This window comes from Tubulanus polymorphus, chromosome 8 (genome assembly GCF_964204645.1).
Source record: "Tubulanus polymorphus chromosome 8, tnTubPoly1.2, whole genome shotgun sequence".
Classification (NCBI taxonomy): Eukaryota; Metazoa; Nemertea; class Palaeonemertea; order Tubulaniformes; family Tubulanidae; genus Tubulanus; species Tubulanus polymorphus.
In genome coordinates this window covers 8,334,255-8,598,801 of record NC_134032.1, presented here as the reverse complement: position 1 = coordinate 8,598,801, position 264,547 = coordinate 8,334,255, and the positions used below count along the sequence as shown (strand labels likewise).

General features: G+C 39.5%; 13 protein-coding genes, 3 long non-coding RNA genes and 1 pseudogene across 23 annotated transcripts; 7 read left to right on the top strand and 10 right to left on the bottom strand.

Moving 5' to 3' along the window:
• Positions 1 to 22,570: 22,570 nt before the first annotated feature.
• Positions 22,571 to 71,541, bottom strand: LOC141910247 (neural cell adhesion molecule L1-like). Of its 8 annotated transcripts, none has more exons than XM_074800972.1 (18): positions 71,471 to 71,541; positions 60,794 to 60,854; positions 48,372 to 48,449; positions 46,769 to 46,955; positions 39,196 to 39,213; positions 38,532 to 38,585; positions 34,730 to 34,832; positions 32,064 to 32,302; positions 31,395 to 31,604; positions 30,869 to 31,006; positions 30,444 to 30,549; positions 29,895 to 30,079; positions 29,117 to 29,248; positions 28,500 to 28,664; positions 27,112 to 27,441; positions 26,642 to 26,767; positions 25,035 to 25,113; positions 22,571 to 23,816 (listed from the first exon to the last, which is right to left on the bottom strand). In XM_074800972.1, the coding sequence occupies exons 4-18, from the start codon at positions 46,857 to 46,859 to the stop codon at positions 23,612 to 23,614; spliced, it is 2,181 nt and encodes a 726-aa protein (XP_074657073.1). In that variant the 5' UTR covers positions 46,860 to 46,955; positions 48,372 to 48,449; positions 60,794 to 60,854; positions 71,471 to 71,541; the 3' UTR covers positions 22,571 to 23,611. The 8 variants fall into 8 exon arrangements, with proteins under 8 accessions (XP_074657073.1, XP_074657072.1, XP_074657076.1 ...); XM_074800971.1 differs by lacking the exons at positions 39,196 to 39,213; positions 71,471 to 71,541 and adding exons at positions 44,599 to 44,634; positions 66,864 to 67,125; XM_074800979.1 differs by lacking the exons at positions 38,532 to 38,585; positions 39,196 to 39,213 and adding exons at positions 41,785 to 41,809; positions 44,599 to 44,634 and having other exon boundaries at positions 22,572 to 23,816.
• A 596-nt stretch (positions 71,542 to 72,137) lies between these two features.
• On the bottom strand, positions 72,138 to 90,883 carry LOC141909646 (gamma-tubulin complex component 5-like). Its single transcript, XM_074800192.1, has 21 exons — positions 90,727 to 90,883; positions 90,247 to 90,353; positions 88,991 to 89,099; positions 88,133 to 88,229; positions 87,321 to 87,403; positions 86,084 to 86,355; positions 85,733 to 85,822; positions 85,193 to 85,310; positions 84,478 to 84,688; positions 80,258 to 80,478; positions 79,695 to 79,810; positions 79,050 to 79,264; positions 77,763 to 77,991; positions 76,598 to 76,763; positions 76,333 to 76,395; positions 75,864 to 76,043; positions 74,970 to 75,090; positions 74,459 to 74,628; positions 74,131 to 74,286; positions 73,083 to 73,242; positions 72,138 to 72,601 (listed from the first exon to the last, which is right to left on the bottom strand). Exons 1-21 carry the CDS (start codon positions 90,859 to 90,861, stop codon positions 72,549 to 72,551), a joined length of 3,072 nt encoding a protein of 1,023 aa, XP_074656293.1. The 5' UTR covers positions 90,862 to 90,883; the 3' UTR covers positions 72,138 to 72,548.
• A 166-nt stretch (positions 90,884 to 91,049) lies between these two features.
• Positions 91,050 to 93,813, top strand: LOC141910110 (uncharacterized). The gene is made up of 2 exons (XM_074800825.1): positions 91,050 to 91,134; positions 92,192 to 93,813. The coding sequence occupies exon 2, from the start codon at positions 92,216 to 92,218 to the stop codon at positions 93,095 to 93,097; it is 882 nt and encodes a 293-aa protein (XP_074656926.1). The 5' UTR covers positions 91,050 to 91,134; positions 92,192 to 92,215; the 3' UTR covers positions 93,098 to 93,813.
• Positions 93,814 to 100,094: 6,281 nt separating this feature from the next.
• On the top strand, positions 100,095 to 102,804 carry LOC141909839 (uncharacterized). Its single transcript, XM_074800486.1, has 2 exons — positions 100,095 to 100,187; positions 100,602 to 102,804. Exon 2 carries the CDS (start codon positions 100,779 to 100,781, stop codon positions 101,673 to 101,675), a length of 897 nt encoding a protein of 298 aa, XP_074656587.1. The 5' UTR covers positions 100,095 to 100,187; positions 100,602 to 100,778; the 3' UTR covers positions 101,676 to 102,804.
• Positions 102,805 to 105,359: 2,555 nt separating this feature from the next.
• LOC141909727 (bystin-like) lies at positions 105,360 to 110,700 on the top strand. Its single transcript, XM_074800319.1, has 9 exons — positions 105,360 to 105,609; positions 106,203 to 106,291; positions 106,739 to 106,871; positions 107,255 to 107,387; positions 107,817 to 107,959; positions 108,834 to 109,010; positions 109,167 to 109,232; positions 109,549 to 109,757; positions 110,433 to 110,700. Exons 1-9 carry the CDS (start codon positions 105,442 to 105,444, stop codon positions 110,662 to 110,664), a joined length of 1,350 nt encoding a protein of 449 aa, XP_074656420.1. The 5' UTR covers positions 105,360 to 105,441; the 3' UTR covers positions 110,665 to 110,700.
• Positions 110,701 to 112,168: 1,468 nt separating this feature from the next.
• LOC141909831 (F-box only protein 43-like) lies at positions 112,169 to 116,083 on the bottom strand. The gene is made up of 3 exons (XM_074800478.1): positions 115,384 to 116,083; positions 114,878 to 115,066; positions 112,169 to 113,675 (listed from the first exon to the last, which is right to left on the bottom strand). The coding sequence occupies exons 1-3, from the start codon at positions 115,933 to 115,935 to the stop codon at positions 113,406 to 113,408; spliced, it is 1,011 nt and encodes a 336-aa protein (XP_074656579.1). The 5' UTR covers positions 115,936 to 116,083; the 3' UTR covers positions 112,169 to 113,405.
• A 4,674-nt stretch (positions 116,084 to 120,757) lies between these two features.
• On the bottom strand, positions 120,758 to 162,971 carry LOC141910330 (uncharacterized). Its single transcript, XM_074801065.1, has 36 exons — positions 162,215 to 162,971; positions 161,128 to 161,232; positions 157,683 to 157,799; positions 155,366 to 156,081; positions 154,752 to 154,758; positions 154,561 to 154,674; positions 153,503 to 153,879; positions 152,751 to 152,856; positions 152,554 to 152,667; positions 150,481 to 150,597; positions 149,233 to 149,475; positions 148,639 to 148,978; positions 147,893 to 148,152; positions 147,073 to 147,283; positions 146,585 to 146,730; positions 146,332 to 146,503; positions 144,383 to 144,549; positions 143,518 to 143,620; positions 141,850 to 141,980; positions 141,407 to 141,509; positions 140,136 to 140,974; positions 138,084 to 138,351; positions 137,159 to 137,476; positions 136,498 to 136,667; positions 135,843 to 136,016; positions 135,412 to 135,477; positions 134,543 to 134,776; positions 133,826 to 134,176; positions 132,467 to 132,730; positions 131,474 to 131,602; positions 126,155 to 126,271; positions 125,957 to 126,078; positions 125,165 to 125,309; positions 124,822 to 124,970; positions 124,106 to 124,355; positions 120,758 to 121,307 (listed from the first exon to the last, which is right to left on the bottom strand). The coding sequence occupies exons 1-36, from the start codon at positions 162,969 to 162,971 to the stop codon at positions 121,150 to 121,152; spliced, it is 8,160 nt and encodes a 2,719-aa protein (XP_074657166.1). The 3' UTR covers positions 120,758 to 121,149.
• A 6,802-nt stretch (positions 162,972 to 169,773) lies between these two features.
• LOC141910329 (FMRFamide receptor-like) lies at positions 169,774 to 170,853 on the bottom strand. The gene has a single exon (XM_074801064.1). It carries the CDS (start codon positions 170,851 to 170,853, stop codon positions 169,774 to 169,776), a length of 1,080 nt encoding a protein of 359 aa, XP_074657165.1.
• A 1,826-nt stretch (positions 170,854 to 172,679) lies between these two features.
• Positions 172,680 to 173,546, bottom strand: LOC141910328 (uncharacterized). The gene has a single exon (XM_074801063.1). The coding sequence runs from the start codon at positions 173,544 to 173,546 to the stop codon at positions 172,680 to 172,682; it is 867 nt and encodes a 288-aa protein (XP_074657164.1).
• Positions 173,547 to 175,593: 2,047 nt separating this feature from the next.
• On the bottom strand, positions 175,594 to 176,267 carry LOC141910251 (uncharacterized). The gene is made up of 3 exons (XR_012619884.1): positions 176,228 to 176,267; positions 175,730 to 175,867; positions 175,594 to 175,616 (listed from the first exon to the last, which is right to left on the bottom strand). It is a non-coding gene; the product is annotated as an uncharacterized LOC141910251 (long non-coding RNA).
• An 18,448-nt stretch (positions 176,268 to 194,715) lies between these two features.
• LOC141910227 (uncharacterized) lies at positions 194,716 to 195,197 on the bottom strand. Its single transcript, XR_012619876.1, has 3 exons — positions 195,179 to 195,197; positions 194,945 to 195,047; positions 194,716 to 194,855 (listed from the first exon to the last, which is right to left on the bottom strand). It is a non-coding gene; the product is annotated as an uncharacterized LOC141910227 (long non-coding RNA).
• A 15,803-nt stretch (positions 195,198 to 211,000) lies between these two features.
• On the top strand, positions 211,001 to 212,152 carry LOC141910327 (uncharacterized; annotated as a pseudogene).
• A 7,505-nt stretch (positions 212,153 to 219,657) lies between these two features.
• Positions 219,658 to 223,574, top strand: LOC141910326 (uncharacterized). The gene is made up of 2 exons (XM_074801062.1): positions 219,658 to 221,517; positions 221,682 to 223,574. Exons 1-2 carry the CDS (start codon positions 219,658 to 219,660, stop codon positions 223,572 to 223,574), a joined length of 3,753 nt encoding a protein of 1,250 aa, XP_074657163.1.
• Positions 223,575 to 237,418: 13,844 nt separating this feature from the next.
• On the bottom strand, positions 237,419 to 242,639 carry LOC141910205 (uncharacterized). Its single transcript, XR_012619866.1, has 3 exons — positions 242,541 to 242,639; positions 238,373 to 238,530; positions 237,419 to 237,935 (listed from the first exon to the last, which is right to left on the bottom strand). It is a non-coding gene; the product is annotated as an uncharacterized LOC141910205 (long non-coding RNA).
• Positions 242,640 to 246,285: 3,646 nt separating this feature from the next.
• Positions 246,286 to 248,581, top strand: LOC141909858 (uncharacterized). Its single transcript, XM_074800514.1, has 6 exons — positions 246,286 to 246,553; positions 246,958 to 247,072; positions 247,279 to 247,396; positions 247,666 to 247,791; positions 247,884 to 247,981; positions 248,451 to 248,581. The coding sequence occupies exons 1-6, from the start codon at positions 246,381 to 246,383 to the stop codon at positions 248,517 to 248,519; spliced, it is 699 nt and encodes a 232-aa protein (XP_074656615.1). The 5' UTR covers positions 246,286 to 246,380; the 3' UTR covers positions 248,520 to 248,581.
• A 701-nt stretch (positions 248,582 to 249,282) lies between these two features.
• LOC141910072 (uncharacterized) lies at positions 249,283 to 262,290 on the bottom strand. Its single transcript, XM_074800786.1, has 9 exons — positions 262,193 to 262,290; positions 261,720 to 261,776; positions 260,952 to 261,033; positions 259,911 to 260,073; positions 259,068 to 259,207; positions 256,733 to 256,836; positions 255,866 to 255,979; positions 255,086 to 255,306; positions 249,283 to 254,485 (listed from the first exon to the last, which is right to left on the bottom strand). Exons 2-9 carry the CDS (start codon positions 261,751 to 261,753, stop codon positions 250,844 to 250,846), a joined length of 4,500 nt encoding a protein of 1,499 aa, XP_074656887.1. The 5' UTR covers positions 261,754 to 261,776; positions 262,193 to 262,290; the 3' UTR covers positions 249,283 to 250,843.
• A 122-nt stretch (positions 262,291 to 262,412) lies between these two features.
• LOC141910325 (uncharacterized) lies at positions 262,413 to 263,936 on the top strand. Its single transcript, XM_074801061.1, has one exon. It carries the CDS (start codon positions 262,743 to 262,745, stop codon positions 263,934 to 263,936), a length of 1,194 nt encoding a protein of 397 aa, XP_074657162.1. The 5' UTR covers positions 262,413 to 262,742.
• Positions 263,937 to 264,547: the final 611 nt, after the last annotated feature.

Sequence of the window (264,547 nt, the reverse complement as noted above, 5' to 3'; positions counted from 1 at the left end):
AAGGAATGCTAGTGAAAGATGATAATTCGTGTTTGAAATCTACCTCCTTTCAGCTGTCTTGACAGCAGCTTAGTGAAATTTCGCCGATAGCATTTCATTTTAGTGCAAAGCCGCTGCAATAGACAGTCGCTAAAAAATATAACTTTAGGCGATCTAGGTGACGAATTTCATTCTTTATTAATATGTCCACAACACTTAGAATTAAGGAAAAAGTATATACCAGACAAATTCTGGAAACGCCCAAATACTCTCATAATGTAGAGCGAATTACTAAACTGTGAAAATAAGTCAACGCGTATGAAACTAGTCTTAAAGTACTTAGATAAAACGAGAAAGTAGTGATCAATGCTTGTGTTATTTTATGTCTTTCGTGTATTGTATTTTTCTATATATCGATCTTTTTAGACCTCCTTATACTATCAATTTTAGACAGGAGGATAAAGTTATATCTTATCTCATCAACTAGGGCCGTGGCAACAAAGGTTTCCACCTATGGCAAGTGAGGGTCTACCACGTTTTGCTAGTATAGTTCCGCGTAACTGCAATTTGAAATCAAATTTTCTTCAAACTTTACCGCGTGTTAATTAATTGATTCCGAGGATATAGAGAAGTGCAACTTAGATCTTTTTGGGGCTCGTTTGATAATGTGTGGTCCACTTCGATACAAGTGTATAAGAAATCCAGTGCAAAGTTGAAAAAAATGAAAGTTGAAGTACTGTCGACCAAGCAGGTGAAATGAAATCCCACCTGCCTGATTGAACTGTGTCGGTAGGCCTACTACTAGCCCTGCTCACACTGTATAACATACAACGCAGGGTATACCTCATATATAATCCATACCAATCATAATGTACCTAGATAATAGATACCAATCATAATATACCTAGTCAAGAACTTATTAACCAGTCGGTAAAACTTAGATTAAAAGGCCAGTTTATTCAAAAATGGCGACTTAATTGTATCAATTCCCCAAAGGCTGCGACTTACCAATACTTAAAAACTAACTGTGAGCAAGAATTCTACTTAACTAACTCCAATATTTGATGAATTTTCATTATAAATAATTTGTTTATTATCAAAATTAAAATTATATAATTGTCGTTTTTCAATTCTTAAGTCTATATCATTGTTACCTTTAGAAATTATTAAATCATGATTTCTTTCATTAAAAGGAGTTTCAAGAATATTTATAATTTTTTCATCTAAATTACCTTTATAATTTAAAACTGTATTAAATATTTTTGGATTTTTAGCGCCATTATCTAAAGTATCTATAAGTTCAATAATTGAATATATTTCATTTGATAATATTTGATAAATTATGGTAATATTATCAATTTTATATTGTCTTCCATACACTAAATTTGTTGCTGAGATATAATTTTTAATGTTAATTAATGAAAATAAGTTATTAGTTTCTTTGATTTCAATTTTAAATTTGGGTTCTTCTTCGTTCATTTTCATAACAAAATTTCTATTAAAATGAATCTAACTCATACAAATATAAATATGAATATCTAATGTTAAAATATGAATTATTTCACACTTTACTCACACCTTTTATGTTAAAAAATCTAACTCATACAAATATAAATATCAAAATATGTTTAAAATATAAATTGATCCAATCACTTTACTCACACTTTTTATGTTTGAAATTGATGTATATTTATGAATATATATATATATATATATATATATATATATATATATATATATATATATATATATATATATATATATATATATATATATATATATATATATATATATATATATATATATATAATTGATTTTCATATATGTGATATTCATATATATGATATTCATATATATGAAATTATTAGAGTAATAGGGTATATGTCTTTTCATACCAGAGGTTGAAAGGTTGAGTGAGTAAAAAATAAAATAAAATAAATTCGAGCGTGTGAGAATTTATTTTTATTTTTTATGAGCTCGACCTTTCGACCTCTGGCATGAAAAGACATATACCCTATAACTAATATCGTGCACTAACCATTGAAACAGCTTTTGTCAATGCAAATTTTTTTTGTGGACAATAAAATTTCTAATCTAATCTATTCTATACACGTGAATCAGGGTACTCGAGTAGAGCTTTGGTTTTGGATGCTAAAATGTCGTGACGAGCCCCTGTGACCTAACGTTAGGGATGGTCGGATGATGGTGCTGTCATCGGCGTTCATGTAAATAGTCTACGTGAATACAAATTAGGGCCAAAAATATCAAAACTTTTGTAACAGTCAAAATCAAAATTATGGCTCTTGATCCATTCCTCTCTCCCCAGACCTCCATCATCATCCTGTCCATCTAGAAATTTGAGATACGAGACAGGTGGAGACATGGTATGATACAGAAATAGGTGATAGGTGATGAGAAGTGACATGACATCGAGAAAAACAACAATGAGCACATTAGACACAGACAGACTGTCTCAACAAACATAGAGGAATTACACAAAGACATTTTTTCAATAAAGGAATATGGAATATAGATGAAATGTATATAACAATTATCATGGACATATAGCGTTGTTAAAACTGTTCTAAAATGCGCTGCCTGTCTGAGAATGTACTGTAGCTGGCGCTGTGTCCTGTCGAGTATCAGAAAATGAATTTAACATACGTATGAAGATATCATCAATTAAAGTCTTTACATTACAGCTCATTTGAAAGATTTATTGTTAACAGCGAATAGAAAATCAGTCCTCAGAAATCTGACACTAAACTTGACGAGACGATAAATTCGTGAATATTTCTGCGTATTTCTGTATTCATATTACAGTGGTTCATTTCTAATGATTAATGTCTTCAGTCAACAGTTGCCAGTAACCAGTTACACAGTTTTGTGGAAACATTATGCCGCTTAACTCTGAGATTAGAAACCTCACAATCGGCGACATATTTTCTACTAGTACGGTTTTCGAGTTTTAACATGTAATCGACAAAAAAATCTGTACGTGGAATATGACTTCGTTGACAATATACCTGATGAACGAACACAGACGTTGTTCGATAGTTCGAGTGAGGAGATAAGGGGCTTAAAATCTTACCGAATCAGGCCGCGAGAATTTATCGCGGGAACTTCCCGTTTGTCGTCAAAAATGAGACCAATCACGGCGACTTTTAAACAGGCACAGACAATAATAGGAGATGAAACGTTACGAAAATAAAAAAAAACCGAAGACATTAAAATTCCTCTTTTTATGCTGATTAATCGCAATTCCGAATTAATGCCATAGCAAATTCTAAGAATTTCCTATGAATTATACCTACAGCTATGGATCTTGGTTCAGAGCTAACTGATATACATGTACCATAATGGGCAATAAAGATACCATACATCATCGTGATAAATCTAAATTAATTTTGGCAGGTATCAAATCGATGAGTGCAAGAAGTTACAAGTTAGCAACGATCTTGAAGTTAGTGTTTGAAATTAACCAATGAAACTTTTAAAAATTCGTTACGAATGAACTAAACAAACTGCTCAGATCTTAAGATCTAGAAATACAGGCCCTAAATCAAAGAACATGTTGCTTTCCAAATAATAACAATAATTCTAGAGCGCATTCTTATAGTCGAAGATGGTAGTAAATATCTTAGATAGGGTTGTATCAAGACTAGGAGGAAAGTATCAAGATATGTGCGAGCAACGATTGCTCATCAACGTTTTTGCGACAGAAGCGAACCGAGCGCCTTGCCAGGCGTCTCCAGCCTGTGGCGCCGCCATAGCTTCGGTCTCTCAGCCAATCACTGTTGAGTTTACATCCCTTTCCCTTCCGCATCCCGAGCGTGAAAGGTTACGTTTATCCCACCATCCCCTTCCTTAGCACCTTCCGATCCGGCGCCCTTTTTTCTGACCCCTTTTTGGCATTTTTGAGCCCACTGGCGTATCACCTAATTAATTAGGTCAAACAGCTAGGGCGTTTGACCTCGTCTTATGATTATCTAATTATTTTCTTAATATTACATAACGCTAGGGCGTTTTTGACATTTCTATATTTAATGCTTTTTTATTTATGATAAACGTAGCAGCTAGGGCGCTTGGCCTTTTCATCCAAAGTATGTCCTAGGGTCGTTTTGATTGCAAAAAAAATTATGATGATATGATATATTTTCTGCTACTGTGCCGCATAATCTTTGTGATGAATACAACATATTTTAAGTCGCTTTAGCTTTGTTAAATTGATGGAATTATTGTCATGTGTCATATAACCGTTTATGCGAGAACCTACGTTAATACAAAAACAAGTAACTAGTATCATTTTTCACCTGATGTAAATTTTTGCTTTTGGGGACGAGAGCTCTGTGAAAGTAAGGTTGTAAAGTAGCAAAACAAAATGACATGAATTGTTCGTTTAACCATGGACGTATAAACTAAACGTTCCAATACTGGCCCGAAGGAGATTAACTAATATTCAGTACGGTCTTCATTATTGGGGAGAATTGATGTTAACAACACTTTTGATGAGTCTGATACCGATTCTAATCCTCAATGTCTTTCTAATATATTTGCTGAAACGAATTGGTAAAAATAGACACTGGCACCCAAAATTCGAAGTTAAGCAATCTCGACCGAAAAGCTACTAAAATGGCGCTCGCTATTGTCATTTTATTCATCATTTTAGAGTTTCCTTCTTCGCTTTGGGTTTATGGACTTATGCTATTTGACTTAGGTGTACCAAACCCGGTTGGCAATGAAGTTCGGAATAAACTAATCCGTATATCAGCTTTTCGGTCTGACGTGATGACCCCGTAAAAACGTTTATACTGAAGCGATAAAAGTATTCAAAAAGTTTTTGGAGTGAGTGTCGCTGAAGAAAAATGTTTCTGATTTTGTATTTTGTACGTCAAATTTAAAGTAGTCATTTATCCGTAGCTCCTACTGTAATGCGACTATACAATCTACACTGTAATGGCACTTAACAATCTGAACCAATTGTTATTCAATTCTCCAGTTGTTGGTCTCACGAAGACCTCCACCACTCGTTGTGTCATCTATCGTTGTTCGCACTAATGTTGTACCGCTGGATCTTCTATGTATCTGGTTCTTTCCGCTGAACTGCCTCTTCCTCAAGTAGATTATTGAATACTAGCACTTTTATCTGGTATGATTTCTTTATTATTTCTTTTCTAGTTGTTACATTTCTTTCTGATTTCTCTTCCTCTCTAACTCAAAAACCTTAGACTTATATGCGAATTTGTACATTTTTTTTCAAATTCCTAAACCATGACCTCACCCGCTTCTAACCTTACCCTATTTGGTATGTTTAATCCCTGCTACTTCCTTTCTACTCCCTCCTGGACTACGCTAACCATACCCTAAAAGTCCTTTTATTCTAAATATACCGACCTATTGCTCTTCCTCTTTCTCACAAACTCTATACTTTTCTCTATACTTTTCAGGCAGTCCGATACATCAACAATAATGTACTAACTTAATATTAAAAACAGCATTAGGGAAACGGGTAATGCATCGGAATTTTAGATGCGCGTTTAGATAATCAGTATTCAATCTAAGATCCGAACTGTATAGTATCCACAGCAGTCGTTCCTGACGTGTGTAGGAGAACTCGTGTAGGAGTACATCGTCTGGCATTCGCCGTTATATATCAAATTCGTGACGGTAACGGCACCTGAGACACGATGTCGAAAAATGAATCAAAGTGCGGCGAAAAACTTGAGTTATCTAGTATATTCATACAGCGAGTCACATTTCTACCCATGTCGATAACGTTCGGTATTTTCTTCAACAGTCTCAGTATTGTGATCCTGAAACGACAATCGTCGCAGCACCGGTCGCTCTTTCTGCTCGAAGCTTTGGCCGTCGCTGATATTTCTTATCTCACCGTCAAATTCATTCGCGACGTCCTGCGTCCGTCGCTGAATGTATTAGTTTACGGAGTTTCAATTCAACGCGCCGATGTTGATTATGAATTAAATTTTATGGGGTTTTATTGGATGTATTTTGCTGCGTTTATCCTCAATCGTTCTACGAAATTGACGAGGAACTGGATAACGGTTCTGATAGCGACGGAGCGGGTTATCAGTCTTAGTTTCCCGCTGTTCGCCCAGGCTCACATCACCAAACGACGCTTATTGATATGCGTTTGCTTGCAATACATTTTCTTCGCTTGCTTTGGTCTTCCATATTTTGTGAATATAAGCCATTTATTCTATTGGTTTGATACGTGTACAAAATTTTACGTTCCAATACTGGCCCGAAGGGGATTAACTCACATTCAGTACGGTATTCATTATTGGGGAGAATTGATTTTAACAACACTTTTGACGAGTCTAATACCGATTCTATTGCTTATAATCCTAAACGTCGTTCTTATATATTTGCTGAAACGAATCGGTAGAAATAGACAAAATCTTGGCACCCAAAATTCGAAATTTAGCAATCTCGACCGAAAAGCTACTAAAATGTCGCTCGCTATTGTCATTTTATTCATCATTCTAGAGTTCCCTTCTTCGCTTTGGGTTTATGCAGTTATGCTATTTGACCTAGGCGTACCAAGGCCGAGTGGCGGTGCACTTCTGCAAAAACTTATCCGTATATCAACTTTTGGGTCTGACGTGATGACCCCGTTAGATTCGAGCGTCAATTATTTCGTTTATTGCGGGACTAACGACAGATTCAGGGCCGAAGCGATAAAAATATTCAAAAGTTTTTGGAGTAAGTGTCGCTGTTCGAGACGACAGAGCCGCGATGCAAATGGTGTTCACGGGTAACAACTCTCATTTTGGATGATTTATCGGAAAGATGTCTGTTCAGAAGAAAAATGTTTCTGATTTTGTATTTTGTTCGTCAAGTTTTACATTCATCCGTAGCTCCTACTGTAATGCGACTATACAATCTCCGCTGTAATGGCACTTAACAATTGTACCAATTGTTATTCAATTCTCCAGTTGTTGGTCTCACCGTGGACGTATAAACTAGATTATACGTCCATGGTTTAACTCAGTTAACAAACCAATAATTCGCCATTTTGGTGTTATCTATATGTCTAGGAGCAAAGACCTGTCTGACACTAATTGGTGTAATTAACAGTTTTGCAAAACATTAGTCTGTAGTGAAGAATGTATAAATGAAACATCTTTAATGTAAAAGACAGACTGTGTTTGGAGTTCTTACTAAAATGTTATTCTACCAACCGGGCAATATTCAGCGAGTCGAAAATAAATACATAAATCTCATGAAAGAAAGCTTGACGAGTTGGTCTGTTCGGTGAATGGAAAAAATGGCCCAGGAAAAAAAGGCCAAGGTATTTGCCTAGGAAAAAATGGCCAAGGAAAAAATGGCCACGGAAAAAAAAGGCCAAGGAAAAATAAATGGAAAACTGACTGTCATTTTATTAACTAACATGAAATAAAATGCATTGATGTTTTCCGATGTTTTGGCATGTCACTTTTTGAGATTATTAGATCAATTCCTGAATTAGTTTAGGTAGATTTACGATGATCATATCTCACTTTGATGTTATCGGACGCTGCACCAGTTTGCTATAAAATTACCACACAAGTTCGATGCATTTACCTTTGATGATTTGAGACAATCTGTGCCCTAATAGCTTACTTAGATGTTTTGAATTATTAACTTAGTTATTTTATTAAGTTTAAGTTCATCACTAGTAAGTTTATTCATTGACCAATTGCATGATAGTTCTTGATATATTCATTATATGTAATGAAATGAAATATAAGTTCATCACATTTTGGAACTCATTAATACCGATTTTAATTGTTTAAGCCCATGAAAAATATATGATGTCATTAAATTTAAAGCTTAATGTTTTATCATCATTGGCAGTAGTTCTCAAAAAATAGTAAATTTTCCTTGGCCTTTTTTCCGTGGCCATTTTTTCCTTGGCCATTTTTTCTTGGTCATTTTTTCCTTGGCCATTTTTCCTTGGCCATTGTTTCCTACATTCTGTCTGTTCTACGGTAAACACTGGAGTGAGTTTATTGTTATTAAACAGTCTCTCAGAATGCCAGTACACTCAGAATGCCATTCTCGGACAACGCGTTGATACATATTAAAATAATCTATGGTATCATTATAGTCCGGTTTACATGATATACCCAGGGAGAAACGCACTAGATAATCGGAAGGTTGTAACAAAGCAGTTGGTAACTTTCATTCATTCATTCATTCATTCATTCATTCATATTCACAAAAAAATGCTCACAAAAAATAATTTGCATAGAGCAAAAAGTACAGATTTACAAAAAATTGTTTTTAACAAGATGGCAAATATAACAATAGTTCAAAAGTATTTCTAGCGGTCGGATTGGTTATAGTGTGATCTGTGCGCTCTTTTGGCCAGCACACAGATGTAGGCCGCAGTTTTGGGTATATTTTACGGTCCTCCTTATTACCGAGATAACGTAATTTACCGAGATGAACCGAGATGACATGAAATATAACATATTTATTTATTCCTTATCGATTTCAACTCTTCAAATCATATTATATCAGTAATAAATGCATGCTGGAGTCATATTTCATATTTTGTCGGATATTTTTTCTAGAAAAATAACTTTTATCATACCGAGATGAGATCGTCGATCACTCAAATTCAATGAAATTTAATTGCTAACCGAGATGACGTATTTGAAGTCAAATTTTTTTAAACAAAATATCCGGAAAATATGTAAAATATGACCCATATGTTATGAGAATTCATAGAATTTAGAAAATTGCTATGATTCATTGATACGCGGAAGTAGGCGGATCACCGTAAAAAAAGAAAAATTCTATTGACTCCGGTTTTCCTATTAATCATCGGTTTATCGTTTGCTGTTATCGATTTGTGTCTGTTTAAAAGTCACCGTGATTGGTTTTGATATTTTCAACTACAAACGGGAAATTCCCGCGATAAATTCTCGCGGCCTGATTCGGGAAAATTGTAAGCCACTAGTCACCTCAATCAAACTGTCGAACAACTTCTTAGCTCATTTATCAGGTATATGGTCAACGGAGTGGCATTCTGCGGACAGATTTCGTGTCGATCGGGTGTTAAAAATTGAAATCCGAACAAGTAGAAAACATGTCGCCGATTGTGAGGTTTCTAACGTTGGTGTCATTCGCAGTGATCGCCATCTCGGTGCTGAACACATTAACACTAGCGAAGAACTATGATGGTAGGTCTTTAAAGTCTCCCGTGCCTTCTCGATCTTGTTCCCAGGCAAGCCAACGGCCGCACCCAGTTCCAAAAACGCCGGTTCAAATTTTATTCTAGATTTGTTTAAACTGATAGGATTACTGTAGATTGTTTTACATGTTGATCTTAAAACAGGTTTGATGCGATTATTTATTTGATTGGTAGGTTTCGTTTGATTTGCTTTGTTTTGGTGTCCCTTAACGAGTCCCTTATTGGGAAATTTCGGATAAACAGAGTCCCAGGTTCGAGTTCTTTCATAACGTTATTCGAGCAAATTCTAAGCCTTGAACTCTTTTAGAATTCACATTTATTTTTGCAACACAAGACCCTCGTTTCGTGCGATTGAAAAACAAACCGAATAAAACGATTATAACTTTGAGACAGCAATTGAAGAATCCTTCTATATGATTCTACTCAGTGTTCTATTTAGTAAAAATATCGAAATTTAACTAATCTTTACTCTTTACGTTGTCGACAAGTGTCACAATACGTAAGTAATTACAAAATGTGGTTTTGAAACCAGAGGGCCAGAGGGCGATTCGCCACCACTCGTCCGCCGAAGTAATTTTTTTCTATATAAATGGGAGAGAGTGAACACCAAACAGAAAAAATTATGTCAATAAAAATCAATATTATTGTCCATATTGTAAGAAATACATCGATAAATCACAAAAAAATCTCGACATGAAAAATCTGCAAACCATGAAAAAAATGTTATAGATTTTGAAGCTCCAGAAAATTCTAATGGAAGAAAGGAACGATTAAAAATATGAATATAGATCAAATTAAATGCGATGTTTGTAATGAATTTACATTATAATAAAAAGGAATTATAACAGACATCTTAAAGCACAAAAACATCAACAAAATTTGAGTAAAAATATTTTAGGAACAGAATATTTTGATGATGAATCTCAACAAGTAAAAAAATCTATTGAAAAAACCAAATCTATTTCAAATAAACCTCATACGGAAAATGTTAGAAATTGCATTGATTCACTAGGAATAAAAGATACAATTGAAATTTTAGAAATATTACGTAGTAAAATTGGACCTGCAGCTATTATATTTAGATTTTTTAAAGGAACAACAATAGAAGATTAAAGTAAATTTATTGAAATAATAGAAAAAATAATGGATTTCGTTACAGATGTTGAATATCCAAAAATTAGTATTTCTGGAAAAGTAGGTTTTTATAAGATCAGAAGAAAAAATGGATTGTAATATTCAAACACATTCCGAAGAAATTATTTCAAAAACACAAATCAAAGAGAAATTAGAAAAAAATTAATGAATTTAAACGTCATATCGAAGAAAGATATTTTGAAGGTTCTGGTTTAACATTGAATGAAATTATATTTCTAGATTTAAATATTTATAATACAAAAAGGAATAAAACAACAAAAAGTAATAAATTGTTTCCAAATGATTCAAAATTTTCAACAGAAAAGGACTGAAGCATCAAGTTATTTCAAATTGCCATTTAAAACTAATGCAGTAATGCGATAATAAATATTTTTTTGTGGGCGATTATAAGTTGTTTACACCCAACAGAAGATATTAAACATGTTTATAGAATAACAGATTATCGGAAATATGAATCATTATATAGAATTGATCAATATCCAGTAACTATAAAAATGATTCTTAAAATAGAAGAAGTTGATCTAAAAATAAATGTATTCGAATTAATGCAATTACCAGAGACAAAAGGAGAAAATATTAAACATTATACATTAGAAGCTTTATATCTAACAGAATATAATGATGATGAAAATGTAATAGATTTAAAATATTATATATTGTACTTTAAAAAGATGAAAATGAACATTATATGTGGTTAAAACAAATAGATTTATTTTTCAGAACAGAAAATGATTACCATCGTAGAAAATGTTTATCTAAATTAATGACAGCAAATGCATTACTAAAACATAAAGAATTATGTGATAGTAAAGAATTTTGTAAATTGATAATGCCCACGGAAAAAGATTATAAATTGAAATTTACTAACTATAAATTTAAGAATATAATTCCATTTGTAATAAATGGAGATTTTGAATCGTTAAATAAAGAATTAACTGATCAAGATAGAAAAGAAGTATACAACAAAAAGCAATTTTCAAATTCAATGGATAAAGGAAATGAATTAAATGAAGATACAATTAAAAATATCTGATATAAATGAAATATTCAAATAAGAAAGTGATTTTGCACACTTATAAGACAAAATTGAAAAAATAGTTATGACAAAAGAAGATGAAGTTGATTCTGATTATGCTTCTGATTACTCATTGTTGTTATTGTGAAAAGCGTTTTCATTCATTTGAGAAAAAAGTTACAGATCGTGATCATGTAAGTTCAAAAAATCGTGGAGCTGCTCATGAAGATTGAAATTTACAAGCTAAAAAAGTGAATTTCGTACCAATATTATTTCATAATTTATCAGAAAATGATACTCATTTATTTATAAAACATTTATCAAGAAAATTAGGTGTAATTAATCAAGAAATAGAAGAATATAATGCTATAAATTATGAAAATGTGAGGAAATTTGATTTTAAATTATTAGCTAAAACACCTGAAAATTATTTTTCGTCTCAATTTGGATGTTTGAGATTTTTAGATTCCTTTAGATTTTTAGCGAGTTCATTAGAAAATTTAGCAAAAAGTTTAGTTGACAGTGATTTGATAATAACGCGATATTATTATCCAAATGAACAAGATTTTAAATTATTGAGATATGAAGGTGCAATTCCTTATAGTTTTTTTATAAAACACACGATGATTTTAAAGATCAATTAAGATGAAGTTTTTGAAAGAACTTTAAATATGTGGCATTATTTTGGAATGAAAAAAATTTGGATAATTAGTAGATTTGTATTTAAAATCTGATGTAATAATATTAGCAGATATATTCGAAAAATTTAGAAAAGCTTTAAATTTAAATCATTTAAATTATTTCAATGTTGATCCTTGTTATTGTTATTCAAGTCCTGGTTTAACCTGGCAATTGGGTTTGAAATATACAAATGTAGAATTAGATTTTGTAAAAGAACCAGATATGGTATTGTTGTCTGAAAAATAAGTTAGAGGTGGAATTAGTGGTGTTATGGGATACAGAAATTTTAAAGCAAATGATGAATACAAATTATTATATATAGATGAAAATAATTTATATGGTTGGGCCATGATGGAATATTAACCATATTATAATTTCATATTAACAGAAGTTGAAAATGATGATAAAACTGATTGGGAAAGCGCCATTATGAGTTTAAAAGATGATGCTTCAATCGGTTATTTCTTTGTAGTTGATTAAGAATATCCTGATGAAATAAAATTTAAATAAGAAAATTTACCATTTTGTCCTGAACATATAACCGTAAATGATAGCTATTATAAGTGAATACCAGAAAAAAATTAAACCTAAAGATCATGTTTTCACAGAAAAATTAATATTAACACAACATCGTAGATATAATTATATTGTTTATAGAATGTTAAAATTTTACATAACACAGAAAATTGAACTAACGAAAGTTCATAGATTGGTTGAATTTCACCAATCGAAATGGTTCGAAGAAAATATATAGATTTCCATACTCAACACAGAAACATATCAAAAAGAGATTTTGAAAAAGATTTCTTTAAATTAATGTACAATAGTTTTATGGTAAAACATGTGAAAGTATTAGAAATAGAAGTGATATTGAATTAGTAAATGATTCTGGAAGATTGAGACATTTACAATCAAGTCCTAGACATTTACGAAATAAAAGATTTGAGGATTATTTAACAGCAGTAGAATTAAAAAGAACGGCAATGAAATTTAATAAACCAATTTTAGCGGCAGCTCCGCTGCTGTCTATTGCAACGGCTTTGCACTAAAATGAATGCACTAAAGAGATTTTGAAAAAGATTTCTTTAAATTAATGTACAATAGTTTTATGGTAAAACATGTGAAAGTATTAGAAATAGAAGTGATATTGAATTAGTAAATGATTCTGGAAGATTGAGACATTTACAATCAAGTCCTAGACATTTACAAAATAAAAGATTTGAGGATTATTTAACAGCAGTAGAATTAAAAAGAACGGCAATGAAATTTAATAAACCAATTTTAGCGGCAGCTCCGCTGCTGTCTATTGCAACGGCTTTGCACTAAAATAAAATGCTATCAGCGAAATTTCGCTAAGCTGCTGTTAAAACAGCTGAGAGAAATTTAATTTCAAACGCGCATTATCATCTTTAACTAGCGGTCCTTGAAATCTTCCGACAAAAGTTTTGCCCCAAGTCGATAAGCCCAATTAATGAGCCGCGTTTATGCAATTCTCGAAATAAGCAAAAATTGCAGTCATTTCACCGCGAGTGGATTTTATCCTGTAACGTGGTGGTTTTCATCCAGTAACATGCACATGTCAAACGAGTAAATGTAAAATGTGATACATGTCGACGCACCTGTGATCAAAGAACACGCATCTTAACAGACACGTCGGAAGCAAACATTCGTTGGCTAGGTCCGACCCTGATGATTGAAGGTAAAATTGCCCAGGTTCCACATGTGACTGTGAAAAAAAATCGTCGATTGAGGAAATATTTTGGCGGCCTATTTTCTCCGCGTATGAACCTCTGAGAAGTGTGTTAGAGAAAGCCTCCGCCACCAAGCGCACCCGGGCTAAATATTTGTTAAAACGGGCTGATTGGATAAATAAACGAAATATGTTGAAATCTAAAAAGAGGAAATGAATCTTGGTAATTTTTCAATTTATAACCATAAATTGTCTTTCAAACTTCATTTTAATTCCATACACAGTGTATGTTATACGTAAATCAAATCATTCAGCATAAGCGGTTTATGCTGTACGGGGCGTGTCTATTTGTGTCATTGGGGAAAACCCACTACCACTTTCATATTCATGAGTCATGCAATTGCATGTGATTATTACGTGTGTATAATGCTGAGATCGTTTCATTTGACAGATTTTCATAAAGTTTACTTGGCTCAACTATTAACATGATTAAGGTTACTTTCTTAAATATTAATGCACGTACCCCCTGAACATGATGTGTTCCCATCACTCTTTAAGATAATTCCTGTCTTTCCGAACGAAGTTTCTGCAAAAAAGTCATGGAAATAATCTAACAAAGACCTCGGTGGCAGATTCAGACGGGAACACAACACGCACCTGCTCCTGTCGCAATTTATTTTCCTATGCCGTTTTGAAAATACAACGGCAATATTTTTCACGGCTCTTTTTCCACCAGCAACTAATAAGATGTCTCAGTACCTAGAAATTGTATAAAATTGCACTGAAATTTCATATTTTTAAACTCTTGTTTTGTCTGCATGGCTACTTAACTTGCCCTTTTACCTGAAAACTATATACCATTCATATATTTACCCACATTGCGAATATTGCGACTTGCTGTACAATAGCGCAAATAAGGTAAATCTTGATAGTTTGGAAAGACTGCATTATAGAGCAGCCATATACGTATCGGGGTGTATTCATGGCTCCAACACTGCCAAGGTACTTAACGTTTTAAATTGGCAGACTCTTTTCATTCAGACGTTTTGAACGCCAACAAATTTTCGTGTTTAAACAAGATAAAGGCATGTCTCCTCCGTATCTTATCTCTTTCAACGCTACCGCAAGCGTCCAGCTAGAGACTTGCGAAATCGTTTACCTTTTCGTATCCCACCAAATTTAAGTGAGAAATTTATAACTTCTCCACTGCTGAATTTAATAAGAGCCTGGAATAACACTGATGTAATTACTCGTAAAATTCCTACCTTTTCTCAGTTCAAGAGCAAAATCTGTTATAGGAAGAATAAACAAATTTCATCTACTTCCACGCTTCCGAACCTTAATCGCAAGGAGGAGATATGTCTGAATAGATTAAGGGTTGACCTTTTTCTTCGCTCCCAACTTTATGACCACAATTTTGTCAAAACAAATCCACTATATCATTTTTGTAACGTTAGACTTAGTCTGCAGCACTTCTTAATTCAGTGCCGGCATATCCCTCATCGATGTCACATCCAGGCACTACTTACAAACCTTGATGAAATATCCCCCGATTTATCGAACTTTTTCTTTTCAAAATCGTCATCTGAAAAATGTCATATACTACTATTTGTTGACTCTAACTTTTCATTCAACATTAACTCTACAGTCATTCGGAATACTGCAAAATTTATACATCACCACCAGTACACTGTTTTAGTAACCGACAATTGTTTTCTTTCCTTTATAAATTTTCTTTTCTTTTTTTTAAATTGTTTTTCTTTCTCTTCTCACACTTCAATTATTACCACTGTTGTTATTGTCTTTTTACTCTTATGTTCTCTCAATCTTATGTATCTATATGTTAATAATGTACATGACTTGACCCCTTTCTTGTAAACAATTATTATCATGGTGTTGCTATCAATGTGTACTTTGTACGTGAGCAAACCTTTAACATTATAATTTTTTGTCAAATAAAGTCATATATGTAAAAAAAAACACATAAGGAAAGATAGTGCCTAGATTATGTATTAAATGCAAAATACAATTTAAGAAAATGGTATTCTATAGGACTTTATGCTGCAGATGGTACAAAAAAACTATATAAAGCAGAAAATGATACAATATGCACAAAAAGGGAAATGTGCAATAAGTGGATTAAATATATTTTGCAATTCATTAGGTTTTAATATGGAAGTTACGATCAGAAAGGATAAATCAAATCTATTTCAATAAACATATGTAGAAAATGAATTATCTGATGAGGTAAGAGATTTATTTGTAATATATAATCCTACCGACTATGTTTATGATTTAACAACTGAAGATGGTAAATTTAATTTTTTGGATTTTCATTAAGTCTGGAAAATACTGACAGTTACATATTAAAGATAAAAACAAATAACATAACAAAATATTTGAAAACATTTAAACATCATTTCGAATTAAGTAATCATTCCAAAATATTATGAATTATTTAGAAGTGAAAATAATAAACTACCTGGAAAGTTTAAAGATGAATTAGGAGGTGATGAAATGATTGAATTTGTTGGGATAAGAACTAAAATGTATAGTTATAAAACTAATAAAGATCATGAAGCTAAAAAGTTGTAACAAAACATGATGTTAACAAACATCAAGAATTTAGAGATAACATAAATTGTTTATATAAATCAATAACAATGAAACATAAAATGAATTGTTTAAGATCAGAAGACCACGAAATGTATATAAATGAAGTTGAAAAAACTAGTTTAAATCCATTCGATGATAAAAAGATATATTTTGGATGATGGAATAAATTCATTACCTTACGGTCATAAATTATCTATATTATTATGAAATTGTTTCATTGGGAATAATTCATCATCTTCTTAATCATCATCTTCTAATTCTTCATCTTCTAAATGTTCTATATTTTGATGATTAACACTTTGAATTAAATATTTATAAATTTTATTCATAGGTGTTCTTTATTTTCATTTAGATTTTCATCTAATTGTTTTTCTATAATTTCTTTAGATTGTTCTATTTCATTTTTCATTTCATTTCGGATTCTTGATATATAAATTCGTATCATTTTATTATTCCATTATTTTTTTAATCATTTTTATTCTTTATTATTTTAAAAATATTTATTCAACAATTTCTAAATCATGATGGCCATCTTCATTTTTTCCATGATAAATTATTTTATAACCTTCTAAATCTTTTAATTCATCCTTATTTAATGAAACCAATTTATCAGGTAAAAATGCTTTAAATTCTCGTGTTGTACTAACATTACAATAACTTAAGTTTGCCGATATTTTTTCACCATAGACCTATTTAGTTTTTATTTTTTCTAATTTTAATATTTTATGTTCGATTTCTTGTGAAACATCGACTAATTTTTTAAATTTCATATTGTTTTTTTGTTGGTCTTATTCTGTTATTCATTGATGTTAAGAACGCTTTTCTATCTCCCATACATATAGAAAAAAAATTAGTGGTGGCGAATCGCCCTCTCACCCTGGTTTCAAAATCATATTTTGTAATTACTTACGTATTTTGGAACGGGTCTATATTTGGCCCGTTCAACTTTATTACGGACCAAGCGTTCACACTAGCAAAAAGTCCAATCCAAATTGGTTCGTTCCATTTTAGGCCGTTCCAGACCTACCTTGAAGACCGATCCATATCCGTTCCAAGCTAAGGACCATTTTCCGAGGATCTTGTTTATTTTTGAAACACTCGTGATCTCTGAACTTCGTTATCTAAAAAAAGAATTATGTACTCGATAGAATACTCTATATATATTTTTTTGCCTTTCGTGTAAGTGTACAAAATTCTGGGTCACGATTTTCCATATTTAGATACGTTTTGGAAAATGAAAATGAATTCAAGCTCAGATGATTTATTCAGGTTCCCGGGCACTTCATATCTAAGATCTGTGACGCTTTCAATAGGAAAGTTTCCCTTTTCACAGTAAAAGGTGCCTTTTTTCTTGAAATAGAATGCCCCCCCCCCCCAAAAAAAAAAAATCACATTCCAGAAAATTCATATGCTCAATCGAAACCGAGCTGTTGGTCATTCATTTGTGTTTTCAGTACGGATTCCACAGTCGATCGATTCGGTGTCGAATAGTTCCCTGGTGTCGTCGTACGAACGCGCCACGTTGACGTGCAAAGCCAGCGGCGTTCAGAAACCGACGTAGTACCCTTTGGTCGTTCGAGTCGACAGTTGAACCGAGTTTCCCATAGGTTTGCACGCATGGTATCTGTGTGTACTTATCTCGTTGGCCGCGAAGAATCCGCCGGAGAACGTTAAATACGCGTGCTACGCCGAGAACGATTACGGAAAAGCGGCGTTGAACAACGTGGTCGTCAATGAGAAATGTAAGTTTACAACTACAATCGCCATTCAGATCGATGATAAAATGTTTGCATTCACTTCCCTGCCTCTCATCTCTCCCTATCCTTTCACTCGGCGTTAGGTGGCTATTGATTGAATTGTGCTTATAGTCCTTCTTTCGAGCTACGCACTCTTGGATTTAAAATAGCTAGCTTTATAGCTTTAGTGACGAATAGATTTATACACAAGCTTGAGATCTTTCAAAACAAATGCCTGCATAAAATCGTGAACATTAACAAAAATTGCCGAACACCATCAGCAATTTATAAGGACTACTGTAAAAAAAACTGACCGCGAACCAAGTAACACTGTGATAAGGAGGCGCTGGATGTGGGTTGGTCAAGTCTGCCGCTTGCCGCCAGATCACCACATAAGGATATCCTGATATGGACTGCTGATGGGAAGAGAGGGCACCCAAAGAAATTCAGCGACACTCTCCGTGAATGAAGGCCAACAACGGGACAACATTCCAAGGCAGGGGAAAACGTTCACCCAGCACAGGCAGCGGTTGTCTCCACCAGTGATCTCCGTCGCTCTACGATCTTAGTGTAACCAACTATGGTACATCAGACACTAAGATTCTTGGTGAAGGGAAAACGGTGCACTCAAGTGGAGGTCTTGCATTAATACAGTCCAGAAGAGGCTTAAGTAAACTTTACATAGTAAATTCCGTCAATTGATAAATTGAGTTAAATTAAGGTATTTTAGTCCAGTCTAAACAAAAAAAAAACCAGCCCATTTGTCGAGTTGCAGTTCCTGGTTGTTACGAGATATGACAAGGGCAAATCCTATAGCCTAGTATATGACGTTGGCTAAAGCGGTCTTACATCCAAGCTCTCACTGGCCCCAGTTAATACCTCTAGTCAACCCCCGATATACTGCCCACATCGGTGCAGAACGATTTTGGCGGTATAGAGTATGCTGGTAAATCGGGGGTGTTTTACTATGTGCTAGTATTGAGAAAAATTGACGGAAGGCGGGGGTGGCGGTATATGGAAGGGCAGTATATCGGAGTTTGATTGTAGCTCCCACGCTCAACTTACTCGGGGCTCGAGAAAAGAAACGCACAAAGAAACCAAAACCTGAAAACTCATTTCGTATATATTCATAAGCAGCATTTTATTGCAATTATTCATTATCTTAATGTTTGACACAGAACTTATAATAAAAAGTTATAAAAACGTCGTTTCTATTTCATGTTCGCGCGGTTACCGCGGTGATTAATATAACTCCGATAATAATAATCATAATAATTAATAAACAGACATCTTATCTATAATTTCCGTTTCTTCTAAAACTATTATAACCTGTCTCAAGAAAATTAAAAAAGAAAATCATTAACTCCAATTATACTATGGTTTTTCCGAAGACTGCCAACGAAATTATGATCATTTTAGCTTAACCCTTTCAGTGCGTCTATATCGCAGTGCGGTGTATAAAAAGGTGATGGACTTAGCTAGTTCACTGCGCCTCAGTGCATTGATGTATTAGTAATAAACTTGTCTCCAATGAAAGATGGCAGCACCTGTCAAATGAAATTAAAACTAGTATGGGTAACTAACAATACATCGCACAGCGGTGTAAACGCATTACAGCAGTGTGCCTGTTGTTCAATGTACTGGAGGGTGGAATCTTTCAAAAATTTTCAAATTATCTCCAGCACTTAAGATTATCTATTAGTCAACACTGAAAGGGTCTAATTTCAGTAATTGAAATAATACTGAACTCTATTCTGATCCTGATGAATAAAATTCTTTTTTGAATAAGACGACTGAGCCCTAAACTTTTTACAAGATTATCTTATATTAAATCCGATAAAATCTCCATTTTTCTTAGTCAAACTCGCTTGAATTGTCGCAGTCAGTGCTTTTTATCGACAACTTATCCAGATGACGACTTACGCTTCGTGAATTGAAAATCGAAATCAGACTTAAAAAATAGAGATGACCGCTTATCGGCAAATGAGTTTGACTGTACATCTTTGATCTTTCTGAATCTCTCAAAAATCTCACCGAGGGAAAAGAAAAACAACAAATATTTCGCGCGTAAAGAAAAAGGCGTTTTGCACACAGATAGTGAATGGGGCAGAGAATATATACACCGTACATACATTTATATAGAAACATTTTCGAGGATTTTTTTGTTTATTTGTTTTTCGTCAATTTCAGTATTCCGCACATACGAACGCATGCGTTTTCAAACAAATGGATTCGCTATCGTTTTTCGTAATGCTCAATCCACCTGCTGCCTGCGTACCCGTCTGGCCCCTTGAAACGACCTGCAGCCTAAAACGACATTTCGTCCGGACAGGAGACTTGGGTCATCGGGTATTGTAAGTATGTTCGCTGGTCTGAATCGGTGTGGGTACAGACAGCAGATTGTCTTAGGGGGTTGGGCGGACACGTCCAAAATTGTTGCGAACCTCGCCTAACCCGGACGAACTGGGAGTGGCAAAATTGGTCCGAGATAACAAAGGATGGGAATTTGGGTAAGGTCAGAAAAATGGTTCGGTTTTTGTTCAAGTTAGTCATAAGTCCCAGTAGGTCTTGCCCGAATGAGGTTATTGTAGTTCATTTTCGATAACTTAACCTTTTAACTCAAAAATCAGCACCCTCGGTTCCACAGTTCACAGATTCACTTCAAGTTGAAATTGGTTGGTTTTTTTTCGATAATCTCCACAATCAGACCTCGCAACTGAGGAACACGAACCGGACGAAGATAATTGGCCTCATTGAAATCATGGGCGTATAATCATTCCGACCGGAATGGTTACTCCGAGGGCAATCTTAGTTCAACGATCAGCTTCGACTGGTCTTACCTTAAGACTTTCTAATTCTAAGACTATGAAAACGAACTGCGGTGAATGTAGGGTCTGTATTAAACTCTAGCATCGGTGTTTAAATTTCAACACCGACTCCAGAAACGCGAAATTATCGTTTCTAATTTTCGAATCCGGTCCAAACGAGAGTAAAAAAAAAAAGAAAACAGAAACGATACGTAATACATGCATAGACGAATTCACAACAACAGTTCGAAAAATAGCTTCACACACCGACACCCACAATATTCAAAACAAGAGACCCCCCATCATATTATAACATCATTAAATATTCAAATTTATGCGCGTGCATGCCTACGAGATGCCGTGGCAATGCGGCAGATATACACACCGCTTCTAGGCTATATTCGTTATTCCAGACACGGCGATTTCATCAATATCAATACCGGTAATAATAATAATATTAATAATAATTATATTTCATAATAATTGTGATGATGGATCATGACATATTCATGTATACATATTTTTTGTTTTTAAGGACGTATAAAATATAGTTTGTCTAAACACTCGATATCTACAACGAAAGGAAGCCGCAGATGCAAGGTAAGGGGTAGGAATAGGGAGGGGAGGGGGTAGCTTGGATATCGGTACGTGCTGATTTCTATATAATACAAGTGGCGTTTCCTTCATTCTTTCTTTCTTTCTGAACAACATTTAATTACAATCTGATGCGAAAAGCTTTATATAAATAGTAACATCGATTTAGTCCACTAGAGGGCGCATCCATCGTAGGCCGGAGTATATATATGTATATATATACAGATTGATACACGATTAGCACAAATTTATATTCTCGGAGGATGACAGGCCAGGGGTTGGTCGGGTGCGCTACGAAACTCTTGCACGTAGGTTCCGCAGGCATCGGCCGGATAACTCTCGAGAGAAGAGCCATGAAAAGTCAAAATTTATTTATGTGTTTTTTTCAATTTGTATGGTCCGATTCGAGAACTCATACGCGGTTCCGGGTCCCAGCTAAAATTCAGGTCGAAATAACTGGATTTGAAATCAATTTCTAGAGTCCAGTTTATAGAAGTAAATTCGTTTGTTGATTTTTTTTCAAACTCATTAATCCAGGACTAGAGAAGCGGATCGTAGGTCGCAAATAAACTGCAATTTCGAAACTAAATATGCAGAATTTTTCACTCCCCCATTCTAAGGGTAGCATTTCATTTCCGTTTATCGGGCGCAAAACGTGAACGTTAAAATATTGGAATCTTCTAAAACATTTTTTCTATGGCCATAAAAAAGTATCTTTTTATATCCCCGATATAACTAGAATATTTCGACGCAACCCCGAGGCGCCCGCGACCCCTGAATCGAAAAAGAAACAGAAGACCTAACCGGGCTCGAATCGATCACAACTTCATCGATCGACGAAATAACGCGCCGAAAAAACGCACGCGGCGCGTAAAGACGCTCACTACGGTACATAACGAGAACAACAATCTACGCTACGATTACTATCGCTAAGCATATTCTTACTCGTTGATGCCGACAACACGTGGCGCTAAGCTACTATATATATATATATATATATATATATATATATATATATATATATATATATATATATATGTTAGTCATACATACACATTATAATAATAATAATTATAATAATAATGATAATAATAATATAATTTATTCTTATTTACATAAATCTGTTAGGTAATTAAAACGTGCGCGCGTGCAAAATTCTAGCGCTTTTTTCGTGCGGGGGGAAAAATTCGAAAACGGCCGAGGCCGATCTCGGTACCGCCGCATTTCAAAGAAAACCGCTAAAAAATACATATACTTTTTTATACATATGAATATATCGTTCTGAAACCCGACAACATCGCTCGATTTCGAGTTATTCGCCATTTCGAAGCTACGTTGATTACTAGCGAAAAAAGAAGACGTCGTTTATATTTTTTTCCTACGTTAGATTACACGATGAATATAAAGGTTGAAACATAGCGTTTATTATGGAGTACGTTTATCTCTTTTCATTATATAACATCGACGACGATAGTTCCGATCGGTAACTGTAAGCGACGCAGCGCGACGACGGCTTGCGAGCGTTTCTTCGAAAAACTCGAACGATTTCATTTTTTTTTCCGCGTTTTTCGTCGGCGGTCAGCTACGCAGGAGCCGATCATTTTCGTTTGTACGAAAACGCGTCGATAGTTGGCACCGTAAATAGTTCCATCGCATGCTTGAGATATATACTTGGTATATACGTTCGAAGACATTCGCGCGCGCGCGGAACAATCGCAGATGCACACTCGCTGGCTTACGCACACTCACAGCAGATGCACACTCGGTAGTCGCGGATGCAAAGCAGACGCGCACACTCGGAATAGATGGACACTCGCTCGGCGGCGGACACTGACAATGGTTTAAACAGCTACTACTCCAATAACGTTAACGACCGAACTGAACGGTCGTTTATTTTCGATACTCGTTTAAAAAGAAACAATACCTAATCAAATATTTTTAATTAATCAATTCGACGATTCCAAGCGTCGGACGCCTTCTCGAAAACCGCTGTTAACCCGGCGACCGGCAGACTTTTAACTTCCTCTCGTACTTTCAAATTCGCTAAAACTATTCGCGCGACGCGTGGGTTTATTTTGTCTCTTTAAAATAATATTAATAAAATCGAACGTTTTGACACGACGGCGAGCGACGCGCTTATACGACGTTCGAGTCGTTAGCTGAATAAGGCGGCGGCGCCCCCTTGCGATCTTTTCCGTACTGTCCGATGAACGAGCCGTCCTCGTTGAATTTGCCGGTGTCGATGTCGCCGTATTCGGCCATCGAGTCGTTGTCGTCGTCGCTGTCCATTTTTATGTCGCTGTTCAACGACGCGCGACTTCCTTTAATCGGGTCTTGATTCCTGCGGAATAGAAAAGAAATTCTCGGAAATTTTAATCGCAGTTGCGCGTGCTTTCTTCATAAGCCACCAGATGGCGTTACAAATCGTGTGTCTTCGTGTTTTTGTAATCGTGTGTCTTGATTAAAGGGCAGAATTTGAGATTTCTTTTCTGAAATTGTGCAATTAACTTATAGCAACGCAAGATGGCGCAACTAAAACAGACAGACAGGGCTACTTGACATCCCTAATCATATTTTCACCATTAATAAGAGCAATTTGTAATCAAAACTTGAAAATGAACCAGAAAATATTCTTGAGAAAACCTTCTTTCAGAAATTCGACTTTGAGAGTATTTTGATATTTCAGGGCGTAGTTGAGCTCTTAACTAGAATAGAAACTACTCTCAAATGGTTGCTGTAGTCAGGTCTCAGGGACGATCACCTATCAATCTATTTATTATGATAACTACAAATCTTAATAATGAGGATAAAATGATTTATCATTCCGAAAAATTTCCATGAGGGAAGATGTGCTTTTTTCGAGCAAAAAATCTCTACCGGTAATATTGATATAACTATACGCTGTAATAATATAGGTGTACGAATATGACATATGTGACAAGGTAGCGACGTCAAAAAGAGAACTAGCATTTGAAATATTTTAACTACTTGTGTTTGTTAACCAAACAACAAAAAGTATGCCGATTCAAAAACTTGAGTCGATATTTCTTAAAAAATTTGTGCGATCGATTTTTCGTTCATTTTTGTCATGCGCGCTAGCGACAATACCTGTGTTACTGCGGCGACTAAACGTAAGACGTCGCTACCTCGTCTCGGAGAATACGGAAGCTATGATAGTCAGAGAGATGGGTTAGAGTGGAGAGAACAAAGAGGAGAGGAGAGACAGGAGAAGGAATAAGAGAGGGAGAGCAGAGAGGAAAAGGAGAGATGATGAAATGAGAAGGGATAGGAGAGAGAACAGAGGAGAGCTAAGTGGCAGTAGAGGAGATATAGAGAGCAGAGAGAAGGCAGCAAGAAGAGCGGAAACAGAGGAATGGACAAAGGAAAGAGTAGGAGAGAGGGAGAGCAGAGAAAAGGATTGGTAAAAGGAGAAAGAAGGGGAGAAGAGAAAGAATGGAGTTAGAAAGAGGGAGCGCCGAAGAAGGAAAAATTTTCAAAGAATATGAAAACTTTCAACGTTATTTCGGACTGTAGTTAAAGGAGTAAATCGGCTACTTACGGTCGTACGTAGTCATGGAAACCGGCGTCCTTCATCTCTTTTTCCGGGTCATTTCCTTGTTTTCGTTCGTTTTCGTCGACTGCAAAAAAAATCGCGAATACAAATATTACATACAAATTCTACAAATAGTCGGACAGGGAGACAATATACAAATACCCCGAGTTTTCCCTGATTTTTCCATGTTATAATACAAAATTCCCCAGAGTGAATCCCAGAAAGTTCTTGGTTTGAAATGTAACAATTCATTCATTCTTTATGAATCACATATTGATTTTGAAACAAGCGATCAATAACACTTAATAAAAAAATCAGGGTTTTTTGGTTCGAAGAATGAGAACCTAAGCTATCGTCAAGTTGCAGTCATGAAGTCACGTGACAGGATCGGAAGATTTTTTTTCAGATTGAGTGATACGCCTCAATGAAATAGGTCCACATACGTAATTCGCTCGTCTCAAGAATATTATAATTCTCATGATAAATATATGCAAATACTCTGAATATCATTTCTTTAAATCATGTGTACTGAATGCCGATTTAGCGGTTGAAACAAATCATTACATCTACTCGCGCATAAATACACCATCAATGCTGAGCCAGTACCCGTACATACAGCCATACACACGTTAATGCAGACACCGGCTTCCACTTCAAAAGTTAAGAACAAAATTTTAGAAATATTTGTGATCCGATTTACACCAAATAAACCTTTAAAGTAAGGTATTTAGCATCGGATATTGTGCCGAAAATTCCAGATTGATACACTATATAGTTTTTCAAGTAAACGCATTTTTAGTGTAAACCAATTATGTTGATTGACAGGCAGGCTCAGCTGCGCGCCTCATTCTATCGATGACGTCAGATGTAAACAATAACATTACCATGCACGTAACGCAAACGGAAAACAAACTGAATTTTTTTAAACAAACTTCTCTAATGGAATATCAATTTCTTTTCATAATTTGCCTTTCTTTTATGTAATTTATAATTTATACATCAGACTTTGCTTCTTCGAATCTCAGGACTTTGAAGTCCTCTTGTTTCTTATTTTATCTGATTACCTGAGTTTTCCAGGTTTTCCGGGTCAGTGGTTTTCTCACCTAAGTGCGAACTAAGGTTTGCGAATACCGTGTATCACCCGGTATCGTGTTGATAGTCAACAGAGGATTTCAACCCCAAAGTTCATGGTCTGATCATATATCCTGTATAAAATCTATTTTTATTTGGATGGTGACACTAGTTGAAGAAATCCGAGAAGATCGAGAATAATTGGAGGCCAGATGAGAATAGATCATAAATCGTCGCTCTAATCTCGATGTGTTGAATTCCAGGATATAGTCGCCTACATACTTTAATAAATTGCCCATGGGCAAAGTGGTTTACCTTGAAAACTGGAGCTTGTTTGGCAAAAGTTCTATCTTTTATTGTATTACATCTTTTTCAAAGAATTATTTTGTACTCAAACAAGGCCAAAATATACATTTGTTTACGGTTCATGTCCATGTCCAAAATTTGGAAGGTTACAGGTAAAATTTATATGACCTCACCAATCAGAGGGTGGCTGAATATTGAAAGTCTTTAAAAATCGGAGCGGTGTTCGCCGTACTTACCGAGATACGTTTCTCCGCGGTTACGACGGATCAGACAAATGATGAGGAAAATGATGATCAACAGGAGAATGAGAGCGATGACGATCGCCACCCACCAGAAACTCGTGCCACCAGTTGCGACGACCGCTGAAAAAATAGATAATGTAAAATGATTAACCGACCGGTTTAGAACGTCTAATGAGGACTTCTTAGTTGACTGTGGCAATTGCAGGGCGGGCAACCCCTGAAAAGCGCTGTCAGTAACAAATCGAGTAACATTTCATTAAAATATGAAAGAAAATTAATCACTCAGTAATTAACACTAAGACCTTCAGTAACATCTGTAATATTCCTTCACGCATCAAACTAATCGAATCAGTATTTCTCGTTATAAAATCGAAACAAATACTGAAAATCAGGAATAGTCGGCAGCTCTGGTTGCTCGCTGCTTGAAAGGTTAACAGAACACATGCATGCACAACAACACATACCTGCCACGCCTTCGAACGCGAGCGTATAGGTACCGCGTACTACCTGTACGGGTGTTATAGTCCGAGCGATGCACGTGTAGTCGCCGCGTAGGTCTTCCTCTTTGTTGTACTTCCACGAGTTGATATGCAGCGAGTTGTCCGAGTTGTCCTGCCAGATTTGGTTCTCGACGTATTTGATCTTGCCGTCGTTGAACAGCCATTCTATTTGCGGAATCGTCGCCGGATCCGATTGCGTTTTGCATGGCAGAATGACGGTCTCTTTGAATTTGAACGTCATCACCGACGCGTTCTTGCCGTCGCTCGGTTTTGGCTCGCGCATCACGAGCGGCACTGCGGAGACAACAAGAAAACTTTAAGACAATTTCCAACGGTATCGTTTTCATCACGAACGAGAAGCTTATGGTTAGCAACTGTTCGAAATTTATCCGCATTTATTGCTGAATTTATCGAGAATAAGAAGTCGTTATAAGTAACTTATCATAAATTGGTTGAATCGTCGAAGATGTCGAGAACGAGAAGGTCATTGTTAGTAACTTCATCATTAACTAATCGAAATCTTATTGAGACTGGGGTCATCATTTACCCTTTCAGTGCGTCTACACCGCAGTGCGATAAATCGGAGATGGATTTTGCTAGTACACCGCACTGCGATGTTTTGCCGTAAATAGTGATTAGTTTTTATCTCTATTGCAAGATGATTCCGTTATTCAACGCACTACGGTGGAATTTTTTATAAATTTTCAAATTATCTCCAGCACTATAGCCCTGCGTTGCCCAAACATGTTTCTGGCAAAAGGGCAAACCGCACATTTATGTTTTTCTGGGTCCCTAATGACAAAAAAATATCAGTGGATATATTTTCACATTGACATGTTTTTTGGGATGGGTCAAATATGAACCCCCAGGCTGCTTCATTATTAGTTTTGAGTACATAAAAATTGTCAGAGAAACTTAAATGTCGAGTGTTCTATACATGACCCCAAATTTTTTGATTGAAAACGTACAAGCTATGTTCTGGCCATGGGTCATATATGACCCCTTAGGTCGAAGTGGTTATCCTTATTTCATGGAGCGCCACCTGGTGAGTTTTCTACTAACCGACAAGGCTCATATATGAACATTGGGCTTTTTAGGTATCACAGGTGCTACAGTAAACACAGCTAAGAACTCTTGCACCCCACCATCAACAGTTCTTAAATTTATGACAGGCTAATAACAGGGGTCATATTTGAACCACAAGGCACCCCAGGGATAGGGTATTAAATGGTCAGCACTGAAAGGGTTAATAACTTATCATATTCTAATGAATAAAAAGGCCGTCACTGAGTAGTTTCAAACAATTTCCCTGGAATACTCCAGAAAATAAGCATACAAATCATTTTACTTACAAACGACGTTTATAAATCCGTTCGCTATGATGCTACCGTGTATGTTTTTAGCCCGACACTGGACGACTCTCATATCGGGAGTGTTCACGCTGCCTTCCCCGCCGCGGATGAGGTTACGTAATTCGTAAGTGTTCGCGTTTACCGTCAGTTTTTTATCACTTTTCGCTGAATAAAAATCATTGAAAGATTAAAGTTTTCTTGTGCAATATTTTCTCGTTCGAATGTTACTTTGTACCAAAAGAAAAAAGTCTCATAAGCAATAATACAATGGACTTTGCTTAAGCGAAAGTCCATAGAAATGACCTGGCCACTGCGGAGAAACAAGGTACCACTTTCGTTCAGCCTAAGTTACTAACTAAATCACATATCTTTTGATTTTAGAGAAGTATTAACTTGATTCTTGGATGATTTTTTTTTATTGATTTTTATTTACAAGTAATAAGTAGACGCCATTTTGATTGGTTCATGAAAGAAACGTCTGCAAACTGACCAATGGGAATCGCCGATACCAACGAAACGAGTAAAAAGCTACTCTCCAAATTTTCCAGTCGTGTTTAAGATTTGAAGTTACGGCCCCCCACTTCCATAAGCTCATTGAAAAATTTTCATTCACTTACGGGGAACTGGGACAAGATTTTCGAGCCATTCAGTAGTCGGGGTCGGGTTACCGGTCGCCTGACATTCGAATTTAGCTGTGCCGCCGATAATGTACGTCGAATCTACCGGTTTCTTGATGAACTTCGGTAAAGCTGAAAGTAAAATCGCAAGAAAAATGAACGATTTCAGGAGAATACGTACGTTCACCTTTCTTTTTGTAATTACACTCATTGATCTGTAATAATCAGTCGAGTCACCAACTAGAGAAAGAGTGGCTCTGAACACAACATTATGAAAATCATCGATTCACCCTAATGGCTCAAAAACCTGTTTTGATCATTTCGGAGCCAGCCTCTATAGAATGGGATTGCTCCAAATGGCATTACGTTGATATTCTCATGAGAGTGACGACTCAATTCTACGACGGAGTGGATATTCGCCTTACAATCACAATTTCGTCTAAATTTTAACATTGTTCAATTTAAGATATCTTTTCCGCGTGAATCATTGGCTTTTTATTTGACAGGGTGGCCACTCTTATTTGACTTTTCCCAGAGATTCAAGTTGTTATCACTTAATCTGCTAAGAATCCAATCAATCAACACAGTCAAGTATATAAGACAGAGACGGAAACTGTTTAATTTCACTCATACGCGGGATATAACAATTTCAACAAATTTCCCGACTTTTCCCTGATTTTTAGCTTCTTTTTTTCCTTACAAAATTCCCTGACTATTCCCCGAGACTAATATTTAAAGAAAAGAAATTTTGACGGCTTTTTCTGCTATAAAAACTTACTCATGATCTCAACGCGGCTTGTGGACGTTTTACTGCCCATCGAGTTCGACACCGTACACTGGTACTCGCCGGCGTAACTCGGTGCGACGTTTTTCAAATACAAGTGAACGTTGCCGTTCGAATACGAATGATTCGACGGCATCGGCTTGCCGTTGAGGCGACGCCACGAAACGGTAGCGACCGGCCTGAAAAAATAAAATATACGCAAAAATATTTACACAATCAGCAGGTACACAAATACTATCCCACCGACACGATGACCGAACAGTCGGCCAAAATTGGTTCACTTCCAGTTTTCAAATTTTCGAAACTGGGTCTCGACTTCAAATATTATGAACTCGCGAGCACGAATATATTGCGAAACGAGCCTCATAAAAGATATGAAATTCACTTTCTAGCCCCGGTGTGTTAGGCTAGTCGATGTACTACAGTGAAAAGGTGACTTCATTTCGAATGGAACGTAGTAGTTAATGGAATAGCGAAATCGGAAATGAACTAATTTCGACTTGAATGACCGGACTATTAAAGCGAATCTTTTTAAGCACTTACTTGGCGCTTGAAATACAATACAGGTCGATCTGATCGCGTTCTAATGCGCTTACAACTGGCGGCGAATTGGCCATCAACGCCGGAGGCTTGTTTGGCATGTTGGGATCTGCAATCGAAAAGTTTGGACGTCTTGAAACAAAATGCTAAATAAAAACCGCAATTTTCAAGCACAAATTTTGGAAATGTCTGATCTGAATTTGTCCATAAAATCAACTTCAACTCACGTCGATTGATCCCTAGTCTAGAATAATGAACATTTCAATATTTCTAGCTTGAAAACAAACGACTAAAACTCATAATAAATCTAGACGTTTTGTCAAAATAGATTTCTGTATTTAGAACAAAATTTTGTTGTTCAAAAAGGATACGGCAAGAAAAAAAAATAGAACATTTGCTATCTTCAAATTTGACGTGATCTGACTTACTTGGTTTCACTTTGATGGAAATCGGACTGCCCTGTTTGATAGTACCCTGCGCGGCGTTATTGTACTGACAGACGTATGTCTCATCCGAGTCCGGTTTGGTCGCGTCGGATGGTAAAATTTGCGAGAAAAACAGGTTACCTATGTACGATCAAATCATTTTAGAACACTTAAACATAATGTCCGCCTAGATTAATCCCCCATCACGATATCATGGAAAATTAAGTAAATCCATTCTTCAAAAGAAAACCCTTTCAGTGCATCTACACCGCAATGCGGTGTATAAATTGATGAACTTTGCTAGTACACCTTATCGCAGTGTATTGATGCCAATAGTAATTTGAAAGACAGCAGCAAACATACCGAAATATCAATAACTAACAATATGCTGTACCTCGGTGTAAATGTCATAAGGCAGTGACAAACTGGGATGAAATCTTTAAAAATCTCCAGCACTTTAGGGGTATTAAGTAGTCAGTTATAATGGGATATAAACGTACATATTTCTTTTTTCAGATCGAACTCTTACCGTTTGGACCGATCATAACCCTCGTATCGGTGGTGATCGCGCGTACGGTGCTGGCGTCGACCTTTCCGTATCCTTTGATGATCAGCCACGAGATGATGGCTCGCTTCGGGAACGAGTCCGGAGGGTTGCATTTCAATTCGGTGGTCAAGCCTTCCTGTACCTGCAACGTCGGTTTCACCTTCAAATTCTCCGGGCTGAAGTCACCGGTGTCTGCAGGAGGACACAAGATTTTACATTAATAATTCGTTTGAAAATTTTTCCACATTACAGAAATTGACAAGGACCGGGTTCATCGATATTTTCTATTTAAAAAAAAACCCACAATAATCCAGGGCCTATTGGTAGTACGGTTGCTGCGGCTTATGTCCGAAGATTGGTTCAAATCTAAGAACTGGTCTAATTTCAAGTTTTGAATGACGACATAAGCCTAAAGAATCCGCACACATAAGGCGTGTAGCGGGACTTGTGATGCAGGTCAAATCATGACAAAACATGGGGGTGGAAATAGAGCAGGGGATATAAACTTTCATTATTAATCAACCACCAACTGTTAGTAAAAAAAGGAGGGGAAGAGTGGGGAGAGAGGAAGGGGGGTAACTGTACTAACGTTTTCACTAGTCTAAATAAAGTGGGGGGATGGGTGTTGGCAAAGGACAGCCGTGAACTTACATTTCTCATTGACGACCACGTTGTTCGACGCCGTTTTTCCGTAATCGTTCTCGGCGTAGCACGCGTATTTAAAGTTCTCCGGCGGGGTCTTTGCGGCCAACTCGTTGTTGCGACTCGGTCGCACCTTCAACTGCGTGTGATCGCGCGTTCCATCCGGTTTAATCGGGAATTCATAGAATCCTGGGATGTGAGTGACCGGAGAGAACTCGCTGTTACCGGAACTAATCATCCAGCGGATCCTAAAAGAAAGAAGACGACCGTGCGGGCAACTGTGAGCAACTTGGTTCAACTGTAGACCTAAACCACCACAGGGTTAATGTATTGTAAAGGCATTAACGAAGCTATATAAGTTTATCTATATTTTGGTGCTATTTTTGATGTGTTTTCTACTAGCAGGAGGGCAGGGTAGGGGAGTTCGGGACCCTCAGCCAGAGGAACTCAACACTTCCAAACTTACAGGGAGACTGACTCCTAACCTTTCTCAAAGGGTTCAGTCTGGATGGATGGATGGATGGTGGGTCTCTCAGGGAGGTAGACTTATTGACATCTTGATGAGGTGGATTTAATAATTCATGACTTCAGTCTAACCTCTCAAGAGGGTGAGTAGATGATGGACCTCTGGGAGAGCTGGGTTCCCATGACCTCCCAAGAGGGGCAGACTTATCAATTATCAAATTCTATAACCCTCAAGCGGAAAAACCGTTTCCGATCCGAAATTTTCAAAATTCACGGATGTCAAAAGTTTCATCGTGAAAATCTCTTCCTCAAAACTTTGTAATGAAATTCCCCAGGAAATTTTCAGCCAATGATGGTGCTGATAGCAAAACTATGCGGCGTAGCGCCAAGTGTGAATGCTACCGTAATTAATTTTTGGGTCTTCGGACAGCAATAAACCATTATGAATGCTTTTATAAATCTCCTTATGAAATCATTTATTCAGTCATCGCACTGCCATCAATTACAAATATTTTTTGGTCGTATAGTGTTTTTGAACATCGACATCTTTTAAAATCAACATTGACGGCACATTTATCGGGTCGCGGGGAGATGTGGGATCAGGGGTAAATAAGCCTTATGTTGAGAAGCACGTAGGAGGCAGCAATGAACACTGACGCCAATCGAAATTTTGCGATCTGACGAAAATCAAATACCGTCGAGTGGGTAAAATTCCACGTAGCGAGAAATTACCTATTTCGTACATTTTTCTATATTTCAAAGCGATATAGTCGCATGCGTAACTATACATACATTATTGTTCCCATTACCATGGCTAAAAGAAGAGTACTATATTTTCAGCTGTATCGGCTGTTCGAATATTATCATCGCATTTCGCCAAAATGCAGAAATTTCAATTCATACCTGTCGAACTACGTTATAGGTTTATAATGTAGATAGCATTACAAAATTCGCTATTTGTCTTTTCGTTTAGAAAATAAATACGGTAAGTAATATTTCAATATCGATCTACATGTTTACTGCTGTAAGCTGCCCATCCCGACCGGTGGTTGGTTCCAAAAAATTCTGATTGCTTGTTCTTCATTAGCACACATTTGAAACTATCGATGTTACACTTAATGTCAGTCTCACTGACAGGGATTGGAACCAGATGACATCGGGAGACGGTAACATCCCTCCCCTGCAGGGAGTCGAACGTTGCGACGTCAAGAGACTACGGCACATTCCCCAGCATAGAATAGACGGCATCGTGAGACTGTTGACGTCCAGAGACTCTGCTACATCCCTCCCTTGCAGGGATTAGTAACAGATGGCATCATGAGACTCACCGCTTCGCAGGGATTTGCGCCATGATGGCATCACGAAACTCCGGCACATTGCTGGAATTTGAACCTGACGGTGTCGTGGCTATTATTCCCTCGCAGGGAACGGATGGCATCGTGACTTTTGTCACATTCCTCTCTTGCTGGGATTTCCATCTTATGACATCATGAGACTACGCGAAATTCCTCCCGCACAGGGATTTCAACCTCATAATGTCATAAGACTCTGGGACATTACTTGCTGGCTGGGATTTGAACCTAACGGCATCGTGAGACTCTGACACATTCTTCCAGACCTGACTACTCGGTGTTTCCATTTTAGCATAGTTTTCACCACTTAAGGGAGTCACTTGACAGGAAAATTAGTAAGATAAAAATATGAACTAGAAACCACTTTGACTTTGGAAGTAATTGAGGTCTCAAAAAGGTAGAAACTACCATCAAATAGTAGCCGTAGTCAGGTCTGTTTTTCCCTTGTACAGATTCGACCACGGTACTAAGCCTTATCATCCTTGATGTGAACGATTCGCAAACAGGACCGGTCGGGAACGTATAGGAGACTAAAGAGCGAGCGTTATGTGGTATGCGTATGTGTGTATGCGCACGCTTCCGAGGTCATCTAAAGCGGAACCCGTCACGAAGAAATGCCATCTGGTGGCAGTAGCGGCAGCGGCGAGCGGGCGACGATGCGAACAACATAACACTACTTACTTCGGGCTCGGGCTACCGGTGGCGTTGCACTTGAACACAGCTTTTTCGGAGCTGGCCAACAACGCCGATTTTAGTTTCGACACGATCGACGGCGGGATGCGCACTGAAAACATACAATTTACGAAAAACGCCGTCAGCAGACTGGTAACAGAGCGCCGACGCTGGGGGGGTACTTACTTCGGTTTCGGGGAGCCGTTGGCCTTGCACGTCAACGTCGCGCGTTCGTTCGACGAGATCAGCGAACTCGGCGTCACCGAGTTGATCGACGGCGGGATGCGCACTGAAAATAACGAAGAGAAGCACGACGGCTGCCGTTGAAGCGATGCACAAAAATATCATACAGAATGAGCGAATGAATTAATGAATGAAATAAAGAGGAAAATTTAGGAATAGGTTATATTTTTATCAAGATATTTTGATTGAGATGATTCTTCGAACAATTCCGAGACGACTATCGATTTTCTGGCGTTAGAGTCGAAATTCGCGTGAATACGATTCAACGAATGCGAATTACAGGAAGTCGGATCGGATTCGTGGATATAGTTTGAACTCGCCGTCGAGTCCTCATATCGCTCCAGTCAACAGTCGCGAGGACCGACAAAATTTGTTTTTGAGTCCCAACATGTATTGCTATTCATTTCACTTAAGTGTACCTAAGTCGTTATTTGGGAAACGCCAACTTAAACGAGTTCGACTATTCCTTCCGGAATCGAGTGTATTTCTCGATTCAAACGAACCCGATCGAAGCGTCCCTTCATTTTTCGACCACCAAAAGAGCCTTGTTATATAGAACAGGACCCCGGTTTCATAGACTGGTATCGAAATTATCCCTAGGGGTAACTACTAAATCTGGACCCAGTTCCACGGTTGTGAGTTAGAGTTAACTCTGAGTTAAAATTAATTCATTTTCAATTGGTTAACTCTGAGTCAAATCTTAACTCACGACGGTGGAACTGGGCCCTGGATAACAACCACCGTAGTAACAATGAGAAACCATGGCTATAACTGACAAATATCTTGCTTCCGCATCTATGAAACCCGGTTCAGGTGTTCGAAATTTACCCTTTCTTACTTTTTTCAATGCGTCAGCATTATTGAAAGGCAAACTTTCATACCTACGCACGTTCAGCCCCATTCCACAGTTCCGAGTTCGGGTCCAGTTTCACGTAAATATGTAAACCCACATTATGATTTTGGTTTAGTTAATCGGTTACTTCAAGTTTTCAATGAGAACAAAAACAAGGGTGGGGGCCGTTTTCCGCACGGCAATTCACAAAATACAAGTTGTAGCTGGCATTCGACGTCTAAACCAGTAACTCATTCGTGAGAATGATCGTAACTAAAACTCTTTCCATATACCGTTCAAACTTATATCTCAGAGAACTGTGGATCAGGACTCGGGACCCTGTTCTATAGAACACGGCCACGCGGCATAATTCTGCTACACTTTTGAATATCGAATAATCGTTTTCGCGCACGGTTCAACATTCGAAAAAATCAACGAAAATCGCAGGAAAAGTGGGATAAAGTTGTTTTCTGGGTGCGATTCTACAAGTGAGTGGATTTTCGATAATTTTCCGCGACCGTCTAAAAACCATCTAACGAAACACCGACCCAACACGAGCTAAAACGCCGATTTGTTTTTTGAATCAGAGATTTTTTCGAAAACGATATTTCAAAGGTATTTTAGCAAGTGCGAGGGCTGTCTTAACATTCAAGGACAAACAACTGACAAATTTTTTTCTAATCAATTTTTTTCATTCGTAAAGACCGGTTCCAGGGTCGAGACTAAAAATTTTAAGTTAAGTCTCGACTCCGAAATCATTAAAAAAAAAAACGGAACTATTCCCATAAAAAAGCAAGGGGTCTTAGCAAAAATAAATGAAAACGACTTTGCAAAATTAAATTAAATCCTTCAAATCTTCCTTTGTCCGAAGAATCTTTTTCTTAAGGAACGAGCAATGCTGTGCGAATTAGAGAGCCCTTTTCGTATTATCATCGGGAATAGATTCCGTTCTTTTTCCTCCGGAACAACAAAATTGGAAAATCGAACAAAAATTTGGTTGCAACAGTTAACGGTGTACATGGACAGGGGGTTAGTTTGTAAACTAAAAAGTGTTTGCCGTGACAATGAAACGAAATACACATATACAGCAATGCCGATCAGTTTCGTGGTGGTGCTGTGTAAACGACGGACGTGGACAAACGGCCTACTACTTACGATTGGAGGAAGCTGGCTGAACTGCTTATAAAAATATACGTAAAAGCATAGAAAACGATTTAGAGATTTTTTCAAGCGAAGCGTCACCAAAAAAAACCAGGCAGCGAGATACTAAGCAGACGCACGCACACGACGGACCCAGTTCGGTCAAAATAGTCGAAATTCAATTTCTTCGCTCAATAAGTCAGGAGCCAAATCTGCCATGACAAATGTCGATATGGCTTTGATTGCGGAGTCATGATTAGTTCATTTTCGACTACCTTATAACTATTTTTGATTCAAAATTCGGTGTTTTTTTCCGAATGAAGTCGATTCCCGAATCAAAACTTCGACAATCTAGATTCTGACAATCGCGATGATTCAATTTCATCCGCTTACCCGCGGACTGCCGAACTCTGGGTCGTCATTGGACAAGCGGTCTATACGCTAGACAATAGGTGGCAATGGTATCTAACTTTCAAACCCTTGCTGATACGAAAGCGACGGATCAATAAGTTGAGATAAGCGAATCGTAGAGATGGAAAGCATCTCGCGTAGCCGGACCTGAAAAAATGGTCCGCCGAGGTCAGCGAGGGTTTTCGCGACCACTTGGTTGGCGGTGCGCGTACATAAGCTTTTGATCTAAAATCAGGTTGCGACGATCGCCGATCTAAAGCGAAATAACAGCGTAGCAACACCGGCGTAGCAACGAGCAACAATCCTAAAAACCTGAATATAATCTGGACCAACTTCCACAGTTTCGAGTTAGATTTTACCGTCAAAAAGAGTCAAAATAGGTTAATTTTCAATTTCTTAAAGTTAAAATTAGTTAATTTTCAGTCAAAATCAATTCATTTTCGATTGCTTTAACTCTACGGTCAAAATCAATTCATTTTCAATTACTTTAACTCCACAGTCAAAATTAGTTCATTTCCAGTCAATATAAATTCATTTCCAATTAATTGAACTCTACAGTCAAAATTAGTTCATTTTCAATCACTTTGACTGAACGGGCAAAATTTAACTCCGACCACTGTGGAAATGTGTACTCTGGCTTCCGAAGAAACCCGGGTACACAATTCCGGACAAAGCGCAGTAGCGTTTATAAGTACGATGCATGATGGATAAAAGTGGCGGCATCGAGAATTAGGAGCTGGAAGAAAATTCAATGGCTTTTAGCAATGGGAAAAATTTGAAAATCGCGAAATTGAGACATCGCGAAAAAATGGTGCGAAAACTGTTCGAAAAAATTTTTAAAAATTCGGGATGCGTCACAAAAAACACATGTATGTGAAATATACATTCAATGATTCAAGACGCGTTCCATGGTTGCGAGTTAACTACATCGAAGTTATCATACGTTCTTTCTGAAATATGTTAACGAAACCGCCCTTCGAATTTCAACGAAGAAATTCGACTTAATAACTTTATAGTCGTAATTATGCAGCAACCGTGAAACTGCGAACTTTTCGGGCGGAGGGGTGCTATGATTTTTATAATTAGACGTGATATTTAGATTTTTGTTTACACAGGATGGGCGATGATGATACGAGGGCGGAGACGTTTAAAAAAGGCCGCATTTCTTTTCGTTACCGCGTGCAAACTTGAAACCCACATCGAAGCAGAACCGTTCATCATTTGTTGCCTGAATCACCGATTCCAAAAATACAGGTGCGTAATCGAATTGTTTTATCATTCCGACAAACCCACAGCCTGGCGGTGCCCCCTGGTGGCCAAAATTCGACGTAATATATATAGTAAATATTTCTTAGTAATCACCAGTGATCGTTTTTTCTTCGGACGCAGCCGATCCGGGCGCAGTCGCCGCTGTCGCTGCAATCAGAATTTAGAGAATTCTGGGTTCTGAGAAAAAATTGGATTCGAGGTCCGACGGCTGGCTCCAATGATTCCCTATCACGATATCATTGATCACCGCCTAGAGACACTTCCGGAAATGATGGCTGCATATACAAATCTCCCTATGACGTCATCAAATCAATCCGAAAGACCCGTACGAAAAAAGGTTCCCGCCGCTTTCACGTCCTGAACTTTTCCCCACGGACATTCCGAAAAAAGATGATAAATCCCCCATAATCCCCCTATGACATCATATTGATAAGATTCCACGGCAATTAATGTAAATTTACTAATGGCGATTAGCTGATGTCATAGGGGGATTTTCGTAGGCGACCATCTTTTCAAAAAGTGTCTATAGGGGAGATTTGATAACGTGGGTAGATTTATGATAGTAGATTTTTTGGAAGCGTCTGCAGGGGCGAGGATCCTTTCGATTAGCGTTTTAGGACTACTACGGTGCAGGGGGAGGGGAATGGAGAATTTCAGGGAAGGTAAGTTCAATCGATGCTAATATGATAATTTCGATCGAATATAAAAATATTCGGGGTCGATCGAATAATAGGGGGCGCAATCGAGGATAACGTACCCTCTATCGGATATCCAGCTTAAAAAACACAAAATGGAAAACAACAAAAGATTTGTGAGTTCGCATGTTGAAATGAAAATAACGCAGGCGTGGGGGTCTCAACTGAAAATCGATTAACGAAGCTATAGACCGTTAGTAAAAATACATAGCGAAATAAGGCTTCTGGCAACCGTAGATGACTGCAGGCATCTTCGTGCAACACCGGGCAACTCCGTGCAACTTAACAGAACTACGATTCGTGTAGCATTTGATGAAAACCTACTCGAGCAAACTAACAATATTCAATGGGTATCGTGAGGTGAGGGTGAGTTGAGGAAAGGGGGGGGGGGTAGTAAAGGGGGGAGGGTAGTAAAGGGGGCAAGGAAGACGGTGTAATTATGGCTAGGGAAATTCAAGTTAACCCTTTACGGTGCAAACTGCAACATTCTCAATGATTAGATAATTGTTCATTCTTTTAACGCTTGCTACTTCAACTATTTTGGAAATCGACGCTCACAAGTAGTACGAAAACTATAGCATAAACGCGACTTTCCGATAAAAATCAACCATTCTATATTTCGTTAAAAAACTGGCTTATTTGAAATGTTAGTAAAATATCCAGAAGGGGGCACTAGTAGTAATATCTAACAACCATATATCTTGAACACGGACTATATCTTAATTAACGATAAAATCATAAATGGCAGCCCCGATTTTGCCAATAACTTACAGATTTTGGTAAAATGGATTCGATAAAATGTGCCGCGATTAATTTTCGCGAGAAATAATTGCAAAAGTTTATCTCATTGAGAAACCACCTTAGAAATATTGAAATACCGAAGAAAGGTTTAATATACAGATTTTTATCAATTTTATTTAAGCAACGACAGACAAGATTTGGAACGAAGAGAAAAAAGAAATTTATGGGAAAAGTTTTAAAATATTTCAATTTACGGCCAAAAAGTGTAAATTAAATTCGAGAATGTTGTTTACAAGAAAAAAATTGATAACATAAGATTTAAAAATATCAGAAAAAGTCTTTAAAACGAAACGAAAAAATATATTTCAGGGAAGATTGAAAAAAGTTTCGAAAGAGAAGTTTTTTGGATTCAAATTAGACATCGAGATCTTCCGAATTCCGAACGAGCGAAAAATTTCGATGAGAAATGAAAACTTCGAAAATCCCAAAATCTGATGAAGTTACGTCGAAAATTTGGGCTGTTTTTTTTTACGGCGCCAGAAAAATGGAAAACAAAATAAAGAAAAAAAACCGAAAACGACGAACTAAAACGAACGTTGTTACCGGACTCGGTGTACAGGTATATATCGTAGGGATCGTGATCGCGGTAGTCGTGTTGTGGCGGGCCTGAAATATTTTCGCATACGATTAGAAAATTTCGAGTTTCGAAAACGTTTTCAAGGATCTTGGGAAAAAGTTTCCCCGTTATTTTAGCCTGCAAAATTCAAACAGTAACAGTACATACACAGTTTCCACGATGGGCGATCATAGCCTACGCCAAAACTGTCACCCACTCGAGAAAGGGAATGCGCTATATATATCATCGGCGCAATTCATTAGATATTGCTCCAAATATTACATTTTTCCAAATATTCTTGGAGCCATCCACTAGAGAGACTGCTCCAAATATCACTTATTAGAGAAAGGGATGGCTGGAAATATATTGATTAGGTTATTTTCACTCTTTTAAGGATACACGCGTATCAACCAAAACACAGCAGATTACACGACATGGATTGATTTCGAACTACCAAAACATGGCGGCTTACACGACATAGATTCATGGATTGATTTTGAACTGACAATTCAGCTTATGATACCGCGAAGCTTTCTAGTACCCTAACACAACTGATTTCAAACATCTACGAAGAATATTCTTCATGTCAACCGTTATTGAGTGACGGCTTTCAAACCATTTGACCATTAAAACACGGCTTCGGACTACAATTGATTTAGAGGACTACGATTGATTTAGAATCGACATGTGAACCGTACTGTGTAACGAATTTCAACTATCTACGATGAACTCGGTCTGAAGAATATTCACATCGATACACTGTAACCAAGTGATGACCAGTTTCGCTCGAAACATGGCTTCACGCTACGACTAATTTTGAACCGACAATTGAACAGATGATACTGCGTTTAACTTTCTTCGTCTTTGAGCGCAACTGATTTTAACATTCTACGATGAACTCAGTCTGGAGAATATACACAGCGATACGAACTGAGTGATGACTTCCAAACTCAATCAGATAAACTTTACAAACATGGCTGAATCGAAGCAGACTCCTCTGATAAATGGACTTAATCTTCGACGACGTACATAGTAAAACAGTCATCTAACTTCCATATTATGGAGCATTGGGAAATATTGTACCATGTACCATTCGAAAATGTAATACGTTTCAGCTGAGCTTTCAACAACATTAAAATATAGATGATTTTCTTTTTTCTTAAATACATTCTATGGATTATATACATATTTCTTTGAAAATATTTCAACTGGATAAATAAGTTATTACATACGAATTCATGGTTAAATATTCCGTTTAATACGCTGTATACACAAATCATGCTAAAGTTATTACCTTCGAACTTTAAAATCGATAAGATCTAATAAATAAATTGATTATCATACGTTAATTAAGATTCGTTAGCTTTCATACTCGGATATGATTAAATTTCGTTATCGCAAATTCAAATACAATTTGAAAATAAAAAGGAAAATTTCGTGCCGTTAAAAAAGGAATATGATGGCGAGTTAAAAGACTCCAGAGTTGAAATAGTTGGATATAAAATAGTTCTTCGACGAGTTCTGCATCGCATGACTATGAGCATCGGTAATAGCGAGTCAATCAACCATGAAACTCTGTAATAACCGAGTCGTAGTTGCGACCCGAGTGCTCTTAAGACAAATCGGCAATCAGCTATCACGTATGTACTACCGCTGTTCTTACGGCCATCTAGTTGGGTCGTAGGTCGACCTGAGCTAGGCTTTATTTTCTTATCAAAATTGGAATTCGATCAATTTTTATTGCAAAGTCAAAACGATTTAAGTTAACTGATGAATTCCGAAATTGAAATTCGCACTTACATCGGAGTCAAAATATCTACGAATAAACTATCCCACGCGACTCCGGAGTCAATTAAACTCGCGCGACTGATGAAACCGGTCGCATATAACAGGACATGAAATTCATGTTGCGTTGTAACGGAAGAACTCTCGTACAAAAAACTATAAAAATCGTTCGAAACAAAAATTTAAAATTTTTTCAATTAATTTCAAGGCCATTCTCGAATTCGCAAATCGTGAAAACACCATGCGGTTAAAATATACACAGTATCGAAACCTTGGCATAAAAAATTGCATTTCAGCGGATATACTCACGATCAACGGCCGCCGATTCGGGCTCGGGTTTCGGCTCGGATTGCGGTGAACTTTGAATGTCATCTGCTTTTAGAAAAATTCCACATCATGCCGAAATCAGAATTCATAAATTTAGAAAATGTTAGTTTTTGTTCAAATGAAAATCGGGACAAAAAATCTGTCCACCGCACGGGCCTACATTTTTTTCCTAGGATAAAAACCGCCGTAGGCTTAAAACGCTTATTCGAATGCATCTTCAATAAACCCATCGATAACGGCCTCTTCATTTTCTTGCAAATAAAGAACCTAGACTTCAGCGAAACCATCTTGAGAAAATCTCGAGGATAGATTCTTTTTCAGATTTTTCTTAAACGAGGGACGGGGGTAGCGATGGTGTATATGCACACACGGTTATTGATGAGAAAAAGATTGAAAGGAGACGGAAGACATTTGACAGAGAGTAGGAGAGAAGGAAGGAGGACTAATGCTAAGGGGGAGCAGATTTGCAGGAGCAAGATATATAAGTATGGTTAAAATTCAGCTACGCTTCCCGAAAAATTGGATACTGCGAAAATACAACAAGTTTCAATGTCACATACATATATAAACATTAAAGAAGAAGTAAAAAACAATTTTTCATCTCTGAAAAAAATACTGAAAGGTAAAATACGACATTTAGAAACAGGGGATTAATGGACGAGAGAACAGTAAAAACAAGACGTACAGGGGTCTGGGATAGAGAGACATTTATATAGAGAAGTTCAATCGCTGAAATAGGAAAAAATTTCATACACGATAATAACACGAGAAACCTGCGTGTTCGTCGTACCTTTAATCCGGATTCCCGAGAAACGCCAAGGGGTTCGATAGCGGATTCACCGGAATCGTACTTCGATTCAGATTACGAGAAATCCTAGCTACGACGGAAACCCGCTTCGAGCCGGGCGCGCACCGGCGACGACTACGCCGCGGCAATATCGCCGCCGAAAACGACTTCCCGGCAACAATGGCGTAGCTTTGCATACTGCACCTGCGATCTCGACGTATGCACGTTGAAACTGAATCCAGCGTCACTTACGCCGTGGCGTACTCGCTGCGTCGCGTGGAAAATATCAAACGTCGAAGCCGCAAGCGACAAATACGCCTCGAAATTTCAACAACCCCTCGTGGCGGCAAACTCGTCGCTATCGTGCAGCCGGCTTTAAACGCGGATCGTTTGAGACCGACGAACTTCATCCGCTTCGCGAGAAATCCGGATTAAACCGTCGCGGAATAGCAATAATCGCGAGGTACTTTAAAACATATGCTTGATCCGGATCATGCGGGGCACGGATGATCCGGATTATGCCGAAATCCGGTTTCATCAATTGATCCGGACCGAGAAAAATTTGTCTCCATAGCGTCGACAGTATAAATATATATACATATATTCAAAGCGTTCTAAAACTACACTTAACCGTACGTAAACTACTAAAGGCAGGTGGGAGCCGGTTTATCTTGTAAAATATTCAAAGCGAGTTCCGAGAGAGGAAATCGACCGGAGATTCAGGAGTTGGTGGCGGTTACCGATCGGTTATTGCGCATTGGCGTTTCATATTTAGCTACGACCGTGTTTCTCTGTGTTTCTCATTTTCTGACAAAGCGCACCAATCACGAACCATACAAGCATTGTTGTTTCGTGTTCATAGACCGGAAGAGAGACATCAGGTTCGAGGTGCTATGTTACGGGCATCTAAATTTGTAAGTATTCGTACCTCCGAAGCCAAATTAAGTTCCTGAATAATTCACTTATTTTCTGATCGAAATCCGATCGAAATTTTGATCTCCCGGAAACTTCTCCCGGATGAAAAGACCCATCCGCCCACGATAACCCTACCCCTCCGATCGAAATCGCTCTCTTTCTCGGAAAAGCATCCTCGCGGACAGTGACCGAGTCCGCGATTCCCGCTGTTTATCATATCCAGCACCGCGAGCCGGGGACGAAACGTTCGCTGGCGACATCTATCGAGGTTGTTTGAGAGATACAAAAACTTACCCTCTGCTTTCTCATACATTTCGGGTGGGAAACCTCCTGTTTACATGCGAGACACGAAGACACGAATGAAGAATAGACCGGGATTAAGATTAGGCCAGGATTAAGATTAGGCCGGAATCAACATTAAACTGGGATTAAGATTAGGCTGGGATTAAGAATTTGCGTTATATTTTGCCTGGACGGAAGAGCAGTGTTCTCCACAAGTTGGGATTTTAGAGGGGGCTGTACGTACATGCTTCTTCTTTTTGTGGACACCGAATGCAGTGGTTTTTGTAGGAGGTTTGGGTTTCCCCCCCCAAAAAAACACCATTTATAAGCTCAATTATAGTGCAATCCATCATATATACTGACTACTGTACAAAGCAATGAGGTCCTCGTGCCATAGGCTATCCCACCAGATGGTGTTTGTATCGATGGAATAACCCGATCAAAATCTAGATCTTCAGCCTACCATCTGAAGCATTAGGCAAATTATTCGTTGTGTAGCATAACTTTTTATTCATCGTTCGCCATATTTGCGAAATCATGGATAGGCTTTAATTGAATCGAAGAAATCCTGTATCGTTGTCCCATTGTACAGTAGTGACACCTGGTGGATCCTCACTCGCCACAGGTGGAATCTGCACTTGCCACAAGTAGAGGAATCCTCTATTGCCACAGTAATGTCATACTGCAAACTTGTGCACCTGGGTATCCTCACTCGAACAAATGGAGGAAGCCATTATTATCACAGTGGTCTATGTCTTACTGCACACTAGCACACCTGGTGGATCTTTACTTGCCACAGGTGGAATCCTTGAATGCCACGGCGCGACATAGAGTCCTCGATGTCATCTGACTTCAACTCGTCGAAAGTAAAGCAGACAGATTTTTCTATGAACAATCCGACGCCGATTTCGGATGAGGATGTAAAAACGTCCGACCCTTTAAAAAACCTTTCGCGGAGAACGCTGCGGGTAAAGTTAGTTATTTCAAGAGAGAAAATATGTACAACATCATTTAATATGCACAACATTGCTTCGGACCAGAGTTCCACGGATTCGGGGATTCGAAAGCGGCCATAACCGTCCAGGGTCCCATTCGATTCATCCGGCAATCGTGGAACTCGGAGCCTGAAAATCATGTTAGCTGAAATACGTGGCAATAGATAAGATGAAGCTTTTAACAGATCTGATTAATCCTGGCTAGAAAGGTCGAACGACGAACGAAGGCGCCCTATTTCGTGGTAAAACATTTGCTTCCATGAAAATTTTGAAACGGCAGTGCAAGCCTGGGGGGGGGACAGTCGCTCGACAAAATCTGGTAAAGCCCGACGCACGTGACGCAGGGAAACACGGAATTAAACACGTTTGAACTCGGAAATATTGTTTCCTGAGACCACGTTCTTTATAAAAGTACCCAACACAAGGAAACCCTTGGAAATATGTTTCGCTGCTTTCCTCGAATCAAATGTATTACATCGACCGGGGGATAAATGCCATAATGAACATTGAAAACATATTGTAACCAAGGTTTTAGCGCGACATTTCAGTCCAACTCGACTTGTGAGCAACTGACCCCTGGCTAGTTAGGTTAGCACAACCATTTCTAACAGAAAACTTTTTTTTGATAATTTTGGCAATTGCCGGTTTAGAGCGACCTAATCGAGTTCAAATCGGTTAATTACTGATGTCTCAATCCTGGAGAGTATAGCTGGGAACTGCCGAACTCTATCCAGTGAAATTGTCGCGAATTCCGGCTCCAGGATCCAGTTCCACAGTTGTAAGTCTCCAAGTTGAAATTAGTTCATTTTCGCTGAGTTAACTCGGAGTCAACCGTGGACTGCGGAAGTGGGTCCTGAACTCTTCAATCGCTACCACACACGTAAGTTTTAGTTTCAATCGCACGAAATGAGACAGCCCTGCGTCGTCGTAAAAAAATATGCATATATACGCGAATTAGAAAATAATCACGTTTCATGAAAGATTGATTTATAATTTTTTAGAATCGGCTCGAGTTAACGATATCGAATAGCTCGTGCCCCGGGACTCGGTTCCACGATTATGAGTCACGTTTACATCGAACGCTAGGTTCGAATTTGAACCCGCCTGTACGTGGTACGTGGAACTGGGTCCGACGAGGAGCTAGAGCGAGGAGGCGCACGGGGGTTGTGGGGATTATTAAGACCTACCATCGTCCTTCGGTACTGGAAACGTATTCTGCGCCGACACGGCGACGGCCGCGACCGACAACAGCGTTAAAAATCTAACGATCGGCGACATTTTCTGCGTTTATTCGTTGTTTTTTTTTTCTTCGAATTTCAAATAAAAATGACACCGAATCTGTATGTGGAATGTGAAGACTCCGTTGACAAATACCTGAAAACGATAGAAAAGAACTAATTATCATAGCAATCTTCTTAACACGAATAAGTATCCGCAGCCTGGCCGAGAACCATTGCTTTAAACATTTAACATTTGAACGTAACGTATGTACGTGAACAATCATTTACTGAAAGCGCGCTTATGAAATGTCTTGAGTCTGGCTGGTGTTCGTAGTTCATATTCAATCGTAGGTGTAAACTGGTATGATCGCTATGTGAAGGGTGCACGATCACTTTACGAAAGCATGCGTACAAAATGTCTGTCCAGCGTTTTTAGTTCACTATCAATTAAAAATGTCTCAGGTGAAATCCCGAACAAAAACGTGAGGTAAGGACAATCACCTTATAAAAATGTGCTGATTATAAAATATCTAATGTCTAAATAGGCCTATCTATATACCTAAACATACAATATATCTAAATATCTTATATCTAAATATACATTAGGCCTATATATAAATATCTATTATCTATGTATCTAGTGTTAGTAGTTCATTTTCAATCAAAATTAGTAAGGTCCTGAACACATGCGAAGCGTGGATGATCCGTTTTTGAAACCAAACTGATAAAATGCCCTACGCCCGAAGGACGGTCCCCGGCAGCAAGTGGAACAGGTTCCAGAATGCGGATATAGATACCGGCGTCAAATGAGAGTTTGTGCGAGATGAGTGGCTTTACCAAATAAGGCTAGATGTAGATTGATCGCGCTGGAATTTCCAAACCTTTGACTAAAAATAGACCTATTACCAAGCAAAGAGGACCTTTGCGCAGTAACTTTGTCCATAGTAGGAAACAATGAGGATGATGGCGGGCAAAGTGGAAGTCGTTAACATATTTCCATCTCTTTTTTTTTTGTATTGATCCATCTGCAAATTTCCCTCAAATCTCTATCCATAGAAATTTGAATTTCAAGGAAAGTTATTTTTTTCCAACCGGATACCGATAACGCTATAGTGGCGAGTGAGGACTCGGGTGATAATCCGCCGGGATCGCTAGTTGAACCCGGTTACCGCGCTTCAATCTCTTCAACATTTCAATGAAATTCGAATAAACTTTTCTCATCGTTGAATCAATTCTCAGCGAAGTCTATACCATCTCATAGATATCCGATGGCATCGACGGATTCGGAAGCCTAAAAATTGACTTCAAATTTCATTGAAAATGAACTGCTTTTCACTACGAATATCAACCCGGGCCCGGTTTTATAGACTGGCATTACCTTTAACCGGGGGGGTTAACTCAATTCATTATCAATTGAGTTAACCCCCGGGTAAAAGGTAATGCCAGTCTCTAAAACCGGGCCCCTGTGTTTTGTTGCGCCATCTAGTGAGCGCTGGTATCCCGTTCGATTGGAACTTTTAGGAAAACATGGATAAGAGTTGCGGGCGGATTGCCACTCGGAAGTACGTACTGTTAAAAATCTCTTGTGCGTTGTTTGCGTGTGGTGTCCACAACTCTGCGTTCAACTCTGTTCAACTCTCGGCGATACCTATCGAGTAAAAAACAAACAAAATTTACAAGTGATATCAAATCGGGCAATGACCTCAATGAATTACTACGATGTACCGAATTGTAATTTAGGTACATCGTTAGGATATTCATTGGGTAATGGCCATAGCCGACAACGGTTCTCGGACTCAGACTCGAACTCCGAATTTACCGAATCCATGCGTCAGTTCCCATAGAATTTCAGATATGTTGGTAGGCCTACCTAGGGTCAATAGCTAAATTTTCTCAAGACAACTTATTGAATTTTGACCTTGTTTCAGTTATGCAGTATTCTTCAAGGTCATGTCGCTGAAAAAGTTTTTAGTGCCTAGTTCTGCTGCTAGGTGGCGCACTGGGCCCATTCTGGGCACTGCACAACTAGATCCCCGTACTAATATTGTGCCCAAGTTTCGTCAACGACATACACACATACAGATTGATGATTCAAGAATAAGGGTCTCACTGAAGCCCGAACAGCAATACAATTCATTGATTTATTCATTTTGAATGATTTGCGGTTCCAGCCCCAGCCTAGTAGAAATGCCAGCTTCAGTCGTCAAGAGGGCAACCTGTAGACGATAGGCCTATCATATAGGAATTTAAACATAGGCAACCATCTTTAATAACCTAACTGTCCGTAAGATTAAAAATATCTCACGAAATAGGACACCGTGAATAAAAGCTTACTATCTAACTATTTGTTATGATCGAATTACCATCATCTACTCACTGTACATAGCTCGGGCGAGACAGGAAACGTTGTCCTACGTTGATATTAGTAAATCCCGAGTTAAGGCGTTTATAACGCTAGTAAACAGTATTATACACTTTAGAACACTATATCACTGTCTATATATCCGCGCGATTATATCCTATACTGTATTAAAGTCGTTAGGTAGTCGTTTGTACTTAGATTACACTAATAAGACGGTTCAATGACTCACGCACGCCTCTATATACAGACTGATACTAATGAATACACCTCACTCACTCACTAAAACACCCACTCGCTGCACACACAATGTTCAGTGTCATTCACCTTATTTAGAAAAACTCGACCGAAAGTTTGTTGTGTACACAATATCTAGGTCACGAATTTTTCGATGCTGATTACTGAAATTTCCGGTTATGCCATTAAACATTTCCTATCCCACTACTATATACGCAATGCCAACAATTGAGGGGAAAAATTAGATGATGTCATAGGTGGATTCCCCAAGGCGGCCATCTATTCGATGAGATATAACCACAAACCTTTCCAGAGATAAAGTCGCTGCCCCCAGAAAATAAAAAAACCCCTAACATAGGCTCTGGCAAGACCATAAAATAGTCCCCTACACGCTTAGATCCTTGCTGAAAGCACGGTTGCCTCTATCAATCCCCCTATGACATCACATCAAATCGGTATCAGATTACCCTATGGCTTCCTCCATAAATGACATCATCCATATGATATCATCAAATTGCCCATTGCAGATTGCATTCCTAGAAAAGGTGGCTGCCACAAAAAGGTGGCTTACCCTTAAATAGACACTTTCCGAAAAGATGGCTGCCTGAGAAATCCCCATATGACATCGCCGAATAACCCTATAGACAGTTTCGGGAAAAAATGGCTGGCTTCATTAATCATGAAACTCTGTAAATACTATAGAGTTCAGAAATACACATATCGTGTCCTTGGAAAATAGTTCAATCGTAGTTATCCGCAGATGTATTTGACGCTTTTTAAATCCAGGTTTTGAGGCCAATGCACCATATGCAGTGTATAATGTGTATTAGTTTTACAGGGGAGATCGATGGCGGCGGCGGTGGTGCTTGGCGGTGGTGCTTATCGAAATAAATTCTCGGAAAAACTGAGAGTAGATTCTGAGTGACACCCGGCGGTTGATTAGATTCCTAGAACTGACCATAAACACTGACTGCGTTTGCCCGATGAGAAGCACACAGCTACTCATAGCCAAGACATGATGACTGTCATTCCTTGAATAACTCGAGATGAGAGAACCTAATCTGATGATGTCATAGGGAGACTTACAGGTGGCTTTCTTTAGGCCCTACCGAAAGCATCTGTAGGGGGTTATTTGTGTTGTCATGTGGGGATTTATGGAGGCAGCCACCTTTTTTGTCAGTCTGATGTCATACGTATTTATCAGGCCATCCATCTCTTCTATGGGTGGTTTGCAGGGCAATTTGACGACATTAATAGGCCGATTCATGTTAGAAGTATTTTCTGGAAGAGCCTCTAGTAGGGGAGGGGGGGATAGGGGAGGGGCGGTAACAACACCGAAGCCACTTTTCTAGAGAGTGTCTATGGATATCAGAAATTCCCCAATCATTTAAACAAAGGAAAGGAAAAATGCAGATAGAAGGTTGACTGCGGCATTCCTTTTCAAACTATAGATAAAATATCTAGATATCGGCATGGGAGGAGAGGGGAATGGGGAGGGGGAGAGCTGCTGTACACTACTTTATCGGCTTAAAAAAAACTATCTGCAATCAAAGACAGGTCGTGTATACGAGGCGAATTATAAATTCTATCGAAACGGATTCATATCAAAAGCGACTATTTACTTTAGTAGCTTTGTTTAACGAGGCGATGGGGGGGACTAGGGAGTGTACCTACTCGTAAGCGTTTCTACCTCGAGTTGGAGAGCGCTTCATCAAATATCGCTTTTTTTCGACGAAAAGAAACGAGGAATTCACCGACCTCAAAAGGAAACTGGTTTCTAAGCGTATTATATCGTACTCACGAGATATATGGGTTATCGGGTCACTGTACCAGTCAGACTCGCTGATTCGAATAATGATTTCTTCATGAATCAGATTTATTGAGTGAACGAATCGATGCTCGTCTCGAGGTTGCATTCATTCGATAGATAATCTGGTGACCTGATTCTCAAATTGGAGTCGATCTGGTTAATAGTCTTGCACCAAACATCATCATCCTTCCCTCCTATTATGTCCATAAACTCCTTCTCTATCTTGTCTACAACTACGTCTTCACCCCTTGGCTCTATTTCTATCTCTGCCTCTGGGAGCCAGGGCATCGAGCCCTCGGTCAGTACTCAGATTTGACCCCTGGATCTGCCAATGTCCGGCCATCTACTCCTGTCTACCTTCCTCCTTTCCCGCTCGCACAAAAAATACCCGATATCTCCAAAATCTTTGTTTCCATGTAAACATATTTTGGCAAACCGAGGAAACCTATAAAGGTTCTACAGAAGAGTTCCCCACACAGTTCCCTTTCATAAAACAAATGAACTCGGAAAATATTCTGATTCTGAGAGCATTTCGATATTCATGGAAGTTGCAGAGCATGTAATAAGTTAGTCGTAGTCAGGTCTGTTCCGTCAACCTATCGTGCAGTGTTGCGCTCTCACTCTACCCCCACCCCCACCCTCTCTCACTCTCTCTATGTAGTCAACGTAAAGATTAAACTATTGATCGTGTATAGTAATTTTACGGAACTAATATAACGGCAGACGCACTGAGAGACGGGCAGGCGGAGAGAGAAGCTGGATTGCATAAATCCAGGGTGCTGGAACTGTAGGAGTGTGTATCGAGGAATGTGTAACAAACCAATCTACGCACAGCTGCCTACGCACAGAGAATCCAATGTGGCTACCTTCGACATTACATGAATGCACCTACCACCGCGTCAAATTCTTCCCTTCAGATGAGATTGCCAGCTCAATAAATCCTCTATGACATCCTCACGTTATATAACATTATCATTACCATTATAAATCTCCTCAAAATGACATCATCGCATTATCACAGTCATCAGCTGACTGAAAAGATCATCAAATACCTCATCATCAGACACTTCCAGAAAAGATGGCTGCATCTTTGGAACCACCGATCAAGGACATAGTAGCGAAGGTATTTCCGATAACTGAGTTGAAAGATTAGTCTAATACATCTTTCACGAGACAGCTTGGTTAAGAAAATTTTCTGAGCCATTTTTGAGTGGCGCTCAAAAGGGGGGTCATGACCCCCTCATCCCCAAGGTGCCCTGATCATTTGAAATTAGCAAGTTCCCCCGTAAAACCATGCATGGTCCATCATCGCTAGCCAGGGTTTGATCGCGATGTGTTGAAGCTCACAGCAACACAAGGCGAGAGCTTCAGCGCGAGACACTCAAACCCTGGCGACTGAAGATAGCGGTGCGTCTGGCGAGGTATTTTCAGAAACCGATCCGAGCCTGGCATAGCGAGTCATCAGTCCAGGTATTAGGCAATCTAAGTAGGGGGACGCAGAGGTCCAGACACTGAAATAACGTATAGCCACGACCACAGTGACATAAAGCCCGGCGCACACGGGCGACAGTTTTCGAGCAATTCTCGAGCAACCGCCCGAATTGCTCGGCGTCGAACAAAAAAATCGCTCGTCTGCGGCAAGGGGCGACAGGAATTGCTCCGTGTCGCCCAATATCAAACATGTTTGATATTGGGTGACGAAAAATTGCTCGTCACCGAGAAATTGCTCGGCGATCGCTCGGGAGTTGCCCGTGTGCGGTAGTTAGACACCAAGCGACTCATCAACTAGCCAATGAGAGGGAGAACAATTATCATGTGATTCAACCGAATACGGCACCAGTGGAGGCTGTAGCGTGGCCATGTTGACAAGTCACATGATACAGATGTTTGCCAGGAAAGATAATCGCTTGTCCGTCTCCAGTGGTAGCACACCGGCGACACCAAGCGATCGATTGCTCAACGGTTGCTTGCAAATCGGTCGCAGCAACAGGCGACTAAAAATTGCCTCGTGTGCGCCAGGCTTAAGCATTTTTGCCCCATGCCAAATTAGGCTCGGAACAACTGTTCCCACGGGTGCCAAATGGGCCCGTGCCTGTTTGACCCGACCAATAACGTCGGACCAGGCCCGAGCCAAATTTTAGCATGTGTCAAATTGTTGCGTTTGAATTGCAACCGGTTCCGGAAGTCATTCACATCACTTCACTTGAGCGTTGTTTGATTTTGACTGAGTGGTTCACATGTGAGCGCACTCGTTAATTAGGCACGGGACGAATGTGGCTCGCGCGGCTTACGAAGCCCTGCCCACGTCGGTCGCCCCTGTGAGGCCTCCGACAGTTATTTTCATTGATAACCAGGTTAAGGGAATGTGCGCACATATACGTTTTATAATTAGATAATAAACCTATATACATAAACGCAGCGTTTATCTCTTATGACAAAATAATGAAATCGGGTTTCACGCAGTACATCATCGGGCAGGTTTTACATGTTTAGATAATGTTATCAGGCTAGGTTATTTATACGAGTCGGATTAAAACCAGGCCTGTAAAACCGAGTCTACATTGCGATACTAGCCTACCGCTACTACTGCTCCTTGCTTCTAACCACTTGAACAGTACTCACGATATTGTAGAAGTGCCCAGATCTATTTTTCAAGTTCAGGTTATCAAAATGGTCAATTTGAATAATCGAAAAATGGGTTTTAAACTTTCTTTTTTTATAAATGACTTTTTCTTTAACGGGTCAAAATGTCATATTTTGAGGATGCACAGAACGATTTGATACCCCGAATTAACTCGGACTGCATCTCAAAGCCCTGAAAATTCAAAATTTTCAACGATACAGATGCCTCACAGCGGCGTTGGAAGTGCAGCGACCGCAGCGGCAATAATTTACTGAACGACGTTTTTTTTTACTTAGTCAATTCGTCGCAGCAATATTAAGAATCAGTCCAAAATCGGCATTTGGCCGCGGCAATAAAACATTGCTTCCAACGCGCCTGCCTCACAGCTGAGCAGTACTCGAAACCCTAGGCTAGATCCGGCCCTGGGTTCTCGTACAACCCGTGTATCGGCTGTAAGTGTGTGTTGGCGGCTGTTGAATATTTGATCAGTTATCATTCAACGAAATGCGTTATGACTGCGAATTTCCGGTTTGTTTGATTTAGACTCCACGAATCGTGAGCCGAAGTCATTATTCGTCTCGACTGATTGTTTCCTGTTGAGAACACGCGGTCAGAATTCCGATTACGAGGGACCCAGTTACACATCCGTGGTAGGAGGGGGCACCAATCCAGGGGGTCTTCAGTAAAAGACTTCCGCCAAATCGGAACTTCAAAGTGCCCATTCTTTTAACATACTTTTTTTTGAAAAGGCTATCACACAAAAATCTATCGAACAAAAATAAGGCTTCGACCATGGGCCGGTTCCATAGTCATGGCTTAAGACTTAAGACCAGTTTAAGACCATCTTAGTTCTATAGCCAATCTAATTGCTTCAGTCTTAATGATATAAAACGAATCTTAGTTTTAAGGCCAGTTAGGTGAAAGTTCGCTGTCTCTTTCTTATCGCAATGCAGTCATCAGATTTGAGACCAGTTTTGGACTAAGTATGAATTTACTATGGAGCCAGCCCTTGGTCTCAATTGCGCACTCACGAATTAAGTCCAAACGTGGTCTTAAATGTCATAGAATATGGGACTAAGACGGCCGTAAAATTTACGCAATTACCGTGCGAACTAGTCTCTGGCTGAATCAGCTGTAGCTCACAATGTCCGTGATGAGATGATGATAATAAAATTCCACAATAAATGAATGTCTAAAAAGTTTATCAAAAATATTTGAAATATTTCACCATTATTCATCAGTCTAAAATGGTCCATTAAAGGGTCCGAGAACGGTGGTAGTAACCACCCGAAATATTTCTAATATTTTGGTTAACTTTGTAGACATTTCTTCATTTATCGTGGGATTTTACTATCAGTCTCTGGCCGTTGTAGCGTTCAGAATTCCAAAACGGATCTCTTTAACTTCAATGTCAGTAATTTGGAAGATTCTAGATTTTTAGGGGTCTCTTTTATGAATTGATCAGAACCAATTTCATCTACTTCATCAACCGCAGCATCTGGGTCGCAGATGGGTACACATTCAAATTATCAAACCCTTCAAACTCTTGAACCCCAATCATTTCCGCTTGTAGTAAGCTAGATTTTTTAAATACATGCATATACATGTACATTCGAGGATTTGAGTAGCGCAGTATATTATTAAGACCTGCCATATTGTGTTTTATGCTCACAGCTGTCCGCGGATATTTCCTGGAACCGAGCGTATTTACTACTAGTATGAAACCTATATAAATATACTCGAACTCCCCGATCGGTCGATAGATAAAACCCAACCAGGGTGGGTGTAGAATATCGCCGAGCAGGGCGGCAATAATTCCCGATGAAATCCGAGTTGAAACAAAAATTAAATGATAGTCAAATGATAGCAGATTCTGCCACAGGGCCGACCAAGTGTTAAGAGACTGAGATATATTGTTATTAGGAATTTGGGGTAAAAAGCTGAAATTTGGTGTGTAAATTTATATGATAATCAAATGACCCAAGTAGTACCAAGTTTCAGCTTTTTACCCCAAATTCCTAATAACAATATATCTCAGTCTCCTAACGCTAGTCACGAAAATAGGCTTTCGAAACACGCTGTATTTTTTCCATCCTCCCGCGGTAGGGATTAAAACCTGATGGCATCTCTCTAAGTCAGCCACGGCACGAACCCCTGCCACATTAGACAGGGTGCGCAGTTTTCTTGCAGCAACTCTGCGCAACCGGTCTAGTGTGTGGCAGGGTTTCGTCCCGGGGCCGAGTGTAGCGCCGAAATTCAAATGTGGGCGTTAAAAGAGCAGCGTTGGCATTTAAAAGGGTGGCGGTAGAGCGGTTTGATGTCAAGGATCTGTTAGACGAATAATGATGAAGATTTTGACAGTATCGCGGTATATGACGGAACTGTGTATTTGTCGAAACTATCCCGACTGGATACCAAACAATTCGCGATTTCACAATCATAGAATCATCGTAAGTTTCTGCGTTTTTTTCTGGCGATTGGAACCTCGAAACGAAAGCAAACCGGGATACCTAACTTCGATACATCGACAATTTAGAAGAAGATATTCTCTATCAATAGCATAAATCGAGCCTCGATAGCATACATTGCCCAAACAGAAACTTCCTACATGTACACTATACCACGTACACGCGGTCTAAATCTGTATAGCCTGTACAAAGATTCCATACATTCCCATAGCAGCGCCAGTAGTGAATACACCAAGTGCCCGTATAGAACCTCTTGTATCGCAGAATGTGTGCGCGTAGCCCCCTTGAGAATAATCAAATAATAGAAACCGAACGCAAACGTGATACCGCCTCGATATAAAACAGCTACCAACGCCAAGCATCGCCAGCTAGGGTATAGGGGTAGCAGGTCTTCGGGTGAAACGTTGGTCCAATAGTTCAGGTGGTCAGGAAATGATGACCTCTAAATTGGTCAGCTCGGTCATTCGTGTCGCCCTACGCCCATCTGTCTGGAATTACTTCGTCGTCGATGCGCAAAGGTTTTTGACACGACGCCCCTACCCCTACTCTTGCCCTCGCACACCGAGGTCTCTTACATTTTTTCTAAAATATGCTTTTCCTATATTCAATACAGTCGACACCTGATAAGAACAAAAACGAAAACAATTCCATTCACGGGATTGGAAAACCGGTTTTCCTTTTCGAACGAAAATACAATACACTCCCGACCGTCGGAAAAAAAAGCCTGATTCGATTAAGAAATACCTGGCCCATTCATTACTCGTCCACTAAACATATTTCGAGCTATATACTGTGCATATAGGGCCTATACATAGCAGCCCACTCGGAGAAGTTTTCTATTTTCGTCAGATATTCGTTTCAAGTTGGAAGAAAAGGCTAACACGATTTTAACAAAGACGAATACGAAGAATGTCAGCAAAAACGGTCGGAGTAGGGCAATGCGAACATAGAAACTAAGAATTTAGTTATTCCGAAAAAAAATACTTTCCTTTTCATTTCTTTCGACATTTCAAGTTTCCTTTTCCAAACGTTTGTCACGTTTCTACCCACGCTAAACGCCGTATAAATCCACTAATACATATTTCAAAACAAGAAAATTCTCAACAATTTTCGCATATTTCAGTCCTTCGATAATAATAAAAATTCGCCATTTCTTCGTCACAATCAATTCTGAAATTCTACTTTGGGACCATTTTCTTTCGAAAAATTTCCCAACCAGGCCAATTTTTCTACAAATATTCGATTTTGCCAAAACGATAGGGATATATTTTTCCTAAATTTCAAAATTCGCTGAATGTGTATGAAGCCTCTAATCGCACAAAACGGTAGAATGCCTTTCAATGGCCGTAATCAAAATGGTTGTCAACCAGAAAAAAAAACAAGTCTAGTCCCGAAAATACAAGGGATCTAAACAGGACAATTATCCGAGGTCATATCCTTTACAACCATCAAACCGTGACCATAAACTATTATACGCCGCATAAAGAGAAGTCTACAGGACTCCCAACCCGTATGTGACAAGTCAAAAAGACTTGTTTTATCAATGACTGATCTTAAAATATCCAGATTTATCACAGGATTGAGCTTATATGTACATTGACAGGGATGAAAACAGCCCATGTATTGAAAAAGTCGGAAAATGTTTTTGTTTTTAAAGAATTTTTTGGGGAATACGTTCCTTACGTCAAAATGTTAATAGTTTGGGCCTGAATTAGAGCCGCTTGTCGAATGAGATGCCATATTGGTTTTACCGCCGAGAACCGCCTTAAGGAGCACTCCTAACTACGGAGCGCTCCGACATGACGCGCGCGATTGAGGCGATTTACATTGATCTCAAGAATGAAGAAAATGAAAGAAAAGGTCGGAAATCCGTCTATGGTCGGAAGATTTTCGTACCTGCATTGATCTAATTGAATTGTAAGATTGGCTGTACTAGTTACAGATCAAAGCTTATATATTTCTACGACACGACTTCAGAAAAATCACCTTAGGCTGGTCTTAAAGTTAGGTCTTAACAGCGGATCTGCTCCATGTATTTATCCTAACTCTACCTTAACGAGACTGAAGCCAGCGGCTCCACAACAGGTTTAAGAAGGGCGGTCGACCCTTTCATATCTATATCCACCTTCCCCAGAATCAGCCACTCCTTATAAAATACATACTGTCCCTACCAGAAATGGAACATTACCCAAAAAGAAAGCCTAATTTTCTGTATTTTGGGGGGGGGGGATCGAAAGCCTTGCTTCTTCAGCAGCGACGATGTCATACGTTTAACAATGATTGCAGCCCCTTGAAAAATATCAGCATATGGAAAACACTGCAAATGATCTAAGCCTGGTCATATCCTAGGTCTCGCCTGTGGAACTCGACTAAAATTGGCTTAAGACCGGTATTGCCATTGATATCAACTAATCTGAGAGAAAGCAGGACCCGATCCGATGAAAATGTAGCTCATATATTTATATATACGTACGTCTATATCAAATCTGAGGTGAAAACCCGGCGGGAATTTTACCTGCACAGAAAATGGTCATCTCTCGTATTCCGAGCAGGTTTATATACAATCAGTAAAACCATTAATTATTCAGATCAACGGGCGACATTCATATACAGCTACATAGAGAAACCGATACCGAGAAAGTGCGGGGAACGCAATAGTGAGGGGAGATACGGTGAGGGGAGGGAGAGGTAGAGTGAGGCGATATTCATATACAGCTACATAGAGAAACTGATTCGGAGAGATTAAGGGGAACATCAGAGTGAGGGTAGGGAGAGGTAGAGTGAGGCGACATTCATATACAGCTACATAGAGAAACCGATACCGAGAGAGTGAGGGGAACGCAATAGTGAGGGGAGATATGGTGAGGGGAGGGAGAGGTAGAGTGAGGCGACACATACAGCTACATAGAGAAACTGATACCGAGAGAGTGAGGGGAATGCAATAGTGAGGGGAGATATGGTGAGGGGAGGGAGAGGAAGAGTGAGGCGACATTCACATAGCCTACAGCTACATAGAGAAACTGATACCGAGAGAGTGAGGGGAACGCAATAGTGAGGGGGATATGGTGAGGGGAGAGACGTAGAGTGAGGCGACACATACAGCTACATAGAGAAACTGATACCGAGAGAGTGATGGGAACGCAATAGTGAGGGGGGATATGGTGAGGGGAGGGAGACGTAGAGTGAGGCGACATTCATATAGTTACATAGGGAAACCGATACCGAGAGAGTGAGGGGAGATACAGTGAGGGGAGGGAGAGGTAGAGTGAGGCGACATTCATATACAGTTACGTAGAGAAACCGATACCGAGAGTGAGGGGAACGCAATAGCGGGGGGAGATATGGTGAGTGGAGGGAGAGGTAGAGTGAGGCGACATTCATATACAGCTACATAGAGAAACTGATACCGAGAGAGTGAGGGGAACGAAATAGTGAGGGGGGATATGGTGAGGGGAGGGAGACGTAGAGTGAGGCGACATTCATATAGTTACATAGGGAAACCGATACCGAGAGAGTGAGGGGAGATACAGTGAGGGGAGGGAGAGGTAGAGTGAGGCGACATTCATATACAGCTACATAGAGAAACTGATACCGAGAGAGTGAGGGGAACGAAATAGTGAGGGAGGTATGGTGAGGGGAGGGAGAGGTAGAGTGAGGCGACATTCACATACAGCTACATAGAGAAACCGATACCGAGAGAGTGAGGGGAGCGCGATAGTGAGGGGGGATATGTTGAGGGAGAGGTAGAGTGAGGCGACATTCATAGTTACATAGAGAAACCGATACCGAGAGAGTCTTTTTTCCGCATAGACGTACAATTTCAGGCGATGATCGATTAACCAGTGACAAGTTAAACGCACCCGACATTAAACCCAGAACATATACGGGTGAGGTCACAAACAACAACCTAACGAGCGACCATTATTTCACAACTCTTATTGCGTTTTGGTTGACTTTTTCATTGTGAAGTGTGTCAACAGGTTACACACACATACACACACGCGTGCACAACTGGTATCAAACCGCAATTTCAGCAACAACGCAGAAACGGGCAGGTTAGCTGAGCTGCTTTCAGCCCCCTGCCCCCTGTGTTTATAACAAACTGCAGGATGAATAGAGCTATTGAGCCCACAAGATCGAAATCTTATTTAATAAAACATTTTCAGACTTCGAACTCTGGCCGTGGTGATGGTTGGTACTGGGTCCGGACTCGGGCCATGAGTGTGTTCTTAAGGTGCAAGGCCGGGAGACTTCAGCATCCAGGGCAATTGTGAGACTTGTACAGGTCCTTCTAATGTTTTTGGGTGCCCTTTTTCATTTTTTGAACGAAGACAACTAGCACATTTCAATTCAAGAATGCCCCTCAGTGTGGAGTACACATACAACATTGCTTCTTCGGACATCGGCCCTTTTATGCTGTGACAAGTCCTTTAAAATTGGCCACTGGATGGGCCCCGGATCAATCTATCACAACAAACAAATATCTATGTCTTACCTCTTTTTATTACTGAATCCTATTTGATTCTATATCCCTCGTAATTGACAAATAATCCACACTGAAAAATATAATGAAGACAAATATTAGCACATCTATAATAAAAGAATGATAGGATGAATCTGAGGATTGTTTTTAGTATAAATCAGTACTTCATATACAGATAACTTAACCCTTTACAGCGCTAATCGATAACCGAAGTGCTGGAGATAATTTGAATTTTTTTTTTCTCTAAAATTCCAACGCAATGCGTTGGCTAACTGGCACGTAACCCTTTGGTGCATCTACACCACTGTACGGTGTATAGTAAGTTACAAATATTTCACTGTGAAAACTAATTGATTATATCAATACACCGTGATGCGGTGTATTAGCAATGTCCATCATCGATTTATACGCCGCACTAAAAGGGTTAATGTCATAATTCAAAGGGGTACCGTGTTAGTCGATGTACACTGTTTCGTCATCAATTTTGTGTTACATCAGCGATTATTTCGTAATTAAATAAAATTCATGACTCGTATTTTCTATTCCATGAATTTTCATCGGTTTTTAATAATGAATTTCAATGGCAATTAGCATATTCCCTGAGTGAACATGTCCTATGCTTCGTCGATGTAGGGGCTAGGTGCATTGCCAGTTAATTCAATTGAATTGCCGATTTACATGTATATTCAAATTCAAAATAACCGTAGCAAAGCGAATATTAATACCATATCATACCCGTGCTATATCACAGGGTGGCTGCTGGCAACTTTACGCCGATTTACAAACTCCCTGAGTTTTCCCTGATTTCTACATATGTTATATAAGACAAAAAATTCCATGAATCAGAGAACGATCTAGGTCGAAATGTTAGAATTCATTCATTTTTTATGAACACATATCTTAATTCCATGTGGTTTTCAGGGTTTTTCTTTTTGCAAAATTTGTCAAACTCCGTGAGTTTTTCCCCGATTTTTTCTCTAGGTTTTCAGAAATATCCTATCTATCACACCGTCAAAAAAAATTCCAAAGCTAGGCTAAAAATTGATGCCTCGTTTATCATTTCTGTTGAGCTCAAAAATCAACTCTACACTGTGCATTACTTCTTATAAATCAAAAGATCATGATCAAGCTAACAATAACAGACCTGGCAGTTATAGAAATAAACAGATAAACAAATTTGATCGCAGTTTACAAAAGTGACCCGGCCGATTAGGAGGCTTATCCTTATCGCTTAATGTTTGGCAAAACGTTTATCAATTAATTTTCGCCTTAGCTTTCTCTTTTTAAAAAGACCCGGTTCATTCGAAATTCACATACGACACCCAAGCGTTGAAACCGCGTAAATATATATATATTTAAGTCAACCCTACCGACATCAAGCACAATTAACACGTTGCCAAGCAACAACATTGGTAATTACCGCAGCCACACAGCCCGTAAAAACTGACGGCCAAAACTCTCGATGCTATACATACATAAACTACGTAAAAACAGTGGTGAATGTCCCAGCGACCTTGACCCTGACGATAACTAGCGAGCAGAAGCTATAAATCGCCCCGTCAGGCATCAATTCTCGCCGGGGAGATGATGACATGATGACAGGCTATATGTACAGCTGCAGCCATGGATGATGCTGGATGATCAACAGGCTTATCTCTGCAGCAGAGATGGAAGAGGCTCGATTCACGATATATGAACCATCTCGGATCAATAAATTTAATTTGGATTTGAATATATCGATTATTGAATTGAATTTACTAGCAACCAGTCTAGCCCCGATATATTGATGATGTAGTACACATTCCCCTCAAAAACTAATTATCAAAATTTATCCAAATGAAATTTAGAGTCATGAAGTATGTTTAATAACAAAATAAATGCCGAAATTCGTAATTATTATTTTCGAAACGCCAATATTGATGAGGTAGTGCACATGGACTCCAATGCAGAACCCCTTAAATACTTCTAGGTATCAATGCATATAAACATTATTGTAACGGCTTTTGCAACATCAATAAAGCATTCACGCCGAAATGTTAAATTTCAGGAGCAGTATTTGCCTCATCATAAAATCAAACTGACTTCTGAAATTTCAGTAAAAAAGACTTTGTTTTTTCTCCGAGAAGAACATAAGCGCTCAATGAATTCACTGATAGTTAAAGCATGTAGATTTTTTTTCTTCCGAATAAGTATTTTCAGACAGGTTTATATATCATCAGACTAGGAGAGCATACAGTACCGAGCAGACCGGTTATGAATATTTTATAGGCAAACCTAGAAAATTTCTGCCGAATACAATTCCTATTTAAACCGTATTGAATAGTGGTTCTACGTATGTTTGAACACACACACACACACGCCCGTACGACGAAGGAAGTGAGACAGACGCCTCGAGTGGCGACCGCGTTCATTTTTTAACTCGTATGAATCAAGCAGAATTTCAAAACTGGGTTCACCTTTAACATCGCGTGAATCTGGGAAAATTTTGAACCGGGTTCACCTTTAACTCGCGTGAATCAGGCAAAATTTCTTACTGGGTTCACCTTTAACTCGCACGAATCAGACAAACTAGGGGTCCAGGGACACCATGCCCACTTGGGAAGTGGTTTCAAATGCTCAACAATCTAACAATTTCAATATTCAAAGCCCCCTGGTGACCATTTACAAAAACCAATGACCTTAAAACTCACCACAATCATAGAACATGTCAGCAGCTACGATTTTGTAATTGATTGTGATAACAAAATATGCCTCGTTACCAATTTAATATGGAAATACTAAGTCATTCTACTATTCAACGCCCCCTGGTGACCATATTCAAAACCCAATGACCTCGAAACTCACCACAATCATAGAACATGTCATGAACCACAACTTTGCAATTGATCATGGTAACAAAATATGCCTAGGTACCAATATAATAAGGAAATACTAAGTTATTCTACTATTCAACGCCCCCTGGTGACCATATAGAAAAACTTATGTCCTTAAAACTCGCAACAATCATATATGATGTCATGAGCTACAACTTTCCAATTGATTGTGGTTACAAAATATTCATAGGTACGAATATAATAAAGAAATGCTAAGATATTGTATTATTCAACGCCCCCTGGTGGCCATATACGAATTCCAATTACCTTGAAACTCACCACAATCATAGAACACGTTATGAGCTACAACTTTCTAATTGATTGTGGTAGCAAAATACGCTTAGGTATCAATATAATGTGGAAAAACTTTTTCCCACTTACGAATGAGTACTGGTGACACCAAGATGGCCGCCAATTGCGTCATAATTGGCTGATGAAAAATACCTGTCTCAGGTATAAAATATCCCTTTCCAAAGAACACCCATCACAAATTGTAATGAGAAATGGCAAACCAGTAGGAAGCTACAGGACTCAGAATTCGGGCCAAAATTAACATTTTTGGGCACTAAAAAGGTCATAGGACGGCCATCTTGAGTCCGACCGACCCAATTTTTGTTATGTTGATGGGCCCTGGGGGATTCACATATATCCGAAAGATCAAGGTAATTGATCAAAGCGTCTTCAAAATTTCCCTCAAAAACTTCAAAAATGTGTAAAAAGTGCTGATTTTGGCGAACAACAATGGCTGCCAGTCGGCCATCTTGATTCTGACAGGGCCAGTTTTTGGGCTGAAGATGTGTCTAGGGTAGATACATGTGTAACCCAAATATCAAGACGTTACCTTGAAGCATCTTCAAAACTTCCCAAAATAACTGGATTCCGTCTACGGACGGACGGACGGACGGACGTACGAACGGACGGACGACGGACGAAAAGTGAACGCAATAGCCCGCTGGGACTTAAGTCCCAAGTGGGCTAAAAACTGGGTTCATCTTAAACATCGCGTGAATCAGGCAAAATTACTAACTGGGTTCACCTTTAACTCGCATGAATCAGGCAAAATTTCTTACTGGGTTCACCTTTAACTCGCATGAATCAGGCAAAATTTCTAACTGGGTTCACCTTTAACTCACACCAATCAGGCAAAAAAATGGGCTCACCTTTAACTCACATGAATCAGGCAAAAAAATGGGCTCACCTTTAACTCACATGAATCAGGCAAAATTTCGAACCAGGTTCACTTTTAATTCGCGAGAATCAGGCATAATGTTGTCTAGCCCAGAAATACAGTCGCAACTGATGTCAGGAACATGAGTTCGGCTATAGATTTGAATATACAAAAGATAAGACCTTAAATTTCGGGGAAGTACATACTCTACAACCAAACCCAACTCAGATATCAATTCGAAGTCAAAAGATCAGCATTGAGTCTGTTGTACCATCTACACACCATATCAATCATCGCGATACCTTAGGTCAAAAGATCCAAGTTGGGAGTTGTCTATAAGTGTACCGTCCAGATCTGATTTCAGAGAGTCTATTAGGCCCTACTGTACGATCCAATTCGGATCTACCCGCGCAGTACCATCCAACTCAGATATCACGTCTCTACTCAGATAAATTTGACTTATTGTATCACCCAACCCACAGACACCACTTTAAAATCGCACACATTTCCAATAATTCTAAAAAGACTCGACTCGAGCAGAGTCTAATGTACATCATCGACGCACGGATATCACTCCGGGCGCAAATTGCAGTATCAACCCCTCCGAAAATCAGCCACCGCTTTTATTCATATTTCATAATCACTGTTGTAACTCAGTATTGTTGAAGATGACTATTAGAATAACAATATAGTTGAAATGTCAAATAGACTATATACTAGCTAAAGAGGAAACATTTTTGGAATGACATTTTTTTGTTATCTTTGGGATTCTCCTTATATTACAGCCACCCCTAAAAAATTACCTAAAATGTACCTATAAAATATCAGATATAAAAGATACAAAAACGCCAAAATTAAGCTTAAATTTCTGTATTTTTGGTTCTGTATTTTTGGGGGGATCGAAAGCCTTGATACTTCAGAAGCTACGATGTCATACATTACCGGTATAACACAATGAATGCTGCCGTTCCAACATACGTAGAACACTGACCACACGCCTTAGTCTACTGCCCCTGTCTCTGCCCAGATCTATACAGTCGAATAATTTTTTCCTCCGTTAAAAAAAAAAAAAACGCTAGTATACTCGGATATATAAAACTATATTATCGAAACATACGGCAAACCATTCAGGATATTATCGACACGGATAGCAATAATATCGTATGTAGACGCTTCGGAATGTCAGTTATTTCCTGTCTAGGTTCAGCGTGTTTCACGGTGTTCAATGTTGCTTTCACATACGTTATAGGCAAACATCGTCCCGTCCTCTAAACACGGCTTTTTTCCGCATCAAAGTCCGACCACAAAAAAGCCATTTCACGAAAGTCAATTCATGTAATCTTTATCTGTCCCGTATTCGCGTATTTACTTTAGTTCATATGCTTTGATTATATATGCTGGCTGGCTAGGAATTTTATTTGCGCGTTCTATTTGCTCGAAACACGATAACGAAAAAAATTCAGATTTTCGGCGATATTGATAATACGTAGGTTCGGTTAGATGGCTGGGAATGGGAAACAAAGAATTAAAACGCCTTCATTGTCTATAAAAAGTGAAGATTTCAAATACGTGAAAGTTTACAGGATGGTCACCTTTTTTGACCTGCCGCCCCCCCCCCCGACATACCCAACATGCCCCCCCCCCAGTTGTTATCCCTGACTGGATCTGCTAAGAATCCGATCAATTAACACATTCAAATACATGTGACATAGAAAGAAACTGTTTTATTTTACGCACAGTCTAGCGATCTTAACAAATTTCCACGACTTTCCCTGAGTTTAACCTCTTTTTTTCAAACAAAATTCCCCGACTTTTGTAAAGGAATTTTCCCTGACCTTCGCATAAATGCCCTGATTTGCAGGTAAGTGGCCACCCTATGTACAAGCACCGAGATTCAAGTTATCGTGGGGAGTTAGAATCAGTTCTCTTTCCAGGAGCGCATCCAACCTGGCATTTAAGCAGTCCACCACCCCCCCCCCCATTTTTTGCCAAGACAACATTTTCACAACCTCCGGACAATCACATAAAATAAAGCACTCACCAGAATCAAACTAAGAAAAAACAAACATATCTATCTATCTATCTTAGTACACTCCGATATAAATGTTTAATAACCGCCGATCTCTATAAATCCCGACCGCGATGTTCAAACGTAGCTTTATCGAATATTCAGTACGATTATTAAAGATATCATCGGGACAATCGTTAATCCGTTGACAATTCGAACGTAGGTGAAATGTGCACAGTCTGTTGTGTTGTTATCGGTGACAGCGTCGGCGGCCATTACACACTATACGCTCGTCCGTCTGTCACCAGAGAGAGAGCAGACGTCTCCCATAATGCAACAGTATATGCGTATTATTATCTTCTGTGTGTACGCTTCAGGTCGAGGGGCGTGTGCGCGCTTGTGTGTGTGTGTACATTCACAGCTGAGTCATTATTCAATAACCGATAATAATTGGCCTTACTAGGACACGGCCGGTGAGGGAGAAGAAGGAAAAAATAAGGGCCAGATCGAACAGAGGAGAAAAGAGAAGAGATAGGACATTAGGATTAGGAATTCATTTAAACTCCAACCTTTCCGTAGTGTATGGAGGGAGACCATAAAATATAGTTTGAACCTCAGTCGTTACAGCGACTTCACGGGACCAGATAATCAGTTCGTTATAGGCCTAACCGATAGTTCGTTATTATCCGGTATGAAATTAATCAAATTATCTCACGCCGGAAAAAAATTCCATATATTCGTTATATCTGATGATTGGTTGTATCCGAGTTCGTTGTAACGAGGTTCCGCTGTACAAATATTCATGAAACAACAGAAAATAAAAACTTTCCTTAATAAAATGTTGTAAGTTCTAAGTCATTAACGAAGCGCACACCATTTTAATCCAACTTTTAACTACGTTGCGTATTGGAGGGTTGTGTATGGCTATTTCGATGAATTTAGCTAGCCTAATTGGGCTGTTGGATTTTCTACAACTATCAAGGTAACCAAAAGTATTTGAATATAGATGGTTTACGCGGGTTTCATTAAGTAAAGTACCTCACTCAAAAAAAATTTAACGTAGTTCATCGGCTAAATCGTAACAAATTGAGGGGAGAGGAGAACGCAAGGGGGTAGACAGAACGGGTAGGAGAGTGACAGGTATATCTGCTTAGCCCGCTTTAAACAGGTGTAACATAAGTCTAGAGTTTCGCCGGCAGACACTTTAAACTACAATCAGGACGCTCTCCGAACAAAGGACTGAATACGCGGAATCCTTAACTGTTTTTAGGCCAGTCGGCGAAACAGACGCTACAGGCCGGCATCCGATGATATCCCAATAACGAAAAACATTAATTGAACGAAATAAAAGCACGTAAATTCCGCTAGATTCTTTTAGATACGTGTATTTCGGGCTTCGGAGCCAATCTTTGTAAACTTCGTCTTATTAAGTAGGCCTAAACCAAAAAAGAAAAAAAACGGAATATATTTTCCAACACGTTCTTTACGATTCGAACCAATTTGTTTCAAGCTTCAAATACAATTCCGGCGAAGGTAATCGTTCAGTCAGCTAATTAAGCGATGGCCTCGAAATGAATGAAAGATTCGTTTTAAGGTAAAATTCACTTCAAATCAATAGTACTAAATAAGTCTTATATCCTATGCAAGTAGAGCAAAATCTGCCCAACATTGGTCCTAGGCCTATATGAAGGCCTATGTATTATTTGGTCCAACGAAACGATGGAACTAGCCTAACCGTGAACTGGAGGTGCTTATCTAAAACCAACCCATCGGCGGAACTGGTCCGAATTTTTTGCCTAAATTCAACTCAACTTTGAAATTGGGTACTTAACCTAAAATCTTCCTGGATATCTGGGTACTTTACCCAAAATCTGCCTAATTAAGTATTTGGGTAAGCTTACTTAACCTATAACCAGCCCAACTGTGGATTCGGGTACTCGTCTCTGACCTAGCTAGGCCTATAGGCCTATATGACCGAATGGACAATATATATATTTTAAGCTCAATACCAGAAATCCATAATTACTACCATGACTATTGAGCAAACCGTGAGTAGTAAGAGATAAACAGAGCGCTGACCTAATATCATTATTCATAATTACTCACGTATTAATGAGACCATAATTATTAATTGTTTCACTGAGTTCAGTATATGTATGCATACAACAGACACGTATAGGGGACGTTACGTAGGCCTAATCGATAACTTCTTCTATCTCTATTATAAATTACCTAAATAGGCTGTGGGGGTAGTCAGCCAGGAGACAGCTGCTCGCATTAAACCATACTATTATTCGAACCACATTCCTGACTCCTGACTTTTATTAGAGTCAACTCGTTCATTTTTGATTATTTGAAGTCAAAACAACAAAAGGCCTGAACCTATAAAGGCCAAATGTTTATATCAACATCCCCACTCTACGATTCATGTTGAAAACAATTGAATACAGATGTTTCCGTGTAACTTTTAGAAACTGATTTTCACAGATATCACTACGAACTTGGTCCGAAAAACAGGGATGCAAACTGTGACTAAGTGACACTGTTATTTCACTTTAAACATGGTTTCATGCTATGATTGATATTCAACGCTCGGACCGATGACACTCGAGTTAAACTTCGTTCTTCAAGTGCAACCGATTATAACAATCTACAATGAACTCAGTCCGAAGATTATTTTCATCCATACGAAATCAGTGGCGATTTTCAAACGCTTATCAGTTTCACTTAAAACGTGGCTTCATGCTACAATGAATCAACAAGTGAACCCACGATACTGCTGCGTAACTTTCTTCTTCGAGCGCAACTGATTTTAGCTATCTACGAAACTCGGTCTGGACGATATTTAGTATTGATACAAACTGTGAACGAGTGATGACAAATACGATTGTTTAGCTCGAAAATGGCTGAATCGAAAAAAAAAGGACTGACAATTATGGAATTATCGAATATATCCGCTGAAACAAGTTCACGGGGAGGATTAGTCTAATTACTTTACCGTTAAGTGAGTATCTGAGGTACGGAGTCGAGTGGGAATTCCAACGGCCAGACAAATAGCTCGCGAACGTTCATACATATAGCAAGAAGAATGAGCAATTCATGTAGCACGAAGAAATCAGCAATTCACGGATGGATGATAAGAGGGGTAGAGGAAACAGGAACGCCGACTCCGATGATTGAAGAAACAAATTTTCTACGTGAATGAGTCATACCGATAGCAGAGAGAGAGAGAGAGAGAGAGAGGAGAACAATATATATCAGTTATCATATCATATCTTTATGTCTATCGAATGCTGCTGAATGAAAAGATTTTTTATTCCTCAGAAAAAAAAACATCTGAGTCATTTATTCCGCAACTACTATTCTACACAGAGATCAACATTTCTCTAGCGCAATGCAGCGCCACACTTCTCGACCAAGTTCCACATTTCTGGACCCAGATAGTTCTCAGGACGGAGTTCCACATACTCCTATATACTTCCACACATTTCTGTAAACTGTTCGACACGTCTGGATCCTGTTTCCTGGGACTAATTTCAGCAGATCTATAAAATAGTCCTCACGCTTCAGAGATTAACAGCGGATACCTCAACTCCTTAACCCCGGCATCATAAAGTTGAATCGAATCTAAAGTATTTAATGATGTGTCGAAGACTAATCTGCACTGCACCTACTTAGGGGGTCAGTTGGGATTGTAATTGAGTAGATATGAAACTGGCATTGCGGTGGGCGCAGCAGTATAACAAAATTAAGCCCGTTCCAGCTAAGGTCCTATTTTGTTTGAGATTTTTTGCTATACTTTCGTAGGCTTTGTAAAGATCTGCAAATCAATTCCTAATTGATAAAATAGATTCTATACATAAAAGAAGTATTCACTTCTGTTTCTTCGTTTACTCTCCAATAGAGGTCAGTGGTCCTCCTCTAAATTTTATGTATTCTCTATGGCCAGGCATCCGCAAAACAAAGTCTATTTATTTTTTTGTATGGGATAGATTTTTGGGGATATTTTGCCTAGATTCCTTTGAACAATTTGATGTCAATACGTCCAGTGAAACTGAGCAGTCTGAAATCCATTTATATCCATTTTAAACTGAAATGAACGATTGCTAAAAATACGTCTTTTTATCGTGTTGAAGAGAAAATGTCAGTCATTTTTTGATATTACAACAATATTTTTCCGATGATTCCTAGCCAACAAACCATGATTTTTGATGATTTGAAAATGATATCTAACCGTAGGCATGGTTGCTCAGTTTAAGTGGTCGTATTAAGACCAATTCAGCTGAGGAGGTTGGCCATTTTCACAAGATTAAGTGGAAAATACCCCAACAAAATTAATCCGCAACGAAAACAAATATACTTTAGTTACTCGAGACTCATGACTTTGCATTATATGAAATTATCCAAACTCACCAGCATCAGACAGCCACACACCAGCGTACATCCCATACAAAAATTCAAATAACCATTCCGTTGTTCTTAATTTAAATTTGACTTGACCCGGAAATAAATTCTCAAAAGCTGATTTTGACGCGGTTTTAAGGCTTAAAAGACGCGTCACCGGCCCCAAAAACTCCCAAATTCTATCACAGAATTTTGACACCAATGCCACATCTGTGATTTAACAGTAAAACACTCACCCGGTTTTTAATTAAACGCCGTTTTTAATTAATCCACAATATACGGGTACGCGCCCACACCAGCAACCCGTTACCAGTGACGTAATACACATAAACTTAATTGACATCAATTAGAGGATTGTTACCGAGAGATGGCAGCACGGTACGGTACAAAATTCGAATTAACGAGGCGGGCTCGAATCCTGTCCGGGGACACATGCATGTCTGCTTTCAATCTTTTAATCATCACTGGGCCTAGTTGAAGGAAAAAAGGGTCGAAATTAAATTTGTCATCAATCGTTATTCACCTTCGGATTATCCAATTAAAATTTGAGAGATTCTTCAAACCCCTCTCGGCATGGGCCAGAAAGTCGTCATGACGGTCTTCACCTGACATTGAATTATTACATAAACCTCGTTATTCTCTGTAAATTACATTACCAAACAGTTCGATTTTTCCGAAAGATCTTAGTGGAAAATGATTCAGTTAAAAAGTTGGATGCCATATACTTATCCATTCCAATCCCCTTTGAAGAAACTTTAGACCCTGCCAGTCGACCAAAAAATCAAGAAACACGAAGACATTGATGAAAATATTTTTTGTTCAAAATTTCAATTGTTTTTATTAGAAAAATATGTTTCAAATATTTGAATAAAAAATTCAGTTTTAGAATGACTTTTTGTCCCAGCCAAAAAGTGACACAAATCTAAATTCTTAACAACCAAAAAGGACTATAGACATTTTAGTCAGACAGCATTCAAGACAGTGAGTCTTAGACAGCCCTTACAGAATTTTGGACAGCTCTTACACATTTTAAGACAGTTTCGATAAGCTCTCAAGACAGTTTAGACATGTACAGTTTTTACTCTCTTTATACAATTGAAAACAGTTCTTACACAGTTTTAAACAGTTTCTGAACAGTTTAGACAGTGCTCGTAAGGTTCAGACAGCACTTGACATCTCTAACGACATTAGAAAGCTCTAAAATGGGTTTAGACAGATCCAAGACGGTATGAACGGCTCCTAGACTGTTTTAACACAGCTTTCAAATAAATACGGTTATTAGACATCCCTGTAGTAACATCAGTCTCCATTCTGTCACTGTGGCTTCAGATTTTCAGCTGTACTCAAATAAAATGCGAGAGTTTCGACTGAAATTCAAGAAAATCATTTTTCAAAAAAACAAGCCACTGCAGGCGACAATGGTTCTCCGGCTTAGAATCGAACTCCAAAAATCCCATGCATTAGTTCCCATTTTATTTTGGATATGTTGTATCTAGGGTCAGTAGCTAAATTTTGTCAAGAACCTTTTTGAATTTCCTCAATCATGAGGTCATCTTCGAGGTCATGTCGCTGAAAAACAGAGTTTTTAGTGTCTAGTAACTGGTGCTAGGTGGTGCACTGGGCCCATTTTTAGCACTCCCCAACTAGACCCCGTTACTAACATCGTACCCAAGTTTCATCAAGATCGACCACTATTAACGAAGCTAAGCAGCTGGAAGACAGACACACAGGCATGAAAACAATGGTTTCGTAAGGAAGCCCGCGATGAAAATTTCTCAATTCACCAAGTGACGAATGACCGAGGGGCCAGTTCCGGGGAAGGGAAAGCCGATACGATGGAAAACTTACGATGAGGAGTCGAGCCTCGTTTGATGATGTTGTTGAGAAACACCGACAGGAAGTTGATGCATCGCGATAAATCCGTTTCGATAACGATCAAATCGCTCATAGAGGTCGCCACGTGCCCCTCGTCCCACATCGCCGCGAACCGCAACGCTAAATTAAACACCTAAAAAATATTCGAACGAAAAGATTGATTTCGTTTTTAGCCAACAAAAACATTAAATATTCAGTCATTCAACTGATTTTCTACAAGTTCTTTTAAGTTTCAGATTTATATTAGGATCTGGGCCTAGTTTCACAAAAAGGATTAAGGCCTAAATCGATTTAAGATAAACTGAATTAATGAAGAAATTAAGAGGAAATTAAATCGATTTAAGAGTTAAAACCTTCTTGTAAAACTGGGCCCTGTGTCGGGATACGCTGTATAACTTGATCATTTCATGGGGAGACTCATGGAGGGACCGTCATCAAAAGAGGCAGAGTCTATTGGCATATGGATAATGATGATAATGATGTCATAGGGGGAACCACGAAAGAACGCGACCATCCTTTTGAAGCACTTTGGACGATGTCTTAGGGTAATTTATGTGTAAGCAGACATCCTTTCTAGAAGTGTCTTCAGGGGTAATTCGATGACATCATAGAGATATTCATGGAGACAGCCATCAGAGGATGCAGAGTCTATCGACATACGGACATTGATGATAGGTGAAATCATGAAGGTGAATATTTTACTTTGAAGAGCATTTTGATGAAGTCACAAGATTATTATACAGACAGACTCCTTTTTTAGAAGTCTCTATTTGATGATGTCATAAGGAGATTAATGCAGGCAGCCATCTTTTCTGGAAGTGTCTGCAGGGGTCATTGATGATGTCATATAGTTTTTGTAGGCAGATATCTAAATTCAGGCAGATGCTAAATTTAACGATGAATCAGGATTTATGGGGCAGCCCTCTATCGTGAGAGGGGCATATGCTTCGAGGGGGCAATGTTAAAAGAAGTAGGAGGGGGTGTTGTGGGGGCTGTTTTAAAGAGCGGGGGCAATACTTACCCTATTGACAGCCTCTTTCAGTACAGCTAATGGTTTAGTCAGTAAACACTGCTCTTGTAGTTTAACAATGTATTTACTGTGAGCTTCGATTACTTGATCGAAATCGCCGCATTTCACAAACTCGGCCTCGAATTCTAAACCAGAACTATGTAAAATCTGAAAAAAAATTGTCGGCAGATAATGAAAACTAAGGCCCTAGCTACAAGAAGGTAGCAAAAAACTATTGCATCATGCCGATGAAAACAAAACTAAACTAGACATTCGTAAGGAATAGCCCTTAGCCCTTGACATCAAATCTTTTACCGACAATTTTCCATCGGATTCTTACCCGCGTCATGATGTAGTTATGAAAACTGTTGACGAAATGCAGTAGTTTTTGACGCAGTAACAGCATACGATGTTTAACGCTGAAGCGATACGCATCCTCCGTCTGGTATAAACTGAGAAACGTTTCGTCGACCGCCGTCTGCTTCTCCTCGTCAGAATCTCGCGATAAATCTGCGCCAAATAAAACACGAGACAAGAATTTAACCATTAAATCGAGACGACGAAAAACATAGCAATGAGTTGCATGAGAGTAAGGAGTTAAACAGGGCGATCACTTTTATTGGACTGGCTCTTTCCCTGACATGCACGTTGTTTTCCCTGACTTGATCTGCTAAGAATCCAATCGATTAACACAGTCAAATACATAAGACATATATGGATTGATTAAACGCACGATCTAGCAATCTCATCAAATATCCCCAACTTTTCCCCAAATATTAGCCTAACAAAATTTCCCTATTTCCCCCGATGGTAAATACAGCGAGCAGACGCATATCGAAGGTCACACGTACCGGAATGATGAAGCGAATCGAGGGAGAATTTCGCTCGTTTGATTTGAAGAAGTTCCGTTAATATTTGACCGTATATTTCTTGCGCGTCCGTGTTGACGACTAGACTTATCGCCCATGGCAACTAGAAACAGAGATGATAACATGATGATAACAGAGAGGAAAATCTGAGTTTATATCCAACTCACAGGTCAAGGTAAATTATCAGCAATAAATCAATTTCAACTACCAGTTTTTAGTGAAATCTAAACAAATAACTTAAGAGGAACTGAGTACCAGTAGTTGGAAGAGCTTGTTTCATAAAATTGGGCATCTTGCTGCAGTTCTTAAGCTGGCATTTTTAAATGACACTAGGGTTAAAAAACTGGAAATGAACTCATGGAAACAGATCCCGAGTAAGTTTCTGTTGCTTTAACCCTTGAGTCTAACATTTCTAATCTTAACTCACAACAGTGAAACCGGGTCCTGAACTGTGGATGGAACTGGGCTCACCTTTGTGGGTAGAGGTGTATGTTACTGGGCCCAGAGCAGTGCAACTGGGATCAGAACTAGGAACTGGGCTCATAATTGTGGACAATAACCTGTTTTACTGGCCCAGAACTGTGATCAGACCAGGAAAACTAGATTCAAAGCATCTGCGGAACCGAGTCCATAAATGTATTTCTAGGTTCGAAACTGTGCAACCGAGCCCAGAACAGTGGAACTAGGGACAGAGCTGTGGAACTGAGACAAAACAGGGTTACCGGGTTCAGAGCTAAGTTACTGGGTCCAGAAGTGTGGAACTTGGTTTGGAGCAGTGGAATTGGAGCCTGAATTCGAATTTTTCTAGATACAGTCGATGCAGCTCCATAGCAAGACTAAAATATGCAAAATCTAAACATTTTCAAACCTACGTACTTTATAATGCAACTTCAGGCAGTTTAAAGCATTGATCGGTTGTTGAGTTTTTGTCGTCGCTGGAACGTCGACGACTTCGACGAACATTCTCGACTTGTGTTCGGGAAATCGTGCGTAGAGGGCATCCTCCAACAATCCATTCAGCAACGGAGAGTCCTTGCAATCTTCGCCGTGACGCAACTGAAAACGTAACGAAAACCATAGTATGAAAAAGTCGGAAGCTAGAGCCACGCGCGGCGACCATTTTGGTGCCTTTCTCTGTAGCACGGTGTATCGTTAGTTACTAATATTTGACTATGTTTGGCATGTGCTGCAATCTTTCAATCGAGATTAAAACTAATTACTACATTGCATTACTACAACTCGATGCAGTGAACTTGCAGTAAATCACTGGATTTATACACGGCATTGGGGTGTAGACGCACTGACAGACATTAGATCTTTCGAATTAGGAATTCGGGAAATTTACCTTATCAAATAATGCGGTGTAAAAGTCGTACATCGTGTCTCCGGCCTCCATTAGATAAAACGCCTGCAAGTAATTGCTCGAAAATATAATTGCTCTTAAATTCAGTAAAACCACAAAATTTGCACAAATTTCATTTCGCTATGAAAACAAACTCTTCGACAATTATTTTGAATTTAACGTTTTTGCACAAAAATTTGTCCGAAAAAAGGTTATTAAGAATGTTAAATTTCATTTTAAAAATCGACATATTCGTCAAATTCTTTACCTTCATCGTCGATAGGTGTTGTTTGAGGTTATATTCGTTTTTCAGGATGGAAAGAAATTGCTCGCTGATCAGACGATATCTGTCTCGTATGAACGGATATAAACATTGACTCATCAGACGATAAAATGGCCGTCGACTGTTGGCAGACGTCAAACCGTCAATCTTACTACAAACAAACGTAACAGAAAATCCATGCATTACAGCTATCATGGAAAAGATGGTTGCCTTCATGAATCCCCCTATGAACTCATTAGATTACTTCCATAGACACTTCCCAAAAAGATGGCTGCCTGCATAACACACCCTACGGCATTGTCAATACATTTTTAAATCATTTGAGAATTGTCAAATTATCCCTCCCGGAACAAATCTGTAATGGAACCATCCAATTACCTCTGTATAAACCCGTCCCAAATAGATTGCCTCCATAAATCACCCTATGACATCATCAGTACATTGGAAAAATTTTAGGACACCATCAATGACATTTTAGTCCATCCTTAGATGCTTCTCGAATGAAGACTCACCTTTTTACCATAGCTTATTCTTAACTATTCCCTTATATTTGTTGTTTTACCAATTTTAAAATCATGCATCTCATATGTAAGCCAAAGAGCATATTTTATATGGAATTATGGCAATCAATTATCAATTATTATCATTATTAATTCAGCCCTACGGATCATTCAAGAAAAGATGGCAGTATTCAGGAATTTCCCTATGACATCATTCGTTTTTCCCCACTGAATAGAGCATAGATTGCTGCATTCATACGTAAATCCCTCAATGACATGATTTTAAAATTGGTTAAATTTTAAAACCTTCTATAGACCTTTCCCGAAAAGAAGCCTCCATTTCTCCTCTCATAACATCATTGAATTGATACATTCGAAATACTCACAGGGCCCCGATCTAAGCAGTTGTTCGATCACCCGGGCCAAGAAGTATATTTTATTAGGAGTAGGTTACCATTATCACTTGTCCTCAGGGCTAGAGCAATTTATGTCTCAAAGCTTTTTTCTCACTCATTACAACAGATGATTGTGTCACCGTTTGGACTGCTAGCGAAGGGCAAGTTGATTTTTAAGGGGGTCGAATGAAATTTCAGATATGCTTGCCCCGCGGGCAAATGGCTTTTATTCCTTAGCTCGGACCCAGTACCTACCCCTGAAGTCGTTGCTCTTCTTCGTTGTAGTCATCGACTAGAAATCTTTCGCCGTTGAAAATGTCCCCGAAATTGATTCCCAACAAGGCGTCATATTGGTGATCGCTGCGGGTGATGATCGATCGATTACCGCGGTTATGATCAACGACAGCCGTCTTATTCACCGTCTGCTGTTCCGACAGTTTTAGCAAGTTTTCGATGAATTTTTCGTACAATTTGAACCGATGCTCTACGAAATAGAAAATTCATAATAAATTCGAATTTGCGAAACGTTTGATGTCGCAATCGGTGACTTGTATTCGATCTTCCACGACCCAGAGCCAGATGCAGTGTTGTGATTTTTTCAATCTTGGCCTTAACACTTTCAGTATGTCTACACCGCAGTGCGGTGTATAATCGGCAATGGACTTTGCTAGTACACCGCACTGTGTTATATTGATGCAATTCGTTAACGTTTTTATCTCTAATGAAAGATGGCACCTGTCAAACACAGATATTATTAACGACACACCGCGCGGCGGTGTAGATACATTATAGCTGATGCCTATGTTATGATGCATTGGGCTGGAATTTTTTTCAAAAATTATCAAATTATCTCCAGCACTTTACGGTATCAATTAGTCAGCACCGAAAGAGTTATCTTAACTGGTCCCAAGTCGTTGGATCAGCTATGAAAGATGATCTCCAACTGGTCTTAAAAGTAAACCTTAAGTATGCGATGGGGTACCACCGGTAACCAGCATCACTAATTTGGCAACCAAGGCTTCGGTGAAGATCTGCAGGATTCGCTTTCAATTTCTAATAACATTTCGATTAAATTTGAATCAACTTTTCCAATCGCAAAACCAATTTTCAGTAAAACCTATAGAATAAACTAGGTTAAGTGAATCTGGTATCTATCCGATGACTTGTTTGATAATATTCGGATTCAGAAGCCTACAAATCTAGTTCAAGCTTCATAGTAAATGAACTAATTTTCACTATTAATAACTCAGTGTATTGTTGTGCCATCTGGTGTGTGCCGCCGGTACCCTACTAATTTGGTTTATATGTCATTGACTAATTCATGTTTTCACAATAAAATTAAAACCTTTTAACTCTGGTTCAGCTCCTATTTGTCACTTCTCGTTACTTTCTAACGCAATGAGGAAAAATGTATTTGGATTCGTTGCCATTTGTTATTTCACATTTTCAAAACTTTCAAACTTTCGAAGTTGAAAAGTTTTGCTCGGTCGCAGGCACCCGCTTTCATGAAAGAAAAGAAATCAAAAATCTTTTTCGACGAACCTCTTCCCGGTATAACTTTCTGCAATTTGCCGAGCGAATTGAGCACTTCCATCGATTTGCCGCAGAGCAATAGTTCGCGTAAAACCGGTTGAAGAAACGACGGCAATCGACGGTCTTCATCGAAGAAGTGCGTCTGCTCGTCCTGCGGCTCCTCGCAGTGCAGAACAAACGATTTTCGCCAGAAATCCGCGTCATCATTTTTTACGCTTTCGTTTCTGCAACATAAACAAAATTTCAAACGGGTAATAAAATTTGATATTTTAAGACGTCTTAAGTTAAAAAGGATTTCTGAAGTTTCGTACATTTTTAGGTTTTTTAAAAATCATTTCGAGGCTTAGAATGGCCGTCTCGTTAACCCTATTTCACCGCTGACAGTTTGTCAACATATATCGCTAGAGAAAATTTGAAAAGTTTGGAAGATTGGAAAAGCTGGGAAATTTTGATCACTAATGTTAAGAAACAGGTTTAGTCTAAACTGCGTAACTGGCCCTAATTGAACTAAGCCCGGCCTTATCTTAAGGATCAACCTTCCCAGACTTATTTCACATTTCTTAGTGGCCATTCTTTTCCATCTACGATGTTTCAAGTTTCGCGTCAAATCGAACTCCAGACTACGACCGAAGATCTTGCGCCGAATTTTCGTACCTGCGTATGACGAATTCTCCATAAACATCATTCAGGCGACCGCTTGTCAACCACTCGCCGATTATATTCAAATACGGCCGAATCGTATCCAACCAAATCAGCATCAACAATCGAAACTGAAATCGAAAACGACTACAACGTTCGAAGTTAGTTGACGACCAAAATGAGCAAAGACTTGTGATGGTCACTTTTGGTTACATTGACCGTACGCATGCATCCCATTTCGTTATTTTGTCCGTATACATGCATCCAATTTCATACTAGCGATCTCTCCAAATACCCTATCCCCATATTCGAGTACCCATTTTCTGGAATTCCTACCTGGCCTCGAAATATGTTCAAATCATTTTCATATTGAAAACTTCCTTAACTTTATAACACAGCTTACAGTGCACAAATTCTCACCTGCACAGTATACGGCGCAATAAGGGAACCAAAATGAACCGATGCTTTCTGAACATTTTCAAGATTATTCACATTATATTCACAGATTTGTTCGATTTTTCACATTATTTTAGATTTGGACCAGGTCCGACCCCGAAAAAGTTACAATCTTCACCAACCTTTTTCATATTTTCGGTCGAGTACAAACTGACGGTCATCAGAACCGCGTAGAGCCTCGATATCAGACGATACGCCTTCGAACGCATTCCGTCCGCCTCGGAATGACAGCCGTCGTGAAGACGATCCGTTAAACATTCGTCGTAGATTTCGCCGATCAGGGCTAACTGATCGAATGACGCGGACAGACGACTCAACATCGTCGCGATCGTCAGCGTTCCTTCTGAAAAAGCAGACGGACTTGTGTTTTAAATTCTCACCACCAGATGGAGTGACGGACAATCCCTACAACGTTAGCCAAAATTAGTCCATTTTTTCGAATTTTAAATTTTTCAATTTTTAAAGTTCAGGGTCCAGTTCCACAGTTCGGAGTTAAAATTTGACCCTGAGTTAAATCATTCAAAATGAACTAATTTTAACTCAGAGTTAACTCTAACTCACAACTGTGGAACTGGGTCCTGGGGTGCAAATTCAAATAGACCTATGTATCATTGAAATATCATTACAGTGAAATTCTCGATTTTTCCACGTAATAACAACGATCTTTCAAACTTTTCAAAATTTCTTAAGAAAGTTTATATATTCAAGCAACCTTAACATAATATGTAAATAACAAGATGAGTTATATATAGGTTAACTACTTATTTTACGCACGAGCTTTCGCTACTTATTTACACTGGTAGTGAAAGCTCGTGCATCAAATAAATGGTTAACCTATTATATAGTACTACTCGTCTCGCTATTTATTCTAAACCTGGACGAGTCCTTCATAGTTCATACTGGTATTTTGTAAGATAAATTATTATACTAAACTATGTTCTATGAAAATAAAATCAATCAATCAAAAACCCAGTTAACACGGCTACTCTACGAATCTTCTTAATATAGGCCTAAATCTACATATCAATTTTTGTTCTATGTTATATTGTTTCCCGCCATATATGCTTGTATATGAATTTTTGTCATAAAAGTTTATAACTTTGCCAATAAATACCGGTACACACTACCCCCCTTATACATAATGCATACGTTGTAGTTATCAAAACGTTATTGTAATGGTTTTTTATGGGGTTGAAAATCAGAGGTAGCCAAAAGTGACACCTGGCAGGTCCTCGCAGAATACTCACATGCCTTGCCACAGTACCAGTGCCGGCACCTCATTTCGAAACAAATTTTCCAGAAGTCACAGATCTATATTCTCTACGCAAAGTTTGGTTCTTTAATCAAAAATCAATGCGTTATGAATATCACAAACAAATTCGAATCGCATTTCAAATTAGTTTGTTTCTTTACTTCGAGCAGTTATAGATTGAATTCAAAACCTTTCATGAATCTGATTGAGTCAATTAGGCGTTAGTTTATTGGACCATTCAAACTTTTAAAATGGGAGCCACCACGAACAATTACAACCAGAGGCTATTATTAGCTCAATTACACATAGACATGCTTCCTGGGGAATTCTAGATTCGATCAATTAGAATACCGTACTGATTTTATCAACCTCTATCAACGCAGAGGACGATCTTGGGAAATTGGAATCAAAAAGAAAAGAGAGGATGGATCTTGGATGAAGTGGCCACGCCCAAGGCCGCAACTTGTGGGGTTTCCACTTGGTGTTCGAAATGCCTGAACAAATACGTACGAGAATGCACAATTTACGAGAGGATTCAAATTTGCAGGTTTTAGATGCCTAAAGAGGACAACATCAGTGGATAGGCATAGTTCCAGACCCGCATGGTTTTCACCACTACGCAATATTCTGCAATAATGAAATCTCATAATGCCCAAAGGCAGGTATTTTTTCACCACATGGCTTTTAGACACCTTTTATACGTATGCCTGGCATAGGCCTACTGCATTGAATAAGTCATGAAAATGCAGTTGGCCAAAAAGCTTGCATTACTGAGCCAATCTACGACGCAACTGTCGCTGCCAGTTTTTATACTATCTCGCGATTGGTCAATGTCGTAATACGGACGCTAATCCGGTGTTCAATCCGGTCGCCAACATGTATTTTTATGTCTTGTTATGTTTGTATGATGATTGTAAGATGCATGTAATTTTTTTAAACATTTTTCTTCTTGAATTAAGCATTGAAACACAGAGGCCAATAGCTGCTGTTGAAGGGTTGACCTGCTTGTTACGATTGGTCCAATTGCCGTGACCTGGCAGGGAAGATACTCGACGGCACGGATCGACTTGTTGGCCGACTCGGACGCATCATCCTAACAACATTCTCAGAAATAGAAATAAGTCATAGCAGTGAAAATCAAACTAGCCGGTCATGATCATTTCGATGAATTTCCACAGCAGAAATTCGTACAGAAATAATCACGAATTTCGCGTCCCATCAAAAGATATATATAGAAATTAACGACATAGTTACAAACTTGGATCTTGATACCTATATCGTACAATAATTGTTTCTGTTCTACGCGAATCGGTAGGAACGCCGTAATAGAGGTCGGAAGCGTAAACATCGCAAACGCGAGTGAAACAGTGACGAGCATTATTGTCGTGCGTTTCACTTTTGTCGTTTTCTGATCGGACGAAACCATTTCTGAACCTCTGAATAACTGAACTATTATAATCGAATTAGATATGATAATCACTGTTAACGGCGCAAAAAAAACATGAATGACAAACGTTATAAAAAGCGCTGCTCGGTCTGATAATCTTAAGTAGCATCCGGTTATTCCATGCGAAAACTGCATCAATACGGCTAGGGGAATACCGACTACCGATACGTTCATTATGATAATCACGAGAATCACGGATCGGGCGAAACTCGGTGTACATATCAGACGAGACGTTAACGGGAAGAGAACGACTGCCGCGCGTTCTAAAGATATCGCTACTATCAACCAGGAGCTGCAAGCTATCATAGACGACATAACGAATTCGTAGACTCGACAACCGATCGGTGAATTCACCAAGAGCCTGCTCGCGCCGGCGCCGAGATGCCCGTGAAGAAACTGTAAAACGGGCATCAGACTGAACGCGACGACCGCCGCGAAGTCGCTCATCGACAAAACGATAAGATAGTTCGCATACGATAAACCGCGAAATCTGCGACTTATCATCACGAGGGTAGTCGCCGAATTTCCGAAGGCTCCTAACAGGAAAAAGGTCGGCAAAACAACCAATGACACGGTACGGTAGATACCAAACTTGTTTTGCACCGACAATAGAGCGACGTAGCTGTTGTAAGGTCTCGCGATCCGCATCGGAGTAGAATTCATGATTGATTCGATTCTGCGTGTTCGGACCAAATGTCGTCTATTCACACGAATACATGTACTATAAAACACACATCAATACTAATAAAGTTTGTTCAATGAAAACAGCTAGGCCTATTCATCGCTTGTTAGCGATGAAATTATATCAATTCAAATTTAAACACGAATCAAAAATCAATTCCGAGTAACTCAGGGCTGCCAACCTGGTCATTGTGCTGATAGGGATGGAAGTCAATTTTAAGAAGAACTTTTGAGGGATCAGATAGGAATGCGCTAAATATGAAACTTCGCAATTTCTTGGTTTGGCGATTGAAATCACTGTAGATAGGAACAAGAAACGAAATTCAAAAATCAAACCACTGGATACAGTCTGCTATCGGCTAATCGCCAAAAGCCCATGACATAGATATATAGGCCAATTAAGGTGACCATGATGCAGTCTATGGGTGCACAAGCTTTGCATCCAGATGTCAATACAATTGTTTTGAAGCTGTTCATTGAATGGACCTTAAGGCCCCTGCTAGAGTTCAAGCCTTTATAATTCAAAAAGATTTCATTATAGGCCTACTCATTATTTAGAAGATTTAGAATACATGCGCTTGCTGTTAGTATTTACCACGGCGGCGCGGCAGTTGCTAGAATCGTTTGCAGTTTCTTGGAAAATTTAAACTTGGCCACACGCACGGGACGTTTTTCATATAAATGTACGTAGCTAGCAGTAGTGAATATATCAATACACTACTTAGCAGCAAGTCTGTTACGTAACAACGCCTAAATTTTCTGTGCGAGGGCCACCAGAACCACGACCTATATTTCACCCTTGCTGCCCTCACATTGTCAAATAGGCCCTTTTCAAATTGAGTGCTCATTCCAATTTTCAGGTACACTCTAAAGAATCCTAGACCCGCCTTAGGTTGATGTTCTACTGTGCACTATCACACTAAGTGGATCCTGGCTTGCCACAGGTGAATCTCGTGGCTTACCTTGTTCGATAGTTTCTTCCTCAAGTTTAACGAGTTCGCTTTTAAATCTGTTCAGAAACCTTGCGATTGACTTCGCGAATGCCTGATACGTCTGACACGTTCCACCGGCAGACGACACGCTCAATTCAGTCGTCACCGTGACAAATGTTTCCAATTTGTGTACGATGTTGCCGTAGTGACAAAACGATTCCAATACACTGACCAGAGCTTGCTACAATGTAATACAGACTATGATGAAGTCCACTAAAGGGGATTACTTTTTTATGGAAGAGTTCAAAGGGACCATTAGATGATGTCATAGAGGATTTATACATGAAACCATCTTTTCCATAAGGGTCTCTCAATAAAGAGCAATTTGATGAATGGTATCGAGCGATTTGCGTTTCCAGCCATCTTTTCTGTGAGGCTTTAGGCATAATTTGATCGATGTCACACGAATTTAAGGATGTAGCCATGTTTTCGGGAAAGATCTCAATAAGGAGGAATTTGATGGCGTCATCGTGAAATTTTTGGACACAAGACATATCTTCTGGAAGGGCGAGACAGCTTTTCTTGAAGGGTGTATACATTCAATATTTGGCAGTTAAAGTGAACATACGGGTTGCATTTAAGTCCGACTTGAAACAGAAGATATTTAGCATACCGGAGCCAGGTATTTCAGGATCATCAAACCTTACCAATCGAAAAGTTTTCTACAGAGCGCGGGTATATTTACCGTGGTGAGATGCGACACTTTCAGTTCGTCGGATACTGTGAATCTACCCCCTAATTCATTGCCGCTGTCCGTAAAATCATAAACGAACAGACCTCTATCACCGGCACCAAATAACATCCTAAAAGATATTTGTTTTCAAGAAATGCAGAAACAATAAGTCAATAAGGCAACAACATTTCTTTGGCTCAGGCTCAAACTCCGAAGTTACAAGGTTTTAGTTCCAATTGAATTTTGGATCTAAGGCCAATAGCTAAAATATTTTTTTGAGACAACTTTCTGAATTTTCGCCCTACTCCTGACGTTATCTTGAAGGGTACATGAAATAACGAGAGGGAGAGGGAGAGGGAGAGGGAGAGGGAGAGGGAGAGGGAGAGGGAGAGGGAGAGGGAGAGGGAGAGGGAGAGGGAGAGGGAGAGGGAGTACAACAATACAAGTCTAATGGAAGCTCAAGAAGCAAAAAGAAGATAAAATTCAAATTTTATTGGACGATATGAAAATGCCCATACATTAGCACTGGAATGAGAGTAGCTATGCGCTTACCAGAGCGTTTCGCGTATAATTTGCGTCTCTGTCAGTAGGTGGCGCTTTGCGAGGACGTAAAGCGGATTCGAATCAAACAAATATTTCTCCCTAAAAATTTGAAGACAAAAACGTCAAAATTTCGAAAAAAGGTCGACTTTAATTTCAATTTATTTTCAATTTAGATTAGTTTTTACTTGAAATTATCAATTCAAATTTTCTAATTCAAGAACGATTTTCGCGTAAACTTTTGCCATCGAATTCATGAACATTTAATTTCTAAGAAACCGAGGTTTAAATTGAAATTCATGCCAAAAAATTTGTAAGAAAGCAGGCTTAGGTAGCTGAAAGGTATCAACACTTTTTTTTTACCAGATATCGGAAATTCCGTTAACACGAGGACTCGAAATCGAAAGCGCATTGTCCGATTTCCAGTATTGAACGACGACGTTTCTCGTGAGCCAATCGTAATGCGATTTAGTCGTAAACTCCGCCCCCGTTAACGTCATCTCCTCTTCCTCATCATCGTCATCATCGTCGCGATCGGTTTCGACTCGAACTCCCGAGTCGAACGGAATCGCCGTGGATACCACGGCCGCAGCGTCATCGTTGTCGTCGTCATCGAGCCTCCAATCTTCCTCGTCCTGAGAGCGTAAATAAAATCATTCTCGAGAGAAATTCTTAAATCTGTCAAACATTCTTGACTGATGCAGCTATCAAACATCAAGCACCACCGAGGACATGTTTCCATAACATCGACCTCAAGGATTACATTACCGACGACATACGGGGCTGGTCTTATAGGCTGGTATTATCTTTAACGCGGGGGTTAACTCAATTGAATACGTAAATTGAGTTAGCCCCTGCGTTAAAGTTAAAACCAGCCTAAAAAACCGAGCCCTGATTCTTTACCAGATACGAGGGTCAAGAATCCAATGTGCACTACAGATATCATGCACGTGGCGTTTGTTAAGACAACCGCACACAAGGGTAAACACGGAATCAGGCAATAGAAAAACACGTTTCTGAGCATTTTTCACTGCATTGTGCACATTTATGAGAAACATAGTCAAACATGTTTGTTTCCGTGATTTTGCGTTTCCCTGCATTGAGTGCATTGGGCATTAAGTGATGAGCATCAGAAATTATATACTTTTAACCCTTTCAGCGCTGGCTAATTAATACCCTATAGTGCTGAAGATAATTTGAAAATTCTGAAAAATTCCACCCTAGTGTGTTGAATAACGGGAATAGCACTATAGTGCGTCTACAACCTGGCACGGTATATCGTTAGTTACTGATATTTCACTATGTTTGACAGGTGCTGCCATCTTTCAAGAGAGATAATTAGTTATTACTAATTAAATCAATACACCGCAGTGCGGTGTACTAGCAAAATCCATCACTGATTCTTACACCCCACTGCGGTGTAGACGCACTGAAAGGGTTAATGGAATATAATAGGGACGGTGCTTTTAATTTTACAGTCATCTTGAAATTCAGTTTGCACTGACTTTTTTGGTCATTATCTTCCCTGATTTTCCCTGCAGGAAAAAATGACACTGAGTTTGCTGATTTTCCCTAGATCTGTGCGAACCCTGAAACTTACAGAAGATGTATCGGGGTAGATCAGACGCGTTGTATCTTCACCTTCCAGTAGATAAGCCTTCCAATCGAACTCGTCAACTTCATCTGCGAAACAGATTTACAAACGAATCGATGAAAAAAAAAAGCGACCTTCTCGCGCAAGACCCGAAAGGGTTATTCATCCGTGTAACTTGCCGTTAGCTGTTCACAAATTTTTGGCTGGCAAAACCTTTCACTTTCATCATGATGACGTACATTTTTTAAGGTGAAAAATATACAGCATAAGACGACAATCATTAGGCGAGTAACTTCCAGATACGTAGGGTAGGACCCAGATATAGTAGCTAGAATGAAAAATAGGTCCCCCCATAAATGTTGCCATATTTCTACAAATAGGATATGGTTATATATATATATATATATATATATATATATATATATATATATATATATATATATATATATATGAAATCCGTGGGTCCTGAGAGACAGATTGATGATGAAGTAGGGAATTCCCTGGTTTGTTTTTGTCTGGAATAAGGGTACGAAAAACGGTGGGGATTCCCTTCAATATTCGGTTCGGATTTTCTGGTGTACCTGTACTCGGATACCCTCCTTTCTAAAGGGTTTGATTATATCAAAATTTGGTTGGGTATGTGGGGCGAAAACCACTTCAATGCGTAGCTAAATTGTGCTGGCCTAGCAGCCATAGACTGGACTTCCCTTGAGTTTACAAGCTTATATATATACTTAATGCTTGAATTTCTGATTTTTTACTGTAGGATATACAAGATTTCGGAATAGTGGTCTGAGCTCATGAAACATTATACATACCTAATGGTTTGTCGACGATTGGTGGATGGTAGTCGACTAGAGTCGGTGTCTCCGCTAAACTCAATAGAATCTGCAACAACGCATAGTGTGTATCAGTCTGAAAATACAAACGATAATGATATCATCCATGGCAGCCATCTTTACTGGAACTGTCTATACAGAGGTAGTTTGATGATGTCATAGGAGAATTCATGGAGCAACTCAGTACAGTTATTTGATGATATCATAGGAGGATTCATTGAGCAACCCAGTACAGTTATTTGATGATGTCATAGGAGGATTTATGGAGCAACCCAGTGCAGTTATTTGATGATGTCATAAGGGGATTCATAGGAAGATCTATAAAGGAGGTAGTTTGATGATGTCATAAACGGTTATATGGTGGCAGCCACCGGTGATGTCATAGGAGGATTCATAGAGCAACCCGGTACCATTATTTGATGATGTCATAAGGGGATATATGGAGGCATTCATCATTTCTAGAAGTGTCTATAAGGTATTCCGATGATGTCATAGGAAGATTTGTGGAGCAGTCATCTTTCGAGTAGCGTCTATATAAGGAGGTAGTTTGATGATGTCATAGGAGGATTCATGGAGCAACCCGGTACGTTATTTGATGATGTCATAAACGGATATATGGAGGCAGCCACCTTTTAAGGAAGTGTCAATATAAGGGGATAATTAATGATGATGTCATAGGAGGATCTATGGAGCAGTCATCTTTTCTAGAAGTGTCTATGAAGGGGCGTAATTTGATGATGTCAAAGGATCACGGCAGCCATCATTTCTGGATCTTTTTAAAAGGAGGTTAATTGATGATGCCATACCGAGATTTGATGAAGGCAGCCATCACCTTACCTGTGGTTTATTTTCAGCGAAGGCCGGGGTCGACAGAAATAGTTGAACTAAGCGTTTATACTCAAAGGCTTTCTCGTGTTGGGAGTAAATTTGAAATTTCTCATGCACCCTGAAAAACAAGCGTTAAAGGCCTTTTATTTCTAATTGCCGGGATAACAGATTTTTTTCAAACTAGGGGTCCAAGGACGCAAGGAAACCTAAACCGATATCAATCACCAAACGAGCCGGACACTAATAGGCCTCTACCTACCAGGCCTACATCCTCTACCAGGCCTACATCCATCCGTGATACTGATGATGATGATGCTGATGATGATGATGATGATGATGATGATGATGATGAATGCCCACTTGGGCAAATGCTCAACAATTTCAATAATCAATACGCACACTTCGCACCCCATTTCTAAATTTGATGCAATTTTAAAGCTATCTGGGCTTTTCTGGTGGTACCTGGGAGTCTTTGCAAATCCTGTGAGTGGTCTAGGCCCCACCCATGTAAGTCACCAGAAAACAACAACTATATTTTTGAAACACCCAATTACGGATGGTTTAGTTTTAAGAAAAATTTTACTGAAATAGAAAAAAATTTTTAGGGCCCCTGGAAATTTGCTTCCCCTCCTTATATCCGCCCCTGTGAAATATACCTAGGTATTTCTAGGCCTATATATGGAAATACCTGATCATTACACAATACAACGCCCCCTAGTGGATGTATACAGAAAGCTGTGACCTGAAAACTGACCACAATCATAAGAAATGTTTTGCTGCCACTTTGCAATTAATTATGTTACAAAATACGTATAGGCCTATGTACCAATACAAATGGAAAAACTATGTATAATTCTAGGCCTATAACTAATTCAACACTTAATATTTTCTCTAAGGAATTATATCATGACTAATTTCATTAGGGTTTTTTGCTTCATCTGTGACAGATGAAGTCTTAAACATACAATTCTTACTTTAGCAGAATTCTTACTTTACGCATGGTCATTAGATCATCCTCAGGCCTGACACCGGAAAGTAAAATCCGAACTTTCTCCGGAAGCACGATGGGACTAGGCCTAACTACGAAAAACCACTTTCATCCTGTATGTTTTTGGCAACTCAAATAAGGCTGGGCAAAATTTTTCTTAGTCAGCATGCCGTTTCAGGTATTTTTAGGCCCACTGCAGACCTACCAGCCAGTAATTGAGGTTGGGAGGGTCGTTAGTGTTCAGTGTATCCTAGTCTGTGAACAATCATCAACTTACCCATCAAGATTTCGTCGCACCTTATGCGAATCCACTTCCAAAAATCTGTGGTATTTAAAATTCGACAGCACGAAATTCAGACATATTTGAAAATTCTCGTCGCGGTCCTACAAAATAAACAATCACCAATCTTAAATCATTCATTGAATCTGGACCTGGTCTAAAATAGTCAACGCAAGAATGACATTTTCCGGGAACATTTTTCCGCACACCCAGAGCAAACAATCTTAGAAATTCATATTTCTCTATTCAATCTAACATTAACAAACAGAAATTTGTGTAAATATCTTCTAATTCATGACTTCGGGGTACAGTAGTTTCACTTATGACAGATAGATGGCGCTGTAGGAAAATTTCGGCGAATCCAGCGTTTTATTTGTTACTTTTAGCGATTCAAAACATTTCAATAACGTACAAAAGTCTATATATGTTCTAATTAATAAGTTCACTCATCGGGGAAGTAACTAAAGCCTGTCTTACCCGGAATCCGGTGATATTTCTGATTAATTTCTTTACACTTCGTTCGAATTCTGGCCGAAGCGCCGCCATTACTGTGTTTGTCGATACCCGACATCTCGCGAGAATGGCCAGTTCCGACCCGTCGTCTAAATCCATTATTCATACGATAACGACCCGTTTAAACCCTAGAAACCATTCCTGAATCGCAGAGAATACCGCTGTGCGCATATTCTACTCGTATCCGGGCTTCGATTCGTTAAAATCGCCCCGAAAAGGGTTTGTTTACGTTTTCGGGTAGCCTTAATCTCGCGAGATTTCCCAGTTTGTTTTGATGGCTGTTTTCTCTGATTGTGTTACCGATGAAATGTAGCGTTTTACGGCGATCAGAAGCTCGACGCGAATATTTGACCACTTCACCAGTAAAAGATAGTAATTATCGACTTTTTCATCGATATTTCGACCTGATTTTCTCGGATCGTCGCCGTTTTTCGAAGCTTTTTAGCTCGTATTTTGCGTGTTATCGAGTTAGTCTGTTCGTATTTCGTTCGTCTTTATGTGTACCGTATATTTGCATCTCGACTATTTATGGCTATGTCTTCATAAGGAATTTCCAAATATTAGTTAATTAAGCTTTTAGGATAAAAACTAACCATACCGTTAGGCCTATTCATTGGACAACCTCACCGCTGTTGTAGCGTTGGCTGCGGCACACACAACCGGTAGGCCTACTCGTGTTTGAAGTCTGTTGAGGTGAATGGCATCCTAGCTTTGCCAGGGTTTGATTGCTCAAGCCAACGCAAGAGTGAACAGGGTGCCGTCTGCTCAGTAGCCACCAGTATTAGCCAATCACATGCGTGATATCGATAGAGAAAATCTGTTGGTGAAATTCGGTGCATCCGATTTGCTTAATACGTAGAACGGTTGCCGTTCGTGGACATCCTGTCCGCCCAAGAAATCTTGGGCATTGTAATAAACCAATGAATGGTCTGCAGCCAGGGTTTGTGTTGACATGTGCTCCGGGGAGAGGCAATCAAACCCTGGCAAGCGATGATGAATGAATAGTAGCCTCAAATCATCCAATGTCCCAGTTACATACAGGATGATCTGATTTACTATTCATCCCCAAACTTCAAACACAAGCCCAACTGTGGACGTTTATTATAGCAAGTACAGGCCACCCTAGGCCCATCCTCGCTTGCCACTGTTTGAGTGCCTCCCACCGAAGCTCACAGGAACACAAACCCTGGCCACAAATCCTTCATTGGCCGATGGCATTGCCCAAAATCTCTAGGGCGGACCGGTTGCTGCTGAGCTGATTGGCTTAATACAAAGACAGGTGACCGCTCGGCGGCAACCTGTCCACCCAAGAAATCTTCTGCATTGTCTTGGGCATTGTAATGACGGGGAGTCCGGTGAATTTAATGGAATTTCCAATTTTCCCAAAAATCTAATATTTATGCTGATCTTCTGCAATTTTCTATTTCAGAGTTCATGTTGATCAGGTCGCGCGATGTTCCCGGCGATGGAGATATCCCGACGAAACAACTGTTATTGTTGCGCGTCGCCGCCAGCAGGTGGCGTCGATTTGGACAACGCGTTACACGAACTCGGCATGCTGAGCACGGTGACGGAAAGTCGACGGCAATACCTGCGCGAGCGCGCCGACCGAGCCCGCGCCAAAAGCGAGTCCGATAAAGAAATACGTATGAATAGTACCACCGCGACCGGTTTATCTGCTGCTCTACCTCACTCGCCGGGGGTGTCTTACGATGTCGACGCCGGCGTTCAAATAGTTCAAATGGACCCGAAGTACGTTATCGGGGTATCGACCGACGTGCGATTTCCATCGAGTCCTGTGCCGCCGCCGGGTTCGAATCGCGAACTCGGTAGATTATCGTTCATCGCCGATTGCGGGTTTACCCCCGTCGTACCGGATCCGAAGGCTCAGGAATATTCGCGCAGCGACGTCGTCGTCGAAATGGACGACAGCTCGAAACCGATGCAGGTGATGTCGCCGCCGCATTTGCGGGTGACGGTCACGCCCCGGCGCCGGTGCCAGCGCGCGGCGCGTTCCAGTCGCGCCAAGCGTTCGTCGTGGACTAAAAAGAAACCGTACGAACTTCCTAGAGGGCGTTTGAGTCGATCGGTCGAGGAGCAGACGACGTTGAACGGTGGCGCTGCCGCGTCGTCCGTCGCACAGGTGGTGTCGCCCGCCGTGTCGAAACCCGGCGGGCTGACCGCGCTGTTTCATCGGTCGAAGTCGATGGACGATTTGGACGTCGCGAAGTTGCAGTTGACCGATCGTCAAGAACGACAGGAGATCGAGACGATGAGTGATCACCTGCGCGATCTGAACGTCAACGATCAAACAGCGATGAGCGCTGCTATCTAGTGACAAACGTTGAACATTACTACTTAGACTCGTAATGCGCGTCGGGCTAAAGGCCGGTTTAGTGACAGAAGAATTTTGATGACCTCATTTCAGGCCTGAATGATTTTCAATTACCTAATTTTCAACAGATTGACGGGGCACCTCGGGGTCGTAGCTTTACTTCAAATTTTCATTTGAGTTAGACATGCGGTGTTCTCCATATGCGGGAATTTTAAACGGGCTTCATTATGACATCGCGGCCGAGTAGCGAGGCTTTCAATTCCCCCCCAAAAAAATACTGAAAATCCATGCTTAATTTTGGTGTAATCGTCTATTGTTCACACGAGCGCGATATATTTCAAAGCGTTTAAATCAACAACGATGGAATATTGACATCCGCTCTGGTAGGGGTAGCGGATATTTTATAAGGGGTGGCAGATTCTCAGTGGATGTAAAAATGAAGGGTGGCCACCCCTCTGAAACCTGTTGTGGAGAACACTGACATGCAACAAAATGCGCTTGGCTTTCTCAATTGGACCAAGCGATTTTATCCGAGCGCAACAAATGAAATCCGACTTATGTACTTCCGTATATGTTTAGGCCCTAAGTATTTTCTTATTCCCAAATGGGCCGGTACGAACCGAGAGTTAGGTGTATCGAACCTAAGCGTATTCTACCGTATATCTTTTTTCAAGGCTCGTTTCATAACATTTCTATTTGGTTGTTTAAAAATAGTTCGGAGGTATCCTCCCCGGCAGGGATTCGAACCTGATGGCGTCATTACACTCGGCTACATCGCGAACTCCTGCTACGCTAGACCGAGTGTGCAGATGCGCCGCAAGAAAACTTGTGGCGCCAATCTGATTGACCGTTGTGTAATCGCTGAGGCGAATTTTGCGAATAAACTATAAATGGAAAAACGCGGGCCAAAATAAAACGGGATTTCCGATTGACTACAATCACATCGGGTAGGGTGTCGTACTGCTTTGATGCCATCGGGTTCGAATCTCTGTCGGGGAAGATGGTTCTAAGGTTGAAAATTGAAATTGAAATGATTTCGGACGACGGACTTCTTCGGGTCGTGCCGGCTGACATGCTGCGCCGGTATAAATGATCGGTAATCAGTTTTTCGAAACCGGACCGGAGACCGCGTTACGAACCTATTATAAATATCATCGTAGTGTCATTGAATGTGTTGTTAGAAAAGTTTTAGAAAAAGTTTTATTCGTACTAAAAATTGAGATGAAAGTAAGTGTTATGATTAGACGGGTCGTTATGGCGGGGGAGGGGAACTTCTGAATATTTCGAATCATCAAATTAGCTGTATTTTCTTGGCCCATTCTTTATTTTTTTTTTCTAACTGACCAAAGATTATTTATATTGGTTTGATATTTGAAGTGTGTGTTTTGTGGTGTTGAATGTTTCAAACCTCTGTGTTGTTACAGGGCTCGTCGATTTATTACGTGTAGTACGCGCATCAGGTGCGTAAATCGCTTCCGTAATCAATGGACGATCCCATAGACACTTCCAGTAAAGATGGCTCGATTCCATAAATCTCCCTATGACATCATCATATGATTACAACTCTTATCATTACGGTAACATAGCTGCCTTCATTAGCCCATTATTACGTCATTAAACGGTCCGATATTCATTTTGTAAAAGGTGGCTGCCTCCAAAAATCCCCTTATGACATCATCAAATTGCCCTTTTGGCTGTTCTCAGAAAAAGTGGATGCTGCATAAATCCCCTATACATCGTATCATCAATATACTTTCTTCAATTACAGTCCTTTCCCCAAAGAGTGCTGCCGCCATAAATCCTCCTATGACTCCATAAATCCTCCTATGACATTATCAATTACGGCTGTCATAGGGGGATTTATGGAGGCGATCACTTCTCTAAAATCAACAGAATTTTCCTGAAAATGGCTGCTTCCTATGACATATCATTGTGTAATGTCTATTTATCTGGCTTCCTCAGATATACCGTGTGATGATGTCACAGGGGGATTCAGTGTTTTCCATTTGCTGGAATTAGAGAAGGACTGCATTCATTGTTACGAGTTCGACATCGCTGAAGTATCAAGGCTTTCGATACCTCTGGAAATAGAAATTTAGCTAAATTTGGTTGTAATTAGATTCTATTTTTCATATTCGCTCAATATATTTCAAAGCAATCATCGGCATTGATAGAATATTGACATCCACTCTCTGGTAGGGGCAGCAGTTATTTCATGAGGGGTGGCTGATTTTGAACACTGGGATTTTCGGGGGAAACGCCATATTTTCTGGAAGGGTCACTTAGTATATATTATGTAAACCCTGTTCTCATATCACTGCCAGTCGATATATACTCAAACGCGCTTGTATAGATTGTGTCGATCATCCGGTGAAAAGCCCCTTCACCTCCCGCAAATAGCGGAGCCCCCTGTCGACTCCTTGATTCCTTAAAAACTCCTTCTAAATGGTAAATATTTTTAATGGTGCTCTAAACTCTGTTAATTTGAGCGAAATGCCTTAACCCTTTCAGTGCGTCTACACCGCAGTGCGGTGTACGAATCAGTGATGGATATTGCTAGAACACCGCACTGCGGTGTATTGATTTTATTAGTAATTACTAATTATCTCCCTTGAAAGATGGCAGCACCTGTCAAACATAGTGAAATACTAGTAACCAATGATACACCGCGCCGCGGTGTAGACGCACTATAGCTGTATTCCCGTTATTCAACACACTAGGGTGGAATTTTTCAGAATTATGAAATAATCTTCAGCACTATAGGGTATTAATTAGCCAGCACTGAAAGGGTTAAACTCATTTAAGACTCCTTCAATTTTTAAAAAAGGCATTTAGATGACTTCTAGTTTGTAGTTGTTCAGTAGACTAGCCTACACCTAAATCGGGACAGTTGGGATTTGTTTTTACCGAATCAGGCGGTTACCAAATTACAAAACGAGTTTAGGTAGTCTTAACGATAGACATTTTCTTACAAAACCAGTGAATTAATGGTTCACTGTGATAAATGGTACCGATTTGGAAGGAGTCTACAGTGATTGATTGGGTGTTGGGGACACTTTTTCGAAACTTGAAACTTGAAATTTTCACCTTAATACTCCTTATATCCAAGAATGACTGATCTGTAGGGACCCTGTGATTTAACGATCATCAAAATGAGTGTGTTTGGGGTGTAGGATTTTGCGTGTACTTTTTTCGATGGCAGTCCTCGATTTCGGAAAATTGGGTACATTTACAACGTATGTAATTTACGTAAAAGTAGTTAATTTTGAAAAAGTTTACGAACCCTTAGTATCCGTTACCAGTATGTCGGGCGAATTTTTTAAATCTGAAATTTTCAACATTGCGATTGTCTAGATTTTCTCAATTTGGTCGACCCTACCTGGTTTACTCAGAGAAAATGATACCCTGGTTTTCTCATTCATTGACATGGTTCGTAGAGAGTCCACTTTTCAAGAAATTTTCAATGCCCTTATTTTACTTTTTCGAAAATTTAACATGGCTCCCACAGAACAGGGAAATAAGGAAAAACTTGGAAATTTTGAAATAATAATTGCCAGTTTGGAAATATTTGGGAATAGGAGAAATTTTCGTCAAATCTTTGGGGAAATATTTGGGAAATTCATCTACATTTCTCGAATTGCATTTGATAGGGGCAACTTTCTTTAGCGATTTCCCTTGAGAATCACCTTCATCAACAAGTTACCATTGAAATGTTGACTTCAGCATGATCGTATCTGTTCGTTTTTATGAAGGCCTCATTTTCGATTTGGGAAAATTGAAAAATCACCAATGACCAAAATCACTGGTGACCCGGCCTGCCGCCTGTCTAATGCAGCTATCAACCTATTGTCTGTACACACACACCCGCTGACATTTGCCATTTTCTTCCAAAATGCTTGTCAAAGCGTTGCCACGCCCTGTGGCTGGCAGTACCCCGACATTTTTCTTTCAAAATGAATCGAGGTGTCATGGGTTAACCATCGATTTTAGGCAGTCATTCACCATTTGTGAAAAAAGTGTTCGTCCGGACTTCGCCATTGGTAAGGTGATGGTCTGAGGGGGTTGGGCACGGACAGCAGGTTGACAGCCGCACCACCCAGTGCTCTATAACTTCTTTAAAATCATGATCAAGCTAGCTGTGACCCAGCAGCTAAAGAAATGATTATGAACTTGATCGCAGTTTACCAAACCTGCCAATTCAAGTAGAAACAAGGTATCATTTCTTTTTACATGTAGTAAGTAAAGGTTTTGTGCAAAGCGTTTTGTTGTAGTTCGACAAATCATGATGCGCAGAGGATGTACAGCATTGGGGTGCGATTCAACGAAAATCAACGTGCTACTTTTTTGGCATCAAATGCGCTGAAAAGTTCCCCACTTTTGCTTCAGCCTTACTTACTGCTACAAACCATGGAAATGATTAAACCTTCGTTTTAAGCTTTAATCACGCAAAATGGGGCTCCGTTGGGCGGGGTGGAGGGCCATTCTAGAATAAGTTGATATATTCTCATTTCATCCTCGCTTCATTCCTAGAACATTTATTTATTCTATTCGTTTAAGAATGTGTCTCTTAATATGTGTTTAAAATGATTCAATATTTGAAAAAAAAATGTTGCCATATTTTTTGGTTTTTGTTAAAAATTAAAATTGTTTAACGCTGTATAAAAAAGAAATCGATAATCTGTGTTCTTGTCTGTCGGATTCTTATGAGGACTCGTTCAACTGTGGCAATCGAGGTTTTCACTTGTGGCAAAAGTGAAGATCCATCACTCATGTTTGCTAGTGTGCATTCGGACTGCCAGAATCTTCTCAGATTCGATTAAAATCTATTCATGATTTCCGAGATTCTACGAATTCGATGAATACACATTGAACCCTGAAGACCAATCTGATTACAAAGAGACATGATTTGCCTAATCTCGCGTATGGGAAAGCTAGTCAGTAACCTGTACCCGGTATGTGGTTTTTTGTTTCACGATCGGATATTTTCATTAACCACATTAGTGTAAGCCCATCCCATGATGTACAAAAGCTTGCCACAAACGACCAGGAAACTATTTTTAAGTGGGAAGCTATAAATCTAGATGAAAATTCATTCAAAATGAATCTCTCAATTGATATGCTCGCGGGATAGCTGGTGAAACGAGTCCTCGCTGGTCGTCTGTCTAGCGGTCGTTTTTTTCAGTGCCACTGATTCGCACTTATGCCGCCTATAAATCTAGCATCATACGACGTCATCATGAGTGAAGCATGTGTATAAATGAATAGTAGAAGACCGAGTGAAATCCTGGATCCAGTTTTACAGTCGTGAGTTAGGTTAAAGATAGTTAATCGTTACAAAGAGTTAACTCTAGTGGAGTCTAGGGGGCAGTCGCTCAGTGCATAGTTGACGTAGTGACAATTCAAAGGTTCATTTTTAATTTCCCGATTAACTGTCTGTAACACGACGCTGGAAGCATGAAAATATTGACGCATGAGACTGCAAGCAAGCATTATGATACCTATAATCCGAACTTCGGGGCATGGCTTCGTACCTGCTAATTGGCATTTAACGATAAAGCCAAATTTAGCCGGATGAAGAATCGCGCAGGCACCGGAGGGGCGTATCCAGAGGAGTTGGGGGCGTTCCGAGCCCCCTTTTGTGACCAAATGCCCTTTTGAAAATCACATGAAAAATTCCACCCGACATTCATCTATGACGAAAGTCCACATTACTTCTTAAAGCAGTAATATGCACTAAAATTGCATAGAAGTGTGCCTTATTTTTCAGAATTTTCTGGAGGACCCCCTGCATGAGCATCGCGCCTCCGGCGCTCGCCGGGATGCTTTCAACGAGCAATAAAGTGCCCTTGTCATATGAGGAGAACCCCCTGTCTATCGTCGTGTCGACCGTGCAGTGACAGCGTACCGTTCATGACGTCGATTTTGATGTCGTCAGGATTGAAGCCGTCATCAATGGCCACTGTGGCGAGTGTGGTTGTAGAGTTACCATCATCGCCATCACTAGCGGGGAAACCAGGCGCCGATTCTTCGCGCGTCTGGGTGTCTGTGTCAAACGGTGGAGCGCTCGGGCCGCGTGTAATTGGGATAATAACAGGTTCTCCTGAAGATCTTTGCTCACGCCTCCGCTCAGATCGGTTTCGCATCCTCGACTCAGGTTCGGGACCAGCTTTCTGCTCGGCACCTCGCGGCGGTGCCGAGACCGTCGTTCGAACGCCGATTATCCTCAAAATCGCCTCGCCCACGTTGAAAACGGTTCTAATCGTTTCTTTATTGACATCGTCCGGTATTTGAATTCGCCTGATCACTTCGCGGTCGTCTTGGTCGGAGAATCTGCGCGCCGCTCTGATCACTAATCTGCGCGGATCTTCGGTTGCGATTCTCACTTCAATATCCGCCGCCCGAAACCCGGGCAAGCGAATCTTCATCGACCACATCGCCGATGTCGTTTGCTCAGACGGATCGCCGCTAGGAGGCGCGTTGTACCGTCCCCTTTGACATCCTTCATAATTGCCTCTCCTGTTACCCCTGGGATGTCTCGGTGAGCCTCGCTCGTCTCTTGGGCGACGGCGCTGCCACTGGCAATGATTTTCTGGCCCGAAATGTTGCTGCATTTCTGCCATCATGTCGTCCCAGTTATTCCAAGATTCGCGCATCATCGAGTCGAATATGGGGGGCATCGCCGATGCGCCCCCTTCTTCAAATTCATAAACGGGGAAACGTGGAAACATCGTCTGCTATTCACTAAATCCAACAATCGCTTTAAAACGTCTGTCGCTCCAAACAATCGTCTTCAAATCACTGACTGGACACCCGGTGCATTTTAAATATCTATATACTGCGAACCTTCGAGAAATTATTCGATTTGTAGAGATTTTTATCGATTATTTATTCGTTATTTATGTAAATTCATTGGATCGGGTTTAATCTAGAATTTTCTGGGGTAGAGTTTTCTATGAATATGCCACTAACATGTGTCGCATATTGCGAAATGTGTGTGCAGCTGTGTTGGCGTCCGCACAACTTGCAGACAGCAACGCGTCATGATCACCATCATTAGTTCAAACTTGGAGTAATCAGGCTGAATATCGAGGTAAAGTTCGACTAGAATTGATATTGATCGGCTTTCCGAATAATTGCCACGAAGTTTTTTGCCGTTTGACCTTTGCAAAATCTTGGTCCGCCGTTCGTCGGCGATACCGAAATTACACATACGTAGTAATTAAAAATTTATTAAATCATCATAAGATGACTACGGCTGAAGAATTGCTGTTTATTTGTTTTTTTTTCTCTCTTAATGTCTGTATATCGTCTGTCATATGCTTGATCAAGTAATTTCTATTGTGCGCCTACCACGTTTTGTGCACGAATACATGTAGCTTACGTAAAAGTCGAGATCACAGGCGTATATGGCGCTCTATAGGCCACACAACGCGTAAATTAAGTAGTTTGTGGCGCAGTTGACCAGGTCTGAATTTAAGCTGAAAAGTTATATAATTTTTTTCAGTACTTAAGGACAGAAAATTGGTACTCGTTTCGTTACAAACCGAGAAACTCCGAGTCGGTCTGAGATGCTATATACGTAATCCGGATACGTGTTAGAGCAAAACCAGTCTAAGAAAGCGCACCGCGCCCGCAATTCATATACTATTGTAGAACTGTTAATTCTATCTCGTTGCACGAGATGAATGGTCTAAAATACAGCGACGCTTTCCGGTCACTCCGTTTGCATCACAGCGAAGCTACTTTCGCGGAGAAGAGATTATGTGAAGCCGTTCGTGCCGTCCGTCAGACTGCTAGCGACGTACTGGAGACAACAGACAACGACAGGCGGAGAGGTTTGAGGCTGCTATCAGTCGGTTCGGCTCACGGATATTTGTTGGAAGACGTGGTGACCGAACTCGGCGATGAAGTGAGTTTCGAACGCATGGACTGTATTGAACCAAACGACGCTATGGCACGGGAGCTGGAGACTCGAATGAATACACTCGCCAGCAAGTACAACTTCGAATCCGAGGTCTATAAACGTGAGTTCTCTAGCGAGGCGGCGCCTTCTTTCTTACCGAACGACTTCTACGATTTGATCGTTTTCTCGCACGTGCTCTATTACTTCGACGATCCGGGGGATGTTTTGGAAGTCTCGCTCTACAAGTTAGCTAACGCGCGTGGGCGAGTGTTCGTGACTGCAACGAACAACACGGCGTTTTGGAACGTACTACGAGGACTACGAGCCCTTGCCGGCGACGGTCCATTCATGCCCCAAAACCTAGTTGACCTAGATGAACTCCTACGCACGAAAGCTGCTAAGATGACGGCGGTTTCGCGCTCTATCGACGAGGGCGCACTTATGATGCACCTAGCTCTGCAACCAGCCCGATCGTGCATCAGCGCACATGACGCAGCCATTCGTAAGATGGGCGACGCGATAGTGACGTTCATCGCAGGTCGAGACATAGATACTTTACTGGAAAAGTCGCGCGCACAAATTCAGGATATCATCCGTAAACATGTCGTATATAGTTATGGGTTCCCGATGTTGCCTGCGACACTGGAAAACGTCTTACTGGCCAGAAACGCCTGAAGAACTTAAAGACGAGAAAACACCGATTCGTGGGTCTTAAGACCCTGTTAACTCTTGGGTCGATTTGATACCGTCATAAATTCAGTTGATAGCATTCTCCCTCGGCAGGGATTCGAACCTGCTGGCATCGCTAGGCTCGACACGGGACGAACCCCTGCCACACTAGACAGGGTGCGCAGGAACACGCGCAGGTTTGCCGCGCGAAAACTATTCGCACCACAATCAGGCTCGTTGCATAATCGCTGAGGCAAATTTCACGGATAATTTGGAAAAACCAGAGCTAAAATAAAATGGGATCTCTTATTGGCTAATAAATGACCCAAATCTCATTATCTAAGTTGCGCGTGTAACTGCGCGCTGGGTCTAGTGTGGCAGGGTTTCGTACCGCGGCGAGCCTCAATGCCATCAGGTTCGAATCCCTGCCGGCGAGGATGTTTATGCGGCGAAATGTCGGGCATCCACAAAATCATTGCGGTAAAATGTGTCTTTACACCCATTCGCCATCTTAAGGAAAATCGGATCATTAGAAACTAAACGACGCGATCTACGGATAAAGAATAACCATTTTTCATTATCAAAATCAGAAGACTAGATAAAAATTCTCACGAATTATGAAAGGGGATCGAATGAAGTATTTATTTTTCATCGAAGGATTACAACATCGTAATTCACATGTTAGAGGAAACTAACAACGGATATATATGTATCTTGTACGTCTAAAATTAAATCGTCGGGTTGAAGGGACACTCACGCAGCCATATATTATCAATTCGTTTACTTGAATCTTGGCGAAAATGGGATTTTTCGGCTTTGCGCTTCACCAATTGTTTCGACTCTGACATATTTTATAATACTATATTATATTCGCATTAAAGCTTATATATTTACTAGCAAACCACCCGTCTGGCGGACGGGTAGATTATTATAATGAATCACTAAGGTGCGGATAAAAATAATAAAATATATAATATAAATAGTATAGACTAGCAAACTACCCGTCCTGGCGGACGGATTATAATAAATCACTAAGGTGCGGATAAAAATAATATAATATATGATAATATGTAATACAATAGGATAGACTAGCAAACTACCCGTCCTGGCGGACGGATTATAATAAATCACTAAGGTGCGGATAAAAATAATATAATATATGATAATATGTAATACAATAGGATAGACTAGCAAACTACCCGTCCTGGCGGACGGATTATAATAAATCACTAAGGTGCGGATAAAAATAATATAATATATAATAGTATGTAATATAATAGGATAGACTAGCAAACTACCCGTCCTGGCGGACGGATTATAATAAATCACTAAGGTGCGGATAAAAATAATAAAATATATAATAATATGTAATATAATATCATATATATATATATATATTTATTTATCGATATGAAATATACACTATAAGTCTGGAATTAGAAAAAATATCGAAGAAGAGGAAATGTAATGGCAAAACAGGGACGTATCTGGAATTACTCTTTCATACCTTTCAATCCGAAAACAATAATAGATCAGGCTATTAAATCTCGGTGATTCTTAGAAGAATGGATTGGCATGCATTTCTTTGGGAAGTGGCGCTGTGGTGAGCTCGAATACATACAGTCTCCACTACTAGATTCCAGGCAGAGAGAGGAGGTCACCGGCGTCTCGGTAGTCAAAAGCCAAGCAACAGCTGATGCTCACCGCATCGCAGTAATCTCCACTACATGTATTAGATCCCCAGAATTGAGGTCACCCGCGTCTCTGTAGTCAAGCACACTTTACAAAAACCGACGCTCAAATGTTTGTTTTGATCAGCGCGCGCAGTGACGTCACGCGGAGCGTCCAAACTTAAATGATACAAAAGTCTACCTAAACTTTATCGTATCGGCACGAAATCGATTCTAAAACACAGATCAGACCATCCTCTTTCAATCCATACCACTCAACGGGTAATCGGAGCCACACGAACGGAGATTACGCGTTACAAAGTTAAGACGCCTTGCCGCTTATAGTATAGATTGTATGATATATTAAACGTTTTTCGATTTCGTGATTGTGCGACTTATATTTTACTAAACGGCAACAATTTTCATAAGTATTACTGTATATGTTGTGGGAATTTGTTGTATTTTATGTTGAAGAATAGAACTGAAAATAATTCTAATTTTTTTTTAGCATAAATAGCTCTGGACCTCTCAGATCTGCATCTCAACGCTTCAATTTTTCAAATTGTATTGGAAGAGGACCAACGGCCCCCTTCTTCGACGCTGGTTTGACGACATGGATCGTCAAGTGTTGCCCTTTTCAATTAAAGACGGCTGTCAAATTCTGCCCCTGGATCTGCCCTTGGGAATGATATATGCGCACAATTACCATTTTCTAAACGAAATGCCTCCGGGAGAAAATTCCAAGGTCACACTCCGGATCAGAGTGTGAAATTGGGATTTTCGAAAAAGGGGAGATCCGCAACTGTGCTATTAGCATAGGCCTAACGTAAAAGATTTCTTATTCTCCCTAACAACTCAAAAATAACTTTAATACTGATGGTGGAATTCACGGCTGGACAGTTTCAATGAACGGAGATGAAATCAAATTGAATGCAGATACAGTCAAACCCGCTTAATCCGTATCAGCATAATCCGGATTTTGGTTTAATTCGACCAGTATTAAGGCTAAACAAAAATGATACCTTGTTTCTCCGCAGCGGCCGGGTCATTTTTGTAAAATATGATAAAATTTATAAACAGTTCATTTCTATAGCGGCCGGGTCTGTTATGGTAAAATTGATCACGATTTAAAAAAAAGTAATGTATAGGGTAGATAGGCGGCCGGCCGGGTCAACATTTAAGCTCAGCAGAGCGGAGAAACAAGGTATAAATTTTTTTTAGCCTAACCAGTCCATTTTGTTCATACAAGAAAATGACTTTTAGCCGGATTTCCCGTAAACCGGGTGAATTTTGTATGTCCCAAATTAACCGGATTCCAGTAGTTCATGGCGAATTTCTCAATGCCCGATCAATCCGTTTTTGACCAAACTCACATGTGGCATCAAAGTTGCTGTAAAAACGATAATCTGTTAGTGATATGTCTACCACATATCAAAGACACAGGATTATAGTTTTATTAATACCCTCATATACGAACCCTTTGGAAGAACACATTGGTCCGTTTAGTTAGTTACCCGAATCGTTGGTGGTAAGCTTTTTATAATCGTATGGGCTTTTACCAACGTGGTTTGTGAAAATATCCGATCGTGAAACTAAACCACAGACAGGTTACTGACTACGGTCCAGTCACTTCTGCTTCGGAGGATGTACCTGCGAATGCCCAAGGTGCGAAGATCTTGTAGGAGATCTGGGAGTCCACTTTTTGAATATACTTCTGAAGTGGTTTAAAACCACTAGGAGGCACCGAGATGCGTTGGACACTCTGGTGTGGAGAGCCGGGAACGACAAATCTCCTTACATTGGGACAAAATTCAAGGCAAGATGATACTAGTTTTCATGCAAACTTCAGCATGATCATCAGCATTAATCTAATTACGTCAAAAACTGAAACTGGGATCGGCAACTTTGGTCGCGACCAAGCCGCCACCGGTTGCAGTGGGGTTCGTTTTAAAATTAGCCGGGTCCTCGTTTTAGTTGCTCCTTAGTCAAGCGGCAAGCGAGTAATCCCGATCATAGGTGGTGCACCGGTCGATTATCAGAAAGTCGTGTTTTTAATTTTCACGCAATTTCGCCGTCAAAAACACATTTTCTGACTTGAAACGATGGGAAAAACGAAGAAATCTCGCCGAGGAGGAGGAGGGGTCGAAACTACTACGGGGAATAATAGTAGTGTGCCGCTATCAGAGCAGATGTTGGAGGATAAATCAGTGAGAACTCCCGGGGGTCGAGCGAAAACGGATCGAGTCAGAAAAACTGATACGGATGATCAGGTAATTAATTAAAAGGATTGATTATGACCGAGATTAGAATAATAACGGGTCTATTGCACTTTCGTACCCCCTCCCAAAAATGTTCATTCGAGGCAGGCCAGGGTTTTAAAAAATCTGGCCCTCAAAATCGGTCCCAAAAAGATTTGGAATTTCGACATGAAAAGTAATTTATTTTGATTGTCTAGACCTCCCTGATAAATAATATGCAGAAATAAAAATTTTTGGGAGGGGGGTACGAAAGTGCAATAGCGCTATAATAACCACGAAATTTGGGACTCGACCTTGTTTAAATCTCTAGTCAGTAACCTGTCTGTGGTTAAGATTCAAGATCGGATGTTTTCACGTTGGTATAAGCCCATCCGATCATAAAAAGCTTCCCACCAACGAATAGGTTACTAACTAGTTAAGACCTAGTCAGCAGAAATACCCGATTTTGATTCTAAACCACAGACAGGTTACTGACACTACACCCAGGCTTAAGACCCCTAAAATTCGCTGCCCTTTACAATATGGACCCTAAACCATTCTGTATTGCTGCAGTTTGAACAAGAGGTGAATTTTCTGTTCAGTGGTGAATTGTTGTTTCATTTCAGTTTGTCGACGATAAATTATCGAAGCGAATTCTGGAACAAGCTCGAAAACAACAGCAACAACTAGAAGAGGAATATGGCATCGACAAGAGGTCAGCATCCTCGGAGGAACGATTCGAACCCATGCTGATATTAATCTAGACCATCGGGTCTAGCTTGAACTTGAGAGTTATAATGAATTAAAGCCCGCGATCTAATTCTTTTCCCAACCCAGCTGTTTCCCTAATCCAAACCTATATAAACTAAAATCTCACAGGACCCTATTTTCTAAGCCTAATCGTTTTCGATCCAGAGATGGGCGATATAGTTTTAACTAAAATATGCCGTATTGGTAAACTTTATGTACAGGTTCAAAATTAGCACACTAATTAAACCTCGAAATTCTATAAAGGAAACTCTTGGAACCGAATTCTAATCATTAGTCAGATCCTAATTGAAATCAATGGATAAAAACTATTGCTTATTACACTGTGTGCAGCCCTCCAGCTCGGGGTCACAATTTCTAGAAATGTAAACTGTTTTCATTATGGATTTCATAGCGGCAGTAAACAGAAACCTAAGCAGCAGAAGACGGTGACACTAGGCGGCACGACCGGAAGTACGCGAAGAGATTCTGATGACGACGATGATGATCTGTCAGAAAATGAGGAGCAGTATGAGTATGAGGCGATCGTGAGTTCGAAAATTCATAACTTCAACTATTTTCAGTTCTATCAGGGTTCCTATGTGTCCTTAATTATTCATAATGTTTAGTTAATTCATAAAATTTATTTTTTTGAGACAGCCAAATTTAGTTTAATTCTACTATTGAGGAATGTTCGGAACTTTTTGAGGGACAGTTCCATTTCAAGAAAAAATGGCATGTTTGACCTTGAAAGGGGCACTTTCATATTGAATAAAGACAGATCCTGATAGTATTTAGAATTATATGTGAAAAATCAACAATTGAAATTTTGCCTTAAACAAAAACAAACATTAGCGTGAGATTTTGTTCAAAAAAGGAAAGATTTCGCTAAATCAAATTTGTAAATGTCTTGCAAAAAAAATGTTTGTAGGAAATCGACGAGGACGACGAACGCGCGATGGAGATGTTTATGTCTAAAGAAGCTCCGCAGGGCCGAACGCTCGCCGATATTATCATGGAAAAAATCACTGAAAAACAGACGGAAATTCAAACCGTCATGACAGGTACGAAGCGTCGAACGCAAACCAACTGCCAAGAGTAGCAAGGGCAAATTTTAGACCAGGTCGACTAGTCCAACCGTTTCAAAATTGGAATGGGCTCTTAAAAAAATCTTAGAAAAATTTTTTGCAAAGAAAATCTTAAAAAGACAAAAAATAAATTCATATATGCTCCGTTAAGGACCAGAAAAAGTCCCTTTTTGTCCTGTATCTTCTGTGGGAGGGCCAACAAAAACCACGACGGATGTTTCGCTTGCAGTCTACCAAATCTGCCCTTTTCAAATTGAGTGCCCCAATTCACAGGTCCACTTCATTCGAAGAATCCTAGATCCACCCTAGATAAAGTCGTATTTTTACAAAACACATTTTCTACTATTTAAGGAATCTCATTTCCTATATCTCCTTGATTAATCGAATTTCAATTCTTATTTCTAGATCAGGACAGTTTACAAATGCAACAGTTGGACGACCGCGTCGTCAATATCTACCGCAGCATCAAACAGATATTACAGAAATATCGCAGCGGAAAACTACCGAAAGCGTTCAAAATAATACCGGCCCTACGCAACTGGGAACAGGTACGAACTACATTGACGGCGGGTGCATGGCTGGTTTCACGAAGTGTTATTAACCCTTTCAGTGCTGACTAATTAATACCCTATAGTGCTGAAGATAATTTGAAAATTCTGAAAAATTCCACCCTAGTGTGTTGAATAACACCACTTCAGAGCGTCTACACCCTGGCGCGGTGTATCGTTAGTTATTAATATTTCACTATGTTTGACAGGTGCTGCCATCTTTCAAGAGAACTAATTAGTAATTACTAATTAAATCGATACACCGCAGTGCAGTGTACTAGCAAAATCCATCACTGATTTGTACACCGCACTGCGCTGTAGACGCACTGAAAGGGTTAAGACTCAAATTAAATTTTCAAGATTGAATTAACTTCCAGCATTTCAACGTAAACACGATGATCTTTTAATCGAAATTAATAATATACCGACAATACAGACATTTTCAATTAAAAATGAACTACAAACATCGGACATTTAATCGGCACTCTTTCATAGTGATCATCCAGACTTAACATGTGTATAATAGCGCTTAAACTGAGTCTCCTTCAATTGAAAATGAACTACGAACACCAGGCAGGCATTTCTCGTCGGGACAATTTCAACTAATAATTGACCATTCACCTCAGGTGTTCAGATCTACAAATACCAGGAAATTTCTAATCGGAAATGAACTACAAACACCAGGCATTAGACATTTTATCAGCACACTTTCAAAAACTGAACGCGCGCATGTCACTTTTGTGTTCAGGAATTCACCATTGATAGAAAATGTACTACTTATCAAAAACAGTTTGTTCGCACTTCAGTGCTGAATGTCTGAAGGGTGTGCCGATTTCAGGCTGCCGCTTACTAAACAAATTCCTCTCTATTTTAGATATTATACCTTACGGAACCAGACACGTGGTCAGCCGCCGCGGTCTACCAGGCGACCAGAATATTCACATCAAACCTCAACGCCAAAATGGCGCAACGGTTTTTTAATCTGGTTTTACTACCGCGAATCAGAGACGACATAGTCGAATATAAGCGACTCAACTTTCATTTATACATGGTATGTACGGCGGCCAAGACTTCGCAGAGTCAATAGGTGCTTCTATTTACTACTGTTAGGCGGACTCCACGGAGTCTGAATAAAACTCCACTCAAATCTGAACCTAATATAAAGCACATCAAAAATATTTTCTCAATGTGTTATTGCTATTTTTAGGCCTTGAAGAAAGCGCTTTTCAAACCTGCCGCATTTTTCAAAGGAATTCTCTTGCCGATCTGTGAGGTAGGTGTATGAAGTGTCAATGATGTCATCGGGGGGGGGGGGGGGGGGAGATTTAAGGATGCAGCCATCTTTCCTAGAATATATCGTGTTAGTTAGATGATGTCATAGAGGGAATTTATTGAGGGAGCCATCTTTCTGGAAATATACGTTGAGTTAATTCGATAATCACCATCTATTTATCAATTCTATCATGTTCCCGCCATCTTTGCTTGAAGTATCTGTAGTATGATCATTTCTGGACTCCCAGCCATATTTTTGGAGCAATTCTCGATATGTCATAAGCGGATTTAACGGTCAAATATTTCGTATATTTCAGTCGGGTACGTGTACGCTGCGAGAGGCGGTTATTCTGTCGAGCGTGCTCGGCAAGTGTTCGATACCGATGTTGCACTCAGCGGCGGCCATCTTGAAAGTAGCCGAGATGGACTACAACGGCGCAAACAGTATATTCCTGAGAGTACTGCTCGATAAAAAATACGCGTTACCGTTCCGTGTGGTCGACGCCGTCGTTTACCACTTCTACAAGTAAGTTCGCCCCCTCATCGTCGTCCCCTACTCTCTACCCTCTCCTCCCCTCATCTCCGTTAAACATCTAGATAAAAGCCATTTTTTGTAAACCATTGATGGTCTGATGACGTTGCAGAGCACTTATCCAGAATACCTTCATTTGTTTTGACCGAGGTAGCCATCTTTTCTGGAACGAAGGGTCTGCCGGAGTACATGTAATTTGATAATGCCAAAAAGGTTTATTGGCAGGCAGAGATTAAAGTATCCGGTGGTAATTTGATGATGTCATTGGGAGATTACCAGGGAAGTAATTTGTTCTGTGTAAGGGTAATTGGATGATGTTACCAATCATACAAGGCTGCCTACCTCTGAAAAGTGCTATCAGTAACAAATTGAATTTTTTCAGTAACATTTCATTGAAACATGAAAGAAAATGTGTCCAATTAATCAGTAATCAACAGTTAGACCCTCGGCAACATCATTTCCGTATGCATCGAACAAATCAAATCAGTATTTCTCGTCAAGAAAAACAGTTGGCAGCTCTCATCATATGGATGCAGTCATCCTTCATGAAAGTGTCTATAAGCAGTTATTTGATGATGTCATAGGGGGATTCAAGCAATCTCCTCTAAATAGGCGTCTTTGATTCTAATGTTTCGTCGCTGAATTTTATTTTTCTTCTTTATTTCGCAGATTTCTTCACGATAAACGAGAACTGCCCGTTTTATGGCATCAGAGTTTTCTGACGTTCGTGCAGCGTTATAAAACGGACGTGTCGAGCGAACAGAAGGACATGTTACTGGAGGTACTACGCGCGCACACGCACGAGCAAATCACTCCCGAGATCAGACGAGAACTCGTTAAATCGAAGTGTCGCGACGACGTCTCCACGCAACCTTCAACCGCCGCGATGAGTGTCGAATAAAACTGTTTTATAGTTACAAATAAAATACGTAAATTGTTGAGCTGAATTTTTGTTTTACTATATCTGTGTTTTAACTCAGGTCAATTCAGGAGAATGAGTTTTATGCAGATGTGTTTGTGGGGCATGTTTTATAGACCGGTATTAACTTTCAGTTGTACAGTCCTGACATAAGTCCAAGAGAGGTCTAAAATCTTAAGACTGGTTGTAAGTTGTGAGTGGCTATATAACTAAGTTGGTCTTAGACTGGTCTTAAGTCTAAGCCATGACTAATCGACCAACTTAATTCATCCAGTCAATGAGCCGAGGGTGCTCGTAGATTAGGGAATCCGCAAATTCCCCGATCATCTCATGAGATATCCATTGTGGGAGCCAGTTCTTTTTCTAAAACTTGCTGGTATGACTCATCACCAGCAAGGACAAGGATTTTCACCCACGAAAGAAGTTAGAATTCACTGCGGGAAAAATAAATCCCCAGGATCCCCTGATATTTCTTTTTGCCTGAATGCTTGTTTTGAAGTGAATTTTTCCACGATTCTTCTGCGATCCACTTACAGCCTCAATATCGTCAAACTTACATTCAATTCAACTAATTTCAGTGGTAGAGCATTTTTGAGGAGACTCCGTGACTATGGGTTGTCTGTAGCATTATACGGCACTATTGGTGCTGAAAAAGTAGCACGCCTTAAAGAATTGCCCTGATAGAGATGAGTTGTCAAACAGTTACAATAACAAAATCACTTATGGCAGGGTAATGGGTGCAGGAACAATGCAAGCATTGGACCTACCACGGATAGATTTTCAAGCTGGGGCCTCTGACCAATCAGACAGCTTTTAGATTCGGTGATCCACTCACTTGTCGCGATACTTAAGTCATGCACACAAGATCCAAAAATGTTTTCAAAACATCAATAAATCTTTGCCCAAATTTGGGTGGGAGTGGTTCTGGCGCCCCTGAGGGTCCATAACAGTCCTTGAAAGCGAATGGGTCAACTCAAGGTTTTGAGTCATGGAATGGCCTCTAGAATCCTGTTCATGGCGATGGCATCTGCCTTGCCACAATACATTTTAAAGCTTTGGTTGCATATAATCTGTTGCCGAGGCCTACATTACATCAGATCTGGTCATTGGCATTGTAGTATTTGGCCCAGTACACTAGCCTGGTAAGAATGATATGTGGAGAACGAGGGTCGTTTTAAGCGGTCTATCTAGTTTAGTCTAGGACATGTCTCCCAAGGCCTGATTGATAGACAATTTGAATCAGGCCCAAAAAGGTCCTCAAATGTCACGGAGACTATGATCCCTGTTATGGCATCAGACGATTGCCGGGTGGACATTGTTAGACGAGTAATCAGTATTCCAGAACGGTCCTCACTTTCTTAAAAAAGAATACGAAAAACAAAACTCTAATTTTAAGAATAGAAAACTTTATTTTTCTCATATATACTACTCAAAAATCATGAACAATATAAAAATATGTAAAGAATTATAATAATCATCGGTAATATTAATATTTATCTAATAGTAATAATAATAAATGCGTATCTTAACTTAAATTTGTACAGTTTAAAATCTATCAATGTGATAGAAACGTTAACCCCTTCCTGTTGGTTCCCTAATTAGCCTGGGCTGTAATCGAATACACGACCCATGTCCTATCCCTCCAGTGAACATCTAAATAACGGAAACTTTCTACATATAACGACTACATTTTGTGAGAACCGAAATTACATTATCTCTCAAAACTTTCGAACGATTAAATCCTTTTAAAACTGAAAAATCTTAAAATCTAAAGGCAGAAACACAGCTTGAATACGATATGAAACACACACGCGCAGAACAGCGTGGCAAAACGAACGCATTAAAAACTGAGCCGACCGTTATTCGAATTGACAACAAATGACAAATTCCTTAAAATTGGTCAGAAATCGTAACGATCGAGCGTGCGAAAATATAAACCCGTACACACGCATGGATCTAAACGGATACAGGGTCCCCACGGAACGGTCATTCTCGGACGTAAGGAGTTTTCAAGGAGAAAATTTCAAGGAAGTGCCCACATTACTTTCATATCCCAAAAGACTCTTCTTAAATCGGTACTGTTTATCTCGGCAAACTGGTAATTCAGGGCCCAGTTTTTATAGACTGGAAATAACTTTAACCCAGGGGCTAACTCAATTGAAAATGAATTAAGTAAGCCCCTAGTTTAAAGTAAATACCTGACTATAAAACTGGGCCCAGTCGGTTTATCCTTTACACTAACCCGGTAACTAATTTCTATTTTCGTTAATAAAATCGTGGTCCAAAAGCTTTCTGTACATACAACTGACATATATAATTGCCCATTTCTCAAAATCAAAGGAGTCTTGGGCATTTTGCAAAGGAGCTTCTAGGGCCTTTTTAAACATTTTCTGTTTAGAAGGAGCCTTTTAAGGAATCAACGAATTGTAGGGACCCTGTGATAAAATTTGACTTCGAAGTCAATCAAGCGAGGACGAGAAATTGGTTGTACGTACTGGATATAAATGCTAACGACAACTCTTTCTCTTCAGCTGCACGCAGAATACGGATCATTTCCTCCCAGGGCCAGTGAAATGGACCCGATCACTGAGGTTTAAGCAGATTCGACTGTACCACTGAGTAAGGTGTCTCGTGAAAGCGGTTGGTCAGAAAGCTCTCGTACTTATTGACCGGTTTTACCAGTGAAAAGTCTAGACACCCGAGGTTCTAAGTCACAACGACGATCAAAGTCTTCGCAAGTTCTTCTTGCTCTTCTTCGTGCCGACCGCTCGCGTGCCGCCGGTCGACTTCGTCGGCGTCTTCGCCGCCGTTACCACCGACGATAGTCGACACGGTTCGGCTCCGTGGTATGTGCACAAACAACGCACGCAGTAGTCATAGCGACAGCTGTCACGCGTGCAGCAGCCGCGCTCTTCGGCCGGCTTCATCAACGACGGACACAAACACCGCGGACATTTCTTCAATGTTTCGTCGACTTTTAATTTACTTGCCTCCTACAAGACGTGAAAAGAAATTAAACGTTAAATTCCTAAACGTGGTTAACCCAATGACCTTGAAACTCACCACAATCATAGAACATGTCATGAATTACAACTTTGCAATTGACCATGGTAACAAAATATGCCTAGGTACCAATATAATAAGGAAATACTAAGTTATTCTACTATTCAACACCCCCCTGGTGACCATATAGAATAACTAATGTCCTTAAACCTCACCACAATCATAGACGATGTCATGAGCTACAACTGCAATTGATTGTGGCAACTAAATATGCATGGGTACAAATATAATATAGAAATACTAAGATACAGTATTATTCAACGCCCCCTGGTGGCCATATACAAAACCAATGACCTTGAAGCTAACCACAATCATAGAACACGTTAAGCTACAACTTCATAATTCATCGTGGTGACAAAATATGCTTAGGTATCAATAAAATGTCGAAAATCTTTTTCCCACCGGTGAATGAGTACTGAAAACACCAAGATGACCCCCAATTGCGTCACAAATGGCTGATCAAAAATACCTGTCTCAGGTATAAAATATCCCTTTCCAAAGAATACCCATCAGCAATTTCAATGAGAAATGGCAAACCAGTAGGAACCAGTACTCAGAATTCGGGCCAAAATTGACATTTTTGGGCACTAAAAAGGTCATAGGACGGCCTACTTGAGTGCGACCGACCCAATTTTTGTAATGCTTGTGGGCCCTGGGGGGATTCAAATATATACAGAAGATCGAGGTAATTGATCAAAGCATCTTCAAAATTTCCCTCAAAAAGTTCAAAAACGTGTAAAAAGTGCTGATTTCGGCAAACAACAATGGCTGCCAGTCGGCCATCTTGAATCTGACATGGCCAGTTTTTGGGCTGAAGATGTGTCTAGGGTAGATACATGTGTAAACCAAATATCAAGACATTACCTTGAAGCGTCTTCAAAACTTCCCAAAATAACTGGATTCCGTCTACGGACGGCCGAAAAGTGAACGCAATAGCCCGCTGGGACTAAAGTCCCAAGTGGGCTAAATATGCTCACATAAAAAAACGTACCGCGATTTTACATGTATTGGCTCAATGCCAACCTCATACTGCTGACAAAGGTAAACCAAAAAATTTAAATCGATAGGCCTTCCTAGGCTCCTCTCTCCGTAGTAAGGCGGAGTCTTTACTATAAGACCACAGGGTACTAACCTGCATATATAACTGATAACGACTGCATGTTTTAGTGGGTGACTGTAAACCGGCGATCCCGGCCGGCATTGAAGGATCGACCGTCGGTTGTATGATCCGATACGCCAGCGCTTTACGATTCAACGAATCCTTCACCGTTTTAGACGGAGATCGATTCAGCTTTTTCTTCATCGACGAGCCGTAATTTTCCTGCGGAGAGAAGAAATCTAAGTTTTCAATGATTTCATAATCGGTTTGGGGTCATTCATTTATTACGTACAGATTAGGGGAGGGGGTCAGTGCAATTGCGTACTGTAATGCTTAATGTATATGATTAAATGGCCGATTTTGCGTTCAGAGGGGGGTTGAAAAATTCAAATTTCATGCGTACGTAATAAATGAATCATCCCTTTAGGAGTTTGCAAAGGAAACGCAGGGGACCCTGATCGGGCGAAACAAAATTTCGACGTTGTTTCGTCCGCCGCGTTTCGCCCCGCGACTTCGATGCATTCGAATTAAACGCTAACCTTCCCGAGTTCGGCGTGTTTCGCGTTGAGCTCGTTCAGATGATCGACGCGGCGTTTATTCGCCGTCGAATCGTTCAGACAAACTCGCCGCCACGTACGACTGACCGCCGCCATCCGACACAGATCGGCGCCGTCGAGACCAGCCAGTATCGCGCGCAGGCAGCCGACGACGTTGCGAACGTCGAGCTCGGCGACCACGTCCACCCGATCGACGCCCATCTTGCGTCCGATCAAATTCGCTGGGTCGCGCGGGGAATGCATACGCAACACGTCCTCGAACGACAGACGCACCGCCACATCGGCCGGAGTCTTTGGATGACAACTGTTCGATGAATTGCACGTCGATACATCGCCGGGAGTCTTCGCAAACTGATGACGACCTTTCGAAGTCGACTCCAACGATACGCCGCACTTAGAAGCGTATCGCAGATAACATTTTTTCACAGCGCTGACTGACGAAGTCGACTTCGATGGCTCCGATGTTTTCGAATCAGAACAACCATCGATCGGAATTCGTTCCATATTATGACCGCACTTTTCCCCGCTGCTCATAGTCGACTCCCCCGACTTATAGTTCGAGTCATTTCTGAGAGGGACTTCATCGAATGACAATCTAACTGACACATCGGCTGGAGTCTTCTCCGACCGGCGAACGGTCTTTTTTGTACAGCATTCTCCTATCGACTCAGGGCTCTTCACAGCCAACACCACCGAATCATTCGACTTCAAGCAAATATCATCGAACGAAAGGCGAACCGACACTTCTGCCTGAGTCTTTCGGGTCGACTTAGGAGTCGCCGGCTCCAACCGCTGTGTCTTATAAGCAGGACTGCACAGGGAGTCTTTTCGTACGCGACTCGAGGTCGGGGGCAACGAGGCGCCGGTGTCGTCCAGCTCGGATATCGCGCTGTGAAATCCGGAGTCTATACGACTGCCAGAGTCCAAATGACTCCCAAACGAGTTCGACGAAGACGCAGCGACATTGCGAAATTTATCTTTCATTAGATTGTCACGATCGTGTAGCTGCATGTACGTGACCTCCAACTCGTCGATCGACGACAACTTCCTCCCGGACATCGACGCGAAATTAAAACACCCGTCGACGAGGTCCTGACCGCATTCCGATGCATCCTCGCCGTAATCCGAACATATTGATTCGAAACCTAATTTCGGGATCGGCGGTAGCGCGTCATCGTCGGACAAATTCTCGGCGAAAATCCGCGCGCTCGGAGTATCCAAAATCGAATCCGAGAAATGGACGTGTTTCGGTAGAATTTCTACACGCCGTTTCACGCACGGGGTACTCGTGCTCAAATGCGACGCGAATAGTTCCTTCTGCAGCGACAACGCGGCGCTATCGTCGCCGTTTGCAACACCTGCCAACGATGACGGTTTGCGATTGTTTTTTACATTGCCAACAACCGGGTCGACGCGACCTAGATATTCTTCGAATTCCGTTTCGGCCATAGCTGACTGAATCATCTATAGGCTATATGATAATCTCGAATCTGTCTGAAAAAAAATATGGAAATAAAATAAAATCTTTTACTTGAATAGTTCAAACAGGGGAAAATCAATAGCAAAAGGCCTATTCGAAGTCACGACTGTCTATCTGAATGGAAGCATTGCCTTTTACTCGGTTTGCTTGGTAATTTTACTGAAAGAATTCAAAAACCTTCTATTCCAAGCAAGGAAAATACTCACAGAGGTAGTCCTCGACAACTTTTCGCTAATGAACCTACATTTTTCAAAATTGGTCTTAGGCAGAAAAACCCATAGGCATAGCCTAGATAGGCCTTATCAAAAAGATAAAGCCTATCGTGGGTTTTCTGTTATATAGGCCTATATAAAAAATATAACTCGCGTTTTGCTTATTATAAGCAGACAAACAGCAAAGTGTATTGAATATTTGTAAACAAATTTTAAAATCCACTTGGCCTACACGCCTTTAAATTAGCAAATCAACTTCATCGCACAACTCTATGAACAGCTAACTGGCCGAGTTGTTTCTGATCCAACTTTTTCGATCCTAAAAACTAGGCCTACCGAAAGAAATCAGTTAAATCTCCTAGCCAGTCAGCAGAGGATTGGGGATTAGCCCTCGATCTGATGTGTGTGATGCCCCGAATTTTCATTCCCATCCCGACAGAGTGGTGGCGCTCCAAAACAATAGACAAATCCTAATTCTTCTATCAACAAAGTTAAAAGGCTAATAAAATTCGTGATATATGTAATTTGTTTCGTTACAGTCATTGGGTTCTAGTTGAATAACTTAAGTAAATGCCAAGGCAGTGGAGAAGCCCGGTTAAGCGAGGGGTTTTGAAAGGCAGTTACACCCGCCGGTCCGAGTTGTCAAAAAAATGCGATCTTCTTGGTCGGACAAACATTTTCCCGAAACAAGTGAAGTTTTTTAACTTCTATTAATCTGATTAAATTCTTTCGAGTTTTCTACTTACTTGCATCAATTTTCGAAGGACTCAGAGACGTAAATTGCGATCATACGTCGAATTTTCCCGGAGATATCGTGTTTATTTCTGATGCTCACTGCGATCAAACTGAGTTCTACTCATCAGCTGTGTTTCAAAGAACGGTGCCAAATCCTAACTCAGCCAATCAAATCGCGAGTTCATAGGTCGGCGGTTTCCGGAAATTCCCGAACGTCTCGAATCGCCATCTCGGAAGTTTCCGGAAACACCCGAACGCTAAGCAGGGCCACTTCGGGAATTTCCGCTAGACTAAGTCGGCATGTGCGCCCGGTCTCGGGTATTTCCGCCAACGGGTAGACGTTAGGCTTGATCATCAGGTTCGAATCCCGCTTAATCCGGACCTGTAGGGTCGAACCCGAAAACTATCTGATTCTGTTTCGAATTTGCCGAATAAATTGATTTCAAGGGTAAATCGATGATAATTACTTCGGAAATGTATATACAAAAAACCGTCTTTCCATTTACAACTCGGATTCACAAATAAATGAAAAGCCATCAGAAAATGAAAGCAAATTATCTTGATATATAAACGTTTTTGTTCTTTTTTAATCATCCAAAATAATTTCAATCCGGCCATAATTTCCATAAATCCCAATTTTTTTGTGCTCTGGGTTGAATTTGAGCGTTATAATTGGAGCATTTTTAAGTTATCATCAATAACAAGTTTTTTTTTAACAATTACTAATTAATAGATTCATAATTAAACAACAATTCAGCTGGACAGATTATATGTCCAAGACTTGCATCAAATATTGTATAAAATATCAAAATTACCACGAAATTCGACGCGATAAACATACATTGAATATAAGTATGACACCATCTATGTAAAAATTGCAATGAATAATGAAATATGACATTAAATGTTTGTTGGACGAATTATATTGATATTTGAATCTATTATGTTTAAATACACATATATTTGTTCTATGGCACCTAAGTTGCTATCTTGAACCCAAAACCCTGAAACTTACTAAACCCTTGGTCAGCTCAGACTACCTCACTCCATCATGATAAACCAAATAACCCCACCCTAGACATGTCTCCAAACCTCAGGTTCACTATGCCTCTCACCCTGTCCCCAACCACCGAATTTAACTTCAGTGATACAGCACCCCCACCTCAGACACACCTGCTCCTTGCCCTGATACGCCAGTTCGTACGGCGTCAATCCCATAGCCCAAAACTAAACCTACCCTACCTAGTCCTTCTTCCACCCACTTTAACTCACATCTTAACACACCCCTACACCCCAAAATGCATTTCTAATAAATATGATTCTACATATAATTTTAACTAGTCACATTATACTCTAACAAATAATGAAATTCCCACAAGTGGTATTTGTAATTTAAAAACTGCAAATTTCTGAAGAAATGTCATTTTCATAGAGAAACAGTAATAACATTGTTTCTCCAAATGATATGAAATGTCATAAATTGAGAGATTTTTCATTTCTTTACTCTCAAGTAAGTGTCTGTTTATTCGTTATACCCTAACGATTTTAATTAAATCATTAGCCATAAGCTTATTCAACTAAAGTAAAATCACTTGCTTAAGTCACCTCAGTTGGGATCCAAATGACACATTTACAAAATAACCATGAATTCGAAGGCGACTATCGCATAGCTTGCATAGACGTTTTCTTTAGAAATAGCTTCAGAGTACACCGGGTCACAATTATTACACACATTACCTGACAGATTGCACTAACAAAAATTTGTTTATGTTTCCTACTAAGGAAATGTAACTCTCTCAATTTGTCTACACCGCAGTGCGGTGTATGAATTGTTGATGGACTTTGTTTTGGTACACTGCATTGCAGTGTATTGATGTTATTAGTAATGTAATTAGTTTCTATCTCTATTGAAACAGGGGCGTAGCCACCTAAAATTCAATGGTGCGACAATCCGGAGGGCACATCCAAACGAGCGCCGAAGGCGCGATGTCTAGAAGGGGGGTTTGGGGGACCACCCCCAAGAAAATTTTGAACATTAAAACGTCTGAGATGCGTTCTGATGGCTCTGAGAGCTCATATTTGAATAATTTTTCTGTAGATTATATAATGCCTCTAAGGTTATCTTTGGTCTAGGGATGGATCCAGATGTTTCACCATCCCAGAGCGGTTTCAGAGTCCTGCTGAACTGGAAGGGCAACTATATCATAGCACAAAACGGGGGACCTGGGGGCACTCCCCCAGAAAATTTTGATTTTTCAAGGCTCTGAGATGCAATCATTAAGCATATATGGGGCATAAAGTCCATCCCCCTTGAAGTTAAATATTATCGTTTAGAATCATTTAGACCATTTTCTATACTACTTCCAGAATACTTGCCCGGAATAAAACATGTTAGTACAAGAGCCTGTCAATATTGCGAACTAGAAAAATAGAAGGGCAAACCTGATTACTCCTCGATACAAGTGGTAGGCTGGATCTGCCCTTGACCATTCATTGATGAATAGTAAACTAATGTTAGCTTATTGTACATCAATACCGGTACTCTCTCGATTTTCTCGGTTTCCATGTCTCGGCACTTGAGCAGAATTTTTTTGGTCAAATCCCTTATTATGGTCCATTTTTCATGAACAAAAAACACCTACAGACTCAGTGAAATATAACCAGAAGAATACCGGTTTAAGTCGCTCTAATATAATATGAAAAATGTCTTCTGAATTCGGCAACTTTGATACTGTGAGATCAGGTGCATGGTCCAGATGTGATACCGTAAACACGAGAAACAAAACTCGCTGGAGTCACTTGGTTGGATCGAAAATCTCAAGTGCATTACCAACGCCTCCGTATAAGCGCCACTGACATCTTCAAAAGAACTTGATACCCCCCCCCCCCATGTAAATACAGAATAACGTTTATTATGACGTTTTAGCATATTGGGTTTTTCAATTATTGGTGCGACATATGTCGCAGTTGTCGCACCGGTGGTTACGCCCCTGTGAAAGATGGCCGCACCTGTCAAAGATATGTGCACTGCAGTATGTACTAACGCTGTGTGCCCACTATTCAACACACTGCTGGGGTTTTAAAATTTTCAAATTTCTCCAGCACTTCCAAGTATATTAATTAGTCAGCACTGAAAGGGTTAGGTGGAAATTAGAATGGTCAGGACTAATAACTAGACACGACTTGAGACGATTTGCCCGATGATGACTTAAGCGCAAGTTTGACGATAATCCATTTTTTCATTGACATAATAACTAGTGAAAAAAAAAAACATCAGCAAAACTGAGATCGCACCGAACGAGAATAAGTACATCGCTGTAGTTACTGCTGCTGGCACTGTTGTATATCGGCACCGGTTGCGTTCATCCAGTCGATCGGTTTCGAAGTCGGCGACAATCGTAAATCTTTCAAACAGCCGACGAAAGACCGGTCGAAAAAACCCTGCGTCATCGAATTCAGATCGCCGCTACCGCCACCACCTGTTGACACAAATGAAGAAACCTTGAAATTAGCGGAATCATTTACTAATAATCGACAAGAATTGTGGATGATTTAATTAAGTATCGCAAAGCTAGTTTTCACTTCATAAATGAACACATTCGCCACTGCCATGTCTCTCCTCAATTGCTACTACGAGTTATCTTGTACAGCCAACTCCTCTTATCTGGATCGCATTAATCTGGATTTTTACTTATACTGATTTTTCTTGTTCAAAAACTCAATAAATAATTCAGTTAATCTGTATGAAATAATCTGTATTTTCACTTTATCCGTACAAACATTTTGGTCCATTCATGCATAATCAATGGTTTCCTTGTCACTTTATCCGCATCGCGAAAAAGGTTGAATGAATCATACAACTGTAAGGCCTAGGTCTTACGTCAAACTTAGTTGATTACTTTTTTATCCTTTGGGAATCTCCATTTCTCTCAACCAATCACTTTACACTACATCGCACTACATCGCACTTGTCTGCTTTTCCAGCACTAACGATTGAATTGAATGGAAAGAAGATATTTCTAACGGTATACAAGTTGCGTTTTGTTCTCTGGTAGACCGATGAGGATTGAAAATGAAGCGTAGTTTGTTCACATTGCTCTAGCCAATTAGGAACCGCGTCGATGCGATTGCCCAAGAGCAAAATGGTGAATAAGAAATCAGCTACGAGATAACTCGTAGTAGCAACAACGGGAGAACCGCAACTACAAGATGACAGAAAATACAAAGATATCTCACAGTTGGCAGTGACCCCGGACCCAGTTCTAATGTTGTGAATTACAATAAACCATTTTACAGTTGCTAGCCGCCATTTTGTTAGGGTACTTTTGTCCCGTATTGTTGGGTCATTTTTTTCTCTTTTTTAAAAACTATCCGTGATGTGTATTGTATCATATTTCATCTGTCCATGGATGGATTTTGACAGTTTCAGCAACATTCAAACCGCATAAATATCTAGTTTTCAGTTATATAAAAATCATTTCTCAAATTTACAACAATGCGACATGAGAGCGATATAAAAATTGGTGGTAAGTTTTTGCCGTGCGCATAGAAATCCAGGGTACTGAAATTTGAAGTTCGTTATTTTCAGAAATAATTTTCTAAAAAATCCAAACATTTCAAGCACTGTGCGCATAAACGCCCCCTTTCAGGTGAACTTCGTAATTTTAAGATATCTTGCCTAGTTTTTTTCCTATGGCTCTTTAACTGCAGCGCGTGTATTGTCATTCCGAGATTTGGCGCTGTTTTCTTTGCGTGTATTTCAGTATATAGGTGTTATTTCTTCATTTTCACTACACTTGTCTCTACGGAAAATGGTTTTAATTGTTGGTACGAGTATCAGGTTTAAATATTACGGCATTAATACTGTATTCCGTTCTCCGGCGCTAGTACGTAATGGCTGTAATGGTAGCCGCTTTTACGGCAGGCAGAGGCTTACGTACATGCACCCAAGAAAACCCAAAATATCACTCTTGTTGTAAATGCAATCCACACACTTCTTGCGTTTTTGTGATGGTAGATGTCACTTTTTACTTTTTATCACCTGCGTCTGACATTCGAACTTGATACTTGATATTTCACCACTAAAACAAGAAAACGTTTTCCTATATTTTCTTCCCAATCTAATCAATCTTGTGTGTACTTAATAGAAAGTATTCATAGAAAGTAGCTGAATATTTGCCCCACCCCATTTGTCCAGCTTTTTGACCACTTCTCCATCCATCTAATTTCAGTACATTTTTATGTAAATTTATTGATAGACTACTGATTTAAATGGTCATCATACTCGATTTTGAGTGTTATATTTCTTTTCTTCTTCCATCTCAATATAGGCCCATATATTCTCTTCCCGCGCGCAACTTCGAATGCGTGATCAAAATGCCGCTCAGTCTCGCTGCTAAAACTGGTCAGAAAAATCCCTTAAACCCCAACATCTCTAATGTCTTCGATATATTATATTGCATAAACGACGTGATATTAAAACCTGATACTCGTACCAACAATTAAAACCATTTTCCGTAGAGACAAGTGTAGTGAAAATGAAGAAATAACACCCATATACTGAAATACACGCAAAGAAAACAGCGCCGAATCTCGGAATGACAATACACGCGCTGCAGTTAAAGAGCCATAGGAAAAAAACTAGGCAAGATATCTTAAAATTTCAAAGTTCACCTGAAAGGGGGCATTTATGCGCACAGTGCTTGAAATGTTTGGATTTTTTTAGAAAATTATTTCTGAAAATAACGAACTTCAAAGTTCAGTACCCTGGATTTCTATGCGCACGGCAAAAACTGACCACCGATTTTTATATCGCTCTCATGTCGCATTGTTGTAAATTTGAGAAATGATTTTTAAATAACTGAAAACTCGAGATTCACGCGGTTTGAATGTTGCTTAAGTTGTCAAAATCCATGCAGAGAAAAAAATGACCCAACAATACGGGACAAAAGTACCCTAACAAAATGGTGGCTAGCAACTGTAAAATGGTTTATTGGGCTAGGTTTTGTTGATTTTCAATCACTTTGACCATCTAGACCCAGTTCCATATACGGAATTTAGATTTTAGAAGTTACTGGTATTGAAAATAAACTAATTTTGATTATATCGTTCACAAATTCGGAATAAGATGGCTGTCTTAGGACTGCGTTCCGTACTTATTAGTTGAAGCTGATTCAAAAATGGTCGAATTCAGTTTTTTTAAATCAAATGTGAGTAAGAATAAAATCTTAATCACCTAAAGTCTATACCCGGACAATTGTAGCTTAAAACAACGTACCAAAATAGTAAGAACCGTCTGTGTTGAGCTCTAGGAATTTCCCGGCGACGCTCCCGGTAACAGTCTGTCCGTCGACGGTAAGTGACAGCGTCTGCCCGTACCGCTGCACGACGACCGAATACCAGCGTCCATCTGTAACCGCGCCAATGGACGAAACCTCGTTCTGACTCCACCAGCCGACGTCCCAAACGACGCGAATTCTACCGCGTCGAAGTCCGACTCCGAGATAGTCATCTTTTTCCGAGTAAACCTTCGAACAAAATGAATGGCGACAATTCAATAATGAATTGAGCCTGGACCCAGTTCGACGAGTTAGAGTTAATTCTTTCAGTGCGTCTACACCGCAGTGCAGCGTATAAATCAGTAATGGATTTTGCTAGTACACCGCACTGCGGTGTATTGATGTAATTAATAATTAGTAATTATCTCTCTTGAAAAATGGCAGCACCTGTTAAACATAGTGAAATACAAGTAACTAACAGTACACGCGCCGCGGTGTAGACGCACTGCAGCGGTATTCCCGTTATTCAACACACTAGGGTGGAATTTTTCAAATTTTCAAATTATATCCAGCACTATAGGGTATTGATTAGTCAGCGCACTGAAAGGGTTAAAATTAGTTCATTTTTTAACTGCAGTTCGAAATTGAACTCAGAACTGAAAATAATCATAATTTCCTTTCATGAAACTGGCCTCAGGTGATCAGTTTTACTCACCTGACCGTTCCACACGATTAACCCCTCACTCGCCGCAGTCGATATATTGAACGAAATGTACGTTTTTAGTTTGTCAGACTTCGTATAGAGGGCGTTTCTGTAGTGAACATAACTACCTTCGCTAAACCTGGGAGCAGTGATAGTCAACCCTAAAAAGTCCAAATTTTCATATGTAGGATTTTGAGAAGTCGAATGGGAATGGGAATGATTAGGACCTGTTTAACATGCAGTGGTTTGCCCTTGGCAATGGGTGACCAAGCTGACCATCGCAGTTGAAACTGGTTGAAATTAAGTTTTGCATTCTGAACTGCCACCTTGTGGAGAAATTGGTTACCCTTCATACCTTGTTCGCAATTTGTTCCGTCGAAACCTATTGCACAAATACACCGATAGGTCGTCCAATTAGCGGATGGTATACAGGTGGCGTTGTTTTGGCACGGTGCATTTTTGCAGATGGACGCGACTTCGCATCGAACACCGGTGAAATTCTACCAAAGAAAACAATTCACTTTAACACATCATTCAATAATACAAAAATAATAGGGAATATTTCATCAAAATATGAAACAAAATGGGCTTCGAAATTAATCATCAGTAATGAAGGCATTTGCTCGACATTTAAACTTAGGTTTTAAATCTAGTGGCAAATTTGTTGTAGCAGATTGAACGTAACTGTCTACAGATTGAACGTAAACGTCTCCAGATTAAATGTACCTGTATACAGATTGAATGTTACTGTATACAGATTGAACGTAACTTTGTACAGACTGAATGTACCTGTGCACAGATTGAACGTAACTGTATACAGATTGAACGTAACTATGTACAGATTGAACGTAACTGTCTACAGATTGAACATAACCGTCTCCAGATTAAATGTACCTGTATACAGATTGAATGTTACTGTATACAGATTGAACGTAACTTTGTACAGACTGAATGTACCTGTGCACATATTGAACGTAACTTTATACAGATTGAATGTAACTGTATACAGATTGAACGTAACTGTATACAGATTGAACGTAACTATATACAGATTGAACGTAACTATGTACAGATTGAACGTAACTGTATACAGATTGAACGTGTGTGCAGATTGAACGTACATGTAGCAGTATCAGATTGAACGTACCTGTGTACAGGAACAGGTAAAATGTGTGTCATTTTTTGCTTTACAGATTCCTTCATGTTTACAAGTCGTCTGCCCACACGCTGACTGATCACATGACTGTACATTCTCACCGGCTACCGCATCTGAAAGAGCAAACAATCGCTTGGCCATCTAAAGTGGCAGGGGTGAATGTATTTCCATTCTCAATAGATATTTTACCCGATTGTAAATCGTAAGATTCCTGATTAACGTTGAATAGTTTTACGCAACCTTCGTAAGTGGCTGGCTCATTCTCGATTGCCGACCGCGATACTGTTTCCAAAAGCTCAACTCCACCTATAACAACATTAAAATAACACGAAAAATTCGCAATATGCACGACAAATTTTTGTTAAATATCAGGACAAGGACAGCACCAAAATAAGCTTATAGACCCTTCCAAAAATCCCCCTATAACAATATCAAAATATAGCTGCATGGCAGCAGTAAGGTTTTCTGCTTAGCAGCAACATTAATATGCAAACGTTTGGAAAAAAATTTGAAATTGTTTATTGTCGGGGTTTTGAATCTGATACCACTGCTACATTGGCGTCAATGTATTTATTATATTACAGTAAGAACCTACAAATTACTTTCGATATGAACAAGCACAATAAGACTATTCAATAAAAGATAGCAAAAACGTTGGAATGGAAACTATATGTCTATTTCAATGGGATTTGAACCCAATGCTGTCTGGCACTGTCGGACATAAAAAGTTTTTTGGAATATTTTCATATGCCAAGCCATTCCAAGCCTTATGTATGGCTGATCGGCCATGGCCGTACCACTTCGTGTGGCCAAAGCACCATATCAGCGTGTCAGAGGACTTTACTTTTATCATGACCGACCACAATCCTTGCATTGTGAGCTAAAATATAGATATATTTACTAAAATTGTCCAGCGAGTTATGCAGCAATATCCTAAGCATGTACTATCAAATATAACTAATTAGTTAATTGTACTGACGATTTTTGCTGAATTGATAGGATATACAACCAGTTCAAATTCATATTGAGGGTACCACAGAATTATCGCTGTGGTTTTAAGTTCGGATTTTAACGCGACTTTTATAACTTAGGCTTTACATTTCCTGTACTACTGATCGTAGAAAAACAGAACAATTTATATGACAAGTATTTGCTCATCAATCAAAGGTCGGTGAGTATTCGTCAAGTAGATATTGCAGTAATCGGAATCTAAAGATGGAAAAATTGAAGATCTAGCTGAATTTGCGTTCAGTTTGTTGCTAAATTAAATACATGTCATACCATATCACATATCATTATCATATACTCAGTATTTCTAATATTCTAACCGATTAACCCTTTCAGTGCTGACTAATTAATACCCTATAGTGCTGGAGATAATTTGAAAATTCTAAAAAATTCCACCCTAGTGTGTTGAACAACGAGAATACCACTACAGTGCATCTACACTGCGGCGCGGTGTATCGTTAGTTACTAGTATTTCACTATGTTTGACACGTGCTGCCATTTTTCAAGAGAGATAATCACTCATTACTAATAGCATCAATACACCGCAGTGCGGTGTACTAGCAAAATCTATCAATGATTTATACACCCCACTGCGGTGTATACGCCCTGAAAGGGTTAAGTTTCAGCTATTTCAACTCAGATGAAATTCATAATCAAATTTTGATATAATTTTGTGATACCAACGCGTTAGTTTGTGGTCTTCATTACCAACACATATAATGGGGCCGATTAATCATTCTCAGTCAAATGATCCTCGTGTTTTAAAGACGAAATTTAAATCACGGGAACTGAGCAACTAATTTTAATTCAATGATTCTTGTTTTTTATCGGGAATGTCAGTCTGGTCAGCATATTTAAACATCATGCAATAATAAGTGTTGTTATTGCCATGTTTATTTCTCTTCTTCCACACAAGAATCTTCCATTTCTGCCTCAATTCTCAGCGAATCCCCTTGAAATTTTCAGGATGTGTTCAGCTTTATAACATTTTTTTGGGGATTTTTGATAGGCATCTTCGTTTGCCTGCTCGGGTTTTACATTGTATTTTACGTTGTATTTTGTGTAAGATCTAATCTCAAGAAAAAGCTACCAGGTAATTTTTCTAAATCACTTTCACCCTTGGCTCGGTACTGCGGTTTTAAAAAACCATTATAATTGTCCGTAATTCGATAAACGATGGATCAAAACTGATCTTGAAAACTATAGTACACAAAACATATAAAGTGTTAACTAGAATGAAGTGCCGAAAAACCTTTATCGTGCTTGCTTTCGGAACATGTATTGATGTCATAATCCATGCCACACATAATCGATATCACACATGCATCTGATATTTTCAAATCATGTAAAATATCACCTTCCTTCTTATGATAACTAGTAGAGAATTATTCTCAGTCATTCATCTTAAGTGTGAAATGGTAACGATTAATCACTGAAATAGTTTGAAAACGCAGTTCATTTGTCGGCTATTTCAATCGAAACTATTTTCAAAATTATTTGAAGTCCCGAAGACATGTGAAATGTAAGCGTGGACGATCGGATTTTTAGTAGTGCAGTAATTAAATACATTAATTCTTGTGTTCATCATATTTAATCATCATTATCCACAAAAATAATTCTCAATTGAAGTCCTGAACCTATGTGAAGCGTAGACCATCAGTTTTTCAGAGTGCCGATAAAATGTTTGATCTCCACTGTTAATATTCTGTTTTCCATCAATTTTTTCAGAGTGATTTTCTGAACACTTGAGTAATTTGGACAACCAAAATATAATTAGGAAATCAGCGTTAATGGCTCTAATACCCATCCAATTAATTTCAACAACAAAAACGTCATCAAATGATAAAACTTTTAACAGCAGTAGCAGCAGTAACAGCAGCAGTAGCAGCAGCAGTGACCATAGTTTAACTTTGACGTTAGTTCGCATTTTATGTTTACTTTCGGTTAGAATATCGTTTATTCTGAGATCGGGAATCTGAAGTCTAATTTCAATTCTGAATGCTACCATGAATGGCATGTCGAATGAAGCGTGCTTTAAGGCAAAAATCGATCGAATTTTTGAAACAAAACTATACGAAATAGTTCAACTTTCAGTTCGCATTGATGAGTTTAAATGAATCATAGAAACAATGTTTCAAGCAATGACAAAACACCCAACCGATATAGCGTGCTACTGTTGGTATTCATATATATATATATATATATATATATATATACATATACAGACTTCACCAGTCTGAGTCATGTTCTTCGATACCAGTGAGTGTACGTCATTTTACAGATATTCTTTCATATAAGTAAAAAAGAAAACTTTCGGGAAAAGTGTAAACATTTCAAAACTAGAATGTCGCTGAAGAAAATAGCTTCCGGGGGCCTTGAGTAGGAGCGCGGAAAAGAAAGTTACAAAACCGATTCCGGTAACAATGACCTGCAGGACTCGAAATCTATGCTCATGATTAAGCGCCACAATACCTAAAGGACATGATTGAAAGTTATATGCCAACTAGACGATAAAGAATTTTCCAGTTTCTAGGCGCCATTTTGTGGCAGTCCCTCGAGGTCCCCATTGTTGCGATAATTTGCGCTCATTTTAAAAACGTAAGCCTTGATTGAATATCAAATAACTCTGCAGTCCCTTGCTTGATTAACTTCATTTATAGACCATTTTAAAGGAAATGAAATGCAGATATTTGTCAGTGATTCTTGGATTTTTTGAACGCAACAATTAAGAGCAGTGACGATGTGAAACCAAGGTCCGCATATTTCAACCGCACATAAAAAATGCGATTTTTATAGATTTTGAAATATCTTAGCGGTTATTAAAGCTAGATTTCGCATCTTTACTGAGGTTAAAGAGCGTTATTTGCAATTTTAGTCTGCGTTGAAATTTTTAGAATATCTTTCCTGTCGACTGATCTGTAACCCCGCTAGAGTTTGAGATTACGCGCCAAAGGGGCCTCCCACTGCGCACCACCATTTATTGACACTATCTACTGCGCTATCGGGTCTTATCACTAGGCTGGACAAAAAGCTAGCTATTACATGTTGCTTAGATATCAAATTAGGCCTACATACATTTTAATTGGCTGTTCTGGGTATTTGTTTTCACAAGACTTATTCGAAGGACATTACCACACAGAGATTTGAAATGGTTAGAAGGAAAGTTATATATCCGTGCGAATTCAGCATTACATTTACAAGCTGTTAGAAGTCAAATCTAAGAGAAGATAGACCTTTTGACATTTTTTGGGTTGGAAAGGGGAAAGAAATAACAAGATATCCACGGATCTTAATATCTCGGGCGCAGAATGTTATCTTTGTAATATATAGGCGCCATCTGATTGATGCATCTTTAAGGTTTTCCTTGAACACTTCATGGATGTGTAAAATCTGCTGATTTCGGTGAACAACATCATTGAAATCTAATCAGCAATCATCGCGGCAATACACGAGGTTTGGGCCTATTCGATTGTGCGCGCATAATCTTCCGTGAAGTAGCGTATCAATTGAATCTTCGGTTATTTGCATAATGAAATAGATATGGGGAGACGGAATCAATACTACGGCTATCAAATTAAAAATAAACATATAAGACTCTCCCAAGACTGGGAAATGAGAAACTAGAACCGAGCAGATTAATGAGAAGATTAAAAGACCGGTCTGTCTGCGTCAATCGAATATGCCCTTTCATTGATTGACAGCAGGAGCTCAGCCAACCGCACGGAGCAGTTATTTTACTTCAATGTAACGTTGTACATCGGCCTTCTAGCCGTTTTATGAAACAAAATGCTCCTTGAAATTTCTTTAAAAATCGCCACAAATTTCGTCGATTTCTCTTAAATGAACGCGATATTCAAAATTCCATTTCCAACAGATTTTAGCCGCATGATGAAGCTACATTTTGCACATAAACATAGTAGATTGCATGACTTCGTGTCAAAGGGATAACCTCATTTGTTAGCAAAAATACGATTTTTGGACCCATTACAACATCTCGGGCTTCGCCCGAGATAATAAATATAGCTGCTAAGCAGCAATAGCAGGTTTCTGCCTTGCTGGATTAAATTTTGTACGTACTAGGATCATACAAAGATTTCATCGAAATTATAATTGAGACTTTTTTTTGAAGGAACGCCACCTAGGGGTCAACACATATCCTGGATATGTGGATCTATAAGGGCTACTACGTAACAAGTACATGGAAGCAGCAAAAATCCTAATAATAATAATCGGCAGAATGACTAGAGGGTTTCTGCATAAGCAGCAGAAAGTTACAATAATCAACAGAATGACAAGAGGTTTCTAATGAAGGTCAGAAAACCCTAATTAACGCTTAATGAGTGACTGAAAACATAGCTGTACCATGATCCAATTACTAGTACGTTAGGCAGTTGATGATGTCATAGGGGGATTTGGGAGGATTTGTAAATCAGTTGTTATTCATTTTCTTGATTATTCTAATTCTTTTTAAGTCAGACAAAAGCTTGATTGAATACATACCTAAATAGATATTAGTTGTGGTGTCCAACATCACCATAGATCCAGAAGACAGTCCGGTGACGATAGTCAGGTTATTAACTTGAAGGTATCCTTCATTTAGTTTTCTACCGGCTTTTACTGAGTGCCATTCTGAATAAGAAGATCTTAGGATCAATTGCAGATTTTGTGTCGATTTTACCGGTAAATGAAATGCAGAAGAAATTGAAGGGCCCACAAGGTAATTACAACTAGCGACAACAAATCCTCCTTGCCACAGTTGATGCATCCTCCCGCAGCAGGATTTGAACCCGAGACCCCAACACAGCACGAAACCCTGTATCATTAGCTAGAGTGCTCGGGTAGCTGTGCTGCTTGGATATTATCAATTTTAGCCAGTTTTGATACCATCAGGTTGGATATCCTACTGCACACTAGCCTCATTTGCTACAAGCGGAAAAGTGGAATCCTCGATTGCCACAGTAGTCAAAGTCCTACTGCGCACAAGCACTAGCACACCTGGTGGATCCTTACTTGCCACAGGTGGAATTCTCACTTCCCACAAGTAGATGTTTTCTGCAACAATAGTTAATATCCTACTGCACACTAGCACACCTGGTGGATCCTCACTTGCCACAAATGGAATCCTCTTTTGCAACAGTAGTTGTTGTCCTACTGCACACTAGCACATCTGGTAGATCCTCACTTGCCACAAATGGAATCCTCTTTTGCAACAGTAGTTGTTGTCCTACTGCACACTAGCACAACCGGTCGATCCTCACTTGCCACAAATGGAATCCTCTTATGCAACAGTAGTTGTTGTCCTACTGCACACTAACACACCTGGTGGATCCTCACTTGCCACAAATGGAATCCTCTTTTGTAACAGTAGTTGTTGTCCTACTGCACACTAGCACACCTGGTGGATCCTCACTTGTCACAAATGGAATCCTCTTTTGCAACAGTACTTGATATTCTACTGCACACTGCTACAGTAGCTTGTCTTTTTGTACTTACCTCCAACATTTATTGGTTCAGAACTCTGTAATACCGCTGTATTGGCTCCTAGATTGTAACGTAGCTGAACGAACCCTCGCGTCAACGAAATCGACAAAAAGTCTCCCGACCTTGAACTCTGGTGTTGAGCAACGTAGACGAGAATCCCGGTTTGAACTCGTGGACGAAACGAAACACGGATATCCGTGCCGTTCCTGATCATACGCGATTTAAACGACAAATACGATTTCTCGCCGATAAAATCCGGATTGCCTAGCAACAGATCTGCAAAAAACAACGATAAAAATATTAAGTTTTCAAACACCAGTTTTGACTGCGAAAAACCTTAACAGTCCAAGACTGTTATAGCTCCGAAGCGAAGCCTTACAAATTAAGACTGAGCTTAAAATTCAAAACAGCTTTTGGACGACTGGCATGACTGTGCAACTTTCGCCCTGGTGTCAGTCAAACTACATGTCGAATCGGTCAAATCTTTCATTCAAAATAAGTTCATTTTCCTTTTTTTTCAACTTTGAAGCAGATGAGCAAGATACAATCAAATGACCATCATAAAAAAAAGTAATATTTCTAAGATGATTTTGATTTACGGTACATGAAAAGTTGATTTATTTTCATCGATTAGAAAATTAAAGCACAGATGACCCAACAAGAGCTAACAAGAAATTATAGAGAAGATATCCACCCTGGCGGCCATATTGGATGAGCGTGAAAGCTGATTATCGATAAATTTCATCCCTGGACCTCCCAACTATAAAGAAAATCGCACATAATTTGAATCACTAGCAGCGCTTATAAGGGTAAGTGCACAGCGCATGTTGATTAACATAGGATGTCATCCCACCGGGTGACATAATAATCACAAAGAATACAATCATGTTTTCTGACCATATGTCAAAAACCCTATTGATACTCTGCAGAATAACAACAGGATTTCTACGAAAGCAGCAGAAAACCCTGAATATCAACTTTCCTGGCAACTTCATGTGTCTACTTGAAAGTATTCATTTTTGTGGAAACACTAAAGAGATTCATACTATGAAGAGTTCATGTAAAATCTATCCGCACAGGTAAGCCATTTTATGTACCCAATGTATAGCTAATACCTCAGCTTGAAATATGTGTAAGAGGTGCTCCGGGACGTCGGCTTGGCAGCGGCCATTGTTGGCCGTAAAGTTGAAGAGTTAATGATTTATTCGAATTTGGGAGCCTAAAAATCCAGTTCAAATTTCATTGAAAAAGAACAAATCATCGAAAACGAATAACTCAGCAAGAAATTATAGTTGGATTAACCTCGTAGTATTCAAAGTTCTACGCTAGATTAAATCGAGTAGTTCAAGAACAATTCAATGTAATATCTACCTTTATCGCAGTAAATCCCTTGTTTTCTGATCGGGCAGTGACACACGTATCCACCAGACGGCGTCGGCGAACAAGTCGAGTCGGGAGAACAGCGATTCGTCGCCGGCGTTTGACACGGGTTAGACCGGGCGGCGCGACAGAGCGGACCGGTCCAACGGTCGACGCAATCGCAACGGAATGTCGCTCCCAGATCGACGCAACGTCCTCCATTCGAGCAAGGGTTCGTAGGCGAGCACTCGGCGACGCTGCATTGATGTACGTTGCGCCCGGTAGCGACTTTACCGACCGGTTGCCCGGGCGCGCGGAATCGGAATTTCGCGCTCATGCGAACGACCACATCGAAAATACAACCTGCGTAGATGAGAAAAATTTGTCGATATGAATCGTATCAAACTTACCGATTACTATGATGAATACAGGTAGTGAATCAGAAAGAAATTTCTCATCAAGACAGACCCGGTAATTGATGGTTCCGCCTGAATTTGTCGATTTGAAAGGGCAATGATGATGACGATAGAATACATCTCGTCATACTAAATACCACGTCAGCAGCATCTCTCATGTTTTGCAGCAATTAATCCAAATTTCTAAACCTATAGTTCCGCTTAAAACATGGCTAAATCAGAACAGATGCTTCTGACAATCGCATACATAGGCTTTGCCTTAGGTGAATGTCCATCGAATATCATCAATATCTCACAAACATTTCAAACTGACCTGAGAACGTTTGATTGTACTTCAATCGTGAAGGTGTCAAGGTCATCAGGTCGTGTCCGCCGACGTACAGTTCACCCGGTACGTTCAAACCGGTCAGACGACCTTGAGATCGACCGGATACCGACATCTGGTCATCCAGTTTTAACCAGCCGTCTCGACCTGCTCGACCCGCATGCACCGAGTGAACCGCCACACGAGTATCAATCGGTTTCTCACTATAGATGGCGCTACTCCCTGAAACAAATTAAGAATTTTCAAAATTAAAAATCTAAATTTTAAAATTTTAAATTTATCGAGAACAAAACTTTTAGCCAGTATCAAGAAGGTGATACTTAAGAAATAATTCTAATAATTCTAATACATTCATTTTGCAATGGGGTGGGTTAACACCTTCATTGCCAGATAAGATGCGAGATGGTGAACAGGATTCAGTAGGCCTATTGCTGAATAGAATATGAAAGCACTTCAAATTAGGCCTATGTAGGCATTTCTTATTCTATCATATGTATAGGCATCTAGATATATCAATAGGATAGGCCTTAGTGGGATTTAAGAGGCCTGCATAGAATCCTTTATCCTATTGGCCTACTGCTATAGTCAAAAGTTCTAACACTCCTGTGTAGATATGTGATCATTTGTCAAACCGTGTATAGGCCTGGAATAGGAATGGAATGGTATAGACATTAGGCAAGAGGCTTTTCATCCTATGTGGCTTTAGGTTTAACTTGATAAACTTCTGAGGCCAATGCGATATAAGGCCCCTTTTAGAATTAGATTTCTAACATCACGGGTTGTTGTTTCATTAAATCAATTTCTTAAATTGAAATAAGCGGGAAGTATATAGGCCTTGATACATTCACCCAACATACCCGAGCCGAGGTCGTAGTGAAACACTAGATAACCACTTTTCAAACCTAGTGACAAATAATCGCCATCTGAAATGATAATTGAAATTTTTCAACCGGCCCTGCAACTTATTCGAATGGTTTTTATCCCTTAACGATTCTCTTCAACCCTTTCCGTGTGAGTACACTGCAGTGTGGTGTATATTAAATTGATGGGCTTTGCTAATACACCATAATTAGTTTTTATCTCCGATGAAAGATCGTGCAGCACCTGTCAAACACAGTAAGATAATTAATACCGGTAACTAATGATACACCCCACCTAGGTGTAGACGCACTGTAGCTGTATGTCTGTTATTCAACACACTGGGGTGGAATTTTCAGAAATTTTCAAATTATGTCCATCACCTATTAGGTATTATTAATCAATCAGCACTCAAAGGGTAACAAATCACCTTTTTCCCCTATAAACATCATCAGCGCGTCGTCAATCACGGTAGAGTCGTTGCTCAAGGTGAAGTTAAACATGAATTCGGTGTACGACCCGGCAGATGTTAACCCGTCGTACACCAGAAATGACGTATGATTATATCGGATACCGCTGAACGAAGGTTTGGTTATATTCGCAGCTGCAACAAAAAAATGTTGTCATTTCATTCAAAATTTCCGAAGAAAATTTCGATAGCAAAGAATGGACAAGCCATAGGCGACAATGGTTCTGGACTCAAATACTCGGCTAAAACTCAAACTCCAACTCCCAAATTACAATGGGTTAGTTGCCGTTGCATTTTGGATATGTTGTATCTAGGGTTAATCGCTAAATGAAAAAGGGTCTCACGCATGATCTAAGTTTCTGGGTAACTTGTATCTTATCTAATACTATTGGCTTTATAAGTCAACTCCATATGATTTCATGATTTCATTCTTGTTTTCTTTTTCGAACATAATAATCCCAAGGTGGGTGGTTCATATTTTTTGCCCCTCCTCCTTGGAGACGGCTCTCAAGGGTTTAACCTCAAGCTATGGAACTGAAGACCCAAATGTTTGAAGTTAAAACAGCACTAAAGTCACGCAGGATTTTCGCTGGTGAACAAAAAACTTCGAACATACCTTGTTCGCAAGCCAATCCTTTCCGCCCGTACGGACACAAACATACGTAGGTGGTGTTAGACTTAATACAGGTTCCGCCGTGTTGACAGGGGTTCGGATCACAGACGCTATCACCGCATAATGCTCCTATAAAGCCCGGACGACATCTACAATACCAGCTCTCTCCATCCCTATACGAATACAGAACCAAAACATAAATACGACGTCAACATGTACATGCTATATCTACATGTCTGTTAGACAGGTTGGCCCATTTTACTTAACTTGCTTTTCCCCCTGACTTGATCTGCTCCAGAATCCAATCAATTAACACAGTCAAATACATCAGACATAGACAAAAACTGTTTGATTTTAATTAAACGTGATCTAGCAATCTCAACAAATTTCCCCGACTTTTCCCTGATTTTCAGGTTTGAAAAAAAATTCCCTATCTTAAAGAAAACAAAACATCCCTGACATTTCCCCGATCACTTAACTCTTAAAACGACTTAATGAAGAATTTAAATCGATTAGAAAGTTAAACCTTTTTGTGAAACTGGCCCCCGATCTTATCTTCAGTCTCCGCTGCCAAACTGGTCCAAACGGGTTCGAGCGAGGAGACCCATCAAAATTTCCCCCGGGACCAAAGCCAGCCCTGTGAGAAATAAAACCGAATACTTACTGAACACAAGTAGCGTTATTTTTACACGGTTTATGTCGACACATCGCATCCTTACATTCCAACACATTACGCCCCCTGGTGGCCATGTTAATAACGTCAATCTCCGCGTCGTTGATTTGCAATTGACGTAAACAGCCGATGAAGTTGACGATCGTACCGGCAGATGGCAAAGCAGCGACATCTGGTGGCAAACCGCCTATGTTCAGTCGGCCAAGGATATAGGTACGCTGAGCGCGGGAGTTGGTAAGGCTAGACGTCTGCTTTGCACGGTCACCGATTTGATAAATCAAATTACACTGTTGCGCAACCATGGTATAACTGTGTAAAAAAAAAATTGAAAATAATAATCATGATTTATGAAAATGATCGGAAATTTTCAGGATAATTTTGAGTCATTTAAAAGATTGAAAACAATGCAACCGTGAACTTAAAAACTTCGGGTTCATCTTTTTATGAAACTGAACCCAGTCTTTTTCCACGGAAAATTTACTCCTCCAGAACTGGACTCAGAAATACATGGCTTGCTTAATAAAACTGTTTAGTGACTGGTTTTGATTTTCTTGATTTGTTTAAGGATCAAAATGAGCTTTAATGTGTCTTACTATAAGTCTTGACCGAAGAAATGGACCAAATATGCCGAGCCTGGTTCATTCTCAATATCGAACTGGACGAAAATGACCTTAGACTATGGTCTTATGTACCGGTATGTCAAGTTGTGAGATCGATCAGCTCATTTACCTGGTCTTATGGTCTTTTGAGATCGATCAGCTCATTTCATCTAGATAATCCACTGTGGAAAAAGGCCAATATGAGCTTAACGTTATTTTGAGTTTCCGCTGAGGAACAAGGCCAAAATGGGCTGAGCCCGTTATTTTCTCACGTCTCTACCATTATGGATCCCGAAGCGGAATGAACTTAGACTTACTTCAAATCTACAGTTACGAATTGATCTACGATGAGTCGAACCATATCGATCGAAATAACACCCCCGCCGCACGTAGCTCGGAAAACTAAAATCCCGCCGACCAGCGACAGGTGAACGAAATCGTGATCGCCCGCCGAGTAGAGCAACGTCCCCATAAGCGCCGCCGATTTGAATATTGCGTATACGTTCAAACCGGAACGCGGAAAATGCAGAACCGACGTTTCCAGGAACGAACGATCTTGAAACGCCGGGAATATGATACTGATTTCTGAAAAAGCAAGCGAAAATTTGATAGTTCCACAAGATTAGGAGTTTGGTAAAATAATATCCATATTTAGGCGGTCATCTCCGATCTCGGGAGATTTGGTTGATATTTTTTGGTTTATATTATTATTGAATAGACTCCAATCCGCTTAACTCTTTCAGTGCTGGCTAATAAATACCTTATAGTGCTGGACACGATTTGAAAAATTCTACCCTAGTGTGTTGAATAACGGGAATACCACTATAGTGCGTCTACATCGCGGCGCGGTGTATCATTAGTTACTAATACTTCACTACATTTGACAGGTGCTTCCATCTTTCAATAGAGATAAAAACTTATTACTAATTACATCAATACACTGCAGTGCGGTGTACTAGCAAAATCCATCACCAATTTATACACCGCACTGCGGTGTAAACGCACTGAAAGGGTTAGTTCGGATCATTTGGGACCAAGAAAATACACCCAGTTTACGGGTAATCGGGATTAAAAAAGTCATTTTCCTCTAGATTAATGAACACATGGACTGCAATATTGTCCGGATTAGACCGAAATCCGAAATAAACCGATCCGAATTAAGCGGATTTGTCTGTATACCATACCTTTTTGACAGAATTGTCCGGCAAAATGTAGCGGACAATCGCATGCGGCTCCACCTTGTAGCACATGGCACGTACCACCGTTTTGACAATTTATACCCAGACACAAATCCGGAATCACTACAATGAAAACCGCAAGATTCTTCACATTTTTGAAATGAAAGTTGGTTTTTAATTTTCAAAATTCAAATCTTATCTTACCAGTGGAAGTCTGGATCCGTGTCGAGGTGGATGGAGAGATAGTCTGTGTCGTTGTCATGGAAATTGGAGTTGACGTAATTTGAGTAACCGTGACATTCAAAGATGGCGTCTGGGTATTAGTTTGAGAAGAGCCACCAGAGGGCCTTATTGTCTGAGTTGCAGTGATATTTGAAGATGGTGAAGGAAGATAAGTTTGCGAAGAGCCACTAGAGGGCACTATAGTCAGAGTCCTGCTAATATCTAAAGAGGAAGTCAGGTTATCAGTTTGAGATAAGCCAATAGAAGGCTTCATTGTCTGAGTTGCAGTAATATTTGAAGATGATGAAGGAAGATAAGTTTGAGAAGAGCCACTAGAGGGCACTATAGTCAGAGTCCCGCTAATATCTAAAGAGGAAGTCAGGGTATCAGTTTGAGATGAGCCAATAGAAGGCTTCGTTGTCTGAGTTGCAGTAATATTTGAAGATAGAGTAGGTTGACTAGTTTGAGAAGAGCCACTTGAGGGTGTTATAGACTGACTTCCAGAAGAGCCACTAGACTGCGTTATAGACTGACTTCCAGAAGAGCCACTAGATGGCATTATAGACTGAGTTTCAGAAGAGCCACTAGAGGGCGTTATAGACCAAGTTCCAGAAGAGCCACTAGAGGGCGTTATAGACCGAGTTCCAGAAGAGCCACTAGATGGCATTATAGACTGACTTCCAGAAGAGCCACTAGAGGGCATTATAGATGGAGTTGCAGTAATATTTAGAGATACTGTAGGATGACTAGTTTGCGAAGAGCCAGTAGAGGTTGTCATTACGCTAGTTGACAGAAGATTTGAACTGGTTACTGAGTTGGACGATAAAATTCCACTCCCAGAGGACGGAGATAAGGTACCGGTAAGAACGGTCTGAGTCAATAAACCACTAATAGAGGGAGCTGGTGTCGAACTAAAACGGGATGAAAATTCGGAAGACTCGATATCAGTCATAGAAGACGTTTTAATACTGGTAAACGAAGGACTCGAATAGTTCATGATCGTGCCAGTAGAGGACAGTAGCGTATGCATGGCAGTGTTAAATGAATCGGACGGTTCACTGATAGAGGGCAGTAGCGTATATGTTCGACTACCAATAGACAGTGTGTGCGTGGTCGGAATACTAGATGAAATATTATAGTACCTCGACTGTAAACTAGATGGTGACTGAGGACTAGTAATACTGTTGTACGTCTGGGTCATAATGATTTCGGAAGCTCTGCTTGTTACTACGGTTACGATTGAGGTGGACGGAAAAACGAACGAAGGCGAAGTTGAATTTTCAAACATCGCCATGCTAATTGAAGACACCTGCTTGTTGCTCGTTGTCATGGTAACAGATGAAGTAACCGCAATCGTTGTCAAATTGTTGCTCATTGTCATAGAAACAGGCAATGTTGTCGATATTGATAACATCGAATCTTTGCTCGTTGTCATTGTAATGAGAGAGGTAACCGAAATCGATGTCAGCGTTGACATTGCCGCGGTAAGCGGCGGGGAATTCCCAGTAGAAATTACTGAATTCATCGACGACATTTTCCGAGATGAACCGGTGGATTGAGTCATCAACACCGAACCGGAGTCTGTCCTCGTCGATGACAACACGCTCGATGACGACGACGAAGTTATTCCGCTCGCCGATGGCGACGATATTTCGCAGAGTCGTCCGCTGAAATTCGGCCGACATTTACAAGTGAAATTGTTCACCGCGTCGACGCAGGTTCCTCCGTTCCGGCATCGCGGAACCGGTTTACAATCGTCGACGTTTATCGTACAATTCACGCCGGTATATCCCTGATGACAGAGACACCTAGTGGAGAAGAATATAAACAATCATCACTTCATTATCTTAGATTTTGACGGAAATTTTTTCGATGTTTCTGCCAGCATTAATCGACCCGATGATATTATCGAATTGTCCCTATACAGAAAAGATGGCTCCCTCCACAAATCCCCCTATGATATCATCAAAATACCCCTATAGACCATCCCTGAAAACACGGCAGCCTCCATAACTCTGCCATTGATGTCATTAATTTAAACTTTGCCAAAAAAGAGGTCTAATTTCATAAATCCCACATGAAATCATCAAATTACCCAGAAATGTATCGAAAAAATAGCTCTGTATGAAATAGACCTCTGTATCCCTCCGGCCTTCCCAGAGAAAATGGCTAACATCATAAATGCCGGTTCCCCTTATGCAATCGAATGTCACAATAATTTTCAAGTACTTAGGTCCTACCTCTGTATTACACCAGCTGGGCCTCTTTGACAAATACCCGCATGTTTACAAGGGTTCGGCGTGCATTCATCGTCATATACATCGCAATAAAGGCCAGACCAACCTGCATTCAATATACATCACTCCATACTGTGATTATTCATTAACCCGATGAAGCTACTGTAACTTAGTAGCTAAAGCTAGTATCTTAAAATACGACTAGTTTACCATCCCACTACTATCTGACTTAACGTTTTACTGAAATCTCAACAAATTTCTCTTGCATCTTCCTCGATTGTTGAGAAAAGAAAATCCCATGACTTTTCCCCGAATTCCAGCTAGGTGGCCGCCCTATACTAGCTCAAGGAAACCTTTTCAAACTCGCCTTTCTTTTTGTATAGTGGGATTTTACCGTATGCAATCGATAATTTCTTATTTTTTTAATATCGTTCTCTCACACCGACCTGGTTTACAGTGACAGGTGTAGTTATTCACGCCGTCTCCGCATGCAGACGTCCCGTTCGTAAAACATCTATTACCGATACAATCGTCGACGTTATTCTCACAGAACGGCCCCGTAAATCCTATAGGACATCTGAAAAAATATCAACACGTCATTTAGACATTTTCAGACCGCACAAACCGATATCTCACTACAGCAGTTTTTGCCGAAATGAAAAGAGTAATTTGACATCAAATGAAGGAGTTTAATTGAAAATGAATATTAGCCTAACCATGAGTGTATTTTGATATTTTCGGGAGTAGTAGAGCGCTTAGAAGAAGTAGAAACTACACTCAAACAGCACCTGCGGTCATAGTCAGGCACGTATGCATTTTACATCTACGTATTATGTACAACAAGTTTCTGCCATTATAGGATTATACTTGATTCATGTTACATACACTTGTAGAATGTGTCATAAAATGTTACCATTACATATGAGGAACATACTACTGTCTGTCACACAAGCTCTCCGTGCGACGTTTTGGTCTGTAATTTCGTTAATAATCAGATGATCTACGAATATTATGCATCAATTTGTTCAGTAAGGATTTTGCATTCAGAAATAAATTATGAATTGGCATGTGTGGTCATTTATCAGCGATTGTTAAGCATACGCTCGCGTAATGCTGAAAAACGGCTTTTCCAGCCCGTCACGTGGCGCCACCAACTTATTATGTTATGCTAATGAGCAGGTGATGACGTCACTGAAACGTTTCCAAGCGTCCGTGGAGCAGATTTTTTAGCATTACGCGATCGTATGCTGAGTAAACTATCGCTCATAAATGAAAACAAAAACATCTTTAGGGAAAATCGTTGTTTAATTCTGAATGCAAATTCCATACTGAACAAATTGATGCATAATAAAGGTAAATCAACAGTTTATTAACGAAATTACGGATCAAAAGGTCGCAAGAATAGCAGGTGTGACAGACAGTAGACACATCACCATGAATACATGTACTGCAAAATCATGTTTATACGAACATACACATTTCCTGTAACATGCACATGTGAAATCCATCATAACATGTGCCAAGTATTGTTTTATGACTAATCACGATTATTTCAGTTTCAGTTTCTGAATCGTAGCTTCTGTTAATATCCTATCAGTTCAAACACTTCGACTTTCTACTACCGGTCATTGCCCCAGATGAAGGCTGTTAGTCAACAGGCGAATTATTGTGCTTTCGTTTTATGGAATCTTCAAAAAATTTCATCACATTAAATTCTATATACTAACTCACTAAACTAGGCATGTCACCTCAATTACACTTAACACATACACAATTGTTAAAACACATTCGTCGCCAGATGCGAGTATACTCGTAATTCTGCTTCAGTGTCCAGTGTCGGCTACGAATATACCCGTACAACTGGTTCTTTCTATTCTCTATTTTTTAATATTTGCACTCTGGCACATGAGAATAACAGAGTTCCTGATTGGATGGCGATGTGAACAGACTGCTCTTCAATCTCAATGTTCATTGGTCAATTTTGACCAAAGCCTGTTAACTACGAGTATACTCATAGTGGCAATTAGGGGCGGCATCATATCATCACAGTGGGAACGAATTGTTTCGAGTGCATATCACAAGTTAAATACGTGTAACTGATAGGTAATACTTACGAACACGTAAATGATTGAGAATTGTTTTCACATTTCCCACCGTTGAAACACTGACTGAATCCTGGTGTTTCGCACACTTTTACATTCAATTGGCAGTGAGGACCTAAAATAAGTAAAGATCGCAACCATATCAATCACTCCATGATATCATCAAATCAATTCATCGCCTATATTGACAAATGTCTGAAAAGATGGATGCTTCTATTAATCCCTCTCACATCATCATCTGACATCATCATGACATCTTTACACCTTTCCTGAAAAAAGATTTGCTCCATGCGTAAAATCCCCCTATGATTTCATTAAATTGTGCTTTAACATAGAAACTTTCAGAAATTATGTATACCTCCATAAATCCCCCAATCAGAACATTTGCGTTAGACTACAAGGACTAGAATCAGATTGTCATCATATCACTGATGAATATTCCAATTACAGTAGACTCCGGCAATAGCGGTACCGGCCCATTCGGATATCCGCTCAAACCGCCAGAATATAAATAAGATTTTCTGTCCCTACTGTTAGTCGATATGAATAAAATCAAAATATCTATACCAGTAACATTTTGCTAGTCCTGGCACTACCACTAAGAACTGAGTCTACTATAACAGAACAAACGTTTTATTACTAGTTAATACAAGGCCGAGTCCTCAATAAAACATTTCATGTGTTTATAGAATACAGCTTACTAACACAATAGATACGCTTTGAGTCCATTTCGGGTGTCTTGAAGAAAATGATAACTTAAATTCGCTTATTCGCTTATCCGCCAAAATCAATGAGGTCCAGATCGTGGCGACAACTCGAGAGTTGATTGTACTAGCAGACCCTCCTAGTGAGATATGACCGATACAAAAATATTTACCTACGTATCCCGGCAGACACGTACAGTTGAATCCATTAATCAGATTCGTACACGTCGCATTGTTTAAACATGGCTGTGAATCGCATTCATCGATGTCTACATCGCACTTTAAACCGGTCCAACCGGCGGTACAGTTACACCGGTAATCAGCCACTAGATCGATACAACTGAAATACGTATAAAACATCGGTTAGAAGCTTTTAAAATGCAACTGCAAGTTTGAGTTGAGAGATAATTCCAGTTAATTTTACGAAGACCCTGTGCCACCAGCTATTCAGTTAGATCGCATACATTTCCATAGGGAAACGCAATTATTAAATTCGTTTTCGAAATAAGCTTACAACTCCATTATCAGTCACCCACATAAAAACATTAGGTGAATCAGTCTCTTGATAAGCTCAGAATGGTCTAAACAGGTTCGAACAGAGCGCCATGCATCATTTCTGGTCATCATTCATAGAATTTGAGAAGTTATGGATAGATTTTAATTGAATTCGAGAAGAAATCCGGGCGGTGTTGTATCATTGCACATTAGTGAACCTGTTGTTGGATCCAAGTGGAATCCCTCATTGTAACAATTGACCATAGAGTCCTAATTGATACAATCTACTGCAATGGTACAATAAGATTTGTATTTGGGGTTAAAATGATCATTCTTCACCGACAAATCAGTATTGAACAACTCTCCTAAATAAATTGCCCATGGGCAAAGTGTGGTTTACCTTGAAAGCTAGAGGTTGTTTGGAGTAAGGGCATTGCTTGAAAAACCTTTTTAATTCGTGACTTCAAAGTTGTAGAAGTTTATATTGAATTTTATCTTTTCTTAAAAATTTATTTTGTAGTCAAATAAGACCACAGATAAACATTTGTTTATGGTCTATGTCCAAAATTTCATAGGGTACAGGTAGGCGCGGCAGAGAAACAATTTATATTTTCAAAAAATATTTTTCACAATATGAAAAAATATTCAAATGAAATTCATATGATGTCACATATCAGAGGGTGGCAATATGAAAAAATATTCAAATGAAATTCATATGATGTCACATATCAGAGGGTGGCTGAATATTGAGTCTTGGAAACGAAACCTCTTCCAATGTATGACCGCAGATGCTAAAACACTGGGGCGTCGTCTTAGATCGTTTTAAATCCTGGAATTTACCACTACAATATTCAGACCTCGACCTATACCTACAGTTTGCTGCTTAGTATTTTCAGGCCACAAGAAATAACAATTTATTACAAATTCTATCTAACAGAAAACACAGCGCTCATCTTCTGCTACGACGATTATTCAGCCTGTTATCATACCAAACGTGCATGCGCCAAGCAGCGTTACAGCACCACCATGATATAGTAGTCTGTATGAGCATGTGTTTGTGTGTGCAACAGTCTAATGTCAGCGCTCCAGCGCACGTGGAGGCCTTGTGTAGTGAACGTTCGCTTCACTTCAATCTCAATCAACACAATCACTGGGTATTAAAATGAAACAATACCTATGGCGATATGTGAAATAGTTATATTCTCACCAGCAATGAGCGTTTAAAATTCGCACATATACAGCACTTAGTCCAATGAAACGTTCGCCATTAATTATTATTATATTGATTACATCGATTATACGTCGTTTAACCCGAGAACCAATGAAAAAAATACTCACATAAAAAAAAACGTACCGTGATTTTACATGAATTGGCTCAATGCCAACCTCATACTGCTGACAAAGGTAAACCAAAAATCTGAGAAGAATGGGGCCCATTTTTACAAGTTTTTAACTTTGGTGTCCTCAAACGCAATGTCAGGGCCTTAATTATCGTAGCGCTCATTTGACACAAAAGAATTCAAGGATTATCTGGCCCATAGAAGTGTTTTAAAAATAAACTAATTTTGTTTAGTAAAATCTAAATTTGGGCGCTGCGTTCTAATGGGGACCTATGGTCTTTACTCACTTGCCATTTACGCAGGGTTTGCTTGCACAATCATCTATGTTCACCTGACATTGTTTACCAGCATATCCACGGCGACAGTCACAGCGATATCCGTTAACTAGGTCGACGCAGGTGGCACCGTTTGCGCACAGAGCAGAAGCGCAGTCGTCATCGTCGACGGAACAGTTTAAACCTGGAAATAGTGTCAACCTTCATCAACTTCGGATTCAAATCAAGAATCACTGATCTTAAGAAAACAAGTTAATCTACGTACCCGAATATCCAGGTTCGCAGACGCATTCGTATCGACCGATCAAATTCCGACAGATGGCGCCGTTTTGACAGGGCATAGGCAGACACTCGTCGATGTCTATTGTGCAGTTTCTACCTTGCCATCCTTCAGAGCACTTACAATAATAACTAGAGGGACAAAAATTTCAGAATTTGTTCGAAACGTCCCTTGGGAGAAGGGTTTAATTTTGCTGAGCCGATAACCCGGGTCTCATCAAGTTAACCCTGTGGGATAACCCAGAACCATTTTCTTTGATAGTTGGTTAGACTGGTTTTTACTTAAGACACTGGTTTACTTACCTGTCTATCCACATTGACTCAAAACTGAGGAGGGATCACTTTGACAAAACTAAATTCGGTTCCACTGTTCTGAGTAAATTCATTTTCAGAAATTGAACGCTTAATGAACAAGATTTTTACTCAGAACTGTGTAGCCGGGTGGATGCTCTTAAATAGTTCATCAATTCTTACTTGTTAACGGCATCGACGCAAACTCCCTTATTTTCACATGGATTCGTAGCGCAGTCGTCCACATTTATTTCACAACGCGACCCGCTGAATCCCGTTAAACAGTGACACCTATACGCAGCTGTAAGATCTTCACAGCGTCCCTCGTTTAAACACGGATTCGCTAGGCGTGAACATTCGTCGATATTCACTTCGCAATTTTTACCAGAAAAGCCTGAAATATTGGGAACGCTTCGTTAGAATTGGTATGTAAAGTTGATGCCAGACCAGTCTCAGAACTATGGTCTTGGTTTCTTCTTCGAGAAGTGGTAGCTGTAGTAGAATACTAAGCAGGGGAGGGGTGTTACATTTCAGAGGTCAGATTGATGAACCCCCGAATTCTCACATCCTCACACATTTTTTTGTAACAAAATATTGGGATTTTTCACATGTTCATATCTAAGTAAACAATCTGAACAGATTACGGTAAGATAAAATGTCTTAAACTTTATTACAGCTTGCACATAAGATCTGCACTCAGCTTTACATGGCATACAAAGGAGATCAAAATATCTTGACTGACATTTTTCAATTTTTCTCATGATTTTCACATTTTTCAAATCTCTTCGAAATTCAAGCAGCCAACAGATATCCATTTTTCACATTTTCATGGTGACTGGTTGATAAAGAAGATTTTAAGACAGATTGCTGAAGAAAAACCCCTAGCAAATGCTACATGAAGTGTAGAATAAACTTCCCAAATATTCCCCAGATTAGAGGAAAAAAGTTTTCGAGCATCGCAGGAACCATGGAAAAAATTTTTCTAAAGAAAATGATACCTTACCTTTCGTACAGGTACAATTATAATCTCCATTTGACAAAGTTCGGCAGGTGGCGTTGTTCCGACATTTATCGTAGTTGTCCGAGCACGGATCGTAACGCGTATCGCACAACCAACCGGTAAAAAAGGGCGGACAATCGCAGGTGAAATTATTGCGCGCGTCGATACATTTACCGCCGTTCAGACACGGGTTTGTACGATTGGCGCATTCGTTAACTTCCATATCGCACAGATGACCAGTCCAACCAGATTTACATTGGCACCTGTGGTCAAAAAATCAATAGTTAGGGCTATAAATGTTACTGTGGCGGTAACAGATTTCACCTATGGCAAGTGGGACATCAACTACCGCGGCAATAGAGGAATCCACAAGGCAAGTGAGGATCCACCAGGGGTCGCTTGAGTGCGGTAAGACATTATTACCTATTATGCGAATAGAGGATTCCATTTGTGTGTGGATCCACAAGGTGCCACTTTTTACATTTGTTAGTAGCAATAGTTAATCAGTAACCCATAATTTCTTATGAATTTCAATGAAAATCAAATTTTTCACTCTAGTCAATCAAAGTAAATAAATTATCAATGAAAATATAAATTCATGAATTTTTTATGAAAACTATACTTAACACAATCTTATATCTTATTTGGAGGTTCTTATGATTTTGATTCACGAATTTGTGCTTGGATATCCAAGTCCTCAACACAGAAAGGATTCAGTTCACAATCGATTCACAAATTTCAGTACTTACTCGAAATCGTTGAATTTATCCAGGCAGGTGGCGTTGTTTCTACACGGCAAGTCGGCGCATTCGTTTTTTTCGCGTTCGCAAAATGCGCCCTCCCAACCGGGCGGGCAGACGCACTCGTACGTCAAATACTCATCCCTACAGGTGGCGTTGTTCGTACAGTTATTCGTGTAGCAATCGTTGATCGGTTTTTCGCAGTCGTTGCCGGCCCATCCCGGCCCGCATAGACACGTATATCCCGAGTCCGTACTGCTGATACACTGTCCATGACCTTGACATCGTTGCAAGCCAACGCTCGCCGTCTGCTGCTGACACAAGTCGACCTTCCTCTGACATCGATTTCCTGGACAAAAGAAAATTGCACCCACAAACTAAAATTTTTTATAGAATCTTGCATGTGTAATATATTTTCACTTTTTTCATAGTCACGTGAGATTGATGTTATAAGTTATTAGTTCTTATCTACACTGAAACTTTCAGAAACTTGCCGCAACCGGGGGTAAGGTCGGTTTTAAGATTTGCGACCACTTCTGGACTAAATCATGACTCTTGACCAACAGCTGTGGAAATATGATAAAGATTGATACTCAAACTTACCAGTCCAGCCGGGTGGACAGTCGCACCGGAACCCGTCGGGATGCTGCGCGGGGTCGTCGATGCAGCGCCCCCTATTCCAGCAGGGTAACAGGTCACACGCTCGTTGCGAACAATTCAACCCTTTATACGGGTACAAACAATCGCATACATAACTATGGCGACCCATATTGCTGTAACGGCATCGCCCGCCATTCACGCATGGGTCCGGTTCACAATCATTCGACTCAATTTCACAATTTCTACCTAAAAAGCAATCAATTTATCTTTCCCAATAAAAAATAGTTTGATGAATAGACTATCAAGGTATATTGTGGTCCTGTAATTGAGTGGAAAAATCTGGGTTTATAATTTCTAGGGTGGCCTCTTTTATTTGACTTCCTTTTTCCCTGACATGACGTTGTTTTCCTCTGCTAAGAATCCAATCAATAAACAAAGCCAAATATGTACCACCGAAACGGAAAGTGATAGCACAACCGAATTATCTCGACAAATTTTTTCCTGACATTTCCCTGATCATAAGCTTTTTCACAAAATTCCTTGAAATAAATGATTTGAAGATTATTTAACAGCACCAAAATTTAAAAGAACAGCAATGAAATTTAATAAACCTATATTTTAAGATCAGAAGACCACGAAATGTAGATAAGTGAAGTTGAAAAAAAACTAGTTTAAATCCATTTGATGATAAAAGATATATTTTGAGTGATGATATAAAAACATTACCTTATGGTCATTAATTATTCATATTTTTCACAACGATCATGTTTCATATAATAATTACATTTCAAAACATTCTCTTGACTCTTTAAAGAGAAATTTCCTCAACTTTTCCCTGATTTCCAGGTGGCCACCCTGTTGTAGGGTTTATGGATAAATGTATACGGCATCTTAGTTTTTACAAACCGAAAGTTTAACCGATAAAACAGTGATTCATCAGTTATGTTAGTTAGTTTTCTACCAGAGGCCTGGATGAATGATTCAAGAAAGATATTAACTAAATCGACACCAACCTTAGTCTAAAACATCTACAGACTCTCTACTACAAGCAGGGAACGTAGAGCGGAAATGAGAGAGTTCACTGCATCGGGGCTCCATGAAAAACAGGTTTTACACTGGGTTAAAGAAAAGATAGAAAACTAAGAATGGGGAATAATGTTTGAGTTAGGTAATTTCTTTTACACATAAGCAAACCTATATAACTATAGAAACAAATTAGGGATAAGGGAGAATATAGAAATTTCCATGTACCTGTATAACCGGACTGACAGCGACACGTGTAGTTGTTCTCACCGTCGTCACAGGTGGCGCTATTTTGACACGGGTTCGGCTGACAATCGTCGACATTGATCTCGCACGTTTTACCTGAAAATCATTCAATCCCAAAAGAAAATTACGAGATTTCAAAAATGATAGTGGCCCGATATTTTGAAAAGCAGAATTTCCATTCTAACCTAGAGGACCAAAGCTCATGTGCTATCAAGGTCCTGTTTTCATAATATTGGCGAAGATAAATTTCTTCCCTTACCCTTTCTTTATCTATCCTCGAACTAATCATCAAAAAATTACTCCAAGATCTATCGCCTTCATAGAAATTATACCAATTCATATATCAGCTAAAAGTTAGGCTGATTCATCACACAGATGCTAACGTAGAACAAATACTACGGATCAATTTTTTGGCCGAATAAAATTAGATTGAATTTGCTAATCTGACGCTTTAGAGATTAACACGTTCGCTGCCGCTGACGAGATAAATCGTCATGGTGGGTGCACCGCAGTTTGCCATGATGAGTTATATCGTCATCGATTCAACATCATTTGATAGCGTTATGAATGACCTGGTAGAGGCGAGAAAACAGCTAAAAATAGTCTGGCAGTATGGAGAGACTAAGATATTATTTATGGGGGTAATTTAGGTCTGGTGCACACTTGAAATTTTTTCAAAAGAATCTTCAGAAAGCAATGAATTTTAGCTTCTATTCCGGCCAATACTTAGAGAGAATATAACGACTAAAATCATTCTATATCATTTTTACAATAAAACTTTTATTGTTTTAGATTTCTATTTGATTTTTCACACTTTTCACTGGCAATGGGGACAAGAAAAAATTGGGAATCTCTTCACCATTGCTAGTGACGAGCTATCTCGTCATGTGGTTTTTTATACTAAAATAGATCAGTGTATTGATTTATCAATGTACAAATAGTGCTGGCAGCATATAAATTGTATAATGTCAAAAATTAGCGTTGGCAATGGCGACTGGACCTTAAACCGCTAGGTGGCAGCGAACGTGTTAAACCTAATTATTATGACTATGGATATTTCATAAAAGTCTCCGAAACTCAAGCCGTACCAGGGCCTTATCTGAAGGGCTTTCCACAATGATGGCTTGAAAAGATCGACATGCCCAACGATTTACAAGGTGCCCGTGCAATGGTGGCCATTTTTAGAATAAGCAAATTGTCCCCTTTATTGTGGATAAGAATTTTCTTGTGGTCCTGCATGACCTATTAGATAGAACATTTAAAACAATAAAACTTTTATTGCAATATTTAAAAGCCAGGTGTTATTAATCGTATTTTGACTAGACTATTCATCGTGTAGTACCTGTATCAAGTATACCTTGCGTTACTCCACTAGTTAGGCCTAATTATTTCCAAATGAGACAGTTCAGTTGATTATGACCGCCTGTTTTAGGTTGGAGAAAACTGCTGAGCCATTTAAGTAGCCCATCATTGATACCGTTTCCTAATAGCTTATTTATTCTCATCACTGATGTACTACCTTATCAAAATGTTTTTTTTTCGAAATCCTTAGACTATAGGCCTTTCGGGAGTCAAAGTATCTGGTCCAGTCATCCATGGTTTCAAGTAGGCCTAATTGACTGTTTGTAGACCTTTCTTTTATAAAACCATGTTGACCATCACTTTTGGAAAATTCTTACTTGAATTGTAAGTTGACACACATTTACATGTATATCATTTGTTGAGTAAACTTATGTTTTTTTGGAAAGCGAAGACATTGTAGGCCTACTATGTCAGAAATTAAAAACTGTTCAGTTCAGTAATGAATCTATTGAGTTAGAGTTCATTCAATTTATAAAATAAAGTTGAAAAAAATACTTTGCTGGAGGTCAAAGGGCAAATTTCAATGGTCAAGCATCATGGATAATTTCCAAAATTGAATAGGCTGAAAGTGTATCCTGTTCTTAATCAAATGCCCCCTAATTAGCAAATTAGCCTCAGCCGCACCGTAGCATAAAGCCTCGGGCCAGAAAGGGTTCAGCATGGTCTTAAGATTCAAGATCAGCGTCATCATACCTCGAAACCCTTGCGGGCAAGTACAGTTGAAATCCGCGACTCCATCGATACAGGTACCCTGATTTTGACAAGGGTCATTCGAACATTCGTCGTAATTGACCGAGCAATCGTCACCTGAAAATCAATCGATCCCATAGACTATAACAGAGACTAAAACCGTTATCAGATATTGAAATAATTCCTATTTGAAGACGCACCTACGAAACCATTTTTACAGTAACAAGTAAAGTTACTGCCTGACGTTGAGTCAACGCATAAACCACCATTTTGACATGGTAACAACTGACAACCGGTCAACTCATTCTAGAAAAACAAAACCACCCGTAAGGATATTTTCACGGTACAACTTGATTCTAGAGTTGAACATTTTACTCGGATTGACAATTTTATGGGTTAACCATTACCCTGCAAGTATGGTTGAATTATGGTGTCCTAGGCAGGGGTCCCAGGTCAAAAGATTATAGCAATTTTAAATCGAACAAAACCCTTTATTTCTTATTGTGCCTAGCAAATATTATATTTATATTATTATTTCTTAATTCTGAACAACATCTGAATGCAACAGCATGGCACATGCAATGAGCCATGACCTGGCATGAATAGCCGCGAAACCGCTCGAACAAATTGGCTAAAGTATCGCCATCTCTCAGGAAAAGTCGGAACTAAGTTTAACCGAACACCCAGAGTGCGATGCGCCTAGTGAGTTCGTCTTTACGGACATCAAATGTCAATTTTATGACGAGCCCAGCTCACCATACACAGTGAAAGGGTTTTAAAGGGGTTGACCCCAAAACTGGGTATAATGGTTAAAACATCAGAAATGAACTTATTTCAACGTAATCGAATGTAACCAAGGATTATTTGGAAATGAACTTATTTCAACTACGTACATAGTCGACTGTAACCAAGGATTACTTTCTTGTCGCGATTAAACTAGAATACACTGTACCTGACAGTACGTTCCGTTGAATTCTTTCGAACAAACACATCGAAACCCATTCACTTCGCCGACACAAGTTCCGTTATTCAGGCAAGCGACGTTCGCGCACGGGTCTATTCTGCGTTCACAGGTGGCGCCCACGTAGCCCGCCGTACACGCGCATTCCATAGCGCCCGACGCCGATACGCGGCAAGTGGCACTGTTTTTGCACGTGTTCGAAAACGCGCATTCGTTTACGACGCGCGAACAGTCGCGACCGGCGAATCCGTCCCGGCACGAACATGTGAACTGATCGACGCCGTCTATACACGAACGCGTACCGGTAACGTTGCACGGGTTCGGAGAACAATCATCGACGTTAATCTCGCAGTTAATACCAATAAATCCTGGAATAAATCGATTATTAATTAGAACGTCTTATCAAATTGTTAACCCTTTCAGTGCGTTTACATCGCAGTGCAGCGTATAAATTGGTGATGGATTTCGCAAGTATTCCGCACTGCAGTGTATTGATTTAATTAGTCATTAGTAATTATCTCTCTTGAAAGATGGCAGCACCTGTCAAACATAGTGAAATGTAACTAACGATACACCGTGCCGCGGTGTAGACGCACTATAGTGGTATTCCCTTTATTCAACACACTAGGGTGGAATTTTTCAAAAATTTCAAATTATCTCCAGTACTATTGAGTATTAATTAGTCAGCACTGAAAGGGTTAATAAGGCTATTCAGTCATATAACAACAAGTGCAAGAAAACGAAGAAAATTTGATGATTCAGGGCGGCCAATCCCTGACAAGTGCCATCGGCGACAAGTTTAATTTTTTCAGTAATATTTCATTGAAATATGAAAGAAAATGTTCAAATTAATCAGCGATCAACAGTACGACCCTCAGTAACATCTTTTCATCGTCATATTTCTGTACGCATTATCACAAATCAAATTGATATTTTTCGTCATAAAATAGCAACAAATACAAATTGATAATCAGGAACACCATTTATCTGCCTATAGACATAATTTGATGATGGCATAGGGGAATTCATGAATGAGAATTTTCACAAACCTGGTTGGCAAGTGCACGTGTATGAGTTGATTTCATCACGACAGGTGGCGTTGTTTAAACAAGGAGCAGACGCGCAGTCGTCGTAGTTAATACTGCAATCATTTCCTTCAAAACCTGCGGTGAAAAATCAAACGTTTCAACACATCTCTCCAGTGCGACTTTCTCTGATAGATTTGTATTTTACACTGCACCTGCTGCGATAGTGAGTTAAAATGTGTTACCAGTTCAATGGTTACCAGTTACCAGGTCAATGGTGTGACAGATACATGCATAGGGAATATATTTTTCCCATTTCGACATAATCTAATATAGTTCAGTTCAGGGACACACTGGGTGATTTCATCTGTTGTTTCCACAGAGTTTTTGTCAGTGACATGTACATAAAACTGGCTGGTCCCAGAAACTGCATGCAGTGGGCAAACACACAATTCGAAAAGTTAGTGAAATTTCCCATTTTTCATACATTGATTCGTTCAAGAGGGTATGGACGAAGTCAAGACACATTGGCAGACTTCACTATCACACCGCACAGAGCTGTATCGATGTATTTGGTAATTAGTTTTATTTTTAATGAAAAATGGCAGCAGCTTTTTCAAAGTTTTCTAATCATCTCCAGCATTTTCAGGTGGTACGAATTAGTCAGCGCTGAAAGGGTTTTAAATGTGAAATGTTCAAAAGCAGGTAACTCAGTTCAAGTTGGTTTCAATTTGCATAATTTCGAAATAAAATGCATCAAAGTGTTACGAATTTCTTTACCGGTCAATACATAAATATAGAAATTGGTCGCGTAGTTCCAAATGAATACCATGTCAGCTTTTTGAAACGTCAAGTCGGATTGGACGATACCGGGATCGATCCAACTCATGATCCAAATTATATTCGCGGGAAACGTCAGCAACAAGAATAAAATACAAGTAGACGCCACAATGACGGACACCGAGGACGACGAGCGATTTTTGTGGTTCACGCGATTGTACGTCAAAGTGACGACTATTATCGTCGTTGAGATTATAATCACGGTGCAAGGTATGATTAAAATACAAGTGATTTGCAACGCTCGGTTCGCGGTACGATCTTTCGTGTGAACGCATCCGATCCCTTCTACGAAACGCACCGAAAACAAATTACATATCGACAAGCTAACTTGCGCGACGACGAAAATCAGCGAAATCGTTTTCGACGCCCTCGAATTCCAGAATCGAGGCCCTCGGAACGGGAACCATACGACGCACATCCTTTCGAAGCAGAGCAGGCAAAGGAGATTCGGACTTAAAGCCGCTAGAGCCGCTAATACTATTTCGACTACAGCGCAATCGACGTCGTTACGAAGGACATCGATCAAAATTGTCAGGTCGATTTGATACGATACTTTATTGATACAACCTAGTGTCACGAGAAGCAACGATCCCGTGTCGGATACGGCCATGAACAGGAAGAGTTGGCCGTAGAGTTTACCGCGAAATTTAGCCGTCGACATCAACGAGACGATCAAACTATTGCCGGTAAAACCGAACGTCGCCGCTAGAAATATGTTCAGCGAATACACGGTTATGAACGTAGTCGTTTGTCTCTCGCGCGGCACGAATAATATATCCGTATAAGTCAAGCCGTAAGTGGAAGATGTCGTGCGATTCGCTGTCATGATTGGTGTAAATACGAGTTTAAAATGCGAGCTAATGCTAACTGTTTATTACTGTATTACTGCACGAGTGCAGGAACTTGTTATAAATGATCGACGCAGATAAGTTTTACTAATGGATATTGAAACTGTTTAGAGTGCTATTCGATTTTTCATGTTTTTTATGATCTAATGGAACTTACTACTGAAAGTTACTAATGGTGTCGACGGGAGATAGTATATTTACACTTAGATATACTTATTTCTTATAAAAAAGAAATTCACAATAAGTTGTGTCATAGGACAATAAAAGTTAAAACCCATTCACTGCGACGGGCACTACCCATCACACAATTAACCAACCCAATAAGCGATTTTGACTATTAGCAACTGTAAATATATTACGTAGTATAGTATTTGGTTTTTACACCAGGTGGCAGCATCTATCAGCAAATTTTGGTCGGCTGATTATTTCTGAGCCATGATTCAATAATTTGTATCATGATATTGGAACCTAGTTTTCATTACGCATGGCGACAAAACACCCTGATGCAGCGAAAGGGTTAAGGTTTTAAGGTTTTCTGTTTTATTTACTTGGAGCACGGATCTGGAGCCCAGTACCCAGGAAGAAAGACACTAAATATTTGGATGGATATATGAAAGCTGTGGGTACTGGAGTGTGTAATGGGTAGTGTAGTGTGATCTGTGTGTATTTGTGGCCAGCACACAGATCACATTGTTCATTGAGGTTTGGTCCAGGACTTGCGAGATTTTCAACAACACGGAAGTAACGTGTAATAAATGATGACTTGAATTGCATGACTACCTACCACCCCTCATTATTGTTGGAACACTAAACGTTCGGAACTGACTAAAAATTAGTAACAATAATTAATAACATTTTAGAAATGGCCAGAATTTTAACTTAGGTTCTATCTCATTTTCATTTTTCAATTGCAATTGGTATAATTTTTTTTTAAACGGCCATTAAGGCTTCATGTTTCGTCTGCAATTCACTGCAAATAGTTACGCAACTACGCACATTTCAGTGTTTTTGGCAGCTGTACACTCAATCGGCACTGTTCGTGACTAGCTTCACTGCGGAATTATCATTAATTAACATCGCCATATCACATCATCAACTTATATTGTGCCTTAAAACCCTAACAGCCGAAATAATTGAAATGCACACACGATTTCTATCATTGAAAATTGAGAGAGCGGCCATGTTTGTGTTCTGCTGCTTCGCGTAAATCCCGCATGGTGGCGCAACCGCGCAGAGTGGAACCGATACGTCCAGTTCCACAATTGTGAGTTAGAGTTAACTCTGAGTTCAAGTTAGTTCATTTTCATTGAGTTAACTTAAGAGTCAAATCTTAACTCGGAACTGTGGAACTGGACCCAGAGTTTTGCCAAAAACTTCATTGAAATATATACATATATATTTTTTTTTCTCATTCCACCGGTGGTTTTGTCATAATTTTTTTCAGTAGTTAAAACGTACCTGGTTTACAGTAACACTGCGGCCAGTCTGTTGTATTCTTACAAATAGCACCGTTTTTACAAGAATCATTCGTACACGCGGTTACGATCTTCCGTTCGCAGAACGTTCCGTCGAAACCTAAATATTTTCAAAATATTAAAAAAAAAAACGAATTAAAATCAAGGGGACAGTTTGTGTAAAACTTTCTTGTTTTACGTTAAATTCGGTCTGAAAACTTTTCACAATATCGACTCAACCAATGACCGAACGAGTGTCGACGTTTAAACCCTCTTTAGTCTCACAATCGTGATAAATCTTGAAGACAGTTGAACTGATGAAACTGTGTTTTAGAACTTTCTTGGTTAACACAAAACAAAACTGATCGTAAACATCTGTGAACTCAAGAATATTCAAATCGATATGTCCAAACTGTGACCGAGTGACAACTTCCACAACACTCTTTACTTTCACCCTAAATGGCTTTCGCCTATGATTGATTTGAATTGCCAATTAAGCGGATGATGCTGTGTAACCTTTGTGTTTAAATGCAACAGATTTCAACGACTTACGATGAACTTTGTCCAAAGAATATTCACTCTGATACAAACTGTGACCAAATAATAATTTTCAAACACTTTTAGTTAGTTTCACCAGGGTCCCTACACTGATCATCATTCCAGAATTCAAGAATTTTTCAAGGAGTTCTCAAGGAGAAAATTTCAAACTTCGAGGAGTATCCCCATTACTTTCATATCCCATTTATATAGACTCCTCGTAAATCACCGCTGTTTATCTCAATAAAACATTTAGTTCGGTGGAATCTGTATGTATAATAACTAGGCCCAAAACCTAAGTTTTCTAATAATGTATTTCTCAAAATTGCAAGGACTTTTGGGCATTCTGCTCAAGTTCAAGGATAGTTTATAGGACCTTGAAAAAATTTCAGGCCTAGAAGTAATTTTCAAGGAATCAAGGAGTCGTAGGACCCAGTTCTGATCAGATAAAACATGGCTCCCAGCTACGATTGAGATGAAGACAATTGAACTGATACTGTAATTTTTTAAAGGAGTTTTGGGCATTTTGCAGAAATGTAAGGAGTTTCAAGCACAAGCATCTTCAGTTCTGAAGGAGTTGTAGGGACTCCAATTGTCTCAGATCACGCATGGGACCGATTGATCATTACCAACTATTTCGGTCATAATAGTGTAATATCTGGCCGCTGCACGGGCTGCCATCAATTTGTTTTCAATTGTTGCGGACCTTGTAGCGTAGCAACAATGGCCAGTTATTTTCAAAATGGAGTCATTGTTTTTTTTTTTTAAAGAACGTAAAATAAAACGTTCACCAGTGTGAAACTTTTTTATTTTTCAAGATATACCATCACAACCAACGAGAAGCTTGTTGCAAATGTTCTGAAGTTTTCATTCATATAAGATATGATAAACGGAATCTACTGTCTTTGAGTAAACCTCCAATTTGTTTCGACTTGACTGGTTTTCGTCAAATCTGGGAAATGGTGTTTTTAGAGCTCAAAAGTAGAACATTTTTTTCCAAACCCAGTCAATATTTTATGGTTTTTCTGATTGCTAGTTCTATTTCCCAGTAATAATCTCCGTAATACGGAGAAACGGGTGATTTTTACCGTAATAAATTGACAATCAATGGCGAAAAAAGCTAATTTTTGGATCGGAAAAAGTAAACAAATGTTTTAAAGCTACCCATACTTATTATATATCATCGATTCGCAAATTTCTTAAATAAAATGATGGTAACGACAAAATTTTGATTTTATGAATGATATTCTAATAATAAGCGTTAGGAAGATGTCACTGCTTCGGAAATGCAATTAAATGTTGCTAGCAATAATCATCAGAACTCGCGCGCGCGTAGTTACGGCTGTCTTCGAAAGTCCGTAATGTTTTCACCGAGGCAAGAAAATTCTAGGACGTTCAGAGCGAAAATGGGTTGGCATCGCATAATCTTTTTCAAGTAGGCTTCGTAGTGTGCAAGGCAAGCGATAATCCGAGGCAATCGGTTCCGTGGCAAGCGCTTCGTTTATCGTACAAGTAGTTTTCGTCCTTCGTGTTGCAGCAATAAATTCAATTAGGCCTACGATGATTTTGATCGCTTTACAATGAGAGAGAGAAGGGTGGCTTAGAATTATTATGAAAAATCAATACGCCATTAATGAACTAGAGCTAATAGCCTCTTGTATGTAGCACGAAAGACCGTCGGCGGCGAACAGCGAGCGATAAACAGACGACACGCTAGTTTGATTAACTAGACGTGGCGGTTATGACTTGTTGCCACGGAAATTAAACTCGAAGTGTTTATATTGTAGGCGTAAACGTACGGCTGTAAAATGGCCGCCGCCGGCGTTTTCATTTTTCATTATCGGTGGTAATAACGCTCAGCGCGGCTACGTTGGAAGCGAAAAATACCGACAAAAACATCAGGATCCGGTTCCATAGTTGTGGGTTAGAGTTAACTCCGAGTTAAGATTAGTTCATTTTCAATGTTTTAACTCGGGGTCAAATCTTAACTCACGACTGTGGAACCGGGCCCAGGGCCCCACACCCCGAGCATCATTAGCAAAGTCCCTACAGATCGGTCGTTCCCGGGTGGAGTTTTCAAAGAGATTGAAATGAGGAAAATATGAAATATCTGTATCCATTTCATCACAATGAGACTCCTCCTCCTCCTCCTCCTAAACCGGTATCTCATTAAATCATTAATTCGGTGGTTTTGTATTAGGCCTAAGCAAATTCCTATCATTTCTAGTTCAGTAACCGCCGAATTGGGCAATACATCCTGAAATTATGTCTACTTAAATTGACCATTTCTCAAAATTGAAGGAGTTTTAAAGTGGTTTCGGTCATTTTGCTCAAATTAAAGGAGTTTCATCAAGCATCTTTAAAAGCATTTTCTGTTTGGAACGAGTTCCTGAACATTCTTACTCTGCATTATTATTTCTAAACATTTTCAGTACGTTCAATGCATTCTTACAAAAAAGGCATTTTCAAGCCCTGGAGAGGAAGCCCCTGCAAAGCGTTTAATAGTCTTTTCCTAGATAGATTTCAATGGACTTACAATAGCCAACATTCTAGAAAACATTCATTCCAAAGCATTTCCACACATTTTTTCCAAGAATTTTCAATAACATTTCAATAACATTTTCTGAGCATTTTCTAAGACCTTACCAAAGCATTTTCAAACACCTAACATACCCAGCGTTGTAAAGATTCTAACCATTCAAAATAAATTGCGTCTCATTTCAAAGACCTTCCAAATAAATTTTTCAAACATCCTTAATCAACATTTTCCAAATCTTAATTTTCAAACATTTTCAAAGCAACTTAATTTTTCTAAAGACATATTGCGCATCCTAGACAATACAATCTATTGGTTATCTAAACTTTGGTTCTTTGATACGTGCTGAGTTTTCGTTTTCGATAAGATTACTTGCCATTTTTACAGATGCACTTGAATGATGTTTGCGACATGTTCCGACAAGTTCCATGTCCACAAATACCAGCCGCGCACTGGCCTCGAATATCCGTACAATTCGTACCTAGAAAAAAATTTATTTCACTGAAAATCTAAAGCGATCAGGATCACGCGCTTCCGCGTAAAGTTTCACTTTTCTAGAGCTATGGGTAACTAATGAACTAATATCAACAAGGGCTGGATCCAGATGATATCCGAGAGACTTAGACCAAGATTTTTCAAACTAAGGATGGGTTAACTTATAATCAGCACTTAATAAGGGCTGGTATTGGGCCACTGATACGCTTTACACAAGAAAAATGCCATTTTCAAGAATTACATACAACAAAATTGTAGGCCTACCTTCATTTTACAGAAAGTGCCATTTTCATATTTTTGTCGACATTATTTTGAGCCCTATTTAAACGTCTTGAAATAAATGAGGCTGGTCCAATGACAACTCATCTCTTTGAACTGACAACATAACTGACAGGAATCAGGGGACATTTCACGATGCGAACCGACCTGGCAAATCATAGAGCCCTTGCGATCGCCAGTGAAACCAGAATTGCAATGCGTTCTATTTTAGACGACCTTCTCTCCCAGTTGCAACCCACACCATCACTGACGAGTTTGTTGCACTCAACCCAATCTTTTAGTCTGGTTTCAATGAGACCATCGCAGCAACCAATAGCAACAATTTGCAAGAAGTCGCGAGGGGACCTAAGCCCACCGTAAGAGTTCAGTTATACGAAAAACAGGGTTAGGGTAGAAATTGATGAATTCTACAGGCCTGAACCTCAACCCTGGATAGAACCAGTATATGGGCTGGTGGCAGTTCGAGTTTGACAGTGGTAAAATTCATTTCTTCAATATTGTGTAGTGGTAGGTTGTTATAAACTAGGCTGAATATTTTTGAAAAGGAAACTTCCAGTAGAGTCCTGGAAGAATTCTCTGATGAATTCAGTAGAAATCATTAGATTTTGAACATGTAGTCATAGAATAAAAAGATTTTACAAGAGCTTCCTTAGAAGCCTTATTCTATTTCTACGAGTTCTAGAACTTACCGGTGAAAGGTACCAGGCAGTGGCAAGTGTAGTTTTTCAGAAGCGGCCCCAGTTTTATATCGGTGCAGGTCGCGTCGTTACGACACGGTTGACTCACGACGCACGCGTTGTACTCCGTGCAGTAAGTGCCAACAAAACCCGCGTCGCATCGACATCGGAACTGCGCGTCGGTGACCGCGGCGACGCATCGTCCGTTGCGCGAACACTCCCCTCCAGTGCCACAATCCTCCGCGCGAACCACGACCTTCACGCGAAGCCCGAATTTACAGAAAAACAACTGCGCGTTATTCCTCTGCGGCGATTGCGTGAAATAGTTTACGCCGAGGGACAAAAACGTCAAGCCTGACATTGTAAAATTTGACGCGCGTGAGACGTCCACAGCGTCGGCGCCGAGCGCGCAGTACGTCCAATCGATCAACGAGACTTTAACGACATCGGTCGCGAAATTCGCATCCGCCGTCACGACGCGCACGGTGTCGCCCTCTTGCACGTATATCGGACACAACTGCGGCTCGTCAGTCGACGTGTTGTTCGCGCCGTAGCATTCGCGCGCGTTTCGACAGACGCGCGTCAAATCCCAATCAACGACGAATTCCTCGGTCGTTGAACGCCATTCCGTCGACGCGTGGCCTCCGCTGCATGCGTAAGGTTCGATGCCGGGAATAAATCCAAATATTACAATTATTGAAACGTAGATGAAACCGTAGCGTCCACGTAAACTACCGAGTGATTCAGCTTTTATACTTTTTCCACACATGGTTCCAATGTTATCGAGGTTTTCGACGTGGACGTAATTTAGCCACGTAGTTTCAAATTCTTAAGATTACCATTGAAACTTTAATCCTTACTTATTCAACGGACGTTGGCTTGGAGATCGTGAAAATGATACGGACAGTGAAAGGATGACATTTTGAAGAAGTTGACAGCTGAAGATAGGAGGCCCAGAACAGAGTCAGAGAGAGAGAGAGAGAGAGAGAGGAGGCAGGGCACACACAGGCATTTCTTCTAACATCATTTTTATCTATTTTCTGTCGTGGATGACACCCTCTGACATTACATTCTTTAATTCACTAACTACACACAGAATCAATATTCACCCTCGAATATGTTACCAGTCGCTGAGAAGTCGCTAAAATTCGAACCCGAGATCGAATCAAAATTCAAATCTGATGCCGTCTATGATGCGATAGGCCTACTGTCGCCATCTATCGTAAATACGTGTCCGAGCGCTAAACGACGGATCGGGATATCACTTACCAGGGGTTACGATTACGATTACGATTTATTTACACTCCAACCGTTTCCATGGTATATGGAGAAAAACTATTACACATGTATATACAAATATTTACAAAACAACACTAAAGTGACTAAAGTGATTAAAATTTAGAGAATGAAAACGTAACGAAATATATACATACATCAACTATTTACAATACTATATATACTATTATATACATCAACTATTTACAATACTATATATACTATTGGAGGGATCTATAAACATCTAAGCCGGTCTTAATGAATTTAGCTAAGTTGACCGTTGGGTTTTTCAGAATATCAAGGGTATTAAAGGTATTCAAATTCAAAAAGTTTTTGCGTTGTTCGTTAAGTAAGGTACAGTCAAACAGAAAATGGGATTCGTCACCTAAAGTATTACAAGTGGGGCATATTCTATCGGCTCTGTCTAAATGAAGGTTTGAAAATTTGTTCACAGGTAAAATATAGGACCCGACCCTAAATTCAAATAAACTAGTTCCTAAGTCATCACCAAGTTCTATTATATACTTCTCTAACCTAATATCATTTTTATATTGCCTAAAGTTAGTGTATATCGGATTAGTATTTATGGCAGATACAGTTTCTTGAAGGTGCTGGTCACGGAGTATCTGTTTTATTCGTTTTGAAAAAGATTTACTGTTAGTCATGAATTGCTGCGTCCAAATGCAGGACAAACCACAGTCATCAAACGTTTTCTTTATATATGATAACCAAGGGCTCTTAAATTTATCCCTTAAAAATAAATTTAAAGATATTTTATAGAGTATTGAATTAAGTTTGGTTTGCTTTCCAGATACTGTTTTCACCCAAAAGTTAATCATCCTGCGTCTAACATCTATATTCAAAGGGTAACGTCCTAGCTCTGATAAAACTTGTAAGTTGCGAGAGTATTTCGTCACTTTCATTAAGATTTTACAGAAGAAGCAATGAATATTTTCTAATAAATCAAGATTTTCATATCCCCAGATCTCACACCCATACATGGCTATTGGAGCAACACACGTATCAAATAATTTAAACATAACATCTATGGGCAATTTCAAACGTCTGCCTTTTTGAACGATCGAAAACATAGCTCTGATAGCTTTATCGTAAAGATACTTTTTTGCCTTAGCAAAGTTACCATTCCAATTGAATTTTACTCCGAGATAAACATAATCTTCAGCTACCTCTAACTCTTGATCACCAAACATAAATTTCGAAATCGTTTTTATCCGGGATTTACTTCGCGCAAATACTAGTACTTTAGTTTTCTCTGAGTTAACAGTGAGACCATTAGCCGCGCAATATTCAAATAAGGTATCTAAGTGTAGCTGAAGAGATTTCTCATCCTCAGCAAGAATAACTGTATCATCTGCGTATAGTATTATGAATAAATTCAGTAAAGTATCAATATCCTGATCACGATTCAAATTTAGTTTTTCTATAAATGACAAAGTCGGTTTTCCACGATCAATGAAAAATTCTTCAATGTCGTTTAAGAATAACGAAAAGAGGATAGGTGAGAGATTTTCGCCTTGTCTTAAGCCTCTATCAGCTGCAAAGTATTGTGACGTGCAACCATTTAATTCAACACATGATTTTATGGAGTTATACATATTTTTGACCACATTGAAAAAGTTTCCATTAACATTGTTAGCAATTAATTTTCGCCATAACTTTACCCTACAAATCGAGTCGAAAGCTTTCTTAAAATCAACAAAGGCGCAAAAAAGTCTTCTTCCCTGACAAAGATACAGCTCTACGATTGTTTTAAGCGTGTAAATATGATCAATGGTGGAATATTTCGATCTAAAGCCAGCCTGGGCTTCACTTATAATGTGATTCGTATCTAGAAATGTTGACAATCTTTGATTTAGGATACTTGTAAATAATTTACCAAGACAGCTAACTAAGGTAATACCTCTATAATTATCAGGATTAGAGGGATCGCCATTCTTTTTGAAAATGGGTTTGATGACGCCTATAGACCACATCTCTGGAACATATCCTGTTTTAAGAACTAAATTGAATAATTTTTGTAATATATCAACTAAAAACGGATACTGACTAACTCCCAACAGCTCATTCGTGATTCCATCAATGCCTGGGGCCTTATTGTTTTTGAGTAAAGAGATAGTCTTAATTACCTCATCACTGGTTATATCACTGTTCAAAATATGATTGTCATAGACAGGATGGTCACCCACGTCTGGGGGCTCATCACCGTCATCGGTTTCATTGTTAACATTATTCAAATCATTTAATCTCATAAAATGTTCAAGAAAAATATCAATATCTATATTAGCCTCATTATTTTTTGTTCCGCTCGCAGAGTTTAGCATCGACCAATACTTTTTTGGGTTATTAATTTCGCATTCTCTCAATTCCTTAATAAATTCATCCTTTTGTTTCTTCTTATTTTCTCGGATGACCTTTTTATAGTTTTTAGACGAGTTCTTAAGGGATTCAAAATTGGAAAGGGTAGGGCAACCCCTATATCTTTTTTTCATATAATTATATTTCTTCTGTGCATCTCTACAGTCCCTGCCAAACCATCTGTTGCGGACCGGTTTTTTGCAGTTATTACTTTTCCTACTTTTTCTATGGTACATCAAATTACACTCATCAGCACTTGATAATAAAGAAGATACAAATCTATCGGTAAGTCCATTAATGTCATCTGGCGATTGATTTCCTAGATCTTGCAACCCGTCCAACAGTAACTTATCTAAATCATTATCTCGTAATCTTGATTCTACATTCAGGAAAAATTGATTTGATCTAGTACTGACCCACCTAATTGAAGTTTTAAAGTTCGCGTGTTCATTACCCCTTTCATTATCGCTAGCAATGGTGTCCCTAGAATTCGTATACACGCACAGATTAATAGGATTATGTCCATCAGATAATAATGGGTCAAAAGGCATTATTTCAAAGTCCTCAACATAACCAAACAGTTCTAAATCACACACAAAATAATCGACGACACTAGTGTTCCTAAAAGTATAATTACCTGTCTGATCATTGCCACATCTGCCATTGAGGATAATTAATGAATGGTTCTTACACAAATCTATTAGTTGATAGCCTGTATTATTCTTTCTTTTGTCCTGATTATTTCTAGTAGTGGGAACGCCTAAATTAATCAATGAGTCAACAATAGGGTCTAAGTTATCATCTTGAATTATCTGATTATCAGGTTCCAAAAAGTCTGGCATACAAGCGGTGTGAGCATTAAAGTCACCAGAAATTAACACATTGAAATCATACTCAACTTTCAATTGCAATAACTCTATTTCAATTTCTCTGATAGCTATTTCTGAATAATAACGACTATTTTCTGGAGGAATATAAATTACACCTAAAAGTACATGTTTGTCGCGATTAAATAAATCTTTATCTAATAAATACCAAGATACAAACTGAGAGTCAGTCGAAATTGGTTTTATTTTATTTTTCATAAACTTCCTATATATGATACCGACGCCACCTGATCCTTTTTTTGAAAACTTTTTCCTATTTTTAAAGTGCGCCATATGGGAGGCGGGCAAGCTACAACCTAAATTACCGTCTAAATCATCTAAGTGAGTTTCAGTTAGACATGTGATGTCATTATTGCTAATAAATTCACAGAATTCTGGGATATCGAGTTTAGCTATAAGGCCACATACATTCAGCGTAGAAAACTTTAATGATGATTTGATACAAGGAATTTCACTTATGTTTGCTGCGTTTGCTGTACTAGTTACATTTTGCTTATTTAAATCAGAAGTGTTAATATTTCGCTTATTTACATCAGAAATGAAATTGTTAGGAGTTACATCAGGTACATGATTGTTACTATTTACATCAGGGTATGTATCTACCGTATGAGAATTTACATGCGAGCCAACGATATCTCTATTTACATTTGGATAACTGTCACATAAATTTACACTATTTACAAATTCTATAACATAACAACAACTTCGAGATACAAGGACAGTCCGGTCTACGAATTGTACGCAAAGTCCCTCCGCTGGTTCCTAGTGGCTGTCCATCGGTACGCGGTCACGGTTTTCGCGGATAACGAGTTTGTCCCGTACAAAGAAAGCTTGTTTTCCGTTCGCTTTCGCGGCTCTCAGCTCGGGTAGCTTTTCGCGTCGTCTCGCCGCCCATTCCTCAGGCACCTGTTCATTCAGTCCTAAAGACGAGCTGCGAGATTTTTCGCAACTGAACGTACCAGTTCACGATCTTTGAAGAACTCGAATTTTGCAACAATTGGGCGCGGTTTTTTGTGTTCGTTTTTCCTTCGTCCAAGGCGATGTGTTCGCGCGAATTTGAATGAGTCCACGGTCGTCTTCGGTAACTTAAGGTCTTTCTCGCAAAAGCCTTTAATTAAGTCCTCGGTATTCTCATTTTCGGATTCCTCGACGCCGTAAAAGATCAAATTATCGCGCATGCTACGCCATTGCTGATCTAGGAGTAGTTCATGGTCCGATTTGATAATTGCGTCCTGATCAGCGACGACTTTCTCTAAATCGCGAACTTTGCTTCTAAGTTGTTCGTTTTCACTCTTTAGTTGTAATACGTCCTGGTGGCAAAATTCAAGCGATTGTTTAACTTCGGTCATGTCCCTCTGCAAGTCGTCTAGAAGCTCTAATTTCGAAAGCTGGGAAAGAATCGCATCAAGTTTTGACGATATTCCATTGTCTGCTTCCACACGTGATGCCGTTTCCTCAGTCGATTTATGATTCTGGCGATTCGGACGATTTGATGCTGCAGTCTTCTGCTTCTTGTTAGGGGGTGAAACACTTTGTCTTCCCGCCATTTTCTCCAGGTCTCACCGAATATCACACAGATTTTGTTGGTGAAAAAGAAAAACAAATCGGTTAAGTTTCAATATATAGAAACGGGATTAACTGGACGCAAAGAATTAAACTAATCTAGGCCTTACGCACGTTAGTTCGTTTGTCATCAACCGGTGCGATTAGTCTTTGTCGACTATGCAATGTTAATTCGTTTGATATAAGCTAGTTTTTAGTGTCTGTCGTGGCCGAATAATTAATACTAAATTCTCAGCTAATACGGGCTAAACGCATAAAAACGGCAACGGAATATAATAGATCTAAGGTAGAAAAAAATAGTTTCCTTGGATAATGTTTGTAAGTGAAATGTGAAAATTTACCTTGACGGTCGTTTAAGTAATTCAAGGAGCGCGCCGAAAGTACGTCCGCACAGTTCAGTACACCGCCGTACCGTGTGGACTCCTGCAATGTCGCCATTTATCGTCGATACTTTGAGCGAAATAGCAACCTCACTTACCAGGGTTTGATTGCCTCCAGCCGAAGCTTACGTGGCCAACCGGGCAAACCAAGGGACCTTTAGAATGGAGAAAAAGACAGATATATAAATATCTTGCACAGGATTTCTATGGCAGGCTATGCACGTCATTCACAGTTTCATTGCCAATGATGTCATTGCGCGTGAATTCACCACGAATCTTTTGATGTCACCACAAACGCCGGAATCACACCCACTCATCGCTACACGCAGCCACGGCACGAGTACCGTGGCCATCAGGTTCGAATCCCTGCCGGGGGAGGATGTGCTGGGAGAAACACACTAGATAATAGAATGGTTATATCAAAGCTGTGGGTACTGTGATCTGTGTGCATTTGTGGCCAGCACACAGATCCACAACGATCGTGTCATGGTTAGTGAAGTAATAATACGTCCAGTGAGAGGCAACATGTGAAATTCACTTTATTTCCACACCACATTTTCCAATGCATTTCTTTGAAAGAATCGAATGATTTAGATTTCATATTTTATTTTCGATCACTCATCATCGTACGAGATAATAATTACTTATGCATTTCAAGCACGAGCGTCTGGAGGGATAAGGACCCGTATAAGCTTTAGCTTCTCCCTTACTCCTCGCACTATATATTGTTAAATCTTTTATTTATATATTCATATGTATGTATGTTTGTATGTGTATGTATATGGTATGTGCAAATTGTAATTTCATTCTGTGTGATCCTGTAATTGTGTAACGATTTATTTCTAAAAATAAAATACATTCATTCAAGTACCTCATCTGGTAGGATGGACAGTTTGAGGATCATAGTGGTTCTATTCGCCCTTGTGAACCTCGTTCAATTCACTTACGAATTTGCGTTTAGGATTCTATAAAGGCTGGGAATTTCCATAGTATTACTGACAAATACTGGTGTCGAATAGCGAGTTGTTTAGTGGTCAGTTGTATATTTCATTCCGGGTTTGATACGAGTCAAGCAATTATAGCCACGCCTTCATTCCGCCTTTCGTCGGCAAAAGCGACATTTCAGAATCAGCTCTTTAGCGGTAGCTCTAAAATGATCGTTGGCCACGTAATAGATAAAGAAATTTACCGACGAGTTCAAAGTTGGTAAAAGGTTGTCGAACATCATTTGAGTGATGTATACCGCGTCGCCGGATTGCCAAATTCTTGGAAGGTTTATAAAACGGGCTAGGAATTCATAGATAGATCGATAAGATGGCGGTAGTTCGCAGACGACAAATAGAACGACAATAGCTATAGCAATTTTGATAGCTTTCACGTCGAGACGCGATATATTTCTTTCGCCAGTCATTTCTTTTCTTTTCGCCGTCAGTTTACGAAGAATCCATATCAGGTAGCAATTGAAAATCATTAGTAAAATTGCCGGCAATAATTCTTTAATTAATGCAGCGATGAATTGGTCAAACCATTTGAAAGCACGGAAGAAGCCCGATCGTACCTTCCCTTTTGCTGAACCGATGCCCATTACGAGAACATTGTTACAAGCGTCAAAGAACCAAGTGTTTACGCGTGTGCCGATAACGAAAGGCGAGTATAATACACCAAAGCCAAAAACCATACAACAAACAATGATTTTTATTCTGTATTTTGTAATGTGAGATCTGGCGAAAAATGGAAAAGTTAAAGATACGCATCGTTCTAAAACTAACAGCACGGTTATCCAGTTGCGCGTCAACTGCGCCGAATATCGCGGAATCCAAGCCGTTTTATAGATCCACGGTCGCACACCCCAGCTCAGGTACGGAAACCAAAACATGTGAGTTCCTTGCGTGAACCAGGACACGACGAAACGCAACGGTTCCTGAATCGTGTTGAAAACAAGGAAGAGTATATCGGCCAGTGCGAGACAGCTTAACAGGTACAACGAGTTGTGATCAGACGACTGGCGACGTATGATGAGAATACTGAACGTATTCAGAATGATGCCGACGATACTGATCGGTAGAGCGCCCGCTAGTTTTACGCTGACGAGAAGCACGTTTTTGAAAACGTACGGTCGATTACAGTCTACGGTAGTTTCAGCTACTGTGGTCGTCGCACTATAATTCATGCTGATAAACACTGCATGTCACATACACCACGAATACTGGCGGTGCTGACATCGATAGTTAAAAGTTAAAGTTCTGACATCGATAGTTGAAAGTTCAAAGTTACATACGAGCAATCCCGTGATCGCTCGTAGAAAGTACGAACACTTCGTTGCTTCATAGTACTATTCCGAGTTCCATGGTTGCTTGCATTGCGTTCTCTTGAACATAATGAGACTGAATAGTAGAATTGTTTCAGTCTCTCTGAAAAACCTGGTGTGTATTCCAGCATGCAGGAATATGCGGCTTGATAATATTAGTGTCGAGGTCGATGATCTGGTACTAAAAAAAAGCTCAGAAAAAGAAAAGCTCGAGGACTTAACCTATTCCGAATATGATCGGAGCCACCCACTATCTATTCATCATTGATACCTGAATGTGGATATTATCGGAGCCATCCGTCATAAAATGAATAATCTATGACTTCCGGGTTAAAAATCGATAGCATCTCGTCGGCCTATGGAAGCCCTGAAACGACATTACGAATTACGTTTTACGTTTTACGAATTACGTTTTACGAATTACGAGTTACGTTTTCCAAATTACGAGTTAGGTTAACGATTTACCATATGAGCTCCCTGCATTTCGTATGTCGCGCGAGGTCAAGGTCTTATACAATTACGTTTTTCGAATTACGTTTTACGATTTACCTTTTTCCATTGACTTATTGGCTATTGCTTCAAACGTTTTTCGGAAAAACACGGGCTTTGCAATGAAGTCGAATCATGACGAAGAATGAATCTGACTGAATTTATTTTGCATTTCGAAATATATACATGTATATTATATCCGTGAAATTGAGGTAGTTTCGTACGCATTTTTTATTACAAGTAATAATGAGACCAAGGAAGTCAAAAAGTGACTATGATAATTTAAAATGATTAAAAGTATAGCGATTCAGCCTGCATACGTCCGGATTCATTAATTAATAAATTACAAACACTGACACCGGTCCTGTTTGGCAAGGGCATGATTAAGACGATACAAAGCTAGAAATTATTCGGGGTTCATGGAGATAAAAAGGAATTGGACTCCATATCGGTGCTGATACAATTGTTCAATTGTAACAAATGATCAGAACAAGTCTTATTTTTTAATAATGAAAATATATATTTATATTTGAAAGCAAAGCGTTTGGGCTGCAATGTCATCCATCATCGTTATTAGTTGAAGCATTCGGCAAAAAATTACAACTGATCACACTACATTGCTGCCTTTTGCCTGCTACCCAAAGTTTAATATTAACGACACGAGAGTGCACCACAACCTTGACCTCTTGTGATAAATTGAACCGAAATATAGTGGTAAATCGTTGCCCAAAATGTAAGTCGTAAAACGTAACTCGTAAGACGTAATTCGTAAAACGTAATTCGTAATGTTGTTTCAGGGGATGTGTGTAAAGGCCACTAGTAGGGATTCAACGCCGTTGTTAAGATATTTTTGAAGAAAAACATTACAATGCAAATTCTGAGAAGAACGTCTAAGTCGCAAATTTTAAGTAGCTCTGGCTTGGCAAAAAGGGCAACATCAGTTGGTGGATATCTATTTTCTATATTTCCCCTAAATCCGCCCTGCATTAACGCTCAGTTCCTCGTGGGAAAATCATGTTAAATCTACAATTTTCGGCTGAAAATTCGTTTTGTCTCAGCTCTGAACCTCTCATTGGAAAAACAATAGAGAAAATAGTTGACACTAGCGGACAATGGAGTCAGTACGTCGGACCCTATTTTTGATACGCGGCCGAGGACTTCTAGAACGTCATCACTAGGACGGGGTAGATCGAACAATCTTATACTATTGTGTTAACATAGGGTCTAACTGATGTTGCAGGTTCTAAAAGAAGAAACATGACGACGATAGCGATTGTCATTTTCGTAGCTTTTCGGTCGATGTTTCTGTATTTTGGGTCTTGCGTGAGATTCACTCTAATTCTACCGATGTTTCGTAGCACGAATACAAGAAACGTGTTGAGGATCAGGAGAAATAGAACGGGCAAAAGACTCGTGAAAGCAGACGTTAAAGCCGATAATGTGCGATAAACCGCATATTCAACTGGATTTAATTTTCTTTTTGTGAGCAATGGAATGTAAATTCCCGTACAGACATCAAACCAATACGTAGAATGTCCTATATTTAACATGAATCCAATGGCGAAACAAGCGAATAAAACATACTGTATACAAATACAAACATATAAACGGCGTTCGGTTATATGAGCCTGGGCGAACAACGGGAAACCGAGACTAAAAACTCGTTCCGTAGCTATCAGCACCGTTATCCAGTTCCTCGTCAACTTAGTCGATCGGTTAAAGATCACCATTGGAAAATACAGCATATAGAATCCGAAAAATCTTTCATTGGGACCATTCTCCATTTCGTCTAGTCTTTGAAACGCGAGTCCATAGACTGCGACGTTCAGCAATTGACGTAAGAATTCGCGAAAGAATTTCACGACCAGAAAAGAAATATCGGCAACGGCTAACGCTCTGAGGAGAAACAGCGACCTGTGCTGCGATGACTGGCGTTTGAGAATAGCAATGTTCAGGCTGTTCAGGAAAATACCGATTGTTATGATAATCGGCAGGAAAGTCACTCTTTGTATGAAGTTATCTGAAATACTTAGTTCATCGTCGCACGCGATTGAATCATTCGACATAATCCGTTAATATGAGACAATCTGCGTGATTACGAGTGCATTATCGTGTGACCTCACCAATGTTTCATTTTCTGTGCGACGTGCAAAAAATTGCGCGTACAAAATACACGAATAGCGCGTGACGGAAGCCTGTGTCCTGAGTTGGTGTCACATGTCGACAGTATTGCAAGCGGTAACCGCATGACACGATATTATCACACATACTCGCATTCATAATCGGTAATATAAACTCTTACTTTTAGACAAATTCTGTACCATGTATATGTGAAGTAAAAATTGCACCTCGCAACGGAGAAACCAATCTTCGTCAGAGCAGCACTGTCGATGTCAACTGTTTCGAAATGTGCTTCTTTTAAACATGATCTAGTCAACAGGCGGGGCAAACAACACAGGTGTCTTTTACATTAATGTCTATAATGGAAGAAAATACACAAAATAGTTTAGGACTATTATTTCGATTGACAATTTTCAAATGTCGATGTATATAGCAAATAAAAATAGACCCCAATAAGTAGGATAATTGCACAAACCGGAACCTAAATTTTTTAGATCATAAATTCGTGGGAATCACCGGCAAAAAATCTACTTTTCGTTTAGAATGATGTATAGATTAGGTTTATCAAGCAAGAGACTGCAGAGCTAATTGATATTCAATCAAAACTTCAGAAGGAGCGAAAACTATCGCAGCATCAGGGACCACCACAGCATGGCCCATAAAAACTGGACACTTCTATATTCAATTCAATAACGATTTATTGCCTCCAAGAAATGACACAAGATTACATATTGATAAAACACTACATACATCCCATATACCACTGACCTCTTTTTAAATCTAATGACAAGTACGTACTATGAGCAGACCTCTTTATTGCTGAAAACCACACAATTCTTGTTTATATATTTTCAGAACGTAATCAGTAATCAGCCGACCCTCTCTACGCTGAAACTGATCCCAAAATCTGGCTCATTAGGCCAACCCCCTTTTTTTAGAATATTTTCCAACACCAACAAATTTCATAGAAAACATAAAACATGTTTCCCGCATCAACATCAACAAATGTGATAAAACGAAGAAATGAAAATGCCTGCGCGGGGCGTTTCAGTAGACATTTGCAATAAATATACTGTGAATCATTCAACCCTCCTTGATAGAAGAAAAACATTTTTTTTTCAAAAATTCTGCGAGAGCAATTGGCATACGAAAACATACATGTTACTGTATCATTACAAAACTACATGTGATCAGATATCCTCACTTAATATTCAAGGTGCCTTCTCGTCGAATACACATCTTCCTCGAATGCACCACTGCAATTGAAACCATTTACGAATAACAAATACATAAAGAATACACGATATTTGCGGGTAATTCGATTTAAAGAAATAGTCGACATTTTACCATTTGGCTGCCGCATGATGTCCCGAACGCTGGGGCGTTGGTTTTCTTTGGCTGGGTAGGTTTACATATCCCTCTATCGTTTGTGCACATAAGATGAACACATGGATTAAATCGTTCAACATCCTATTCATAAATGGCAAAATATTTATAATGGATTAACTTGCTTTTCACTGATCAGCCACGTCTTTGATTTCTTTTATGGGAACCACTTCTGAAACAGGTGCTTTTCAGAATGTATCCACTGGCCTGGCGCAACGTTTGGTAACCCAGAATGTCTATGTGTCATATCATGGCTCCTCTAGGTCATTTATATACCGGGGTACAATTTACTGCTCTACACCACGACTAAAACAGCGCATTTTCCGTTGAGATTATGTGGATAACTATACTTAAGCCTAGTTTTCTAAGTCAGGACTTAGAAAAACCCATAGGTATTTATGCCTTTATTTCATGGTTTCTGAGCCTTGGGTCATGCAATTAATTAGCAGTCTTCTTTATGAGTTTGCTACTCTAAAATACGTACCGGTGGAACACAGTTGACTGATGTTGGTCCATTTTTCATCTTGCATTGCTCATCGGCGCTGTAGAATTGTCCAGGATGTTTTTCAATAATGTCAGCGTATCTTTTTATATTAGCCCCTTTATTCAACAAACAGTTTTTGTTTTTCCTACAAATACATGGATTGTACAGTCTATTACAAACGGTCACATGTTTCAGGACTTGTATTATAAATTATGTTTTTGTTTTCTTTCCGTAGTTGTTGCTTCGCACCGTACTTACTCGTTAAGTTTTTTCATCTTTTTTTTCATGGCTCTAATCGCACATTTTGAGAATCTATAAGGTGGTCCGCCTCCCATTACACTGCCTACACCTTCGGGACATTCTGTACCATAATCGGCATCATGTTTGGCCCCCATACTACAAATAAAAGAAAATATGCGATCATCAAACAAAGGCCAACGGAAATAGTTGTTTCCTCTATTTGTATCATGAGTTGAAGATGTCAGAGTCTTCGCGTAACGCCAAATCGTGTAAATATCGGCAATATAACACTGTAACGGCGGTTGATTACATAGCCCCACTATGTTAGATCATTGCAACTTTTGAATTCAAGTTTCTCTTATATCAATCGTGCCGAATTTGATAGAAAGAAGGAAGGAAGAACATATGGCAAACTTTTAAGTTTTGAACAAGAAACAAGAATTTTAAGTTTTGATATTAATATCAGTCGTACATCGAAAACGCAATTGTTAGTCATCATCCTTAAATGATAAATACCTATGTGCGAGTTCATGAGCAGGAGCGTTTCTTATAAGTTCTGTCGGGGCATAACGAACTAGTGATGCAGAATCAACACATATATTTCCTGATACACCTAGAAGGATACAAACAAACTAAATTACAATAATAATTTTGTGGCTCCGCGCTCTCGGTCTATTCGCTGCGGGGCGTTAGTGAACAAGGTCACAGTTGCTCAAATTTTTTTTTAGTGGACATAGTTGACATAGTCACAACTAAAAGTCCATTGTCAGCACGGTATTTATCCAACGGTTATCTTTAACCTAACTTTTAAGCAACTGGCCTGGAGAGCTTTTATTATGTCGGGTGATATCCACAAAAATATAGCATTGCTTCGAAAGATGGTGAAAAGATGATGAAAAGATAGTGAAATGATGATAAAAAGATAGTGAAATGATGATGGAAAGATAGTGAAATGATGATGAAAAGATGAAACGATGGAAAGGTGAAACAATGAAAAGGTAAAACGATAGTAAGGTGAAACGATGAACAAGCGAAACGACGAAAAGACGAAAAGTCCTTGTTTATAACGCATGCGCATTAGTGTGGGGGAAATTCTCTAAGTCAAGAAATTGTTAGCGTGCGCATGCGTCACTACGTGTGTATTTTTTTCTAATCTGGGTCATGTCGTACGCTGAAATGAACCTGCGTGTACTTTTGTAACGCGCAGGGGCAGTTTGTTTGGTCACTTAAGAGGATCATTTGTATTTTTAGCGATGACAAATGTTCAAATGATCTTGCTGTAAGCTGAAAATCTAAGATATATATCGGTATATTAAAATGAATGAATGTTTTTTCTATTACATATTCGGGATTCGAACCTAGCGCATACAAGTAAACCCTGGGGCTATTAAAGTTCATTATTTCATATTCGGGATGCTATATAACTTTTTTACTCGGCAAACTATAAACCAGCGTCATTAAAATTCATGTCGTAACGGCTTGAAATACAATCAGAAATTAATCACCTACAGTGACTTGTAGTCATCAAAGTTCACATGCAGTTCATATGTAGTGCAGCATTGTTTCACCTTTCCATCGTTTCATCTTTTCATCACCGAGTATCTTTAGCCTTTTTATCATCATTTCACTATCTTTTTATCATCATTTCACTATCTTTTCATTATTTCACTATCTTTTATCATCATTTTACTATCTTTTCATCATCTTTTTGTTATCTTTCAAAGTAATGCTATTTTTCGGTGGTTATCACCCGCCATATTTTATTCCAAAGAGACATCCATGAGGCGCCTATCAGGCCTAAAGCAAAAATCGACGAAATATATCGAGTGTTTATTACCTCCAGCGAAACCACCGTGTCTATTAAACAATACAATCCTGAAATTAATCATGGATGAATTAACAGAGGTGTTGGATAGATATCATACAATGTAGTGTTAAATTTCTGAATTCTGAATCATATTAGATTCAAGTGTCTCTCGTACCCTGAGTATAATTGAACATGGTCGTACGGAGGAAGTTTACCGGCTCTTTCTTCCAACCAAACCTTTACCGCAGCTCTTACGTCAGTAACATTGAGAGCATTGCCTCTTTCAGTCGACACCATAAATGGGTTAGAATCAGTCCAAGGGGCATCTTCAGCGCTCTGAAACACCAGGAGCACATATCGTAATGATCAATATATTGCTTATTATCCGAGGAGTGGCGTGGGCCAGTGGTTAGAGCGTTCGACTCTGGCAAGATAGGGCGAACTATATTTAGTGGTCGTTCCGACTATAATTCGTTCGCAGCGCATTTCAAATTGTCGACCATCTTTTCTAGCTATAACAGCAACCGTGCTCAATTTGTGGTCGACATCTCCGGCCTATGCTTTTGACTTAATGACATTCGATTTCGCTCCAATCTTCACGAACAGTCGACTAACACCGATAACCGAAGCTCGCCAGGTCGTGGGTTTGATGCCTGTTTAATACCGCCGTGTCTCCCGGGCAAGACACTAATTGTCCTCATTACCTCTCTCCACGCAGCAGTAAATTATCATCTGACCTTATAGATGACTCCTGAGTGTCTAGTTGGTGCTCGCATGTTATTTCGCCCCACGAAGAGTAACAAGGCTGGGGATAACGCATGTGGATACCGACTCAATCGAAAGTGCCCTCAAACAATGCACGTCGCACAGTGGAAAGAGCGCTTTAGAAATTAGCTATTTTCTCATTGCTATTGCTATTGCTATCAACATAAATTTCGTATGAATCGATGACAAATTGTTTGAACGCATATATTCAATCAATACCTGAGCCACGAAACAACCAGTCACGCAAATTCGAACTTGTAACTCCGTATCTTCGATAGCACCGAATATTAGATCCATCTAAAATGTTAAAATATCGCAAAAAATTCGCTGTATAATTCAAATAAAAAAGAAAAGAGAGAAAAATGGAAAGAATTATCTATTTTAATTGCACTAGTCGTCCAGCGTCTTATATTACATTACTTTGTATCTATTCCGGCTACTTCATATTGTAATTTAAATCGCGAATATAAAATCTATATATAAAGAAGTTAACGCGGTAATTGATTGCCTTACTGAGTTTACAACCTGCGAATAATGTTCAATAGTCTTTCCCATTCTTTTACCGAAACTGAAAACAAGCGATTAATGATTCGATCGTTTCAAACCAAAGAAATTTGAAGAATGTGTATGGAATTGCAATCCATGGTTGCACAGTGTTGAGGAAAAATCTTTCGCGGAACTTACTATGAAAATGTTGTGAAGTCGATCATTACAAAAAGCTCAACGTAATAAGTTCTGTTACTGAAAGTTTGTCGTCGGAAAACATCAATTTCATCGTCTACAAAAAGTAAACATGAAAACTACGTATACACGTACTATATGTTTATTGACGACCGAAGATGAATAAAGTAATTATGATATCAAATTTTCAATTCGAATATATCGACAATTGTATTGAATTGAACCAGTGTATCCTTAAATTGATGACGTATTGCACATACAATCAAAATTCATTATCAAAAAGACATGAAAATTCATAGATAGAAAGACAAAATACAAAATAAAAGTAATGAAAAAATATACATTATATTGAGAAAATAAACGCCAAATTTCTCAATTGTAATAGTTATTCTAAAACACAAATATTGACGGCGTAGAGCGCATCGACTCACACAAAACCCCTTAAATAACGCATAGTAGTTGTCAATGTATATAAACATTATTGTAACATTTTGTACGGCAAATTCAACATCGAAATTAAATGAATATTTTACAATGATAATCTATCTAAAGCATTAATTTAATCATCTTCGAACAAGATATTCGAAAATGTCAAACAATATAATATGTAATATCTAAATGGTTTGAGTCATAAATGCAGTGGATTTCTACCTAAGAAAAACTATTTTGTCCGGGTGCGCAAAATTTTGTTTAAGGAAACTTACATCCCTGTTTCTTGCAGGTGCAGAGAAACAAAAATATCCATAGATGCATACGGAATCTCTTTTCGGATGGCTTGAATCGGCCGATATTACCTGGATTTTTGTTTAAATTCCGTTTAGTCACGATATGAATGACCCCATCATCCTTCCCGGTCACATCTCTCTTTTTAGCATCTGACACCGGTTGCTGCATAGCTTTTTCAATAACGTACACATTTCCATCTCTATTCACACTAAATGTTCCCATCTATAAAGCGATAAGGACACTTAAATTAAGTCATAAATTATAATGCGACTGCTATTGGTTTGTTTAAAGCCACAGCTCCTATACTAAGATATACATCCTCCCGGGCAGGGATTCGAACCTAATGGCATCAAGACTGCCTCGGCCTGAAATCCTGCCTGAGCTCAAACACTATTCCACAATCTTCTATATCCTAGAGTAAAAATAAGTCATCCAGGGGAAATTTTCTTATGGCTGCTAGACCAGCATTTTAACTACGCATTGAAGTGGTTCGCCCCACATACCCAACCTAACTATCAAAATAATCATACCTTTAGAAAGGAGGGGTAGCCCAGCACAGGTATGCCAGTACTTCCGAGCCGAATAATGAAGGGAATCCCCACCGTGTTTGATACCTTACTCCAGATCAAGAAGTACAGAAAATCCCCTATTTCATCATCAATCTGTCTCTCAGGACCAACTGATTACATACATGTAACTGAAAGTTGTTGCCTATCCTATTTGGATATTATGGGGGACCTCTTTTACATTCTGGGGACTTTCTTAGGGTCCTGCCCTACACGTCTTGAAGCTACTAACCTTTGGTCTTATGGCCGACTCACTAGTTCGATATCACAGCATACATGATGTCATTGTATTAGCCGATCAGAAATCACATTTTATCTTAGCCAGGGCTTTTCCATTTAGAGGTTATCAGTGAGTTTGCTTTTAGCGATTATACATGAATAACAGACAAGTGATTGGAGCCACGCGTTTTGGTACGGGGAACCTGCGAATGTACCTGCGCGAGGGTTTCGTGTTGAGGAACTGAGTCTAGCTATGCCATAAGATTCGAATCGATGCTAGGGAGGATGTAAGAGATAATGCAAATTGGAGATATTGAAAACTAACCAGGCTTCGATGTAGGCGTCCATTGTCGAGTCGTTTCGTAGTTACAGTAACAGCAGCTCTTTTATCCAACGACTGGTAAGGTACACTTTCCTGTCGATATTGTGATAACGCGATACAGTCAAAGATATCAACACTTATTGGAATCACCGTTTGTAAAACCGTATAAGCCAAAGCCTACTTGTAAATTGAAATAATATTTACCGGCATTTCTCTTTGTAATCTTTCAAGTTCACCATTTTTATTCGTTACGAAAATTGGTGCCCGGTGAACATTTAACGCGTCTCGTCTTTGTAGATGTAAGATAACACTGTCTTCAGGAAATTCTAATCGAAATGTTAGTAGCTCCGGATGATTTTCAGACTGTCTTTTTGAAGCATCATGAACAGCTACATGTATATTCTTCAAATCGTCTCCTAGGGTTACGTTTTTAGACAATAAGACTCTAACTTGAAGTTTTTTGACTTCTTGAAAATGATATTATATTACAAGCTTGTAGTTTATATCAAACCGTAAGAAAAGGTCCAGATATTCAGACGCAGCCATACGTTTAATTACAACTGCGTTGATATTCTGCGTAATTAGTAATAGTTACTTCGTATGTTTAGTTTATACGAATAAAATAGATAAATACAGAAAAAATTTCTTCATTTCTTGAAAAGGACTCGAAGAGATGAATCGAAATCGATTGAAACATTTAAATAAATCATCATAAAGATTTTGATGGTGCGTTTTTTTCTGCTATTTAACTGCGTTAGACTTACAACTTTCGTGCAGCCAGCAAAACTCGACGAATTGAAAAAAAAATCATTTCTCGCTCACTGCAAGACCGTTTTATGCTTTTTTTGTCGAGCAATAGAAATTCTACCGGTTTATTCTACCGATCGGTAAAAGATGAATAAGCTTATGATGACAGTAATACGTTCTTAGTAACCGAGTTACACAAACTCGATAAAATGAATGAATATTTTGCTGTTAGGGGGTCACGTACCTAAAACTGCCGACTTGAAAAAGTAATAACTGAGTAAGAGCAACAACATAGTCCGACGTGACATGTTGACTGAACAGTAGCTTATAAACTGCGTTGGTTCTTTCTATCGAAAATCCATCCTCACTTGAACTAACAACGTAAAACAACTTGATAATTTTGTTCTCTATTGAGTATCTTCACATTCAGCTGTTTTCAATAAATCCTTAAATCAATACAATCTATCCACAGTATTTAGTATGAACAGTTATTGTAATAGGTGTAGAATAAATGTATTATGATATATAAATGATGGTTTATTGGATGAAAGACTTTTACTATTCAGCAGAACATATCTTCGATTAGTTCGTTTTGTAACAAACACATTGTAGGGGCGAAAAAAGACTGCAAACTAGCTTCAACTACAAAACTCACCATTTTCTTTTTTAAATATTTCGAACCACATTCCTCAAGATTAATAATCTTTTTCTCGTTACATGTACAATGTATAAGCCTAGGACTTGCTCACGGGATTAATTGAGAATTCGTCCTACGATCCGATTAATATAAATAATATGATATGAATAATAATATAATATATAAAATACATAATAATATAATATGAATAAATAACGAATACAACTGTACTTTTCAGTGATTAGTTATTCCAATTTTATTTTCATGGATTTTGAAACATTTTGTCACATTCTTTGGCATCTACGTATGAGATGACGTTGATAATTTGCAAACAACCATTCGTTGATGCACGTATAGTACGTATGTTCGTATGTAAAATATCTTCTTATGAACTTCTGGACGTATACAGAGCGTCCGTTCGACTCAGCAACTTAAACTGCGTGATCCCCTGTTCAATAGTGAAGTTTCCAGGCGCCATTTTGAGGCGGTCCCGCGGTTTCTGATCAGATGAAACGGTTTTTGATCCTCTGAATAACCGAACTACAGTAACAGAATTTGATACAATAATCAAAGTAACTTACGGAACTCACATAGTTTCACCAACTCCCATTAATTTTCTTTGGAGCAGTTCGAGTCCCATCTAAAGACACTTCTATATTCGGACAATACCTTCTAGAGGAGCGCATCTGAACTGTATTTTTTATAGATATACAAGACTTATTTATCATTATCATTTATTCTATGTAAAGGGTGACCCAAAAAGTGTCTCTCATGAAAACATCCATAAAACACGCAATTTTGATAGTAATCAAACTAAAATTGGTACAAATTAACATCAGTCAATGCCTGATATATCCACCCAGTTTCAGTGATCAATGTCCACCAGTCCTTGTTTTACTGCCGTTCCACGATATACTCCAAATGTCCACCTCTGCGCTGCAAGCACAACTGAATCCGACGTGCAAAATTGTCAATTACTCCGTAACACTCCTCCCTAGGAATTCTCCTGATTTTGGCAGTGATAATAAGAATATTTATTTCGCCATGTACACATGCAGTATAAATGATATATAGATGATAAACAATTAACATACATACACGGCTGGATGCTTGGAAAGCCAATGGAGGCTGTGTCCCGTAGGGATCCAAGCACCCAGAATAAAAGATCAAAATTTAATAAAATTAGGTAGAATGAGGGTGAAATGGAAACGCGAAATGGTTATCTGTCCGCTGTAGAAGTTTTAGATGCGCCAGTTTGATTCATTAACTTCATAGAATTGTGCTTTAAATGACTTAAGACCAGAATTGGATTTGGGTTCAATAGCCATTAAAAGTGATCTCCTTAAATCTGTTAATTAAAGTGTGGACTGATGGAGCATTTTTGATTGAGGAATATAAGATTGCCAGATAATTGGTATTTTTTCCAAGAAAAGATCTATCATATATATGATTGGGCAGCAACTCTCGGATAGTCTTTTTGTCTAGTATGATAGTTGTGGTTGAATGAGTTTTTTTGAAAGATAGCAAGAATGGGTCGAGGAAAGCTAGTTTTAGTATATCTATAGCCAGTTTTAACCAATTCAAGTTTGATCAAGTCGTCAAGCTTCAAGATTTTCATAGATTTGAATAGTAGATTAGATGGTGCTCGGGAAGTAGAATTGGAAATCGTTCGTACTGCTCGCTTCTGTTATTTGAATAAGTGGTCTAAATTGTTCTTTGTAATTATGAGTGGAGCCCACAAATTCAGACAACACATTAAGTGACTATGCACATAAATAATGAAACGGAAAATCTTCTTTATCCACCTGTTTTATCCATTGTGGATATCCAATGTGATTGCTGTCTTCAGGTCAGGGATAGTCTGCGGATTGTCCTGGTAGACATTATCTTTCAGGTAAACCCACAGATAAAAATCTGGGGGGTTGAGGTCCGGCGAGTGTGAGGCCCATTCAGGATCACACCTCCTACTGATGAGACGAACACCAAAGCGTTCCCTCATCATTCCAATGAGTCGTTTGAAGTGTGGGAAGTTGCCCCATCCTGTTGAAACCACTGTCCATCCCTCACAACACCTTTACGTCTACCAAGGTTGTCCAAAACTTCCTAAGAACCCCTAGATATTAAAGATTCTATGGATGTTTTCATGAGAGACACATTTTTGGGTCACCCTGTACGCAAATCAGACAAAAAGGACTGAGATAAATGAACACACTGTATCATTGGATTTATTTTGAAATCAAAAACATATATATTTTCCTCAATACAACGATGTACTCGAAAACGAACGTACGACACATTTTGTAAATTTGAGTGGCGGAACTATCATCTAAAAATTAGTTATGAAAAAATTCATCATGATTTGAGGTGGCAAAAACATTTGTAATCATTGATTGGAAAACACTTTATCTGCGATTTATTAGATTTGTTCCACCTGCTACTTCACATTCAGCTGTCCTATATGCGAAGCCTGAAACCTTATAATTCGTATGATAAAATCTATACTATCATGGTATGAATAACGTCATTGCTACTTATAACATAAATCATATTTGAAAGTATCTTTAAAGAAGAGTGACCATGTGAAACTAGTTTTCCCCGAGAGATTATTAGAAAATCTATCCATCGATCTATGAAATCATCTGCATATCATGTTACAGGTCACCAAATACTGATGAAGAAATAGTGGCACACCATGAAATATAATTGGCATTTTATTCCTATTATTTGCATTGCAAAATATCATACGATATTCCCGTAGCTGATTCAATATCGGTATTTTTGGAACAAGGAGTTTGGAACAAGTTTGTGTTGCTTCCCTGGTTCTTTTTTTTAAGACCTAGGTATGCAATAAACGAGGAAACATCATTCACTTGATGCGGCAAGTAAGAGCTCGAAGCTTTTTCATTTTTAACTCGAAGTTATGAACTCAATATTCCCCGTGGTTTTGAACGCAAAATACAACTTTAAATCTATATTGCACGTCAATTAGTCTATAAGAATTAGGTTTATTCCTGGTGTAAATACGCAATTTTTCATTAAATGGTACGACCAATTACAATGCCAGGTACCAATCGAACGGGGTCTTGTATCTGAGGTATGAAATGCTCTTTGTAGCCCTTAATCTAATTCAAATAACCCATATATTATCTGCACGCCTAGGCGTGAATCTGGATAGTCTAATATCCATCAGCGAAACAGCAAATCGATTCTATCACTAAGTGAATAACCATCTATCAAATAAATACTTTTATTCGATAATAAATCCGATTCACATTGTTGTATAGATTTATTTTACTCTCAATCATTTTTTTCGAAATTAAAGAACCCGCCAACAGGCAGGTGTTACTTACTGTGAATAATGAAGTAGGCCATTATTGAACAGTATGAAAGTGCGTTATTATTATTGGAGTAATAAATTTCCTATTTAGACAACGGGAAAATAAGCCGGAGTTCAAGGCAGTAGTTGCGGTTAGCAGGCAACCCACGTAAATACTTACGTCACACATAAGAGAGAAGCATAGAAGATAGGTGAGAGTGACGTGGGTATCTACGTGGGAAAGCTTGTTATAGCAGCAGCCTTGAGCTCTGGAAAGTTGAGTTATAAATTTAGCGCTCGTGACGTATAACACACGTAGAAATGATTTACATGGCCAGTAGAACTGTAGTAATAGAATAATACGTCTCTGGCTATGATGCCAAGCGGTGTGGAAATATACGTCACGAGCGAAGGAAGAATATGTATAAAAAGGGAGGGTTTTAATGGAATGGGGTCGAGAAAGCTTGGTCGGTAGAGCTAGGTCGGTTGAGCTAGTGGTTAGAACTAGAGGGGACGTGCTAGAAAGATTGTAAGAAGAGAGTATAAGAATAAAGATCTGGATCGATAGAAGAAGCTAGTTGTAGTTAATTTATGAGAAGAACCCCAAGGAACTACGCTGGTGAAACGCAAACAACACAGGTGGTCAACACACGACACCCTAACACTCGGAAAAGGACCCCCACAACATTATAACTTCAACTTCATGGTCAACATAAGCCTATCGATTAATAAAAAAAACATTGTGTGAGGGATACATAAAATAGGTGACGTTCACGCGAAGAAAGATGTCACTTGTTAAGACCACAACCTTGACCTCTCGCGATGACTTGAACCGAAATGTACTGGTAAATCGTTAAACGACATAAACATACGGAATTCGTATTCAGAAAACTAAAATCGTATCTAAAATCGTCAAACATGACTCTTCATTCGTAATGTCATGTGTTGAATGAACTTTTCAAGCAACGATTGGACGAATGAAATGACATGAATGAAATTTCATTAACATTTCATTGAACTTGAAGCGATCTGGATCGAAAGGTTTTATGCATAATGCTGTATACAAATTCACTACAATATTATACCAATCTTCGATTCAATTTTCTAATAAGTGGATCTACTTTTGCGTTTTCGATCGATGCAAAGAAAATGCCAAGACATGGCAGCCCCGACGTTAAGTTCCAAAATCAGAATCTTTCAAACTGCCCTCAACTGATTATTCAGCTCACCGATAACGACAACAACAATGCCCACCACCTTCTAGGCCTTAGGCCTACCCTCTTGAGCAAAATACTTGTTCTAATACCTCTATACCGGACCACTTTCTTGTCACCAGTGAGATGATATTATCATACAGTGAAATGATATTATCAAACGTAGCTACTGGTTGGAAAGCCACGCGATAATTGTCTTAGATTTCTGAGAATTTTTGTTGTCTCCTTTTGATATGTGCCAAATTTGTAAGTTAACCATTAATTTCATCTCATACAAATTCAATGAAGAATAATTACTAGAAAATGAGACTTCATTCGTATTAGATTAATTCATCAGCATGTGAATAGAGTACAAATCAAGTAGACTACGACACTGACATTGGTCAATATTCTCCAACGAATGATGAATAGTTGTCATTAGCATGACTTAACATCCGTGCGGATTTGTTCGGCACGAATCAATAGCCGCGTCCACACAAAGACTCGGCGCTTAAAGAAGTACCGCACTTGGCTTGTTCAAATCATGCAAACAGACACCATCATTGGTCAATTCTAAAATATAATGAAATCTAGGATGAGTTGAATGTTGAATTTTAATTCAATTTACTAAACTTTGAATGCACACACATGGAATGCAATAGATATCACTTAATTTCAATCAGTCTTGTAACTCATGCCGCGCAAGAGGTAAACCAAAATGAATTCTACTAACACGCAGATTGTTAGTCGATCTTATTGCAGCAACATCGTTCTCATGTCTTTGGTGAACAAGTCTGGTAGCTACCGTAGTGTATTATTGGTTATCCTGCCTACTTTATTCCTGTTAGGAGCCTTTGGAAATATAGCTACATTCCTGATAATGATAAGCCGTAGATTCCGCAGTTTATCTTACGCTAACTATCTGATAGCTTTGTCTCTCAGTGACTTTATATTTTGTATCGGTTTCACACTGATGCCTGTTTTACAGTTTGTTCTTTTGCATGTAAAAAGTGGTTCAACATTCATAGTGAATTCATTGATCAGTTGTCAAATCTACGAATTTGTGATGAATTGTATGGGTGCCAATAGTGCGTGGTTGATAGTAGCAATATCTTTAGAACGCGCGGCGGTCGTGCTCTTCCCGTTCACATCTCGTTTGTTATGTACACCGAGATTCGCCCGATGCGTCGTTCTCATTATTTCCACAATAAACGCATTGGTTGTTGGTATTGCTCCGTCAGCAAACATGAAATTTTTGGATTATTTTGGATGTTATTACAAGCCTTTTGATCAATCCCTGAATTTTATGACTTATGTAATATACGTTTTTCTCATGCCGCTAACTTTGATTATTGTATCAAATTCTGTTATTATAGTTCGGTTATTCAGAGGATCAAAAATCGTTTCGTCAGATCAGAAAACAACAAAATCAAAACGTACAACAGTAATGCTTGTAACAGTTTCACTCGCATTTGCAATATTTACACTTCCAAATATTCTTGCTGTATTTTTACCAATCTCACCGACACGGACGGATTTATTTTTAGATATTTCCGCTCTATTCGAATTGTGTAATTATGTCGTTAATTTTTACGTATATCTTTTACTCGGGCGAGAAATTCGTGAATATTTCTGTACACAGGTCTGCCGTAGAAATTCAGCGAAATAATTGATTTTCAAGTTTTATTTACTAATAAAACTATTTTTCCGCTGTTGAACCAAAACCAAATTGTTGTAGTGTAATGTGTCAACTAAATATAGTATCTCACTTGTGGGTTAGTTCTGGAGACCAGGTACACGTCCTGCCCGTTCGGCCATGGATCCAATTGAGATACTGGTGATATATTTAGTTGATTTTGTTGAACAAAAAAAACATTTGTTTTGAGCACAGAAGAGAATTAACAATACATGTATGAATACACAAGAATGTACAACGAACATGTATATAAATCACAGTATGATTCTTTTTTTTCTTTTCCCTTTCGGACACTTCTTGAACAGTCATAGCTTGATGTTAACTGAAGACAAAACTGGCTTACCTTTATTTATGAAATAAACCACTGTTAATTTAGATTTTTCTATCTGACTAGACGAATCTCAGGAGCTGCAGTAAAATAGGTTCCCATAACGGAACGCTTCACCCAGTCAATTGGGGTACAAGTATCAACACTGTATCATATCTCGGGGAAAGGACCCCTTGAACGCCATCACTAGGACGAGGTAGATCAAGCAGTCTCACAATCGTGTTAACGTAGGGTCTAACTGATGTTGCAGGTTCTAAAAGTAGAAACATGACGATGATAGCGATTGCCATTTTCGTAGCTTTTCGGTCGATGTTTCTGTATTTTGGATCTTGCGTGAGATTCACTCTAATTCTACCGATGTTTCGTAGCACGAATACAAGAACCGTGTTGAGGATCAGGAGAAATAGAACGGGCAAAAGACTCGTGAAAGCAGACGTTAAAGTCGATGATACGCGATAAACTATGGTGGCTGATAAGGGCCATAGCGTAAAATTCCTGGTATGTAAATGAGGGCGCCAAAACGCCAGAACGAAAAAAAACGTCCAATTTTCTCTGAAAGTTCGTTTTGGCGCGCCAAAACAAAGAAAATTCCGTTTTTCGAACTTTCATCTTGGCGCCCCCGCCAAAACGAACTTTCGTTTTGGCGCCCCCGCCAAAACAACGAAAAACGTCGAAATTTCTCTAAAAGTTCGTTTTGGCGCGCCAAAACGAAGAATATTCCGTTTTGGCGCCCCCGCCAAAACGAACTTTCATTTTGGCGCCCCCGCCAAAACAACGAAAAACGTCGAAATTTCTCTAAAAGTTCGTTTTGGCGCGCCAAAACAAAGAATATTCGGTTTTGGCGCCCCCGCCAAAACTAACTTTCATTTTGGCGCCCCCGCCAAAACAACGAAAAACGTCGAAATTTCTTTGAAAGTTCGTTTTGGCGCGCCAAAACAAAGAAAATTCCGTTTTGGCGCCCCCGCCAAAACGAACTTTAATTTTGGCGCCCCCGCCAAACAGCGAAAAACGTCGAACTTTCTTTGAAAATCCGATTCGTCTCCCTTCGATTTTGTTACGAGTCGGATCTAGGTATACGTGATAATACATATCGTTGTCGATGGTGGTGGTGTATACATTAACGGACTAACGAACAGGTATGTAGCCTATTCAGGGTTAAATGCAGGGGTTGCTTTGGGTCCTCGAGAACCCCTCCCACTTGGAAAACTACTTTTCAAAGTAGACATGTTAGGCCTACATCTTAAATGTATGAGATGATCAAGTAGCGCCTAAAAACGCTTACAAAGCATGAAAATGGGACTAAGTTTTTAAAATTTCTCGGGATGACCAGCAGAGCACCACCGTACCCTCTCGACCCCCACTCCTTAAAAAATGCTGGATCAGCCCCTGGTATCATTTAAATCCTATACATTGCCTCGCATTGCTTAGCTCACATAGGCCTATTCATAAACTTTGTTCTTTCATATGCCAATATATGTTAAAAATCGGTTGATTTTCGGCGGCTGAAAACTTATCAAAAAAACCGATGTCGTTCTCTGGTATGCGCAGGCAATATAACACGTACTGGTAGTATTCTAAGTTTTCGACGTGAACCGTTTCTCTCGTACTGCCTAATCATTGTAAGCGACGATTATTTTGCTCGGTCTGCATTAGTGAAAACTAATGAATTATAATCATTCAATGGCGTTAATTCGTAAATGTCTTCTTTACAGATGGACAACACACTCCTAGAATTGGGATTAGGTCAATACATTGCAAAGTTTCTCGAAAATAAGGTACCGTGTTTCAATACTTTATGTATACACAGACTTGCCCCGATTGGTAATGCTATAGGGCCATAACTTCTGAAAATGTATCATATTTTAATTTCTCATCCAGATAGGTGTTAGTGACGTCACGACCATGACAGATAGTGATTTTGAAGCAGCAGAAGTTACAGCTATCGGGGATAGAGTCCGGCTAAGGAATAGGTGTAGGATAGTAAATTCTCAGCCTAAAGAAGATGAAAATGTGTCTAGTGCAGGTAATAATTTGAGTTTTAAGATAAATCACGTGCTTAATTCCAACTTTCATGACCGTTGTCACTGACCGTTACGCTAATTCAATTCCTGTCCATGAGATTGTGCTATCAGAGGGTTATACTTTTAGAGAGGTTATGCAGGCTTGTTCCTATTTCTCGTGATTAAGCTAAGCTGAGGTCGACTTACGACGACCATCTCGTCGTAAAAACAGCGGTAGTAAACACGTGACCGCCTATTGGCGATTCGTTTGTCACAGTCAGATCGACAACGATTCAATCATCGCCGAGTCCAAAGGTCATTTGACGCATAACTCATCGCTGAAATAGAACTTGTTCTATCCTTGCGATTCGACTTACGACGGGTCTGCGATCAATGGATCTTTTTACAAATTTGTAAATTGTTTACTTAAAATATATAACACTTTCCTTTATTATTTCATTTTCAGGATCATCTAGTGTTTTGTGCAGGTTGAGAACGCAATTTCAAAAACGGAAGGCCGGCACCAAGAAATCAATGACGACAAAAAATGCAGAGAAAGATACACGACGAATAAAACTAGGTTGGAAACACGCCATCAAAAGCGGGACCTTTGGACCTGAAAAAAGAAATGAACTTGTCGGCCTTAACCATGGAGTTCTTAAACCTATTTTTTCCAGACGGCAAATCGAATGCGATGAACCTAAAAATCAATGATGTGAGCTATTACTTAGCAAATTTCAATGGTAATCGGTTATGTGATTATCTTGAGTGTGGTAATGTTTTTGGTCTAGAGGCCTACATCGCAGCACATAAAACAAACCCTATTAGGCTCTATCTTCACACAACTGTTTTAGTTGACGATAGTGATGATGAAACATCCTTGCCATCCATGTCATCCTTTCTTGCTAATACCCACCAGCCACCGATTTCTGAGTCAACTTTACCTATGTTTTCGTTGATGCAACCGGCATTGTCGTTTACGCCAGCAGCCTCATCTACAATTTCGGCTAGTAGTGATATTCAACCTATCGTTTTAACTACGCATACCCAATCTGCCCATACACTTTCAACTCTATTTGCGACCGGGATTCAGTCTGGTTATGTGCCTACCGGTGCTGTTGGCATACATACGGGTGCAAATGATACACATTCCCGTGATGGTATAGCAGATATCAACTTTAATGATTTCGAATTGATACAGCCTGATACGCCTACAATTCAATTCAGCGTACAGACGAGTGGCGAGTTATCACAAGAAGAGATTAATCGCATTGAACGGGAAGTATACAACCTTCTGGTTCGCAGAACAGCCATGGTCGAAGATATGATAAACGCTTTTTGTGATGCATCGGTGATGGGGAAAATAATAAATGCTCGAATGATACTCCCTAATGGAAATGTTGAAGCCGGAGAAGAACACGGTGTCTTTCGAGAGTGTCTTGTCAATGTATGACGGGTAGTAGTCAGATGATCCCTCTCATACGCCATGATTATGGCACAGAGAAATGGGAGGCTGTAGGACGCATCATCAGTAAAGGATTTCAGGAAACATCATATTTCCCAATATTCCTCGCGCAGCCATTTGTTTCCGAATTGCTCTTCCAGCAGGATGATAGTATAGACTTGGTCGAATCATTCCTGAAATATGTTTCTCCGTCTGAGGAGCTGGTATTTCGACGCGCATTGGCTAATTTCGATGATGAAGCAAATGACGTCGAAGAGATAATAGACATACTGGGGGGATATGAATGTCGGAAACTTCCTACGAAGGAGAACTTCTCCATGTTGATTCGGGAAATTAGTCACCAGGAATTGGTGCAAAAGCCGAGATTTATAGTTGATTGTATAAAACCTATGATACAGAAATATGTAACAATATCATATAAACAGTACCTCGATCTTAAACCCTCCTGTCGCAAAGTGGTAGAATTACTTTCTTTTCCAAACGTTTTGTCAGCTCCTCAGTCAAATGTTGCTACGTTACTGAAGAGATATGTCAGATCATTGGATGAAAGCATGTTGTCTAAGTTCCTCCGCTATTGTACTGGTTCTGACATCTGTAACTGCCAAAAGATTGACGTGACCTTTACTAAGGTAGACGGTTTCCAACGAGCTCCAGTTGCTCGAACATGTGCCCAGATATTGGAGTTACCAGAAACATATGACGAATACGTCGAACTGAAACAAGAATTCGATAATATTCTCCAGAGCAATGTTTGGGTTATGGACGTCGTATAAAATTATTCTAGAAACGAAATGACGTAATCCACGTAATTTTCATATTTTCAAAGTTGGATCAAAACGTGTTTAAGTTCTTTTGTTTAGGCCAAAAGTGGTGTGTTTATTTTTAATATTGCCAGCCCTGATGTCGTTTCTTTTATCATAGAATTACTTAGTGACGATCTTTTTAATGATAGAAGTAATTATTCATGCAGTGCATTTTGACCAGGTTCTACAGTTCTCGGTTAAGTTTGACTCTAGAGTTAAAGCATTGGAAATATTGAAAAAAAACCGACTTAACTCTCGAGTCAAACCTTACCGAGAGCTGTTAAACTTGCTCCTTATATATGTTGTTTCAAATCAGGGCATCAATCATGACCAAATACGTTTTTTGTTTGTATTGAAAACAGGGCGATTTGGGGGTGCCACTTCTCTGCTGTCAAGTTATGTTTTGTCTCGAAATTGTAAGACAATCATCTTTAAGTACATATTGATATATTGTATCAACACGGTATTAAAACGTAGATAATGTTTTAAGGCTTTTAAGAGAAACTTTGATACTTCGATTAAAATATTCAAATATCTTCACTTCATTGCGTTTTCGTTCTTTCATGGTGTCTCACTTTCACTTGAGCTGCAAATGATATCGTGGTACGAAAGTGTCATTGGCACGTATTCGAACACGATTAAATTATATACTGTCAAAATTGCACATTCATATAGAGATACAGTGGAACTCGTTATAACTAAGTGGGATACAACGATTCATCGGACATAACAAATACAAGATTGTGTCCCACATTAGACAATTTGATTAATTTCACACTGGATATGACGAAATATCTGTAAAAATGAACAATATTTTCTGGTCCCCAGAGGTTCGTTGTAACGAGGTTTCAATGTATGCATCTTCACCTGTCGTGGGAATCGAATTCACTAAGCTAAAGCCGTGTTCCCCGAACCACTTGACCTCGCGAGTCGTTGGAGTCGTTACTAGCCGACCAGAATTCGGTCGTACCAATCACAGCGCTTTAAGCAAACGACATTATAGGCTTCTGTTGGTTTTCCCGTTAAATGGACCAATCAGCGTACAAGGAGGTATTTCAGCCAGTAATGAAATCACGCGTCGTGAGGCCAGGGGGTGGTGGAAACGAGTTCGGGGTGCGATACCAGACCCCTGACATGCGAGGATGAAAGATATGTGACTTGTCCATAAGACCACTTTTTAAACAACCGCTTCATAGAACTTTCTCAAAATAAATTTAATCAAAAATACATCTTATAATAATAATATAATATAATAATAATAATAATAATCTTTATTTTTCGAAGAAATTATAACATATAATATAAGTATATTAATACAAAGTCTTTTTGAACCATACGCAAATTTATTCTGAAGCGTTTTGAGAATAGCGGATACTGGAGTACGCTTTCGCAGATAATTCTCCATGTAAATTGATGGCACGTGTATGCTATTTCTGAGACACCTACTTGAGATGGGGTTGGATAGCGAATTAAAACATGGGTAGTGTTAGTATGATGTATTACTAAGCCCAAACAGTCGCATGAATCCATGAAAAATTACAATCATATTCTTTTCAACGCGTAACGTATATCATAGATATATTTGAATCTTCGAAATCCATCATGAACAGACAACACATAACCGTGCAGGACAGATACGTATAAAAATGATTCTAACATGTATGCTCTCTGAATTGAGTTAATAGCCAGTCAAACAAAGCAGCGGCTTCTGGGGTTGATGTCGGTCTTGATTGTTGTCCCTGTCTCGTTATAAGATCACACATCGCTGAAAAGTCCGGATCACAGCCTCTCGATTCATTCGGCTTACTACAAAATTCCTCTCGAATTTGCTGAAGTAGTCCAGCGTCCACTGGAAATTTGTAGTCTATCGTGCCTGAAAATATTATTTCGTATTATCAAGAAGTGATAAAAACATCGTAAACTTAGAAACCTATGCTCATTTTTATACAGCGTATTTCGTACCGTAATATTCCGGCGAGAAGTATAATAGATCAGGTTTTCCGGGTGGAACATCCACATTTCGTTGAGGCCTGATGGCATGTGTATTCCACTCCTGCACGAAATCCTAAAGATCGGCATTTATCAAATCAAAAAAACAATATCTTAAGGTTTGACTGAAAAATATTGGAGAAAGGGAAATTACTACGTGGAGCACACAAAATCGCCACGCGCTTTAAAGGCGGGTATTTAACCTACATGTGCACAACGTCCGCGGTAGATAGACTTCCATTTTCCTCCATATCTTTAAATATGTTCATCCAAAACTGAACAACTTCGTTTCGAAGACTTCGCCACCATCGTTCAATGCGCTTAAAACAAAGAAACATAAAATAATTGGTGAGTTTTGAAGTATCTTAAGTTGGTTCTAGCGCAGAAATGGAGATTGTCCAAATCTACCCATATTAATGACTCCACGAACCTGATTACTCGTAGATCTACCCACAAGAACGCACGTTTCGTCGTCATATTCTGCTCTAAAGGCCTTCTGAATCGCTGCAATTCTGCCATTTTCGGTTCCAGCGTCCATACGGATGCAGCGAGGAACTGCTGAATGATGATATAAAGATGATGGTCAGAGTATTATCTTAATCGTCGATTGATAACAGATAATTTTTCACAGGCATAATTTCGGCACATTGTGTATTTATGTATGACAATTCTATCTACCTTCAATGTCCTGAACGAAATCTAAAAAGTACCACGCAACCACCTCTGGGTCATTATTAGTATTTCCAACTCTTAACCAAAGGATTCGTCGGGAAAATCTTTTAAATATAGACTGTGATTATGAACATGTTCGACAAACCAAATTCTGAACTTAAAGCATCCAAGAAAGCAGTTCTGAATACAGCCAGATTGTAAACGACGCCTCTAATTATTTACTATCGTTTACGTATTTACTATTCTGCTGTTGATAGGTGGAAATAATATCTTTTAGGATATATCAATTATATATTATGTTTACCCATCTATACACCCATGAATCGGGAAACCAAAAGGCTTGAGCTTGTTATAACCATCGAGATGGACAAGATAATTCGGACCCTTTTTAAAGTAACGTCGTCGTCTTAAAACTCCATGGGTCCTATTCTGTACTCCTTCGAAGTCTAAATTCTGAAGGATATTGGAAACTAGAGACCTAGAAGTAAACAATCATATAACAAATGAGTGAAGTGATCCAGATCTCATCTTAAAGGTCTTACATCAATCAAATACACATTTATACATATGCTGGCCGATTCGAAAGTTCTTTTTGTCAGGAGTAACAAAACTGACAATTCTTCAATTTGGCAAAAAAATATTTTTCGAGAAATTAAGTTTTTTTTAATGGCGTTTTGGTACTTTAGTGCCCTCATTTATCATGTCAGGAATTAACCGTGTAGGTAGCCACCCGATCATACATCTTACCTAGGGACTATTATTCCGTAGCGTTGACGGAGACGTTGTGACATAGCACGATATCCCATGCAACATCCGCTGCCAGCAAGCTCAACTTGTAATAATGCAGAGAACATAATCTTAAACCCAAAAGACATTTTCAATTTCTATCAGATATAAGCATCACTTCAAAAATTCGGATTACTTTCCTCGACTGCAGCGGTTACGTCATTGAGAACGTAATTGTTGTTCCTTTTCAAACCTAACCTATTCAATTGTCGTTTGAGGTGGCGTTCACTGTTCCATGGCCTACATTTAGATGGTCTAAGAATAGATTTCAATTGTCTGCAGCTACGTATATATATATACGTACCTAATAGTTATTCCAAAGTTAAATAACATGGCAATACTCATTTCTGCATTTGTGAACCCATCTGCAAAAAGCTTCCTAACAGTATCATCAACTAGAGGAATCTGTTAAGATCATCAACAAGATCAACAGCAAAATCGACCGTTGAGCAACTTGGTCTTTATTACGTAAAAGGATACAAGACCGAACGGTGTCCATTATAATTAAGCGGTCGTGCACGAGTACGTATGCGTATGTACATAATTTGTATGTCAGCATCTGGAGTAGACACGTTTCCGGGGCGCCAAAACGAAAGTTCGTTTTGGCGGGGGCGCCAAAACGGAATTTTCTTTGTTTTGGCGCGCCAAAACGAACTTCCAGAGAAATTTCGACGTTTTTCGTTGTTTTGGCCGGGGCGCCAAAATGAAAGTTCGTTTTGGCGGAGGCGCCAAAACGGAATATTCTCCGTTTTGGCGCGCCAAAACGAAATTTTAGAGAAATTTCGACGTTTTTCGTTGTTTTGGGGCGCCAAAATGAAAGTTTGTTTTGGCGGGGGCGCCAAAACGGAAAATTGTCCGTTTTGGCGCGCAAAAACGAACTTTCAGAGAAAACTGGACTTTTTTTTCGTTTCTGCGTTCTGGCGCCCTCATTTACATACCAGGAATTTTACGCTATGGCCCTTATCAGCCACCATAATAAACGGAATTTTCTACTCGATTTAATTTCCTTTTGGTGAGCAATGGAATGTAAATTCCCGTACAGACATCAAACCCATAAGTAGAATGTCCTATATTTAACATGAATCCAATGGCGAAACAAGCGAATAAAACATACTGTATACAAATACAAACATATAAACGGCGTTCGGTTATATGAGCCTGGGCGAACAACGGGAAACCGAGACTAACAACTCGTTCCGTAGCTATCAGCACCGTTATCCAGTTCCTCGTCAACTTAGTCGATCGGTTAAAGATCACCATTGGAAAATACAGCATATAGAATCCGAAAAATTTTTCACTGGAGCCTTTCTCCATTTTGTCTTGTCTCCATTTTGTTTTGAAACGCGGGTCCATAGACCGCGACGTTCAGCAATTGACGTAAGAATTCGCGAAAAAATTTCACGACCAGAAAAGAAATATCGGCAACGGCTAACGCTCTGAGGAGAAACAGCGACCTGTGCTGCGATGACTGGCGTTTGAGAATAGTAATGTTCAGACTGTTCAGGAAAATACCGATTGTTATGATAATCGGCAGGAAAGTTACACTTTGTATGAAGTTATCTGGAATACTTAGTTCATCGTCGCACGCGGCTGAATCATTCGACATAATACGCGAGACGATTTGCGTGAATACGAGCGCATATCGTGTGACCTCACCTGAGGAAAATGTGATGTTTCATTCCATGTGCACGCAAAAAAGCGCATACGAAAAATGCGAATAGCGCGTGACGGAAGCCTGTGTCCTGAGTTGGTGTCACATATCGACAGTACCACAAACGGCATGGCACGATATCGCACTCTTGCATTTATGTTAACCTACTTTCCACCAACGCTTGTACTATTCGGTGGACAGGTATATATTTGCTATATGAAACTAGTTTTTACGGTGGAAGCCAGTTGTTTGATGACTTAAACAATGAGATTAAAAAGATGATTCACGTTTAAAAGATGATTCACGTTTTAAAAGATGATAATTATCTCTTTAGATTTTTCTGGGGAGGGCACCCAGACCCCAGCGGCCAGGTCATTTGTAGCTAAGAAAACATATTTGTAGATTTTTCCTATGTCCATTAATGGATCTAACCCTTAGTCTTTGTCACTTTTACCCGGATACCGTTTTGGCAGCTCAAGTAGGCTGTCTTGTTTATTGAGTATTTTGTCTGCCTAGCGAACTGGCACTATTTTTGAATAAGTGATGTAATAGCAATATAAACAACTCTCAACTCACCTGCCCTCGCAACTAGTTTAGCTCTCATCAGGTAATTAGTGTCTTAATAGGTCACTAAGATTTGGATGAACCAATCGCTAGAAGTTTTGGTCACTAATTTCTTGATGGGAGTGTCTTAATCAACTTGGTTTTTGGCAGCACAGATTTGATCACTCTGTGCCTGCTATCCAACTGATTAAGACGTAAAATAAACTGGTATTAACACATAAATTCAATCGTTTGAATTTTCAGGTGAGTTACATCCATTTTTCATAGTTAAATCTTATATATGTTTTGGCATAAATGTGTACCTAGGCTTAGCTGAGAAATCAGACCTTTATGTAACACGTACATTTGGTACTGAGAGTCAATTTTTATAGATTAGGTATTTAATCTAAAATGACGGCTAATGATTATTTGTTTGTAGAAATAGGCGTTTGTATTAAGTATGTAGTTAAAGAAAAGTCATTTTAGGACAATCTCAGTTACGATCTGATGAAGTATGAGTAATCAAGTAGTATAATATTCGATTCTATTCTGTGTATACTGTAACTAATTATCATCACTCTGTGCCTGCTATCCAACTGATTAAGACGTAAAATAAACTGGTATTAACACATAAATTCAATCGTTTGAATTTTCAGTTTTTGTAAAATTGGCAACGCGCAAAAAGTCCGTTGCTAAAATGGTGAGAACCCTTTAACGATTTCCGAAACCTCTCGCAAATGAATCCTCGCTCGGTAGCACAAAACAACGGCAGGATAACAAGATCGACGACTTCGAGGAACGATCCTCTCTGGAGTTTGGCTGTACCGAGCTCTCCGGTAAGTCTGCAGCCCGTCGATATACGTGTGCACAGCACGGACAATCAGGAGGCGCACGCGTTAGTACGGGACGAACAAAGCAATATGCCGAAAGTTAGTTTGGATTATTTTGGCGTCGGGTATGGTACCAATGTACCAGCCTGGTTGGATCGTTTCGACCAATATCTCAGGCTGAACAACGTACCAGCGGAGAAACACGTCGATGTGTTTTGGTATCATTTAGGGCACCATGCGGCCAATATCAAGAACAGCCTCCCGGTTGCCGACCAACTAGATATCAATAAGTTAAAAGCGGCACTGAAAGAGCGCTTTCAGCCGTTGGAGGACCAGTTGCTTACGACCAATATTATGCAAGCGCAAAACGAGTCGGTGAACGATTATCTTAACCGTATCGACATTCTCGCGTCACAATCGTCACTGACCCCGCAACAAATCGTTTCGCGGGCAATACAAGGGTTACAGCCACGAATTGCGGCGACTGTAGCTGGACATTTGCCCGATAGTATGCCGAAACTGCGAAAAATCGCCCTGACCGTCGAAAAATCAAGCAATTTCGTGCCGTTATCTACACCTGTTGTAGCCGCTGCTGCAACTTCAACGGATCCTGCTGTGGAGAAATTGCAGGCTCTTACGACCGTCATCGCCGAGCAGTTTCAACAGAATTTGAAAGACACCTCTGCTATGTAAAATGGTCCGATAAATCTCCAAATTCGTGGCAACCTTCTGATAATCTTACCCAGGCGGCCAAGGACGAGTTCTTCCGTACCCACACGAGACAGGGTAAAACGCGAAAACGAAGGTCCTGTTTCAAGGGATCATAACTCGATTTTGCTGTTTCACCTGTGATTGGAGTATTTTTTTTTTTAGGAGTTTGGCACGAAAGAGACAACTAATATGTGCTATGAGTTATGCGCACAACTCTCCTTTCCGGTCTCTTGCTTGAAATAGCAGGTGTCATACTCCTAGGTTGAATTTCTTTTTATTAGGTGGAACGATTTTTCGAATACTGGAATTTGTTGAAGTATGTTTCGTGATTAGTCTCTTCCCTTGGTGAGCTCTGACTTATCTCGTGCGGGATGTTTCTCTCGTGTCCGCCTGGATCTGGTACAACTTACGCTGTCCGTTAGTTGCCACCCCACACCGGTCAACTTGAATCGTCGTGACGGTTATCTTGAATTTTGTGCAATGCGTCTTCAAAGAGAATGAATCTGTGGTTGTCTAAATTTTGTTGGGTTATTGATTAATTATATTCCGTCAAGGGTTACCTTCAGTTAAAATACTACATGTCAAGTTTTCGAGTATAATATGGATCTGGCGTACTATTTACCCATGTGATGGAACTTGTATTACTTTCATGGTACAGATCATTGTACATAGTTATATTATGAAAAAAAAAAAAAATGTATATCCTATGTTTTATAGTATTTTTTAATGCCCCGATGTTGCAGCTAAATGGTGGCGGTGATTTTTCTGTATCTGTGAATTTTTTTTTACTATATCTATCATTTGATGAGTATTTCATATTTTTATATGATAAGGATTATTAATGTTACTACACCTGGATTCGGGTTATTTTTTCTAATATAACAATATCGATGAGTCACTGTCTATTGTTAGGTGATTATGTTGATTGTTGCTGATGTTTTGCCATGTATTTACCCTTTTAGTATTATAAGAATTATGCAATGGAATAGGAATGTAAGTTTTTAGAGATATATTGCAGGACTTATGTTGAATGAGATGACTTTATATTTTTACCTCCCTAGGCTTGTGTGTTGATTTTCTGCTTTTGTGGACAAAAGCTTGAATATAGTGTGGGAGAGTTTAGCAAGGAGTATTTTTATCTGGAACTGCGGATTGTGTTTTTATGTTTAAATATTGTAATCAATATTTTGCCAGGTCATTTGTAGCTAAGAAAACATATTTGTAGATTTTTCCTATGTCCATTAATGGATCTAACCCTTAGTCTTTGTCACTTTTACCCGGATACCGTTTTGGCAGCTCAAGTAGGCTGTCTTGTTTATTGAGTATTTTGTCTGCCTAGCGAACTGGCACTATTTTTGAATAAGTGATGTAATAGCAATATAAACAACTCTCAACTCACCTGCCCTCGCAACTAGTTTAGCTCTCATCAGGTAATTAGTGTCTTAATAGGTCATTAAGATTTGGATGAACCAATCGCTAGAAGTTTTGGTCACTAATTTCTTGATGGGAGTGTCTTAATCAACTTGGTTTTTGGCAGCACAGATTTGATCACTTTGTGCCTGCTATCCAACTGATTAAGACGTAAAATAAACTGGTATTAACACATAAATTCAATCGTTTGAATTTTCAGGTGAGTTACATCCATTTTTCATAGTTAAATCTTATATATGTTTTGGCATAAATGTGTACCTAGGCTTAGCTGAGAAATCAGACCTTTATGTAACACGTACATTTGGTACTGAGAGTCAATTTTTATAGATTAGGTATTTAATCTAAAATGACGGCTAATGATTATTTGTTTGTAGAAATAGGCCTTTGTATTAAGTATGTAGTTAAAGAAAAGTCATTTTAGGACAATCTCAGTTACGATCTGATGAAGTATGAGTAATCAAGTAGTATAATATTTGATTCTATTCTGTATATACTGTAACTAATTATCATCACTCTGTGCCTGCTATCCAACTGATTAAGACGTCAAATAAACTGGTATTAACACATAAATTCAATCGTTTGAATTTTCAGTTTTTGTAAAATTGGCAACGCGCAAAAAGTCCGTTGCTAAAGTTACTAAGTTCCGCTATTAGGATTACGCTCCCCCGCCAAATCAGAAGTGGGATTTTACCAAAACCGAATCAACGGGATCATTCGTCAAACGTTATATACGTCAATACGTCAAAATGCTATGATTAGATGGGATAAAGAAGAGTTGGAACCAATAGAATTAAGCTGAAACCACAAAATAAGAACCAATTGATTGATTAACTTAATATAGAACTATTACATCATAATACCGACGCTGGAGGTGCGAGTAATATTCTAACTGATATTATGATCAATACTGCAGTTTTAATAATCGGTTTAGAGAAGAAAAGGGTAAAAATTGAGGAAACGGTCACTAATGATAAGGGGTTAAGTCCAAGATTCAAAAAACCTAGGAGAAACTATCGCCGGATGAACGTAGATATAAGAGGAATAAAACGAACCTGAATAAAGTAGAAATGATGAACAAAGCATTTAGGTGGTATAAATAAGCTATCCGAACTGACAGAAATATAAAAGTGAAAAATATGAATAACACCGAAACCAAAACCAAAGGGACTATTGGACCACAATGTTAAGATCCACTTAAAAACCTTTCATCCAATGCGTATCAAGCGCGGACCCAGAGAGGGGTAACCCCCTGCCAGCTGCCAAAAAATCTTTGAATCGTTTTCTTGAAGGAATGTACTCAAGAAAACGCGGGCGAACAGTACCACATTATCGGCACAAATATCATCTTATGTTTGGCCAAACAATATGCCATATAGGTCCCCTATCAGAGATTTTAGTAAGCGGTATAAACTTAACATTCTTTATGAACCCCCTTCTGGAAAAAATCCTGGATCCGCGCCTGCGTATTTTATCATTTTGTATACATGCCGTGGCCGCTGTTAAGTGAACAAATCAGTTTATTTTATTGCACGACCCAGCTTTAAAGCGAGATAGATTCTACCATGTCGCATTTTCTTGCTTACAATAGAGCTATTGTGAGATAATTGGATATTCTCAAGTACGAGTAGAACGCATAGTCTAGTTTTCAATAGTACTGGATGACTGTCGCGGATAATCCTACGACTTGAGCTACAGAGAATGCATGCAATCGACACAATGCTGTAACGTAAATCGCCATTGCAGTAGATGCGGTGATTTGCTTTCAGGGTTTGTTGAGGGCTCCGTAATATTTTTCAACTTACGAAATGCCTATATGCGTAAACTGTGGCTATTATGGTGCCAAATCTTTGAGTCGAGTCGGCATGTTAGTGGTATTTATAGTAGACTGAAGATACTTGCAATACCCGGTTATTCCATGGGTTCGTGATTTGTGGCCATCTTCATAAAAATGACCATTTGATTAAAATTAAGCCAGTCTTTATCAGTCACAATTATTGGTGTTATAATGAAAGCTCGGTACCGAGATATTGCATCAGTTCAAAGAAATGGTAATGATTTATTTCATTGGGCTTAAAGTTAACATTTAATCTTCCACCATGTGCGCAGAATCAAGAAATATCACGTGTACTGCCATGTTAGATGACGTAACTAACGAAACGTACGTAGTTAAACGATCATTCACGGTTGAACAAATTTCAGCTGAAAATACTTTTTCACCTGTTGCACTTGAATGTTGATATCAGTGCCGGCATCACGATTGAATTAAAAAGAAAAAAATATTTACGAGAATTTACAAGAATTGAGAGTTTGGTAGTCGGTCGGTTGCACATACATTTAAAAAGAAGTTATTTCACCCAAAATTTTGAAAAAGGGTCGGTAGGCAATTATATTCTATTCTGAAAATGATTATTTGAAATGGCGAAATATCGGGTCGGTCGGGCCCGAGAAACAGGGTTTTCTTTTGGTGTGGCCTAAAGTAAAATTAAACTCACAAAACCGCGATTCTGGGCACGGGGTCAAATTAACCCCATGGTTTCAGATATATTAGGGCCGTTGTGCTTGAGCAGTCTTCAGAACTAATTTTCGTAACTAACATATGAATTTTTAGGGCAGAGAACCCAGAAAAAGGGTGGTTCTATAAGAAAACGATCATATTTGCAAAAAAGGTACTTTTACAAATATTTCTGGATGCAACTGCTCCATTGCCCCCCGCCACATATGGCACAGAATACAAAAAAACAACTAACAGTTTTAAATCATTCAAACTGCCAATCCTTTGAAGCTCGTATGTATCGTAGGTTTATCTACACCTACCCGACGCAGACTCAAAGGCTGAAATCATCTGGGTCAAGGTACATCTAGCAAACTGCAAGTCGTTATTTGTCGGGAGTTTCTATAGGCCCCCTGATGAGAATGCAGAACAACTTGAACAACTCAATGAGTCGCTAAACCGCCTGCCCGATAAAAGTGCTGAGAAAACAATCATCCTGGGCGATGACTTCAACTGTGGAGGCATCGACTGGGATACACACTGAGTCCTCTCGGGTGCTTATAAACCAGGAGTTGCCAGAGACTGATTGATATCCAAAACCAACATGGGCTATCACAAATACAGGTAGAGCAAACAAGAGAAGATTACTGGATCTACTTATTAGATCCAACCCCTCCTTAGTGAAAAAGATACAAACTGCACCTGGGCTGAGTGACCATGAAACCGTGATCGCAGACGCAGACCAATGATGACCAAAACTCCAAAGCGTAAGGTGCCTTGTTTCAGGAAAGCGGACTGGCCGAAGTTAAAATCGGAAGTGAGGAACCTAGGTAAAGACATCATCAATGATGAGTTCGACAAGCGATCGGTGGATTCAAATTGGATGATGTTTAGAGCTGGTATCCAGCGTATAACCCAGGAAACTATCCCCCATAATACAGTAGGTGGTTACAAAAATAGCCTACCATGGTTAAACCACACCGTAAGGAAAGCAATCTAGAATGAAGAGAAACTACTCAGATGCAGCCATGGCACGTTACAAATCCCAAAAGAAGCTAACCAGTCGATTGCTAAATGCTGCTCATCGAAAATACGTCCAGAGAGTTCTAAACCAATCGCTTGAGGAATCGCAATCGCTCCTTTTGCAGATTAAATCGAAGAAAAAAGACAGTACGGGTGTATCCCCCCTAAGCGCACACTGTTCAGTAATGCCGAATCCAAGGCCCGCCGGTACACGGGCGAAAATTCCCCCCAGCAAATGACACAGTTGTTGATGAGGACGGGGTGTGTAAATTACTAGCTGATCTCAATCCAGGAAAAGCCTGTGGGCCAGATGCCATCCAGAATCGTGTACTGAAAGAGGCTGCAGAAGAGATAGCACCAATCCTCACAGCAATTTTCCAACAGTCGCTACAACAGGGCAAACTTCCCTCGGATTGGAAGAAAGCATTCATAACACCTGTCTACAAGAAGGGCGACCGTCACAAAGCAGAAAATTATAGACCCGTCTCTTTAACATGTGTTTGTAGCAAGCTTCTCGAGCATATAATATGTAGAAGCATTCTCAAACATTGCGAAGAGCACGGTATCTTGTCATCAAATGAACACGGCTTCAGAAAGGGTCACTCTTGTGAGACAGCTGATAGTAACTATGCACGACTTGTTTGAGTCCTTTGATAAGAAGAAACAGATTGATGTGGCTGTGTTAGATTTTAGAAGGCCTTCGACAAGGTACCCCACCAGCGTCTACTAATGAAACTCGACAACTACGGAATCCAAGGAGCAACTCGCGACTGGATTGCTGACTTTCTTTGCGGGAGAGTCCAGGAAGTTATCGTGGAGGGGCTAAGTCAGCATCGGTTACAGTAGAGTCAGGAGTGCTGACTGCCTGTTGTATAGGGAAATAAACTCCATCAAGGACCAGCACACCCTACAACAGGACCTCGACTCATTGCAGGCACGGGCGGAAACCTGGGGCATGTGTTTTAATGCAGCTAAGTGTTACATCCTACCGATCACCCGTCAATCATCAAGTAGACCGTACACGCTAGGAAACCACATCCTGAAGACTGTCACCTCAACACCTTATCTGGGTATCACGCTGTCAAATGACATGAAATGGGATACCCACATCAACTCAACCGTTGCCTCTGCTAGCAGGACCCTGGGCGTTGTAACGCGTAACCTTCGGTACGCCCCGAAACCTCTAAAGGAGGTAGCCTATATTTCACTGGTCACATCGAAGCTTGAGTATGCGTCGACAGTCTGGGAACCGTACCACCGAAAGAACATTGAACATCTCGAGATCTCCGCGAGAGTCGTGACCGGAAACTATAAGCGTACCAATAGCGTCACAAGAATGCTGGAGGAACTGAATTGGTCAAGCCTAACCTCCCGCCGCCAAGAAAATCGCATAGCGCTCATGGCTGGAATAGTAAACGGAACAGTCCCTGCTATCCACAAAGAAAATTACATCAACAAAGGATCCGGAAGAACTAGACGGCGGAACGATTGTAAACTGCTACAGTTTAGAACATCGACCGAGGAGTTTCGAAACTGCTTCTTCCCGAGAACAGTTGTGGACTGGAACAACATCAGTCAGGAGATGAGCCATGTGATATGTTCTGCTGCCTCAGTACCCACCACCAAATCGCACCACCTTCCCCCTGCATCGTAAAACGCGCGATCGCGGTTCATATGCAGTATCCTATGTAGATGTAGATGTAGATACACAGCGATGGCTACATGAGGCTATTCTCACCACGCGGCGCTGCGGACTTACGGAAGTAGTCAATGATTTTCAAAGCCGCAGGACGTGTTTCCTTTCACGTTGGCTGAGTTTGCGTGTGTGTATTGCCTGTGGGGAGTTTTCTTTGTTTTGAGCCGGACGTTCGGAGTATCGTCGTTGAGTTAGCCGGACCGAGAGGCTCTGCTTGACCAGCAAACCGGAGGTCAAGCCTGTTTTATTTTTGTTCAAACATCGTGAATCTACTCTCGTAGTGGATCCACGGAGGCTGGTGAGATTTTTACTTGTAGCCTGACGTTCTGGGTATCGTCGTTGAGTTTGCTTGACCAGCGAACCGAGAGGCTAAGCCTGGCGTTTTGGTCAAACGCCGTGAGTTTGCCTGACTAGCAAACCGGAGGCTTGAATCTGACGTTTTAGTCTAACGTCGTGGGTCTGCTTTGGTAGTAGACCGGAGATTGAGTTGATGGAGTATGATATATTTTAATTCTTGAGTAACAGAAGTTTAGAGATCGAAAGAAAAAAAGAAGTTTTCTAAGAGTCCAAGGATTAAAGGATTTAAAAAAGGAGTAGAGAGGAAGCAAAGGATATGGAATTAAAAAAAAAAACATTAAAAAAAAAGAATATCCAATTTTTATATTTTGGAATCATTTCTAATTATTTGTGGTGGTATAGGTTTTAGGCCCTAGGTTTCGTTGGTGTTATTTCCTCGCCCTTTTGCATACGCTTGTATGCGTCACCTTTTCTTGGATTTTCCTTTTTACCCTCGGTTGGTTCTTTTATGTTGAGTTTGTATCGATTTAGTGCGTGGTGGTCTAGAGCATTCAGTCGGGTCCATTGCTGTGACCTCTGTTTGAATTTGAAAAGAGAACTTTCTGTGTGAGAGATTTTGTATTGGTTGATTTTGGAGAGTTTCATATGGGATTTGAGGATCGTGTATGTTAATTTAGTTTCATTTGGTTTCATGATGTTAATCGATTAGTTGAAGGGATTTTAGGTTTTAGATTGATTTTTAAGATCCAATCGGGAGTTGTTGAGTTGTTTTGAATATTTTGGAGCTCGATGGTGTTTGTTTAGATCCAGGAATCTAGTGTTCGTTAAGGTCGGTTGCGAGAGGATAGCTTGAGCTTTTGGTAGGATTTGGTGTTCTGGTTGATTGCATTCGCTTTTTCGTATTTGCTCGTGGGTCACCCTTTCGTTGCTTTGTTTTCATCCTCTGCCAGTTCATTTGTTGTGTTTCGATTTTGGAGCGGTTAGTGGACTGCTGTCGGTTTTTCTTTGAGGGAGTTCGGGTTTTGCATGTTCATTTATGTCCATGTGCGAACCCTCGGGTGCGAGTTGGTGCATCTCTGGTCGTGATCTTACAGTCTTTCCCCGGATTTAAGTTTCTTGTAAATGAAGTTTAAAAAAAAACAAAAAAAAAACCGTTAAGATACAGATATTAATTAATAACATTTTTGATTAAGGATTCTTCAACCGTCTTCTGTAGTTCCTTTAACCCTGTTTGGTGGTGGGGTTTTTAGGATTATGTTTGTTACGGTGATCTGTTTTATTTACTTCTCGGTGCTTTTGGTATCGTTTCCACCTTTGTCTACAAGTTTCCCTTGGTTGGCTTCTATTTTTGGGTTTTCATAGTGTAGAATTTTCGCTTTGGTTGGCGTTAAGGATTGGGTGTTGTGTTGAGCTAGGTTTGTCTCGGTTTTGTGGTCCTTTACCCTTTGTTTGCCTTTTCGTTGCGTATCGTGGAACCCTTTGTGGTTTGTTTTTCTTTCTTTTCTCAATCCTGAGGTTTGCATTTGATTCCGTGTTCTGGGGATATATAGCCATACTTCCCTTGGTTGTCAGTACGCTTTCGTCTGGTGTCTTGTTATGGATCCTGTCGTTTTGAAGAAGGCCGATTCGTTGGTGGGGTCGATATTTTCGACTTCCTGAGATCAGTTTCAGCGCGGTGTGACACGATTATAAGCGCCCTAGCAAGATTTGAGCGCCTTAAACATTTGGAGACTGCTCCTGGGAAGTATTTGAAGGACGTGACGTATTTTCTAACCGGCAACTCTTGTTCTGTCTGCGTTTTCTGTTTCTGCGGGGCGGAATTGAGATCTTTTGGTTTATTTGTGTTTACCATTTTTGTTTTGTCAGGAAAGAAGCTCGAGCACTTGCTCGAAGTTGCAAACTGGCCGTCCGATAAGCCTGTGCAATTCATTCACTTCTTGATACTTCACGCGAACGAGGTGGTCGTGGGTACACCTGAGTTGCCATGTTTTAAACGGAAGAAACCAGATCCTGATCCGAAGGATCCTTGTTCGAGCTCGCTCGTGGACGGGTCGTGCAGTGAAGCTCTGTTGGCTAGGATTTCGTCCCTTGAAGGATGATTGAAGAGTTTGGCGGATCTTTCTCTGGAAGCCCCCTTAGAGCAGGTAAGGGCGGTTGCGAGAAGGCCAAAAAACTATTTCGATCGTTTCTATCTTTTGGGTTGCCTTGAAAATTTGGAGAATAAAGCAGCCAAAGAAAACGCCAAGGAGGCCAAGTTCAATAAGTCGGTTGTGCGGTCTGTTAAGGAAGATATCGACTCTGACGCTCTGCAACCTTTGGCTCTCCGTCTCATAGGCTCCCCGAAAGATAAGAAAGTTGCTTAAATAGCTGCTACATGGAAGGAGCATAAACCCCAGCCTCCGGATCTGAAACCGGAGAGGAAAGAGGCACTTGATTCTTTTCCATTTGGCTGGTCTAATCCGTGGAGACCGCACTTCTATGGTTTTCACTCCTTTAGGGGTCGGGGGAGTTTCAACCGCCGTTGGACGCCCGCTCCTTCTAAGGAATACTGTGTGTGTCGGTTGTAAGGGTAGAGGGCATTACATTAAATCCTGTCCTGATAGGAAGGACAAGGTCTAATCACGGTTGTATAGCAAACCAATATTATTCATTTTTCCAAAACGTACTTTCTTGATTTGGCAGTTTCATTTTTGGAATAACTATGTCATGGTAGACATAGATTTGATCTGCATAAATATAGCTTTTAAAATATCAGAGTTACATTTTTGAAAAATAACATTTTATCAATCATTTTATATCTGAGATTATTTTCTTGTTTCTCTTTGTACCATTTATGACTGCCAAGCCTAGTTACTCTGGTCTGAGAAGCTTTGTTCTCATAGTATCTTAAAGTCAACAAACACCAACATTTGCCTAGATACTTAATGGTGACACTAATTACAAAGTTTGTTTTCTTGGCAATCTGGCATCTATCCGTTGTCAGAGCCCAAGTACCTGGATCCTCCAATCAGATGAATCTTTGCTAGATTGGGTTTGTAGGTGGAGCCAGAGTCATCAAGGTCCAGCTCAGGCCTAGCTGGGTTATTCTGACTTTGGATTTCATCAAATAAACCCAATCTGCAATTAAAGATTCACTCTCGTATTTTCATTGGATTTTCAGGTAAGATATTTAGTACACTTTGTTATTCATAGTGTTTCCATTTATTACAACTTAGCTTAGGCCTAAAACAATATAGTATAATTTGTCTGCTATATTCTCGCCTCCCCCGAGTGAAGTATTCTACCGATCCTTATGGATCTGGACTATTAAAGAAATCGAATGTAAATTAGAATTACAAATTACTGAAATTAGGTTTTGCTTTAAACCATGCAAGACGCATATATTCGAATTACAAACTAAAACTTAAGCTGGCAATTTGAGTACTCTGTATATATATACATATATATATTTATATAATTAGTCAACAAGGTGTTATGACGATATGATGTATAATCTCAGTTATTATTAGTATAATCATGTATATTCAAATGTATGAACTATGACTTTTAATATCTTATTATTCTGACTTTGGATTTCATCAAATAAACCCAATCTGCAATTAAAGATTCACTCTCGTATTTTCATTGGATTTTCAGGAATTTCAGGATCACAAAACATAATTATAACCGCGGGGGTTCATCCCAAAAACCTCCGCATTAAAGTTGCTTCCCCGTGTGTACGATAGTATTATTTGCCGGTCGATTTATAACTGATCTATCATTCTCATATTCACTCATTTATATGTAGTATTTGAGCATTTGAGTGGTGGAATTTCCTTTATTTCCTTTGTCTGATTTCATTGTTTTTTTTTAGAGCAGACAGTTATACATCGACGGGTGCGGTGACGTGTGGGTCGATATGGGTAGATTTCTTGCTCCTCTATCTTAATTTCTTTATAGACAACCGGTTTGTTTCATTGTGTATTAGCATGATTCTTGTTACTTGTTGAGGACATTTATTAAAAAATCTTCTCAATGTATTTATAGACTTGTTTTTGTCTTTCTTCCTCTGCTTTCCTTCTAGCCGCGGGTCTCTTAGCTGCCCGTTTACATGGCTCTGTCATGTTGGCTAGGGGTTGGCAGGAGATCCTTTTGGGTTACTAGGAGATTTGATCCTTTTGTTTCAGCTCCAGTCCCCGTTTTCCTCAGAAGAGATTGTGGTAAGATCACCTGTTAGAAGGATCACCTGTTCAGCGTCTTAGCCATTTCGTCTCCGCAGAAGAGGTTGCTTCAGATCCTTGGACTTTCCGATTCATCTCCCCGGTTAATTAGAGCTTCCCTGATCCGGGGACATTTTGCGCGGGAAACGTCTTAAACTTCCCGGAACAATGGTCAAAATGTTCGGACCCAATGACACGAAGGTCAGGAATTGGGTCGTTAAAGGCGTTCATATCCCGGATCTTTAAAACCTTTTAAAGGGCAGTTTGGTGGAACTTTGTATGACTCGGTCGCCCCCTCTCGTATCCATTTGGCTAATAACAAATCATGTGTGGGATTCGAGGATTTCATTTCTAAGTCTTTACAAGAAAGGATTTGCAATGGTTCTTTGGGACGATGGGGAAAGGTGGGGGAATGCGTTCACCCTACTTTGGTTATGCCTTTAACTGCAGAACCCACCAAGCCGAGGCTTTGTCACGACGAACGTTTCCTGAACCTCTGGGTTAAAGATTGTCCTTTCTCGCTTGACAGACTTAATATGGTCCCGTACATTTTCAAAGAAAACTGTTTTTTTCACAACGTTAGACGATTAGAGTGGTTATGATCACGTACGGGTATCTTCTGAAAGCGAACCTTATCTTGGGCTACTTTGGAAGGGCGAGTACTATGTTTATAGGGTCATTCCCTTTGGATTTAAAGCCTCGGCGTTCATTTATCAGTTGATTGGCATGGTTCCTATAACTATTAGCGTTCTCTAGGGGTCCCAGATTTGCAATATATCGACGATAGAGCAGTAGGTGAATTATGCACTCGACAGCCTGGAGAGATACAGGGTTTTAGAGAGCAAACTTAGCAATTTACATGGTGGCTCAAGTTCTTATTCGGCTTGGTTATTTCATCAGCCTTCCAAAGTCCGAGATAGATCCATCTAATTCTAAAGTTTGGTTAGGTATGGTTACAGACACGATTAGACAGTGCTTTCTCATTCGAGTTTAAGAAGCTTCGAGAGGAGATTCCTGCAGAGGACAGCGGTGTTGTCATATCGCGGAAAGACGGAATCGCGGAATTTTCCAAAAACGCGGAATTTCTTCATGTTAACTATAAATAGTAAACGGGTTTTCCCACGGGGATACCCACTGTCGGACAGGGCATCGGACCCAGGTTTTCAACCACGGGAATTAGTATTTGATAATTTATTATATCGCCAGTCAACAACTTAACGATACTGTTCCAAATAATGTAGAACCTAGGCAATACGTGCTTTGCGAATTCAGTGATACAGAGTATCGCTGCATTAACTGAAGGAATACAAATCGATGGTACGTAAACGTAGGATTTTTGATGACACCATGGGTCATTCTCCAGGACTCAGTTCCGAGTTAAGATTTGACTCTGGTCTCTGGATTTAAAACATCGGAAATGAATTGATTCTAAGTAACTCAGAGTTAACTCACAACTGTGGAACTGGATCGATGTCAGACGAAAATAAATAGACATTATGTACATTTCATTCTGGCTTAGGATTGTTCATGCGTGTTGTGTGTCTACATTGTTGTTATAAGCAATGTGGTTTATCTTTTAGAATTAAATGCTATGAAAGATTATAAAATGATTTCGTTTTTTTTTAATGTTTTCTTTGTGACTGCTATAACATATATGTTCCTATGCTGATTATTTGGATCAAAAGAATCTCATTGGTACCGGTACTGGACGAATTTGACGAAGGAATTTGAACCGATTCTTGTTTGGTCGTAGGATTTCATGTTTGCAACCATCTACAACTACGGTCCGACACCGCGAACGTGCTCAATATTTATCTGATAATATTCGTTTCTGAAGTTCTCAAAAAGTCGATGAACTTCGATAACCGAAGTTTGCCCAGTAGAAATAGACATTAGGTGCCTGGTCTCTTTCACCCCACTTGATTCTGACTTCTTCTACAGGTGGCAGCCAGTCAACGGTATCGTAATATAATAATTCCATATAAAATTGCCTGCAAATAATGGGACTCGAACCTAACTCGTTGCATCGATCGGTCCGGTGCCCTGTCCGACAGTGGGTATCCCCCGTGGGAAAACCCGTTTTCTATTTAAAGTAAGAATGAAGAAATTCCGCGTTTTTGGAAAATTCCGCGATTCCGTCTTTCCGCGATATGACAACACCGAGAGGACAGGGTTACTCTTAAGACTATACAAAGGTTTGTGGGTAAACTCGCCTTTTTCTCTATGGCTATTCCCGCTACGATTCCAATCGAGGGCGATCTCCGTGACGAGATTGCACATTGGGTGGTTCTAGACGACTGGGATCACGTTTGGCCCTGGCGCCCTGAATACCACTCTACGGTCACACTTCTTTCGGATGCGCCGGGTTTTAGATTGGGTGGATCCGCCACGGTAGATGGCTCCCAGATTGAAGTGAGTGATTACTGGATAGGAAAGGAGGTTGAGGCCCATATTAATGTCAAGGAGACTTTGGCCTTAGTGAAGACCCTTCAGTCTTATTCGGTTCACCTTCGTGATTCCAGTGTCGGCGCTTATGTAGATAATAGGCTCTTATTGGAGCCTGGGGAAAGCAGGGATCAATATCTAAGCCTCTGAACGAAGCGTTGAAAAAAATTGTTTTATGTCGTGGTAGATTTAAACATCCTTCTTAAGTTGTTCTACATCCCTTCTAAAGAGAATGGGGCGGATGCCCCCTCTCGGGTTCTTTCGAAGATGGACGCTAAGCTTTCCCCTGGTCGGGGGAATGTTCAATCGTGGTTCAGGGGCCTTCTTGGGCATTCTGTCGACTTAATGGCGCTTGACTTAAATGCAATGTTAGATCTGCAGGGGAAAGTTCTGCAGCATTTCACCCCCTGGGCTATCCCTCTCTCCGCCGGGAGGTTGAGTCCTTTTTTCGCATGATCTTGCCAATTGGCGAAACTGCTACATTTTCCCTCCGTTTTTTTTATGGTGGGTGCCGTTTTACGTTTCCTTGGTCAGTTTAAGGTGCCTATTACGTTTTTAGTTCCGGGTATTCTGCCTAGGCCGATTTGGTGGCCTTACGCACGATTTTCGTCGAAAGACTTTAGAAGTTTAGCTGCCAAAGGTGACAAAGGGGCTCTCTTGTACCCAAGTAAAGGAGGCTTCAGGTTAGATGGAAAGGGCCTGCCGTGTTCCGGATCCAAGATTTTATTTTACAGAATATAGAGTATATATACATGTTAACAAACAGCGGGACGCAAGAGTGTGATGAAACATGAGTAACTGTGAGTGAATAATTAATGAGTTGATAATTAGTGACAGACATGTTAACTAACAAACTACTCAGCTGACCAACGCGATGGCAGAGTCACACAATCACTTAATGAATAATTAATTACTTGTTGTTATAGAAAAATGTGGTGAAATAGACTATAGGAGATATTCAATAAATAACTGATAAACAATATGAAGGATATGATATTAACTAAAACAAGGATATGATATTAACTAAAACAAAGTACTAATATCTTAAGCTAAAATATAATCACAGGGTTACAGTATTCATGCATATGCAGACTCCACTATATCCGAACCGTTCTTGGTTACCGAATTATGAAATGAATGATAAATTCGCGATTTAATTTCGAGTTCGCCTAATTGTTCATTTTTCAAGTGCTTGTATGAATCAGTATACACAGTTTCGAATCGAGGAAACATTTACAAATCTATTTTTGGTAACTGATGGCCAGAAAATATGTTATCAATACTTTTTAATCCATCATCTACGTTCATTTTGCTCGCAGCAAATTCTCGAAACGATTTATTACAATACATTAACAAAAAATAGAAATGAATCTCAGGTCTTATCATTTCTTCATAATTGTCAAACTGAGATTACAAGTGTCTGCGAACAATGCTCAAAACCCTTGCATGAAATTTCAGATATAGTATTTAAGCTGCTTTACAATGCTCGATAAACAATAACATAGTGATGGGACATGTTTAATCAACCATAAATAAATTCTAAATCTATATAATATATACACTGTGTATTGTTATGATTGTGGTCAGTGCCGCGTCATTTGCAGATGCAGGTGAGTAACGACTGAGAAAGAAGACACAATGTTATATGATTTCATGAATGGTAATTTTTAATCTCAATGATCAGTAAACATCTTGAACGGATTAAATTGATGAATTGCATTTCAGTGATTATGAATTGCATTTCAGTGATTTTGCTTGCAGCAAATTCTCGAAACGATTTATTACAATACATTAACAAAAAATAGAAATGAATCTCAGGTCTTATCATTTCTTCATAATTGTCAAACTGAGATTACAAGTGTCTGTGAACAATGCTCAAAACCCTTGCATGAAATTTCAGATATAGTATTTAAGCTGCTTTACAATGCTCGATAACCAATAACATAGTGATGGGACATGTTAAATCAACCATAAATAAATTCTAAATCTATATAATATATACACTGTGTATTGTTATGATTGTGGTCAGTGCCGCATCATTTGCAGATGCAGGTGAGTAACGACTGAGAAAGAAGACACAATGTTATATGATTTCATGAATGGTAATTTTTAATCTCAATGATCAGTAAACATCTTGAACGGATTAAATTGATGAATTGCATTTCAGTGATTTTACTACATACATTTAATCTGGCAAAAATGACTTTTACTGACCTACAAAATATCGGTTTTATATACATGTATTAAACTGTTGTCAGTAATATATGTTTGTCTTAATGGTCGACACAAACGAGGCGCATCAATCATCCTCATTATCGGGATCATCAGCGGGGTTCAATCGAAGAAAAACGTTCTTCATTTAAAAAAAAAAGTTATTCATTTCAAAATTATATTTGGAACTTTAAGCTTTTTGGAAATATAGGTTGTAAAAGGGGCGGAAGCTGCAGAAATGATAGTGATTGTTGCAGCCGCCAGTGTGACTTCCTCAAATTATGTGTTTCGTAAACCTTATCGTTGGTGATTAGGGTTTGAAATCGGATATACTTGCGGTGATTCAATCAGGTTACTGACTGATCTCTCGCGTACGTTAAGAAAAAGATCGAATTGAACTCGTATGAAATTGTATCTGTCGTCGAATAAAACTGCGAGTAAATAAAGCTTGTAACAGTAATGTTGAATTCTGAGAAAAATTTAACTGTAAAACCAATGCTGCGGAATCTCGTTAAGAAAAAGTACACATTTCCTATTCAATTTCTCCTATTCTTCGCATGATTTCTTTAATGTCGATCTAATATAATATTTACCTATTATACGCTACGACTATGCAAATCAGATTGCGCATGCATCTGCACTCCTGTTCGGAAGTGTTCGTATTTTTGAAGCGTTCATCCCGTCTGGTGAACTGACGGGCGATCATACAATGCAGTGGATATAGTAAAACCGCACAACGGGATAATAATAGGTTTCTCATCAGCCATTTTTTGGAAAAGTGACGAGGGTGGCAAGTTATAATTTTTACATCCCATTTTTGGAAAGAGAGAGAAATGGAATGCTTTATTCCAAATTGCAAAAGTGTTTTATAAAAGACCTCAAATATGGATATTACGTTACACAAATACTCACCTGCCACAGTAACAATTGGGTTGCGACCGTGAAGAAAAACATAACAGATTCCACGGTTTATCTTACGCTAACTATCTGATAGCTTTGTCTCTCAGCGTATTTATGGGCTGTAACGGTTTCACACTGATGCCCGTTTTACAGTTTGCCATCTTGCATCTAAAAAGTGATCCAATATTCATAAGTGAATTCACTGACCAGTTGTCAAATCTACGAATTTGTGATTGATTCTATCGGTGCTTAGGCTAAACAAAAATGATACCTTGTTTCTCCGCAGCGGCCGGGTCATTTTTGTAAAATATGATAAAATTTATAAACAGTTCATTTCTATAGCGGCCGGGTCTGTTATGGTAAAATTGATCACGATTTAAAAAAAAAAGTAATGTATAGGGTAGATGGGCGACCGGCCGGGTCAACATTTAAGCTCAGGAGAGCGGATAAACAAGGTATCAATTTTTTTAGCCTTATAGTGCGTGGTTTATAGTAGCAATATATCTCTAGAGCGCGCGGCAGTCGTTCTCTTTCCGTTCACATCTCGTTTGATTTGTACACCTAGATTCGCCCGATGCTTCGTTCTAATTTTTACCGCAATAAATGCACTGGTTATTGGTATACCTCCGTCAACAAACATGATGTTTTCGGATTATTTTGGATGTTATTACAAGCCTTCTGACCAGTCCCTACATTTTATTGCATATTTCACAACACTTAATATTATTCAATCTATCTGAAATATAATTTATATCATTCTTTAATTCAGCGTATCTAATTTTGAAATTATCATAAAATTCTAACAGCTGTTTTATTGAGTAATTAAAACAGAAACCATTACAGAAATCATAATTATTAACTTAATGCTCTCTTGATTTCTGTATATAAGTTGTAATATTTCTAATACCTTACTTTCACTCATTTGTATAGTTAAAATATATACAATAAATTAAATTAAAAGATGCTGTCTTAATCCTCTAAATCTTTTTCTAATTTAACTTTTTGATTTTTTCTATTTCAATGATTATTTCCATTGAACTTCTTTAATTTCTTACTCAATTTCATATTTTCATTAATCAAATCCTTCCTTACTAATATTTTCATAATAAAAGCATAAAGCAGTCAATATTAAACCTCCTGCAACTAAATAATTAATGTTTAAAATCACTTTTTCCAGTTGGAATGTTGCAATCATTCTCATTCATTTATTTAAGAAAACAAATTAAAAGAATATAGCTGCGAAGCAGCGATGACGGGTTTTCTGCAAAGCCATTCAAAAAGATGGGAATTGTATTAAATTGAAATATCGATACATAGAATAAAATGCATTGACAGATTCGAACCTAATATGCTACCACTGTGTAAACGTCAAATTTTATCAGCTTTGAAACCGAACATACGCGGATGTACAATCAACAAATATTAATATATTTGACCAGGCACTTATTTTGGCATTCAAACATCATGATACTGTATTATCACCATGCTTAAAAATGGATCTGTCCTATTGAGAACTCATCTTAAGCACCTGCTGAGCCGATAGATTGAGTGAATTTACAGATAAGAACGTATTATGATTTAGAATAGATTAAAGAAGTTAATGTTTTTATTGAAATATTTGAATAAATGCACCTGCTGAGTCGATAGATTGAGTGAATTTACAGATAAGAACGTATTATGATTTAGAATAGATTAAAGAAGTTAATGTTTTTATTGAAATATTTGAATAAATACATATATTGTAGTGTAGATTCAATCAATAAATTATGAATTGATCTGGTCCGGGTTTCCGGCTGATGTTGATTTTGGCTTTTATGGATTACAAATTCTATAGTGATAAACAATTGATACCTGCAACATGTGTGTAAATCAAACCTATTCCACTAGTTGCGTGTGTTTCCTAATAAACGGGAAAGTCACTCTTGATCTGAGTTATTAGAAAAATAATGTTCATTTAGTTATAGAAATTCATTGCCTTTTTGGAAATTCTGTAATAATATTTGTTCTGTCCTAATTTTTATTACTGTATGAACCAATGATATGCTTTGTAAATATGATGTAATAAAATAAATTTGAATTTGAATTAAATTTGAACATGAGAATCAAGCATAATTTGTGTTTTTTCAACTTGTCTTTTGTTCCAGAGTTTCAATTACAATCAAATGCAAATTGGCTAAAAAGTACATAGGACTAAATGAAATGAACCGTTAGTTACAGCAAACCTATTCCAGTGTTATGTCGATCGTGTTGAATCACTTTCCTTGAGTTGAAAGAATCAGATCTTCTATGGTGCAACATCGGTCGAAGAGAGATATCTTGGTGTTGACTGTCCTTGACCATCTAACTGCATGCGTTCGACATTGGAATCAGCATCATACCCATTTGAACTGCAAAATATTCATACAACATGAAAACCTACAGTACATGTATACAGTAATCAAACTTTCACCGATGCTGGACATTTGAATGAACGTTGGGCTTATTTCAGTATTCTAAAGCAGGAAATAATAAACCCAATAAATAGGCCCTATTTGTCGAGAACAGGATGTTTATGTAAATATGTCAGTAACCATATAGTGTTTACTCCCACTTAGCCTATGTAGCGAATCATCATATATATTAGCATGCGCATGTGCAGTCGGGACAGGTGGTTAGCCTGTGTGTGACCGAAATAAACGAGTATCTTATGATCTGTAGACTGAACCCGTCGTGTTTTTAGTCTTTCTCTTCTTTTATCTCCGAACCTGGTCTTCTTTGTGACTCGCAACGCCACATTGGTGCCGTGACCAGGATCAGCCGAATGGAGGATACTCAACTGAACCGGTCGACAATCACACGAACTGCAATCAGGCAGAAAGTTGATGATCTCGTCGTGAAATCGTCAACAATCGTCGAAGATTTTCGAACGACCGAAGACGATGTAGATTTACTAAATATCTACATCGAGCAGATCACAGAAAAGTTAAGTCGACTAGAGAAGCTAGACTCGACAATCGAGGACCTAACTCCTTTAACGCATCTTTCAGACACGATTCAAGAAGCAGAGGACTTCAGATCTAGCGTCATCGAAAAACGCGGCCGAATAATCCGATTTGTAGAAAAGGCGAAGCACACAACGCAACCTCATAATTCTTCGATGAACAATTCCGGTGCTTCTGCGACGCCATTTCGCCCGAACAAGGTAAATCTACCTAAAATTACGCTCGCCAAATTCGACGGCGATTTACTCAAATGGCAGGAATTCATAGACGGATTCAATTCAGCGGTCAACGACGACCCGAATCTCGACGACGTCGTTAAGTTTCAATACTTACGCGCACAACTTAACGGCGAAGCTTACAGAACGATCGAGGGTCTGGCCCTCACCGCGTCGAATTATGCGAACGCACTTCAAGTACTGATAAAAAGGTATGGGCAACCGCAAATCATTATCAGTGCATATATGCGAGCGTTATGGGAACTTTCGCGACCGACAGAAGACATGCAGAGTCTGATGGAATTTTCGGACAAACTGGAAACATATATCCGAGGACTAAGTGCGCTCGGAAAAAACGAAGATAGCTACGGAGATTTGTTGACTCCGATTATCTTAGATAAACTGCCTGGGATGATACGACGACAGATAACGAGGGATAATAACGGCGCGAATTGGAATCTCCAGTCGTTGCGAGATGCCCTTTCGAGAGAGATAACAGCGTTCCAGGCAGGAGTTTCAGTGTACCCAGAAACTGCTCACCTGGGTACCACGTCAGCGTTCCACGTGGGCAATGCGATCAAGAGAAAAACATTAAAATGTACATTTTGTAAAGGGACACATTTCGCGTCAGATTGTGTTCTTGTAACCGAACCAGAGAAACGCCTGGATATCGTTAAACGTGATAAACTTTGTTTTAATTGCATGGGCACTCATCGTTCTCGGGACTGTAAATCCAAGAACACATGTAAAAAGTGCAGAGGGAAACATCACACGTTACTATGTGGTTCCTCCCTTACAGAAACGCGCGAGATTTCTACGAAAAATCGACCGCAAAACCCACAAAACGGAAGCAGAAGCGATTCTCACGATGTAAAAACTGTTCATCAAACGTATGCCGGCGCCCAACAACCACGACCAGATGGGCCCATACTTCTTAAAACAGCTGTGGCGGAGATTTTTTCGCCATCAACTTCCGCTAATAACCGCTCGAATGGTCGTAAGATAAACATTTTACTGGACGAAGGCAGCCATAGATCGTTTATCACGACGCGAGTTTCTGTCAGCTTAAATCTCCCACATCTGGGCCAAGAGGAAATCAATCTAGCGACGTTCGGGGAACAACTGGCCGGTCGGCGATTACTTCAAAGAACGAACTTTAACATCGCGTCATCAGAGGGTTCACCGATACTAATTGAAGCCCTCGTGATACCGACCATCTCCACGCCAATCAGCAATCTTGTAAACAATAAAGTTTTGGATCTTCCGCATCTGCGAAACCTAACTCTAGCGGAACAGCCATCATCAATAACCGGCGACTTTGATATCGATGTATTAATTGGCGCCGATTACTACTGGTCTATAGTCGGCGATAATACCGTGAAGGGCTACGGCCCGACTGCCGTTTCATCACGTATAGGGTATCTCTTATCAGGGCCCATACCGAGCCACACCTTACTCACCGGAGTAAGGAATTCAACCGTTCTCGACTGGAATTACTTGCTGCTTTGACCGGTTCGAAGCTTATCGATTATGTAACTGAATCGCTCGGTTCCGAAATCGCTATAACCAAAAAAGTGCTTTGGAGCGATAGTCAGATTGTGCTTTGTTGGTTGAACTCCGATCGAAAGTTACCAGTATTCGTCAGCAACCGCGTGAAACAGATTAAATCTATCAAAATTGACGAGTACCGTTACTGCCCGACGTCTGATAATCCGGCAGACATACTGTCGCGTGGAATCGACTCCGAGAAACTACGGCATTCTAATTTGTGGTGGTTTGGCCCCGAATGGCTGAAACATGGCGACTGGCCCGTGGATAAATTATACGCTGACACTAGTACAGTTAATATCCTCCACATCAACGATCCTCAACCCGGGCAGGTTGAAGACGCGGAGGACGAACGGATTGGTTTGGTAGAAATAATCGACATTGAACGATTCATAGAGTTGGGATCATTATTACGTGTCACCGCTTACGTTTTCTTGTTTGTCGCGAAATTTCAACGCCAGACAGATCGGTCCGCCGCGGATCTGACGCCGGATGATATAGCCCGAGCTAGAACGGCGTGGATTAAAGCTGTGCAAAATGCTAATTATTCGAATGAAATTTTCGTGCTGCAGGGTAATCATGCAAAATCGCGAGCGCCCCTGACAAAACAGCTACGGTTGTTTATTGGCGATGATAGTTTGTTGAGAGTTGGAGGGAGACTCCATAACGCCCCGATTGATTATGGCGCGAAATTCCCAATATTACTACCCCCGAAAGGGCGATTTACCGAGTTAACTGTGATTGATGCTCACGCGAGAGCACTTCATTTGGGTACAGAATCAACGATTAACCGTATTCGACAAACGTATTGGATTCAAAGTATCAGGAAAATCGTTAAATCTCTGTTGCGAAAATGTTACAATTGCAAAATCATTAGTGGTCAGCCATACCCACTACCGGACCCTGCACCGTTGCAGAAGAGCAGGCTGACAGATGCCCCTCCCTTTACCGTAACGGGAGTGGATTTCACCGGACATTTGTTCGTGAGAGATAACAACAGAGAAGCGAAAGCGTATATTATCTTGTTTACATGTGCGAACACACGTGCCGTTCATCTCGAGGTTGTTTCTGATATGTCGTGTGCCACATTTCTTCTCGCCTTCCGACGTTTCGCCGCACGTCGATCCTTACCCCAAAAGTTGATAAGTGATAATGGATCGGCATTCGTGGCCGCGGCGGGAGAAATAAAGAAGCTTCTCGATATTCATTCGGTTCGAAAATACATGCTCGAGAAAAATGTTGAATGGGTATTTATACCAAAGGCCGCCCCATGGCATGGTGGCTTTTGGGAACGTTTAGTTGGACTTACGAAACAAGTTCTGAAACGTGTTTTAGTCCGCGCATACATATCGATGTCTGAACTTATTACGCTCGTCGCGGAAATCGAAATGGTGATCAACAACCGCCCGCTTACGTATTTGTCCGATGACGTAACTGACCCAGAACCGCTAACACCATCGCACCTCCTTCACGGACGAGTTATGTCGAATCTACCGCACCTATCTGATACCGATGCTATCAGTGATCCGGAGTATGGTGTTTCGATAAACACACAAAACCTCCAGAAACGCGCACAAAGAGTGATGGAACTCTTCGAACATTTTCGGTCTCGTTGGACCAACGAATACGTTATTGCGCTACGTGAACGACATCTGTCCATGCGAAATAATGGCAGAACAAGCGAGATTCGATCAGGAGACGTTGTACTCGTACACGACGACCAAAAACGTAGAATTAACTGGAAGCTTGCTATCGTAACGAAACTGAACTACGGGAACGACGGCGCAGTTCGTTCAGCAGAAATTAGAATGGGCACTACAAATACTAGCCGACCTATAAATAAACTGTTCCCGCTTGAAATTAACACCGATATGGACTTTAAAGAGCCTGGCCCCGTTATAGCCTCCGATCCGCGACCCGTGCGAAACGCAGCGCGAAAGGCTCGTGCAAAAATCGTCGAATGTTTGAAATAATTGCATAATAGTTACTATCAATGCCTGAATTTACTATTTAATCGTATTTTGAATTAACGTTTAGTTGTTTATTGATTTCCATAAGCTTTATTTACTTAATCCATTGTAATGATTAGTCATATATCTCTCCGTTCTTACTCTTTATTTGTTTACCTTTGTCGCCCCGGAGAAATGTCGAGAACAGGATGTTTATGTAAATATGTCAGTAACCATATAGTGTTTACTCCCACTTAGCCTATGTAGCGAATCATCATATATATTAGCATGCGCATGTGCAGTCGGGACAGGTGGTTAGCCTGTGTGTGACCGAAATAAACGAGTATCTTATGATCTGTAGACTGAACCCGTCGTGTTTTTAGTCTTTCTCTTCTTTTATCTCCGAACCTGGTCTTCTTTGTGACTCGCAACGCCACACTATTCCCATTGGAACAATTGTATAATGCGTACGCTATACTGTACACTTATCAGTCAAGAATGGAGAAATCGGTATACCAAAACCTACGAACAGCAAAATGTACAGGCCTACAATGATTTCTGGTATACAAGCCGTGACCACATTGACTATTAATGTCAGCAGGTCAGAGAACGCCTGGCCAAATTTAATCACATGGCTCAAATCAATTTGCCTTTCTGCGTGTGAATACTTCACTGTATTGTGGGATCATTCATTTATTACGTACGCATTAGAGGAGGGGGGAGGGGTCAGGGCAATTACGTAACTGTAATGCTTAATGTACATGAAAAAATGGCAGATTTTGCGTACAGAGGGAGAGGGGGTTGAAATAATCAAATGTTATGCGTAAGTAATAAATGAATGATCCCTGTTTTAAAAATAGGCCTATCGAGTGAATTAGTACATAGACTGAATTAGACTTTAGGCTAGTCCTGGCCAAATCCTATCCATGTTCTAATTGCACCATTTATAGTAACATCACTGTAGGGCCGACGAGAGAGAAAAAGTTGTGTTTGTAGTACATAGGCATGGTAGGCTTGTCGTACTCACTTAATAACCGGTACTTAAAACGCTGTTGTTACCTGTACGTGACTGTACGGTGATTTCTACAGGTTAGCCGTATGTGAGTACGTTGACGCTCAGACTTGCAATATTGGGATTCGAAAGCAAACGAAAAAAAAATCCAGTTGTAGTCCAGTGATTTACCGACTGTGCCGAAGAACGTAACTGCAGGGTGGATAAAATTTGATTTACAAATAGCCTAGCCTCACCTAACCCAAACTCTATTCTTTCACGCATGCACGTTTGCAGATTATAGGAACTCACTTACGGCCTTTTTAGGTAACTCACGTACGGTTAACCTGTGGATATCACCTTACAGTCACTGGCATGTACGGGTAACAACTTCGTACTTAAAAAATGGTATTGGCTACTAGGAACTCACGTACGGCGTTAGTAGGGAACTCACGTACGGTTAACCTGTGGAGATCATCATACAGTCACGTACGGGTAACAACTACGTTCTTAATGGTATTGGCTACTAGGAACTCACGTACGGCGTTAGTAGGGAACTCACGTACGGTTAACCTGTGGAGATCACCATACAGTCACGTACGGGTAACAACTACGTACTTAATGGTATTGGCTACTATATAATAGGCCTATAGACAAATAAATACCGGTACTACCGTACTGCGGTAGGCTTTCTTAGCTTCCACACTTCACAACCGAACCAACTGACCAACCAGTATATTTATTCCCAGTACGCACCAACCGGCACAGGCCTTTAACACTGTTTGTCAACTGTGTGTACCGTAGTAGGCTATCGATAATCACCTGATACTTTTCTGTCGTTTGTTTTCTCTCTGAGACGAACGTAATTCTGCACCGTAATTCTAGTAGCCCTCCGCGACTCAACGACCTTCATTTAAACTTGATCAATTCAAAATCTGTTTATTGACGCTTTTGGTTACATGAACTGATCAGCAATATACTTAAATGAAATAACCGGAATAACAAGAAATCAAAAATATTAAAGAGGTAACAAACAAATGCCCGTAAACATGTCAGACACGCAAACGTCGGACTCGTAAACTCATGGACTCGGACCCGCTGAGCAATAAATTCATAAAATTGACTTTGAAATTGATTGTGGAGAAGAGAGGGAATAATTCGATAGCTCTTCCTCATAAAGAAGAGAAAAATTTCGGAAAGAAAACACAACATGGCTACTAATTGAACGGAGCCAAATTTCCGATGTTTACGGCTCGACAGTGCCTTTATAACGTGGATTTATCAGAATTTCCATGCAGTATCTGGAGATTTAAGTGAGCTGAAGAATATCATACGGATTGTATCGGCGACAGCGGTAAGGTAAGGAAGCCTTTACACTTTTAACAAAAACTGTGTGGAAAAGGGAAAAAAAATAATATATATAGCTGCAAAGCAGCGATAACGGGTTTTCTACACAGTCTTAGAATCTTGTTCAACGGTGGATTTCGACAAAGCATTTGATAAGGCACAACATCAGCCATTACTAAACAGGCTATTAGGAAACAGTATCAATGATAGGTCGCCCAAATGGCTCAGCAGTTATCTCTGAACGAAAACTTGTAGCCGAAATCAACGGAACGCCTCATCTTGGAACAAGTCAGTCTAACTAGTGGAGTCACGCAAGGTAGTATCCTAAGTCGTCTTCTGTTTAATGTCCTGACAAATGACATACACAGTAATCGAGAATATACCAGACCGAGTAAATTTCCAAAAAACGGACTTAACACGCTGTTCGACCAAAAAACTTAATGTTCCGACAAGAAAATCTTGTTCAAGTGAAAACAATTCAGTTTGATCGAACAATACGCTTTTTGTTTGAATCAAAACTTACTTCATTCTGACAAAAACATGTGATCGAATGAAAAGCTATGTTATTGTTGAAATGAAAAACATTTTGTCCCGTCAAAAATATTTGGTTGAGCGAAAACAATTTTTTCGAACGAATGTTTGAATGAAAACAATTCTGTTTGATTGAACGAAATATTTAATACTTTTGGTTCGGAGAAAAAACTTTTTACAATATGCTTGTTTGAATAAAAAACTTAATGTTCTAACAAGAAAATTTTGTTCAAATTAAAACGATTCTGTTCGATCGAACGATTGTTCGAACGAAAAACATTTCGTTTGGACAAAAAAAAGTTTGTTCAACTTTGTTCTAACGATTTTTTCAAATTGGTTCAATTGAAAAGAATATTAATGGTTGGAACGAAATAAATTTTGTTCCGACGAAAGAATTTTCAAGCGAAAAAGGTCTTTTGAACGAAAAAAAAGATATTTCTTGGGCTCCGCAGTAACTTATCGCTGGACGTAGGTCGGCCTTGTGACGCGATGCGATCCTCGCGATGCATCGCAAGTTTCGGTGCAAGTCGGTTGCGATACGATTGTCAGCGACTGTGTGCGACTAGTTTCTGCCAGTCGCAAGACCGCGTCGGTTGGTTGTGACAGTCGTGTCGCGTCGCAGAAAGTTGAATACGTGCGACTCCTTGTGACTGGCGTTGCTGAAAGTCGCAACCCGTCGCAAGGGAGCGTAGGTCGATGAGTCGTTAATTGTCAATTGTCGCTGGCGGTCGCAGTGATTGGCGTCGCAGTGAGTCACAAGCCGTCGCAAGGCCGACCTACGCCCTGCTTAAGTCATTAGGAATTAATGAAATACCAGTTTCATTTATGATGAAAAAACTCAAATGAAAAGTCTGGCTTATAAAGCTGTCTGCTCAGACGAAATTTTCAAAAAAAATCATCATTTTTGGCAATAAAATTGATAATTGTGATTGATCGTTGCAAGTCACAACCAGTTAATCACTAATTAACATGCATTTTAATAAATCTGATTCCTCCTTTACAGTGAACTTAGCTCTAACCTAGTAGAGGCTACTAGCCTATGTAGGCCTATGTATATGCGTAGGCCTAACATCCGGACAGATTGGTCGTAGGCCTATTGAATAACAACCCACCTAAATATCGTAAATTTAGTTTTGAAGTTCAATCCAATGAGTCCGTTAATAAACGCTACAATTATACCGTGTTTGTTTGAGACAGTAAAGCTCAGTACCGGTAGGCCTTAAGCCGCGTAAAACTCGATAAACACTTCAAGCGACACAGCGAACGATCTCCTTTCCCCCACAGCGAACGCTTACTCCGAATGTCAAGTGTGAGTCCAGCATACGGCAAGGAGTGTGTTATATACTTTTATTTAGTAAATACCTTGTGCATTGACAATGATCGGTATGTACTGTAGGAAATATAGAGTATTGATGGTATTGATATAGAGGTTGAAGCCCGCGGCCGAATAAAGTAATATATTCTTTTATTTTGATACCTCGTCGACATAACAGCTTTTCTCCGCTATTTCTCTTCGGCGTGTTTACTTTAGGCCTACGACTCCCCGGTACACTTACGTACGATTTATCTTAGTAAATACACGGTTAATTTGGTAAAGAAAAATAGGTATTGCTAAATTAACTGCTTGAGGCCCGCAACCAAATCACTGGTAGTAATGAATTAATTTGTACTCGATTTGATTCTCAGCCCCGGAACGACGATGTAGTGACACACGTCGATTTGTCGATGTTTACGGCTCGACAGTGCTTTTAAAATCTAAAGTAGTAAATTTCCTGTGTATCAGTAATATAATTTGATGAGGAAAATGGGTTATTGTAAAAATTAGTTTTTAAAAACCGCGACAGAATGTGCAATCTTTCGGTAATAAATTTGTTAATTTATGCTTGAATTGATAATCGATGTGACAAGAAACGTGCGGTAGATTTCGGAAAGACGACTTAGAAAAACATGTCAGCTCTTTGAATGGGGCTCAATTTTCGATGTTCACAGAACGACAGTGCTTTTGTAACGTTGATTCTTCAAAATTCGCACGGAGTATTTGTAGATCGAACTGAGCTGAATGATATCAGACGGATTGTATCGGCAACAGCGGTAATGTAAAAAAGCCTATGTACTTTTGACAAAAAATGTGTGGAAAAAAAAAAAATAATAATAATAATAATGATAATAATAATAATAAGAAACATGCGAATCTCAATAGGGTTTTCTGTGATGTAACAGAAAACCCTAATAATAATAATAAGAAACACGCGAATCTCAATAGGGTTTTCTGTGATGTAACAGAAAACCCTAATAATCACGCGAATTTCAATAGGGTTTTCTGTGAAGCAACAGAAAACCCTAATTAATAAGTAATTTGAAATATCTTATTTTGAATATTTTAGTTTTATATTTGAGATGAAATATATTTTTTAGAGTTGAAGTTATTTTATTTGAGTTATGATATTTTGATATTTTAAGATGATGTGATTCATTCCTTCGAGTAAAATATTTTCCACAATTACATAACGCTTTTTCATTAGGTTCATATTTCTTTTTAGGTGTAACAATTTTATTGTCTAGTTACATTGAATTCCCACATCTTTGAATGATTTTTCATTTGGAATGTCATGGATATACTTTTTTTCTTGTACTCTGAAAAATAACACATAACATTCTCTGAAAGGGCAATAACGTAGGTGTATAAATAATGATTTATGTGAATTTTCATTATTAAAAAGTGATTGTATGTCATCTGTAATTATTAAATGTTGATCTACTTTCTAAGATTTAATCTTTTTCATTCGATAACTCTATCATTAGATAATAATTTTTAAACGTTAATTCAGTAATATTATTCACTTGAAAACGAAAACGTGCAGTTTTAACCAAATCTTGAATAGGAATAAAATGTTTTATTGTAAAATATTTTTCTAATTCATGTAAATCAATATCTTTGAAATATAGTATCCGTTCATTCTTTTATTAGTAATTTCTTTATTAAAATTTATATTTTCTTTAACTCGTTAATTACTCGTTACTTTTTATATTCTTTTAATTCTACCATTTATTTTACATATTTTTTTATTCGAAATCTATATAATTGATTTTCATATATATGATATTCATTTATATAATGTTCATATATATGAGATTATTAGAGTAATAGGGAATATTTTGTTTTATACCAGAGGTTGAGGGGGCGAGTGAGTGAAAATAAAAATAAATTCGAGCGTGTGAGAATTCATTTTTATTTTTATGAGCTCGACCTCTCGACCTCTGAAACAACATATACCCTATTACTATCGCGTCTCTCAACGTCAATAACAACAACAACATGCGCAGGTAAGATTAAGAGTTCCATAATAAGAAATAAGTTTTTTGGGTAAGTCAAAAACTTGAAATCAATGGTTATTTCACTGAAATTTTACAGCAAATTTTCATACAAAAAAATTCACGAATTTCTCGACCCAATAAAATATACATGTAAAAATTCACCACATAATTACACGCCAAAATTTGACTCAATATATCAAATAGTAATTCTCTCTGTCCCGCGGACATCGGCAGGAAAGAAATAATAGTAGTTGGAAGCGTAAATATTGCAAATGCGAGTGAAACCGTTACAAGCATAATTGTTGTACGTTTAGAATTTGCAGTTCTGTTATCGGAAGAAACAATTTCTGAACCTCTGGATAACTTGACTATTATTACAGAATTTGATGTTATAATTAGTGTTAAAGGCAGAAGATAAACGTGGCCGGCATATATGGCGAAAAGTGCTAATTGGTCAGATAACATAAAGTAACATCCAAAACTATCAGAAAACCTCTTTACTACTGCTTGGTGAATGCCTATTACAAGTGCGTTTATAACGAAAATGACGACAATGGCGCATCGGGCGAATCTAGGTGTACATACCAAACGGGCCGTGAACGGAAAGAGCACAACTGCCGCACGTTCTAGAGATATAGCTACTATTAACCAGGCGCTGCTAGCACTCATACAATCCATTAGAGAATCATATATTTGACAACTGATCAGTGAATCTATAATATATATTGGACCGATGTTTAGACGTAAGAGAACAAACTGTAAGACAGGTATAAATGTAAAACTGATGCTAAACACAAAATCACTTATAGACAAAGCGATGAGATAGCTAGCGTAAGATAAACTGCGGAATCTGTGACTTATCATAATCAAGAAAGTAGCTGAATTTCCGAAGGCTCCTAACAGGAACAACGCAGGCAGAATGAGCAATAACACAGTACGGGAGGTCCCAGACCTGTTCTCCACAGATAGTGGAAGAATGTTAGCAATATAAGGTCTAACGATTTGCATCCGAGTAAAATTCATGATTCCACGAGAAACAACTTTCTGCGTTCAGCGGGAAGTGCAGAGGCACTGCAAGGCGTGGCTATGCGCACAAATACGCTTTCATTTAGCATGAATGAAATTTCCACATACATCAATGAAGTCGGCTATTCATTCTTCATTGGGGACTTACTGTTGATCGTTAAGTGAAAATCAATCCTCAGATGTTACTCAGAACACAATGCAGTCGGATTTCATGAAATTCTTATTGTATGAAATATGAATTAAGTAAATAAGATAAAATGATAAATCCAATCGGAAAGTTAGAATTAATTAAAGTACGGAAAGCGGACAAGCACTAAAATAACTCCAGAACTAGAGCCGTATTCTGTTCTACCTAACTAATTTATCAACAATCTTCTGTGTCAATCTAGGTTGTTCTAGATGCTGTGATCATAGTTTGCCATTTTCGGCTGTAGAGCATAATTCTAAGAGAAGATAGGCTATGCGAAGTGCAATGCAACTTGAAATCTTAGGTAATAAATTCAATATCATTCGTTCATTAGTTTTGTAATCTACAATGAGTGACTGGTCGCGTTCTCATTTTGCTATAAATGGTATGACCAGGTATTATGACACTGACCCCAACTAGACATTCTGAAATATGAAAATATCATAAGAATTCATTTTTATGTTGATCCTGACAAAAAAATGTGCCATGCCCAGTAAAGAAGAGTGGCGTTCACTTAGGCCTACCTACCTGCTAGTTATAAGTATGTGGCAAAGGGATGAGGCTCCGTCTTGGAGTAAATATAGGATTACTACTTTGAAAGATAATCATTCAATTCGAAACCTTGTCCAGTAGTGTTAATATCTTATATCACAATAAATCGCATTTTCGTCAGATATCTTGATACGTTACTATACACTCGATTTTAAACACATTTTAAAAAACAAATCCGTTAAACGATATGTCATGATTATCAGCAATCGAGCTAGAAACCATGGATATACACCTTTTCAATTGTGCTGACATCTTGTTAAGTAAAATAACACACACCTGCTGTATGATCCGCCCGGAACCTCACAATTAAGATATTCAATGCTATGATGTCGTAAGTTCAACACGGGTCAATATAAGAAATATGACTCATCATCTGCAAATGAAATGGCACTGGCCACATTCATAACATCACAAATGCGAGTGATGAAGCCAGCTATCATTTTCATCGGTTAGAATTTGAGTTGACTATATAAGCAATTCGGCATTTTGCATATTGAAATTATTGTGAAAATTCTAAAACTTAACAGGTTTTCAAAATAGTTTGATCACTTTAAATATTTCAGTGTGGGGAACTTAGCATAGTTTATCATATATACTGAACTATGCATCATTCCCCATACTGAAATATATACTGAACTATGCATCATTCCCCATACTGAAATATTTTGTAGTGATCAAACTATGCAAATTTATTCCAATAATAGACAATATTTGGCGATCAGTCTTTTGAATTCTTGAACTTTGTCAATAATGTAATTTGTTCATTGTGAATGGCCAAGTTGGCAGTGACAGAAATCTTGGGAAGTGAACATGGGACACATAATACCTAGTGGATAATTTTTTGGCCCACCGAATATTTGTAGATATCAAAGTACTTGATTCGGTGAAAAAAGTACTTGATTGGTGGAAGAATGAAAGTCTGATTTCATCAAGAAAAAATTCAGTTTTATATAGTTCTATTCGGATTTGTCGGAACATTATTAATTGGCCCATCGAGTCGGATTAAAAAACCAGATTGGCGATTAATTACTAAAAGTTAATAAACGGTGGTAATACTTAGAAAAAGTACTACTTAACGAGGCCCATAAGACTGAACCTCAACAGATCAAAAAATCGATTGCTAGACGTAGATGTAGAATATGGAACGTTTATGGAAATGTCAGAACTAACGACGGAGCTTTAAGATACTAAGTCCACGAATTAGAACAATGGTTCAAAGAAATAGAAAGAGACTATTCCCAAGTTTCGGGGACTGGAACAAAACTCCTGTGACTAAGAAATCCAGCAATTGCGATTGATTATTTACGTGCAGAGCCAGCACCAGCCAAAATGAATCGAGTACAGATATCGCGTGTTTCAATCCCCACCAAACGACATTATGATATGATGAGGGATTTGGACCATCTGCTGTCTGGAAGGAGAAACCAAAGATATAGTTCGGAGATTCAGTGAACCCACCTACCGGACTACAATTGGTTGATTAGAACGGGAATATGGAGGAAACCATCGAATGATTACAAAACACCTGGAGGCGATTCGAGGATCAAAACCGATTTAGTCTTACGATACGACAGAATTGCGAAAGTTTGTGAACGTGATAGAAGTCACCATAGTTGCACTTCGTAACCACGGCGACAATTACGAGTAAACCAAAGACGGCATGTTACAGCAAACTTCATATAAGCTTGGAATCAAAATTTTGCATAACCTTAGTTCAAAGAAATGGTTATGAATTATTTTATTGAGCTTAAGATTTCTACTAAGAATGAAGGAATAGTACTAGTACATTACCATACCAAATGGCATGGTCTAGAGTATGGTCTATTGAAGACGTAGTTTATTGTTCGTCGTTGAATAGATTACAGCAGAAAACTATTTAGTCACCTGCAGCACCTAACGATCTGGTTACTGAAATTTTTGCTTGTTAAATATCTATCGAGAGTCGATGAGCAAATACATGTATACCAGTCACCTGTTGCACTTAAGGATGCGGTTACTGAAATTTCTACTCGTTAAATAATCATCGTGAATCGATGAGCATCCGAGTAAAATTCATGATTCCACGAGAAACAACTTTCTGCGTTCAGCGGGAAGTGCAGAGGCACTGCAAGGCGTGGCTATGCGCACAAATACGCTTTCATTTAGCATGAATGAAATTTCCACATACATCAATGAAGTCGGCTATTCATTCTTCATTGGGGACTTACTGTTGATCGTTAAGTGAAAATCAATCCTCAGATGTTACTCAGAACACAATGCAGTCGTATTTCATGAAATTCTTATTGTATGAAATATGAATTAAGTAAATAAGATAAAATGATAAATCCAATCGGAAAGTTAGAATTAAATAAAGTACGGAAAGCGGACAAGCACTAAAATAACTCCAGAACTAGAGCCGTATTCTGTTCTACCTAACTAATTTATCAACAATCTTCTGTGTCAATCTAGGTTGTTCTAGATGCTGTGATCATAGTTTGCCATTTTCGGCCGTAGAGCATAATTCTAAGAGAAGATAGGCTATGCGAAGTGCAATGCAACTTGAAATCTTAGGTAATAAATTCAATATCATTCGTTCATTAGTTTTGTAATCTACAATGAGTGACTGGTCGCGTTCTCATTTTGCTATAAATGATATGACCAGGTATTATGACACTGACCCCAACTAGACATTCTGAAATATGAAAATATCATAAGAATTCATTTTTATGTTGATCCTGACAAAAAAATGTGCCATGCCCAGTAAAGAAGAGTGGCGTTCACTTAGGCCTACCTACCTGCTAGTTATAAGTATGTGGCAAAGGGATGAGGCTCCGTCTTGGAGTGAATATAGGATTACTACTTTGAAAGATAATCATTCAATTCGAAACCTTGTCCAGTAGTGTTAATATCTTATATCACAATAAATCGCATTTTCGTCAGATATCTTGATACGTTACTATACACTCGATTTTAAACACATTTTACAAAACAAATCCGTTAAACGATATGTCATGATTATCAGCAATCGAGCTAGAAACCATGGATATACACCTTTTCAATTGTGCTGACATCTTGTTAAGTAAAATAACACACACCTGCTGTATGATCCGCCCGGAACCTCACAATTAAGATATTCAATGCTATGATGTCGTAAGTTCAACACGGGTCAATATAAGAAATATGACTCATCATCTGCAAATGAAATGGCACTGGCCACATTCATAACATCACAAATGCGAGTGATGAAGCCAGCTATCATTTTCATCGGTTAGAATTTGAGTTGACTATATAAGCAATTCGGCATTTTGCATATTGAAATTATTGTGATAATTCTAAAACTTAACAGGTTTTCAAAATAGTTTGATCACTTTAAATATTTCAGTGTGGGGAACTTAGCATAGTTTATCATATATACTGAACTATGCATCATTCCCCATACTGAAATATATACTGAACTATGCATCATTCCCCATACTGAAATATTTTGTAGTGATCAAACTATGCAAATTTATTCCAATAATAGACAATATTTGGCGATCAGTCTTTTGAATTCTTGAACTTTGTCAATAATGTAATTTGTTCATTGTGAATGGCCAAGTTGGCAGTGACAGAAATCTTGGGAAGTGAACATGGGACACATAATACCTAGTGGATAATTTTTTGGCCCACCGAATATTTGTAGATATCAAAGTACTTGATTCGGTGAAAAAAGTACTTGATTGGTGGAAGAATGAAAGTCTGATTTCATCAAGAAAAAATTCAGTTTTATATAGTTCTATTCGGATTTGTCGGAACATTATTAATTGGCCCATCGAGTCGGATTAAAAAACCAGATTGGCGATTAATTACTAAAAGTTAATAAACGGTGGTAATACTTAGAAAAAGTACTACTTAACGAGGCCCATAAGACTGAACCTCAACAGATCAAAAAATCGATTGCTAGACGTAGATGTAGAATATGGAACGTTTATGGAAATGTCAGAACTAACGACGGAGCTTTAAGATACTAAGTCCACGAATTAGAACAATGGTTCAAAGAAATAGAAAGAGACTATTCCCAAGTTTCGGGGACTGGAACAAAACTCCTGTGACTAAGAAATCCAGCAATTGCGATTGATTATTTACGTGCAGAGCCAGCACCGGCCAAAATGAATCGAGTACAGATATCGCGTGTTTCAATCCCCACCAAACGACATTATGATATGATGAGGGATTTGGACCATCTGCTGTCTGGAAGGAGAAACCAAAGATATAGTTCGGAGATTCAGTGAACCCACCTACCGGACTACAATTGGTTGATTAGAACGGGAATATGGAGGAAACCATCGAATGATTACAAAACACCTGGAGGCGATTCGAGGATCAAAACCGATTTAGTCTTACGATACGACAGAATTGCGAAAGTTTGTGAACGTGATAGAAGTCACCATAGTTGCACTTCGTAACCACGGCGACAATTACGAGTAAACCAAAGACGGCATGTTACAGCAAACTTCATATAAGCTTGGAATCAAAATTTTGCATAACCTTAGTTCAAAGAAATGGTTATGAATTATTTTATTGAGCTTAAGATTTCTACTAAGAATGAAGGAATAGTACTAGTACATTACCATACCAAATGGCATGGTCTAGAGTATGGTCTATTGAAGACGTAGTTTATTGTTCGTCGTTGAATAGATTACAGCAGAAAACTATTTAGTCACCTGCAGCACCTAACGATCTGGTTACTGAAATTTTTGCTTGTTAAATATCCATCGAGAGTCGATGAGCAAATACATGTATACCAGTCACCTGTTGCACTTAAGGATGCGGTTACTGAAATTTCTACTCGTTAAATAATCATCGTGAATCGATGAGCAAATACATGTGGGTCTGGTTAGAGAGCAAATTCCACTGGATAAATTATCATCGTGAATCGATGAGCTAATAGATGTATACCAGTCACCTGTCACACTTAAAGGTCTGGTCACTGAATTCTCTTATCGAATTATCATCGTGGTTGGCAGCGCAGTACATAACAGACAAAATAATGAACAGGCGAATTAATATTCATTCTACACTCTATCTATTCAAAAGTGGCACTATGGAAAATGGATTGGGCACGGGTTCAATTCAAACCACTTCGGAAAAGAAGTCAGAATTTGAGCCTTGTTCCGAACTGTTATTGCTGTCAGAGGCTATAGAAAACAATATAGCTGTCCATAGCCATTAACGATGTTTGTTACTTGATCAACATAACTGAATAACCTACCATCTTGATTGAAAAATGAGCCCCGTTAGAATATAGTTTGTCTCAGGTTTGAAGCCAAGGATTCATTTGATTGACCATAATTGATCGATTATTGGTGTTATAGTTAAGACCTCAAATTAAGACAGCTTCACCATTCGAAGGATATTTGGTTATGCGTAGTCTAATAGTGTCAAAAATATTCTTTTAACTGTAGGTTAGTGCTACTATATTTGATTTACATATCAAGCCTAGAGGTTTTAAGGGGATTAACCCGTTACCGCTGGTATGCAGCTATATTTTCATGTTAGCTTTTAATTTGAATAGGTTTAATATTCTGACATCGGGAATCCATAATCTAGTTTCAGCTTTAAAACTATGAATAGCATGTTGGAAAAAGGGGGTTTTAAAGCAGAAATCAATCGTATGGATCGAGTTTCAGAAAACATCGATATGAGTGTCAATCAATATTCAGCTGTAAAATCATTGGAATATTTTCATTTCGAACTTGAAGCATATGAAATGTCGCTTGCCATATGTTTTAGTAATTCGTAGACTGTTCTGGAAAACGAGATATTTTCATTTCGAAAATTGAATAAGCTGGAAGAAGCGAAAAAGGTAAGCCAGTGATGAAATATTCAAGTTTTAATAATTCATCATCAAACATTGATTGTCGATGAAACAATATACAATGACACATGCATATTCACTGGACACATCTCATGATTACACGCAGGTTCTCTTAATGAACAAAGACTGGTGATACGAATCAGGAAGTCAAGATGCACCTTTTTCGTTAATTGGACAAATCGTCATTTTTAGCGGATCCCTCAAGTGATGAATAAAGCCAGGTCGACTATTTCATTGACCCCCACCGTTACATATATTATGATCTTAACGAACTTGCGCGTCAAAGCACAGCATTCAAACCAACAATGCAGAAAACTCGTTATCGGTGCTTTGCGTTATATCTATCATCAGTTGTTTATTCTAAAGCAGCATCACTCCAAACCTCGTAAATATCTGCAAAAATACTTATTCCTTTACAGCCTCTCAAAAACTGTTAAATAACCGGAATTAACAATTTCCCAAAACTCCTAATTGCTAATCTATTTTATTTAAATTCTAGACGATGATGAAATTACTTGCTCATGCCATTAATGCTCATGCGTATTAACAATTGTATTGATTGTGGTCAGTGCCGCATCATTTGCGGATGGTGAGTAACAACTGAAAAGATACACAATTTCACAAGAATTCATAATTAATATAAATAAATAATATGTTTGTTGATCCGAGTGATCGACACAAATGAGGGCCAACTACCATCCTCATCAACACGATCCTTAGCGCGCCTACATTCGGGGTGGGGGATCAATTTAAGTGAGAAAATGTTTCATTTCAAAATTATATTTCGATATCATGTATTTTCTTCAATATAGGTTGCAAAAAATCGTGATCCTGTAGCAGTGATATTGATTGTTGATATGTTACGCCGAATTATGTGCTTCGCAACCCAATCGTTCGGGCTAATGGTTCATAATGGGATATACTTGGGGTGGTTTGAGACATATCCGATTATGAATCTGAACCAATAAGATAACGGACTTTACGGTAATTACATTCAATATAACTGCTAGTGAATAAATCAACAATCAGGCTGTTACTTGTTTGAAACGAATTTGAAGACGTGAGCCGCTGCGTTCTCGTCGGTATTCACGATCACCAGAAAGTTGCATTTTCGTGTTGGTCGACCAGTTGATACCGTCCTAATATTTGTAGAGACAGACTATACAGAAAGTTGCGCCTTCTATCGGTAGCAATCCTGTTTTGAGGAGAACGTAACTACATTTACTATCTTTCGATGCGATGCGCAGTGAATATTGATTCTTTAAGGGTTTGCCCTTATCGGTTGTGATCGGTTGTGATCAAGCCTCAAGACTTATACGGTCTATCTGACTAATTACAACTCTCTCCCTGACTAAGTGTTTATTAGATAATAAACACGAGTAATGATCTGAGATCTGAGAAGATGTGATCCAAACTGTGACAGACTGCAAAATTAACAATAAACTATCCAGACTATGATGATAACTCCAACGACGACGACGACCATGTTCATAGGCGCTCCACGAAGATTATTATTACCCCGGACCTTAACTAGCATAGACTTTCATCTTAATCTCCCTGTGGAGATTGTAGTTCCTGATCTGCACTTCAGCGATACAAGGTTCTACGTCTGTCCAGTAACAAATGTGGATTTGAATGCCTTGCCTAAGGCAAGACAAACAACATATCTCTACTCATGCCGGCTATCACATGAATATCGTATTTTACAGATAAATTATAAGATACATTTTGACTATTAAACTATGTAGAAAAATCCATGATTAAATTTCGTCGGTGACGTTTTTCGAAGTAATACCAATAAGATGTGTCGTTCCATCCGTGGTGCAGAACACCAATAGACATTTTAAGTTCTGTGTTTACTATTGACTTTGACTACTCTTTTAGTAAGAGTACAAATTCCCTATTAAATAGTTGCAGTTCCACGTATAGAAAATATTCATTCATCAAAATGTTTACCTTTCGCCAGATACAGATGTTATTCTCGTGATTATTAGGGTTTCTGCTGCTCTCGCAGAAACCCTCTTGTAATTCTCTTGATTATTATCATTATTTCTTTTCCACTTTCCAGCCAAAAACTCCTCTCGGATTTGACCACTAATAGCTTATAGACGTAATTTGTGTATAGTGTCGTGCGACCTGGAGGGGGAAGCCCGAAATTGCTGTGGGAGAGCGCCGCTGTTCTTGTTCGTGACGTATGCACTTCCCCTCCTGTCCTGCACGGCGATATAGAAACCAGAGACCAAACATAACCAACAACTAATCTCAGGTTGATAAGATGATGCAAGGGTTCTATTGCAGGAAACTTAAACAAATGACAACTGACAATATCATATCACCCTTACCCTGCTTGGTACGCTGCCTCTGCTCTGGTAGATGCCGCCAATGTTGCTCTCCCTCTCCGTTTTTCCCCGGGAGTACCGTGCATTTATTCTAGAAATTTATCTTATCCAATTCCGGGTTTGAACATAAAGCTTTTAATTATTCTATAATTACTAACCAGCAGGAATTGTCCCACGAGCTTGAGATAGCGTATTAGCAGAAAGTGATACGTAGTTAAATTGATTAAAATGCCTATGTCACAACAATAGTAATGTATTATGAATTAATCCCGCGTAATTACCGGGTCTAAACAGCGACAAGAATAACGCAAAGAATCGTCATCCATTGATAAAATACATCCCGAAATGACTACAAATTACCGGAGCGTCAAACTCAACCGTAAATCACGGATTCAGACTAACATCGGTCCGGAATTGAATAACGATTGAATAGACCCAATAGCGCAGCAGGTAACGAGCTGGTCTGGTGAGCAGTAGGTGAATGGATCGAAACCGAAGCATATTTTTTCTTACGTATTTCTGTTTGATTTTATCGGCTGAAAATGGAGACTTTATTCATAGTTTCCATTAGTGTTGTTCGTACGATCGCACTAAATAGGGATTTTATTGAAGCCAGATCTATTGGAAACGGGTAATTTTCGACATGGTAGATATCGTCACAACGTTCTATTCACCTAACCCCCCTCCTCGCTTGCCTGGGACCCGGTATTGCTCCCCGAACTCGCTTCCACCAGCCCCCTGGCCTCACGACGCATGATTTCGTTACCGGCGCTTTTGCACATGACGTCATACATCGATACTTTCTTGTTCAGTAAAACGTTCGCTGATTGGTCCGAGAATTCCAACAGGAGCCTAATATTACAAGCGCTGTATTTGGTACGACCGGATTCTAGTCGGCTAGTTACGATTCCAACGACTCGTGAGGTCAAGGGATTTGGGGAATGGCTTTAGCGTAGTGAGTTCGAATCCCTTGAAGGGTTAAGATGCCCTACCCTCCGTGCAATATCATACACTGTTTAGCAGCGGGAGTCAATCGAATGTGTCTGTGTCTGTCTGGCTTTCAGCTGCCTATCTTCAATGATTTCGTAATCCATAAACGTCAGTATCAACTTCGACCAGAGGCTTATTGTTATCGCCGATTGGTCTACAAATCATGAAGTTTACTGACCATTTGTTTGTAACAAAAAAGAGATTTGAGCTTGACCGTACAATGTAAACCAGGTTGAGTTCTGGAAATACTAGTCAAGAGAACACAAATTGTGTTTGATTCTAATAACGAAGTGACTGCTCAGTTTACTAGGCTTCACGTGTAGAAACACTCAAAGGATTGTTGTCCATCATTGTATTGTGTGTAATAAGTGACTATGCATTAGTATCAAAAGCTCGTATCCTAAATAAACTAGTTTACCTATAACATACTAGGATACGTCTCTACGTTTTATCGAATCATTACCAGGTAAGCACGGCTTCTCTGCATATCTTATCTCCAGAGATAACTTTCACAGTCTATTGATCGGAGATTTTCAAGGAAACTTTCAATTTCACTGTTTTTTCAACTGGACACCAGTATTTCGAATGGGTCAGGAAACTGGTTCTAATTCAACCGACAGGGATCCAGGGACACCATGTCCACTTGGGAAGTGGTTTCAGATGCTCAACAATCTAACTATTTCAATATTTAACGCCCCCCCATCCAATGACCTTGAAAAATTCAATGACCTTGAAACTCACCACAATCATAGAACATGTCAGCAGCTACAATTTTGTAATTGTGATAACAAAATATGCCTAGTTACCAATGCAATATGGAAATACTAAGTTATTCTACTATTCAAGCCCCTTGGTGACCATATGCGAAGGCCAATGTCCTTGGAACTCACCATAATCATAGAACATGTACTGAGCTACAACTTTGCAATTGATCATGGTAACAAAATACGCCTAGGTCCCAATATAATAAGGAAATACTAAGTTATTCTACTATTCAATGCCCCCTAGTGACCATATAGAATAACTAATGTCATCGAAACTCACCACATTCATAGATCATGTCATGAGCTACAACTTTCCAATTGATTGTGGTAACAAAATAGTCATAGGTACGAAAAAAATATAGAAATACTAAGTTATTGCATTGTTCAACACCCCCTGGTGGCCACATACAAAAACCAATGACCTTGAAAGTCACCGCGATTATAGACCATGTCATGCTACAACTTTCCAATTGATTGTGGTAAAAAATATGCTTAAGTATCAATATAATGTGGAAAAAATTTTTTTCACCTATGAATGAGTACTGATGACACCAAGATGGCTGCCAGGATTGCGTCATAATTGCGTGATCACATATACCAAATCTCGGGTATAAAATATCCCTTTCCTACCCATCACAAATTCGAATGAAAAATGGCGAACCATTAGGAAGCTACAGGGCTCAGAATTCAGGCCAAAATTGACATTTTTGGGTAAAAAAAGGTCACAGGACAGCCATCTTGAGACAGATCGACCCAATTTTTCTCATGCTGATGGGCCCTTGGGATACAAATATATTCGAACGATCAAGGTAATTGATAAAAGTGTCTTCAAAATTTCCCTCGAAAACTTCGAAAATGTGTAAAAAGTGCCGATTTTGGCGAACAACAATCGCTGCCAGTCGGCCATCTTGAATCACTCAGGGCCAGTTTTTGAGCTAAAGATGTGTCTAGGGTAGATACACGTACAAACCAAATATCAAGACATTACCTCGAAGCGTCTTCAAAACTTCCCAAAATAACTGGATTCCGTCTACGGAATGACGGACGGACGACGGATGAAAAGTGAACGCAATAGCCCGACTAAAGTCCCAAGTGGGCTAAAAATTACTTACGTTTAGCGTCGAAGTTATTTTGCTGAGTCGAATTTCATGATGTTGGAGGAACAATGGATGTCGAACAGGTGCCGCATGTCCACAGGTTGTCGTGGTTGGTAGTAGACTGAGCTATAGTGCGGCCAAGTCATGCGTTCTGTTCTTATCTCTGAATATGTGGCTTCATATACGTGTCCGCATTTCGCAAGGTGTCTGAATTCACGGTGTTGTGTAGAAGATGGGTCAGCGAAAAGCCGTCAGTGTATGAATGTAAAAGGGATTGGTGCCGTGTGGTACAGGGTAATAATAATCTGACACAATGACATGTCGCAACATGATTAGGTTTCATTTCTTACATCGGTCCGATACTTTCGTATGATTTGTATGAAAAATATATAATTCAAGTTTATAACTTCTGACTAAATGATAACTGCATAATGTGTGTCGGTTGAAAATATATTTTCAAATTCATGGATTACGTTCGTTCATATTAATGTTAGAAATAATTGGAAACGTCTGGAACTTTGTCCATTACACTACGCGGATTGACGCTGCCACTTTCTGACGAATAGAATCATTTTAAATGTAGGACAAACTGCAGGATAGGGACTATTTTTATGAAAAGATACAAAAAATGATAATAATAATGAGAATATTACGCTACGGACCTCTTATGAACGACAACACCCAATGCGATCGGCCAAGCTTCCAAAAAAAAATTTTAAAATCTTTTATTGCTTTCTATTTCAGGCGTAACGGAATTAAACTTCCAAGAGATGGATTCCGAACAAATTTTCTTCCCGGAAGTTACCTTTTATCGAATTTTGAAATTAGTTTGCTTCCTGGAGATACTCTGGTATTTTAGGGCACCTAGGACTCGGTTGCACAAATCTTGTTTTAAATTGGAATAAAATACTGGAATTTCGATTCGTTTCAGGGACAATTCTCGATAAGTAGAATGGCGAAATTCACTGAAATTTTGCTCATTTTCTTCTCCCAGTATTTCCAAACGGCTAATGGACTAATGGACGAAATTTCTTCCATATTAATTCCAACCCCATTACCCTCCTAATGACAATATAGGTGTGTATATCCAGTGGTTACAATTACCAAGAGCGTCACCAGAATGTCACTCTGAGACCCCAGTGAAGTTCATTACTAGTTCCTTATTCCTTATTCCGTTACTTATTGAGAATTCATCTCCCAATAAGGAACATTGTAACATGTTACTTGTTCCTTATTCAGATTTATCTTGTTACTTATTGAGAATTCATCTCCCAATAAGGAACAAGTAACTTGTTACTTGTTCCTTATTCAGATTTTCGTCTTTACCGGTTCAATTTTCGTTACTTATTGAGAATTCACCTCCCAATAAGGAACAAGTAACTTGTTACTTGTTCCTTATTCAGATTTTCGTCTTTACCGGTTCAATTGTCGTTACTTAATGAGAATTCATCTCCCAATAAGGAACCTGTTCAATTTTCGTTACTTATTGAGAATTCATGTCCCAATAAGGAACAAGTAACTTGTTCCTTGTTTCTTATTCAGATTTTCGTCTTTACCGGGTCAATTTTCGTTACTTATTCAGAATTCATCTCCCAATAAGGAACAAGTCAGATTTTCTCGCTGTACTTATTCGCCAGGTGGCACTGGTATACACTTTGCCGTAGTCCAGATATTTTACGTAACGATGTCTACTCTGCTGATAAACAAACTCGACCTCGACCTTGACAACAAATCGCCAGGTGATGGCGCGAGCCAATCCAGACGTAGTAAACACGATTGCGTTACCACGTGTGTCGACCGCGAGAGCGGTTACGTACGGAAGCGATAAAGGGCCTCGAGTTGTCGCGTTCCAACTCGACAAGTCGCCATATTCATGTCGACATATCGCGTTGACGTTTTGACGACATATTTCGTTCTCTCGACCACTTTCCTCGCGACAAGTCGACATATTCATGACGACTTCAAACTCAGTCGTCATATCGCTGGTGTCCTCATCTTACATTTCGACATGTCTTCAAATGACGACTCGTCCCGTGGAAAATGGGCGAAAAAGCGAAATTTGTCGTGAAAACGTCACGCTATGTGAACATATTCATGTCGACTTGACGCGATATATCGCAATATGTCGACATAAATATGGCGACTTGTCGAGTTGGAACGCGACATCTCGAGGCCCCTTATCGCTTCCGTATAGAGCAACACACATATCAAATAATTTAAACACGACATCTATGGGCAATTTCAAACGTCTGCCTTTTTGAACGATCGAAAACATAGCTCCCATAGCTTTATCGTAAAGATAGTTGTTTGCCTTAGCAAAGTTACCATTCCAATTAAATTTTACTCCGAGACAAACATAATCTTCAACTACAATAGTATACTCGCGCCATCTAGCGAATAAGTTACAAGAAACGAATCAGACATCGCCTTGTAATGTATTCACATAGCTGTATATAAATTAATGCAACTTAGTGACGTAGCTAAAGGTTCAGGTTAAACGCTCACTAAAACGCTCACTTTAGCAGAAATAGTTATGCAATCGTGTTTTAACGTCGAGGTTGGCTTACGCCGTTCAGCGAGTTAAGACCAGATATTCGACAGACCGAAGTCTAGACTTAAACTTCACTTTCATCACAAACAACAAATGTACATTTAGGATACAGATTATATATCGTATAAAAGATAAAATCGTTCTACAAAAACAACATGCAGTCAATAACAATATGTACGCATAAAAGCTTCAGTTACACACATGTTTTAATACATATTCGATCAGATTGCTCTCAATACTTTTAACACGAATACGAATATTCATTACACTCCAACCACTTCTATGGTATATGGAGGAGAAAAAAACAGTATTCATTTAGGAGGTAAATGAAAACGTATTTTAAGACATAACAAGCGTTATTTACAGAACATACTATTTACATACTACCGGATGGAATCATAAACATTATAGACCTGATTTGACAAGTTTAGCAGTAATACTTCCCATTGAGCAGCGTTATCTGGCGGCTTAGTTTTGGGAAGGTTACAGTTATTGATATGTGAGGTGGGTGTAGGCCTCGATATCTGACCAAAATTAAATGCGCTCCAATCAATTCCAAACTAATCGGTCGGACCGTGTATTTCTCATAGATAATAGACAAAGCTTATTATGGTAATGATACCGTTTTTAGTCTTGGTTCTTGTAGCCCCAAACATTCAAAAATGTGAACATCGAATTTGTCAATCCTCAAGAAATGAATCAGTGCTCTGCCACATCATTCCATGATTTCATGTTCGATTGGAAACGATTTTGCTGTTTTCGCACCTCTCAGCACAGCGACGCGTTTACACCAAGTGATGTAGTAATACGCCGCAAATAAGTGACTTCGTGGATGAATGTATATATCTTTTTTCATCTCTCTTATAATTTCTATTCTCTTGTATATCGAATATCTGGTCTTAACTCTTTTTGCAGGAGACCACAGATGAAATAAGTCATTTAACGAAAGAAATAATATACACATCTTCAGTTCCTAACAAACTGAAATTTGAGGTCATTCCCCCTAAACACAGCGAAAAACACCGGATACGATTCGATCTAACGACCTAAAGTACGTTGACACCATTGTTTTGCCCACGCGCATCTCAAATATCTCCGTCGATTGGTTCGTATATAATCGATGTTGATTAAAAAACAGCTTGTGATGCGAAATTATGCAACTGAACAAACTGTTGTTTGTCTGCGCTATGTTTAACCAGAATGATATGATTACACAGTTACTATATAAAACAGCGTGTGTCCTGTTACGATTAGTTTCGGTGTCAAGATATATACAATTCTGCTGATCGTTCGAATACCTCAGTATGGCGGTGATGATTATGCTTTTTAGTTTTCTGGTCGGTTTGATATCCGCGGCACCAGCAAACAACGAGTGCGGCTGCTTTCCCTTGAAGATATCCGGGGAGTTCGACATGAAAACGACGAGTATCCTGGCTAGAAGACTTCCCGAGATCAAACAATTCAGGATTAACGGATTGTAAGCATGTCTTTCTTAAGCCAAACGAACGGGAAGGAAACAGATTCATGTTTCCGAGCGTTTCCATATGTATAGTGTACGATAAACATGGTTTCGGGAAACAATGTTTACGAGATCAAATGATTCCGCGTTTCTGTGTTCTGTGCGTATTTGTAAAAAAGAATTCTATGTTGGCTTATTGAGGCCTTATATGAAGAAAGCCACGTATTTGCGACAGCTTCAATCTGAGTTGTAGGCCTTGAATGTGTTACGTTGGGATTAAAAACAAATTATGTTAATTTAATATCCATCAAAATGGATATTTAAAACGCATCATTTTATTCTATCGTTACGGACCGCTAACAGTATCCGTATTACAGATTCGACAATTAATATACTATATTATTCTCTTTTTATGTTTGCAGTTTTGACCTGGACCTACCGAATAAACGATTGCATACAAACGTTTGGAACGCTGACTTTGAGACAGGAATTAACACAACATTCGCATTTGATTCCTATATTAAACTATTGAAAAACGTATGCATTGTCGTGATTTTTGCAATAAGAGTTTAAAAACTTCTCTTTATCTTCGGCCGCGGCTCCAAACAGCTGTCCAGTCGTTTGGGCATTTTGTGAAATCAAACATTTATTCAATGGATTTTTCTTGGGAAACAATCTATCGGATATGCGCCTGATTTGACAATACGCATAATAAGTACTGACCGCTTGCGACCCTTTTTTAGCATTTACAGATTATCCCGGGAGGCAACAGAAAATGTTTGAACGGACTACTATCCCCATCACTCTTCAAAGTATTAGATGACTATTTTGAACATGGTATCAAGAACAGATGTCTTCATCGTAAGTTTATTGATATAATTCTGATTCACGCCATTATTTAGACGCAATTTTAGTATTCAGACGCAATTTTAGTATTCAGACTTAAGCTCGGCATTGGTCAACCAGCTAAACCACTCACAGCAGTGATTTCTAACCCTAATGAAACTATTGGAAAAAAGCTAGCGAGTTCCCTGATTCTCAACTCTGCACTATCACCCACTATCACAGTTTACTATCACTTATCTGATACTTTTTGGTATTTATCACGCATAATTAACAACAATTGGCAGGTGATATGTCTAAAAACACGACAACTAACGGCGTCATCACCTACCACACATTCATACTCGGAGACATGGCGTTCGATGCTCAAACTTGTCAACTGAAGACAATTACAGCTAAGAACTTTTTCATGGGTAAGTCAAGAACGGCATCTTATCTCGGGGTGATTTCCAACCGAACCAACAACAGAAAAGGGCACTTTGAACATATTTACACTATATTCCAGGCGTGGTAGATTTGACATTGAAAGTAGATACCGTGGCTGGTACGCACCCGATACCTGGTGTATGTCCTAACCCGGCTATCGATATGTCCAAGTCAAGCGTAAGTATTTTCATGTTTATTTCGTTGATCATCGCTAAATGTTTCAATCAATTCACATCGTTTATCGCTGTTGTGTCATCGATGATGCCAGAAATTTATTCCCATGCGCCATCTATCCGCGTTGGTTGTAATAACGTAATAACAAGGCGGTCAAATTTCAACTCCCAGTGGAACTGCATCTATGCGTTTTGTCGTCGTATGCGTCACTTGGTGTTTGATTGCCTCCCGCCGATCAGCTACAAATCTAGGCCGGTGTAATTAGACCAATGAAGGTACTCCGACCAGGACCAGTTAGTGTTGGCGTGAGCTTCGACGGGAGGCAGTAAAACCCCGGCAAGCGAGGATGGCGTTGCATATTTTGGTTAAGTTTGATATCGTATTATGATTTGTTGTCCCCCTTTGAAGCAACCTTGCAGTATTTACCATAGGAATGACTTCCATTACATCGTATCATAATCGTGTCTTTCAGGCCGAAGATATTTCTAAGATCGCTGACTTGATGGCACCACTCAACGAGCTTTCGAAATTAAAACCTTAAATATACGAATTTAAAACAATTCTGATCTATGGAGAAATAAACGTGATCAAGCTTTGGCAGTAATTTATTAATTGTGTTAGTTTAATAGTTATTCATATTATTCCGGCAAAAAATCTAGTTCGTTTTTCACCACATGGATTTCTCAACCCTGCCCGAACAGCGGCCTCAGTAGCTCAGTTGGAAAAGGCGTGATGCTGTTGTATTCGCTATCGGTTCAAACCCTGTCGGCTGATTGTGTGCAACTCTTCGAAGGCCGCCGCCCTGTTGCGATCCGATCGAAAGGGTATAAATTCGTGTATTGTAACATATAGTCTTTTAAAACAACGATATCGAATCGTGAACGATAAAGCAATTTCAGAAAAACAACACAGTAAATTCAAACTACTAGAGATAAAGAGAATAACGATGTGAATCATTGTATAAAACAGGTATTGCAGCAGCGGAAACCGTTCATTGTTGTACAAATACAAAAAAAAAAATTCAACAGAATTCATCTCCCAATAAGGAAAAAGTAACTTGTTACTTGTTCCTTATTGGGAGATGAATTCTCAATAAGTAACGGAATAAGGAACAAGTTATGAACTTCACTGGGGTCACTCTCAGAACCATTCTACACATAGGTCTATAAAGGTCAACCCAGGTTGATCCCGAAGTGGCAAAAAAAAACACCCAGGCGGGTGGCGATAACCGAAGAAATGAAAACAAAAAAAACTGACAAATCTTTAGGTGAAAAAATGCAGTGTCAGATCTTTATTCAATGAATCAAATAAATATATTCACAATTCTCTGGCATATTTCGTTTCAGCATGTAAAAACGAAAGAAGGAAAACTTGGGAATATACAAGTTTTTAAAATACAATTCTTTTTTTTTTACTGGAAACCTTTTAAGTTCTACATCAACATGTATTTTCATTACGCAAGAACACACTACTCTTGAAAAAAAATCTCATAAAACAAAGACACGTTTTTATTGAAACAAAAAAAAAATCGTCAGTTCCACAATTCTGGATCAAAATTTACCCCAGGGTTAAAACATTGAAAGGAATTTAATTGAGTCAAAATGAAATCTAGCCCTCTAAGGTCCAGTTCCACACAGCTGCGCAAGGGCGGATCTAGGACTCTTTGAAGGGATGGACAAGCGAATTTGCACTTTTTGAAAAGGGCAGATTTGGTAATGCGAGGACTGTAATTAAGCACGAAAATTAGTGTGGACTTCTGGTGGCCCTCCCAAAGAGGATTTAGGACTAAGAAGGGCTTTTCTTACACTCTGTCCTTTATCCACCCTTGCTGAGATATGTCCGAATATACAGAGTTTGAATCACAGGAGATGCTGTCCATAGCGCTAGGACAATACCGGTATAGATGTATAGATAGGCGAAAACATCGCTACAGTCAAAGTCCATCATAACGCTATCCTTTTTAATACCACTGCTCATTTAATACCAACATTATTCAGAGAACAAATTTGCCAAATCTAACTCATATTGAATGAAAATGCCTTGTTTTTCATTGGTCCTAACGGAGGCATTATCAAAGGCCTTTTACTGTATATGCAAAATTTCAAAGGTCAAACGGCGCACACCTGACGATGGTCACTAGGAGTCTGAAACGTTGTCTTTGGATTTTACTTTTTTCATGAATAAAATTCGCTTTTATTCCTCTAAACAAAGGTAGGCCTATAAATTTTCAGACTTGTTTCACTTTGACAAACAGTAGGGACAGATAATCTTTTTATCATTCTACCGGTTTGAACTGATTATCACTGATTAGAACAGTGCCGCTATGGACGGAGTCTACTTGGAGTTCATTCCAATTTCTTTTACTCTGGAGTCAATTTCACCACGCCATACAAAAAATATATCAAATACAATGACAATTACTATCTAACCCAAGACACCGTAAACGAATTAATATAAATTATAAAAATAGTGAGTAAATGAATGGCAATCAATTAATTATACACAGTAACTAATTCAATTTTAATCAATCAATTTCCATTACTCAATAATTCAAAATTGATAAATTTGATGTTAAAAATGTACATTTTTTTCAGTTGCATTAACAAATTTAATCATTCATTCTATTTGCAAATTGATTAAGCAATATTAATATATTTGCAAATTTATCCACCACTATCAATCTATTAGTAAATTAATCAAAATATAAATCCAGTAGCCTAACCTATATCGACCTATTTCTAAATCAATTAACAAATATCAACCTTATTAATCATAGCAAACTTATTGACTGATACTGCAAATTCATAAATCAATTAACCAATATCTCGATCTATTGGCACATAAGTTAGTATATCAACTGATCGATCAACCAGTAGTAATAGCGTGTTGTTCATCGGTGGCGTTTATCAGCGGTACAAGTATATACTCCTGCGACTCGCCGTCCTGGTGTATGATGTGCGTCGCGCCCTCTTGACCAGCGGTCAAACGCGTCAAATCGGCCAGCGTGACTGTCTGCACGTCGCCGCTGGTCGTCGACAAACTCTGAAGAACCTCGGCCGCCTCGTGCGACATGAACTCGATGCTGACCGTCTGCGCCGCCTCGTTGCCTTCGCGCGCCACCGACGCCTCGCCGACCAAACGCTGCACCTGCTGAAGGTCGGCGTCGTTTTGGATTTCTTCGATAGTCACCTCCTGCATAGGTTCGACGTGCTGCTGCTGCGGCGGCTGGTCGATGCCGGTCAGCTCGATTTCCATCTCTTGCAGGCGGTCTGAGCCGGAACCGGGCTGCAAAATGCGAATCGTTTGAATCGTCTGTTTCGGTTGCTTGGCGACGATGTTCTCGACATCGTCGTTATCATCGTCTTCAGCCGCGGCCGCGACGGCACCTTCCGAGACGATTCGTTGTAAACTGCGTAAGTACGACGCGTCGTTCAGCAAGTACAAACGATCGGGATGCCGACGTCGGATGTGCCGTTTCAGCGTGTGTATGTGCCGACAATCGGTCGGGCAGAATTCGCACGTGTACATAACGCCGCTGTGAAAGACGGCGTTGTGCTTGCGCAACTCGTACTCTTTGACGAACCAGCGATTGCAGTCAGCGCAGTTGAACTGTCGGCCTTGTTCGTGTTCGAGTTTGTGCTTGTGCAACTGTTCCGGGTACTTGAACGATTTATCGCAGTACGGACAGGCGTACGTCTTGTGCGACGAGTGCATGAGCATGTGTTTGAGCATGTTGCCGCGCTGTCGGAACGCCTTGCCGCAGTGTTGACACGGATACAACACGACGTTGTCGCGGTGGAATTGCTTGATGTGCGCGCCGAGCGAGTTCTTCGACTTCATCATCTTGCCGCAGTGCGGGCACTGCGCGCACTTGTCGTTCGAGTGCACGTGTTTCAGGTGCTCCTTCATCGCGGATTCCAGGTGGAACATTTTCTCGCAGACGGGACAAGGGACCGTTTTTTCGCCGTGCCGTATCAAGTGCTTGTTCAAGTTGCCATAGCTGATGTACGAATTGCCGCACAAATGGCAAATGTGCGGCGTCGTGTTCTGCTCTGCGCCGTCGTACTTGCCGCGCTGCAGTTGCACGACGGTGCCATCCGCGCGCCGACACGTGTGCTGGTTGAAGTAGTCGCGTCGGTAGAAGTCCTTGCCGCAGTCATCGCAGTGGTGCTGCGGCCGTTGATGCACGATCATGTGCCGCGCAAGGCTCTGCGCGTCTTTGAATATTTTGCCGCACGACTGGCAGACTAAGTTCTCCAGTTGGTCGTTCGTCATTTTCAAGCAGACGCGCTCATGCTCGATTTTGCGCAGCAAACTGCGGAAGTGGCGTTCGCACGTGTCGCAGCGGAACGGCTGCGTGTGCGCCACGTCGACATGGCGTTTGTACTCGGCCAAGTCGATGAACACGAGCGGGCAGACTTCGCAGCTGACGCGTCCGGTCTCCTTCAGTGCGCCGGTCGCGCGACACACGACCACGTGCGAGTTCAACTCGAGTCTTCGCTGGAACGCCGTGTCGCAGAAGTCACAGACCAGTTTCTCAGTGTGCGCCGTCATGTGTTTCTCGTGCAGTCTCTCGGTGGCGAAGTGTTTGTCGCACAGGCGGCACGCGTAACCGCCGTCGCATTTGACGATCGGCAACTCGGCCGTCGGCGTCACGACCGCGTCGATCACCAGCGACTTGTCCTCGGTTTTCGACGACGAGCAAATGTGCAGCTTCAGCGTATTCATGTTCGTGAAGCTCTTGAAGCAAACGTCGCACTTGTACTTGCCTTCGTGCATGACCATGTGGTTGTCGAGTTTGACCGCCTCGCTGAACACGCGGTTACAAATGCGGCACGGAAACGCCGAGATGCCCATTGCGCGGAACTGAGCCGGATTGCATTTATTGATGTGCGACAGCAAACTCTGCTTGCGCGAAAACGAATGGCTGCACTTGATACACTTGAAACGTTCCGTGTGCGCAGCCAGGTGCCGGAACAGATATTTCGCCGTCGCGAACGTCATGTTGCAGATGTCGCAGCGGTACGTTTTCGCCGCCGGCCGTTTCGCCGGACACGCGTGCTTCCGGTACGTTTCCTTACGCATGAACGACCGCTTGCACAGGCGGCACTGCAGCTTGCGCCGGTGCCCGAACAAATGCGGGTGCAGCGTGTCGACGGTTGCAAATTTCTTATCGCATTCCGGACAGTGGTAGACACCATCGGCATCTGGTTTGACGCCTTCGACCATTTGTTTGCAGCGGTGCACCTGGTACGTGGTGTCTTTGCGAAACGACTTCGTGCAGTACGAACAGACGAAGCCGTGCGTGACGCTGACGTGCTTCTCAGCAAACACATCGCGGCTGAAGAGACGCCCGCATGCCCGGCACTCGTAGATTTGCGCACCAGGTTCGATTCGTTCGACGACGCTCGATGCCGTTGGCTGCAAAACGGATTCGATCTGCTCTAGACCGGATTCAATCTGCTCCAAACTGGACTCAGTCTGCCCTATATTGGTTTCCATTTGCTCTAAATTAGACTCTGTTTGCCCGATATCAGTTTGTGTCTGCTCTAAACTGCATTCCATCTGCTCGAGACCAGATTCCATCTGCCCTATACCGGACTCATCAGTCTGACCCAAAGTTGATGATTGTGTTTGCTCGATACCGGATTGCGTTGGCTGCTGCTCTAGGTCGTCCACTCGAGCCATGAACGTGTACACGATGTAACATTTTTCGCGGTCGTTCGATTCGATTTTCAACTGCTCGCGATCCAACACCAACCCGTCTTCCTCGCGTTCGTAGCTCGCTAGTTCCTCATCGTTCATCTCCGGCACCGCGATCCCGCTTTCATCTTCTCCCTCTTCTGCCTCATCGTCCTCATCCCCCTCGACGTCGACGTCGTCCGGTCTTGCCTCGTCGTCCACGCGTTCAGCACGATCGTCGAAATCATCGTCGTTGATATTCTCGTCTCTCAGCCCGTCGGCCTCCCCGGCGACGTTCGTCGACAACTCGACGGCGTTGACAACCGCGTCGACTACTCGTTTGACCGATTCCTGACATTCTTCGACGTTGGCTCCCGCGATCGACGTTAATACGTCGGCATCGACGTTTGTCTCTTCGAACGCTCGCGGTTTGCGTATTTTTACCTCGGCCGCGGGTGTCACCACTTTACGCGGCCGGCCTCTGCCACGTTTTACGGTGGGCGATTTTTTCGGCTCGCGTTTCTCTGGCACATACTCCTCGTCGCTGCTTTGCGGTTCGCGTTTGATTCCTGTCAATTTGGCCATGTCTAAACGGATGCCGCGCGTCGAGTAGCGGTGGTTGCGCGGCGGAGGGCTTACGCGACGCTTCTTACTGGCGCGACCGCCCGCCGTCTCGTGCTCGTCGCCGTAGTCGGAGGCTTTCTCTTTTTTGATTTTCGACGTCGACGAATCGCCGGTCATCGGGTTACGGTGGAACATCGCCATGTGTCGTTTCAAGGCGTCCAATTGGAAGAACGACATTTCGCAAATTTCGCAAGAGTTCACCTGTGTGGAGAAAAAAGAATGTTTTTTTTTCATACCTGACTTCTAAAATTTCTAAAAAGTTATTAACCCTAGAATGTCTAGTAACGCAGCAAATCAGCTATAACGATGATTTAACAGCTAATTTGTTTAAATGGTGTATTGGTGTGAGACTGCTGATATCAAATATATTACATGTACAACCAAGTAATTTCTTTAACATCTGAATTAGAATTTCTAAAAAGATTTTGTCAACCCCTTCGTATAAAACCCTTTGGTGAAACCAAATTTTATCATAATCATCTAGTGTCATGATTAGTCACTAATCATGACACTAGATGATTACGATAAAATTTGTTTTAAGTGAGGATGGACAATGATGTAGGTTTTTAATCGTCATGAAAGTTGATCAAGTTTCGTGAAAACTGCTACAGATTTACATGTAATTTAATTACCTGAAATAATTCAGATAAATTATTCTTGACTGAAACTTCCGATTACAATCAACTTTTGTGATGATCTTTTTAGCCATAAAAAGAATTTAATTGATGAATGAATTTAATATCGAAGATCAATTGTTCAAATTCTGATTCTACTTTTCATAAAAGAAATTCTATAACGAACCTTCAAATGTTCCTGTATGTGCAGGGCTAATTCCGCTTTATCGTAGAACTCTTTACTACAACGCCTGCACGAAAGCGCCTGTAGCGGCCGGTTCGGCGGTGGCCCGAAGAATGGCTCTTTTTTCAACTTCAACACGGATGCCTTCGACGGACGTCGTTCATCCTCTGGCTCGAAATCTACGTCGTTGTCGTCGATAAAATCCCTCTCCTCAGCAACTTCAACTGTTGCGGACGAGAATCAAAAACATCGATGAGAATGATATTGTAGAATTTTCAAGATTTTAGAAAATTTGCGTGTGACAATTTCTTATATAACAGGATAACAGGGTCCCTATCGGGTCTCTGTAAGGGGAGTTGAAGGGTTACTTAGTTACTGTTTGTGAGGTAGGAGAGGATGACATTATTTACGTGTATGTTGTCGCTGTGAGGCGAATTGAGGGGATATTTTTTAGTTTCCTGTTTGTGATCGAGAGAGGGGAGGGTGATATCATTTATCTGCATGCTGTTGCTCTGAGGGGTGATGAGGGGATATTCAGTTAGGCCTACCTGTTAGTGACTGAGAGAGGAAAGGGTTATATTATTTACCCGTATGGTTATGCTGTGAGGGATGTTGAGGGGATATTTTAAGTAACCTGTTAGTTAGTACGGAAGAGCATTGTAGCCATATAATTTTCTTTTTACTTATTAACTCGAAATTTTCGAATTAGAAAAAAAAATCATATCGCCACAATGTTCTTGCGCATGCTTGTGACTGGCGCGAGGAGAGGGTGATATTATTTACCTGTATGCTGCTGCTGCTGTGCCGTTATTTGATTTGCATCATCCTCAGTGATATAAATAGTAATTGTCTGATCTGCCAAAGCCTCTTGCCACTCCCCTTGCATATACAGTAAAGCTAAAAACAAAACAAAACAAAAAATCAGTTCAACTTTCTTTTCTAAGTTTACCGCAATATTGGGAGCAGTCTTATCTATATTATTGATAGAGCTTACATCCCGAATTAACTAAGATGTGACTGTACGTACGTTCATGATTACCATAAGCTTATAGGTATTGGTGTGAACTGGGCAACGGCAATTTTGTTAGTTGCAAACAATTATGTGGCGCTCAATAAACCCCTAACACGTATTTAAGGCATCTGTTGCTAGAGTTGATTGCGTTGGATTATTGCATGCTCCTTATGATACGTTAACGAATTTTCTTACTAAAATTCATCGTAATAACAGGGCCGGCGGGTGCAAGCTGACATTAGCTTGGCTCATATCCGAGGCCCTAACCACGCGAAAAATTCGCGCCTATTGTTTCAAGGGGTTCGGGGGCATTTCTACGAGACATTTTTTTAATAGTTACATTTCGAAGGCTCCAGAGCTATTCGAGACCCGGGTATCATGATTCAAGTCGATTTCTTCATGAATGTTACGGATCATAATGTTTTAGACGCATAGTCGATCACAAATACGTTTTGAAAAATCATCATCTGCAAAATCATTGGCCCAGCCAAAGCCTCCCAGGCTACGCCGGCCCTGAATAATGACCCATCCCGACTCCGTTTGCTACTGGATTACACCAACCCCGGAGATAGTTTTGATTACACCAGATTCGAACAAGCAGTAACTTATGGGCTTAGACCGGCAGAAGAGATACGTACTCTGAATATTGGGGTCGGGTTTCACTGGTTTCGACAGTTTTTTGGCATAGTGCGGTGCATACCAAACCCTCAACTCTTCACCGACGCCTATATCCTGCAACGCACTACAAAATAAATTGCATAATAATATTTAGATTTCATCGAATCATTTCTTCAGGAGCTGTTTTTTACCGTATAGCACTGAACCCACCCGAATCTGCTCAGACTTTTTATGCATTTGCTACACATAAAACGGTTATAGTTGGATTCAAACCCATTAGCTTAGGATAAACTAGACACACAAGGCATCAAAATTACGTACAGAAATCGACATCTTCCTATTTGAAATTCTCGAGTATCTGGAGCATGAACTATGAACATGACAGATCCCAGCGCTCACTTATATCCAAGTATGTCTGGATTAATTTCATGGTCATGATTTTGGTGGCCCACCTCATCAAATCTAATAGCTTCTTGTGTGAAAGCCCAAGCGTGATTACAACGAAATAACATGAACTTTCATAAAAATCTACTACAAAAGAGTTACTGTATCGTGATAGATGGGACAATAGCAGGTATAAATTAACTTCTTCATGCAAGAAAACAGAGAACACTATTTCATGGCCATTTTTCGGATAACTCACAATTCAAGCATGAAAATTGTTAGTTTTTTTTTTTGAAAAAAAAAAATAAAAGAAGTTAAAGTCTTAACAATCCAACTATGGCACTCAAAGCCATTACAATGTACTTACAGGCAAATGAATGTCTACTATGTAGCCTAACTTGTCATATGTCAATAACTGACCAAATTCTGACCGAATGAAGCGCGAATCCCAGTCCCGATCGATTCGTTGCTCGCCGAGAAATTCGCGATTCACGGAAAATATATCATCAAGAGATTCATGAAACCACGCTGATTTTTTTGTGAAATTTAGGTGCAAGTTACCTCTCAAATTCACGTTTTCACGGGAAGTTTTTCCTCGATTTCACGAAATCGAGTATGAAACTCATCAAATTAACGGTTCACGGAAAACCTTTTGTCCCCCTGATAGACATTACATAGTGAAATTCCTGAATGCTAATGGGTTAAAGTACGTAAGCTAGATTTTGTTGATTTGCCGAGCGAAGGGTGGCTATTTTCTAAGGAAACTCCCATCGTTCAACTATAAGACATACGGTAAGCTCTTCACTTGACAAATTATAAACTATTAGAGCAGTCTGCTTACGGGGCCCATCAACGCAAATGGCTCTAAATCTGGACAGAAAAGGTTTTCCAGCAGTAGCGTGACCACCCAATATAACAACATAGGCCTACTGTAACCGATTCGAAGTTCTACAACTTCAAAATACCATCTATCAGATGATGAATGATGCTGATGATCTTGCCATGGATACGTAGCAAAAAGGTAGAAAATAATGTCATGTCATTTAGGAACACTTAATCGAGTTATAGCCCGCTGACAATTTCGAAACACCTTTTCCAAGGATTTTTTAAGCTTATTTCAAACGTTTTTGAAACTTTATAAGTTCAACTCTAGCTTTTGGGACCATTGTGTTGTCCAGAGATGCTAGGGCCAAAGTACCAAAATTCCGGAATTTAGAACGGGGGTCATTTTGCGTTTTTGCATCGCCGGAAATGCATTCTAGAGCGATCTGGGTATCTGAAAATACGACAGCAGGCATTCGTTGTGCTTCACATCCCTCGCTGCTTATGCCGCGCGCTATCCGGGTGACGAAGAATATCTTTTTTCCCGCCACTACCGTATTTGACCTGGTCTTTACAAACGACGCAGTACGCCACGCCAGCTAAGTCTAACTTACGAATGTAGTTCGATAAGTAGTCCCCGTTACTGTCCTTACACTCTAGCCAGTGCCAGTTAAATTTATTTTTTATACCGCTGTCAATTGAGGAATTCTCACCCAATTTCCGGAATTGACATCGGCGATCCTAAATTTCCGGAATTCCGGATATTTCCGGAAAACTAGCATCTCTGCTTGTCACAGTAGTAAGAGTGAGAGTGACAGAAATATGAGAGTGACAGATAGGCCTAACTGAAGATCATTTTAATTGACAATGCACAAACTTCTTTGGAACCAGGGTATTCAAATTCAGAGCAGAAAGCCAAGCCGAGGGTGGCAGATAATTGAGGGGTGACAACATTTTGTTCAACACATTTTTAGGAAATTTTTGCCAAGCATTTTCAAAGCCATTTAAAGAATTCCCCAGAAAACTTCATTTTCTTACAACTTTAGTTTTCCAGTTAGAGCTTTTCACAAACATGTTCTCCTAGACTTTCTTTAAGAAAATTCATATTTTTTCTCGAGAAATGAAATATAAAACGTGAATTGCTTCTACCTGAAGTAGATGTCGTGGCCGACTTGAAAAGCCATCAAATTCTGCGTGAATTCCGAATCGGCGGTTCGTACGAGGACCATCCAGTTACACTGATCTTCATTAGACGAGTCGAATGTCATAACAGGACCTCGACCGACCAGCTAAAAAGAAAATACCGGCATCAAAAATAACCGATGTTGAAACATTACAATCACCACAGGACCCAGTGGTTCACAAACAACAACATGAAATTGCAAACTGGATTAATGAAGAGATTAGATAAATTAGATTTCTTTGTACTGGGTAAGTGCGAGTCACTTACATTTTGTAAGTTCTATCGGTAATTAGAATAGTATAGAACAGTTCCCCAGCAGTTTATCAGTTGTAGCGACGATCTATTCCACAGTCGGATAACTAATGAAACTTTCGCCGTCAGCAGTTACCTTGACTCCATAGAATCAATCTATTAATCTAATTTCATTCTAGAGGCAGTAGCTAACTTTACTTGAGTCAGTTAACTACCTTGAGTCTTGAGTCAGCAATTAACTAGGCTTTTGAGTCATTTAACTACCTTGACTAGTCAGAAGATTACTTGCTTCAGTTTACTGCCTGATTATAGTCAGTAATCAATTCAACTCTTGAGACAGTTAACTACAAAGACTAGTCAGAATTTTACTAACAGTAACTACTGGGTAAGGAGTTAACTTAACTCTTGAGTCAGTCAACTAACTTAGTCACAAGTCAGTTAGCTAGCGTAACTTTATATCAAAATTGACCAGTTATCAATTCAAGCATCAAATCAAACACATAACTTTAAAAAAATGAATGAAATGAAGTAAACCTATTCTCTGATGGGTAATTTACCTTTAGAACAAAGCCGTTAGGGATATCTTTATCGTCATGTATACGCTGGGCGTCGAGTGGACCGAATCGCGTTTTAGCCGGTATCGCTGCCGTCGCGATGACGTTAATCATCCCATTTTCGAGCGACTGTGCCTCTAAATTATTCGGCAGCGTCGACCTTGCCCTACAAATAATATAGACACAAACATTGAATAACTATGTCAAATTCGACAGTTTAAAAGAAGCAGATTTCGATTGCGTACGCAAAATGTCTTTTCTTTGAAAGAAATACCCTGGTCACGTGAAATTTCACTAGTTAGTCTAAGCTTACAGACGACACTGTGGAAATGGTTTTCATTAATGAGGGGTGGATCAGAGAGATGGTGGACCACCATGCTTCTTTGATCTTTGTTGATTACAGCGCCAATCACAAATCTCTAGCACAGCCATTGGGATGGCTTAAACTTTAGAAGATCAATCTAAGAGCATCTTAGTTCTACAGCCAATCCGACGACTTAAGACAGGGACCCAGTTTCACGAAAAAGTTTAAGCCTAAAACGGTTAAGTTTGAATTGTTGTCCTCATTGAAAACATGAAGTAACCACTGGCAATTACACCAAAAATTTGAGTTTAATTTTTTTTGGACTTAGAACGAACTGGCCCCATAAGTTGGTTGGAGGTTAGTAGGGGATCTCCTGATGATTAGGGGCTTGGATGTTTAGGTAGCGTTTCAGGGGTGGAGACTAGGGGGCCTCAGAGAAAATGGATAGTTTAACCAGGTGGTCTTGGAAAAGAAATTAGGAGCAATGGTGCCAAGTTTGGGAGGATGGGGGGGGGGGGGATTTTCCAGTGATATTGGGGTGGGGGGAAGTTTTTTTTAGGCTCCCGGAGCTTAGGACAGTTGTTTATTGATGGCATTGGAGATGACCTCTGGGAGAGGAATTTTATTCGAGGTATTGGAGTGAAGGTCAATTGGGGTACCAGAGGATAGGTAGGCCTAACTGGTATCCATGCGGGCGGATAAGGATACTTCAGAGGGTTGCAGTTAATGAAATATTTTACCTTGTCGACACTTGAAATGAGTTTTCATCGACTCCTAATTCGGGACATTGTTCCGTGTAATGATCGCCGCCGCAAATATCACCTTAAAAAAACATAAACAAACAAATCTGATCTAATTTCTTAAGATATTCCATCCAAAACCCGATACTCCGACTAGGAACTGTTCTTTTCTAATATCTAGACTAACCCTTAAGCTCTCAGCACCCCCTTGATGTCCTTCTTGACATCGGCCTCTAAAAAGAACCCTTCCCTAATCTTCCCAGGAACCCTGGAATACGTTCACTGCCAGCTATGCATATAATGTACTTCGGGGTTCTGTCACCAGTGCCGGCTACGAATATATTCGTACATTCTTCCTATTTATTCGCACCCCGGCAAATGGGAATGACACAGTTCCTGTTTCACACTCCATGCTCATTGGTCAATTTCGAACAAAGGCTGACTATGTAAGCAGATCTAGCGCCGACTTCTAGAGTTTGTGCGGCACCATCATATCATCAAGTCGGCAGCGAACGTGTTAGGTAATTTTTTAGCAAACGTGCAAAGGGGTTTTATTATATGGCTTGCTAAGAGGTAGGCCTATATTCATCAATAAGTCGATAAGTTGATGCTGACAGTATATCATGGAAGAAGGTTGCGAGTGGAGGCATGACGCGCCGCTGACTGGCGACGTTATCGTATCGACTATACTATAGCATAGGCAGCCTTATTTTCATTGTCTTATCTCAGTCAGTAAAGAGTATGCACGTTATTGATGTTGCTACTTACATTCATCTAGGGATAGATCAGCGGCTGACGACATTTTGGGTAAAATTCGCCACAAACCTGTAAACAAATGCGAATTGCAATTTGAATCATGTAATAGTAGACGCTCGAAATAATTTAATATCTACCCAGGGGGTGCTGCCACCTTGTATTACTATAACGAACTATCAAAGGGGAAACTTAAAATGCCGTCTCAGTGAGAAATCTCGTACTTTTTAAACATTTGTTAAAGTATGGTCTGAATACTCGAATTTTTGAGCTTTTAAAAGACGCTTTTTGTCGCTCGATTGGAAATATTAACGTTTCGATGACGGCCGATTTGGTTTTTACATTTAGAAACAGCCAGGGAGAACTAAAATGGCGACTACGCAGAAAAATCGGCCAGGAAGCTGAACCGATGTTTGCAGAAATTATATGCTTAATATTGAGCCGAAACGACCCCATCCGGGTAGATGATACCTCGGCGATATACGTACCGAAATTCTGTACAATCACAATCCGCCGCGGAGTTCGTTTCGTTTATTTTTTCCGCCGCTGAATCGAAGGCGTTTCGTGTCGCTTCGTTTTTCTAACCGCCAAGCCTGTTGCTATTTGCGCATGTGCACGATTTCGACAACGTAACTTCCGGTGTAAATATTCGTACCGGAAAGTAAATATAAGCACGTGGCCTTCATAGAATTGTTACTTCCGGTGTAAATATCGCATCGAAACGTAAATAAAAGCACGTTGCCTCCGTAAAAAAGAACAATTCAAGTTCAAATTAAATTTTATTAGCCGTATTATCGTTCCGAACAATAATAGTATCTAATTGGAAAATCTAGTAAATGACAAGACGCAGAAGAAAATCAGTCTTCCAAAGATTTGCTACGAAATCTTGAACAGAAAGGCGGAAAAATGGCAATTTGAAAGCAAACTAAGGAAACACGCAGCAGGCCCAATTACTTAAGGACAACTGTCTCGGGATAAAAATTCATGAAATTCGAACTCAGAAAAAAAACAAATTTTAGAGAATTTTTTAGCTAGAACATGGAAAAGTCGATGAAAATGTTGTCATCATCAGAGATTGACTTGAACGCACCAGAAATCGTGAACAACGTTTCAATTAGGATCGGTCACAATTCGGTGCCAGTCACGAAAATTTACGTTTGGTTGAATTACGGATTATCAGTTTATTTCGTCGCGTTAGTTTTCGCGATGTTATCCTTCGACCTGAGTTACGCGCTGACGACTTCAGATGCGATTTCCGATAATCTTTTCGAATTCTTATTCCCGATTTACGCATGGATGCAAATAATCGGCAATTACTTTCTGGTGCGCGCAGCTGCGCGGTTGAACGTACCAAATTCGAACGCATCTGATAAGCGACCAGATGGAGCAAGGGGTACGAACGTACCTGCCGCAAATGCGTCTGATTTTTGGCAGCAGCAAGTAGATAGAGCTACCGATTTCAATGTCTTCCAACAGCAAGCGCTCAGAGAAAATGCACCCGCACAAATGAATGTACCAGCAGTATCTGCATCAGATGTTAAAACTCGGCAGCTGGCATACAGTAGGGCGAATGTACCTGCGGGCATCGCACCAGCAGAAATTGCATGTGATATGCCCTACAAAGAAAATGCATCTGTTACATCTGCGACTGCGATGAACAGCCATCGGGCGGACGGATTCGACTATTGCGGTTATTGTAAAATCGTGAAGCCCCCGCGCGCGCATCACTGCGTGACGTGTAACTGTTGCGTTTTGAAACGCGATCACCACTGTTTCATGACGGCGCGTTGCATCGGGCTTCACAATCAGAAATACTTCTTCCTGATGATCGTGAATTGCGTGCTAGGCGCGGCGTTCACCCTCGCGCAAATCGCGAGTTTTCTCCGCGCCGAATACGTCGACCCGTTCGGCGCGCAGTGTTGGATGTATTTCCCGGTCGTCGCCGTGATACAGTTGCTATGCGGTTACCAGACGGTGTCGGTGTGCGCGACGGCGTTGTTGCTGTATTTAACGGTTGCCGGGTTCGTCGCCGCCGTCGCGTACACCGGGCATCAAATCGTGTTGATCGTCGGCGGCAAAACTTCGCACGAGTTTTCGAAGAAGATTCACGCCGCGCGGCCAAGCGCCGGCGTTTGCGAGAATTTGAAATCAGTATTCGGTGCTAAATGGTATTATTTGATTATTCCGCTGCCTCTGTCAGTTTTTAAAACCAGCAAATCGCACAAAATATGAACCGAGGTTCAGTTCCACATGGTGAATTCAGAATTACACCACTTAGATGTTTTTTTGCCCCTCAACATTTTGAATTCCAATAGTATACATATTGAACTACTATTTAATCAAAAAATATAAAATACAATAATTTTGGCAAAAAATGGTTTCCAAATAGTGATGATGTACCTTAAGGATAACATAATTTAGATAATTCTGAAATTCGTAGAATTTCAGAATGTGGCCCCTACCTTTGAGCACCTCCGTCCCCTGCTTGTAGTCGCCTTTAGGACAGATGTCTAGCGCCTGACGTCATCATTTATTTGTCAACTGGTGCTGGAGCCTTGCCACTCGTAACAAGAAAAGATCAGGATCTAGTTTCATGGTCTGAGTTCAGATTTGACTCGTCAAAAATGAACTACAGTCACAGTCCGCTTGAAAAGCCTTCCTTTTTTTTGCCCACTTGGGACTTTAGTTGCGTTCACTTTTCGTCCGTCGTCCGTCCGTAGACGGAATCCAGTTATTTTGGGAAGTTTTGAAGACGTTTCAAGGTAACGTCTTGATATTTGGGTTACACATGTATCTACCCTAGACACATCTTCAGCCCAAAAACTGGCCCTGTCAGAATCAAG

Bases quoted from the DNA above. Each gene is read 5' to 3' on its own strand.
- LOC141909839 (XM_074800486.1), top strand. From the start codon at position 100,779: ATGAATGGTCTAAAATACAGCGACGCTTTCCGGTCACTCCGTTTGCAT.
- LOC141910325 (XM_074801061.1), top strand. From the start codon at position 262,743: ATGGAAAAGTCGATGAAAATGTTGTCATCATCAGAGATTGACTTGAAC.
- LOC141909727 (XM_074800319.1), top strand. From the start codon at position 105,442: ATGGGAAAAACGAAGAAATCTCGCCGAGGAGGAGGAGGGGTCGAAACT. The intron at 105,610-106,202 runs GTAATTAATTAA...GTTTCATTTCAG, and splicing joins AAACTGATACGGATGATCAG to TTTGTCGACGATAAATTATC. The intron at 106,292-106,738 runs GTCAGCATCCTC...TGGATTTCATAG, and splicing joins GAATATGGCATCGACAAGAG to CGGCAGTAAACAGAAACCTA.
- LOC141909858 (XM_074800514.1), top strand. From the start codon at position 246,381: ATGGCGGTGATGATTATGCTTTTTAGTTTTCTGGTCGGTTTGATATCC. The intron at 247,073-247,278 runs GTATGCATTGTC...ACCCTTTTTTAG, and splicing joins ATATTAAACTATTGAAAAAC to CATTTACAGATTATCCCGGG. The intron at 247,982-248,450 runs GTAAGTATTTTC...CGTGTCTTTCAG, and splicing joins TCGATATGTCCAAGTCAAGC to GCCGAAGATATTTCTAAGAT.
- LOC141910072 (XM_074800786.1), bottom strand. From the start codon at position 261,753: ATGTCGTCAGCCGCTGATCTATCCCTAGATGAAT. The intron at 259,208-259,910 runs GTAAATTACCCA...TTTTCTTTTTAG, and splicing joins CTAACGGCTTTGTTCTAAAG to CTGGTCGGTCGAGGTCCTGT. The intron at 255,980-256,732 runs GTACGTATCTCT...TTTTGTTTTTAG, and splicing joins ACCCGACCCCAATATTCAGA to CTTTACTGTATATGCAAGGG.
- LOC141910330 (XM_074801065.1), bottom strand. From the start codon at position 162,971: ATGTGTGGAAAAAGTATAAAAGCTGAATCACTCGGTAGTTTACGTGGA. The intron at 156,082-157,682 runs GTACGTTTTAAC...ACATATTTCTAG, and splicing joins GCAGTGTTACTGTAAACCAG to CGGCGACGTTCGGTTTTACC. The intron at 138,352-140,135 runs GTATTAAAACGT...TTGCTTTTTCAG, and splicing joins TTCGAGTCCTTCGTTTACCA to AAATCAGTATCATATTCCCG.
- LOC141910110 (XM_074800825.1), top strand. From the start codon at position 92,216: ATGTTCCCGGCGATGGAGATATCCCGACGAAACAACTGTTATTGTTGC.
- LOC141910328 (XM_074801063.1), bottom strand. From the start codon at position 173,546: ATGTCGAATGATTCAATCGCGTGCGACGATGAACTAAGTATTTCAGAT.
- LOC141910329 (XM_074801064.1), bottom strand. From the start codon at position 170,853: ATGAATTATAGTGCGACGACCACAGTAGCTGAAACTACCGTAGACTGT.
- LOC141909831 (XM_074800478.1), bottom strand. From the start codon at position 115,935: ATGAGCAGCGGGGAAAAGTGCGGTCATAATATGGAACGAATTCCGATC. The intron at 115,067-115,383 runs GTTAGCGTTTAA...TTCTCTCCGCAG, and splicing joins AACACGCCGAACTCGGGAAG to GAAAATTACGGCTCGTCGAT. The intron at 113,676-114,877 runs GTTAGTACCCTG...CACGTCTTGTAG, and splicing joins GTTATCAGTTATATATGCAG to GAGGCAAGTAAATTAAAAGT.
- LOC141910326 (XM_074801062.1), top strand. From the start codon at position 219,658: ATGGAGGATACTCAACTGAACCGGTCGACAATCACACGAACTGCAATC. The intron at 221,518-221,681 runs GTAAGGAATTCA...TCCGATCGAAAG, and splicing joins GCCACACCTTACTCACCGGA to TTACCAGTATTCGTCAGCAA.
- LOC141910247 (XM_074800971.1), bottom strand. From the start codon at position 46,859: ATGTCGCCGATCGTTAGATTTTTAACGCTGTTGTCGGTCGCGGCCGTC. The intron at 44,635-46,768 runs GTAGGTCTTAAT...GCATGTAAACAG, and splicing joins TCCAGTACCGAAGGACGATG to GAGGTTTCCCACCCGAAATG. The intron at 29,249-29,894 runs GTAAGTTTTTAT...TTTTACTTTCAG, and splicing joins AAGCCGCGTTGAGATCATGA to CTTTACCGAAGTTCATCAAG.
- LOC141909646 (XM_074800192.1), bottom strand. From the start codon at position 90,861: ATGGATTTAGACGACGGGTCGGAACTGGCCATTCTCGCGAGATGTCGG. The intron at 89,100-90,246 runs GTAAGTTGATGA...CTTGTTTTTCAG, and splicing joins GTGCGACGAAATCTTGATGG to GGTGCATGAGAAATTTCAAA. The intron at 86,356-87,320 runs GTAAGTTTCAGG...TTACGCTCTCAG, and splicing joins TCTACCCCGATACATCTTCT to GACGAGGAAGATTGGAGGCT.